Genomic DNA, 288358 nt, shown 5'->3' with positions numbered 1-288358 from the left:
AAGTAATTTTTCAATTTTTCCCACGGCACACCAGGCAACATCTCGCGGCACACAAGTGTGCCGCGGAACAGTGGTTGAAAAACCCTGGTTTAATGTAATGAGTAATTTGGCTCTTAGGCATGATGACAAATGTTGGCTCGTTGCTTGAGACGGCAACCTCATGTTGAGTTCACCCTTTTGACCCTGTAATGGACATACATGATGTGTTGTCATCCTTTCTGCCTGTGGCAGCTGGTAAGGGGATGCCGGGCGGGGGCAGGGGTACACGTAAGATGACATATTTCAATAACGACACATTATAGGAAGAGGAGAGTGTCTCAATGCATGCATTAGGCTGCTTGTGTGTCCTATCCCAAACCATGTCTCATCAGACAAAGGGTGTCCCACAAACCAGCAGCAGAAAGCATGTATCCTACAGGTGGTTAAATATTGGATTTGTGCAGGAACTTTCAAGCTACATCTGTGCAGGTCTGAAGCAAATGCATACAGAGAAAACATCTGTTCGCATATGTGCCTCTTATTTCTTTAAGAACAGTATGTTTTAACTAGGTCAAAGAGGATACCAATGGTCTATTATGCTCTGGACAGACAGAACAATCTTCAAAGAATCTACTTTAGAGTTTATTTAAGAATGAAAGAAGAACCCTGAAGATGCATCTTGTTTTCCCCTGTAGCCAATGAGATCCTTATAGGAAGTTCAGAATAAAGGCATGAGTACAATAGTCTTATCCTCCCATGGTTGCTTCTCAGCATCACCAGCATTTGTGATTCCTTGGCAAAAGGAAGTCATTTTCCTGGTATCATCTCCATGACATCATCCTCTGGAGAAACTTCCAAAGAAAGAGGATGATAGTCCTGGCATAGTTGACTGCAGTAAAGGCGGATGCCTCCCCCTCCCCAAACACGGCTCCTTTTGAGCTTGCTGTTTGCCAAATCTTCCACCGTTTGGGCACCATTGCCAAAAAGGCCTTCTCCTGAATATCCACCCAACTCATCTCTTTAGTCAAGGGAACCTAGAAAAGGGCTTCCAATAAAGACCTCAAGGTCTGGGCATAGATATACATGAAAAGGCGATCTTTCAGATAACCTGGCCCCAAACAATTTAGGGCTTTAAACGTTAATGCAAGAACTTTTAATTGGCCCCCAGAAATGGAACAGAAGCCTATGCAGATGGTGAAGCGGTGGACCAGGAGGAGTTTCGGGTCTGTTTTCAAAGGCAATCCCATGTATAATGCATTGTAGACATCCCATTGGGAGGCTGCCAGAACGTAGGCACCTGTCACAAGGTCATTAATGACCTGATAGGGTCACACACAGCATTAACACGGGTTAATAAATAAATGGATGAATGACTAAATGAAAGACTAAATAGTTAATATATCAGCAGGCACTCCATGTGCCTCCAAGAACTCTTATGTGCTTTCAGTGACAGTGCTGTACTTAAGAGCTTGGGACCAGGCTGCTTCAGGAAATCTCTTGCACTTTCACAAGTGTCTAATAATAATAATAATAATATATAATAATAATAATAATATAGTTCTACCCCCCCATCTGGTTGGGTTTTCCCAGCCACTCTCAGCGGCTCCCAACAGAATATTAAAAACATGATAATACATCAAACATTTAAAACTTCCCTAAATAGGGATGCCTTCAGGTGTCTGTTCTGTGTTTGTATGGAGCCAGTCTTTTAGTGTGGCAGACATTGTGCTTGGGAACTCCCTGCCTATTGACACTAGGCAAGAGGAGCCCCCACTATGTTGTTTCAGTCACCTGCAGAAAACCTTAAAAAAAAAAACACCCAAGGAAGCCAGCCCAGAAATATAATTCAATTGCCTAGATTCATTTTACTTTTCCCCAACTGATTTTACTTGTGTTTTAATGTATATTTAATGTCCATTTGGCTTTTTTAAAAAACAAATCTTAGCTGCATTTTATTTAAGTTTTTATTATGCAAAGCAGATTTTTGATTAGGCAGTTTGTCATTATTTTTAAACCAACAAACAAAGAAGAGCACCCACTAATTATGAATGTTGTTGTTGTGTTTGTCGGTGCTAGACATTTCTAAATCCCTAGACTCAGTAAGTGTTAGAATTTAATCAAGCCTCCTGAACCCCTGGATCAACTTCCTCATGAGGTAATCGCCTGGGATGAGCCATTGAGAAAACAAATGAAAGGTGATGAGCCATTAAGGAAGCCAAGGAGAGAGGGCTCTGTGCTGGACTGCAAATGAGAGGGGGCCCTACTCATTTTGTCATGAACAAAGCCAGAGTTTAGAGTTGGAAAATGTGTGTAATGTGACTTAGAAGGTGATTTCAAAAGCTGCTGGCTGGAAAAGGGCAGGGGAAAAGGCATGACTGATTTCTGCTTGAAACCAAGGCTGTGGCTATGAGACAAACAAAACCAACCTGGGGTTTAATGCTGTGAAGCCCTCCATCATAGGCTCAGGTGTAAATAAACTATATATCATAAAGACACCACAGTCTCTGCTGTGCCTTATTTCCAAAAGGAAAGATGGACCTTGGGTAAAGACCTGGAGCACCTGGAATCTCACACTGCTTGGAGACTGAGGTGGCATGCAACTCCGGCCATTTCAGCCCCTATTCTGGTTTTTATAAGAATTCTCTAGATTATTTGTAGTACAGTAGTGCCTTGGTTTAAGAACAGCTTAGTTTATGAACAACTTGGATTAAGAACGCTGCAAAACCGGAAGTAGGTGTTTTGGTTTGTGAACTTTGTCTTGGAAGCAGAACATGTTCCGCTTCCTGTTGAGTGTGTTCCATTTATAAATTGAGTCCCCCACTGCTATGGGAAAGCACGCCTTGATAAAAGAACACTTTGGTTTAAGAATGGACTTCCAGAACGGATTAAGTTCGTAAACCAAGGTAGCACTGTATAGGGGTATGTGTGCACTGCAAAGGAATCCTTGCTACTGAATCTGTTTGTAGTGCTTAGCAGATAACTGAAGGGTTAATAGAGGGGGGAGAGGGAGAGAGAATGTGCCTTCTGCTGATTTTTTTTTGGCAATGCCCTAATGTCCCTTGCTGTTCCTTAATTAGATTAGTTCAATTAAAAGAACAAGATCCTTTCCTGTTTACCTTTGCCTAAGAAATCCCCAGCTTTGGCTTGTGTTGCTGATTCCTTCCAAGAGAACAGAAGGGTTCATGCTCAGCAGGGGCAAGCCAGCAACTATTATTGGCGTCCAAAGGAGATTAAAATCAGACAAAAGGATGGATCCAAACAAGCACCTACTACTGACTGATTTATTATTAGAAAGGAACTTTAAACAGTTGATAGTTATTATATACATTGGCAGGGAATGTGTGAGTAGGAGAGAACAGAGTATGGGGTGCATGATGGAGCTGGCTTATTAAACTAGCCGGAGTTTGCTTTCATTCAGAAGCCTGGTTTGAGTATAACACTGAGCCACGATCCTTTAAAAATGAAAACTAAATTTGGCAGAATACTCTTCGTGGTTGTGTGGGAGGAAGACTGGGAGCTTGTTGAAGCTTGTTCACATATCACTAGACTGCTAATTCTGTTGCTGTTTAAGTGTTAAATAGTATTTATTGACAACTTTCCTACTTTTTATTGCAACTGCTGTATTCTATATTTTATAACTTCAGTTATATGGATAATAGTTGCTTTAATTCTGACTATTGGCCTCTTTGAGTACCTCCTCCGCAAGGAGGAGGAAAGTGGATTGAAGTTTTAAAAACCATGGTTTACTGTTACATGTGAAATAGTAAGGCTACTTCATAGGTTCTTCCTGTGAGGCAAGGGCAGAAAGGGGTTGCATTTTAATACCACCCTTCCGCCAAGGAGCTCTGGTTTGGTACACATGCTTCCTCTCAATTTATCCATACGACAACCCACAATTAAGGCTGTGAAAGAGTGAGTGGCCCCAAGTCATGCAGTAAGCTTCATGGTTAAATGGGGATTTGAAACCCAGCCTTTCCACTAGCCTTGCCACTCTCAAGTTAAATATATGATATTCCCCAGGTTTTGCTCCAACCATTATGCCACTGAGGAGGCTCCTATGAAATAAGTCAGGGATGGAGAACCCGTAGTTCTCCAGATGTTTGCGGGACTATGACTTCTAGCAGCCTTGGCTAATAGGCATGATAGGAGCTAGAGTCCAACAACATCTGGAAGTCTGCAAGTTCTCCATCCCTGAAATAAATTAAATCAGGTAGACTGGGGGAGATGATTCCTGGTGCAGCCGTGGTTGAAAATACTATACTTATCTTGCATCTCTCAAAATTAAATATATGATATTACAGAGAGAACCAAAAGATGGCGCTCTTTGAATACTGGAATGCTAATAATGCTTCTCTGTCCAGCAGTGATCCCTACTGAAATACTGAAGAACACTGAATATTGAAATTAGAAATATAATAAATGAAATCAAATCAGGCATTATGTGTATGTGTATTTTAATAAACTGAACAGAGTGAAAGTCAATGAGTCATGGGGCTGTGGATAATTCAACAGGGCTTAGCTTAATTTTTGTTTCCTACTTTGTTAATGTTGTTAATATATTGTTGGGGGAGGCAAAGTTGTTGAGCGTCACTGCTTTGCTAACAGTGTTTTATAGGCTGCAATTGTTCCGTTGATGATTTGTTAATTGTTCCATATGATTTATGCTGTACTTGTGATGTTCTATGGCGATGTCATTATTATTTATGTTTGTAAGCTGCTTTGGGATTCCTTTGAATTTAAAACGGCATGGAAATATAATAAATCAAATCAAATCTATTGACTTAATGCTCAATGAATGAAAGTGTCAGATATTTCTATTTCTGGGAAACTAACAGTGTGATCATGTTTACCTAGGAACACGACCCACTATGCTCAATAGAACTTGCTCCTGGGTACGCTGAGTCTTCCTTCCCAAAGTGTCTTGCTGCCTGCGCTCGGTCTGCTGCCTGATGTCCTTGTTTCCTCTGAGTTGTTCCAGCTCCTTATCTCTAGTCCTTCAGATTGCATGCTTGTTGAACTTTGGGTCAGTTTATTCAGCTTTAATGATTCTCCACTGCGTGTTTCCATTCCCAACAGCAGGGAGCATTCAATATACTCCATCCTTAACGGGGTTGATTTTGGGTCAGTTGCCGGATTGCCAAAGGAATGATTAAGCTGTTTGCAACAAGTTATTGCTTTCTTCTTCTTTTTACGCAGGATTCTGCCGCGTTTCCCTTCCTTGCTAAGTAGCTACAGCTGCCAACCAGCTGTGAGCTGGGGGCAGCATAACCCTGTGTTTTGAACTCAGGTAATCTTTTTTTTGTGCAAAATCCAGTTACCATTGTGTTTTATAAAAAGGAAAGCTGGAAAGTAAAATTCAGCAGCAGTAGCATTTTAACATGAACTGTTTTGAACTGCACAACCCACACAGATATGCAAAGACTCCAATTGGCTAAGCTCAGCCACAGCATGCCATTTCCCAGGCTGCTATGCCACCCCATGAGGAGGGAGAAAGAACTTGAAACCAGGGTAGATGAGTGGTGGCAGGGCGATGGCAGTGAGGTTGCTTGGAGTATCAAATCCAATGTGATTTTAAAATGATTATTCTGGAAAAATCGCCTTACTTTGCAAGAGGGAATGGTGATCTTTTGCTTGACAGTGTTTGTGCGGTGTTGGGATGGGGGAATATGGGAATGTGTCTGGCTCCTTTCCTTGGGAGCCAGCCAGTCCTACTGACTAAACTGCCCCAAAGTCCTGTCTGTCCATTCTGGAAACAAGGTCCCATTGTGAAAATAATTTTTTTTTTGCAAAAAAATCACAATGAGAGATTGAATTCTAGTGCTCAAGCCAACGCCGTTTTTAAGCAAACCACAGAGGGCCATGAATGGAAAGAACAGCGAGATGGAGTTCCACAGTGCCAGAGGGTGACAGGCCTTCTGATGTCTGTCTGTCTGTCTGCATTATAGTGCTGGTGCCAATCACATGCTTCTTATTTGCATGTGGGTTCCTGTAAACGTCAGGTGAGTGCAGCTAAGCATGCACACACCTGAAAGCTACTGAAGTTCACAACCTACAACATCTGTTCTTCTTCTCTGCTTGCTTGGTCAGCAGCCACTCTGTGCAAGGCCAACATTTGACGCCCTCCCCCTCAGCCGTCACAGCGTCAGCTTAAGCAGGGGTTCAGGAAGAGGTGCGAGGTTCTGGCAGGGTCCTCCCACCTCTTTCCCAAAGCCCAGTAAGTGCTTGTCCAGCTTTGGGAAGGAGGTAGGAGGACACGAGGACCCTGTCAGAGCCTTCACAACTCCTTCCTGGGCAACTGCTTACCAGGCTTTGAGAAGGCACCCTCCTTGGCTGCATGCCCCAAGCAGCTGCACCGCTCTCACTGCCCTGAATCTGCCTCTGTTCCCGGTGACAGTGTGTATGGCACTGCAGGAGAAAGCAACTAGGTGAGACAGACAGACAGGAAGTCCAGGCCACCGACAAGCAAGCGCTGCCAACTTAGTCTCAACCCTTATAGGCCCTAAAACCTCACTGAAGGAACTTAATAACAACACAGCTGTATTTGGAGGGCTTGCAGCCTATTTGAAGGGAGGATGAGATACGACAGAGGTTTTCAACCTTTTTGAGTCAACGGCTCCCCTGACCGACTACATTCTTTCTGCAGCACACCTGTGGGGCTCAGGAGCCCAGTTATGTCACCCCTTGCCTGCAGAGCTGGCAGCCTCTCACCCGTTTTCGAACCCCCACCCTTGTGGAGTGTTCCCTCAGCCTCCTCTCCTCTCCGCTCCTCTTGGGAGTCTTCTGGGCAGCTACTGCTGCCGCCCCTGGTCTCTGAGCTGCCCTCCTGCCCCAAAGAGAGGTTCCTCTTCACACTGCCCCACATGGGCACAGGACTTGTCTGTCCCTTCCCAAAAGGAAGGGGTTGGCGGACTGGCTGGCTGGACTCCCTCGCCTGCTTGCTCCAAGGCCACCTCAGCTCCTGGCAACCAGCATCCCATGGCCAGCCCCAAAGGCACCATTTGCCTGTAGAGCTTATAGCCAGGGTTGCTGCAACAAAAAATTGTGCAAGCCTTTGGGAGGCAGAAATGCGAGAGAGCGTCAGAGGAGGGGGGGGGGGAGAAAAGAGGGATAGAGGCCAGTGTTGCCCGCAGCACCCCTGACCATCATTCAAGGCACCCCAGGGTGCCACAGCACACTGGTTGAAAACCACTGAGATTTGGTATGATGGCTGAGCAATCAGCAATGTCATTTTTGTTGGTGTGTGGTGGTCTTTAGCTTATTATTTTAATTGTACATTGCACTTACTTTGATTGTGATGGTTTTGTAGTTCATCTGGGGACCATTTGGTAAAGCGTGGGCCATAAATGATCGTTGTTATCATTGCCGTTGGGGCACCATACCCTCCAACATTTATCCAATGAGAATAGGGATGTCCCATTCCATAACGGTCATTTTACTATTTATCTCACACATCTTACCGGGTTGCCGCAGTCACTCTGGGCAGCTTCCAACTATATAAAAACATAATAAAGCATTAAACATTAATAAAAACTTCCCTATACAGGATTGCCTTCAGATGGCTTGGGGGGTCAGATAACTCCATAACCTCCAACATTTCTCCAATGAAAATAGGGACGTCCTAAGGAAAAGCGGGACATTCCGGGATCAAATCAGAAACCAGGACAACTTCTCTAAATCAGGGTGTCCCTGGAAAATAGGGACACTTGGAGGGTCTGGGGCACTGGCTCAAAAGAGCTTCCTGCTTGGCAGGGGGTTGGACTGGATGGCCCTTGTGGTCTCTTCCAACTCTATGATTCTATGAAATGGCTGGGGGGCAACTCCCCCCAACTCTGGGATCTGTCACCATACCCTGTCACTGCAATTATAAGACTGGTCCTGTGTGTGGGAAGTAACCAAGGGAGGTTGTCTCCTCTCCAGCGATGGAGGAAGCCTTTGGGCTGCCCGGGGCAGCAGTGCAGAGGCAACCCTCTGGGGGCAGGGGCGTCGTGACATCATGATGCTGGACGGAGTGCACATGTGCAGAAATGCCGCGCATGCCCAGTCCATCCGGGCCGGTGCTGCTGCTCCTGCAGTGACCGGGTGAGCTGCCTAGCGAGTGGCAGGTCATGGGGCTGCCCTGTCCATAAAGCAGCATGGACAGGGCAGCCCCACGAGCCGCCGCTTGTTTGGCGGCTCGTTCGGTCACCACAGCAGCAGCACTGGCCCGGATGCACTGGGCATGCTCGGAAATCTGGGCATGCACAGTTCATTCGGGCCAGCGCTGTTGCTCCTGTGGCGACTGGGAGAGCCGCCGAGTGAGCGGCGGGTTGTGGGGCTGCCCCGTCCGTCCGTAAAGCAGTACGGACAGGTGCTGGGCGGCGGGGCTTGGTTTGGGGAGGGGCTGCTGAGTGTCACCCCTCCTTCCCTGGAACCCGGGGCACCCCGCCCCATGCCCCACCCTTCCTACACCACTGCTCCTCTCTCTCTTAAACTTACTCTGCTCTTAAACTATCCTCCTTGGAAACTTGGACATCAAGTTCTTAGGTAAGTATTATCACATTATTGTTATTTTTAATAAGGTTCCTACCTAAAAGGGTAGAAGCAGTGAGCGAGGTCCCAACTAAAGAAAAATGCAACTTAAGCTGACAGAATATGTGCATCTTGCAGACTTCACATATAGAATAAGAGAACAAGAAGAACATACATTTAGAGAAGATTGGAAAACGTTATTGAATATATGGGGAGAAATTGTGTACACTTGAAAACGTTGGCAGCATTAAGATAAATTCAGCAGTGTAAATAAGTTTTGATGGATGCAATAATGGAATACTGAATGGTTTAGTTTTTGTAAAATATGCAGGGATTTATGATATGCAAACTGAACCATGGAAGAGAAGAAGGGAAGTCACTGATATTTTAAGGATGTTTAAATGAGTATTTTAAATTGTAAAACAGAAAATTTAATAAAAATATATATACAAAAATAAGAAGCAGCCACTGTTTATTTGTGCCCACAAGTGGATTGCTTAAGAGAGAGAGTGTGTGAGAGAGATATCTGCGGTTTATACATTTGTTTAGAATTACCTTACCAGAAAAACCACTGACGCGCCTTGTCCACACAATGCTGTTGAAACCAGGGCAAAAGAGAATGGCATGTTTCTCATAAAGGCCACTGAATTCTGTAATCATTTCATTACATAATTAGAGGGGGGAATCAATGTTCTTGGATCAAGTTCAGATGCCTAGTGACCTGCAGCCAAAAATGGGTTTATTTTAATATACTCTACAACATTCTTGTGTGCAATTTTGCCTAATTTACACATTGCTGCAAACATTTTCTTCTGATATAATGCATTTTGGTACATTCTTTTAACTTAAAAATACATTTCCCCCACTGCAAACTGGCCCCTAGTTAAAACTTGTGTGTGTTTGGTGGTGTGCTGTGTGTGTGTGTGGTGTTTGGGTTGTGCATCACAACATATGAAGAAGTGTGCATTTCAAAGGGCAGTTTGCTTCACACATTTTAGTGGCAGAGGAACTCAGGCCTTGTGGATCTATTTGGGCTCAGCACAGGTCCTAGTTCCCATGAGGCTGTTCCCCGCTAGCCATGCTCACCTGCCACATACCTGGACATCCTAGGGGTAGGTACAGACGCTGTCTCCCTGCCAGCATCAGTAGATTAGGATCAGTTAGCTAGGATGGGCTTGCAGCAGGGTAGTGTAACACATTTTCCCCCATGGCCAACCTTCTGCAACCTGGTGCAGATGTTTGTACTACATCAGGCCCCAGCGAAAACACCTGAAGGGCACCAGGCTAGGAAAAGCTGCTCTCTGTGTAAATAAATGGAAGCCTGCTGGTTCTAGAAGTGAACTTTTTCTTCTGGGAGATCACATATTTATCCTGTTTAGGCCAAAGATACTGCATACGTTGTTTTGAAACATCTAGGAGAGGAATCAAGTTACATGCAGAATATGGGATGAAGTCTGGTAAATTTCAAAGGCGCATGAAGTTATTGGAGAATATACTCGGAATACTTTAGAACTGCAGCAGATGGGTGTGGAGTACGTGTTGGATTTTTTTTTTACTTTTACGTTTGTAACCTCCGCGTTGAGATCTGTGGTTTGAGATTTGGTTGGTTGGGCGGATGTTGGATGAAACACCATTGGGTCTCTTGTTTTCCCACAACCCCCCTGAACAGGGCTAGGTGAAGGCCAGTGAAATGAGGTTTGATCCAGACATATTGATGAGGTGTGGAGTGATAATTCATAATCTAGAAACAGTCCCTCGTTGGGGACCACGAACCAACCCCCTTTCTAATTTATGGACCTACCCAAGGTCCATGGAATGCTGGAGCAGAGAAGGCTTGAGGCTGCTGTGCCAAAACTGTTGATTTACCATCTGTCTACTGACTCTGCAGATTATTGTTGTGAGTTTGGGGGCAAGTTAGGGTGCATGATGCCTGGCCCCTTTTAATTCCTGGATCCAACAAGGTTAAAATCTAATGGAGGATCCCATTGCTGAATTAGCCAGGCAAGGTGCATAATGGCTGCTAAATATGGATTGTTAATATAGCTTTCTGCCAAAGGGCAAATGGGTGGGGCCCCTCCCTCACCAGGCCAAGTGTGTGTGAGAGACAGCTGGGCTAGAAGAAGGAAGCAGACAGAAGCCAGAGAGTGAGAGCCATGCTTGATTTCTGCTTGAATCCAAGGACACAGCTGCAGCAAGACCTTCTGAGGTGTTAATGCTGTCTATTGTCGTTTGTGTTCTTGGACTCAAAATAGTGTGTGTGTGTGTGTGTGTGTGTGTCATCCAGATAGTAGCATATGCTCCAAATGTCTCTGTCTGTTAGGGATCTTTCCTGTTTATCAGTCAATCAATATCCCTCTTTTGTCCGATTTTTGCCCTGTGGGATTAGTTAATCTTGCTAGTGTTGCATTTTGAGCAGGGAGTAGATGCATCTTCTCTGCAGTGTACATTGTTGTTGTTTAGGTCGTTTAGTCATGTCCAACTCTTCGTGACCCCAATGGACCAGAGCACGCCAGGCATTCCTGTCTTCCACTGCCTCCCGCAGTTTCGTGAAACTCATGTTGGTAGCTTTGAGAACACTGTCCAACCATCTCGTCCTCTGTCATCCCCTTCTCCTTGTTGCCCTCCATCTTTCCCAACATCAAGGTCTTTTCCAGGAAGTCTTCTCATGAGGTGGCCAAAGTATTGGAGCCTCAGCTTCAGGATCTGTCCTTCCAGTGAGCACTCAGGGCTGATTTCCTTCAGAATGGAAAAGTTTGATCTTCTTGCAGGTCCATGGGACACTCAAGAGTCTCCTCCAGCACCATAATTCAAAAGCATCAATTTTTTGGCGATCAGCCTTCTTATAGTCCAGCTCTCAGTTCCATACATCACTAATTGGGAAACCACAGCTTTAACTATACAGACCTTTGTAGGCAAGGTGATGTCTCTGCTTTTTAAGATGCTGTCTAGGTTTGCAGTGTACATAAGGAGCTCAATAAGGCATACGTGGTTCTCGTCCTCCCAAAGTTTATCCTCACAATGAACTGTGGGTAAGTTAGGTTTCTTCTTGGTCTGACAAACCCATGTTTTGGTGGGCCAAGATTGTTTTGTCTGAACTGGACCACAGAGCAGAAGATTCAGCAGTGTGTTTCAGGGTGCAGAAGAGATTGGGGCGAGTTTCAAATCTCCCCCACCCCTATTTTATCTGAAATATTGGAGGCCATATGCACTGTTTGAACGAAGCATTTGGTTTCAGTTTGGAAAGTTTTAGGGATCTCTCCCTCAGCATGTGGTTATCGTTTAAATTTTATCAGTGTTAAATGTTTGCATTGAACCCCATCAAAATGCTGCGGTGGTTTTATACACTTTGCATAATCTGAACCTAAGGCAGTTTTAAAACATTTTAAAGGTATTTGGTATGGAGCTGGACAGCACTGAATAAATTATTGTGTTCTTTCCTCTCTTCTTTTTGAAATAATAAGAACCCAACCAGAGAAGACTGCAGATTATCAAGCTTTTAAAAACCTTAGCATTCCTAACTTCTCAAAAGCATGCTTTCCTCCCCTTTCAGCTGCTTCAGCAAAACCAAGTTGTTTAGGAAATTTGGCATATACTTCATGCATAATAGGGAATGGTTGTATGCGTAGAATGCAGTTGTTTGCCTGAGAACACAGTTGAACAACAGAAAAATGCTGAGCAAGCGAGACGAGACCTTTGTGTTTGGACCAGCTGTATTTTGAAAGCCAAAGTGTGAGCTTTCGAGTTAACACAGAATGAGCGTTGAAGCAAATGTGCTCCGCAAAGTTATCCTCTGTGATGCTTTATATTGAACGGTACCCAGATTTTCTCTGGATCAGAGGTTCTTAATGTGTACACCGTCCCTTTCCCCTTCCAGGCTGAACTTCTTGCGGGAAGCATTCTGCTGTAGCCAAGAGGATAAGTTGTGGTGTCTGCTTGGTTGTGGGACATGGGGTGTCCACAACTATTTCTCCTGTTTGTAAATCAAGTTGGTGATCCCTGCTTTGAATATTTGCCCAATATTCAACAATTGTTTTTTTGTGTCTTTATTTCTTCATGGTATTTACAAATTGCTCCAGAGGAACTCGACGTGATGTGCATCTGCATCTGCAGATTTGACACCTGCAGTTGCCATTTAATTGCATTTGTTTTCAGTATTGGAATACTGAGAAGATTTGAGAGCAGATGGAATCTCCTGTTTGACTGCAGATTCCAACCCCTTCACTCTCTCCCCTACTGCCACATTACCACCACAGCTAGGCAAAAGGCCACAGCTGAGTAGGAGGGCATACATGTTGAACGCAGAAAATCCCCAGATTCAATCCCTGGCAACTCTAGCTAAAAGGATCAGGTAGCAAGTGATGAAGGTACTGGAGAGTTGTTGCCAGCCAGAGTTGACAGTACTGGGGAACTTTGATTTACATTTTGACTACGATCCCAATGTTCAAACCAAGATCAAACTGTGGTTGGTTTGCTATTGAAATGATTTATAGCCTACCCTTCATTGATACTGATACCGGGGTTGAGTACAAGACAAAATAAATTATGGAACAACCAAACCTATAAAACAAAAGTTAAATTCACCAATCTCCAAACAGAGGCAGTTAACAACAGCAAAGGAAAAAAATAGTTACCCACTGTGGTTTGAAGTACACAGTTTGAAGTACAAACCACAGTCTCCTGGTTTGGATGTAACAGGAAACTGTGCTTAAGCAAACACAAATATTATATTAGGGTGTGTGAGAAAAGAGAGGAGGGAGAATACAGGCACAATTCTCATCCTTGGTCCAATGAACTGGACTTAAGTGTGCTTCAGAATTCCATGGCCAATCTAAGCTGCATTGCAACTGCATTTTTAAACTTTGGATCTTCCTTTTGATTCAGAGGCATGAGGGTTGGCGAATAAGTGGAGTTTGTGTTGTGTTCTGCCCTTCATGTAGGAACTCACTAGGAGTTGAGTTAGCGGTAGAACAAACTTTACTACTGATGAGGCCTGTGAGCTTGCATGGCATAGGAACAACTTCTCCAGCCAAGCCACACATGTGAGTCAGCTCTCCAGGAACCAGCCTCCTGGGTCATAGTGGTTTCTCTTTAAGGGGTCACATGCCAAATATGTGGTTGATAATGCACACATTGCAGAGTTAAGCCTGAAATTAATTGAAAGATTACATATTCTCAAGGAAGTTCTCCAAATTGCTTGAAGAAATTCAAATGTCCATATTCATCCTTACCCCATGCCTGACATTCTTGATTATGAATCCTGTTCATTGTAGGAAACAACAACACTCCAAACCAGCGCAACCAAACTATGTCAGGAAATAGTGTTTTATGCACCAATCCCTTCTCTTACTGGGATTACATGTGACCCTGGGTGCAGAATTGGGCCTTTTGTGAATCCAACCTGTGCAATTATTTCTCACAAGCATTGTCAGTAAGGCCTCCACAACTGCACCGTGAGAACAAATCCAATGACTCTCCAAAGTTTGATAGAAAACCTAAGGCATGTGGAAAGAGAATGGAATATGCATCTTTCCATTTCCTGCCTTCTCTTCTGATTGCTGGACACATCTTTGCTTGAAGTTATTATGTGTTTAGACACAATCCTCTTGCTGTCATCCATCAAATTTCCTTGTCTCCCCCCCTTCACTGTGAACTTTGTTCTGTTAATAAAGCAGGACGTGCAGTTTTCTAAAAGGGTGGGTGGGGAGGGGGAAGACTCAGACGAAGAAGGAATTCAAGGTCAAATGAGAAATGTGTCCCTTTTCTCACCCTTTTTCAAAATGGATCCCAAGATGTTTGGGTGGGTTGTGAGAGGATTCTGGTATTCATCAAGCATAGGAAACTTGGATCGCGGCAACACAGAGATGGGGAGAGATTTCTGTACCAGGGAAACTTGCGGCGCTGTGCAGAACACTTCTGTCGTCGTTCATTTGTTGCGTTATTAGAGAAAGAGGGAGAGATCAACTGGCGTTGAGGGAACCTTAATTCACTGGTGGGGAACATAATTTGCACGCACAGTACTGCTGGCAGTCAGAGCTGATACTACTGGGCTGGAATGAACACAGGTTTCCCTCAGTCCATATGTTGAGATTGAGAACATCAGGTTATAGGAAGCTGCTTTCTCCTCGGTCAGACCCTTTGGTCCACCTAGCTCAGTATTGGCCACACTGACTGGCAGCAGTTCTCCAGAGTTTTAGGCATGGATCTCTCACAGCCCTATCTGGAGATGCCTGGGACCTTGTGCATGCAAAGCAAATGCTCTACAACTGAGCTATGACCCTTCTCTAAGAGTATGAGTTGCCGGCAGGGGCCCTGTTTCAGATCAGAGCTGAGCAGAAGTCGCCTCGCCAGATTGCCCACGCTATTTGTGGGTGGTAAAATGGGAGGGGTATTTGCCCAATATTCCAAGGGGAAGGAGGCAAAACTCTCCAATAGTTGTGTTTTTCCCCTCAGGAAATTCTCCTCTGAGAAACGTTGGCTCACTTAATTTTGAGTGAAACTGTACCTGAAAGACCACCTGCCTTGTTAATAGCTCTGTGAGATCACTGAGATCAATTGGGGAAATTCAACTCATGGTGCAGCACCCTACAGAATATCAAAGGGCAGTGATCAGAAAGTGGGATTTTCTACCATTGCCCTGTGCTGTGGAATTCCCTTCCCTTTGCCATGTGTGACAAAGAAATGCCATCCATCCATTGCCTCAGACATGAGCCCCCAGTCTCTGATGTTCAGGATCCTTCTTTCTTTGTATTTGTTTCCTATTATTATTATTATTATTATTATTATTATTATTATTATTATCATCATCATTTTATTTTGACAAAGTAATAATCATAAATAAGATCCATTCCATTGTAACTATCCAACCTCCCAAAGTTTCAACACCTCTTGCGATGGTTTGACAAATGCTTTGACAAATTCTACAAATGCTCTCCATATCTCCTCAAAATCATTTCTCCTGCATATTCCCCGTCTAAACCACCAAGCCTCTTGGGCTTGTCAATCGGAAGGTCAGTGGTTCGAATCCCCATGATGGGGTGAGCTCCTGTTGCTCTGCCCCAGCTCCTGCCAACCTAGCAGTTCAAAAGCACACCAGTGCAAGTAGATAAATAGGTATCGCTGCGGTGGGAAGGTAAACAACATTTCTGTGTGCTCTGGTTTCCATCACAGTGTTCTGTTGCACTAGAAGCGGTTTAGTCATGCTGGCCACATGACCCGGAAAGCTGTCTGTGGACAAATGCTGGCTCCCTCGGCCTGAAGAGAGATGAGCGCCGCACCCCATAGTCACCTTTGACTGGACTTAACCATCCAGGGGTCCTTTACCTTTACAATGTCTGGCAGCAACTCTCCACAATTTCAGACAGGGTTCTCTCCAAGCTCTACCTGGAGATGCCAAGGATTGAACCTGGGACCTTCTGCATGCAAAACAGATGCTCTCCCACTGGGCTGTAGCCTTTTCCATAATTTGTCCCTGAGCTGAATATACGACGTTTAGTTAATGCATTGTATGAACACTAATTATTATGGTCTCATTGTTCCCACCACCATCACCTTTGCAATTTCACCCTTCTATGGAGCTGGGAGGAAGAAGAAGAAGAAGAAGAAGAAGAAGAAGAAGAAGAAGAAGAAGAAGAAGAAGAAGAAGAAGAAGATTCTTATAAATTCTTATATATCTGTGTGTCTAGGGATTCTCACAAGTACCGTATGTAGAAACCTCCACATTTATTTTTGGATGGCTCCATTTTGCTTCCCGACAGACAGAAGAAGAAGAGTTTGGATTTAATATCCCGCTTTATCACTACCCGAAGGTGTCTCAAAGTGGCTAACATTCTCCTTCCCCCTCTTCCCCCACAACAAACACTCTTTGAGGTGAGTGGCCCAAGGACAAATAAGTGTGACTAGCCCAAGGTCACCCGGCAGCTGCATGTCGAGGAGCGGAGATGCGAACCCGGTTCACCAGATTACGAGTCTACCGCTCTTAACCACTACACCACACTGGCGCTCACACCACACTGGAGCATCCTATGTGTGATTTTCCAAAAGCTTCTCATTCCCAGGTGCTCTTCGAGCCTCTTCTTAGCTTCAAAGAATGTTGCACTTTTAATGCGCTGAACACTTTTCATTTCTCATCCCATTGAACCTCTGAGCAATAATTAATTGTTCTGGTCTTTGTGCAACGTAGGCTGTAGAATTTCCATTTCATTATTACGGGCGCTGAATGAAATCCTCTACACCCATCAAAGGGGTTTGAGTGTTTCTTGTTTGCCCTCATTTGGCAGCACTTGAGTTGTTCCTCTAATCCCTATGTTTGTCTCTTTCCTCGCCAACATCGAGAATATTGATCAGCTAAGGGACCAGAAGAAAAAGCCTATGTAGCAAATTAACAGCATCACAGCACTGAGCAAGACTGCTCCTTGTGACTCTGTTATGCTTTTCAGCCTTGGACAGCAGAAAAGGGAGGTAAGCCAGTTTCTTGGCTGCACCACTTGGGAAGTGGATGGATGGAAGTTGAATGCATGGAGGGAATGCTTGCTATTATGGGAGGAACTGTGGGAATGTTCAGGGTGGCAGGAGAGGATATATTGTTTATTAATATCCTTCCTAACTTGCACTAGCATGTCCCTTTACTTAGCAGACTGCATTCCCCTTTACACAGCAGAAAATTAGTTGCAAACTTGTGTGAGTTTCTTAAGCCAATAAGCAATTCAATCTGACTTGTCCAGTTTAAAATGTGTTCTACTGAGAGCCAGTGTGGTGTAGTGGTTAAGAGTGGTAGACTTGTAATCTGGTGAACCGGGTTTGCGTCTCCGCTCCTCCACATGCAGCTGCTGGGTGACCTTGGGCTACTCACACTTCTTTGAAGTCTCTTAGCCCCACTCACCTCACAGAGTGTTTGTTGTGGGGGAGGAAGGGAAAGGAGAATGTTAGCCGCTTTGAGACTCCTTCGGGTAGGGATAAAGCGGAATATCAAATCCAAACTCCTCCTCCTCCTCCTCCTCCTCCTCCTCCTCCTCCTCCTCCTCCTCCTCCTCCTCCTCCTCCTCTTCTTCTTTTCCTGGTAAGACCCCTTGAATCCCTCCTAAAAGAATAAAGACACCACAGTCTTATTCATAAGCAATAAAAAGAAAGTTTACTCACGATCAGGCAGAGCACAGTGTGATCCCTGAAGGCAGGCTTAAGGCTTAAAGTTACAAACTTATACTAACAGGTTTATCCCATAAGGAAGATGACCTGGGGGACTGCTTGGCTGGCAGCCAGCAGTTCATTCCAGGAAGTTCGCAGGACAAAAGAAGATGGAAAGAGAGAGAGAGGCTGCATGCCTTGTCCTTTTACCAGGTCTGGAAAGGTCATGCCCACCCACTAGTCACATGCAAGGAAGGATGCTCCAGGCCAGGAGGAACAGGATGTTTTGACTGGCTGGATCAAACATTCCCTTGCATGCCCACTCTAGGAAAACAAGGAATGTTGTACTTGACTGCTCTCAGTGGATTACATCCCAAAGGAACAATGAGACTTTGCTTGCTTGCCAAGGGGCAGTGGCGTGGTGCGTGAAAATGTGGAACCCTGAACTTACATAATACTGTATATTTTTAATGGCTTCCTCATTGAGCTGCTGTCTTTTAAAAGAAGAGGTCATAGGCAGCACCAATTCTACTCCCCGATTGGCACTACTGACAAACTGGCAAGGAATAGAAAGGGAAGGAAGCTCCCTTTCTTACACTCCGGGTACAAGGACCATGGCCAGAACTCTCCTTTGCCCTTGGCTTAGGGTTGCTATGTTTCAAAAAGTGAAAATCTGGGCACAAAAGTCAAGCTTTTTTGAAGAAAATTCGCCAAATTCTACACGTCCGACATGGGTTGCCATATGTCTGGATTTTCATGGACATTGCAGTGTTTTCCGTCTGCACACTGTTGCCAATGGCCAAATCCTGGCTATGTCCAGGTCATTCCGGATGTAGGGCAAGCCTATCTTGGTTGGGGTAACAGCAGAAGTAAAGAAAGAAAACCCCACCATTCATCATGCTTTTCCAGTGAAGTTCTTGCTTAAGATTCATTGGACCTACCAGAAATGGCTGCGATGCTACCCAAGTTGCATCAAGGGATCCTGCATTCCTTCTTCTAAAAAGAAAAAAGAATTTATTTTCAGGTAACAGAGAAGACATTAGATTTCACAAGATAACTAGGGCAGCAAGGTTCAACACATTGTATTGCAGCCTATATAGATCATGATGCAGTAACTCTGAATTCTCATAAATGTGTTTTGAGAGTCAGGGCCAGTTAAATATATTTTGCTGCCTGAGGCAAAATATAAGTTCAGGGCCGGCTTTTTCATGAGGCAAAATGAGGCAATTGTCTCAGGCAGTGGGGACAATGAATTTTTTCCTCTAAGGCAGTGAAAGGGAAGAAGGCTTCCTCCCTAAAACTCTGCTTCTGGGTAGCGGGAACAGAAACAGAAACCTGTGTTCCTAGATGTGGGTTTTAGGTATCAGAATTGGCATACACCCCCCCCCCCAAAAAAAAACCTGCACATGCTAGTAAAATATTGGCTGCTGTTACTAGCTGGGTGATAATTTGATCTGCCATATATAGTCATAATTATACCTTCTATTTTAAATACACCAGAAACATAAGGAATTGAAGTAGGACTGCCATATTTTAGAAAGTGAAAATTCGGACACAAAAGTTGAGCTTGTGTTGTTGTCATTTTTGAGCTTTTTTCTTTTTTGTATTTTTGAGCTTTTTTTTTAATGAAATCCACCAAAATCTACACATGTGGAAGATGGGAGCTTGCCTACAGCATGGTTTGATGTCAGTGGAGAAAAAGATCAATTTCTTTCCCTCCCCCTCTTGTGCATTTTTAGGAGCCCTTCTCTTCCTGCTTTTGCTTACCATTTCATTTTGGGATGCCCTTTTATAGAAGCACCACCATAGAAGAGGAAATGAATGCTAGAGATCTCTGCTTGCAGGGGAATCTGGTCTACAAATATCCCGCTTTTTCCTAAAGAGTTCATTTCAGCAGGATTTCCCATGTAAAATACTAAAGGTACTGTAATGGGTCAATGCACTGGCCTTTCCTCCCTGGATATGTATGATTGATTAAGTTCAGGTCACAGGTGAAGCAGATATGGTGGTCTCCTTTTAACTTCTCATGAGCACAACACTGGATTGCTTCCTGAATGAACTAGAGAAATATGCCACTTCAATTTGGAAATGTTTTAAATTAGAATGTCAGAACTCTGGATAAAGGTTTTTTTTGCTGTGGTTTTTTTTAAGGTGTAATTAGTTTTCAATTTTAAAATATTTATATTCTACTTTGCTATGCCTTAGAGCAGTGTTTCCCAACCTTGGGTCTCCAGCTGTTTTTGGATTACAACTCCCATCATCCCCAGTTAGCAAGACCAGCGGCAAGGGACGATGGGAATCGTAGTCCAAAAACAAGGTTGGGAAACACTGTCTTAGACTATACCTTTAAGGCCGGCTCTACCATTAGGCAGAGTGAAGTGACCATCTCAGGGGGCAGGTGCTGAGGGTAGCATTGGCTGTTCCTCCTGAGCCCTCCAGCTCTTCCCCTCTACTGAAAGCAGGGATGGGTAATTCTATCCATTTCATTTTCTCTCTCTTACATGTTTTTCCAATATTCAGTTCTCCACGTTTCCACGTCAGTTCACACATTTTTTAAAACAGGAAGCCATCGCGAAAATGCACCAGCATTTAAGTGCAAATTTCCCTGGTTCAGGTCCTGGCAGCTCCAGGAAGGTCTGGGAATGTCGCCCAGTCAGTGTGGACAATACTCAGTATAATGCTCTGGCTCAGTATAAGGCTGCTTCCTATGTTCCTCATGGTTTGAGACTTGAATCCCCGAAGTTAGTCCCACAAGTTCTAGCATTATGGGAGTGGGAGAAAACTTTCTTTCTCCATTTTGCCAACCCGTGCTTAATTTTATAAGCCACTGTCCTCTCCCATGTCTTCCCTTAACCATCTTTTTTAGTAATTGAAAAGAAGGATCCTAGATGTATTTCCATCTATGAGCTGGGCACATAGTCATTGTGATTTCTGCAAATTGGGTTCTACCTTGAGTAAGAGCACGTGTTGCGATCGGGACCTGGCAAGACACATCCCTTCCTGTGGGGGTGGGGCCGGCAGCCGGCCTTAGCAGCTATAGGGCTAGAGGTGTTGCTGGGCAAAGTGAGATGTAGCGATTTGTGATGGACAGCTCAGCGTCCTATATATTCCTCTGCACGCAGGGTGATCCTTCTCTTGGCTTCAGCTTCTGATCACCCATCCCGCCCCCCCTCTTTTTCTTAGGCCTCTGCGCTTGACCTTGCAACTGCCTGTCATGGGGTCGTCTGCTTTTGGGGCAGAGGCCCAGTAGGATTTTTTCCATCTGGCTGATTGGCTGTTGCCATTTGGTTTTGTCTACTGCAGTAGCAACTTGTCACAACTTGTAAGGTTGGTGGTTAGGCATTGGTTCCTGTGTGAATTGCTGGTTTGGGCTGTACCCATCCAGAATCATGATGATACTGGGAATTCCGTTAAAGGAATCCGGCGACTCTTATGCTTTGTCCGAGCCCCCGGTAGGGGTTAGGGCCGTAGCCGAGTCCCCGGGACCTCTGGGGAGAGGGTAGCGTTGTACCCCCCCCCCCCCGCTCCTTAACTCTCCTCAGTTGCAATTTCCCAATCGCACGTTTTAGGCCAGCCTCTGTCCCGGTAGGACAGTAGTCTGAACCAATGCCTACGCAACCACTCACCGAATTTGTATTTCAATAAAGTTGTGGCCTAAATTATTGCCAAAAACCCAAACAAAAATTATGTCTCCTGTGTCAATTCATTGGGGGGTGACTTGAGGTCCTCGATACGCAATTGACAGAACCCCTTATTGACAACTAAGAAGGCAATGGGATGTGACAGAGGCCATGTTTGCTGCTCGTGTGCCTGCTCTGTTAACATATAAAATGGACAATAGGGAGGCTAATTTTAATATCAGAAAGGGCATGTGGGGGACAGGAGCTAGGCCCTCCCCCTTTCTCCTCTTAACAGTTTCCCCACCAAGTCAGGCTAGAAGAAAAATACATTGAGCAACCAACCACAGAGTGGCAGGCAGGGGAGAGAGTTTCAAGGGCATGCTAAACCATCCATCCCTTTGGGTGTTAAAATTAGACCTCCCCATCCCTTGCTTTAAATATGAATGGAGCACATAGGTAGACAGAAAAAACAGGGCCTTTAGCCATCATATCTGCTTTAAGCTCTAAGGTTATTCAGATTTTGCTGGTTTTCAGAAGAAGAAAATAGTGCCTCCATGTGAACATTGCTTGGCTGTGAGCCTGTTTGTGGTCTCTCTCCTCTCCCAAAATATTTGCATGCAGACCTCGATACATGTGAACTGGCCCACTGTCTCTTGCCTATCATCACTGCTTTTGCTGTGTACAACTAAGAAAAAAACCCAGAGCTTATATGCAGTCAGGGAAAAGCTGTTCAGTTATTGCTTCCAACGTTTTCACTGATCAGTGATCCTCTTTAGTGGTTAAGTACAAACCTGGTCAGCCGCCGTCATTCTTGCTGCCGGGATCAGGAGACAAGCTGTTCATCACTTCAACAGATGTTTCTGCTTTCAGAGGACTGTGGGAACCTCTCTGAATGTTTCCCCCACATCCTCTTATAGGATAAAAGCCAATATAGATGAGATCCAAAAAAACAAAATGAAAAAAGCTTGACCGCAACAGTATGTTATTATTGGAAAGTCGGAATGTTGGATGCCCTCAGATCCTTTTCATACAAAAAGCTGAAGCTCCAGGTTCCAGTTTTGACTTTTTAACAGGTAGAGATTATGGGGTGATTTACATCCATTCGTTTGCCCATGGCTGTTAAATAAAGTGGTTTTATTTATTTATTTGTGTTGTTTTTTGGAATCGCTCCCCACGGAAACATCTCAAAGCTATTATCAGTAAAACGAAAACAGCAATGGAAGCGATTTCAGATCCAATACAGATACAAAGGTCTCCACTGGAAGGTCTTTAAAAGACACCAAAATTGGAACAGGAATAGTGCCTTTCTGATATAGAAAAGGTGTGTCCCTCCATGGTAATGGCCTGATTTCTTCATCATATGGAACGGACCTACTGATAAGAGTTCAGGGACTGGTTAGGATATAAGGAATGAGACACTCATGTTATGTTATGTTATGTTATGTTATGTTATGTTATGTTATGTTATGTTATGTTATGTTATGTTATGTTATGTTATGTTATGTTATGTTATGTTATGAAATAAATTAAGAGGAATTCTTCAAGCATTGTGTAGCTGGAGCTTGTACACCCCAAACCAATTGGGTTCACTTTGAATTAAAGAAGTGGAGAAAATCACTTTGGTTCTCATTTAAAGTTGAACTTAGCCAATTCACACTTTCCTGAACAATACATGAACCAAAACACAGCCTTCCTTTGAAATCTGCACTTCTCTGAATTTTGCGATGCAATTTTAATACGTACAAAAATGCATCAGAGGAAGGAGCACATAAAAATTCATAGTAGTGAAATGAGCATATATAAATACTTTGTATTAGAGGAAATTGTTTGCAAAAATGTGTAATTGGGGAAAATATGAATTACCCTCCTCCTCTTCCATATTCCCCTTCTCATAAATTTTATTTATGAGCTAAAAAAGTGAACATGCAGAGAAGAAACAGCCAAAATCCACAAACCCCAAGCCTTAGCACAAAGCTTAAATATAACTATGCAAATGTAAGTGCTATTAAGCCCTTAGTAACAAGCAAACATAAGAATATATATATACGCGCCTCCCCCCCAACAAACTAATATCAGAATCCAAACTTAAGAAAGTCTGCAGTGGAATATTTCCAAAACATTTCCAAAACATAATTTGAATATAGTGGATTCCATTTATTTATTTATTTTTGCAATATTCAGTAAAAGAGTTCTGGTATATTATGAATTCATATCGTTGTCATCTTCTTCCTTTAAATCCAACATGTTTGGCCATCTAGGGAAATTCCCACGTTTTCTCTGACTGATCGTAAGGAGATGGTGTTATTGACAACCTTCATTTTTCTACTTATACAATCCTAGGGACAGCTATTGTGTCTGAAGCCAATTTTTGCATGTTTCTGTTTAAATATGCCAGCCATGTAATCCAACAAGAAAAACATGGGCTGCGGCAAAATATAATACCCTAGAATCCTCTCTATTTGTCTCTTTTGTTCTGCCTCCACTGCCAGAGTGGAGCTTTCAAATACCAGTTGCAATAAACCGCAGGAAGGGAGAGGACTGCTGCGGTCGTATCCTGCTTGCTTGCATGCTTTCCGCAGGCGTTCAGTCAGCCACTGTGAGAACAGGATGCTAGACTAGATGGGCCATTGGCCTGATCCACCAACCTCTTCTTGTGTTGTTCTTGCAATATTTGTTTCTCCCTTTTAACTGTTTTGCTTCTTTGCATTCCTACCACACACACACACACACACACACAAAATTCTTCCATGTCCTGGCATTTCCAGTATATAGTTCACAATTTTTGTTTATTTTGTTCGTCAACACTGGAGTCAGTATCATGTACTCAGTAAGTTGTAACTTACGATGCAGAAGCTGTGAATGTCACACGTGTACAGTGGTACCTCAGGTTACATACGCTTCAGGTTACATACGCTTCAGGTTAGAGACTCCGCTAACCCAGAAATAACGCTTCAGGTTAAGAACTTTGCTTCAGGATAAGAACAGAAATTGTGCTCTGGCGGCGCAGCGGCAGTGGGAGGTCCCATTAGCTAAAGTGGTGCTTCAGGTTAAGAACGGTTTCAGGTTAAGAACGGTCCTCCAGAACGAATTAAGTACCTCGGGTTACAGACACTTCAGGTTACAGATTCCGCTAACCTAGAAATAGAACCTTGGGTTAAGAACTTTGCTTCAGGATGAGAACAGAAATCGCATGGCGGTGGCACGGCGGCAGCGGGAGGCCCCATTAGCTAAAGTGGTACCTCAGGTTAAGAACAGTTTCAGGTTAAGAATGGACCTCCAGAACGAATTATGTTCTTAACCCGAGGTACCACTGTACATTGAAATGGCCGACTTTCTCCATAGTATATGTACCACTGACAATATATTATTAGGGACGCGAGTGACACTGTGGTCTAAACCACCAAGCCTCTTGGGCTGGTTGATCAGAAGGTCAGCGGTTCGAATCCCCGTGATGGAGTGAGCTCCCGTTGCTCTGCCCCAGCTTCTGCCAACCTAGCAGTTCGAAAGCACACCAGCGAGAAGGTAAATGGTGTTTCCGGGAGCTCTGGTTTCCGTCACGGTGTCCCGTTGCACCAGAAGCAGTTTAGTCATGCTGGCCACATGACCCAGAAAGCTGTCTGTGGACAAACATCGGCTCCCTTGGCCTGAAAGTGAGATGAGCACCACAACCCTATAGTCGCCTTTGATTGGACTTAACCGTCCAGGGATTGGAGAAGATCAGTCTACATCCCAATCCCAAAGAAGGGCAGCGCCAAAGAATGCTCCAACTACCGCACAATTGCACTCATTTCACACGCTAGCAAGGTTATGCTTAAAATTCTACAAGGCAGGCTTAAGCAGTATGTGGACCGAGAACTCCCAGAAGTGCAAGCTGGATTTTGAAGGGGCAGAGGAACCAGAGACCAAATTGCAAACATGCGCTGGATTATGGAGAAAGCTAGAAAGTTCCAGAAAAACATCTACTTCTGCTTCATTGACTACGCAAAAGCATTTGACTGTGTCGATCACAGCAAACTATGGCAAGTTCTTAAAGAAATGGGAGTGCCGGATCACCTCATTTGTCTCCTGAGAAATCTCTATGTGGGACAAGAAGCTACAGTTAGAACTGGATATGGAACAACTGATTGGTTCAAAATTGGGAAAGGAGTACGACAAGGCTGTATATTGTCTCCCTGCTTATTTAACTTATATGCAGAATTCATCATGCGAAAGGCTGGACTGGATGAATCCCGAGCCGGAATTAAGATTGCCGGAAAAAATATCAACAACCTCAGATATGCTGATGATACTACCTTGATGGCAGAAAGTGAGGAAGAATTAAAGAACCTTTTAATGAGGGTGAAAGAAGAGAGCGCAAAATATGGTCTGAAGCTCAACATCAAAAAAACTAAGATCATGGCCACTGGTCCCATCACCTCCTGGCAAATAGAAGGGGAAGAAATGGAGGCAGTGAGAGATTTCACTTTCTTGGGTTCCATGATCACTGCAGATGGTGACAGTAGTCACGAAATTAGAAGACGCCTGCTTCTTGGGAGAAAAGCAATGACAAACCTAGACAGCATCTTAAAAAGCAAAGACATCACCTTGCCGACAAAGGTCTGTATAGTTAAAGCTATGGTTTTCCCAGTAGTAATGTATGGAAGTGAGAGCTGGACCATAAAGAAGGCTGATCGCCGAAGAATTGATGCTTTTGAATTATGGTGCTGGAGGAGACTCTTGAGAGTCCCATGGACTGCAAGAAGATCAAACCTATCCATTCTCAAAGAAATCAGCCCTGAGTGCTCACTAGAAGGACAGATCCTGAAGTTGAGGCTCCAGTACTTTGGCCACCTCATGAGAAGAGAAGACTCCCTAGAAAAGACCCTGATGTTGGGAAAGATGGAGGGCACAAGGAGAAGGGGATGACAGAGGATGAGATGGTTGGACAGTGTTCTTGAAGCTACTAACATGAGTTTGGCCAAATTGCGAGAGGCAGTGAAGGATAGGCGTGCCTGGCGTGCTCTGGTCCATGGGGTCACGAAGAGTCGGACACGACTGAACGACTGAACAACAACAAACCGTCCAGGGGTGCTATACCTTTACCTTTACCACTGACAATCAGTAATTGATTGCCTCTGTGCATGAGTACAGAGTGGGGAAAGCTCATTCTAAATCGTGCACTTTATATAATAGACGCACAGTAGCACCTGACTAAAGCATATCCTAAACACAAGTGTGAACCATCCCTCATGCTTCATGTTGGTTCATATGCAGCTACTATCAGTCCTGTTTTGGTTCTTGTGCTTTTAGGTTTTTTAAAAAAATCATTATAAGGGTTGACTAAAGGGTGAAAATTGTCTTAGAATTGTCTTAAATAATCACATAAGCGCTGAATAATTACAGAAGCTATGTTTCTGGACTTCAAGTTACTTTTGTTTCCCTTTCCTCGAAGGAAACAATTTCCCTGCACAAAAAAGTGGTTCCTCATTTTTACTCAAGACAAAAATAACAGAATGTTCAAGTCCTGCTGAAATGTTGGCCTCTGTTTCTTAAAAAAGCCAACTTTTAAAGATGAGATTCTCCAGGAGGCTGTCAAGGTGGCTCAGCAAATATACACAGGCTTGCGGAAAAGACTGACAGAGCATGAGCTTTTGCACACAGAAGGTCTTGAGCAAAATCCCCAGCATTTCCAGGTTGGGAAAGACTCTTGTTTGAAACCCTGGGTGGTTAATGCAGACAGCACTGAGCTAGACGGACCAATGGTCTAAGTTGATATAAGCCAGCTTCTCATATGCGAAAGGCGGCCATTTTAGAAATCTCGTCAGCAAAGCCCATAAAACGAGACACGAGGAGAAGGGGCTGCGATATCTATTTGACACTATTTCTGGACGCTTTCTCCCTTTCATAAGCTCAAAATAGTCCAGCTGTCTTGGTTTTGGCTAGTTTATTTCAGGGGATGTTATGAGAATAAAGAAGGAAACCAGACACTCTGGGTCAGAAGTGGGAGCTACCAGTTTATCTTCTAGTTAGGCTTCATGACTCGGCTTGCCTAGGGCAGCATGAGCTCATAAGCATCGCTTGTTTATCGCCAGTGGTGGGGTGGAAGTGACTAATTCTCACCTGTTATTTCATTCCAGGAGTGTTTTTGTGTCGCTTGCAATTTAGTCAGCCGCAACAGAATGAAGCAGGCTCAAATACTGTTCACTGAGGGCGTGTTTTTAGACTTCCGCTATTTTCAGATGGGATTCAATCACATACCAGCAAATTCATTCTTTCCATTTCATTTAAGCTTTTTATATGCCTAATTTCTTGCAGGACTCATAAAGCTGTTTCAGGTTGTGCAGTTAAAGCGGATTAAACACTCTTGTACAACCAACCCACTTCCCTGCAGATTGCGTGCCTAAGGAGTGGAGCATTTTTACAGAACAAAACAGGCCATAGAGATGTTTGCCTGTTATATCGATTATAATTCTTAGAATTCTGTGAAGAGTTTATAATTTACAAATGGAGCACACTCAACAGGAAGCGAAACATGTTCTGCTTCCAAGGCAAAGTTCAAAAACCAAAACACCTACTTCCAGGTTTGCAGCATTCTTAATCCAAGTTGTTCATAAACCAAGCTGTTCTTAAACCAAGGTACCACTGTGTAAAGTCGTTTGGTATTGCTCAGACAAGGTTCCAGAAAGAAAGAAGAGAGTAGATAATGAAAGGTTGAGTTAAATCTGGGAGGAATTGCTCACTCTCACATATCACCATTGCTTTTTTCTTAGGGGTATGCGTACCCCCTGTGTACCCCCCCAGAAAAAAGCACTGCATATTACAACCTTCTCAGGCAGAAAATAGTCTGTTTTCATAGTTCATGTGTATAATTCCGACTGAGTGGATAGGCAATTTATAGAACATGCATTTCCAATTCTTGCTTGCTCTATAGTACATGGGGCTGAGTCAGTATGACAGGAAAGAGGCTGGCAATGAGTATTTTAGGGTGTGCTGCCATCTAGTGGATTTTGCTAATTCTGGTGAAAAAGACAAATTTTGCTTGGGCTTGAGTTTGTAAGGGTGGAAATAGGGAAATGGTGTGTGTGTGTGTGTGTGTGTGTGTGTGTGTGTGTGTGATATGACAAGTGTAAGTGTGTGTGTGTGTGTTTGTATACCAAATGCCAAAATCTGCAATCCATTCCTGCCGATCAAACCATGCATAATAGGTTCTCAGTTTATGGTTTCCCCAGTAGTGATGTATGGAAATGAGAGCAGGACTATAAAGAAGGCTGATTGCTGAAGAATTGATGCTTTTGAATTATGGTGCTGGAGGAGACTCTTGAGAGTCCCATGGACTGCAAGAAGATCAGACCTATCCACCTGAGTGCTCACTGGAAGGGCAGATCCTGAAGCTTAGGCTCCATTACTTTGGCCACCTCATGAGAAGAGAAGACTCCCTGGAAAAGACCCTGATGCTGAGAAAGATTGAGGGCACAGGGAGAAGGGGATGACAGAGGACAAGATGGTTGGACAGTGTTATAGAAGATACCAACATGAATTTGACGAAACTCCGGGAGGCAGTGGAAGACAGGGGTGCCTGGCATGTTCTGGTCCATGAGGTCACAAAGAGTTGGACACGACTAAATGACTAAACAACAACAACAAACATGATCTGAAGTTAAACACCACACAAGTGGGTGGGCGTTTTTGATCAGGTTAGCCATATTGATTTGTATGCTGTCAGTAGATTTTTGTCATTGTCTTGTTGGGCTGTGTGTGTGATGAAGGGGAACCATACCGGGGTGAAGGTGTCTTCTTCTGTTTGTCCCCGTGTCAGTTTCAGGTTACTGGTTCGTTTTTTTAGTAGGGCTGTTTCCCATACTACTTGGTACCATTGGTCTATGTTTATTCCTGACAGGTCTTTCCAGTGTCTGGTTATGATGTTTCTGGCTGCTGAGAGTAGATGGGTTATGAGTCCTTTGTGTTGTAAGTGGGCGTTATTGTCTTGGAAGACGTTTAATAAGACCAATTCTGGGGTGGTTTCTAGCACTTGTTGTCAATGTATTTTTTTTTTTTTTTTAAGAAAAGCATTTTCAGAACTTTTGGGCTTGCCGATCAGAAGGTCAGCGGTTCAAATCCCTGTGACGGGGTGAACTCCCATTGTTCGGTCCCAACTCCTGCCCACCTAGCAGTTTGAAAGCACATCAGAGTGCAAGTAGATAAATAGGTATCTCTCCGGCGAGAAGGTAAATGGCGTTTCCGTGCGCTGCTCTGGTTCGCCAGAAGCGGCTTAGTCATGCTGGCCACATGAACCGGAAGCTGCCTGCGGACAAACGCCAGCTCCCTCGGCCTATAGAGCGAGATGAGCGCTGCAACCCCTGAGTCGTCTGCGACTGGACCTAATGGTCAGGGGTACCTTTACCTTTACCTTAGATTCCACCCAGGAATGTTTTGCCCTGGGCGGGACTCGAACCCACAACCCTGAAATTAAGAACCTCAGGCTGTACCAACTAACTATCCATCTAGAGGGCCACAAGCTCTGTGTCCCTACACTATGGGAGGGAATACTTTTAGCCAGTGTTTTTTTTCTGGGGGGACGAAGGGGTATGCATACCCCTAAACATTTTGTGAATCTTTGTACTTTTGTCCATTTACTGTATTTATTTTCCCCAATTTGAACTATAAAATGGTGATTTTCTTGAGTCAAAATGAGAGTACCCTTAACTTTTTTTAAAAGAAAAAAGGAAAAGCACTGCTTTTAGCCTTCTTTTTTCCTCATTGAGTTGCTATCCTCAAAGATAATAATGCTCTAGCATTGTATAAACAGCTTCTCTCCAAAGGACCAAGTCTGAAGAGGCCTTATAAACTGCACATAGCTGACCCAAAATATTTCCTGTCAAAATTAAATGAGACAAAGAACAGTGCAGTCATATGAGTGGTGGAATGATTCAAGAAACAGACAGTTTAAAAAGGCTGATCATTTATCATAGCAAGACCCTTCCACTCTCCAAAGGCCCATATAACTCTGCTTTAATATGATATCTGTTGAAATATAGCGCTGTCGCTTCATTCTAAGGTTTTGATTTGCTCCCCTGGGCCCAGAGAGGGCTCATATTTTCTATAAGCATAAACGAAATCGATTAAGTCATGCTTTGACATGAAAATAATTGAACCACGTGCTGCAGCAGAACATTTTCTGGCAATAAAAAAAATTAGATCTGATGTGTAGTGTAGTATGATACAATGGTATCAAATCCCCATAATAGGCTAGGGAGATGTTTTTCTACAAGCACTTGTCAGGGACTTTGAATGGGAATCTCATACCTGGGGCTGGGATGTAACCTAGTCAGCTGTTGTGGACTGTGTGCAAACAGCTGGGTCAAGGCAAAATGAAAACGGCCCTGCTTTCGGAGGTTTTTCCAAGGGACATTCAGAGAGTGGTGAAAACATCCACCTGTACTTCTCTGTTTTCTCTCTTGTGTTTGCGACGGCAAGATGCTCCCCCTAAAAGAGGGCATTGTGGAAAATGAGGTCAGTCTTGTTGACGACTTTTTCCAGTAGCGTATGTGAATCTCCATGTCCCCACCGCCATCTTTACAAACCTTATCTGCTTTCTTACACTGCAATGTAGAAACGATCCATTCACACGCTGCATGTGGTTCCAACAGCCATAGAGTAAAGCAATGGGGCGGTTGCTCAGCTGGTATTTCATGAGACTCTTCATCTCAGGGTTGTGGGTCTAAGCCCCACATGGGGCAAAAGATTCCTGCATTGCAGGGGGCTGGACTAGATGACCCTCGTAGTCCCTTCCAACTCTACACTTCTGTGATTTTGTGATCGTCAAGGATGCATTTTTTCCCACTTACATCCAGTTTGTTTTGGTTTTTTTTGTTTTTTTCTGTTGCCTCTTTAAAAAAATGCTTTATTGAAATTAAAAGGATACAACAAACAAAAGATTTATCCAGAAAAAAGAAAAAGAAAATGGTAAGATTTGTTACATCATATCACAATAAGTTCTTCTTGCACTTCTACCGACTTCTCGTCACCCCATCATGCATCTACCACTTAATCTAGCGCAGTTTGTTTTCATTTTCTTTTGTTAATTTTCATCAGTAATATATTCTCTTATAATTTCCCGGTATAACTTATGTCCAGTTTAACTGACTTAAATAAGATAATTTAATGTTGTACTAAAAAAAAATAGGGATACTGGGTATTTAAAAACTAATCTCAAAAATGGGAACCTTACCTTGTTAGAACACCAAGACATAGCATAACATGGTCATGCAGAAAATGAGCTGAGATCTAATAATTAATGTATTGTCTTAAAAATTAGCACTTCTCTTAAAATATGCATTAGAATGAAATACGTTCCACAGTTTTAAAAGAAAAAAATAAGTCCACTCGTTGTGCACAGCAGGGGATAACAAAAGGTGTCTCTGCATCCTGAGGCAAACAGGCAACAATCTTTCTCAATTTCTTCCCATGTGAGTACAATGTCATCGTTCCTTGCAGCACAGTGGGGGGGGGGGACAAGGATCATCACCCAGTTGCACTGGAAATGAAGAGACAAGATTCTGGACCAATCCCAAGAGACAGAGTGCATTACAGTAGGTGACAAATTCATGAATCATCATGACTAAGCTTTAATACTGTATATGAATATGCAATATTATTTTTGCTTCTATGATTGGCGGGTGGTAGGAAGCCTCATCATTTGCTTGGACTTGTGTAAGGATAGCAGCCTTCTGCCCTTGGTTGGCCAAAACAGCACTTCATTTTGCCTGGTGCACACTCAAGCTTCCACTTTATCCAACCCAAAGCACTGAGCTTGGGGTTGTTTGCGATTTGGATCTGGATCCCCAGCTTGGTTCTGAGAATACAGTGGTACCTTGGTTCTTAAACGCCTTGGTACTCAAACAACTTGGAACCCAAACACTGCAAACCCGGAAATAAGTGTTCCGGTTTGTGAACTTTTTTCGGAAGTTGAACGTGCTCTATTTTGAGTGTCATGCTTCTGATTTGAGTGCCACACTTCCGTTTTGAGTGCCACACTTCCGTTTTGAGTGTTATGCTGAGATCTGTCTGTTTTTGCTATTTATTTTTTGTTTCTGCGGCTGTTTTTTGTTTTGTTTTTGTGACTGTGTGGAACCCAGTTCAGCTACTGATTGATTGTGTGACTGCAGTACATTGTTTATTGCTTTCGTTTTATGGATCAATGGTCTCGTTAGATAGAAAAAATCATGTTAAATTGCTGTTTTAGGGGTTGTTTTTTAAAGTCTGGAACAGATTAATCCATTTTGCATTACTTTCTATGGGAAAGCGCGCCTTGGTTTTGGAACGCTTTGGTTTTGGAACGGATTACCGAAACAGATTGAGTTTGAGAACCAAGGTACCACTGTACTGTTGTTTCCAACTGACAAATCAACCTGGATAAATGACCTCCCAAAAAGTCTTCCCATGGAAGGGGCTGTAGCAGCAGGTTGCTGTGATAAAGAGAAATTAAGGATCGTTCATCTGCATTTATTCTTGTATTCTCAGTTGTGCATCACTACCATGTACCAACTGAAAACCAATGCCATAGGAAATGAAGATGTATCATGGTCAAGGACTGATAGCTTCTGATCCCCAGCTATTGAGAACCCAACAATTGCTTCAGTTGTTCACGATTTGTAAACCACGTAGAGGTTTATGGTGGACTTGTAAAAGGGTAAAATGTATTGGGGAAATGATCCATAAATGAATTTTTTAAAATGTTTAAAGGTACTTTCCCCAAAAAACCAGATTCCTTTCTGTTGGGGACAGTTCAGACTGAAATTCCCAGGTGTCAAAAAAGGTTATTTATGTATGCTACAACTGTGGCCCATGTTTTGTTAGCCCCAAAATGGAAAACGAACGAGGTCCCAACCAAAAAAGAATGGCAACTTAAGTTGACAGAATATGAACAACTTGCAGACTTAACATACAGAATAAGCGAACAAGAAGAACATTTGTTTAAAGAAGATGGGAAAACGTTTATTGAATATATGGGAAATAATTGTGTACAGCTGAAAATGCTGGCAGCATTAAGATAAATTCAATGGTGTAAATAAGTTTTGATGGATGCAATAATGGAATATTGATTGGTATCACCACTTAGAGGTTTTATGTGCAATTAAGTGGTATACAAATTTCGTTAAATAAATAAATAAAAACAGTTATTGTTTAAGTGCTCATACCTCTTAACACCATCCCAATTTGGTGAACAGTTTGTAAAGAAGTAGCACAAATGGAAAAATCAGCTGGGCTGGAATGTACAAGCTTCGGGTGGTATGATTCTGTGACCCGTTTTGAACACGAACCACCAAATGCTAGGTCAGGGGAAGCAATGGAACTGATTGTTTGCAGAGGAAGCTGTCAGTTAAGCTTAACATGTTTGAGCTAAGTTAAACTTCAAAAGGTTTGAAGGGATCGTTAGCTCCCTAAACAGGGAAGGTTGCCTTTGAACAGAAACAATGTACATAATGCCTGCTTTTGTCTCGAAAAGGGACTTGGCTTCAAGTCAACCTGAACGCTTCTGGTGGGTTCGGTGGAAACTGTGCTGCATAATAACTGAGAATGAAGTATAATACTCTGTGTAGATTAAATATCTTATTATTGTGGTAACACAATAGGCGCAATCCAGTCAAAGTTGAGCACTTTTAAATGTGATTGATTTCAACAGAAAAGTTAAGATCTGATTGGCTATGTGACAACTCATTTGTTACTAGTTTTGAGGGCACCGCGGGGGGGGGGCACTTGAAGGAAGACCTGATTCCACATTCAGTGTGCTACCACTGCTAAGTTTTGGAGACAATGCTGGGTTAGATACAGTAGACCAAAGGGTCTAATCCCATAGAAATAGGTTTCCTGGTTTTCCTCTCGACAGAGTTGCTTACCCGCAATGACCATTCCACGCATGTTCAATATGCGCATGGCCAGGGCTGGATTTAGGTTTGATGAGGCCCTAAGCTACTGAAGGCAATGGGGCCCTTTATATGTCTAGCTGTCCTTTGTCAACAACAAATTGTCACTGTTTTGTGTGTTAAATATATGTTACATGGTAATTTGTGGACCTAATAGGTATCTAAAGCCATTAGTGCAGTACATTGATTATTGCTTTCATTTTATGGATCAATGGTCTCGTTAGATAGTAAAATTCATGTTAAATTGCTGTTTCAGGGGTTGTTTTTAAAAGTCTGGAACAGATTAATCTGTCTTGCATTACTTTCTATGGGAAAGCGTGCCTTGGTTTTGGAACGCTTTGATTTTGGAAAAAACTTCGAGAACGGATTAAGTTTGAGAACCAAGGTACCACTGTATATAGAAATGAGCAAACCAGTGATATTTTAGGGAGCAGGCTAGCTGGCGGGGCCCATTACTTACATCATAGGAGCCTACACACACAACACAAAACACTGTTTCTGTATGTAGGTTTTATTTTAATTGGTTTTTTAATCTTATATTTTGGAAATGTACACCCAGGTGTTTTTTTTCCTTTAATTTTTTTGGGGGGCCCCCAAGAGAGTGGGGCTCTAAGCTATAGCTTGTTTAGCTTATACGTAAATCTTGCACTGTGCACGACTACGGTTGCATGCCTCACAGCCCTGAAAGAGTGCAGAAAGGGCGAAAGCAGCACAAAAACAGCACCTAGCAATCCCATGAGCTTTGGCAAGTGTAATCCCAGGAGCTCCTGCATGCCAAGGCACCAGAGCCACAAAGTTCCCAGGACAACAATAAAGCACATGGATGTGAAGTATTTTGCTTTAATAGTTCAAATAGGCCACAACTTTATTGGTTACAGATGTGAGTAGTTTGGCTTGGGCATTGGGGTGAAGCCAGGCTATATCTTGACTCCTGCCCGTCTGCAGCGAGTCCACTGAAGGGTAAACCACCAATAGTGTACCCTATGATATACATCAAATAGAGGCACCCCAAAGGGTCCCTGTAGGGGATGTGACATGGCCCTAGCCCACGTCCAGGATTAGGACAGGATTCGCACTCTGGATCCCTTTAACAGTATACCCTTACTAAGGAGGGGCAAGTGAAGGCCACAACCTCCCCTCCATGCAAACAAAGGCTTATCCAACGCCTAATCTCACAAAAGTTGTGATGATTGCTACTAGGTAGGTGAAAGCCAAATGGCCGGTGCCAATTTGCCAAGTGGGAAAATTCCTACCTGGCCCCAACAATATGGCAACCGACAATTGTCCATAGCTAGGTCCTATCAGAGCAAAGCATGAAAAGAGGGCGGATGGGGTGGGTGATCCGGCGATGGGGTGAAAGAGAGGGTGCCGGTCGGCCGTGACACACCCACACAGAGTTCTTTCTGATTGGCTGGGGCTGTCCAACAAGGGTAGAACCCCATCAACAACAACGCGGCCGGCATGACACAGGGGGGAGCTGGAGAGTCTGAGCTTGAACAAGGAGGCATGGAGGGAGCGATTTTGGTGTTTGCAGGCTTTTTCAGTGGTGTTTCCAATATACACGATTTCACTTAAACACATGGAGCCTCAGAACGTAGCCCCAGTGTAAATGGGGAGTTACCTGTATGTGGATTCGAATGGTGCAATCCTTCACTGCTGCACAAGTACATCATCATGGAATTACATCCTTACTTGCATCAGTGTTTCGCTCTGTGGGCCAATGTGAAACACCATCCTAGTGGATGCACTGATTTTCAATATTATTTATAATATTAATAACAATAGCCCTTGGTTTGGGTTATTTTCAAGAAGCGTTGTGGATGGCTTGATCCTTGACACCCATGAAGAGTAAGGGCGATGCTTCCTGATCTGACCCTGAATTTGCTTTGTAGTGTTCCTCGCAGGCAAGCACATTTGGTTTTTTGACATAACCAGATATTGCGTTTATTACAGGATCCCTGGTTGGCTGGGATCACTCAAGCAAGGAAGATGGCTAGGTAAAACAACAGTGCCAGCTCAGGGAAGGTCCAAACTGTGCACAGCTTTTTTTTAAAAGTAAAAGTATGCAGTGAGCATTGTAGCAACTCTGAGAAAGCACCTTCCAGAGGACTTGGAAATATTTGTGGACAAATATTGGAACAGCCCTATGCACAACATTGCATAACATTTGGAGCTGATCTGACATTTGCAACAAACAAAAACAGTTTATTTTACATTGTATATGGATTCTTATGCTACTAAACTAGAAGACCTATAAACATTGTTTTTTTTTACCCACTTAGGTTTCTCCCATCAAAATTGCTGTGCAAGCAACTGTAGAGGGTGAAAAAGCATCTCATGCCTTATAAGGAGGGTTAACATTTTTATATAACCATAGCATGACTATGTGAGCATTTTGCCACCTAACTTTTTTTTAAAAATAAATCACAGGAAATGTGACCAACTGACATAAATGCGTTTCATAAAAGTAATGTCTTTAATTATGCAACAAATGCAGAGCCTTCAGGTCACCCGAAACACATTATCTTTCCACACATCTAGAAGTACCTCATTGGTTTTCAGACAACCTGTCAAGCAAAGAGTAACAAAAGTGTAAATTCACTCTGGTAAAATTCAAAGTGGGAGTTTTGCCAGTGGTTTGCTCAACAGGGGGATAAATTTGATTTAGTTCACATTTAAAGGTGAACTTCTCTACTTCATTCTTTATGGAACAAAATCAAAGCAAACCATTGATATCTTTCAGAATTCGCAATCTGTGAATTTTTCTCCAGCCAAGTAATATATACAAATGTACATATACGTGTGTAAAGTGTGCATAATAATGGATGTGCTGGTGAAAGTAATGTGCAAAACTGCCATATATCAGGCACAATTGCATTGCAAACTTGTGTATATTAGGCAAGAATTTTAAAAATGTACACTTTAGGAGAAATTCACACTAAATTTTTGATGGACTTCCCTAATCAGAGGCAAGTTGTTGCTTCCCTTTGGAAACTTTTTGGAAATCTCTTCCAGTCAATTACCCAGTCAGCTGGGATCACAGCAGAATAGATTGGACATATTATCTTGCGAGCTACTCAATTTATTGAAACTATTCACACAAGAGCTACACATAGACTATAAAGTGAAGGAAGATGCAAACAGAATGTGTGGGATTATAATAATCCTGTCAGAAAGAGATTTTGTTGTAATTTCACCTTTGTTGATAGAACCACCAAGCCTGGATGTTTTATTATTTAGCATTCTTCTCTACTTAGATCTCACTGTTAGTTATTGAGCAAAAGCTCAAAGCAGGTTAAAGGTAAAGGTAAAGGGCCCCCCTGACTATTAGGTCCAATCGTGTCCGACTCTGGGGTTGTGGTGCTCATCTTGAGTTACTGGCCGAGGGAGTCGGCGTACAGCTTCCGGGTCATGTGACCAGCATGACTAAGCCGCTTCTGGCGAACCGTCCCGCCAGAGTGGTACCTATTTATCTACTTGCACTGCATGCTTTCGAACTGCTAGGTGGGCAGGAGCTGGGACCAAGCAACGGGAGCTCACCCCGTCGCGGGGATTCAAACCGCCAACCTTCTGATTGGCAAGCCCTAGGCTCTGTGGTTCAACCCACAGCGCTACCCGCGCCCCTCAAAGCAGGTTACGCTCACTTAAAAACTTCCATAAACCAACAATAAAATATCAATTAAACAATCTATAAAATGCAATGTTAAAAGTAGGGGAAACGCCAGCACCAAGAAAAACCTTCCAGCAGCAGCCAGATGCTGGAAACAACGCTTGTAGTTCCTGGCCCTGCCTTGCTGCTTTCTGCTCATCTTGATCCCCGATCCCATGCTCATCGGATTACCTGACCCGTGGACTATCTGACCACATGGATTGCTGTTTGCCTGAGTCTAGGACTGGACCTGGCTTTGGATGTACACCTCAGAGACTCTTCCGGTTGGCAGGTGTGACAAACCTCCCCTTCACACTCTCCCCTTGTTACTAAGTGAATTTCTAATCAGGTGTTCCGGGTCAAATTTCAATCCACCCCACCTGTCCCTCTGAGGTCCGTCTGTGATGTCAATCCCCTTTTATTTATAATCTGGGAATCTCTTAGTAACGGGAGTTTTCTTGTCCAGCTGCTGTGGCCGGTTATATCCTCTGCTCTGGGCTTCAGGGGTTAAACTCCTCTTGGCCTACAGTTCAGGGTCTCTCTCTCTCTAGATCCCTCTCTGTATCAGTTAGGTAAGCCCTCTTAGCAACTCTGTGGCATTACCAAGGTTTCCGCCCACTAGCCCCTCCTGAGTGAAACTCCAAGACACAAACTATCACTCTGCAGGTCAGTTTTGTCTGTTCCCTGAGTTCACCTCCTCATGAGCATACATAACTCGCTGGACCAAATAAACGACAATACATTCTTAGCGCAACAATAACAAGTCTTTATTTCTTTCAGAACATAACGGTTTCAGTAATTCAATCGTTTATGAGCTTAGTTTCATTACAGCATAAACTCTTTCTTTCAGCATCACATACTCATCTTCAACCTATCCTAACCTACCCACCACTATCCTGGCCCCACACCCTCCTTCTCCCAGTCACCACTCCCTCCCTCCCTCTTCTTCCCCTTGGCCAACAGCCGCTCCCTCCTTTTAAAGTGCGGAATGTCCCGCCTCCCGCGAGCGAGCTGCCATTCAAACAGAGTGAATGCTAACTCTTAACACACTGGGGGTTTCTGAAAATCCACTGACTTTGGGCTGATTCGTTACAGCAGGCCTCCCACTTCACTGAGTTCTGCATATTGTTGCTCAGCAAAGAAACTACAGTGGATGTATAGGGAGATGAAGAAACATTTTGAGGGGGACATTTAGGACTAGTATGGTTAATTGTGAAGCTACCCATTCATATACATTCTTTGTATATTGTATTGTTGTTTTATTCCTATGGCCGATGGCTGACGCAAATAAAGATTCATTCATTCATTCATTCACACCAATTTGAGTTGGAAAGCAAAATTTTAAAAAGGAATGTGTGGCTTGGCTTTTTTGCATAAGTCATCTAACGGAGGATTCTTAGGCGTAAAAAGGTCAAAAAGGTAAAGGACCCATGGACGGTTAAGTCCAGTCAAAGGCAACTATGGAGTAGCGGCGCTCATCTCGCTTTCAGGCCGAGGGAGCCAGCGTTTGTCCACAGACAGCTTTCCGGGTCATGTGGCTCACATGACTACACTGCTTCTGGTGCAACGGAACACCGTGACAAAGCCAGAGCGCATGGAAATGCCATTTACCTTCCTGCCACAGCAGTACCTATTTATCTACTTGCACTGATGTGCTTTCGAACTGCTAGGTTGGCAGGATCTGGGACAGAGCAATGGGAACTCACTCCATCATGGGGATTCGAACCACCGACCTTCCAAACGGCAAGCCCAAGAGGCTCAGTGGTTTAGACCACAGTGTCACCTGCTTCCTTCCTCTGCCCTTCATTGCTTAAGGGTGCCACAAAAGTCAACTGTGCCTCTGTAGTAAGAAGGGAACTGAAGCCAGGAGCTGCAAATCAGCTTAATTGGTTTTCCCTTTTTATTTAGAAGACAACAGCTGTTTGTTACTATAGAAATATCCATCATTGAGTGAACTCAGAAGTAGAGGAAATAAAAAACAGTGCTGTACAACTGGTGGACCCCCTCCATCATACATTGATCAGACAAATATTTTAGACCTCTGATCCAAAAAGTAGTAATAAACTATTGGAGTCTGTCCCAAGATTCAGTCACTCAGTGGCTCAGCCACAAAGCTCCATGGGTGGCTTTGTTCAAATCACTGTCATCACAGCCTGACCTACCACATTGCATTGACATGCGCACCCCATTATCAGACAAAAGTGATAAAACGATTACACATTAAATTCAGAAAGCCAATTTACTCCTAATATCATGGACTGGTTGGATGCATAGGAGGAGTGGGAGGCACCAGCTGGAGAACCCACAAAGGAACCCCCAGAAGAAGGCTCAGAGCCAAGGGATTGGTGGAGGACGACAATGAGTGGGAGGAGGAGGTGTTAGAAGCTGAAGAGACAGGAGGGTTTTGTGAGCAGGAAGAGTATGTGGCAGAGAGCAGTCCAGAATCAAAGGCAGAAGCAGAAGAGGGTAAAGAGGCAGAGTGGAGGCAGGCTGCTGAAGAAACCGGGGAATCTCGCCCTCCTGCTACACCCTCTTCATTTCTCTGCGTGTTCTGGAAGCCCAGGACCTACATACATACAGCCCAGGCTTGCACCCCAGGGAGGTCGCTTTGGTGCTACAGTACAGAAACAGGACAGGAAGCAGAAGTTATTAATTACTGGTCTCTGCAGCCACAGCAGGTGCTGTGATTCTCCAGCAGTTTGACTTCGCTCCTGGAGGTGCACTCCATTGTCTCTTGAGGCAGATGGATGCCAACAAATCATTATACCACGCTGGCTCAATGAGGTGGCGTGATGAGATGAGTCATGCAACAGGTAAACAGGAGCTGAGTACCCTGGGGTTGATGATGAGTGTCAGACCTCTGAGGCCACTGAGGTAGACGAGAGCATAGGCCCCCCCACAGAGGTTTCTTTCAGCAGGGTCTACCTGCAAATCTCTCTGCAGCTGTTTCTTGATCTATGCCTCCCATCAGACTGCCTGCAAGCCATTGTGTGGGTTTACTTAGGCCTTTCCATATGGAAATGGACGATTTGTCAAACACAACGTTCCTTTTGTATGGTCTTTGCGATGTGTGTTCAGAAACCTGTTTGCTCCTATGGCAATCGGCCACTTTTGATGTCATTCGTCCAGAAACATGGTTTGTCAGATCATAAATAGCTTCTGCCCTGACAATGAATGTTTTCCAGGAAAACACTTGGAAACGTTGCTTTGAAATGAGAGTGAGGAAGTCAAGGCAGTTGAGGCCAACTGCACAGTTGTGCCAAGACACGCACCATTAGGTTTTATTGGAGGGTTTCCTCTGTTGTTTGGTAAAAATGAAGCCCAATAGTAACTTCTGCAGGGTTTCTAATTGCACATGAAAAGCAGAGGTGTACGCAGTGTGCATGCATGTAGGAAGTCTAGTGAACTTGCAGCTGTGGGATCCTTTGAGAGGAAAGGAAGGATCTAAATTTAATAATAAATAAATAAACGAGCATGCGTAGGATGGGCATGAGGTCTGCTTCTGCTATGCTCCCAGATTGCTTTACTGCATGCCACAGTGTGGTATGGTGGTTAGAGTGTTGGACTAGGACCTGGGAGACCAGGGTTCAAATCCCCCTTCAGTCATGAAGCCGACGGATTGACCTTGGACCACTCACCATCTTCTCAGTTTAACTTAGCTCACAGTATTGTTGTTAAGATTAAGCAGAGAGAGGGAGAAGTGTGTGTGCCAGTTTCAGCTCCTTGGATTAAAGATGGGACAGATCCTGAAGTTGAGGCTGCAGTACTTTGGCCACCTCATGAGAAGAGAAGACTCCCTGGAAAAGACCCTGATGTTGGGAAAGATGGAGGGCACAAGGAGAAGGGGACGACAGAGGATGAGATGGTTGGACAGTGTTCTCGAAGCTACTAACATGAGTTTGGCCAAACTGCGAGAGGCAGTGGAGGATAGGCGTGCCTGGCGTGCTCTGGTCCATGGGGTCACGAAGAGTCAGACACGACTGAACGACTGAACAACAATATTATTCAGCACATTTTTTGTCGCTTGATACAATGTCTCAAAGTGACTTTGAGACAAAATCTATTTAAATGTCAAATTAAAAAATCTACAGAAACAAACCCAAACAATCCAATAAATAATTCCACAGGCTTAATCAATTTTTATTTTATTGTTTCATTATGCTGTGCCTTAAACAGGGTTGTTTTTGCTCTCTGGAATCAATTCCATTGGCTTTCCGTATTAGTTGATTGTTTCTGTGATGCTTTACTTTCCAGTTTTCTCCCTTGGAACAGCTGATTTGCTTTTGTGGTTGTTTCATTTGTTGTTACGTTGATTCTTGTTTTCTTGGGACTGTGATATTGTTTTGTTTTGCACGTCGCCCAGAAACCTTTTTGAAATATACTCGGAGTCAAGTGTGCATTTCTTGCTCTTTATTCAGCTCATAGTAGTGAGGAATGCAGTTTCCCCAAAACGTCTGCTTTATATACACTATTTACACAATGGGCCCCACGTGATTGGCTAATTCTGGGATACTGCTGTATGCCAATCGGGTTGCGGATTCACTTCCACCTGGAGCTGGATTGGGTGGCTCCTGCGGACCAATCAGACTGCTGCATTCTGGATCCTATTGTTCTAGGACCAATCAGACTGCTGCATTCTGAATCCTATTGTTCTAGGACCAATCAGACTGCTGCATTTTGGATCCTATTCAACTCAGTACATAACACTTTTATTATTGGATGACTGATAAATGGGAATGATGGAATGAAGTTCTCTAGACAGTGGTGGTGATAGTGACATTTCAAGAATATCGTAAAGAAAGGATCTGTCTATCAGGGCAAATGGTGAAATGAATCCTGCATGTTCTGAGTAACAGATACCAAGAATAAATAAGAGACGGATGACCAACGCCTTTATGTCTTGCTCATGAGATTACAGTAGCACTAAACACAAAGAAGTGTGTCCCTATTGGTGCCATGGGTCAGTGCATCTGGCTGTTAACCAGAAGGTTGGTGGTTCGAGCCAACCTAGGGATGACTGTGGGCAGGAGGTTGAACTAGATGGCCCTTGGGGGTCCCTTCCAGCTCTGCAACTCTATAATTCTGTTCTTAGCTGTGAAATGCTAGGGAGAATCTATGACTTACCAAGCACAATGATTTTGGGATTTCCCTTTGTTCTTAGATCTTCATTCAGTGAGTTGAATTAAGTGATTTATGCTTCTTTTGGTTTACAAGCATAATTTTTTGGGGTGGGTGGGTGGGGAGGACAGCTCAAGCTTTTGCGTGGCACCACTTTGGGAGGAACACTGTGTTTGGCAACCACAATGAGGCTGGTGGATAATACTTGCCAGATTTCTTAATAGTACAACATAGCTATTCAATAGGTATCCAACAGCCTCAGATGCACTCTTCCCAGAAATGTGTGAATGCTCAAGTCCAAGTTGTGTGAGCCTGGGAAAACAGGGAGGGAAAGGTCATGTTTGGTATTAGAATGCCCCCCCCCCAGGCTTTTGTGGTCGTTGCCAGTTAAGATGCAAAGAGGAGAGAGGACTGCTAAAAGGGACAAACTGCGTTGCCAGCTTGTTCTGCTTAGTTTGTCTTGGCAGTGGTCCTGTAGATTCTACTGGCAGAAATGCAACAGCTGAAGCTTAGCTGTACAGTACTTCCCTGCCAGGGATGGTGGCACCTGCTGAATGCCTCTTGTACACCTGACAAAGATGCCCTGCCAGAGTGACAAGCAACCTTAAGGGACTGAGGAGCGTTGACTTGCTGCTTGCTCTTGTGGCAGCGCCCAGAGAACCAGCTGTCTCTTGCAGCAAAAAAACATGAGTTTTGCAACAACTTAAAAAGACTAACAAATTGATTGTGGCCCAAGCTTTTGTGGCTCGCAGTCCATGACAGCCTACACCGTAATAAATTTGTTAGTCCTCAGGGTGTCACAAAAGTATTTATTGGCTTTGTAGCTTACTTAAAGCTGTGTAATGCATTCACAGGTGGGGCCAGGGACGCGGGGGAGGAAAGATGAAGTGGTTTTCTGTAAAATCACACGGCAGAGCTGATGTAGGGCAGCCACAAGCATTATTGAATCGGTAAAAGGGAGGGATTTTTCCAGGTTTTTTTTTAAAGAAGCTTTTAGAAGAGTAGCACTTCAGTATGAATATATATTAGGCATATGAGCAGTGTTGAACTTATTATTATTTATTCAAATCAAATCAAATCAAATCAATCAATCAATTTATTTATTGCATTAGCCACATGGCCATAGCACATAGTAAAAGACCAGGCAGTGGCCTGGGGCGATTATACAAAGAATACTACAGATACAGTTAAAACACTGGATGTAAAATCGTGCTGGATAATACAGATAAAATAGAGAACAATAGCAGGGCATGACGACAGTATCCATGTCAGGAAGATACATAGGACTAAGGCTAAGGCAAGTTAGCTGAAAAGGTGGTCCTGAGTTTCAGGGCCTGTAATGTATAGATGGCCACTCCACGTGAAATCAAGGGGTTGGCATCCACCAGTAAGTATTTCATGTGGTCATCGTCCCTGGTGATAGTCGACGGGATTAGAGGGAAAAGCCTGGGTCTTATTGAGACATATAGTGGGCAGTAGAGGAAAAAGTGAATAAAGTCCTCTATCTTTCCTTTGTTGCATGGGCAGAGTCGAAGATCCAGAGGAGTATTGGAAAATATACCCTGTAAGAATGCTGTGGGGATGGCATGAAATCGAGCTAGCGTGAAGGCCCTTCTTAGCGTAGGATTTATCAGATCACTCAAATAGTGGGCCAGAGATCTAACTACCTTCACGCGGGGGAACCACGTGGAGAGTCTGGCCGCATTAGATAGTTCTTGATCAAGGGCAGCGTCCCTAGCAAGAATCCAGTCGCGAATTTTGTCTTTGTCCCATGAGGATAGGGCGGCGAAATCTGGAAGGGAGTAGCGATCAAATCATTACAGGTAACGGCCAGCATTAAGAAAACCAGATTGGAAGCATATGAAACACATTATTCAAATGGGTATAATAGGGTAAAAGAGAGAGAGAAAATAGGAGAGTGCAATAAAGCTATTTATTCAATTTATATCCCAAACTTCCTCCTGCAGGAGCCCAGGGCATCAAAAGTGGTATATTGTACAAAGAGATATATTATATAAGGATAATCTATAGCAGCTATATTCACTGAGGTGGAGCAAACCATCATGCAAGTTGACACAGAAATCCCAGTTTGTTTGGGGTGGTTAATTTCCAAGTGTGCACAGGATCAAATCTCCGGATGCTCGTGCCCATGAAGTTAGTTACATGAGAGCTGGTTGTGCTTATTCATTGCTGAATAACTGGCACTCTGTGTATGTTTGGCAGGTTTCATCCTACCCTACTCCATTGAGACTGTTTTCGCAAATGCTTTTTGCACCATTAATGCAGGGCACGAGCCAGACAAAATTAAGGACTTTTCTGCCCCATTGATTTAAATGAGAAAAGCCCCTTTAAAGAATTTTACTCTGGATAGATTGTGCTTGTATTGTGTTGTGTGCTCTCCTTTCCCCAAGGAACAGGGAGGTCAAGGTGACCTCCACACCGCTTCACTCGCTATCCTTTTCCTTTGGAAGAGAGAGCATCTTGGTGCTTTTGAAAATATCTGTTTAATTACAAATGCCCGGGTTAAGAAGGCAGTGCAACTAGGGCAAAAAAGGGCAAGCACATGGGCAGGCAGCGCAAATTCCAAAGCAGCTTTCACACCCATTGCCTCTCTCTGCACTGCTGCCAAATGAAACTGGTATCAGTTCTCTTTTCCCATCTTGCAGGATTAGCTATGTATGGAACGAGCGCTCTCAGTAGGTCGGGCATTCAGTCTCATGATTACCATACAATTTGATACATTCTAGGGCAATGCCCTGGGCTAAGCTTGGCCAGTGACCCTAAGCAAAATAATAATAATAATAATAATAATAATAATAATAATAATAATAATAATATGACCTTGAATTGAGATAAAGAGAATTGTAACTTGCTCAGCCGCCACCAATCTGCCTTCTGATTCTGCCAAAGTTCTGGGGATACTGAAAAGAGTATCGCAAGTCTGGTGTGCTTTCAATGCAGGTTTGAAGCTTTAATGATGTACAGGCTTTTGGACGAAAGACTGTTCTTTATTCACATTGCATGGTTCGTAAAATGACGCCAGGGTGGGTTGGTTCAGTTAGCAGAGCAAGGGATTACAGGGGCAGAGTCATTTGATTAATTTGAGTCAAATATTATTTGAGAGCCAGTGTGGTGTAGTGGTTAAGAGCGGTAGTCTCGTAATTGGGGAACCGGGTTCGTGTCTCTGCTCATCCACATGCAGCTGCTGGGTGACCTTGGGCTAGTCACACTTCTTTGAAGTCTCTCAGCCCCACTCACCACACAGAGTGTTTGTTGTGGAGGAGGAAGGGAAAGGAGAATGTTAGCCGCTTTGAGACTCCTTTGGGTAGTGAAAAGCGGGATATCAAATCCAAACTCCTCCTCCTCCTCCTCCTCTTCTTCTTCTTCTTCTTCTTCTTCTTCTTCTTCTTCTTCTTCTTCTTCTTCTTCTTCTTCTCTCCAAAAGGGGCTGGGGCTGGTGAACCAGCCAGAGGTTGAGGCTCAAGTGTTCTCTGTGGCCAGGAGTGCTTTCAACCAGCTCCGGCTAGTATGACCATTCCTGGACTGGGAGAGCCTGATGACAGTGGTCCATGCATTGGCAACTCCAAGACCCAATTGCTGGAACACGCTTTATGTTGGGCTTCCCTTGCATCTGGTCCAGAAGCTGCTGCAATTACTGCTGTGGCCAGACTGCTCGGAGGAGTGCATTACTAGCAACATGCTACTCTGCTGCTGGGAGAGCTGCACCGCTTTCCGATTTGCTATTGAATCAGGATCAAAGTTTTTGTCCTAATTCACAAAGAACTTGGGCCAAAGTAACATAAGGACCGTTCATTCCCTTGTGTTCTACCTTGATCCCTGAAATCCTTTGATGGGGCACTTCTGGCGGCAACCCACTTCCCTGAGCTTCAGTTGGTCTTTACTAGGGGCTAATTCTTGAGTGTGGCAGCTCCTGACCTGTGGAACTCCCTGCCAGAAGAGATTCTGCAGTAACCCAACTGTCCAGGCCTTCTTTTGTTGTCTTTTGAAAATCTCACTGTTTGGACAAGCCTTCACAATATATATATTTTTCTACTTAAACTAACCAGTATGTAATGATGTTTTATTGGTGTTTTAAATTGTGCTTTATAGATATTTATAGACTGGTTTTATTGTATTTTATGTGTTGCAAGCCACCATGCTATATAGTGTTTTACAAAAGAGCAGATAATTTCCCCCCCAAATAAATAAATAAGAAAAAAGGGGGTGAAAATGGATTTTCAAAGATGTGGCTCATTGTCTAATCTAGAAAAACATCTCTCCCATCTCTCAACATTACCTGACTTAAGTTCAAAAAACTCTGAAGTCTTCAGTGCTTCTTGGAAGAGAACATGTTTAATCTTTTTAAAAATAATAATAATAATAATAATAATTAAAAAGTTGGTCTCACTCAGTTTCCAAGTCCCCCAATCATCCAAACCACTATTCTTAAGTGTTCTTAACCTCAGTAATTCACTGCAGAGGACCCAGGCCAGTAAGCAAGTAAAAGTATGAAAAAGAAGAGAATGGTTTGCTCCTGTTTTGTTTTTTTTTTGACAGACTGCAGTCCTACAGGCACACCATTAAGGCTTCGCTTCGCTTCAGAAGGATTATGCTCACAGTGAGCAGGGCTGCAGATAAAAAGACCAACATTAGAACAGCGCTAGCTCAATATATTTGGTTCCTCAGTCAAAAAATTCGAATGGCACTCTTTCCACACCAGCTAACACAGAGCTGAATAAATCCACCCGGAGGTTCTCCTGCACAAGGCCTTGTTGGAAGGCAGGAAAGGTGAAAAAGAACATTACTGAGCCTTTTGCAATTAAAATTAATCATAATGAAGCGGGAGAACATCCCAGTGGATTCTGCTCCATGGAGTAGATTGTCCTCCTCCCACTCTGCCACCCTTAAAGGCAGGCAGAATCTGCTGCCCTCCATCTTTTTCTGATTTTTTAACTTTTTTTCTCTTTTAAAGAGATGAGTTTTTTTTTTATTATTCCTTTCAGGGCCATAGTGTTTAATTGCTTTGTCAGATCAATTTGCTGAAGCAACTTTTCCCCAACTGTATACAGGCAACTCCCCATGTACACATGTTCAAAGCATGCACACACATGTGCATCACCGCGAACCCGGGTGTGGCACGAAAAGGGGCAAAAAACGACCCTTAAAAAGTGCAAAAATGGCATGGAAACAGCTCCTAGCAATCCCCCGGGCCTTTGCAAGTGCAGTCCCAGGAGCCCTTGCACCTTTGGGGCCTGTGGAGAGTTGGAGTTTGAGCAAGGAAGTTTGGAGCGAGCAATTGTGGTGTCTACCATCTTTTTCAATGGTGTTCCCAATATATGCGATTTCACTTAAACTCACAATGCCTCAGAACGCAACCCTTGTGTAAATGGGGAGTTGCCTGTATTCATTTGTGTGTCTCTCTTGGCCTGTACTGGCCCCTCTGCTTTTTCAATAAACAATGTCTCCCAGGAGAGCAACACCCTAAACGACTGCATTCCTTATGGGTTGATCACAAAGATGATGTTGCACAGAGGGGAAGGAAGGCCCGGCAGGGGATGGATTATGTGGGATATTCGATGTTTTAGGTGAGGGTCTAAGCACTGTAGGTGCAGTTGGTGGAGGGAGGGGAGAAAGCCCAGGTATTCGTTTCTGGGTTGCGCTTGGAAAGTGTGCACGGAGGAATAATATGTTTATACAGCCCCAGGGACTGTTTATCTTCCTTCTCCCACGCTTAGAAGGATGACCTGAGCCTCATCAAAGAGGTCAAGAGTGATGAAGCACGAAGAGCTCTGATCCTTTCAGGGTGACTGATAGGCAGCAGGACACTTTGAAGGCTCTCACGTTCTTCAGCTCAGAACGTCTTGTAACGAAACGGGATTCCTATGTAAATAAAACAGACTTATCTAGTGCCATACAGCTCACTCTGCCTGCAGTTGTTTTGCCCTGGGTAAGAACTGGGTCTCCCAAACCACCATCCACCATAGATGCTCATGGGAAAAAAATGCTTTATGTCTTCTCGATTGCTTTTGTACAGAAATCCTCCTTAACATTTTCTCCTTAGTCAGCAGCTCCCCCCCCCTTTTTTTTAAAGGGCACTTTTAATCAACCGATCTTTGCTTTTGGTGGTAATCCAAGATGCCAGCTGTAATTATGTGTGAAACGGTGGGGGGGGGGGAGTCGTCTCTCATGCCTTTCCTTTCAGTAGCTGAGACTACTGGTGGTATTAAGAACGCTGTTCTTTACTATACAAAGGCAGTTCAGAATTAAAACCCTTTCAGGAGAGTATCTGTGCTTCCGAATTAGAAAAGGGAGGAATGGAAGAACACACCAGGTACTCCCCATTCAAAGTCAGTCGTAACATAAAGCAGAGAGTGGTGGCTGACTCAGACACGGGCACTGTTTAAGGGCAAAATGTATTCAATCTGAACCTCTTTAGGAACACAGATATAAATACCAAGCAACAAAGCCAGTGCGAATACTTTCACCACTTAGCCGAGAAAGTAGCGTTTTGTTTTGGGGTTTGTTTGTTTTTTGCAACCGCAGTCTTGCAACTTTATGTATATAGGAAGACATTCTAAGTCTGTCCTTTCCCCTCGAGAAAAAAAACCAAAAATGGAGGGGGGGGGGAAGAGTCATTTTGTGGCCTGAAAGCTTCCTGATCTTTAAAATAAAAATGAGCAGGGTTCTAATGCTACCCATCAACATTTAGCACCTTGACAGCAGACTGAGCAAACAAACAGTTCGCCCCTGTCCCCTGGGGGGGATGGGGGGGGGGAGAAGCAGCCTACTTGAAGTTGGACATGCCTGATCTACAATACTATTTTATATATTTTATAGCTTTCATTTTATGGATCAATGGTCTTGTTAGATAGTAAAATTCATGTTAAATTGCTGTTTTAGGGGTTGTTGTTTTTTTAAAAAGCCTGGAACTGATTAATCCGTTTTGCATGACTTTCTATGGGAAAGCGCGGCTTGGTTTTGGAACAGGCTTCCGGAACGGATTAAGTTTGAGAACCAAGGTACCACTGTACCAAGATTGCAGATTCGATCCCCTTATGGGGCAGCTGCATATTCCCGCATTGCAGGGGGTTGGACTAGATGATCCTCGGGGTCCCTTCCAACTGTAGGAGTCTATGATTTTGTCCGGCAAGCTGAAATGTGTGTGCACATAGAACGTTTGTCATAGTGCAACATAGAATTCCAGCCACTAGGACACATCCTGCACTTCCCTTCATATATGAATGTCGCAAGAACAAATCAGTTCCCTTGATGCATCTAGTTCAGCATTCTGTTCCCAGCAGCAGCAGCCTGTCAGCTTCCTCAGAAGCAAGGATGGTCATCCCTGGCTATTTGTTCTGGCACTTATAAGTACAGAGTCTTTGAACATGGATATTCTGTTCAGTTACTGTGGCTAGAAGTCCTAGACAAGCGGGACTTGAATCTGCCGCTACCTCCCTTTTGTGAATGAGTGATGCTGTTTTGGCAGTGTAACGATCCACACTCAGAGAATGAACGTTTGCCACGGTTGTCATACAGGATGAGTCTCGGGCCAGTCATATGTCTTGGTAATGTGGACGATTCATTTGCGCACGTAAGCAAAGATGATTGCGAAAGCCTTTTGGCGTATTAAAATTAACACAAAGAACAGCCTGCACTGCCAAGTTAAAATAAATAAATGTTTCTGCATACAGAATAGTTTACAATTGTGGCATGCGGCACAACACACACACGCCCCTTAACGAAGGAAAATACACAAGCCAGCCGAACTGTGTTCAGTTTCTGTTTAAACAATTCAGGGGAGAATTGCTGACATGCCCTGCTGAATTCTTTGGCTCCTATCTAAAAATGCTCCCAGATTTCTTCTGCAGCTTTCCCCCATTCTATTTCTGCTTCGTTGTTCAAGTCAGAGTTAAGGCTGCCTTAGTTCAACGGAGAGCATCCTCACAGCAGAAAACACTCTGAATTTACTTAAGGAAAACTTGTGCCAGATTATTTCTGCCTGGGGCAACGTAACTTCTAATATTTCCTTGACTGCATCGTGGTTCTTTTTAGGATGTAGCCCCTGTTCTCTTAATGGATTTGGCTGTTCGTTCATTACAAAGGAGATAAAACAAGATCAGAGCCACATCTTTTCTGCGTTAGCTAGTAATATGATTACCAACGGCAAAAAAGAGGGTGGGTGGGTGGGAATCGACCCCATTGTATCACATCATGTAACTTGGTTGGGGCTGTTGCTGAAGAAAGGATTATGATTAAGACAAAAATATTGCAACTCTGAGGATTACTTCTAATAATCCATCTGAAGCCAAGGTGACTCCTTGAGTGCTTAATTAGACACAGCATTTTCAGACATTAGGACCTTTGTTAATTAAACAAAAGCAAACAGAATGGCTGGCTGAGCAATTACACTGTATTATTATTATTATTATTATTATTATTATTATTATTATTACTTTGAGGTTAGCACTGAATTATTCTTCTGTCTTTCTGAGTTCCATGTAGTTAAGAAACTTGCACTGTTGTTGTTGTTGTTCAGTCATTCAGTCGTGTCCGACTCTTCGTGACCCCATGGACCAGAGCACGCCAGGCACGCCTATCCTTCACTGCCTCCCGCAGTTTGGCCAAACTCATGTTAGTAGCTTCAAGAACACTGTCCAACCATCTCATCCTCTGTCGTCCCCTTCTCCTTGTGCCCTCCATCTTTCCCAACATCAGGGTCTTTTCTAGGGATTCTTCTCTTCTCATGAGGTGGCCAAAGTACTGGAGCCTCAACTTCAGGATCTGTCCTTCTAGTGAGTACTCAGGGCTGATTTCTTTGAGAATGGATAGGTTTGATCTTCTTGCAGTCCACGGGACTCTCAAGAGTCTCCTCCAGCACCATAATTCAAAAGCATCAATTCTACGGCGATCAGCCTTCTTTATGGTCCAGCTCTCACTTCCGTACATTACTACTGGGAAAACCATAGCTTTAACTATACGGACTTTTGTCGGCAAGGTGATGTCTGCACACTTTCCCTCTAATCAGCAAATATTCAAGTCATAAAAGGTAAACACCCTTATCTGCTGCAGAAATTAATATAAGATTGTAAAAATGAAAAGCAACCAAAATTGACAAGTCCTTCCATTCCTGCTTACCAGGGCTGTTTTATCCATTTATACATTTAATCCCCACTTTTCCTTTGAGTAGCTCAAGGCAATGCGCAAGCTTCATCCCTCCTCAATCTATGCTCACAACAATCCTGCGAGGTCTAGCACTGTAGGAGATGTTGGTACAGGTTAGGTCAAACAGCCTAGGAAGTTTTGGAAGTTCTTCTCTCTCCCCATGCAAACCCTTTCATCCAAGTGTTTCATCCAAACACAACACCAATGGGCCCACTGGCCCCACACCCTAGACATGCAGTGTTTGTGTGAAAGAGGGCCTATAGATATACACGGATGTACATATGTCGGGGACCGGCTGAGTGGTGGCTGGATACTAATGAATGGGCACTGGGAAAAGGGGGGTTGGAGACTGTCTTGGGAAAAGGGAACTGGGGGAAACTGTAACAGCCGGGAGACAAGAGCGAGAGGCAGGAGAAGCTGCAGGATTGGAGAGTGGAGGAGAACAGGTGCAGGAGGGTGAGTGGGAGATGGGTTAGGCTGGTGTAGAGTCCAGGGCTTCCACACCTCTTCCTCCTGTCCCCCACCTTCCCTGCCCTATGGACTCCCAGGAAGTGTATGTGTGTGTGTGTATATATATATATATATATATATATATATATATATATATATATATAATCAGGCAGCATGGGCATAGCCAAGGAGGGGCAGCGGGGGGGGGGGGGAGCTGCCCTCCCCCAGATCAAGTGGAACAATTGAAATACTTAACTGACCAATCACATTGGTTCTCCCCCACTCAACAAAAGTCTTGCCCCCACCCTAAGAAAAATCCTGGTGATGCCCATGTCAGGCAGTCCACTTGAAGCATGATGGGAGAGGTAAAGAGGCCCATGTTCAACACAGAGGTTGTACATATGCATAAACTAAGGAATGAAGGTGGAACGTAGCAGAAAATCTATACCAACTCATGTTTCTAAGTGTATCTAATGCAGCTGCTGCCAACCTGTGTGTGTGTGTGTGTGTATACACACACACACACACACACACATTACAGAGGAGAAAAAGAATAAAACCTAACTGGTATAAACAGGCAAAACTGCTTTATACTGGGGGAAAACCACTGATCCACCTTACCCAGTACAACAAATTCTTTCTGGCAGCAGCTGCCCAAATTCTCAGGCAGAAACATTTCCCCTACTGTTTGACATCTTTTTTGCAGTGGAGATGCCAAGGATCTAACCAGGGACCTTTTGGATGAAAAGCACATGCTCTATTTCTGAACTAGTCTTTATTTAACGATCAAATGAGAATTCCAAACGTTCAATTTTTCACTATATACTTTGTTGCTGCTAAGGTGTTATGATGTCTAACTCAGTTCTGATGAGAACTGCTCGCATATCCTGGTTCTCTAGTGCCTCTCCTGTGCAAACAGACACAAGCAATTACATTTGTTCGCAGAGATCTATGTTCTCTAGTACCGGGCAGAAAAGGGAAAGAAAAGGTTGACTCTGGACTCCATCATATAAACTACCAGCATTAGTTCTTGGAATGGCTGGCTCTGCTAAATATCTTTCCCTGTATAACTAGGACTGCGAAGTCAGTGATCAGAGAAACAGATTAAGAAAAAGGTGTTTTTTAAAAAAATTGTTTGAAATCCTCAAGGATGAAAAACAACACACAAGAAGAGATATTTCTAGCTCCCAACTTCATGGGGATTAAGATCCTTGCAGGGAAATAGCTTGGGAGACTCCAATGCGACAACTGTTTTCTCCTTGATTTCATGAACCAGACAGATATTGAAATCCATGTCTGGCAGTGCCCCCGGGGCAGGGCTTTTGGGCAGAAGTCCAGAGTCCCACTCAACAGCCCCCAAATGGAGCAGAGCTGGTTTAACATCCTTGAAGTAAGTGAAATAAAACACACTACTCTCTGAAGATGGGAGTTCCCTGTACAGACCATTAAGTCCAGAGCCTAAACTTGCTTTTATAAGTTTGTGGGTGCTAGACACCCTAGATTTCTGGTTTTAGATGGAGTCAGAATTTAATTAAGGCTAAATGTTAAGTCTGGGTCCCAGTCTTATGTGCATTAAGCTAGACCCTTTGTATTAGGCTGTGTGCTGGACAATGCTAATCCCCTGGAATCAACAAGTTGAAAGGCTAACTTCCAATGAGGTGATGGCCTGGGGTAAATGAGAGAGGGCAAACAGGCAGGGCCCCTTTCACTTCATAGATAAAAGTCAGAGGCAATGTGATTTAGAATAGCTTGCAGCAGGGGTGATGTAATGTAGAAGTAAAGCAGCAGGCTGGAGAGAGAGAGAGAGAAGCACAATGTTGATGTCTGCTTGGATCCTAGGCTGCACCTATGGGAGAAGCAAGATGCTCTTGGAGTGCAATGTTGTAGGCTCAGGTTGTATATGTGTGTAAATAAGCCATATATCCTAAAGACACCACAGTCCCCACTGTGCCTCATTTCCAAAAGGAAACACGGACCTTGTGTAAGCGCACCTGGAACTTCACACTCTGAGGTAGGGTGTAACATTATTTAACTGCACAACCAACTGAGCCTCTTGCACCTCTCCATCTGCTCACAGAGCCTCTTCCCATTTGCAATTGCTAACTCGCCCAAGTTAGTTCCGCAACTTCTATTTCTCCTGTTCACCCCCACTCCTAATCCTCCTAACCCCTGGGTGGTTCTTTCCACTTGCCCATCTGCAGCCTCTGGCTCCCCACCCCGCAACCTTCCTCCGTTCAAAGCCTCCTGGCCATTCCTGACTCTATAGTTACTGATCTAGCCTGAGTTCCCCCAACCCCACCCGCCTTCCCAAAATGCTTGGCTTAATCCTCTGGCTGCCTTGGAACATGCTCCTCCTGTTATAGCTGGCTCTCTCTTCTATCCACCTCCAGGTTCTTTGAGTCCTCCTGCCTGGCCTTCTTTGGAAAACCCCTCCAGCTCCTTCCTGGAAAGATGGTTATGTTAGACTATCCCTGACCAGCAGGTTGGGTAGTAGCTGTAAAAATAATAACAAACAAACAAAAAAAAAAACCTTGTCCCACATCCTGCCATAGCTGGATACTCCTCCTCCCTTTGCACACATGCTGTTCCTACATCTCTCTCTCTCTCTCTCCCCCCCTCCCATCTCTTGGCTAGACAGAAACCAAGTTTTGTCCCACAACTTTTAGATCGCTTTCCTATCCTACTCCTCTGCTGTAGCCTACCTCTGACTGTCCTTCCTTTTCATCCTTAATCTTTGAGGAGCCTGGCTACTTGTCTCCGCCCCCCTCCCAGCAGCAAGAGAAGCTGCTTCTCCGTTGCTGCTGCCCCAGAGCCAACTTCCCCAGATCCCTGCGCAACAGCGGGTCACCCCCTCCACCCCCAGATCTCGATCCCTCTTATCTTCTATCTCCTGTTGAACTGTGTGTGTGTGTGTGTGGGGGGGTGTAATACCGGAATCCTCCCTCTCGCGTCGCTTTGGGAAGGAAAAACCCCCACCCACGCACCCAGTCCCCGTCCGACAGGCAGCCTCTCCGTGCGCCAGCTGGCGACCCCTTTCTCTGTCCTCTCACCCCCTCTCCTGCCCCACGAGCTTCGGGGGGAAAAGCCGATCTCCCCCAACACTTCCTGGGGTCGCCACCCTCGGCGACATCTGGCTCCGTCTCTCCCGCTCCCCCCCCCCTGCTTCCTCGGCGGGCAAAGCAACCCAAGATCGCCTCTCCGAAGCATCTGGTCGCCCTCTACACCCCCCCCCATCCCTCTTTTCTCTCCTCCTCGCCTAGCCAAGCGTCGTCCATTGCATGTCTGTTCCCTCCTCTTGTTGGTCACGCCGCCGGCCCCGCTGACTCGCTCCCGCCGCAGGGGGCACCGCTCGCCTCCTCCTCCCTCCCTCCCTCCCTCCTTTCTCTCTCTCTCTCCGCGCGCCCTCGAGCGCGCCACGCAGCCGGAGAGGTCGGGCGCTGCGCAGGGGAGCCGCGAGGCCGCCCGATGGTGCTGCGGGGCGGCTGCGGCGGCGGCGGAGGTGCCAGGCGCCTTCTGCTGCTGGCGCTGTGGCCGCCGCCGACGTCGCCCAGCGTGCAGCGCCTCTGGCTGCTGCTGGGGCTGCTGCTGCTGGCGGCGCTCGGGCATGCGTGGACCTACCGCGAGGAGCCCGAGGAGAGCGACAGGTGGGTGGGAGGACGGCTGCTTGGAGGGCGAGGGCGGTGCGGGGTGTGAGGGAAGGGCATGTCCCGCGCCTCCTCAGTTTGCCTTTCCGCGCCCCGGCTCCGCGACGGCAAAGCCTAGCGCCAAGCAAGCCGGAGCTGCCCCCGGAGGAGATGTGAAGAGAATTGGACTTTGGACGTCTCTTAGGCGACGATTTAAGAACGGTCTCTCTCTCTCTTTCTTCCTTCCTTTCTTTCTCCGCCTCGCAGGGAGGTCTGTTCCGAGAGCAAAGTGGCCACCACCAAGTACCCGTGCCTGAAGCCCAGCGGGGAGCTCGCCACCTGCTTCAGGTCAGTCCGCGCCGCCGGTCGCCCGCCCGCCTCCTGCCGCCGCCGCAACGCCGCGAGGGCGGAGCGAGTGGGGCTGCGCGCGTTTGTGCTGGGGTTCCTGAGGCGCCGAAGAGAAAAACCGAGTGGGGAGGTTCGAGGGCAGAGGCTAGTTGAAGGAACCCCCCCCCCATATATATCTCACACAGGGACCATACGTCTCATTCGTGTGTGCTTGTGTATATTATATATAGCCTATAATATATCTATCTATTTAGGTTTGCCATATTTCAAAAAGTAAAAACCAGGACACCGCTGGTTTTTAAGGAAACCACCGAAAGTATTGGTCTTTTTGGAGGAGGTTTGTTTGTTTGTTTGTTTTCCACAAATGCCAAAGACTTTTTCCATTGACTTGCCTAAGATCCAGGACAAAGCGCCACCTTTCAGAAATCCCCACCCCCATGTCAATTCCGCCTTTGAAATCCCGGTAATGTCCGGACATATGGCAGCCCTAATATAGATATAATGGGAATTCCTGGGCATATCCGGGATTTGTCCTTCGGAAATAGAGTAAGGGAAAAATGTCTGAAAATCGGTTAAAATGTCCGGGGAAACCTGGGCATATGGCAAGCCATGTTGGAAGTGTTGATTTTGGAGGGCAAATTTCCTTAGAAATAGCTCAGAAACTTCAAATTTGGCCCCTCCCCCAAGAAAAGCTCAGCAACTTTGCCAAATATAAAGCTCAACTTATGTGTCCGGGTTTTCACATTTTTAAATATGGCAAGCCTAATCTATCTATCACACAGGAACCATGCTTCTTCTCCAACCACGTGTCGGAGCACCAGAGGCTTGGGACTATTCCTTGTTTTATTTATATCTTCATCAAAAAGCATTTATTTTTACTGTTTGATTTGTAGACCACTTAATCACAGGCGTCTCTGTGTGTGATGTGCAAGGAAATCAATAGTGCAATGAGGTTAAAGGTTAAACTACACAACCAGAATTCATTTAAAATGCCTGCTGAGGTCGGGCATGACATTCATATATTCCTGCTGAAATCAATACAGTATATTAATCTGATCGCTTAGTATTAACAAAAGAAGAGAAGTGTCAAGCGGTATGCAAGGATAACACTAAAAATAAATAAAACAGTAAAATAAAAACAGTAAAACCGAGAAGAATGAGGGATCAGAAATAGCAGAGTTCGATCTTCTGGGTTAGGGAAAGCCTGGGCAAAAAGATAGATCTCCATAAGATGCCTTGTGAACAGAGGCACCTGGGAGACCATGGTGTTTAAAAGCACACCCCTGAGCATGTGCAGAGTGTCATTTTCCTTCCAACGCCACTGCCCAAAGAAAGGGAAAGGTGCACACACAGAGAGAGAGAGGGAGGGAGGGAGGGAGGGAGAGGGAGAGAGAACACACAGGTGAACAGGTAGCAACAGGAAGAAATAGCAGCAGCAGAGATTGATGGGCCTCAAGGGTTGACAGGAGGGCCCTTCTGGGCTGTGGGCCTTGGCAGACACCTGGGGTGCCAAACCCCGGGCTGGTACCCTGGGCTGAGACCCCCCTCCCATTGTTTGCCAGGTGTCTGTCACCTGACACCATAATGACTTGTCAAAGCGGGGCCACAAGGTATGTGTGCGTGTTTAGGAATCTGTCCTGCCAGTTGGATCCTTTTCCCTACCCCTGAGCTGCCAGCAAGTTCTGTTTCCTCAGCCACTGATGCTTCTGTACATCTCCCTTGCTTGTGGGTTGGCCGCTCTTTCTCTCTCTCTCTATTTGAGATAGCATCTCAGGGCAGGGCTCTCTTTGCACCCTGAGACTTCCAGTTGCTCAGCTGTACAGTGGTACCTCGGGTTAAGTACTTAATTCGTTCCGGAGGTCCGTTCTTAACCTGAAACTGTTCTTAACCTGAAGCACCACTTTAGCTAATGGGGCCTCCTGTTGCTGCTGCGCCGCCAGAGCACGATTTCTGTTCTAAAGCGGAGTTCTTAACCTGAAGCGTACTTAACCCAAGGTAGCACTGTATTATAAAATGTGAAGGGAGCATTTGCAGTTACATTGGGGGGGGGGCACTTGGAAGAGTTGAGTGTCAAGGAAGAAGCCTTGATTGCCTCTGGATCCCTGGCATTTGTCTGGTGCGTGTTTACATACACAAGTTTCCACACTTTAAGCCAGTGTTTACTGCTTCAAATCTGGAGTATATCCTAGAACTACTCTGCTTAGAAATTAATAATTGGACCTAGTATAAGCTCAGTAACAAACAATATACCAGGCAATCTTATATAAGGGGGTTGTTATTTATGGCTTAAATTCCTGCACGCATTTACTGTGATTGCTGCAATTGTGCTTTTTTTGATTCTGCAAGTTCAGGCATACAATGCTAACAAGCCTGTTTGCATTACTTTAAATGGTGCTTGTGTGCATATGCACGAAGTGGTGTGCTGTGATCATCTGACCACATGCACTTGAGCATGCAACCATAGACAACAATTTGTAATGCCCTCACATGCGTAGGGGGAAAGTTTCTGCAAAGATGGACAGGGAGGCTGCTCTCCTCTTCCCCCGGTTTTCAAACCACATTATTATTTCTGGTTACGACAGGAGCACCAAAAACCCGGGTGCTACAGAGCAACACATTAAGTAAAATAATTAAATGGGTTTGTGAAGGTAGGCATGCATACTAAAGGTATACATTCCCTTTCTAAGATAAAATAAGGAAGGTTTGTCCTGTTTTGATAATGCTGATATAAAGATTCATAGCATGTTGCTGTATGCTCCCTTCTTTTTTTACCTTTTATCCTTAAATATAAGCAAGATTAGGTCTTTGGAGTTTGTTGAATCTTGCTAGCTGCCCTATTGAAGTTTCTGTGCTCTGGTGCTGAAATGGTGTTCTTGCAGTAGAAAATGCCTATGGGATTTCACCCTGAGTGTTTACACAACCTCAGTGCCATTGCTGATACAGGAACCCTTTGGTATCTCTAAGAAATAGTGATGGCTTGTACTGCAGACCTAAACAAACTTATTTGGAAGGAAGGTTGCACTCCTAAGAATATTCATCAGGATGCAAGCCCCACTGAAATTACTGTGATTTATTTCTGTCTAGACGTGATTAGGATCTGGCTGCAAGTCTCACTGATTTCCATGAACTTATTTCTGTGAAAGCTCTTCACACATTTTAATATTTTTTTTAGTGCGCACCTGAAATGTAAACTCAGAATGCAATAATGATGTGTTTGCAAATGCGTATAATACGCATAACTAAGGAATCAAGATTTTCTGCAGCTCTCAGCAAATTCTGGTTTACCCTGCATAGTGTGCAAGATAGATGTAGATGTGCTGAGGACCACAGTTTTAGAGTATGTTCATCATTAAAGGTTAGTGCTGGTTTATTGCCCCGATGACCTGCCGTGGTTTGACACTGAAAAACCAGCTGTAGTAGTTTACGGTTTTTCCCCCTGGGATAGAAAGGAATTACTTCTTCCTTCCTGGGCAGAAATGGGGTGGTAGAATAGCCTTTTCAAATGCTCTGTCACTACTCAGTCGGTGCAAGGAGATATGGGATAACCATTACTGTACATTCTTTCTCAGCCTTTGGGGCAAAACACAGAGAAACCTCTACACTGTCTATAGCAATGCCTAGGCAAATGTTACAGAAGCAAAGCAGTTACGTAATTACTGAAGATAATTTGGGAGTTCATTACAATCACTGTGTGGAAAAACAGAATGTGCCCTGAGCGATTGCAAGATAAACGATCTTGCCTTTTAGTACTGGAGAAATATGTATCATATGTGTTGCAGTAGTTTATGACGCTTATTGAATATGCATGTAAAATTCTGTAACTCACCTGCCACCTGCACTTGTTTGGCTGGTGCATGTGGCCCTCCCTGACTCAGAAACTAGAGGCATCATGACCATACTGGTTTGTAGAGAATTGTGCAGTTCCGAAGTTCAACATGCAAGAAGATTTAATGAACTGTGTGACAGTGAATGCATAGTTTATAAGCGACTTCTCTGGTTGGGCAGTCTTGCTTTCTTGTGGGAAAGGATACTTCAATTTATTTTGCTGTTAGATTTCCAGTGCCTTGGAACATTGACACATTTTAATAATTTCAAATATATTTTAATAATTTTAATAACACATTTTAATAATAAAAAGCAAAAGCGTTAAGGAGTGAAAACACACAGCAATGCAGGCTAATGATTTATTCACAAGTCCCATTATTACAGGGTTTTGGAGCCTGTGGACCCTCCAGATGTTGCTGAACTACAAAATCCATAATTACGTATCAGTGACGCTGTTGGTTGAGGAAGATGGGAGTTGTAGTCCAGCAATGCCAGGGACTGGCTGGACACTGAGGAGTGGTGGCTGGATACTGATGAGTGGGCACTGGGTGGAAGGGATCAGTGAACTGGTGGAGCCTATAACAGCCAGGAGATGAGAGTCAGAGGCAGGAGAAGCTGCAGGATTGGAGGGTGAAGAACAGGTGCGGGAGGAGGGAGAAAGAGGTCAGGCTTATGGAGACTCAAGGGCTTGCACACCTCCTCCTCCTGCCCCCACCTCTCCTGCCCTTCTGTTTCCCTGGTCCAAAAGAGGACTGAAGCGGGGGAGCTGAATGCTATACGCAGGTGTAGTCTTCACCTGCTTATGTGCAGCTCAGGTGGGGGAGATACCTAAGCCAAGGTCAGGGGTGGGGCCTTTCTGTTGTGGCAACTGCCTCATTAGGTGCCCACCCAGGAGTATCTGAGAGATGATGAACTGATGGACATGCCTTTTCTTAACTTGTAAGTGTACTTTTGACCAGTGTTTTTCAACCTTTTTTGGGCAAAGGCACACTTGTTTCATGAAAAAAATCACGAGGCACACCACCATTAGAAAATGTTAAAATTTTTAACTCTGTGCCTATATTGACTATATATAAAGTAATTTTTCAATTTTTCCCACGGCACACCAGGCAACATCTCGCGGCACACTAGTGTGCCGCGGAACAGTGGTTGAAAAACACTGCTTTTGACAATAGAGAGTTAATTCCTCCCTCTGGATTTCCCTTGCCTGACAGCACTGTGACAAGCAACATTTGGAGAGCTACAGGTTAGCTACCCCAGTGCCGGGGGCCTTCTGGCGGTTCCGTCACTACAAGAAGCCAAGTTACAGGGAACCAGGCAGAGGGCCTTCTCGGTAGTGGCACCCGCCCTGTGGAACGCCCTCCCACCAGATGTCAAAGAGAAAAACAACTACCAGACTTTTAGAAGACATCTGAAGACAGCCCTGTTTAGGGAAGCTTTTAATGTTTAGTAGATTATTGCATTTTAATGTTCTGTTGGAAGCCGCCCAGAGTGGCTGGGGAAACCCAGCCAGATGGGCGGTGTATAAATCATTTATTATTATTATTATTATTATTATTATTATTATTATTATTATTATTATCATCATCATCATCATGGCTTATGAAATGACAGTGAGGAGCCCACTCTGCGTTTTAGTACTTTTGCATCTGTGCAGCACAATCCTATGCATGTTTACTCGGAAGAAACCTCCACTGACAAAATGATACATGGTAAAATAAGGATGACAAATTTCACTTAACATGAAACTTTATTTTGCAATGAAATTGAAAGAAAGAAAGAAAAAAGATCTATGAAAAGAAAAAGCTCTGCATAACCAAGAAGGGTCACTAATTAAGAGAAGAATGGAAAAGGGAAATCACTTCGTTATTATATAATGGGTGGGCTTTGGGGAACTGGTAATGTTCAGTAAGCGTTGAGAGAGTTTAGATGTATTTGCTATGCAGTTGAATCATTGCCAGAAAGTGTATATATCTGCATCTGTATTTAATTGGGATGTGGTCAGAAGCTTAAAGGATTTCCACATAGGAGATAAACAGAAACCATGATCCTGTAGCATCTTTTAAAAAAATTGCAATTCCTTGTTTGCTGCACTGGCTGCGTGTGAAACTTTCACCACATTTGTACCGTGATGGTGCTTTGTCAACAGTGCAGTGTGCCATGTGTGTCTGGTGGAGTCTCTTTTGCTGAGATGGCCCAAGAAGGATTGTGAGAAACGTCCTGATTGTGGCTCGTGTTATGTGGCTGTCAAAAGTGGTGTACTCTTGGTGCTAAAGCTCGAGGATAATGTGTTTCTTTGAGACTCAGCGTGTGCCTGAAGAGCAGCTGATTGCATTATACATGTAAACATTTGCTGCAGGCCATCTGAGAAGACGTATGACTGGTTTAATGGTTGCATGCTGTTTATAAAAATTGTTAACTAAATCCAGGCAGACATCAGTGATTAACATTGGAAGGGGTCTGTCATTTTCCCAAGCTAAATCCTTTGGCCTCTGTTGATGTTCAGTGTTTAGAGAAAGCTGGATCTGTGTGGCAAAATGAAATTATAGCTCCATATGTTCTTCTGCTGTAGGGTTAGTTATGTGGGGGGAAATTGCTTTAGTTTATATTTTAATGTGAACCTATCCAATTTGCACTTGCTGAAACAATATGATGTGAACCAAAACACAGCTATCTTTCAAAATAAGCACCTCTCTGAATTTTGTATTGCAGTTCTCCAGCTAGATAGTATCTACATAAATGCATGTATTAGGGAGAAATGCACATTAAAAGCAATATATATGGGGATATTCCTTGCAAAAATATGCATATTAAAGACTTCTTTTTAAAAACCCACACACTGATGTAAAAATGATATGCAGAGCGGAATTAAATTTCTGTTTAAATTTCTATCTTGCCCTTCATCCCAAAGGAGCCCAGAGCAGCAAACATCAAAATGTTAAAACAATACAATTACAAATAAAATAAAAACGTATTTAAAAACATCTACAAACATGTAAAAACTCTTTTAAAACAATCACATACCCTCATACCTAATTTCAAGGTTGCAAGCAGCAGTGTCTTTCAGCCATCAGATACCTGAGTAAGCAGGAAACTCCCCACCCCAATTGCTCCTTATGCTCAACAATGAGGGGGACAGACATAGCTGACCAGGGATGGAGCCACCACAGAGAAGGCCCCGTCATGGGTCAATACCAACTGAGCAGCAGTGACAGGTAGCACCACCAACATGACGTATCCTGCTGATCATATGGCCTGAGATGATTGATATTGGGCAAATTGTTCCAGGTACTTGGGTCCCAAGGTGATTAGGGCTTTTTATGCAAGTACCATCACCTTTAATTGGGCTTGGTAGTTCACTGGCAGCCAAAGCAGAGTTTTCAGGACATATTGTCTCATCAGGCTGCCCCCTATTTAACTTTATTTTTTGGTGACCTTTATGATTAAAATTATCTCAAGATGGCTTACATAAAGCACAACCACCACCACGGTTAATTAGCAAAAGCCAGCTGTCAAAATAAAACAGATAATAAATATCGCTCAGAATCATTAAAACCCAGTGGCAAAATTTTGTCAATGCCATCAATAGGCTCGGAGTGGTTTGCAGCAGTATATCTAAGTACTAATAGTTCTGTTCCCTGTGGGGGGTGTTGCAGGATAAGTGAGGTCAGTGAAAATGGCATTGGAGAAACATTTTTAAAACAACAACAACAACAACAACAACAACAACAACAGAGTGAACTGGGATGGGTAATTGTGTCTCTTGTGTTCTGCCCAGAAGGCAAGTACTGTAGATCTTCACTCCTAGGCTCTGGGAGTGTATCACAAACTATCAGTGGCAACCATTTTTGTAAAATTCCGTTGGAATTCCCGTCCAATGTGTTGCACAAAGTATTATTAAGGCTTTTATGTGCTATTGTGCTTTTGATTTAAAAAATGCCCTTCTGAGACATCCTGCCCTTTTTATTGCTTCCCATTTATTGCTGTGGGGTTAGTGATGAGTTGTTCCTTAATTTAATTAGTCGGCTTCAGTATCTCGGAGGGTGTGTGTTAATGATGGTTTTCCTGCCATTATTTTTCCTTTTCTTTCTGTTATAGTGTAACAGCACCATTTCACTAGGAAAGAAGGCATGGAAGTAAAGAAAAGAGCAATTCATCAAAGTAACAAAAGGGACAGAAACTGCAAGGAGGAAACCACTAAATAACATTGCAGGGGGCCTTGACTGAATAAGACTTACAGTATAAGCATTCTTGACCCTAGAGAAGGGCATTCCTGGAAAATAGAACATATAGCAAGCGTTATGTGTCAAACCACCATTTTAATTTCCCTTATGTCTGATTGTGGAAAAGCAACACCTCGACAGTCCTAACGGCCCTGGTGTACAAGTAGCCAATGTTTTCCTGGGAAGCATCCTAGCAGTGCAAGGACAGATGTCTTGTTCATTGGTACTGCATTATATATAATAGCACTTGCCGAATTTTAGCAACTGCTTGCAGAATAAGGAACATCTTATTTTGATTTCTTTTCTCTAGATTTGGAAAAGCTTGTGTTAATGAGGGAAGCGGGGAAGGTTTTTTTTTTGTAACAAGTTTTGCAAAAGGTGACCAGAATGATAATGAACTAGATTCTCAAGTGCTAAAGCTTAATGCAAAGGGTCAGTTGATGAGGACCTGCTTTCCTAAATAAAGACCAAGCAAGATATCTTATTACTAACCTCCTCTGCGTAACCTGATCAACTTTCCCCGAAGATAAAGCTTTTAATGCATGAGAGGTACTTTGAATCATAGTGATCGCTCCAGTGGGATTAGCTCTGAGTCAACTGCACAAAAAACATATTTAAAACACTCTCACACATTATTTATATACTATGTATGAATTCATGTTATTAATATGGGAGAGAAATCAACGAAGGAAGTATTACCTATGGACTATAGACTGATTTAAGACCTTTCTGTGAAAACACACAAGTGCTAGTGCAAAGAGCCTCAACACTAGTACACAACAGTGCTGCTTATTATTGTTGGCATCAGTCTATCTCGATAGACAATGGAGTGTGTCTTTGGGGGTGAAGTTAAACCGCTGAAGAATCGCAGCGCCTGCTGTGGCTGCAGAGACTGGTAACTTGCAACTGATGCCTCCCACGTTGCTTTGGCCAGAATACCTTCATCTGTCTGTCTATCTATCTATCTATCTATCTATCTATCTATCTATCTATGGCATTTCAGATTGGTTGTTCACCTTTTAAGTACACCTTTCCACAAATGTTTATGACACCCATACTTTTTATAGCTGTGGAAGAAACCCTTGAATGAGGTATGAATAGGCTTACATTGCTGACAAACTGGATAGTAAACTGTTCATGATGATACTCACTAAAGTGCAACTTAGAAACCATTTTGATCCTGCATGTCTGTGTTCGAGCTACCTACATTTCGCTGGGGCTAAGTCATTCTGTTGGCTCTAGTGGTTTGTGGATAGCAGCCAAAAATCACCATGTGCAAGGAAATTTCAGAGTGATTACATCTGAAAGTATTGCTCTGCATTGTCTCGTTTTGGCTTATTGTACAGTATGACATGGGGCCTTTCCGCATCATCACAATCTGTATCCATAGAGGTGGGTGGCAGCACGCTCACATTCTACCTACCTCACAGGGATCCTGTGAAATAATTCATTTCCGCCAATGCTTTACAGATAAAGAGCCAAGGACGATGCAGTGTAACTCTTCCAAGGCCATGAAGCAAAATCCTTGGCTGTTTTGTGGTCTGAATCTGAGTCAAGCCAACGTGTGCTATGGCAGTTTTCGAAGGGATTTTTAAAATTAAAATAACTGTCAAAATTAGTGGTTGACTCTTCGCACGGTTGTGAGTAACTGGTGAGGTCTGACTCCCTGCATGTTTCCTGAGAACTTGAATTAAGTTGAGTTCATGTTCTGGTTTGGTTTAGTTTGCATTTTGTTATTGAAAGGCTGCCTTTTATTTTCACAAGAGTACCAAAGAACATCTGTTAAATTATAGTTAAGCTTTTTGGCAGTACCTTTTTATGGAATACATATCTACCTCGTGCTACATATTTAAGCGGTCTACTTGTTCTTAAGTAAATAAAGTAGCGTGTAAACAACAAGTCTTTTAGCCACACGCATGCAAGATGAGCATTTGCTACGGGTATCTGCGTAAGACATATATCTTTACTGCTGCTGCTACTGCTACTTTTGACATTTTAGTTTGTACTCTGTATTGCATGTAGGGAATGTAATGTTACAGTTTCATGGTAACATTAAGCTTTTCCATAACTGAAGTTCTTGAAAGAGCACCTCCAGAATAATAATTTGGTAGGTAGCTACCAAATTAGTAAAAACGTGTCTTTGCTCTTCCTTGATCTCCCTCGCTAGTTGTAAAGGATTCTTACCATGTTTACAATGAATGGTGTAGACAGGCTCCTACTTTACTCCTCTCCCTGCAGGAGCAACAAACCATGATTCCCAGCTTAGTGTTACTGCTGAACTGAGGATTGTGCTTGATTTCTCTCCACACAAACCGTGACATGAAGCCAAAGTTTGTTCTTGGCATCCCAAATATCTTCTGTGTCAGCAGTAACAAATCATGAACCCCAGTTTGGACATAAAGCTAAATCAGGGATTGTGGTTTGTGTTTTTCATGGTGTGGGAGGAATGAGTTGCCAGTTCATTTCTGGGGCCATCTCATAGCCCTCCCTGAGGACTTTGATGAGCAGGACAGTGGGAGGAAGAGGCCGTGTGCACCGGAGCTCTCCTGCTCAAGCTGCTGATTTGGAGCCAGGCCCCACCAACTGAGGCTTTCCCTCTGGAAGTTTTGTAGCCCCCTTGCCTTCATTGGCTCAGGGTGAAGAGGCATGGCCACCCAATGATAAGGAGGCCACTTCTCTGCCAGATGGAGGGGCAGGGGAGCTCTACAGCATGGAATGAGCTATCAGGGGTGCAGGTAAGCCAAGGTTGTCTTTCTGAAGTGTGTATCAAGAGGCAGCAGCAGGCCAGGAATTTTCAGGAAGAAGAAGAAGAAGAGGAGGAGGAGGAGTTTGGATTTGATATCCTGCTTTATCACTACCCAAAAGAGTCTCAAAGTGGCTAACATTCTCCTTTCCCTTCCTCCCCCACAACAAACACTCTGTGAGGCGATTGGGGCTGAGAGACTTCAAGAAGTGTGACTAGCCCAAGGTCACCCAGCAGCTGCATGTGGAGGAGCGGAGACACGGACCCAGTTCACCAGATTACGAGTCTACCACTCTTAACCACTACACCACATTGGCAATACTGTGGCCACTCTCTTCTTCTGTCTAAGGCAGCTTCCTAATTCTCCTGCAGGGATGAAATAATGATACTCTGAGAGGGATGAGATCGCTTCATTCATTGGGACCTCAAATGTCAGTGGGGATGTAGAATGAGGGCAACCGCCCCACTAATCTGAAAGCCCCCTTTCATGCGTGCAAGTAGCTGGAGTTTCCCTACCTCTCTTTAAAAACATGGTGGGTAGGTGGAGCCAGTTGCTGGGAAAAACTTCATGCTCTTGTGCAGTCTCTGCTCCTGATCACAGAATCCTCACCCCTGACCTTGTTTCTGAGCTGCGGTTAGGGAACCTTGAAACGCCTCTCCTGAGTAGGTTTGTTCCTTGCTGCATCTGTGGTGTCTAAGGCTGTCTGGATTAATTCCTGCTCTGGTCTTGTTGCTGAGTTTGCACCTTTTGTTAGTTGGCTTCTTTATGCATGAGAAAGTGCATGTGCCCTTCATGGGCAGGAACAGGACAGCCCAATACAAGATGTTCATATTAAAGTGCAAAGCCCTAAATGACTTGGACCTTAATATCTGAAAGACCACCTCCTCCTCTACAGACCCTCTCAGGTTTTAAGATAAGCTGGGGAGGGGTGGTCCTCTTGGTACTTCCACCACTCAGAAATTTTTGGGGATGGGAGAGGGAATTCTCTCTGGCAGCCCTTAAGTTGTGGAATTCCCTCCAAACAGAGTTGCGTCTGGCATTTTCATTATTCGGTTTCCGTCATATGCTGAAGACATACCTCTTTCACACCTGATATACATACATACATACCACACACACACACACACACACACACTTAATGCAGAGAACAAGCTATGCTGACCTTTAATTCAGCAGAGGTCTGGCTATATTGCAAAGAGTACAGTGGTGCCCCGCTAGACGAATGCCTCACTAGACGAAAAACTCGCTAGACAAACGGCATTCGCTAGCGGAAGGCTGCCTCGCAAGATGAAAAAGTCAATGGGGCTGCCTCGCAAGATGAATTTTTTTTTCAGCGTGAAAACCTCCGTGCTGCATTGCTGCTTCGCTAGACGAAAAATTCGCTCTACGAAGACACTCGTAGAACGAATTATTTTCGTCTAGTGGGGCACCACTGTAAATGAATACAGCAGATTTTGCTGTGGAGTTCAGAGGCCTGAGACTCCTAGAAATAAGAAGCTGGACTGAGGCTATGGTTATTAAAGGAAGGTGTTCATTTCAGGGTATTTCCCTTCTTCTCAGTTGCAGACATACTGGTGTTTTCCCTTCCAGAATTCTCTCTGAATCCTGTGGTGGACCAATCTAGGCTTTGGTCGGAGGATTCTGGAATTCTGTTCTGCATCAAGGCATGAACCTGACATACAAATTACAAGCATCTACAAGAATGTGTAACAGTGCTGGGCAGAAACCTTATGGTAGCAGTCATTGGGGGCAGCAGTTCTTTGTGTGAGCTGCTGGGTGTGAAATGGGAGGCTGCTCTGTATTTATTAAGACATGTTTCTATTGCAATCTATATTAGTCCCAATGTGATAAACACATTTTTTAAAAGCAACACCAACAATAAAATTGCATTACGTGAAGCTCATGTACTTTTACATATCCATTTGTAGTTGAGACAAGATGAAATCCCTCCTCCTCCTCCCCAATCAGATATTTATAATGCAATCCTAAGCATGTCCACTCAGAAGATAACCCATCAAATTCAGTGAGGCTTACTGTCAGGTAAGTGGGTTTAGGATTGTAGCCTTAATCATTAGAGTCAAGAGAAGAAGTGACAGCTCTAACAAATCTTGCCGAACTAAAACAAGTAATAAATGAAAACAAAATATAAAATCAAAAAATCCTTCCAGAAGCACCTTAGAGACCAACTAAGTTTATTAGTTTATTAGACCAACACGGCCACCTACCTGCAATGAGTAATAAATGAACAATTTTTAAAAAATCATTCACAAAACTTCACAAAGCTTAACCACAATTAATTAATTTTGCCAAAATGCAAAAAAGTGAATAGTTTACTAGGGGCAGGTGGAATGCATGATATGAGGGGTAGAGAAGGCATTCTTTATCAAATGCTAAACTCTCTGAAAAAAGTTCTGAGTCATCCTTTCTGAATCCAGGGTCTTGCAGTTTGTAAGGAGAAGACTCGGCTGAAACTTAATCAGGGAGGACATTTTCTTCAAGCAAGCTTTCCTAAATACAGAAGCTGGATATTGTTGGAGACTTATTTTATCTCTACAGTTTTCTGTTCCAAAGATTTGATTTGTTCTTAAACTTGTTTGTTGCAAATGCGCACAGGGTCCTCTTTATTTAGCCTTTGGCTGATAATTTCCTGCTCCTTTTTACGCAAGTGTTTCCCTCCTGTGGCAATGATAAGATGCGGGATATACTGCTTTGACTTCTTGTGACCTGCTTATTTGTTCCCATGGCGGCTGGGGGTGGGGTGGAGAGGCATGTGAGACAGACAGCCCCCATTTTATCATAAAGCAGCTCATTTGCTTTTCCACGAGAAGGCCATTCCCTCTGTAAATATGGGACTTGGAAGCAGACGCAATTCGAACCTGCAGTTTAATGCCATATTGTATATGAGCAGAGTTGCCAATTCTCAGGGATAACCTGAGGCATTTGGGCACTTGAGGCAAAATGCCTTGCTACCACTCCTACAGTGGGGGAGGTATATATACATATATATATACATGTGGGAATGTTCGGGGAGGCAGGAGAGGATATATTGTTTATTAATATCCTTCCTAACTTGCACTAGCAAGTTCTATAACTTAGCAGAGTTTTAACATTCTCCTTTAAATGCACTGCGGGTAGCTGGTTGCAAGCTTGATTAAGCTTCTCAATATAGATTCCTGGTAAGATCCCTTTATTTCCCTCTTAAAAGAATAAACACACCACAATCTTATTTAAGATATATAAAAGTAGTTTACTCACACCATCAGTTCACATTTGGATCCCTGAAGGCAGACTTAATTACAGATATATATGTACATGTGAGTCTATCCCATATGAAGATATAATCCCTTTGTCTTCTGTTGGCTGATCATCTCTAGCTAAAAAAAGCTGCTGGTCCATCAAAGAGAGGAAGTCAAAGAGAGAAAGATGGCTGCATGTCTTGTGCTTTTGTTACCTGCACAGGTACGGTCACGCCCACCTCTAGTCACATGCAAGAGGAAGTATGTCCCAGCACAGGAGGAAACAGGAAGTTTTCAACTGGCTGGTCCAAACATCCCCTTGCCTGTCCACTCTAGGAAAACAAGGAATGTTGTACTTGACTGCTACTTATGTACTCACATCCCACAGCAAATTCCGTAAGGAAGCCCTTTCAGAGTCTTCTCCACCGGGCTGGTAGGCAGGGTGAAATGCTTTCTGCATCCCCCCTCCCACCTGATGGTGGGGCTTTTCACCAGCTTCTTCCTGCGCATCTCCTCCACCCCTGCTCAGTGATGGGGTTTCTCCTGAAGGGAGAATCTGGTGCAAAGCCCCACCACACTGCCGGGAGGGGTGGAGAGATGACCACCTCTCCTCTCGCTGACTTGGCATTCTGCAGAGGTTTGCCGCTGTTCCCTCTCTGCCCTTAGAGACTACGGAGACCCGTGGCAAAGCTGGACAGTGGGTGCCACTTGAGGCAGGTGCCTCCTCCTGCCTCATGGGTGAGCTGGCAGTTAATGCTGATTTAAGAATAAAGGAGGCAAACAAACAGAGCCTGGCTTTTCACGTAGTTATGTCGTGCATGCTGTTTCTCAGTGTCCAAAATAAAATATTGCACTATGCTGGCAGCGGTATGTTGTAGAGATGGCTAATGATGGATATGTTGCTTCACTGAAAAACATTTATTAATACTCAATATTAATTTTGTTTTAAATAGGAAAGTATTTTCCAGCCAAACCCTGTGGTTATATGCTGACATATAATATAGTAATAACAGGCAAAACTTTTGTAGTAATACATTTTGGCAACTGATGTGAAAATAAAAGATCCCTTTTTGTTTTCCAAAGGCAACAGCAAAAGCAAGACGTGATACAATCTTGTTACGGGTCCAAGTGCAACAGCAAGGTTCCTTCAGCTAGTTCTACTGTGGTTCTTTAACAGGAGCAGTGTGTTTCTAGTTAAAGCGGATGATATAGCTGTGCTTAGCTCTTTCTGATCTGATGGTTCAGTTCTTCATTTGTTAAGATATGAATTTCAGTACATAACTTCCCCCCCCCCTTTACTAATTCGCTCAACAACAAAGAATGCTGTGGCATCATTTATCAAAAATTGGGAGACCTAACTTCCAGTGGCAGTGAATGAACCTTTATTTGCATTGGAAAGTCTACTTAAGTATAAAAACATACTCCAAAATGGTCAGGAATCCCTTTGATTCTATAAATTTCCGGGGGCGTTTCATCCTAAAGGGGAAGACTGGCACTGCTAGACCAAACTTCACCAGAAAATGGCCTGATCATCACACCAGGGCTAATTCACACCCCCTCTTAATATCCAGACCAGCCTCCTCACACCAAATCAAGGGGTAAGTCCTGGCCTATGGGTTGGGCTGGTGACAACTTGGGCCCTGGATGGAAGTAAACAAAGGAAGAGTAAAGCTTTTCGTTAGGAGGTATGGGATAATTAAGAACTAGAGTTGAGAGTTGGCATAATTTAGTAAACAAGAATGTGAATTGGGATTACCCTGGTTTCAACCTCAGCCCTTGTCTGCAGTCATGACCTTTGTTGTTGTTTAGTCGTTCAGTCGTGTCCGACTCTTCATGACCCCATGGACCAGAGCACACCAGGCACGCCTATCCTTCACTGCCTCTCGTAGTTTGGCCAAACTCATGTTAGCAGCCTCGAGAACACTGTCCAACCATCTCATCCTCTGTTGTCCCCTTCTCCTTGTGCCCTCAATCTTTCCCAACATCAGGGTCTTTTCCAGGGAGTCTTCTCTTCTCATGAGGTGGCCAAAGTACTGGAGCCTCAACTTCAGGACCTGCCCTTCCAGTGAGCACTCAGGACTGATTTCTTTAAGGATGGATAAGTTTGATCTTTTTGCCCCCCATGGGTCTCTCAAGAGTCTCCTCCAGCACCATAATTCAAAAGCATCAATTCTTCGGCGATCAGTCTTCCATACATTACTACTGAGAAAGCCATAGCTTTAACTGTACGGACCTTTGTCGGCAAGGTGATGTCTCTGCTTTTTAAGATGCTGTCTGGGTTTGTCATTGCTTTCCTCCCAAGAAGCAGGCATCTTTTAATTTCGTGACTGCTGTCACCATCTGCAGTGATCATGGAGCCCAAGAAAGTAAAATGTCTCATTGTCATGACCTACTTGATAGTAATACTTACATGATTGTGGTTGTATGATGAGTTAGAAACTGTATGTGAAGCACTTGACATAAGTTTCTACAGTTTCAGAATAATTGGAAGCAACAGTATTGCCTAAGCCTGGAGACTGGTTTTCTTCTACAGTATTTTATCTGGTGAAAAGATATTGATTTTTAAAAAGTTTTCCATTGGTTCTGTGATATGGGAAAAGACTCCCTCCACCGTCTTGAAAGTAAATGGGTAGGCTTCTGTTGTGTGTATCTGTGCATAGCACACTAATGGCAGAAAGAAATTGCTTCTACTTGCTTTCCAGAACAGAGTTGTGTTAGTATTTGTATACATCTGTTGAATGCAGTTTCCTACAAAGTCCAGTACTGTATGCGGAAAGACTGTTGTGTTTCAGGCCTTTCCCAGCCTGTGACCTTTTCCACACAAGGCCTCTGCTCTGCCACTGAAATCCACAATATCTGCAGCATCTTTGAAAACAGGATTTAATATTTGTTCATATACAGGAAATTGCCTGAGTCCTTATCTTAATTATTAAAACATTTGCCGGTAGGGGGATACAGTATTTCAGACCTTTGATTCCAAATATGAGAAGGAAACATTCAGCCCGATAACATCAAGGTAAGACCGTATATTCAGCAGAAATACACTTGTGCTTTTGTCAGGCGCTAATTGGGGTGCTAACTGAATAGTACAGTTGTGTAACGTCTCCTGTAAAAAAAGGAAAGGGGGGGGGGAAACCTGTGGAATGCAGTTGCAGCTCACAAAGTCCAATATACTGAAAGACTGCTGTGCTATGCATTTCAAAAGGATGAAAGTCACTGCAAGAGAGCTGAACCACAAAGGGCAACATTCTTGCTGCTGTTCGCCCTTGGAAGTTTGTAAGGTAAAGGTAAAGGGACCCCTGACCATCAGGTCCAGTCGTGTCCGACTCTGGGGTTGCAGCGCTCATCTCGCTCTATAGGCCAAGGGAGCTGGCGTTTGTCCGCAGACAGCTTCCGGGTCATGTGGCCAGCATGACAAAGCTGCTTCTGGTGAACCAGAGCAGCGCACGGAAACGCCATTTACCTTCCCGCTGGAGCGGTCCCTATTTATCTACTTGCATTCTGACGTGCTTTCGAACTGCTAGGTGGGCAGGAGCTGGGACCAAGCAATGGGAGCTCACCCCATGGCAGGGATTCGAACCGCCGACCTTCTGATCAGCAAGCCCTAGACTCTGCGGTTTAACCCAAATTGCCAGAACCCCCTAAAGAATATGCTGAACTGTTCCCCCAGTTTATTTTGTTCTGTGAGCTATACAGATGTAACTCTTTTAAGTGGGGAACCTACGGCGCAGGTGCCAGATGTAGCCTTCTGGGCCTCTGTCTGACCTTTGGGACTTTCCCCAGGCCACATACTCTCCTGAGACCGTCCTCTCACCAGCCCTGCTTTGCCCCACTCTTTCTGTGCTTTTGCCAACTTGGAGTATACCCTGATTATGCTTCTTCCTTGCCTAGATGGAATGAAGAAACTAGCCTATTGTGCAAACATAAAAAATCCCGTTTATTTCTTCACTTACTTCTGCTGCTGCCCCACCTGCCACTGGCATGTGGCTCCAGAAGGCTGCCCATCAGCCCCAGCCAGAAGGGTCCAGTGGTCAGGGATGATGGGAGTTGTTGTCCATCAACATCTGGAAGTCACCAGGATGGGGAAGATTTCTGGCAGGGATTGTCCCCAGCACTGCTAGAGATGCCGGGGACTGAATCAAGGACACTTTGTTTGCAAAACATGAGCTCGCTACCGCTGAGCTATGCCCCTCCCTTTTGGAGTGAGGTTGCTTGTGCAAATCTGACTGGTGACTTCTTCTCTTAGCTCCCACCCTATTTGTGCAGATAAATCTGAGATGGCAAAGACTTTCCTGGCAGCACAAGCTTTTGCTCTGCTACCAAAGCCTGCCAGTGTATAAAATGTGCAGGTATTTATTTATATGTATTGATGCATATTTAGAAATAATTAACTGTATCTTAAATAGAACATAGTTGGGTAAACTGTGCCCAGGTGACCTGTGTGCCTGCTCATTCTACTGTCCAGATGGTCGCTGCTCCCCCTTTCTTAGGCTTTAAACCAAATTTGAACCGGACGGACTTTCAAAGAGAGTATGCCTTCAAACAGAAGTCCCCAGAGCCTGCAATTCTCACACCCAGCTGCAAACCAAGGATATCAGTGGCTTGCACGGTTTGCTGAAGGCCTTTGCACAGGGAGATTGCAAAAGCACCTGGAGTACAAAAAATTAGGCTTTTCTTTTGTACCTTAGTCAACACCTACTGGTGGCAGGTAGGATATTCATGGGCTGCACCACTTGTTTCTCAGCTCTTGTTCAGGAGTAGCAGCCTGTTATTGCAGCATGACTACCGCAAGCTGACTCTTTTGCCACACTGAATATCAGCGTGGTGAAGTGCCACACTGCATAACCCAAACCCAATTTAGCAGAAGCACCACAAACACTTGAATCAATAAATAAAAAAATCAGTGCCATATGCCTCTTAAGCAATTCAACGGATGGGCGTCCAGTTTTCTTTTAAAATATCACACTCTGAAGATCACTCACCTCTTTCAAAGAGGTCCATATAGCACTTGTTTTGTGTGTTACATGTTCTAGGTGGGTTCGAACCCTGGTATCTCCAGGTATGACTGGGAAAGATCGCTGCCTGAAATCCTGGAAAGTTGCTACCTGGATAGCTCAGCTGGTTAGAGCATGGAGCTGATAATGCCAAGGTTGCAGGTTCGATCCCCATATGGGACAGCTGCATATTCCTACACTGCAAGGGGTTGGACTAGATGATCCTCAGGGCCCCTTCCTGCTCTACAATTCCATGATTCTAATGTTGACAACATTGAACTAGACAGGCCAATGGTTCAACTTTATATAAGGAAACTTCTTAAAAGTTTCTCAGAGGTGCTTGGCCAGGTCACAAAAAGGAGCCATTTTTTTAAAAAAAACCTCATTCTGGAAATGAAGGCAGTAAGAAAGCCTACTTTCTTATATGAAAATGCATATTTTCCCTGAAATAATAATATCCCCTAATTTCCCTTATCCGTTAATTAATATTTATAAGCCACCTTTCATCAATACAGATATCATAGCAGAAAATGGAATGCAAAATAAAAACCAACCAACCTAATAGTAATGCAAGTAACACATCTTGTAGTCAGCCTTGCAATTCCATTTGCAGGATAACAGAATAAAGCGAGGACTGAATTAGGTCACGAGAGAAACATGGTGCAGCTGCTTGTGAAAAAAAGAGCATTCTCATATTAAAATATCATTTTTAAAAAAAACAACCAACCTTTGGAGTAACTTTAAACGGAAAATAAATTATTTATAAATTATTTATTTACATTTCGCCTAAAAGTCTCCCAGGGAAGAGATTCCACAGCTCTTCTGGGCAGCATTTCAATGGCCAACCATTCAAACTGTCTGACGATCAGGAAACACATACTGTCTAAATCTGCTTTCCTAGTACTTGAGCCTGTCATGTCTTGTCCTTCCCCCAATGACTGTAGTAAACAGCAGTCCCTGACCTGTGGTTCTTTCCCAGATAATTTATAATTTAAGAAACTGGTACAGTTGGTGTTTGTGTGTCATGTGTGTGTGGGGGGAGGCTTAACAAAAAAATAATAATGATGTATTGTGGACACTATTCTGTATGACAGATGGGCTACCCTGTTTAATTCCAACTGCTGAGCTTGCAAATAAATTGGCAAAATTATATCCCTTGTTCATTGCCAGTAACATCCATTGTGCATGTGATACCATAGAAGCACATATAGTATCATCTTCAATCTACAAAGTTCACAGACCTGATATATTTAAAAGGTCACTGGCATGCAAAGATAGAATCATTAGTTTATAGGACACTTAAGACACTATCTTGGCAGAAGTAAAGTCAGAAATATTACAGCTCTTTATTATTCTAAAACACAAGAACATATTCTCTTTCTTGATTTCCTAGAACATTCTCCAAAAAAACCCCCACAGCTAAGTTTCATTAAAACATAACCAACATTTTTGTATTTTGCACTAATCACATAAATGTCTTGGTTACAACAAATGATTCTAGAACAGCAGCTACCTTCGTATCAGTTTTATATCATCATCATCATCATCATCATCATCATCATCATCATCATCATCATTTATTACTTATATCCTGCCCATCTGGCTGAGTTTCCCCAGCCACTCTGGGTGGCTCCCATCGTGATAAAAACACAGCAAAGCATCAAATGTTAAAAACTTCCCAATACAATGCTGCCTTCAGGTGTCTTCTAAAAGTCATATAGTTATTTATCTGTCTGACATCTGATGGGAAGGTGTTCCACAGGGAGGGCACCACTACCGAGAAGGCCCTCTGCCTGGTTCCCTGTAACACCACTTCTTGCAGTGAGGGAATCACCAGAAGGCCCTCAGAGGTGGACCTCAGTGTCTGGGCTGGACGATGGGGGTGAAGATGCTCCTTCAGGTATACAGGGATGGGGTCGTTTAGGGCTTTAAAGGTCAGCTCCAACACTTTGAATTGTGCTTGGAAACTACTACTCTTAATCTCCCTTTGGCCTCTTTTTTGGTGATGGGTGCTCTCTGTCTCTCCCACCACCCTCTTTTTGGCAATGTATAAGCGGCTACCATACTGTACATATAAAGCACAAACCCTGTTTTGTTTTATATCTCAGTGATATAGAACATGTGCAAACCTTGGAATCCAGAAGAAGGTTTGATTTACAAGCACCAGAAATGCAAATACCATTGTTGGTAGCATGCAGAAACCCTCCAATTATATCTTTCTGTGCTCCTCATGGTGACATCTTTTCTTTCACTGCAACCTTTCATGCACATCAAAACAAGAGTAAGAAGGAACCCAAGGGAGCAAATACAACTGCACAGAATTAGATTTTTTTTGTTCGTTTCAATTAGGGATGAGGAGTTGAGCCAAAGGCTTCGCAGAACAGGTATGTTCTGAAAGGAGAGGAGTGAGGTGTGGCACCTTGGACTAGATGACTCTCGGGGGCCCCTTCCAACTACTCTACGATTCTATGATTCTTTGATTCTATGAACTGGTGTTCTAGGATGAATTCCAGATACAGCAAGTGAAATGGAGATGGATGCCTGATCCACTCCAAGGATTTCCTATGGTAGTGCAACAACAGCTGTTCTTTATAACACAGCCTAGCCTTTGTAGGTAATATACATTCAGGGAACTAGGAGACAAACCTGGCATGGGATAATTTAGGGTGGAGGTAAAACAAAACTTTTAAACTTTGCTGGTCATGAAGTCATACACCCTTCATTTTTGGCTCAGCTTGCAGTGGGGTGAGGAATGAACTTTGTTCCTTGCCCCTCTCCAAATCCCCCCATTTACCTTCAATGAAAACACTTAAAAAAATAAATTAATGAGCATTTGTATTATATATTCTAGTATAGAAACACCACTCAGGTGTATTTTGTTCTTTCCAGCACTGTGTTCTGCAGGACAGTGTTGGGAGACAAGAAGAAGTACTCTGGCTGCCTAGCCAATGTAGGGAAGCTTACCTTTCTTGCAGCTACAGGTAGATAGCTGTGTTGGTCTGCAATAGTAAAATAACAACAACAACAACAACAACAACAACAACAACAACAACAACAACAATTCCTTCCTGTAGCACCTTAGAGACCAACTAAGTTTGTTCTTGGTATGAGCTTTCATGTGCATGCACACTTTTACCAAGAACAAACTTAGTTGGTCTCTAAGGTGCTACTGGAAGGAATTTTTTTTAATTTTTAATTTTGTTCTTTCTTGCAGCGTTAAGGCGGGTAAGCATTCTCACATTGCCTAGGCAACCAGGTAACTTCACACTCTTCCAGTATGTCTTCCTGCTGGACAGCAAAGTGCAGGAAAGAACAGAATCACTATGTGATCGTCATGGTTGTGAACAGCCCCCAAATAAATGAAATTCTTGACGCAAACTCTTGATTTTTCATCCTAGATACCACTCAAACTCTCCCTTGCATTTTCTGCTGGAAGAGAAATTCAACTCAGTCCTATGGAATATACAAAAACCCATATTTGACCTCTCAAGGAGTGGGGGAGATTTACAAATTACAGCATAGATTTGGAGTTCTCTTGCAGTACAGCATGCATGCATGCCTTTTCTACCCCACTGAAATAATTTTCAAAACAGCCTCGTGGCTCCACTAATATCTCAGTGGAATGTTAATGGCTTTAAGATTCCATTAAAGACCCTGTAATTTCCACCATTTAGGCCAGTCATTAAGCAGATTACACCACAATTCTATAGCGGGAAAATAAAGTTTACTTTCCGTAGCTTGAGAAGAGATGGCAGCATTGTTTCCTACGTGGTGATTTGACGAAGCATTTAATTTAAAGGTTATTGCCCTTGATGGAGAATGCATTAAAACAACTTACTGTAAACCGAACAGCAAATTGCTGAGGAATAAGTAGTTGCCTGCTTGTAACATTAATTAAAAATTGTACAGATCTACCGAGCGGAGAAAGCAATCTGTTACCCATCAGTACCGCTGCCTGAGGAACCCTCTTATTTAGGAAACAACATGCAGGGAGTGAATATTGCAGAGCAACCTTCTCCATTGTGCTGGCTGATGGGAAATGCAGTCCAAAGCTTCTGGAGAGCACTGATTTGGGGGAGGTCTCTATAGAGTTTAGCTTGAGATTATGCACCTCTTCGGTTGAGGGCAAATTGTGATGGGATGTCAGAGAAGCAGTGAGAGATGCAAGACAGAAATGCCGGAGAAGTGAAAGAACAGATGACATGCAGAACCCACACAAGGGAACTGAATCACTCCCTGCTGAAGGCAGACTGAGAGAAAGACAAATAATGGAGCCACTGAGCAAAGGGTACCTTTGCCACAGTTGCACCAATGTTAACACCAGCAACAAAGAAGAGAGTTACACTGGGTCAGAGCAAAAGAGCCAGAGTTCAGCAGCCAGGAGTTTGCTAGGCACAAAGGATACTCTCAGGATTGGTTCCATGTTTGAGGGGGATTTGGGCAGTGGCCTGACCCTCCCCCACCCCCACCAATTAGATCAAGGCGAAGAGGATTTGATGTGGAGCTATAATCCAGTGGAACACCACATGTTTGGATTGTGCTATAGGTCCCCAAACAAACACTTGAAAAACAGCATAAGATATCAATGTCTTGACTGATATAGAGATCCCAAAGATATGAAGCATGCCCAAACCCAGCAACGCTGTGGTTTGGCAGCTCTTCCCTATTCCCTTGATTGAGTAAAGCTGCACCAGGACGCAGAAGGATTTGAGTTTTAGTGAAGAGTTATCACTGTTTGCTTTGGAGAAGGTATTAATTTGCTTACGAATGTTGGGAAAGCTTTTTTCACTCCTTTCTACCTTCCCATATGTTTGCACAACATGTTTGGGACACTTATCTGCAAAGGTGGGTGTGCGAGTTTTGCTATGCAGATTCAAGTCCACATGCATAGTATTATTACCTGCAGTTGTGAAGGTCCTGGGGTGGGTTACAGCCACGTGAAAATACAGTACTTAAGATCAATTAAAACAATTTGAGAGATGGGGTGAAAAAACTGAGGATGAAAGCTGTTGAGGCAGAGGTACTATGAGTGGGCAGTTCCTGTGTCCAGAAACTAGGTGGACCATCTGTTTTGGGAAGGGTTGCACCTGAAGGTTTGTAGTCTGGGAATACTGGATTCTTCCCTGTCATTGGCATCTCAAGTGGCTTCTGTGCCTGCCCAGCTTAGGCTGGTTCACCAACTATGGCTGCTCCTAAACTCAGGTAGCCTAGTCTCAGTTGTTTTTGATCTGGTGACATCCTGACTGGACTACTATAATGCACTCTACATGAAGCTACCCTTGTAGATGGCCGGGAGTCTGCAGCTAATGCCAAATGTGGCTGCTATGTTGTGGCAGCATGATCATGAGTCACTCGTCCTGAAAGCACTGTGTTGGCTTTCAGCGAGCCTCCGAGCCCATTCAGTGTGTTAATATTCACATACAAAGCCCCAAATGGCTTAAGACCCAAGAATCTTAATGACTTCCTCTCCCAGTGTCAACCACCTCAGGCCAAACTATCAGCAGGGAAGACCCTGGTGGTGGTGGTGGTGTTGCTGCATCTGGCTGCTGCCCCATTGGCATTGACCTGTGTCAGGGCCTTCTATGTGGTGGCTCCCCATTTATGGAATGCTCCCTTGTTCCCTTCATTATTAACTTTAGAAACATTCTTGTTTATCCAGGCATTTGGGGGCACAAACATACTGTTGCTGGCAACACTGAAATTATTAGCTGTGATAGTATGTGAAGTTTTTAGATGTTTCAAATATGTTTTAAATATTCTTAAATATGTTGTTTTTAATTGTACTGCCTGAATGTTTTTGTTGTTTGCTGCCCAGGTCTACTTTGGGAGGAAGGGTTTGATAGAAATTTACTACTACTACTACTATCTAATAAAAACACAAACATTCAGATCTTTCTCTGTTCTTTTCATTGGGGTCTCATGAATCATCTGAAAGTGCATTTTTGATCACTGGGTGGTCCAATCACTCAATCACTGGTTAAAGATAAATGCCAAAAGGACACTCATTTCTTTGATGTTTGTTCAAAGCAGTTACATTTTGGAAAGGTATAACGTGCTCTCCATCAAATGTATACTGAACAAGTTGCCCTAAACAGGTGTCTGAAGACAAAATTAAAGATTCTCCCCTCCATCCCAGAACAAAAGCCCCAAATTCATTTTGACTTCAGTGGAGCCAGACTGAATGCCTTAGTCCTTGGACCAATTCCCGTTCTCCATCCTCTCAATATGTCTGACTGTAGCGCAAACAGATGTTTGTTGCGTGTGGTAATTCTGTGCATGTCTATTTTGTTTCTCCACCAACTGGAAAATACAGTATAATTTTAGTTAGATGTATAAACATGATTGTTTTGGTGTATAATATTTCCTGACCTCCATAGGTCACTTATCTTCCTTCAGAGAAAGCATACATTTGCTTTCTGCCCTGATGATATGAATTTGGCAACGTGAGAGATATGGTGAAGAAATCTATTATAAACATGAAAGCTGACACAATAATGAATATTGGCTGTTTCAAATGCTGTGTTGTTGGATGAGGTTTTGATGTTGTCCTTAATGGTTTTAATGAACAAGGAAGCTAGGGTTGTTGTTTACATGTCACACTTAAATAGTTCTGAGCCTAAGCTGACATCCAGAATCCACCACCCAATTTATTTACTTCCTATCCTGCCTTTTTTCAAGGAGCTCAAGGTAATGTACATGGTTGTGCCCCCTCCTCATTTCATCCCCACAACAACCCTGTGAGGCAGAGAGGCAGTGACTGGCCCAAGGTCACCCAGTCATGGCCAAGGGGGCATGTGAGGATTCATATTCTGGTCTCCCAGGCCTTAGTCCAGTGCTCTAACCACCACACCACACACTAGCTCTGTTACACCACACTGGAGGAAGCAAATAGGTTGGGGGTACTTTGCTGAAGTGTGTGTGTGCATGAAAATCCTACTCATTTTGGGAAGTGGTGCTGACCTGTTTATGGTGATTCTCTCTAATTGCTACCAACAGTTTATCACACACACACTTTTAAAAGTACATCACAAACAGTAAACTTGCCAGTAGAGTTTTCTCTCTCTCCAGGTTTTCCAACACCTTTCTCTGTAATTTAGGCTAAAAATTACACAAGTAAATAAGAAGAGCAGGGGCATGGGAGGGCTCCATTGTCCTGCCACCCAAATCAACATTTTTGAAAGGAAATAAAAATGGGTGAAAGCCGATGTTCTCACTTCCATTAACAGAGGGGTCACCAATAGACTGGGACTGCCTTGAATACGATTATCTCGAGGCCTGGCAACCACGGCTGCTTTGGCTTTCTCTAGACTTCATTTGAGTTCACATTCAGTGTTTCAGCTAAGGCCAAACAGTGAAATATCACCAAGTCTGAAAGCCTATGGGGAGGTAGGATATGTTCCCTGTGCTGCAGACTTCCAGCTAGTTGGAATGGACAACTTCATAGAACCAAAGAATTGTAGAGCTGGAAGGGAGCACGAGGGTCATCTAGTCCAACCCCTGCCATGCAGGAATCTTTGCAACCTTTGATCTGTTTGAGCAGCCTCAGATATGAATTAAACTGGAAAGTGAGCAGCATGGCGTCCTGCATAAACCTAAGTTACCTGTTGTTATCCTCTGGGACCTCCTTGCAAGAATGAGTGAAATGATTGTCATGTCCAACGGTTGTGTCACCCAACCATCGTAACTTAAAGTATTGAAGGTGGTAAAAAAAATATAGAGTGCAATTTTTCATATCAATCTCTAGGTGGAGATGGTTGATCAGTGTCATAACCATAGCACCAGTGCATGGCAAGCTTAAGACTCACTCTCCAAGACTGGGTACTAACCAACCATTTAGGAATGACTGTTTTAGTGTAATGGCTTCTGTTAATGGCTAAGCCAGAAACAGACACACCCCTTGACTGCAGAGCCCTTTTCACAGGTTGCAAAAGATTCCCATTAATGACTAAATGTACTGCTTGGACAGATCTATAGTTCTTTCAGGGTGGAAATGGAGGACGGCTGTGATCAGCGGCAAAGAATTTCCCTGTCTTTCAGGCAGAGGAGGTGGAGTCACAAGAAAAGAAGTGCCTGAATTATCGGGGTAGTGGACAGCCATGCAGGCAACAGAGTTAATGGCTCTAATACAGTAGCTTCACTCTTTCCCCTATCCTCACATGTGTTCAAGTAAGGTTCTGTCCCCAACCTGTCCACTCTGAGTGAGGGTAGTGCATTGCCCTTGCTCTGATTTGGCTTCATTTGCTCTCCTCACAACTAGATCCCTGCTTGTGACTATTACATTTTGAGGAAGAAACCCAGTAGGAAAAAAAATGGCATTGAAAGAATCTGCTGGAATGGATGTTTACACTAAGCAAACATGCATATAAAGGTAAGCTTTGAAGGGACTTTTGAGAATATTTTGGGATCCCCAAATACTACTTTTCACCCAAGAATATTTGGCAGTGTCTTAGCTTCTCTCGCTTGCAATGGAGACATCCCATTTCTTGCACGCACACATAATTTCTTCTGAGCGGATCACTTAAAAAGTTACCAAACATTGTTTGTTTGTACTGATTCTCTGTTGTACTAAATCACTGAGCTACTACTTCCTCGTGTAGGAAAGAAAAATAGTTGTTGTGATTTTGGAGTGTACTTTTCATATCCACAGAGATGCAAAGTAGATTTTTGAAATGTTTTCTTACATTGCAAACCCGTCCAAACCATTTCCGCAGTGGGAATATGTAAATGGTACATTGCTGTAAAATTTCCAGGAAAAAAAATAACTGTGGTTGAGCCGAAGTGGGTGGGAGTGAGGGAATAATTTTCTTGTACTGTAGACTTCTACCTAGTTGGAAGGGACAAGCATTGGGGAAAAGGTGTCTTGCCTTTGCCATTTGGCTTCTGTTGCACAAGAAAACAACACTAAGTAATCATCTGTAAAGACTAGTTGCAGCTCAGACCATTCAAAAATCTTTGTTTTCCACTGTGGGACACCTCCTCCTTGTTACTCTTGCTACAGATATTGAAAGGGGGTGTCAGGTGAGTCCAGGAGTAGAATAAACAAGAGAGAAAAGGATGGCAGATTCCATAGCAAAAGATGTAAGTTGGATCCGTTCCAGGTTAAGAGACTGCTCACGTAGAACATGTTAAAGTAACCCATTCTGAGTTTCCCAGGACTGTGGAATTTTGGGATTCGAAAGGGTGGGGGTGGGTTGAAAAATTATGATTCTTATGGAAATTCTCCTGCTATTACGGTTAGACATATGGTTTGGCAATGGACAATGGTTAATGGTTTTAAAATGAATGGTGAGAGAAAGGGGGGGGAGAGTTTAATATAAAATCAATCCTAACTATGTTGTTGCAATAGATTGGGGATTAGACAATGAAAGCTTAGAAATACAGTGAGTGTGGAGGATAATTAAAAATGAGGAATTAGATTTGTAAGTTGGAAAAGTATTTTGTAAGAAATATTGGAAAATGTAAGAAGGAGAGGAAATAGTATGGGGATTAATTGGCAATAACTGTGAATTAGGTTTAATTTGGGAGTCAACGGGTAGGAATCGGGGAAGTCCTCGAGTGTTAAGATGGTAGGTGTATTGTAAGTTATTAAATTGGCAAAGTATTATTATCTACCCCAGTGAGAGGGGGGTTTATTTGGCATGCTCCTCTTGGTGAGAGAAAGGGGGGTTAGAAAAATTTAATCATGTGTTGTAATTTGGTTATAATTGGAAAAACTCTAATAAATATTATTTTTTAAAAAAATAAAGTAACCCATTCTGGATGCAACTAAGGCATGTATTATCATGGCCAACTCTGCCTTTTTGAGGAATGCACATAGCTGCCACATCAGCTGAAACAGGGCAAAAGCAGCAGTGGACACCGAGATGCAAAGGCGGGTTCAGGAGCATTCAGAAGCAACAAAGCTGATTTTTTTAAAAAATCAAGGATATGACTATGCCAGGCCAAACCAGTTGCAGTACTGTTTCTAGATCAGACTCTCCCCCCCCCCCCCGTGCACTTTTTTTAAACCATCTCAGTGTGGCCTGGGTTGAGCTTCAGTTTATTAGTGCTCATCAAATCCCTTGTAACCTCCAAGCACTGATTGAGAACATCAACGGTTTTCCTGGAATCAGATGGAAAAGGACAGAGCAATGAGTCACCCACATGCTAGACACTTTATAGACCCTTAGAAGCACGTACGGAATGAACCAAGTGATCTGCAGTGTAAATACCCTTGTGTTTTTCAAGGTTCAGTGTGAGGAAATCCAGTATCAAAAAGAATTTAATTAAAATAAACACCTGAAGGGCCCAGTGCAGTCTCTGAGTCTTGTCTTAATGAACTTGGACAAAGTTGCACAAAATAGAATAACAAGGCTGAAAATAGCTATATAATTTTAATATTCTTCCCTCTTCCCCGCTAGTTTACATAAGAAGCTGGATGACTGCTGGGGTCATGCAAAGCAGATGTTATCAGAGGTTCTCTTAGGGTGGGAAACATGGCAAGGGTCACATTTCAACCCCAGCCCAATGCCCTGAAAATGGATTGTTAACTGAAAACTGCAGAGTTGATAGGAAGATTTGAGAGACAGCTAACTTCAGACAGCTGAAGGCTTGAGATTTATACACACACATATGCATGCTTATAACAAAACGGACTGCCATTATCTCCTAATCCAGGGATCAGCAAGGTTTACCTCGCCTGGACCGGTTCACTCCTGTGGAGATCCCTCCATGGACCGGATTGCACGCCCACGATTTCCGGTGTCTGAGTCTGCGCAGACACGTTTTCCGGAGCTGCGGAAGCGAGGTGCTGCGCTGCGCTGGTTTAGCGCAGCGGGCAAGGACTCACCAAGTGGGTGGCTTGGTTCGGGGGTGGCTCGGGGGCCAGTTAAACAACCCCCGTGGGCTGCTTGTGGCCCATGGGCCTTAGGTTGCCGACCCCTGTCCTAACCTATCAAATAAAATCTCCCAGCAAATCACTAAGGCTAATGGAAAGTTGACACTTACCACAATATAATATAGGACAAGAGCTATCAAGGTCATCAGATCCAAGTGTTTGCTTCAAGGCTTCCCCACTTAAGCAGGGTTTACGGTTGTAAACGGGATGATAGCACTATTAGTTTCTGTGGTGTGTGCACGTTAATTTATTCTGTACCGCTGTGAAATCTGGCCAATTGTGTTGCAAGTTTTTGAAGCAATGCGAATTCTGAAAAACCCGTGAACAGAGACAATACTGTAGTGAGCTTAATGTACACAGCAAGGCAAAAAAATAAAATAAAATGTCCTTCGTAGCAATTTTGGCTCTATGTCTCTAGCACTACATAAATTCTAAACACAGAGAGTGGCAATATAGTTTGCAATACAGAGTGTTTATAAATCATCCTGAAGTTCTGCATGCCAGGAAACCAACCAGACAACACTCTTTTGATGAATCATTTGCTTATTAATGATAATGACGGTGCTAGATCAACTGGTGAGGCTGATGACCACCTTGTTTGTTACAGAAATTGTACATTTATACTTATTGCCTCTGCAATAGCCACCATAACAGGAAGAATGTGTAACTGGAAGCGTGATAAGCACATGCCAGGGAGCCATGATTACCACTAAGGATGTTGGACTTGTATTTACTATACGTTTTCAGACATGTGCTTCCTCTCCACATGTTAATGATGTATGATGTGGAGACAAGCAGTGGGCAAATGGGAAATTGTTTCCCCCTAATTATGGATTGCACCGCAAGGGTTAACAATTAGTAGAATGGCCATTTTTTTCCTTTTTGGGGTGGGGGAAGGCCAAATAGGTAATTGCTGACGGAATAGATGTGGAAACCTTGCCTTTGTGTGAGTATGAGGGATGATTTATTTAATTAATTAATGTTTTCATACCCTACATTTCTCTCCAATTGCGACAAACCTCCCTGCTACCTACCCCTCTGTTACTAAGTGTATTACTTCTGAGGTGTTCCGGGTCACTTTTTCTATTCACCCCACCTCGATGCCTTGAGGTCCGTCTGTGTGGATAATCCCCTTTTATTATAACTAGGGATAACTTAGTAACGGGGTTCTCTTGTCCAGCTGTTGTGGCCTGTTATATATGTATTTTGCTCTGGGCTCCTGGGTTAAGAATACCTCTCAGCTCTATCAGTTCTGGGGCTCTCTCTCATTAGATCCCCCCACTGCGTCAGTTAGCTAAACCCTTTTAGTAACTGTGTAGCCTTACCAAGGTTTCTGCCCTTTTGCCCCTCCTGAGTGAAACTCCAAGACAAAAACTATCACCCTGCAGGTCAGTTTTGTCTTTTCACTGAGTTCCCCTCCTCATGAGCATCCATATATCGCTGGACCAAATAAATGCCTCTTTTCTCTTGGCTCAACAAAAACAAGTCTTTATTTATTTCAGAACATCATGTTTCACGTACTTCAATAGTTCATTATCTTAGTTACATCTAAATTATAAACTCTTTCAGTATAACCAACTGATCTTCATCCTATCCTAGCCTAACCACCACTATCCTTGCCCCACACCCCTCTTCTTCCCTGTCTCCACACAACCCTCCCTCTTCTCAACTGCCAAAACTGGGGACCGTCCCGCCTCCAAAGGATGAACTGTCCGTCAAGATGAATGTGGATTAACTCCTTCTGCGCTGGGATGTAATACCTCCTCCTCCCTAGGGCCAATCCGTCACACCAATCAAGATCTGTTGAGGGGGCAGCACAATGAGGAGGATAGGGGTGCATGGATGAAGTGATATAGACAAAGTGATATATAAAAGTTGACTGCTGGAATTTAATTTTTCAATACTGCTTTATTTTGTTGTTGTTACTGAGACACAGATCTCTTAAGAGGGAGCAATCTTGTCCAAATCTATCAACACAAGCAACAACTTTAGAGTTATTTTAGCATTTAAAAAAAAAATCATGTAGTAAATCATAGCTAAGGTCTTTGAACTATTTTTTTTATTTTTGGACAGATTGTGAGTAAAGAAAAGGGGGAAAAAACAACAACCCAACATTCTGGCTTTGCAGAATGTCTTGAGCTCTGTAGTTGCATACTCAGCAATTCTGCGCTGTTTATAAATAATGCCATAAAGACCTGAGCACTTATGAGGTGGTGGACATATCCAGAAGATTCATATGACTTATCTTAATAATTTCAAAAGACGTTTCGTAACAGCAGTTTCATATTTTCAATCAGGGGATACTTTAAATGTTGGGACTGGAGTAGGGTATGTTGATAGGCTTTTTCTTCATCAGTTCCTTTTTGAGCCAAACTGCATTTTGTGCAGGAAAAGCACAATCAGAATCCTCCATTTTTTCCTTTTTTCTACCAAAATGCAGCTGCAGAGGGCAGCCAGTTTCTTTAGAGTGTTTAACAGTTCCCCAGTGCCAAATTCTTGATCAGAATGGTCCCTGAAGCTATTGCATACCCCAACTGAGAAGATACAGATACTTGTATAATCAGATTTCCCATGTAATGTGCTGAAAGCTGCTGTATTTATTAGTCACTTGTTTGGGAAAGGAAGAAAAGATATATTATATACAGTCGTTGTCAGGCATTGTGGGCCAGGTAGGGAAGTGAAAACAGATGTGGATTCATCATAGATTCTAGCAGGTGCACCTGGGGCCCTCATATGAGACCCTAGAAGATCCTGTTGACAACACAAAATTCTCTACTTCTTCAGATTACTGCTTTCTTCTTCTTCTTCTTCTTCTTCTTCTTCTTCTTCTTCTTCTTCTTCTTCTTCCTGCTGTGTTGTTGTTTTTTTAAAAGCCAACAATATGAGCCAAAGAAAGGACAATTATGTAAGATATTGGCATTACGAGAGGTGTTCAACATTAACGGTATGTAGCAAAATACAACAAAGGCTCTAACTAAGTGTCTGTATCCACAAAGATTCAAAACATAATGCTCTTAGCGAAGAGAGAGAGTCCTTGCGTCCATAGTTGACTGTGCATGTCAGTGTACAGCTCAAAACATCTGTGACAAATGCACTGTTTTAATCAGTCCTGGCTCTGGAAAGCACAGATTCTCAGTCACCAATGTACTGATCCAATCTACTGTGGGTTCTTGAAGATGTATAATCTCAGGCTGATTCCATCGGGAGGCTGGTCCAACAGCATATTATGGTTCATCTTTTATCATGGAATGTATTATCTCTGGTGGTCATCAGTAAAACGATTTAGTCATGTCATCAGCGCTCAGTTTACTGAGGTTTCTTTCTGCTAACCACTGGGAGTTAGCGGTTTACTTTCTTTGGCTCTTCTTGAGCCAAAGAGTGACTGAACTATTAAGTGGTACTTTCCCTCATTGAATTAACCTTTATACCTCCTGTTAATTCATCCTTTCAGAGGACACACATTTAGTAAATCCAGACTTCTCCATCTGGATAGGCAGCTGCAGTCCATACCTAGCCCACCAAGTCTTTCCGCCCTACAAAAACCCTCCCAGCATCGCCTCGAGTCTCCACTTGGCAGCAGGCTGGGGGGAGCTGGAAACACAATCCCTTTGTTGACCATTACTTGTATTCTGGGGACTTTATCAGACTTAGTTTGCAACTGTCTGCACATTTATTCAGAAGCAAGTTCCACTGAATTCAGAGAGACTTTCTTCAAAGTAGTCTTACATTGGATTCGGCTGCTGTTGAAATAGTGGATTTAATGTTCAGTGTTTAATCACTGCTTGGAAAACCAGGTACAGTGTTTTCCTCCCTAGTCTGACTTTTTTCGGTTTTAGAGCTGACAGAAGGCTAGATGCTATCTTGTTATTCAAACTCACAGATAGCAGCATACACAAGAAAAGGCAAGTTGCAAGGGGGGGGAAATAGAATAGCATGCATTGCACAATAATGTTCCAATTTTTGTTTTTTCTTGGTCACTGGTTATGAAATCCTTCACATTTGCATCTGCAAAAATATGTCAGTTACAGCTGCCAGCTGTGTATTTCAGGTAAAAGCGGTATGCATAGATATGTTTGCAAGTCAGTTGTGAGGCAATCTCACACAGCCCAGATGGAACAGCTGAAGCTCATTGAAGTCAACAGGACAATTCATAAATTTGCATAGGTGCACTTTCAGGATGGAAGATCCGTCAGATTTAGGATATTCGTAAGAGGTGTATTATGTCTCCAAATAATAATAGTTGCTCAGGCTGGATAGAGGCTATCCTCTCTGATGACTCATTGACTTCTCAAGCATGGCACTTTGGATACCCCTCTTTAAATGTAAACAGAACCATTCAGCCTGCCTTATGCTCAGGAAGATTTGAGATGAATGCCTGATATTATCTCAGTTTGGTCCTGTTGATGTTCCTAGATCTAAACTCCAGAACAGTGGTTCTCAAACCTTTTCTTCCATGGACCACTTGAGAATTGCTGAGGGTCTTGGCACATTGCAGGGGTCTAGACTAGGTGACTCTCAGGGTCCCTTCAATCACTGCAGGTCTATGACTCTATTTCTTTAGCATGATGATCTGAAGGGGGCTTATAAGCACATTTGCCTGGACGTGTTTACAAGCCTCCTGGTGATTAGAAACCCCTGAGTTCCTGACTTGTGAGGAAGTCTGTAAGTACTGCAGGCAAAAGCCCCCTTCAGTCCTAGATGTAAAACATGCAAAGTCTGATAGTGGAGGGTGCATGCCCAATGAGAGTCGACAGAATCACAATATCACAGATTTGTAGAGTTGGAAAGGACCACAAGGGTCACCTAGTCCAACCCCCTCCAATACAGGAATCCTTCACACAATGTGGGGCTTGAACCAACAACCCTGAGATTGAGTCTCATGCTGTCAACATGTGCACCCCCATCTGCTAGCCTGAAGAAGATTCATCATAGGCACCTCTGTACAAATCATTCACATGGTTATTGTTACATTCCCCATTTGTGTCTCACAACAAGGTTTGCCGTGTTTATTGAAACCATGTGAGGTTATCCAATGATTCGCTTTTTTGTCTGCTTTCTAAACAGGAAGTAGCTGCCCATACAGTTGACACAGAGGCACCAGGGGGATATTTATTTTGGTAACAATTTTAACAACAAACAATCCTGGTGTAGATTTTTATGTGTGATATCTATTCCTTTCTTCTCTTCACTTCAGTTGTTCTTCCAAGGTGGATTCAGATCACTGATAGTGTCCCAACAGCTGCTTAAATTTGCAATGGCTGGCTCCCAACTATGGGGTTATGCAGTTGTCTATAGCTCCAAGTCCATCCGTACCCCCCCCCCCCTATATTGGCTGTGAAATCAGAGCAGGGGCAAGACTGGGCTTAACCCTGCCTCCACTTATGGCTACAGATACCACGCAGAGAGCTTTTAAGGCACTACGATGAACCCCTTCCTTGTGTTAATAATGGCTAGTTAAACTGAAGTAACCATTTCATATTTGACACTTGTTTGCCTTCATTTAATTATAAGCTGATCAGGCTTGACTCATCTTACATTTTGTGCAGTGCTGGGTTTTTGGGTGATTTACAATTTATAATACTGCTAGTCATTAATAATAATAATGTGAACATGAACTACACTCCAACATATTTAATTGCTTTTGCAGGAGGAGTGATGCCTTAAGAAGAGATGTTTCACTGAAATATTGCACTTTTATCTCTCCTATCTCACATGTGTCTAAAACTGAACATTCCTCTCCAATACATCCCTCCTTTTTCATTACTTTTAAGAGGAATTTCCAGTGCCTTCACAGTTTGAAAGCATACATGCATATCTTTTTTTAATTTTCCATATATCAATATCCCTCATATTCTTAATGAGACAATGATCTTTTTAATTTATGCATGTTTTTTTGGGCATGTTAGAGCTGTACTTTCCCATAGAAGCATCCCACAATTATAGCCTTGGCTCTGCCTTTCTAACTTTTTTTTATTGAAACCTTGTCTTATCTGAGAACTCGTACCCCAGGGACTGGGATAAAATAAATATCAGCAAGGATTTGGCAGGAGGTAGTTTGCAAGAGGGGATTCTCAAGTGCATTCCTCTGGCTGCCTTTAGCAAAGAATACATATATATCCTTTAACACAGAAGCTCTGTGGAGGTAAATTAATTAAAGCTATTGGGGCCAAATCCCCCATTGCCTTCTATAATCAGAGGTCAATTTGCTCCGTATCATGGCTGAATAAGCAAGAATTATACATACCTTTTGGAGTTGTTCGTGACTGCTTGAAGATAACATGCCTGCTTCAATTGTTTGTTTCATGCTTAGCCTGTACTTTCTCCAAAAAGTTCAGAGCAACTTACACATAGTTCCAAGCAGCCTCCTATCCAGACACCTAGTGGATAGCTCAGTCTGTCAAACTCATTCTCAGGGTCATGGGTTTGAGCCCCATGTCGGGCAAAAGATTCCTGCATTGCAGGGGGTTGGACTAGATGACCCTCATGGTCCCTTCCAACTCTGTGATTCTATGAGCATAATGCCAGCTGCAGCTTCAGCAGCAAGACCCCACCACGTGCCTTTTAACAACTCCCTGCATTTTAAGGAATGCACTGCTTTCACAATCCTCGAGTTACTCATCCAGATAACGCGCAGCTAATTTACAAAATAAGTGTTTGTTTACATTTTCTTCCAAGGAGCTCATGGCTACCCCCATTTTATCCCCACCGATGAACCCAGGTCTCCCTACTCCCCATTGCCGAAGCCTGGTGCATGGTGGCCGTTGTGAAGCGGCTGCAGTGGGTTCCGGCAAGATCTTGCTGAAATCTCGCGACATCTCTCTAGAGGTCGTCACTGCCACCAACACTGCCTCCACCAACTCCCCGCCTCTTGGGGTTCTGCTGCCCAAGTCGGCATTCCTTCCCCAGTCCGCCCCACGGGTGTGATGACCCTGCTTCATACACGTAAAACACATTACTTCCTCCAAAGAATCCTTGGAACCATAGTTTTCTAAGGGTGCTGAGAATTGCAGGTGTGCTTGTGGGAGGGTAAACAGCTCCCAAAAATCCTTTGCACAGAGACATGTGGTGTAAACATGTGCTTTTAAATGCATGGTGTGTACGCAGCCAGCCTCAGCCCAGGATGCTAATCAGAAATACTAATACATTGTAAATAGCTTTGTAAGTTTTATTTTCTTCTGTGGCTGGGCCCTAAAACCAAAGTAACTGAAATTTAAGAGAGGGAGCCCTTTGTGCTTGTAAGTGCACAGTATTTGAGGCTGAATCAATAGATACATCTGGTTTTTATCTCTCTCAGAAAAATGTGAACAGAATTGAGTAATCTTGGAATATCTTGCTGCTTAATGGAAAATTAAATCTCCTTTTTTCTTTCCTCACAAGTCCAAATAAATAGAATAAACAATGGCCTGAGTAAATCCAGACTATTTTGCTTTATTCAAAATACGACAGGAGACAAACACTGTGGGGGTGAGGGTTCAGAAGGCCATGGCTACCCCCATTGAATTTGATGATTGGTTGTTAATTTGCTACACTCTTATATTATTTGTGTAAAGGGGTGTCTAGTCCACCCCAAAATTTGGAGTGCTACAAGTCAAACCCTCCCTTTCCGCAATAATAGTTTTTTGCCATTAGGTAGTTTACCCCTTTTGAACAAACAATTGAAGGAATTACAAATTTGTGAGGGGGGTTCCTGTCTTTAATACATGAACCGCTACTAAATCTCTCTTTTAGCCAGTGTGGTGTAGTGGTTAAGAGCGGTAGACTCGTAATCTGGTGAACCGGGTTCGCGTCTCCGTTCCTCCACATGCAGCTGCTGGGTGACCTTGGGCTAGTCACACTTCTCTGAAGTCTCTCAGCCCCACTCACCTCACAGAGTATTTGTTGTGGGGGGGGAGGGAAAGGAGAATGTTAGCCGCTTTGAGACTCCTTCGGGTAGTGATAAAGCGGGATATCAAATCCAAACTCTTCTTCTTCCTCTTCTTTTGGCTTGATTCAGAGTCAGAGTTATTGGTGGGAACTTAACTGGAATACCCGTTAAATGAAGAGCAATGGAATGGACTATGAACCAAATCCCTTTATAAATCTTCATCAGCTCAAACTCAGGAAAGTTTGTTCATGGCTGGTACCTTATTCCACTGCAGGTTTTTGTTTTTTTAATCAGCCACACACTTGTGGAGTATGTGCCTTGTTGGCATCTATAAACACATGTAGTGGGATTGTCCCAAAGTTGGGGATTTGACGACGAAAGTGTTTACTGAAATCTATTTAATAACTAAGCATACTATATTCCCTCTTCTCCTTACTTAGCACTATAAAATTTATAAATGGAAGCTGAAAGCAAGAGTTGCAAAATAAAGAACGCATTTCACATCTCTTAACAGCAGCCAAGTCTTCAGTTGCCAGATTTTGGAAAATGTTTAACTTGAATGATTTAGATTACTGGTGCTCTGAATGTCTGGCAAATTCCTCTTCTCTAAAATAGTTCACACAAATCGAAGGTATCTAAGGGGTCGTATGCAGTACGGTATGACTTTATCTCATACACAAATGTGGACGCAGACAGACATTCAATTCCAATATTATATGCCAATGTTTGTATTTTATGAGGCTTTCCTAATGTGTTATTTACTTTTCAACTCTTAATAGATTGACAGACACATAGGAGGTGGCATATTTTATTTTTATTTTTTCATGCTTACTTTATAAGTCTCTGATAAACATATTCCGTAATGGGTGTACTTCAGTTATTATTGCTAGGCAGTACTGCACCATTTCCCCGTCCTAGCTGTGACCCATTTCTAATTACCTTGATTTCTGTATTATTACTTTTTCTTTCTATATTTCTATATAAATATAACCAAGAATTCAATAGAATGTTTAAATAAGTAAGTGTCATAGTTTTGTGTGCAAACAAAATAGTTTCATGCATATAAACTTCTACACTAGTTTCATGCATATAAACTTCTACACTTTACAACTAAAGTGGGGTGATAGGTAGAACATTATTTAGATTATCCATAATATAGAAATGTCAGCGTGGGAAAAACTATGGGGGATAACTATGAACTTCACTGCCTGCTACCTTATTAAGGAAAATTTACAAAAGGTGATGTACCAGTGGTACTTGACACCCAGCAAACTGGCGAAAATGTACAGAAAGGGGTCAAATCTATGCTGGAAGTGCCACATGGTAGAGGGAAGCCAGATCCATATGTGGTGGATGTGTAAATATGCTAGAGAATTCTGGGAGATGATTCATGCAGAATTAAAAAAAAATCCTGAAGATCACATTTTCCAAAAGATCTGAGGCATTTCTGTTAGGCCTAACAAGTGATGGTATCCCCAAAAAGGCACTCAATCTCTTTTTATACGCAACCACCGCAGCTGGAGTGGTGTATGCGAAAAAATGGAAAGAAAAAGAGACACCCATGAAAAGAATTTTGGCAGAATAAATTCATAGAATAGACCATAGTAGCTATGACCGTGAAACTAAGAAATGAGGATGAGTCACAGATAAGAGATGAGTGGAAGTGTTTTGAAGAGCATCTCAGAAGATGTAATAGTCACTTTAACCTACAAGTAGGAATGAACATACGAGCAGCAGATAACATTAAATAAAGGAAGATTTGAGACGAAAATGGGTGGAATAATAGAATATGCAGCTGACAAAAGACTAGCTTAGAATGCCATGGAGAGATGGACTGGGAAGTCCGACGATAAGAGATAATGATGAATATTGTATGGTGTATGTGTATATGTGTGTGTGAGTGTGTGTGTGTGTTGTAAAAGTGCATAAACAGACAAACAAACAAGCAAACAAAGCCAACATTATCCAATCTAGATTGTCCAGATTGTGTTTAGACAGGACTGAAACTCTCTTGTGTGGTAGTTGAGTGGCAGCAGAAGGTTACATATGTGAGCAATTAGTCCTTTCCTATACTTCAGCTATTGTGTGCAAAAGATGAATTTGCATATCATGTTTGAAGGGATATGTTTATGTTCCCAGTTATGGGTGCAGCTCAAGTACCTCTTCACAGATGAGCTGTGCAGAAGAGTTTTCCCTTTCCAGAAACTATTGAAAGGGGTTAAGGAGTACATAGTTCCTATAGTTTTAATCATTATGTAGCAAGTGAGAAAAACTTCATATGCTGAAAATCCCTCTCTTCCGTACAACTATTAAAGATACAAAAACACTTTAGCTTCATCATCCTCATATTGGAGTACCTTGAAGACTAAGCTAAGTTTTACCTGGGGCAGACTCATTGAGATTAATGGCTAACTCAGGGCCATTAATTTCAGTGGGTCTACTCTGTGTAAACATTAGTTGAAGACAACCCTAGCATACTGTACTTCAGGCACGTCCAACAGGTAGATCGTGATCTACCAGTAGATCACTGGACACCTGTGGTAGATCACAGGCTCCCCCAAAGAAGCTCAACAAGTTTGGCTCCCCTAAAAAAAAACTCATTCTTTTTGCTCTGCACCCCCCCAAAACAGGGCTTCCCTTCTCCCTAAAAAAAGCTCAACAACTTTGACCTGAACCCCTAAAAGGGAGGTAGATCACTGCCAGTTTTCTGTAAGTAGATCACAGTCTCTCGGGAGTTGGCCACCCCTGTGTACTTATTATGACATAAGCTTTCATGGAACTGAGTCAATGAAAGCTTATGACAACAGCTAATTTGCTAGTCTTTAAGTGGTACAATATTTTGTTCTTTTTTTCTTTTTTCTTTTTGCTAGCCCAGCTAGTCCTCTGGAAGTTATTAACAGTACGGAAACCCTGTTATCCTAAATATGAAAGAAGGAAGAGGCATGATTCAGCTAGTGCATTTTCTCCATCTTCTTTCTGCATCACATCAGAAGCCACCTGCAATGATGATGCTACATTTTACAGCACTGCATAATGTGTTCAGCTAAAGCAAGCTTGCAAGAATTCTTCATGATTTGACCATTGCACTTGTGTGCGGAGCTAGTAGCCTCAAAAAGCAAAAGCAAAAAAGAGACTGTGTGTGTGTGTGTGTGTGTGTGTGTGTGTGTGTGTGTGTGAAATTGGAGATTGTCTTCCAAGGAACCCATGAATGCATCCCTCTCCAAGGCAAAATAGTTGTGTTCTCCCTACCTTTGGTTATCCCCTTGCCCCTGATAAATGTCCTAAATTTCCACACCCTTGGTAGTGTCTGTTTTACACTTCACTCATGTTTTAAACTCATTTGCTCATTGCGAAGTTGTGCACTTAAGCAAATTTAAAATCCAGATGGCCTGTGCATTCTTTGGAATGTTGTTATGTTCATGCTATTAACATAGTCTGCTCTCATCTTCTTTGTTCTTGTAACAGATCTCCTGGGTTGCCAACTGGCAGCATGGACATGAAGCAAAAATCTCTCTACCACCACAACCAAATGATTTAGGCTAGAAATGCTAGTGAAATGTCCGGAAAACAAATCCACAAATAAAAGGCTAATGGTTCCGTGGAGTTCCCTAGTTTTGAAATTACGTGTGAAGCTAAAGAGCTGAAAAGTGTAATAACAGTGGCTGAAAAGAGATATTATTCTCTATGCACACTCATCTAACTTTGCTTACCTTTTGTAAGCAGGTTTCTGTATTGGTTGAAGCTATTGGCCCAGCTTAGACATACATAACTTGGCTTATTACGCTGAGATATGCGCATGTTGAGATATACACATGTCTTCAGAAAAGGTGTGAGGATGAGGCAAATAGGAGGCAAGGGCTGATATAGTATATCTTGACTTAAAAAGCCAAGATAAACCTTTAATAATAATAAAAATACATAAATTAAAAGACTTGGGTGGACAAAACATTATAACTTGACATAGAAAGGATTGCAATGTGGGTGGCAAATGATCCTCTGTAGGGACGGCATTCCAAAGTTGGGGTACCTCTTCTGAGACGTATTGTTAGATACTGTAGCTCTGGCAATGGTATCTGAAGAGACTCAGCAGAATATCTTAATGTATGGATAGGTTACAGTGTGGTGCTGATTCTACAGAGTTACGCTTTGAGCGAAAACAAGTATTTCTGGAAGTATCAAACAGGAAAAATATTGCTCTTTGAACCCTCTGAGGCAAGCACATCTAAAATAAAACAACTTGGGAGATAAGTATATGACTCCCCTAGATGTGCTGAGATCAGGTAAATCTAGAGTAACAAGTCATTTCATGTATAGGTAGGTAGCCATGTTGGTCTGCCATAGTCAAAACAAAACAAAATAAAAAAATTAAAAAAATTCCTTCCAGTAGCACCTTAGAGACCAACTAAGTTTGTTCTTGGTATGAGCTTTCGTGTGCATGCACACTTCTTCATGCACACGAAAGCTCATACCAATAACAAACTTAATTGGTCTCTAAGGTGCTACTGGAAGGAATTTTTATTTTATTTTTTAAGTCATTTCATGCATCTGTCAACTCCCATCGAAATTCAAAATGCAAAAAACCTAACACATTATGAGTTGTATATATGTGTGTGTGCAGTTGCAATGCCTCATATGCCCATAACTAATGCATGGATTAAAATAAGCCATAAATAAGTGCTTTAAGATGTTCAAGGAGTCTGTCGAAGAAAAAACACAATGTGTAGGGTGGAGTTTTATCATTACGTGCCTTTTCCTTCTAAGTTACTTTTCACTATTTCAAACCTTTTTAAAGGTTGCAACCCTATGCGCACTTTCCTGGTATTAAATCCCATTAAAAGCCATGAAACTTACTTCTAGGTAATTGGTTGGTTCAAGTATGGTTAAAATAAAGGTTAATTGTCATTAGAAAAAAAGATATGGAAATAATTTTGGTGGATTTTTATTTGACTCAAGACTGCCACACCCTGTCTCCCAGACAGAGCCTTTTGCTTTTTAAGAACTCTGCTGCAGAGTGTGTAAACCTTCCTATAAGGAGTAGGCAAGAGCTTTTGTTGGATGGACTTTATGATGCAGCAGCAACTGGGGTCAAGGCAGGCAAGGAATCCAGTATCTAAAATCCAACTTATTTGCAGAAGCAATCTCTGAAGAGGTGGCGGAATCTCTTGCTTAGGCCTGACGAAGGCACAGATTTGTGTGCTTAACTTGAATGAGTTTCACCAGGGCTTCAGTTCTGAGCCTATTTTGAATGCTCTTTGAGTAGGATGTATGAAATAATAATGGAGAGTGCTGTGTCATCCTTCATCTAAGAAGCTTGAGTTTGAACACCATGGGATAGGTGACTTGACAAAAGGTTCAGTGTTACCACGTTCTCAGTGTTGCAAAAGAAAGTTGTGTAATAAATCCAACAGATGTGATCTATGCTGGTCCTAAATGTGGATAGAGAATGTTTCTCCTGCTGGTATATTATCCATGCAGCCCTGACCCTACCGCTGCCCTGCCCAAGTTGTCCAGGTAAGCAACAATAAGGCCATTCTCAGAAGGACAGGTGCATGGTTCTGTTCCACTGCATGTCCCAGTTATGCAACCTTGTGCACTTTTCTGAGCATGAGTGGCCCTCCCCATCCTCATAATACAGTAGAGAGCAAAAAGAAGAAGACTAGAATAGCTATGTTAAGTAAGTGAAACAGTACTGTGGAGGTTAAATCACCTGCGTTTTATGACGAGGGGGAAAGTTTTGTTGAGTGAATGCAGGGACTGGAAGAGTTTATGATGTAATCGTAATATTTATAATGAGAAAAGCTTTTGATAGTCACTTAATGTAAAAATACAATAGTTCCACACCCTAACAATAGTATTTGCATGATTAAATCAAATCCCCTTTAAATTAAAAAAATCAATTGCCAAATGGAAAGCAGATGGCCGTTTTTTTTAATAGGTAATGTATGAAAGTCACGCACATCGTTGTGGGAGGGGATTTCAAAACAATGTGCATGATTAAACATCACTTTCAAAGTGTGTATTGAAAAATGTCAAAATTAAGATGGACTTTAAACATCATTTAGTTATGCTTATGTAAGTAACATGCAAGAGGATCATTACAAATTGTTTAATTCTGTGTCTGCTGGAAAAGGTTTGTTTTTACTGATGTCTTGGGTTTAATTATTATATTTTGTATTTTTTATTTTGTAAGCTGCCATGATAATGATGATAATAATAATAATAATTTGTAACTCAACAGTTAATGACTTATTTTTCAACAAGCTTTAGTGTTGGGTGCTTTTAGATCTGCCATCTCACTCATTGCGTTTTCATGTAGAGTTCTTTAAGTATACATATAAAGATATAAAGTGTGAATGCAGGAAATGTGCTTGCTGAAAAATGCTTGTCAGGGAGCTCTTATTGGCTGCAGTTCCCATTGCGCATATGATGGGTGGGAAACTTAAGGTAATGTCTGCAATGTTCCCCTACTAATCTGAATTGTGGGAGAAGCTTCACTTGATCAGTTTTAAGTGCACACCTCCACAAACATCCTTCCATTCCTCATGAACGATCACAGTAATGTATTCAAGCTACAGATGGAGCAAAACTTCATTGGTCCATATTTTCAAGCAAGCTGATTTAATTTGCACCTCTCAAACTAATTGGAATATAGTTATCCTTTGGTTTTTTTCCTGGATCAAAAAATTGTACCAAAACTTATAAAGCAACATATTTTAGGATAAAATAGGTTCAGAAATGTGTGTGTTGTAATAAATTGTGTATTCAGATACCTTATTTTGTGATGAAATATGTACTGTGATAAAAACTTTTGTATCTTAGTATGAGAGGAAGGGTGGGATATAAATCCAGTCAATCAATAATACAGATTAATGCAGAAACAGGAGAGAATACTTAAGAGAGAATAGACATGCACTGGAAATGGACCGATCTGTCCATCCCTAAAGTGGGCTTCCCAGGTGGTCTCCCTTCCAGGCATGGACAGGCAGTTGACCTGCTTAACTTGAGCATTGAAGGGGCATAGTGCTCTTTCAGACAACTCAGTCGATAGCTCAGTATTTCTAAAGCTCCGTGACAGAACCTATGATTTGCTTGCAGAGAATCCCAGGCTTGACCCTTGATGCCTTCAGCTTAACCACGGAAAGCCACTGCTGGTCAGTATAGATAATACCAAGCAGTGATGGGACAAGTTTGCCTAACCAGGCAAAGGCATCTTATGGTTCCCATCTCTAAATCAAAGGCAAATTCCTGCTCTCAGAAGGCGCACCATTACAATGCCAGATGTAAGGAAAGAAAATGAAAGTTAATATCCCAGTGTCTTCCCTGCCAGTCCCTTTGTACTATTACCTAACATTTCCTGCCCTGAAAGCAGCTGACAGCGATGCTTTACCTAATAACAAAAGGATCTGAGAGTTAAGCAAGTGGGTTGTAATAACTCCCATCTTCCCTTACATTTGCTTAATTGTCAAGTGGCTGGAAGATCCAGTGTGCTCCTCAATTCCTATAGAAGCCTAGGACATATAGACCCAATGATAAGCAGCACGAATAACAATGATAATAATAGATTTAATTATTTATACCCTGCCCATCTGGCTGGGTTTCCCCAGCCACTCTGGGTAGCTTCCAGCAAAATATAACAACATAATAAGACGTCAAACATCTTAAACTTCCCTAGACATGGCTGCCTTCAGGTGTCTTCTAAATGTTGTGTAGTTCTTTATCTCCTTGACATCTGATGGGAGGGTGTTCCACAAGGAGGGCACCACTGCTGAGAAGGCGCTGTGCCTGGTTCCCTGTAACTTCACTTCTCGCAGTGAGGGAACCACCAGAAGGCCCTTGGAGGTAGACCTCAGTGCCCAGGCTGAACGATGAGGGGTGGAGAAGCTCCTTTGGGTATACAGGGTCGAGGCCATTTAGGGCTTTAAAGGTCAGCACCAACATTCAGAATTGTGCTCAGAAACATGCTGGGTCCTGGCCGCCACTCCCAGTCTAGAATGATAGCTAGCTGCTAAATAATCCTTAGAATGAGGGAGAACATGGGTTGAAGGTCTAGCAACAGCAGAAGGGAGAAAGGAACATTTAAGTGGACTCAGACGCAGCAGAAAAACTGACCACTAAACCAGGGAAGCACCATCTGACGATTTATTTCACTCTGGTGCATTTCAGAGCATTTCTTCCGCAAGGGTACACTTTGAACAGTGACTCTTATTAAGTGTATAAGCCACTTTAGCTCCAGGAGTTACCATAGTGGTTCAAGCACTTGATGATAATTGCTCTTCAACATGTGCCCCAGAGAAAATATTGTTCTGAAATGTGTTGGGCCTGAAATAAAACTTTCCTTCGGACGTAACAGGCCAGACAAATCTTGAGACAATTATCCAGGAAAATCTTGGCAGGATAAATACATTTTATTTGTATTGGAGGTGGGCATGCATCGCTGGGCACTTTGTGCAGCCCGTGTTCTTCACTTAGAAGCCTGTGTCTCATGTTTCGATTTATTTTTAGGAGGGAAAGGTGACGTGGAGGCCATTTTCATGCAGCTGTTTTTCTGTATGAAGACGATATGTTCACTGTATATCCATAGGTGTCAACTTTCCCTTTTCTTGCGGGAAATTCCCTTATTCCAGCGCCGTTTCCCATTGCAAAAAAAAGGGAAAGCTGACAGCTCTGTGTATATCACAATCACATCTGAAACTGGGGCTTAAGCAGAAGGAAGGTCTTACTTCATGGTAGAGCACATGGTTTGCATGTAAATAGTTTCTTACTTCATGGTAGAGCACATGGTTTGCATGTAAAAGATCCCAGGTTCAATCTTGAGCCTCTCCTGGGATGGCTGGGAGCAACCCCCTATCTGAAACTAAGTCAGGTGGACCCAATGATCTTAGTCGTTTTTTAAAATTGTTTTTATTTAAGATTTTTTTGAGGGGTTATAAAAGTACATGCACCGTCACTATTACCGAGAGCCAGTGTGGTGTAGTGGTTAAGAACGGTAGACTCATAATCTGGAAACCATAGCAAAAGAGGTCTATTTTTGCCCTCATGTTATGTGGGCTTGGCTAGAACTTCCCAGCAGTTGGTGGACTAGCAGATATGCATTTGGTCTGGTCCAGCATTGTGCTCTTAAGCCAGTGTTTTTCAACCTTTTTTGGGCAAAGGCACACTTGTTTCATGAAAAAAATCACGAGGCACACCACCATTAGAAAATGTTAAAAAATTTAACTCTGTGCCTATATTGACTATATATAAAGTAATTCTCTTGAATTTTTCAATTTTTCCCACGGCACACCAGGCAACATCTCGCGGCACACTAGTGTGCCATGGAACAGTGGTTGAAAAACACTGTCTTAAACCATGCAACCAGTGTACCTTGTAAACTGGGTCACGACAGAAAACGTTATCTTTGCTATCAACTTGTTATCTAATTGGATAGGAGGGTAATTGAATGATATTACTGGCTGATTTTAAAAGATGAGTGGGCTCGAATGTCCTTTCTGGATGCATACAAGCAGAAGAGTTGCGTTGAGAAAACATGTTGTTGAGAAGTTTGGACCTTCCTCCACTTTTTATTTAAAAAAAATGTTTGCTTGCTTTTCTTCGCTTGACCTGTGGGGAAATTACATTTTGCAAACATAAGCAGTTACTAAAATAAAAGAACCACACTTTTTTAAAGGTACTGTAGTTAGTTTCCTTGCTGGGTTTCACAATTGTCCTTAGTACTTTCTGGCAGTTCTCTGCACATACGAACAATATTACAACATAATACTAGTATTATTATTATACATATTGCAATAAATATTTTCTGTTTGGATGCTTTGGTGCTCCATTAGTAGCTGGACTCAAGGCCTATTTATTCCAGTGAAAGCCTTTCTATTTCGCTCCAGAGTGCTTTGACTTTTTAATTCTTTTCGCACACGCAGACACAATGGGAGAAGGAGGCAGCCTGAAAATTCATTTGGTTAAGGTATAGGCACTTGCCAATCTTCTTGAGATCCCTGGTTAATTACCTCCTTCCTGAAACCTAGTCTTTTGCAGCAGAAGCGAGGCAATTCATTCCTTATTATTTTTTCAACCATTGACCTGTAGTGTGTAGTGGCTTTTATTATGTGGGCTCTAGGGCTCTAGAGGCAGCATTAAAACCCTTTTTATTACACAGCGCATCTCTAATCCCCAAAGCAGAGATTCAAGCTTCTTCCAGTTCTGAATTTCTGACCTGAAGTTTTATTTTATTGTAGAGGATAAGGATTTCCCTGTATAGATACAGATATAAAAATGATGGTTACCTCTTCCATGTCATATCCAGCTTAAGTTTATGTTATTCACTTGGAAGTGTGTCATTTTTTTAGCTCCTGTGCTATTTCCCCCCCCCCTTTAATTTCCCCGTTTTCTCTCAAGCCCACCCACCAGCCTATCCCTCTGTTTCTTACATTTCCGCAATTCTTTTTTGCTTCTTGGACTCTGTATTTCCTCTGCTATTCCTTCTCTTTGTGCCTTTTACTCTGTTGCTCATTAACTCTGGATTTCATTACAGCTTGGTAATCATTGGGCTGGTTCTCTTCCTTTATTTAAAAAAATAGTTCATTGGAAGACTCATTTATTTCAGCCAGCCTCCCTGACCGAGTTTTTGATTTTGGGTTTCTCCTCCAGTTCCCCCCCTTCTTCTCTGTATTCTGTTTCTATAATTTACTTTCAACTGTGAAGCTAAGATGACGAGGATTGCATTCTTAAATACTTTGTACTGTGGTTACTGTTGATCTTGTCTTACTTGTATCTACCTAGCTTGCAAATTACCATCTCCTTTCTTCGGGAAGTGGACCTGTCACCTGCAAGGTAGCACTCTGAACGTTCAGATTCTGAAACATTGGCCTGCTCTCTGTTGTTCTTGGGAGGCAGAAGATGCTGAATGCAGTAGTGCTGTAGGGAAATCTGAGTTTTGAGCTATGTACTTCAAAATGTTTTCTCTGGCATACCTTCCAGAGCCCGATGACCACTTCTGTTAAGGAAAAGCTGGCTCGGGAGAGGGCATTTTGGAACAGAGAAGCAGCAGGATAAGGAGGTATATAACCTTCATATCACCTTTTTTTCTGCTGCAGATCTTCACACAGCTGCTTTCTCCATATGGTTCCATACCATAGCTGTCAACCTTCCCTTTTTTGCCGTGGGAAACGGCGCTGGAATAAGGGAATTTCCCAGAAAAAAGGGAAAGTTGACAGCTATGTTCCATACACATGTTGGCATAGGGAAAAATAAGTCTTGAACCCTGCAAATGGGTGGTGGCAGCAGCTTAGAAGAAGAGCTTCAGCAGAAAAGTGGTCTCTTCCTGGTACTGCAGTGTCAGGAGGCCGGATTCAGGAGTAGATCAGCAACAAAGTAAAGAACACTGGTGTCAGTGAAGTTAACTCTTTATTCGGACAAACCAAAACAGTGCAAGCCTAGTAATTACAGCGTCTTGCCCCATTGAGGCAGTTGCAAGGACTGAAGGCTCCCACCTTCCCACTGCTCTCTAAGGCTCCTCCCCTGGTTCTTTCCCCAGCAGCCTAAGGCTCCATTGTCTTGTCTCTACTTGCTCCACACTCTTCATTTCTCTGCATGTTCTGGGAGACCAGGCAGAAGGGGAGCTGGTCGCAGCAGCAGGAGGAGACCCCCCCTCCTCTTCTGCCTCTGCTTCTGGATTGCTCTCTGCCCCAGCCTTTTCCTATTCATTCAACCCTGTTACCTCTTCAGCTTCCAGCACCTCAAACTCCCAGTCTCCCTCTTCTCCCTCTGACCACCAATGGTCGTCTCACCACCAATCCCCTGGTTTTAAGAATTCTAACCTTGGGGGTTCCCCAGGTGGTGCCTCCCACATCCAGCCAGTCCATGACACCTAACTGGAATGCACCCCTCAATTGTGATGTTGCAATTTGCCTGCATGGAGGTGTGTGTAGAAATCTCTGACTTTTGCATGTTTGGAATGTGGCCTACTATATACCTGAAGGAGTGTCTCCACCCCCATCGTTCTGCCTGGACACTGAGGTCCAGCACCGAGAGCCTTCTGGCGGTTCCCTTCACTGCGAGAAGTGAGGTTACAGGGAACCAGGCAGAGGGCCATCTCGGTAGTGGCGCTTATCTTGTGGAACGCCCTCCCACCAGATGTCAAGGAAATAAACAACTATCTGACTTTCAGAAGACATCTGAAGGCAGCCCTGTTTGGGGAAGTTTTTAATGTTTGATGTTTTATCGTGTTTTTAATATTCTGTTGGGAGCCGCCCAGAGTGGCTGGGGAATTCCAGCCAAAGGGGTGGGGTATAAATAATAAATTGTTGTTGTTGTTGTTGTTGTTGTGGCTCCCAAAAGGTTGTTTGTGAGACATAGTGGCCTTCTTGCTGAAAAACGTTTTCTCCTCTCCCTGCTTTATAGGTTAAAACCAGCACCCTGAATGGGGCTCGGAAATGTATAGGCAGTCTGTACAATGTGCTGATATTGGAGTATTATATTTGAATATTTTATGCTGTTTTAGAAAGCAGAAGTCATTCTGGCAATCCTGGGCAGGCTGCTAAAATAGGGTGGATTATCAACCACTCAACAGAGCCTCCCCATGTGGCTCTCAGCATGCTTTGGTTCAAGCCACGCCCACCTGCCCATTACTTGATGTCATGTGACATAAGGTGTGAGACTAGTAAATCCACAGGGATAAACTGAAAAGGAACACTTTGATTATTGCTTTCCAGCCGCTGAAAGGATACTGTGCTTTTTGAGTCTGGCACTTTTCCCTGTCCCCATGTAACAGCAGGAAAAGGTGCTAAATTCAACAGGCACTTCATCTGGAAAGGAAGGATCAGGAGAGTGCTCTTAGAGTGTGCTCCTAAGTCTTCCTTTGCAGCTGCAGTCACGGCTTGAATTCAAGCCATGGCTGCAGAGGAAAAAACCTTCCTTTGCAGCCAGTAGACCACAACACATGGTTGGTATTTTGCGTATGGGCTGGGTTGGGGACGAGGGTTCGGCAGGCTCTTAAAAATAATTTAGAGAATTAGACTCCCATGTAGTTAAATAATTCCCCATACCCACATTATGGCTTTGCATCTGAAGTGTTATACAAAATTGCCCACGAACTAGGAAAACCACAAATGTCTACTTGGGTAGTCTTTAGGACAGCATATCCTTCAGGAGACTAGCAATATATATATACACACAATATTAACTGTGGTCTTCTCCCAACCATTGTATGCTTTTGTTTTCATTCCATTGTGTTTTATATAACTGAGCACATTAACTAAGATAGATTTAATTACGTGTGAAAAAAACCCAAAACCCGCATGATTGGTTGTATCTAATCTTTTGTTTTCTTTTGTGGAAAAAAAATTCCGTCTGGTACTGTGCAGTCTGCGCTCAGTCTAAAATGGAACAAGATGGTTCATATGTTTTGCCATTTGCGCTGAAAATGAAAGCCTATTGTCCTGGATCTTAACTTCCCCTCTGGAAATTGTTCATGCTCATGTGATGGGCATTTTCTTTCACCCCTTCCCTCCACAGCCTAACGTACTGTCCATCTGAAAATCTACTCCTGCAGAATGGGCAACCCATGGGAACGGAGTGGTAACTGCATGGGGAGGGGCTACTAAGACAAATTGTCCTTGTTTGCATGAACTGAACAGCAACCTTGGACCCAAGCTGTTATTTTTTTTAAAGGAATCATGGAAGTGTAGAGTTGGAAGGGACCATGAGGGTCATCCAGTCCAACTCCAGGAATCTTGCCTAATGCAATGCAGGAATCTTGCCCAGCGTGACACTCAGACCCATGACCCTGAGGTTAAGAGTCTCATGCTCCCACCTATTTTATTAATGGACATCTCCTTGCTATATTTGCTGCTAACAACAGCAACAAAAAAATCTGCTAGCTTTCTATAAAACTTGGAAAGGTCATTGTTTACATCAACATTTCTCCTGGTTTTAGTTTTATTGTTTGGTTCGAACAGTTTGCATTATGATTAAGAGAAGATGAAGAAGAAATGGAAAGTCATGATGAAAGTCCAACTCACATTTAATTCCTTCTTTCCTCCCAGCCTTCTACATACAGAAACAGCTTACAAGGTATTCTCATACAATATTGTAATGCATCCTAGGACCTTAGGATGAAGGGCAAGCAATAAAACAAAAACACTATCTTCAGTATCGAATTTCTTTTAAAAGGGGGCAGGGCAGAAGAAAAGAATTAAGAGAAGACAAAATAGCTGGTTAAAAAAAAGAAGTGAGTTGAAAGTAGCTTTGCAGAATAACGAATTTCTCCATTTGTTGTCCCTTTGATCTTTCTCAGTTAAATTGATTTACACATTGATACATAGTGGAGCTTAAGATGTCCCTTTTTAGAGGGTAGTATGTTGGCATCCTTGATTAGTTCAATCTTTTCAAATTCTGAGGCAACCTGATCTGCACCTCCTTGACTTAAGTGCAGATCAGAACTTGAATTTTCTGCAGACTTTTGTGCTTGCTGAATATTTCAGTGCGGTCTGTTGCTCCCAAAAATAATAAAAAAATAATAATCGGGATACATTTAAAATGCACTTTTAAATATAAAATTCAGTCAGAAACAAACACCTCAGTACAAATATAAATACACCCCAATGGATATCATCATCATCATCATTTTCAAAGCAAATCTCGGAGTAAGGTGGAAATGGAACAGAATGAATTTATGAGTGAGTATATGTGAAAGTGAGAGAGACCAAAAACTAACTGGTCAACCCATTCATAGTTTTGTGTTTAGATATTTGGAAAGCATTTCTAAGCCACTTGGGGAGGATGTCACAGCCCACAGGGTGAAGGTATCCTGAGATGGCCTGTGGTTGAGGGATGGAGTTGGTACATTTGTGTGGCCTCCATAGCTGTGTTCCTTAGGCTGCAATGCAAACTCCTCTTATGTGATAGTAAGCTCTATTGAATTCCCCAAGGCTTGAATTCTGAGTGGACATGGTTAGGATTCAGCTTTTAATCTCACTCCAGACTCAGACACACACTTCCTCCCCAATCAATAATAAAGCAGTGCCAAGGGGGGGAAGGGGGGAGTCCATGAATATGAAGGGCGGGAAAATCACTCATTTTCAATGACTTGATATTCAAATTCATGCAAAATGCAAAGCTGTCCCCGGGTTGTAAATTTGGGCTCCTTTGTATTCTCTCCTGCATTTTACTGCTCTGAAGAGAACAAGATATTAAAAGAAGCACGGGGCGGTTTTTTTATTGAGCGGAACCTCAGTTTGGAACACACCTCAGTGGCAATTTGAAAGGAAATCTTGGCTCTTGTTTATAGTGGCAAAGGGAATCACGGGCACTTCTCAAAGTGCAATTAAAGTCCACTTAGAAGGCTTAATTTGAGCTTGGAGGCTTACAACGTTAATTCCAGTGCTTGGAATTAGGAAGGATTTCACCGTAAAAGATTAAATAAATCCCTTTTCATTGTGACAGCTTGCTTTCCAGGAAGCCATGTAGTCCTTAATTAGTTGTTTATTCTTATTATTATTTAATGCTTTTAATTATTGTTGCATTTGTTTTTGAGGTCCTGGGACTTCGCATCTGTTTTTGGAGCCCAGAGTAAGCGTGTCCCTTAGCATCACCTTGCTTAAGAGCTTCTAAAGTGCTAGCCAGGTTCTTAGGCATCACACACTTTCCAGTCGTCCTGCTATATTTCTCGTTCCATTTCACATTCTCTCCCTTCCTTCAAAAGAAGAATTAAAGCCATGTGAGAATTCGAACTCCTGCTGCAATAAGACCTCTTCAAAGTTTTAAAGAAGAAAATCTGTGACACGAAAGCAAACCTTTATTGCTGATCCGCTATCTTGGAGATAAAACATAACAAGTATGTCCAGCAGAGCATAAAATCTAAACAAATGATGTAGAGTTTGTGGAGAATCCAATGATGGGATGGGTGCATTGGTTAGGAAAGCCCAGAGCAAAACTTTTTGAGACGATGGTGATTCTCATAATCCAAGTAACATTTATGGATGGTGCTGTATTTTTTTAAATATGGTGTCAGTCACAAAAGACCTTTGCAACCACCACATCCTTGATTTTTATATTGTTACCCGGTAGGATCAAACATTGTCGTGAATTTAGAATTTCATATACTAAAAAATGGCAAGCTTAAACCTTGGCTGCCCGAAAAGTGAACCTGCTTGATGCATGTGTTTGCAGACATAACTGTAAAAAATGTTCGTGACCCCATGGACCAGAGCACGCCAGGCACTCCCGTCTTCCACTGCCTCCCGCAGTTTGGTCAGACTCATGTTGTTCTTGAAGCTACCAACATGAGTCACGAAGAGTTGGACACGACTAAATGACTAAACAACAACAACAAATGAATATGAACCCCAGGGACTCAGACCAATTGTGGCTCCCTATGTCATGTGCAATAGGGACGCGGGTGGCACTTTGGGTTAAACCACAGAGCCTTGGGCTTGCTGATCAGAAGGTCGGTGGTTCGAATCCCCTTGATGGGGTGAGCTCCCGTTGCTCGGTCCCTGCTCCTGTCAACCAAGCAGTTCGAAAGCATGAAGTGCAAGTAGATAAATAGGTACCGCTCCGGCGGGAAGGTAAACGGTGTTTCTGTGCACTGATCTGGTTACCAGAAGCAGCTTAGTCATGCTGGCCACATGACCTGGAAGCTGTATGCCGGCTCCCTCAGCCAGTAAAGCGAGATGAGCGCCGCAACCCCAGAGTCGTCCGCGACTGGACCTAACGGTCGGGGGTCCCTTTACCTTTACCTTATGGCATGTGCATAGCTTAAGTAAAAGACCTGTTGCATATTATGGGAACCATTGAATGTATGTGTGGTTTACAGCCCTGTATTTCAGTAACAAGTGAAGCAGCCCTTAAAACTGGCCCATAAGAGCTTAACATTTATCTGTTCAGTGACACTATGCTATACATTATCTCTGTAAAAGTTTTGCTTGTTATTCTGTTGCGTGGTGTTGGGAATGACTTTTGCAAATACTTATCTGACCACAAAAAATGTGTGATTGGGCCAGCATATGGTACATATCACAAACGAGTAAAGAATGTTTACTGCTTTACTTGAAGGCAATTTGTTATAGGATGTCATAACAGTCTTTTCTAGCATACATTAGATTACAGCAATAGTCCGACTTTCTAAAAGTTGTGGTGGTGGGGGGGGGTGAAGTACGCAAGGAATTATAGCATGTGAACTCTCAAGAAAGCACCTCTTCAAGTAGAGTATGGGTTGTTTTTTTTAAAGTATTTATATATTGATGTAAATTTGGTTTGCTTTAACTCAGAGCACTATATGTAGTAAGAATGTATGTTGTTAGACACGGTACATACTGAATTAGGCTTCCAAAACCCCACGTTTACTCATATATCGTAGCATACCTGGGTCTTGATGACCATGTGTGTGTGTTTGATTGGGATTTGAAAACTCTGCGAACTATTAAGCACCTAGCAGGCCACAACATTGATTTGTAAAACTGACAAGTAAAATTGAAGTCAAAAGGGAACCCCTGTGTTACAACTCGAACGAGAACCCAAAAATACAGTAACACGAGACCAAGAGCAATGTAATGAATTAAAGAGCTTTAGTAATATCAATGAATAGCATGAACATTCAAAGGGAAATTCCTTCTAACGATATAACAGAATATAATGCGTATGAATAGTCTCTACTAATTCAACATTGAAATATAATATTCCAGCAGAGCCGAAGTGCAGGAAAAACTAGTGAGTGTCGGACAGCGTTTCCGGATACAGTCACTGTTTCGTTGTTACTACTGATACTAGCTGATACTGTGTGTAAAATTGAAGGGCACACTTTTTCTTACCTTTTTCTAAAGTTATTAATTTGTACATTATATTACTTTCATTATCGTCAGAAAGGCACAAATATTGATTATCTGATGGTATGCACTTTAAGTTAGAAGAGATTGATTGATTGATTGATTGATTGATTGATTATGCAGAAAGGGATCGGTCAACTTATTAAAAATTAAGGGCAGTTCAAGTTATATATAGCTTTGTTCTTCTGCTTTCGACCTCAGTATCAAGAAGCAAAAGAAAAATCTGGTTCAGCATTCAGGGTACAGGGAAATCTTGGAAGTTCTGTTTGCATGTCTTAATTGTTTAAAGATGTTTGAAATGCTCTTCTGAAAAATTAGAACATATTTCAAACATGGACTTCCCCAGTGGAAAACAATTTTGTGAGTTGATTAGCAATATTGGATAAACTAATGTATACTGTGTCATATGTTTTACACCCACTTTTATTTGTTATTCTAGTAAGCTTGGCTTCACTTAAAAAAGAAAGAAAGATCTATACCAAGATCTATATCAATAGATTACACAATTCAGGAAAAACAAATAAATCTGCCATTTTATGGTGTCATTTTCTCCTTATCTTCAAGTATTTATTCTTGAATTAAGTTTTATTTTGCTCTGAACAAGTAAAAGTCAAACTAAGGGCAGACAAAAAATGCAACAAAAATAGTTTTTTAATTCATAGTTCGGAATAGTTTTTATTATGTTTGTAAGCACTGTTCAGGGAGAACTTTCTGACAGTAAGCTGCTCAACAGTGGAATGGACTCCCTCAGAAGGTGGTGGACTCCTCTTCCTTGGAAGTTTTTAAACAGAGGGCTGATTTAACAGGGTTTTCCTTATGTTCCTAAGTGTATATAGCTAATCTGGAATAATGAAGGATAACTCTGGAGCTGGGGAGAATCTGATACCAGAGGAAGAAACCCATTGCCTTTCATGGCAAGCCCGAATAACAGGATTTGGCCCCTGTCATAAGCAAGCAACTTCCCTGCTTTATAAATGGCCAGACCTGACATTCAGTATTGGAAAAGCAAGGGTGCCACCAGGCAATAAGAAGCTGCTCTTTGCATTCATATGCTGAAGTGTGTTTTGAAGAGCTGCATTCTTGAAGCTCCTCACAAAGTCAGTACGATTGCACCCGGGAGACCTTAGGCAATAGGATACTGGCACAGAGGATTAAAAGCTGTTAGGGGGAGGAGGTACAAAGCAACTCTTCAGAATTAGAATCAGCTTTCATTTCTTTTAAACTTCTTCTCTCCCCCCCCCCAATAACTTTTGTGGCTCTACCGCATGTGGTCTCTACCACACTGAGGATGAAGAATAGATCTCTACAGTATAAACCTCCTGCAGTGATTACCCTAGCTTCAACCCCTTGCTTTATTGGCCAAGGTGACAGCTGTCAAAATACCAGCTGGCAAACTACTGAACAGAGAGATTCCAGAAGTCTATATGGAATCTGACTGTGCAAGGGAAATACAGTGGTACCTCAGGTTAAGAACTTAATTCGTTCTGGAGGTCTGTTCTTAACCTGAAACTGTTCTTAATCTGAAGCACCACTTTAGCTAATGGGGCCTCCTGCTGCCATTGCGCCACCAGAGCACAATTTCTGTTCTTATCCTGAAGCAAAGTTCTTAACCTGAAGCGTTATTTTTGGGTTAGCGGAGTCTGTAACCTGAAACGTCTGTAACCTGAAGCGTATGTAACCTGAGGTACCACTGTAATGGAAACAGGAAAAAAACCTCTTGCCTACATAATGATCCCAATTTGCTGCTTATCGGAGTCAAGGCTTTGTCCCTTTTTATGTTCCAGTCACTGCATTTCCAGGACAGTTTGCAAAATAAACAAAAAATTCCATGTCCAGGTGATCCAAATTTTGCTCCGAAAAAGCTGCACCATGCAACTTGTATAAAAGGTGCTGATCAAACAGCTTCGCATATCTTCTCTAACTTTGTTTAATTTAATCTACATCTTTTCTTGTAATATATAGTACAACCCTGTATGTGTTGACTATAAGTAAGCCCCATTGAACTTAACAGGACCTATTCCCAGGTTAAGCGTGGGAATCCCAGCAATTTTATGCTGACTTCTATAGTTGTGGACAGGGAGCAAGCAGCCAGGAGGAACAGTGAAGCCCAAAATTTTTAGCAAGCATTGCCAGCTTTCATTCATATTTAAAGGCTAGAATGCGCACTTTAAAAACACAAAAGCCCAGGTTATTTAAAGAATACAAAACAGTACCAATGAGTTTATGCAGATTGGAAAGATATATCCTGTTGGCCAAATGAGAGTGAATATAATGTTCATGGCTAGAGTGCTAGGCTTGGTTGTGGCAAACCCATATTGAAATCCCCACTCAACTATGAATGAAACTCACAGTCTGGATTTGCAGGAAATCAGTATCAGTCCCAACTTACCATACTTGCTGGGAGGCTAAAGCACTAGTCTGCATTCCTTGGTGGGTGGAACATGAGACTCTTAATTTCAAGTCATGTGATTAAGCCCACATTGGGCAAAAGATTTCTGCATTGCAGGCAGTTGAACTAGATGACCCTCATGGTCCCTTCCAACTCCTATGACTCTATTATGGCAAAACAAAACAAAAAATAAAAAATTCCTTCCAGTAGCACCTTACAGACCAACTAAGTTTGTTCTTGGTATGAGCTTTTGTGTGCATGCACACTTCTTCAGATACACTGAAACAGAAGTCACCAGACCCTTATATATAGTGAGAGAGTGGGGAGAGGTATTACTCAGAAGGGTGGTGGGAATGGGTGAATGGGTGATAGGTGTGGAAAACCTGTTGGCAGTTTCCAAAAAGATCCCTTCATTGAAGTAAGCACCATTAACATTAGCATCTTTAGTCTTATCCAAAGACCAAAGTACAAAACTATAAAATTCTCCTCAAAATTTGACAACCTTTCTGCACTGTGCAGATGTTTGCAACTTCAAAGCATAAGGGAAAGATAAGCTACATTTACTAAAATTCCCACTAGGCTACCATCCAATTGTTAATTTTCCTTGAGCGAGTGAATGACAACAAGGCCGCACTGCAGGGGAGCCTTCCTGCTGCAGCTGATAGATTGTTGGACTTGGATACTGAAGCTCACTGGGTGCCCTTGGGCTAGTCTCATGCTTCTCTTTAACCTCCTTCAACAAATGTGTCAGAACGAATCTGTCAGCAATCCTTCATTCCTTTTATGATCAAGAACAATACAGAAGCAATGCTTAACCATGGTTAGTTTTAACCCTGATTAGTATCTCAGATATACATGGTGTACTTTTGGGATTGAGAATATGTGGCCCTCCAAATGTTGTTGGATTCCAGCCCCCATCAGCCCCAGTTGGCATGGCCCAAGGCCAGGGATGTTAAGATAAGATAAGATTTCTTTATTGTCATTGTAAATACAATGAAATTGGATGCTTTCCCTTAAAAACAACACAAAACATTATTTGTGCAGCGATTGATATAGCATAGAACTGAATGTTTGAAAATATCTCAATTGATTCTCTTGAAACAGTCCTACAGCTGTTGAGTAGCACATTCATGCCAGATTTTAACAGTCCTTGTTACAATGAGAGTCCGTTTCCTGGGGAGATGTATGCTGGTACAAGGAAAGCTGGAAGTCCAGTGCATTAGGAGGGCTATAAGTTCCCCATCCCTGGTTCAGTTTGTCAAGCTAAACCCTGCTTCTTGTGAAGGAAGAAACCTGTGAAACCTACCTGCAGCTGCAGAAGCAGGGTAATTACCTTGTCTGTGGTTTGCTGGTTATAGGTGTATAGTTAATTCACGACACAGTCTGCACACCCACTTTCAAGCATGGCTCCATGTTCTTGGTTTTGGTTGACACTTTACCTCGTTTAGATTTTCAGGCATAAAGCTGAATGAAGGTTCAGTACTATGCCTGCATTGGGCAGGAAGTCAATTATCCATCTTTACTGGTGCCATTTTCCCAGTAAGAGACAACGTGGCAAATGCAATACCATGTGGCAGAGGCTATAGATATCAATAGTACATGGAGTTTGGGTGTGCACTTTCTGAAGCCAGGTCATACAGTAAGCTGTAGAAGCATTTTCCTTGCTGTCACCATATGAAAGCCAAAGAAAGAGGGTACCCCCTCCTTCAGCCCCCACTTGGTACATTTCTGAATCTTTGACCCTTTCAGTTTTGGGATTTTTGAGTGTCATTCAGCGGTTGGAAGGGTTGGGTGCACTTTAAATGCATGTGCCTTATGCCTTGTGTGTATGTGTATGGGCTTTCTAAGCAATAACTTGTATTAATAAATGCCTCTTAACACAACAGGGTTTTTATACGCACTGCATTCGGAAATGCAGCTAGCGTAAGAATTTGGCAAGAAACCAGGAGCTTCCCACATGCCCAGACTCTGCCATCCCACATTTTGTCAAAGCTCTCATAAAATCTCCGCTGTTTCTGGTTTCGATTTACAGTACCAAAAATAGGCTTTTGTTCTCTAGCTTGGCTCTAAAGGATAAAAGCTGTCAGACAATGGCAACAATTTGAAACCTACTGGGCCCTTTCAATTGCCTTATACCTGTCATTAACTTGGAGGGACTCCTCAAATTTATGTGTGCCTCTGCTTAGATCACCCAAGCCTGCCTATTTTCCTGGGCATTGTTACCTTACTTTAAATCATCTTATTCTTCTCTGAAGATGCCAAATCAATGCTTTTATTTCCTTCCTCTACTTGTGAGCTTCACTGACCGATGTTGCTTTGAAGCAATATGGTTCCCCTGATCAGTCACTAGGGCTTACCTAGCAGATGAGTGATGAAGTTTGTACTGGCCTCTTGTGCTGACCTCTTGCAGCAGGAGGAAGAACGCCAAGGGCCTGAAGTTGGCCTTCCCATGCTGGACTAAGAAACCCGAGGGTCTGGAACGCATTCAGATGTTCAGCAGCCGTTACTCCTCACCATCGGGGTTGTGCACTCAGATCAAAAACAAACACCTTTGCAAACCACATTTTGCCTCTTCTGGCATTGGATTGCCGCATCTGGAAAGCATGATGCTGAAAATATAGGTTCTGAAACTGTATCATGGTTAAGAGAAAGAGCTATGAGTTGAGGTGCCCCTGGTTCAAACCTCACCTGATCCTTGACCTTATGGGGTGGTCTTAGGCAAGCAGCTCTTTGACAGCTTCATTCCTCCTCATCTTATATGTTGACAATATTAATAATGGTCTAACTTACAGGGTACTTGTAAAAACTAGTGAAATAATGGAAGCGAAGCAAATTGAGTGCTTAGGGCAGGCACCCCCAAACGTGGCCCTCCAGGTGTTTTGGGACTACAATTCCCATCATCCCTGACCACTTGTCCTGTTAGCTAGGGATGATGGGAGTTGTAGTCCCAAAACATCTGGAGAAGAAGAAGAAGAGTTTGGATTTAATATCCCGCTTTATCACTACCCGAAGGAGTCTCAAAGCAGCTAACATTCTCCTTTCCCTTCCTCCCCCACAACAAACACTCTGTGAGGTGAGTGGGGCTGAGAGACTTCAAAGAAGTGTGACTAGCCCAAGATCACCCAGCAGCTGCATGTGGAGGAGCGGAGACGCGAACCCGGTTCCCCAGATTACGAGTCTACCACTCTTAACCACTACACCACACTGGCTCTCATCTGGAGGGCCGAGTTTGGGGCTGCCTCGCTTAGGGGAAAGTGCCATATAAATGCACTATGCATTCAGGTACTGTACTTTGAATTGTACAGTTAGTATCTTACCTATGCAAAACAAAATAAAATAAAAAAATTCCTTGCAGTAGCACCTTAGAGACCAACTAAGTTTGTTCTTGGTATGAGCTTTCATGTGCATGCACGCTTCTTCAGATACCTCGTGCAGGCACACGAAATCTCATACCAAGAACAAACTTAGTTGTTCTCTAAGGTGCTACTGGAAGGAATTTTTTATTTTATTTTGTTTTGACTATGGCAGACCAACACGGCTACCTACCTGTAACATACCTATGCAAGGCAGCTAAACCTAGTAAACAGCCAAATGTCAAGACAGAAGTCAGGCTAATACCATTATGATTTAGTTTCCAGAGGAGTAGCAGTGTTAGTCTTTTGCAGCAAAAGCAGCAGAGTCTGGTGGCATCATGAAAGCTAACAAATTTATTATAGCATACATTTCTGTTTTATCCTCAGTTGCAAGTCTGTATACTGGAAATAACACTTCATGGGTGAAGTTGACTGTGGTCCGCAAAAGCTAATGTCGTGATTAATTTGTTATTCTTTAAGGTGACTCTTTGGTGATTGTGGTATAAAACGTGTGCAACTGATAAGCTGGTCTCAGAAGATACTCAGGTGCTGAAATCTCATGAGAAGGCAGATTTCATGAGGCATCGCAATGATGAGGCCTACACAGACCCCCTTTAAAATGCAGAGGAAGTCCACTTTCAATATGTGGCTACACTGGGGAATGGTTGTAGCCCGGAGGTGGGGGAAATACAGATCTGCAGTGAAACTGACATTCGGGACCAGGAGTGCCAATGTGGCCCCACAACCATGGGTGCCTGGGGCCATGGATGCCATGCAGCATGCATGGCCCTGGCACCGAAATATGTGGGTGCCTGGCCCCTTCATGGGGAATTTTGTGGGTTCTCAGGCACCCAAGGCCCCAGAGAGTTGGCATCTATAACCGTCCAGGGGTCATGTACCTTTACTTTTATTATCAACAATTTGCATTAGTCACCCTTCATGTATTAAATAGACGCGGGTGGTGCTGTGGTCTAAACCACTCAGCCTCTTGGGCTTGCCAATCGGAAGGTCGGCGGTTCGAATCCCCACAACGGAGTGAGCTCCGGTTGCTCTGTCCCAGCTCCTGCCAACCTAGCAGTTCGAAAGCACACCAGTGCAAGCAGATAAATAGGTACTGCTGTGGCAGGAAGGTAAATGGTGTTTCCGTGCGCTCTGGTTTCTGTTATGGTATTCTGTTTCACCAGTAGTGGCTTAGTCTTGCTGGCCACATGACCCGGAAAGCTCTCTGTGGACAAACGCCAGCTCCCTCGGCCTGAAAGCGAGATGAGCACCACAACTCCATAGTCGCCTTTGACTGGACTTAACTGTCCAGGGGTCCTTTTCCTTTTCCTTTTACCTTTAGTAAATAGTATGTTTGCAAATACCTTATCATGTTTTGTTACATTTATTTATTTATTTTAAAAAGCTGTCAATTTTTTTGGTAATTCTTATGTCTCCTGGGCTCTCCTGCTCTATCCACGTGAAGATGAATGGAATCATAGGACATTCCTATCGGCAGTTGCACTTTTTTATGCAAACTTGTTAAGGTTCCGTCCATTGCAGATGAGATTAACATGCCCTGGCTCCTCCCTAGACGGTGAGGTCTCTAGAGTGCCACCACAGTGGTCTTGTTGTCCATTCTTTCCCCCTCTCCCATGTCACAATAGATATTAGAGAACGTTTCTTTTATCAACCAAGCATTTTCTGAGGCAAACAAACCAATTCCAAAAAAGCCACAAGAAGTGTACGTGCCAGATGCTATGTTAAATGTTGAGACTGGTAACCACAATAAAGTTTCGGGAGATTTTGAGTTATGACAACTGAAACTTGGCCATGTCACAATCAGACGAAGGCAGTGAAATTAACACCATACACAATAATGAAAGAATGTCAGATGTGCATAAAAGGGTCTTGAGTTGCGGTAGCTGTGGGAGCTCTTACTTTGAGTAAGTATGTTTTCTTTTCTTAAATTTGGAACTCTGTGCCTGGGTGATGTATATAAGGCACTCGGTTCCCCTTCTCTTTCCCCTTGCCTGATTTGCATTTCTGAAAAAGCCTCCCCACTTCTGCATGGGTGGGTGGAAGCGGGTGGAATTATGACACCACAAATTCTAACAGAGTTGATTTGTTGTACAGTGGTACCTCGGGTTACGAACTTAATTCATTCCAGAGGTCCATTCTTAACCGGAAACCGTTCTTAACCTGAGGCGTGCTTTTGCTAATGTGGGGCAAAGTACCTGAGGTATTACTTCCGGGTTAGCAGAGTTTGTAACCCAAAGTGTTTGTAACCCGAAGCGTTTGTAACCCGAGGTACCACTGTATCGCACACCTTTCCACATTAGAATATTGTGGAAAAGTCCATTTATGTAAGCAATTGTTTTCATTAGCTACTGGAGTTTAATATATGAGATATGACATGCAAAGCGAGATATGTCAAGCCTTTGTTTGTTATAATTGTGATGATTATGGCGTACAGCTGATGAAAACCCCAAAGTTGAAATTGTTAATTTGGGGTTCTCATCAGCTGTACGCCATAATCATCACAATTATAACAAACAAAGGCTTCACATATCTCGCTTTGCATGTCATGAGTCTATCTCATATATTAGTTCCACCTTTTAAGTTGAATTACTGAAAGAAATGAACCTTTCCACGATATTCTAATTTTTCGAGTTTCACCTGTACAGGAGCTGCCTAGCGTAACAGTTGACTCTTACTGTAGTACTTGTTTCTAAATATGCATCTATACATACCGTGTTTCTCCTAAAATAAGCCATACCCCGAAAATAAGCCATAGTGACGCGACACCTCCCATTAAAACAGCCTGGAGAGGCGTGGCTATGCAGCGTACCGATGAGACGCGGTTAAAATAAGACATCCCCTGAAAATAAGCCATACTGTGTTTTGTTGAGGGGAAAAAAATATAAGACGGTGTCTTATTTTAGTAGAAACACGGTATATATGCATCTATACGTATATGTAGAGTATATGCACATTTTATGCAAACCTATATCTTATTTCTTCCTCTTTTTTGCTAATGTTTTTTGCTAACCCCAGTACATAGCTAGTACCGCAGATTGGATCCCTAGAGTGATGTAGTCTGCACTCCATGGTTCCTTTACAAGACCCCATCCAACCGCCTTAGGGACTCCAGTCCAGATTTGTGTAGGCATTCATCCATAGCCTTTTCTTCTCCCAAAGGTGTCCCACAAGGCAGCGGGTACAGAATTTTCCTCAGGGTTTATTCCCAAAGCCTTTCTCATGCAGAGAATTTTGGACCAGTGTTTTCTTTTCTCCTAGATGGGCTACCTTCCCAGGTTGATGACGAGCCCCTTCTGCTTCTCATTTCCCTCTACAGCATGTGCAGTAACTGCCTTCTTAACCGTTGGCAGGGGCATAGCAAGGGGGGGCATAGGGGGCGGACCGCCCCAGTTTCCATAATGGAGGGGGTGACAAATTATCAAGGAACAATTACTGCCCTACTAGGGCGGTTCATAAAAAACTTTTTTTTAAAAAAAAATGCCTGCTCCAAAGGTCTTATCTTACTATACTAGGGATTATATAGCTATATATGAAATTTCATGCATATCGGTTAATATCTTGACCCTCCTCCACCAAAATAGCTGTTCACTTGGCTGTTTTCCTATGTCGTGAAGGCTGAAATTTCAGTTCAGTGGAGCACTTACAGTTCCCAACCCTAACCCTGTGGAAAGCCATCTAATTAGACTTTAATTTGATTTTGAGATGTTTTTAGGAGGTAATTTAATAATTGTTTGATTTTATACCAATGTTATGTATCTGATGTTAGCCACCCCGAGCCCGACTTTTGATGGGGAGGGTGGGATATAAAAAATGTTTATTATTATTATTATTATTATTATTATTATTATTATTATTATTTGTTATTATTCCTTTGTAAGAAAATATGAAATAGCGTAAAACCATTTTTGCGGGGAGGGGGTCATGGGGGGGGTGACAAGAAATTTTCCGCACCGGGCACCGCCTGACCTTCCTACACCTCTGACCGTTGGATGCTTTGCTTATTACTTATCATTATTTGTTAAATTTGTATACCGCCCTTCATCTGAAAATCACAAGGCAGTTCATAACACACACACACACACACACACACACACACGAGCCTCCCAAACTCTGCACTGTTCACACGAAATCTGCTCCACCCTCTGAAAACAGGCAGAAGGTGACTTAGGGACAGGAACTTTTCATCTGTACACCCCCTGTCTGTGGAATCCCCTCTTAAATAAAATAAAATAATGTTGTTTTGATGGCAGCAAAATCATTTTTATTTGCTTCTTGCGTGGAATGTAAGTTGTCTTGATCGTGGTTTTATCTTATAAATCCAATTCTGCTGTTTATCTTTTATATACTTAAAGGGTTGTCTTGTGTTATGGTATGGTATGCTGCCCTGAGAAGATTTGCAGAAGGGCAGGATTTTTTTTAAAAAAAAATGTTCAGGGAAATCCTGTCTTGTGGGCTGCAGGATCATTATCATCCCATCAAAAGAATCTGCATTATGAATGGCACATAGATGTCAGAAGGAGGGGGAACTTGAATCACTGGGCCTTGTTTCCTGATATGCTTCATAAAGAGGCTTTGGGGAATATGCAGAATTCCCTTCCTCTCTAAAGGAGAATAGCAGCTGCTGGTGGTTTTGACACCTTCACACTATGGGCACTGCTGCCATTGACAGGCGGTGTGTATTTTAGGAAACCAAATGCTTATATTCCAGGTGGTAAAATCTCCCCAGTAGTCTCCTTCCCATGGAAGATTTATATGTCTTCTGTTACTATTTTTGACCACGGATGTTATGCTTTTCAGAGCTCATGTGAAAATGTTTGGCTGGCCAATGTTTATTTCCTAGTCCCTTTCCTAACATATAACTTCTGTTTTAATAAAGTAAAGGTAAAGGGACCCCTGACCATTAGTTCCAGTCATGTCCGACTCTGGGGTTGCGGCGCTCATCTCGCATTACTGGCCGAGGGAGCTGTCGTACAGCTTCCGGGTCATGTGGCCAGCATGACTAAGCTGCTTCTGGCGAACCACAGCAGCGCACGGAAATGCTGAGAGCCAGTGTGGTGTAGTGGTTAAGAGCGGTAGACTCGTAATCTGGTGAACCGGGTTCGCATCCCCGCTCCTCCACATGGATCTGCTGGGTGACCTTGGGCTAGTCACACTTCTCTGAAGTCTCTCAGCCCCACTCACCTCACAGAGTGTTTGTTGTGGGGGAGGAAGGGAAAGGAGAATGTTAGCCGCTTTGAGACTCCTTCGGGTAGTGATAAAGTGGGATATCAAATCCAAACTCCTCCTCCACCTTCCTGTCAGAGCAGTACCTATTTATCTACTTGCACTTTGACGTGCTTTCTTGAACTGCTAGGTGGGCAGGAGCAGGGACCGAGCAACGGGAGCTCACCCCGTCACAGGGATTCGAACCGCCGACCTTCTGATCAGCAAGCCCTAGGCTCTGTGGTTTAACCTACAGCGCCACCCACGTCCTTCTGTTTTAATAGTTGTTGTCTAATAGCCAGGTACATGTCACAGAGAGTATATCTAAGAATACTTAGAAAGGGGGAGAATGACGTCCACACCAGTTGAATTTTCACAGCAGTTTGGTCCATCGTGCTTTTCCTCAGAGGTCCTTAATGAACTGTCTTCCTATTTTTGGCGCTTAAGAGGGATGGAATGCACCATTTCAGCCAAATCCCACTGTTATTATTTGTCCAATACAGCAATGGTTACATTCACAAGATCACTTGATATGATTTAATTACTTCTGGGAACACTTTAACCACTCTCTGGCTGATACAGTAATTTTTAAAAAGCATTAGACATAAGAGATCACTTGCATACTTTTTCACATTCCCAATTTCCACAAGCTGCAAGAAATTCCAGTGGCAGTGGTTACCAAGGTTTGGTTTCCTCTGGAAGCAGAAATTGCTGGGTATGTATGGTGTTTTGTAATATTTTGGGTATATTTACAGATATACTAAATGAGAATAAGTGGAGACAGGCAACAGAACTCTTGCAAGGAGCAAATCTGCTGTTCCACATCATACAGCCAGAGAAACATCCCTGTGCTCCCAAAATGCTTCCGACTTCCAGGAACAGCTCTTTTGCTGCTCGTTCTGTTCCCAAAAGCATTTTTATTGTTCTCACACAAGCAAACAGAGCTTCTCTGCTCCCTTCAGCTGTGTGTGTGTGTGTAGGGAAAGGACGAGTCATTCTTTTGCAAAACCAATAAACAGTCTTGTGGCACCTTAAAGACTAACCAATTTATTATGACTTAACTTTTATGGACTACATTCTACTTCATCAGGTACATGCATAGATGGGATCATCCCACGTAGAGACAACTGATGAGGAAGGACTCTGCTCCTCAGATATTCTGCCCATTCAATGAAGCTCCCCTTGCTGGAGGCTGTACTTTTAGGGAGGGGACCATATACAGCCCAGTGGTGTAGAACACATGCATTGCTCAAAAATTGTCCCTGGCACAGCTCCTCTTAAAAGCATTACGCAAGAGGTGATGTAGAAGACCTCTGCCATAGACAATGCTGGGCTAGATGAACAGCCTAAGGCAGCCTTGTAAGGGTTGTGGTGTGAGCATGCAAAATATCAAGTTTCCCTTGGGCAAACACATCAGATGCATTCCTTAAACACAAGCAGGTCAGGGAGCCATCAGGGGTAGAAGGGAAATGGGGGGGAAAGTGCAATTAGTCTGTGCTGGGCTGTAGATAAAAGGAAAGGTAAAGGAGAAGCAGGGCTATGAAGAGTTTCTTGAAGGGTAAGAGCAAGAGGTTTATGCTTTTTATCTTGTTGACTCTTTCTCAGACCCAGCCCTCAGTCTGGAGCCTGCTAATCAGTTCCCAGCAACCAGCTTTTTTGCTAAGCAATCTGACTTGGCACAGACTTTAAGTCTCTGAAAGGAAGGTGGGTTTGGGGGGAGGTCCGGAAAACTGGCATGAGATTGTGCAGTTCTGGGCAGTCCAGCTTGCTGAATTCGGTGAGGCTCCACCGTTGCCCAAAAAACATTGGGATGACAATCATATATTTGCAACATGGATTAAAAGTTGGTGGTGTCAGCCGCATTGTTTACCTGTGATCCTTTGGGTAAAAAACAGCAACAAGTCTCCTCCACTTTATATACCACACTGTGTCAGCGGCTGTAGAGAACTGTAATAAGTCTTGACCTAAGGGGAATAATTGCTGGCAAACCATCTTCAAAGTCAGTACATAATCCCCTCCAAGGGGGAAGACTGCTTTTGTGAGAAATTCCCAGCAGACCGCTGGCAGAGCTGAACAGACACATCCTTAAAACACACACACACAAACACACACACGCACACACAGTGATGGTGCTCTTTGAAGCTTGAGTGAGCTTTCATTCATTCAGGCACAACATGAAACATTGGAGGAAGCAAAGGATGTTGGTGGTGGGTGGCGGTGGAGCAGCTTAGCCAAGGTGCAAACTGAACCACTGTGTGATTAGTTACAGGTAGGTGGCCATGTTGGTCTGCCATAGTCGAAACAAACAAACAAACAAACAAACAAACAAATTCCTTCCAGTAGCACCTTAGAGACCAACTAAGTTTGTTATTGGTATGAGCTTTCGTGTGCATGCACACTTCTTCAGATACTGTGTGATTACTCGTCAATCATTTTTACCTGCATGCACTCCAGCACAGGTTATAAAAGATAGGCTTTCCTGCTTTAATAAAAAGCACAAATGAAAGCACAAAAGTAGCTGGCTTCAAGCCCCAGTTGCCTAATGCCTTTTTATGGTGCATGACAATTTTCTTTTGGGAAGGCGTCCAAAAGAATAGATTGCTCTTTGAAGTAACAGGTAACTTAGTTGGGCAATTTTCATTAGCACTTCTGAGCAAATGCATTGAACCTGGGTATATTACAGCCATTTTATATTCCCAGTGTCACACATTTTGTTTTCTTCTTTGTCCATGATGCATCTGAATTCTACCTGATGGGGATTTATGTATCCCCAAAACAGAAGCCCAAAGGGGATACTGTACAATCCGCACAAAATTTGCACATGCTAATTTTCCGCATAAGCGGAAGTTTAGAAATAATAACAATAGTTGAAATAGAAATGCGATACATTTCCCCATAATATGGAAGACTGTATCTTCCCCTTGTCTCACTTCTTACCATGGAGACAACATGTCACCTCCAGTGACAGCGATTGAAAACATCTGTTTTTTAAGGCTGTAAGAAATATGGCTGTTTTCCTTTAATTTTGGTGAAGCGTGATTAACTGTTTTACTTCAGGCTTCCTCAACTTCGGCCCTCCAGATGTTTTGAAACTACACTTCCCATCACCCCTGACCAGTGGTCCTATAGGCCAAAAACATCTGGAGGGCCGAGGTTGAGGAAGCCTGTTTCACTTCATTCATTTTGTTTGCCTTTCATCAAATACTCTAAACCACAAAATAATATTGGAATCCTTGGGGCACTTGCTGCTATACTTGTTGCTGCCACTGATGTCTAAATGGAAATGGGGGTGGGGCTCAGAAAGAGTGCTGAAAGAGTACATGCCAATCACTTGCGTGCAAACCTTTTGCTTCCAATCATTTATCATGGTGCATGGCAGTCCTTGTGTCAGCAAAACCTGGAGAGTCCTACCTGGTCCACCATATGTAGCTGCTGGGTTGTGGAGCTTGCTGCAGTTGACTTATGCAGGCACCTGCAACAAAAATTTCAAGAATAAGATGTTGTTAATTGCTGGAGCTTTGGTTTCACTTCAACACCTATAGCTGAATATTTTTAAATACTATTCCATTTACACACTCTGTGCTATCAAGGTCGTGTTTCCTGCCATAAGCTCAAGTTGCTAATTGTTCCTACCCAGGGTGGCTTAAGTAGAGATGTTTCTTTGCTGTGTATTTTACCACAGGCTAAGCTGCATCTGCTTTACTTTCTTTTTCCTTCCTCTCTCTCTCACTCTTTCACAGCTAAATATGCTTAGGTCTTTTGCTACGAAGTGGTTCATTTATCATTAAATCTATTAATCAGCAACAACGTTGTCTCTAACCAGATGAAGCAGAGCAAGATAAAAAGGATGCGGGAAGTTACATATTTTGACATTTCTCAGATTTCTTGAAAAGCGCATTGGTGCGATACGATACCGTTGGAGGCCCAGGACTTTGGGAATAGTGCCTGTTTGCACTAATTGCCCTTTTGAGAAATGGCTTGTTTGAAACCATTGTCCAAATAGCCCTCGGGAAAGCCATTGTCATGGACTGGAAAGAATGCACAGTTTGTATGTGATTAATTGCAAGAAAAGATGCGGCGAGATTGCAATGAGGTCTGAATTGCCAAAGCTGGTTTGCGGTAACAGGAAATTGTGAACCTTCTATATTCAGGTCACCCCTTTGATTGCAACTAACAATTGTAGTTATGACAGGTAGTATAGTAATATTTCTGTTGCTGGGCTGCATTGGATCATGAATCTGATATGTTAATGTAGCAGTAGATCATTTACAAAAATGCCATGCAGCTTATGTTTTATTACACTCAGGGGCAGAGTCGAAAGGGTTTAGTATCTATATACCAGTACCTATTGGAGTTGTCCTGTGCTTATGCTTACATAGCAAAACTTACACCACTGGTACACTAAGGGGCAAGTAGCAGCATACTGAATATAACCCTGGCAAGGCTGGCCCAATACATTTTGGCTCCTGAGGCGAACCACAAAATGGCGTGTGTCCCCCCCACTCCCCACTAGGGAAGAAGGGGTGAGTGAACATCAGGAACAAAGGGAAGAATAAAGATCTACCTTGGGATTTGTTGCCCCTTTGGATACTGCCACCCAAGGCAGTCACCTTCCATGCTCCTTGCCTCATGGGTGGGCCGGCCCTGAACTCTGGGGTACACACAGGTACAAATAACTGTACGGGGGAAACACCTAAGGGGAAAGGGGCTTTTTGGGGGCTGCAATCTCGCTTGGGGCCCCATGTGGGTCACATGAATCATGTGGGAGTGCGGACCCGGATAACAGCGTTATGGTTTTGGTCAGTGTGTCATTGGAGGGTATGGTTAAGCTCTTCCCTCAGTGGAAAGTGGGAACAAAAAGGACTAGGGAAGAGCAAAGCAACTGCGAGTTTGTCTCCTGGAGCCTCTGTGTTTACATGGACCAGGTAAACCATAGTTGGGTTTACAGTGTCATGTGAACCAGGCCTGTTCAACATAGTTCCAAGCGCTCTCTTTTCGCTGCCTTGGAGAAATGGCTGTGTTTGCTTCACATTTTTAAGTAATAAGTGAAGCAATCTGGAAAGCAACATTATTATTTTTTTTGAAGTGTGAGAGATAAACATTTATTAAAGTAAATACTGCTTACTAAACGATGCTGCTTTCTAAACAAAGTGGACACGACTCTCTTCTTCTTTTGCCTTTCATATTTGCTATAACTATGTGCCAATGCTTTTCTAAAAATCCGGCATTTATTATGGAATGCCAACTCTTTATTCAGGTAATTCCACTGAACACAATACTTTCCTATGAGAAATACATTTGGAGCAGTATTTTTTCTTTTAATAACCATTTCATGATGACTGAGAGATACGTCTATCCTTGAACATCTGCCTTGGAAGCAGACTTTTTAATTAATTAAAAAAACCCTGTTATTATTTGGCAGGGTGGATGTGGGTTAGTAAACCATTCCACAAAGCAGAAACTTTGCATTAGGAATTCTTCAAATGTGGTAAAGATAAATATCTTCAAATGTGGTAAAGAGAGATATTCCACATTGTTTTTGCAAGTAAATGCTTTGAGCTCTTTTAAAATGCCTTTTAATGATTCACAGTATTTAATGTGTGTGTGGGTTTATAGTTAGCGGATATAAATTTTGCAAATACATGAAACAACACAGTAAAATATGTATTACAAATGAAAGGCAGGGTCCTTTTTATTTTCTATGTTCTTCGTAAAAGAAAAGCACTTAGTAGAAACGAACAACAATCGCCATGTAAAAGATGGTTTACAATGTCTGTTTTATAATTGTGGTATTTGCAGACTGCAATTCTTAAATGAATACTGCCATTGTACAGATTGTTAAGAACGAGAAAGTTCAGATTTCCATGCAAACACACTCATTCTGTGGTTTCTTGCATTGATGGAAACACATATGCATGGATCAGGAGTTTGCTTCAATGACTTTGGTGGAGGAGAATCTCAATTAATAAAGTATATCAATTTGCATTTATGGAGGTATCCTACCAAAGGAAAATGCTTTTCAGTAGGAAAGGTCTGTTACTGGTGCACACAGGCATGATTTGTGGCCATTGAGAAAAATGGAAGATGTTGTTGTTGTTTAGTCGTTTAGTCGTGTCCAACTCTTCATGACCCCATGGACCAGAGCAAGCTTGGCACTCCTGTTTTCCACTGCCTCCCGCAGTTTGGTCAGACTCATGTTGGTAGCTTCGAGAACACTGTCCAACCATCTTGTCCTCTGTTGTCCCCTTCTCCTTGTGCCCTCGCATCTTTCCCAACATCAGGGTCTTTTCCAGGGACTCTTCCCTTCTCATGAGGTGGCAAAAGTATTGGAGCCTCAGCTTCAGGAACTGTCCTTCCAGTGAGTACGGTACTCAGGCCTGATTTCCTCAAGAATGGATAGGTTTCATCTTCTTGCAGTCCTTGGGACTCTCAAGAGTCTCCTCCAACACCATAATTCAAAAGCATCAATTCTTTGGCGATCAGTCTTCTTTATGGTCCAGCTCTCACTTCCATACATCACTACTGGGGAAACCATAGCTTTAACTAAGGTGATGTCTCTGCTTTTTATGATGCTGTCTAGGTTTGTCATTGCTTTTCTCCCAAGATGTACCATTTACTGAATGGGATCTCTAGATGAAATATTAAATGGTTTGCCTGCATCCTGTAGTCCTTACGGGAATAGTTGTGCTAACGATGCCAGATAAGCATTAACACATGTGCAGGTAAGTTTATATATGATGAATTAAGTCTATCTGCTCTCAAGGACTGGTGATTAACCTGAATGGACCTTCGTGAAATTAGAATGGACACATTACAAAAGCATGTCTTACGAAATGAAAAAACAACAAACAGTATTTCTACAGTATTGGCTGTGCTGGTTTCTTGCCTACTTCTTGGAAGCAAGCATAAAAATGTTTTCCTAGGGGGTGTAAAAGGTCACGGTTTCCTCCAGAAAAAAATCTGAATTCATTCATTTGGAGTATATTCCACTGGGTTATTATTTTTAATAGAGATAGAGAGGAATGTAGTAGGGCTTTAAGGTTTAGATTAATGCTCTTTGGGAATTTGGGGAAAAACTTCTTTTTTTTTTGTTTCTTGATTGGCTTGCCATAAAACAAGGCTCATCAATTCAATGAGCACGTGCAAGTTAAATTATATTAAATGATTCCAGAGGTCAAGAACGCAGTTCAAAAAAAGTTCTGGTCTGGTCATCATTTATTTTAATAGGACTTGTGTAGAATTCTGGTATATGCTAAACTGTAGCTGTATGTTGAAGAAGCATGTTGCATGAATATAGAAACTGCCTTAGATTGAGTCGGACCATTGGTCCGATATTCTGTACCAGCCTTCCCCAACCTAGTGCCCTCCAGATTTTTTTGTACTGCAATTTACATCAGCCTCGGAGGGTGTGGCCATGTGCTCTGACTGGCCCCAGCTTTCCGAGGCCTCAGGCAAAGGACCCCCCAAATTCTGTTACCTCTTCTTCTTACTTACTTACTTACTTACTTAGCAAGACATGCCAGGAATTAACCTTGATGCCTTCGGCATGCAAACCATCTGCTGTACCACTCAGCTATTATCACACTCAGCAGAAAGGGGATTTATGCATGCATCTTTCAACTGCAGAATAGAATTGCCAGTTTCCTTTAAGAGCTCAGCTCTGCAGGATGGTTTAGCAATCACTCCCTTTTCACATGGCACTCTGGGAATTGTGGAAAACCACTGGGACCCACCCCAGAAGTGCGGACAAACCCTCTGTTGCTCTTCCTCTTGCTGTCTACAGGCCTGATCTTACTCTTTGCTGAGATGCTGTATGTGAAAAGCATTCACACATTTCCAGTTTGGCCTTTACATTATTTGTCACTGCTGATAGGTTCTTCTTGTTGTTGTTGTGAATAGGAGATATCTGGCAGCAAACTTCATTAATCAGCATTTCAGAGGAATGCAGGGGAGGAATATGCTTATTTGCAGTTCACTTTCTCTTGTCCTTGCTGATACGAGGTCTTTACACATTCTGGTATGAAAACACAACTCCTGCTTTATCGTTGCCTGAAGACACGATGCAGCTGTGCTCCTGCCATGCAAGCAACTCGAATATTTCCTATGCTGCCTGCTGTTCCAGATGAAAGGGTCATGGGTGCTTGGGATGTTGCCCTCTAACCTTCGTGACAGCAGGTATCAAAACTAGTGTGAAAGCAAAGGAAAGTGTGGCAGAGCCATCATGATCCACCCCCCACAAAACAGAAGGGCATTGCTAAGGTGCAGGACTGGGATGAAATCAACCGCATGGCAGGGGAGGTGAGAAGAAGGAAGGCCCCAGACAGCGCAGAAGGGAATGGACACTGGTCTCGAGATACGTCGGATGAGTGGCAGGACTAGATCAGGGTTTCCCAAACTTGGGTCTCCAGCTGTTTTTGAACTGCAACCCCCATCACCCTAGCTAGCAAGACCAGTGGTAAAGGAATGATGGGAATTGTAGTCCAAAAACAGCTGGAGACCCAAGTTTGGGAAGCCCTGATCTAGATAAAGACAACATATGGGCACATGCATACAGGAAGCTGTTAAAGGCAGAAATGATAGGGGAAACTAGATACGAAGCCACAGTCCAAACAAATATGGGCAGGCGGGAAGCTGGCGGGAAGGCACTGCTCCCGTAAACCAGCCATATATCCTACTTTATAGATGGCATTCCTCTCTTCTCAAGGACTGTCCTCTTTCTGAATGTGTCTTCTTCCGTTTGAAGGATTGTTCAAGTTTGGTTTAAAGAAGAGATGGCTAGCCTGGTGCCCTCCAGATGTTGGTGGGGTCTGCAGCACTAATCATTCCCGACATTCAGCCATGCCGGCTCGGCTGATGGGGGTTGGAGTCCAACAGCATCTGAAGAACCACAGTTTAGACTTAAAAATAAAGAAGCGTAAGAAGAGGACCTCAAGAACTTTCGCTGATCCCTATAGGGAAAACGTTTAATAACTTTTATATTGTGTGTGAGTTAACAAAGGACTTTCTTCTCTCCCAAAGCTAAATCAGATGAAGGAAATCAAGCAGCCGGAGCAGATAATAATATGGAATAATTATATGAGTAAAGATAAACTGGAATGAATCCAATAACTAGAAAGCAAACTTGGGTGGAAGCAGGACTATGTGGTGGAGGAAACTAGGGTCCTGGAGGAAATGAGGGATATGGAGGGTGGGACCGTTAGTGATCTTCTGTAAACTTTTCATGGGCTTCACTGTATAAATAGGAGAGGATGAGCTCAGAGGTAAAAGAACAGGTATATAGAGGATGAGGTCATTTTTTAGGTATCCTGGTACCATGCTGAATAGGTCTTGGTGTACTAACACCAGCACATTGAATGGCCACGAAAAGCCCACCACCTGCCCCCTCTCTCTGCCAAGCAGTGACCAGAGCGCATGGGATCACAGGCACATGTACAGGGTCTGTGTCTCTTCGGAGAACACGAGACACGGCGGAGGCTGTTGTGCTTTAAGAAATAGGGCTTATTCGCCTATTTACACCTTCCGCCTGCATGGAGGGGGTCCAGATCTTACAGCATGGCCCAGAGCATTGCAGATAGTCCTTCCTTCATGCTCACCAAAGTGGATCTCCCATTTTCTTCTTCCCAGAAGCCCCTTGCCCCTTGCCCTCCTCCCAGAGCAGTTACCCTGGCAACCTTCCAGATCTCCAGTCTCTGGTCACACCTGCAACAAGGAGTTGTTGACGACCCTCGATGGCTGTCTGTCGTAATGCTAACAGCTCTGGTCTTCCCTCATCCAGCCAGACTGGTTTGGGTAAGGCAACCCCTTATGTCTTATATTCTACCTTCATATCACAAAAGACCCCAGATCCTAGCATTTATGAATTTCTAGGGTTTAGGAAGGATCCCCCCCTCTATTTCTATAACAATATATTGGAAATATTCTGCCCCATCAAGCAGTCAAGCCACTGCCTTTTGCGACAAGCTGCAGCTTCTGGGTCTGCCTCAAGAGCATCCCCACACAGAGTGCACTGCAAAAATCCAATCTGGAGGGTACCAGGTTGTGGCCAGGCTATCACAACCCAGGAAGGGCTATAGCTGCCTTACCAACCAAAGCTGGTAAAAGGCACTGTGAGGCACCGTGCAATTAGAAAGTTCTTCCGAACATCCATATTAATTGTTCTTCATTTCCTTCCTCCTTATTGAATACCTCCTGTAAGCTCCTGAGTGCATTTGGCATCTGGTTTGCCTGCTAGGGGCCTGAGTTCTCTCGGTGGTTAGCGTTATCCAACACAATCGGTTCATTTTTTTATTTTTAAAGGAGGATGGCTCTTTTGTTTCATTTACAATGTTTCTACTGCCAAGAGAGAATTCTTTATTTAGAACAGATGAGGCTAGTCCAGTGGTTGATAGCACCTCACATCATTCAAATGGGATATTTTCAGCGTTAATCCACAGGAAATGACAAAAGAATTCACAATAGCCATTTGTGCCAGACAGGGTAAGACGTTTCTTAAGATTTTATTGTTATTTTTTTATCCATTGATGTGGTTGGCTTTTGCATTTGGATTTTCACACAAAATTTGCAACGGCCATTTGATTTATATGTCACTTTCAAGGCTCCTCTAGAAAAAAAGTGACCAAGGGCTAAGGTAGATGCAATAAATCCTCCCTTTGAGAATCACTGATGTATGGGGATCAAGAGTACTGATGCTTGGGTATTACTATTTACAGTGAGTGTTATAAACTGATATAAGTAAGTAAACTGAAATAAGAGAAACATCCAAAAGGGTTTTTGCATGCCCAGTCACAGTGCCCTCATCTCCGGGATCAAGGTCTTTAAGAGAAGAAGAACTGGACACCACAACAATTTTGGGATTCAGATGGCCACAACTTTATTAATTTCAGATATAGGAAGGCTTGGCATAGGCATTGGGTGTAAAAAAAAAAAAGTAAAGGACCCCTGGACAGTTAAGTCCAGTCAAAGGTGACTATGGGGTTGCAGCACTCATCTCGCTTTCGGACTGAGGCAGCCAGCGTTTGTCCACAGACAGCTTTCTGAGTCATGTGGCCAGCATGACTCAACCGCTTCTGGTGCAACAGAACACCGTGACGGAAGCCTTCCCACCGCAGCGGTACCTGTTTATCTACTTGCACTGGTGTGCTTTCAAACTGCTAGGTTGGCAGGATCTGGGACAGAGCGGCGGGAGCTCACCCTGTCGCGGGGATTCGAACTGCCGACCTTCTGATCGGCAAGCCTAAGAGGTTCAGTGGTTCAGACCACAGCGCTACCTGCATCTCCATTGGGTGTATATCCCTCTCAGCTCCCTACTGGCCACTTTATATGGGTGGGGAGTGGACCTGAGTGAAGACTGCTGCACTCAGGCCCGCTTCCAAAGTCCCTCCCCCCAGGCTGCAGCGGATTGGCCAAAATTTCAAATCGGGCCTGACGGGAAGGTCCGTGGCACCCAGGGGAGCAAGCAAATGGCCGCAAACAAGATGGCATTGCTCTGGTGTGTAATGAAATGGCCGCAAACAAGATGGCATTGCTCTGGTATGTAATGGACAGGCTGCAACCACCACCACCCACCCTGGACTGTATAAGTGGCCTTTATGACGTTAGTGGGACAAATATAGTTTAAGCACATTGCCCATTAAAGGTGCTATAGATCTGATTAATAAAAATAGATTTTTATGTAGTCTAATGCTCAGACATCTGCCTTTTATGATGACTTCTGTCTCTTTGCGGCTGCGAAGCCGCTGTGGAAAGCTGTAAGTAACATCTCCCTAAAAATAGTGAAAAGCTAATTTGGAACTTGAACCAATTCCAGACTTTCTCAATTTATCCATAATGATCTTAAGTCCAGATAGGGAGATAGCCTTGTGGTCTTCCTTTGCTCCTAGCTTCACACACCATGATTTCCATTTGCAAAACAAAAACCTATTCCTGTAGGCTTCATTATTAGTTTTGGCTTTCATTCCGTATTAAAAAAACAAAAACACACAGGTCACAGTCCAGCCCTGCTCGTTTCTGCAGCAGGATGTACTGGTAAAGGGCGTTGCACACTTGCAGAGAAGGCACAATATTGCTGTTAGCATTCACCATAGAATATCATAGAATGATAGAACTGTAGGGTTGGAAGGGACCCTGAAGGTCCTCTAGTCCAACCCACTGCAATGCAGGAATCTCACCTAAAGTATCCATGACAGATGGCCCTCTAACCTCTGCTTAAAAACCTCCAAGGAAGGTGAGTCCATCACCTCCTGAGGGAGTCCATTTCACATTTGAACAGCTCTTACTGTCAAAATGTTCTTCCTGATGTTTGGTCAAGTTGTTTCTTTACACCTAAGTGTCTGGTTTAAATTTTTGCCCCTTTCCTTACCTCCTAGTTCAGGGGAAGGGAGAGAAGCACTCTCTCTTTCATTACCATCCTATGCCGTGCCTTGGAACCTGTACTTGGGGTATCCATTGTGATGGCTTCCAAAGTCGTTAGACTACAGCTCCCATCATCCCTGACCATTGGCCATGCTTGCTAGGCTGATGGGACTTGGAGCCCAGCAACATCTGGTTCCCCATCCCTACTTGAGATAGAAGCCCAAGTGATTCCTTACACTGCCATAAAAAACACGATCACATGGTCCAGCTGTTCCTGAATACATGGGGATCCGCAAACTTTAAGGCTCCACCACCACATGAAAATGTTCTGCACATCAAAAACTGACCTGGGTTAGACTTGAACTTTCGCCATTCACATGCTAGCTTTCCAGAGTCAGGGGATTGTTGGGGTGGTGGAACACTCAATATGTGATTTCCCTGCTTTGCAGCTCAAGAGTGGTGCAAGCTTTGGTGGAAAAACATTTCACTCCTCTTCAAGAAGGAAGCATTTTGCAAGTGTGATTTTTCCATCGCTTTTCATCTTTTAGCAAACACGTAGATTCAGAAAAATAAAATTTCCCATTTATTTAATTTTTTTCATTCTAACTAAAATGGGGAGGGGTTAAAATGGAAATGCATCTTATTTCTTACGGTGGATCAAAGTAAATTCATGGAGAACAAACGACTTCTTTCCCCTCCCTTGCCCAGCCCTAACCACTTTAGCTTCCTGCAGGCTTCTTTATTAGTTTCTGTGAGTAGTCTGTTTCCTATGATGACTGAAGGCAGGGCATCAAACTAGGCTTGGTATCTAGGGTTTTTCACAGAGTCTTTTATTACAGATGAGGGACAAAATACATTCCAGGATGCTGTCACTATTTTTGGCCGGGGGGGGGGGATTTGAGCACATATTGGAAAATTAAGTTTGCGCAATTGAAGTGGATTAAAGCAGTCTGTCGCCCTAGCATAACAATCTACTTTTTTATTTAATAAATGGATATTTGTGGTTAGGAAAGTGACTGGGAAAAGCACTGAAATGTGTGGGATGAATGGATGATTTAATGGGAAGACGTACAAACACCCTGCAAGCAAATCTTGAGTAAATTCAGAATGAAAACTCATTGTTGTATAACTGCACTGCAGACAAATCAGAAAGAATGTTCAGTATTTTTTTTATAAAAAACCACAACAATACTATTGATTGTTACAATTATAAAAAGACACATAGATCAAAAAAAAAAAACCACAAGCACAAAAACATAAAACAATATTCTGAGTTGAAAAAATATTGCTCAATAAAGACTCTGTATACTCTAAGGTCCACATAAACTTTGTGTTTGCAAATCAGGATGGATGCTCAATAAAATAGCTGATCTGGAGGAGTGCCAGTATTCACAGACCATCCTAGATAATACTTGCCTTTGAAACTATGCCTCATCTCTGGCAAGCTAAACCTTCTATAACTTGCAGGACTACATTCCCAACAGGTGGTGCACAAATGTACAGGAAAACAGCAGATTATTTCTAACAAATTATATATGTACAATCCAGTGTCCTCCCCCAGTATTTTCATAAACATGTGAAAACACCAGCCATTTGTTTCTCTATTCCATCTCCTTATTACTAAATGAGCGAAAGCTGAAAGTATCTCTATGTTACTGTCTTTTGCTTAACCTGAAATTACAGGAAATGGCACCATGACTGAATTTACAGGTGGCTGAGTCCATCAGACCAACTTTTCATTCCTTAGTCATTTCATTCATTGTATGGTATACTTATGTATAGTTACCTGGCTTTCTATACCTGTATCTAGTTATTTCTGACCCGAGAAAGAGCCACACTCGCCATAAACTGGAATTAATGGATACCTAGAGTTACTCATCTTCCCAGGAACTCATCTTCACAATCCAGCTGTGCTGATGACACAAGCTACCGGTACTTGTTGCCCTGCCTTGCCATGGCTTAGTAAGTGAGTTGGGGCCTGGAATTCTGGAGGACTTTGAAGTGCACCTACATGATCTAAAGATACTAGAATCTTTAGTTACGATCTGTTAGACCAGCCTTTTTACAGCTGTGTTTTTAAGGGGGGGGGGTGTTATTTCTTGGTTGTTCTTAATTGCTTTGGGCACTCAGTGAGAAAAGCGACTAACAATTAATAATAATAATAATAATAATATCCAAAGAAAAAATAAATGCCACCTTGAAACTAGAAAATGTGCAGTGCAAAGGAGATTCCAACTACCTGTCGGGTGTCGGGTTTTGTTATCAATGTTTCTGTGGTTTAAGTGCCACACATTGGAAATCCCTCATCCCCAAGCAAGGTTGCTTCGTTTAGCTTCACATTGTTTGATGCAGTTATGCTTCTTGTTTGCATTCCCCCATGGTTTTACTTGGCAAAGGAGAGGAGGCCCCCAATTTGTTCTAAAATTGCTCTCCACCATGGCTGTTCCTATGTGGTAGGAAAAGCAGGGAGGGTTTTTATTACTTAATGTTGCTTTTTAAAGCAGCATTTCGAGCTTTTGAATAACTGAGCATGAACTCCCTTATTTTGGCAAGCAAGCTTATGGAGGGCATTACAAGAATCATTGGCTTGTATTGCATGTTTTTCCTCTGTAGATTGGTGTGACTTGGACTAAATGATTTTGCTAGACCCTTTCAGTCCATCCATCCATCCATCTCTTTTTTACTGGACCCTACTGCTGGATTTATTACTGGATTCTTTTTGCTGGACTCTAAAATTTGGGTTGAGCCAGGACTCTTGGATGCTAGGAACCAGTTCCTTGCTTTCTATGCCTCTAGAATAATGATCAAAAGAAGGAACGTCGGATGCTTGGAGGCAGCCAACAGGAATCTCTGATCAGAACTTGGAGGCTGGTAACTCTGGGAAGCCAAAACACACCATTTATGTAATTCCTGCAGCATACTTCATTTCCTCAGTCTGAGCAGCTTGTCTCAGAAGGAGAAGACTGTGCTGCCTGAATGCAACATCTCAGGACGACTTCTCTTTCTCCCCTTGCACCTGCCCCTACTTGTAATTGCTTCTTGTACCTCACTTTGCCCTCTTACCTAACACATCTGAGAAGCATAGCTGTGGCACATGCTGTTCTTGTAGGAAGCCTCAGGTTCAATTACCAACATTTCCAGTTAAGAGAGTTTGGGAAAGGCCCCAGCCTAAACCCTTGAAGATCTGCTACCAGTCAGAGTAGGCAGCCCTGGGCTAGATAGATGATCCGACTCAGTAAGAACAAGGGTGAGGATGTGGACAGGCTGCCTGGACGAGTGAAAGCAGCCACCTGCCACCTTGATCCTTGCCCATCCTGGTTCATAAAAGCAAGCCAGGCAGGGCTGGGCAATGGGCTTTGCGGGGTGGGGAATGCTCAATCCGTTGAAGCCTGTCTTCGCATGCAGGGGAAGTCCCTAACTTACTGAGAGCTTGACACCTATCAGCTACCCTCACCTGGTTTAGCCGGCCAGTCAAAGTCGTTCCCAGGCTGTGGCCACTGTTGCATGCTGGACTACATCTCCCATCATCCCCAACCATTTGCCATACTGGCTGGGATTGATGGGACCTGGAGTCCAGCAAACTCTGGAAGGCTACAGCTTCCTTTCCGCTCTTCACACCAGTATGTGCACAGTGCAGCTAATACAGTAAGCATGACGCAGAGGAGTTTCTACATTAGGTAGGGTTTTGTGTGAGTGCTTTAAGAAAATGCCTGATTACCCTGGGTATCTCTATAAACACTGGGGAATGTAGCAGTGCAAATGGTACAACGCTGCTTGTCAGCACTCTTAATTACTGTGCTCGGAGTTAAAATAAATTAGATTGCATGGAGTTACAAGTTTGTGTGGTTGCCATCATTATGACTTTCTGATAAGCGTTTTGGCCCCTTTTCTAGAATCCGTAATGCCAGTGATTTGAGGTTTCGTTTATTCAGTGTTTATTCAGAAGGAGACATCCTGAGGGCTAACAGCTTAATCAGTGGCTTGTGGGGATAAAAATTAAGATGAAGTGGGGGGGGGGAGGGAGAACCTTGGGGCTTTTGTGGTTTTTGGCAGCAAACTGTAAACATTTCTTCATGGACAAGAGCTGAGTATGAAATTTTACTGCGCAGTTTTAATGAGGGAGATCTCAACCATTTTACTGCCCTTTTCCGTAGCTGTCTGAATGCAATGACAAAGACCTGTTTGTAAATTTATGCCACTGGACATTTTTTTGTAGGCAGGATTGTAAAAAAAAAAAAAAAAACTGTTTTGTTTATTGGATCTTGTCTTTTGGTTAAGAAACAAAACAAATGTTTCTTTGCCGTGCAAAATTTCAGTATGTAACTCGGTGTGAAATGACAAAGAGTCCTTTTTCCATCAGTGGAGGTCTGCATTGCTAAAATCCTTGCACTGACTTGAAGATGATGCTTGCGACTAATCCCTGGTAACCGCAAAATGTTCTTTTTGGCTGCTAGCATGTGCGATGCTCGTATCAAATTCTGTGCTGACCAGCATAGGGCGATAGAACGTCAGCCATTCTGAAATATTGTATAGCAAGTTTTTTTTTTAAGAGAATGGTTAGTCGAGGGGGGGGGGGAGCTGAGGTGGTGGAGATGGGATCTTGGCAGTAATGTTTATGTAATGAAACATGCAGGTAACTTAAATGTTCCGAAAATGGCATGCAATTTCCAAACAGAGGTGGTGTATCAAAAGATAAAACCTCCGAGAAATATATACACACACACACACACACACACCTCCCTCATAGTTAGCTGCAATATACACACAGCTAAAATCAGCCATTTTCTGGGAAATTTAACTTGAGGTATGCGGTGTTTGCTGAGTGCAATGAGTGATCTGTAAGATTTGTAAAGGCTATGAGTGTGATCAAATAATGAAAATATACACACTATATTATTCTATCAAGGAGGTGATATTTGGCTAGCATACTGAGAAACAACACTTTGCTACCTTCAATTGCTAGTTTTGTAAACTTGGCCACCTGGGAGTATGCATGATCCCATAGTGGGGGGGTTCCCTGCCTGGGGCTTTTTGCAAAGTTCATTAGCACAAATCAGATTCCTGAGAAATTTAACTTTTATTGTCTATTAGTTTCTAGCCCTTGTGGGTATAGAGGAGATTTAATGGGTGAAGGTGGTAAAAATACAGCAAAAGGGGGGGAAGGGGAATCAAGTGAAAGAAACCATATTAATTATGCACACAATCCAGCACTTCCTTGTTGAAACTTTCTGGTTGGAATGGGTCTTAAAATGTGTTTAAATTTCACTGGCTCAGATTTATACATCCATATATACCAAGTCTTTTCAAGGGCTTTATCGCATTCAACTTCTGTATTTGGAGGTTAAAACCAAGAATATTTTAGAATCTGTTCAAAATGCAATCCAGCGAATTGTGTCAGTTTTTGAAAACAACATGCAGACCAGCCGTGGTACACCCTGGCATATTATATTTGTTTTCGTTTACAGATGCAATAACCCATGGGCTTTGTATCCTTAAAACTGTTCAAAAGCTTTGCTGCTCTTGCTCATAGATATTTTGCCGTAGTAAACTGCATTTGTTAGCACAGAGTTTTATGAGATTATGAGATACAGTTGGCATGAAAAGGTTAAAATTTCCCTAGGTTTTAGCTGGGAGTGAAGAATATACAGGGAATGAATACTCCCTGCATTTTCTTTTAATTGAAGAATTATATTCATGTGCTTTTTCACGGTGCAAAAATTCACCTACATGCCCTATTAAAATACTCAGTAGGCTGGTCTTAACTAAAAAACAGTGTTTAACTTTATACAACATTGCCCATTACAGTACTAGCAGTCCTTCTTCATTTGCCTCTAGCCGCTGAAGCAGTTGACTATACAATCCGTACTTTAAGGATTTGAAACAATGACTCCCCTGTTTGGCTGCACGTTTGTGCTTTACTCTTCATTATTATCCACCCTCCTGGTGTAATGGAAATTGTTTGTGCATAATCAAAAAACTGATTTTGTTCAGAATATTGTTGTCTGCATTGGCATAAAATGCATTTGACTGATAACCTGGTTTCATTGTTTACCCTCGTTGGGATGGTTTCCATCTTTAATGTGACTGCCACAGTTCCTTTAGTATGTCAAACAATTAAAACAGTCCCTTCTTTGCTAAAGTTTACTTATTACATTCTACACATAGGTAGGAAATTCAGAAGAAATCTGCAGTAACCAAAAACAAAACAAAACACCATTCTAAATATTGATGGTCTTGGCCAGAATAGACAGCTTGGTTGCCATAACTTACACACATGGTAAGCTATTCATGTAAACAAAATTCTCCTGTTAGATGATACCTTGCAGTGTTACGCAAGAAAGTTTGGCACATTTCAGATGTCACAATTTAGCAAATTTAAACTTGTATAACATATGGATGGAAAACATGCAATAGGACCCAGGCTATTTTAATGTGGAAAGCATGCAGACATCAATTTCATGGACGAGGCTTTCACAACTAAATTGCATAGGGCTACACCGTAAAACAGTATTGCCTGGAGCAACCTTTCCCAACCTGTCCAAACATTTTGGACTACAGCCCAGATATTCCAGACTGCAGCCCCCACCACCCTTGGCCAGTAGCCACACTAGCTGGCTAGTTGTAATTCAGTACGGTATATCTAAAGGAAACAGTGCCCTTCTGGCTTGGTCCTGTTCGTGGGTCATTGGAAAAGAAATTTTGAAAATAAATTGCAAGGTTCCGGTATCTGCACGTGAATCGGTGATCATAAGCTGATAACTTCGGTGCAGGCGAGAGAGTGGTAGGAAGGGAGAGCAGAGTGCCTTCTCGCTAGAATGTGCATTTGATCTGTAATCATGCCTCTTGCTTGCCTGAATGGAGAATGGAGGCATGTGTGTGCATGGAAACTTCTGAATTTTGCACAGTAGAAATATAGCATACTTTGCACCCACTTTTTGCTCCTAGACCTACCCATGTCGCATGCTGGACTACATCTCCCATCATCCAAGGCCATTTGCCAATACTGGCTGGGATTAATGGGAGCTGGAATCCAGCAATCTCTGGAGGGCTGCAGCTTCCCTTCTGCTCTTCACAGCAGTATCTGCACAGTGCAGCTAATGTAGTAAGCATGGCCCAGAGGAATTTCTACATCAGGTAGGGTTTTGTGTCAATGCTTTATGAAAATGCCTGTTTACCCAGGTTATCACTAGACACTGGGGTTCCTGTTGATGAAGCCTGACACTTCCAAGAGACAGAAATGGGTTTTTGCTCCTTTGCAAGTAAAGGATCGCAAGCAATTAGTCCCCGTGGGGAAAAAAAAATAAGATGACAAATAAAGAGCTTTTTACTCCTTGGGGCTTTTGTGGGTAATTGGTCGCTGCTGTATTGATCTGTTTTCTGGTTTACTTATGTTTATATTTTAGACTGCTTCATACTGCTACAGCAACCTAATGGTTTAATTGTGTTGTTGTTATTATGTTGTGATGGTTTTTTTATATAATTGTCTACCACTGTGGCTTATAAATATTTTAAACAGATAAGTGAATGCCTGCCTTATTTATGGTTAAGCAAGCAATTTCAAGGCACCCGCTCTTCCTTCTTATCATTCTTCGTCTTTAAAACAGACTGGACAGCCCTTTGAGGACATGGTCAAACATATGCTTATCTTCTGACAGCCCTTCAAATGGAAGGACGGTACATGGGCACCCTACCAAGAGCTCAGAAAGAGGAAGAATCAGGCTTAAACTGGCTTAACTAGTCATTAATTCTCCAGAGACAGTCCAGGGAGGTTCAATTTTGCAAGGAGAATTGTCACGAAAATGCAGTTCCTAGGATTCTTGGGGCAGGGGAGCCCTGACCATTAAACTGATACAAAACCACATTTGTAGTTTAGATGTGAGCAGAGAGAAGGATTCAAATGGGTAAATAAAAATACAGCAGGTATCCGTCAGACCATTTCTTTGCTGGAGCTTAAAAATAAAACCAGCCATCAGAAATTACTTAATAATATGTAGGCAGTGGGAACCCTTAAAGAAAACCATTGAACATATGGATCAATCCACTCAAAGCCAAATAATGAACAATACACCATTGAATGAATAATATCCCACTGTCTTACAAGAAAGGGCAATCTGACTTACATAAAGCTTCCTTTAAAGGAGACCATATGCCCAAATATAATGAAAAAGGGTTCAGCTCCATAAAGTTCATCTCCTTCAGAATCTCATAAAATGCATTCCGAGAGGTTGGAAGTCCTTTATGCTATCTTGATCCTTTACCCCAGTGACCTCTGGAATAGCAACAGTAAGTACAGTATATCTATGTCATCTATGGAAGTGAGAGCTGGACCATAAAGAAGACTGATCGCCGAAGAATTGATGCTTTTGAATTATGGTGCTGGAGGAGACTCTTGAGAGTCCCGTAGACTGCAAAAAGATCAAACTTATCCATCCTTAAAGAAATCAGCCCTGAGTGCTCACTGGAAGGACAGATCCTGAAGTTGAGGCTCCAGTACTTTGGCTACCTCATGAGAAGAGAAGACTCCCTGGAAAAGACCCTGGTGTTGGGAAAGATAGAGGGCACAAGGAGAAGGGGACAACAGAGGATGAGATGGTTGGACAGTGTTCTTGAAGCGACTGGCATGAGCTTGACCAAACTGTGGGAGGCAGTGGAGGATAGGGGTGCCTGGCGTGCTCTGGTACATGGGGTCACGAAGAGTCGGACACGACTGAACGACTGAACAACAACAACAAGATGGATCTGTACATTCAGGAGGCGGGGTGCAAGGAAAGTGTGATACAGCACTTTAAGAATTGTGCTTCTTCAGAATGCATATTTTATTGCCATTTCACAGTAGGCTAACTGAGGCTTTGAAGCAGTTTCATTGAGGCCTCTTGGTAGCCCATTAGCAAGATTATACTTCAAACTTCCTTCTTGCAATTTGAAATATCTGTCAACCCACTGAATTAGGCTTCATTTGAGTCTCTTAAAATTGCAGGAACATTCCTTTTCAATTTAAATCTCATCTGTTTGAATGTTCAGGAACATTGTGCACTGGATATAATATCTAAAAAATCTCAAGCACTTCATATAGTTATTTTCTTGGACAAATTGTCTGGTTGTTTTAATTCTGACATTGTCAAACCCTTCAAAAATGCCTTGTCCAGCCAAACCAAAACACGCATCCCTCCCAAATGTAGGGAGTCCAAATCCTTCCACACTCGTGACTGAGAATCACTAATTTTAGTGCCGGCTGAAGTTCAAGATATCTTTCACATCCCCCCAAGCGCATAAGCCCTGGTCCAAATCCTGTCACTGTGATTTGTGTTTAGAGGAATCTGCAAGCTGGAAATTTATCGTCCTTTAAAATGTGCATGATTTTGTTAAGTCATGCAGCCAACAGAGAAGCCGTGGCTTGGTCTGGGATTGTGTGTGGCTGGAGAAACCACACACAAGAGCCCCATTGAAGCAGCTCTGAGCTTTCCAGAAGGAAGAGTGGATTAGAAGTTTAAAAGGGGGGGGGCTCTTAAACCTCCCTGTGTTAAGAGCTAATTTTCTTGCAGTCTGGCTTCATGGTAGAATACAGTGGTACCTTCGTCCTCAAACTTAATCCGTTCCAGAAGTCCGTTCCAAAACCAAAGCATTCCAAAACCAAGGCGCACTTTCCCATAGAAAGTAACGCAAAATGGATTAATCTGTTCCATGTTAAACAGCAATTTAACATGAATTTTACTATCTGTAACGAGACCATTGATCCATAAAATGAAAGCAATAAACAATGCACTGCAGTCACACAATCAATCAGTAGCTGAACTGAGTTCCACACAGTCACAAAAACAAAACAAAAAAGCCGCAAAAAAACAAAAAGGCAAAATAAATAGCAAAAACAGACAGACCTCTGCGTAACACTCAAAACGGAAATGTGGCACTCAAAATAGAGCACTTTCGGTTTCCAAAAAAAGCTCGCAAATCAGAACACTTATTTCCAGGTTTGCAGTGTTTGGGTTCTAAGTTGTTTGAGTACCAAGGCATTTGAGAACCAAGGTACAGTGGTACCTCGGGTTACATACGCTTCAGGTTACATACTCCGCTAACCCAGAAATAACGCTTCAGGTTAAGAACTTTGCTTCAGGATAAGAAAAGAAATTGTGCTCTGGCGACGTAGCGGCAGCGGGAGGCCCCATTAGCTAAAGTGGTGCTTCAGGTTAAGAACGGTTTCAAGTTAAGAACGGGCCTCCGGAACGAACTAAGTACTTAACCAGAGGTACCACTGTACATGTTTTGCATGCAGAATGCCATCAGTTCATTCCTGGCTCATTCCAGTGCAAAAGATCAAGTAGCAGATTATGGGGATACTAAAGACCCACCACCAGTCGGTGTGACACTGCTGCACCAGATGAACCAATGGCCTGACTCGGAAATGTTTGAAATGAATTAATATGCACCATGTTCATGTTAACAGCTTGAGCAAACAATTAGTAATATATTCATGTTTGAGGCTAATAGTAGAAATGTGTTGTGGTCTTAACTCGAACAACTGTGTTACTTGCTGGGAATGGAATAAACTCTTTGCATATGCTCAGAAGCACTTTTTCTGATTACTGTCTTTGAGAGCATGTGACTGGTTTGAGCCTTATAGGGCCCTGACACGCCAGTGACTTCTTAGCTAGTGCAGTTGCATAAACAGCTAGCTTTCTGGAACAATTTGAGCAGTATACCAAAAATACAGCAGGTGTTGAAATTTTAGTTTTGGCAAATGGCAAACCTGGCGTAAGATTCTCTCAATGGTTTTGTGGCCACTCTAATGTAAATACCTTTTCGGTCTTAGCTGTTTGGCTCTAGCCACTCAGGAACTATTATCCCTATTTAATTTCCTTTAAAAGAGTCTCTGGTTGTGAAATAAAGCTTAACAAAAATGCCCCGGGGTAATCTTTTCTTTACCGCCCCAAAGCCAGAGAAGCAAATTATAGGAATCTAACACATACTTGATATATTACACAATGGCCTGTTGTTTCCAAGTGGTTGTCTTGTTATATTTTTAGGAGGACTGACTCAGGATTTCTGAGTATTTGGAATTGGCTGAATCATCCCTGACTGAAGTGAGTGAAGCGATTACCAGGCACATACTGGTTGGTGGCAGCGTGTAATTAACAAGTGGTTGGTGCAGGTACCAACGGACCATCAAACGTCTGGGGGTTCTGTGCAGGGGAAGTGAACCGCCACACAAGTTTACAGGAAAGCTCTGTGAGCTTCAACTCCTGTCATGTGCCTATCTAGCAAAACATGAATTGTTGATCTGACTGGACTTTAAACATCCCACAGTAGCATGTATACAAAACACTTGTTACAATGAAGAGGCAAAGGTGGTTCAGTATATAGGCTTTCAACTTGCATGTACAGGATTCAAAAACTCAGTACAGGCAGCTTTTTATAGCAGTGAAAGGAGTTCACCCCCCCCCCTCTCTTGTCTCTATGGGTCTTGAACACCTTGTATGTATTCCAGTGATCCTTGTGCCAGAAAACGTCTGGTGGATTGGGCCCTGCGTTAATTGGCAGAAAGGCTGCAGTTTGCATTTTCTACCTAAGGCACCCAAGTATCTCAGGCGTGTGTTGGAACTTTCATCGCATTATCAAAAGAGTTCATTTTTAATTCAAATATTATACTTTTCTTTTTTTAATATAACCATTAATGTGTTTTCTTCTTTAGCATCTTTCCAGCATGTGTAGCATGATCCCTAGCAACAAACAACCTCTGGTTGAACACATCTAAATGTAACCTTGGCTCAGTCACTACAGTGTAGTAACACTCCATAATTCTCCATTAATATTATCTTCCTAAAATATCATTTTTAAGATGTTATCAGTATTGGGAGCTGTTCATAGGGGGGGAAATACATTCATAATGACTTTTCTATCTGCAGCATATGTTCCTATCATCCCCATGAGTAATAAACATTTGCTTGGCTGGAGAAGAAACGTTTGCTCACTCAAACCCCTCTTGCTTGTTCTCCCCCCCCCCCCTCCTTTCTCCCTACTCCTCTCAACCAGCTTATTAAACCGCTGCACTTAATTTCAGAATTGTTCAGCTTTAATAATGCCCTTCCTTAAAACAATGGAGCAGGCATATAAAGGGAGAGCAGCATCTGGATCTCTCCACTTATATATTAGTAGCCACACATGAAATGTTTTCTTTACTTCCTTTATGGAGCTCTTAAATGGTTCGCATTAAAAAGTCAGTCCAAATTACTCCTGTTGATGTTAGCAAATGTTTCTGGTTTCTTTGCTTTTTTTTTTTTTTAAAGAAAACTATTCTAACCCAGACCTCATTGGTTTGGTATGTTCTAGTTAGGTATTCAAAATCATGTAGCCTTATAGCTTGTTTCTCCACATTGGACTGCACCAGCACATCAGTAGAGATCATGACATCACAACCCCTGCTGTGCTCCAGACTGCATGTCCCAGACCCAGGGTAGCAATAAATTATTATTATTATTATTATTATTATTATTATTATTATTATTATTATTATTTCTACCCCGCCCATCTGGCTGGGTTTCCCCAGTCACTCTGGGTGGCTTCCAACAAAAGATTTAAAATACATTAAAAACTTCCCTAAACAGGACTGCCTTCAGGTGTCTTCTAAATGTCATATAGTTGTTTATTTATTTTACAACTGATGGGATGGCATTCCACAGGGCAGGCGCCACTACTGAGAAGGCCCTCTGCCTGGTTCCCTGTAACTTGGCTTCTCGCAGTGAGGGAACCGCCAGAAGGCCCTCAGCGCTGGACCTCAGTGTCCGAGCTGAACAATGGGGGTGGAGACGCTCCTTCAGGTATACTGGGCCGAGGCAGAATCTAGCAACAATAGATGGCAGAATCCTAGTCATTATATTAGTGCAGACATAAATTCGATCATAATCATTTCAGAGGAAATGGGTGTGAGTAGCAACAACACAGAGACCTCAGTCTGCATGTCTTGTTTGGAGGGTTTGGAGTAGGGAGCTGTCTTGTGGCTCACCTGGTCCAACATCCTGCTTGATGCTGGAAATACAGAGCTAGAGCATCATCAGTGGAAGGCTGCCAAGCTTGAAGACCTCCAGGGACCACCTCACCCTCAAGGTCATTGCTGTTCATAATGTTCAACTGAAATCTGCAGTCCTGCAACTTATGCCCATCTGATTCTGCACTCTTCTTTCTTCTATGAGACTTTTGAAGGAGCACAGGGATCTGAACCTAGAAACTCAAGAGAGGGTATTGCAGGAAAACCAGCCACACTATCAAGGAAATACCAATTGGGAAAGTGGTAGCTTCCAGGTAAGGCTTGCTTACTGACCCCAAAAAAACAAGGGAGGCTCTGCTTCTGCTTCTCTTTTAACTTCAGAAAGCCCTGCCCTAAACTTAGCAGAAACTGAAGCTGCTTTCTTGTCCTTCCTGCCACCAGCTTACTGATAGTCATTCCTATGTGAAACTATACATGGACATCATTAAATGAAAACAAACATATGTGCTTTAATTATTTTGGCATGGTGGTGATGTGGCATAGTCAGTATCCAGAGAACTTTTAAGTGATCTGCATTCCCGGTAAGACTTTGATTTACTTTTTAATACGGCTGTCTCCTGCAGCACGTAGCAAGCAGCTTTTAAAACTCAGAACCATTTCACACAAGAATTCGCTCTGCAGTATCGCAGTGAGCTGTTGTTCCAGGAAATAAAAAGCCAAACTGCACGGTAATGTTAATTGTCTTGAGTGCAGACACTTAGCATACAATCCACACACAAGAGAGAAGTATCAGTGTGGTCAGGTGAGCCCCCAAGATACAAAAAGAGAGAGAGAAAAAACACTAAATGGTTGAGGGGAACCTCCTGAAATGTCCCAATGAGGAGAGAATATGCTCAGTCGGTGTGGAATGCTGGCTTTGAATGCTGGAAGACAGAAAACTTGGGGAGAAAGTGAAATGGAATACAGTACCTAAAAAGGCATGGTTGAATACCTAAAAACACAGAACAGGAGCACTCCCCACTGCAAAGTTTTGTTGCAAGTTCCACTTCTACCTCCTCCTGGAGTTTGTGCAAAAAGCCTTCAGTGCCACTTAAAGGATGTCTCTGGAAAGTGACCTGTGTAACTGCCACACTGACTACATATATTAGCCTTCGCCCTCCAGACATTATAGACTTGTAGAGTTGGGAGGAACCCTGAGGGTCATCTAGTCCAACCCCCTGCAATGGAGGAACCTCCACTAAAGCATTGTAGACTACAACTCCCATCAGTCCCAGTCAGCAAGAAAAGGTAAAGGTAAAGGACAGTTATGTCCAGTCAAAGGCGACCATGGGGTGTGGCGCTCAGCTCGCTTCAGGCCAAGGTAGCCAGCGTTTGTTCACAGACATGTGGACAGCATGACTAAACTGCTTCTGGTGCAACAGAACACTGTGACATAAATCAGAGCGCACGGAAACACCATTTACCTTCTCGCCGCAGTGGTACCTATTTATCTACTTGCACTGGTGTGCTTTCGAACTGTTAGGTTGGCAGGAGCTGTGACAGAGCAGCAGGAGCTCACTCCGTTGCAGGAATTTGAAAAACCGAACTTCTGACCGGCAAGCCCAAGAGGCTCAGTGGTTCAGACCACAGCCATTGTGGAACCTAAGGCGAAATAGTTTGGTTCCCGTGAGATCACTCATCTAGGAACTTAGCAAAGCCACTAGACTTCCTTCGCTTCAGCAAATTGGTGGCCTCATGTGCCTTCAGACTGACATGCTTTACAGGGTTAATGGAAGGGTTACCAAGGGAATGTAAATGAGAGGCATGTTAAAAACACCATACTACTCTATTCCCCCTTTCTTTTTCTTGTTTCTCACATTTTGCAGGGTGTGTGTGTGTGTGTGTGTGTGTGTGTGGCATAAGTGAACAAGAACAACAAAACAAGTGCATTTCTAGAAACAATCTGAATAATTAAAACAATTTTTGAAAAGTGATGCATTTTTAGTCTGTCCTTTTTTGATACTATACTCTGAATTCATTGTCATAACTAGCATATCTAAAGTTAAATTGTCAGATCCGTCTTAAAAACGTCTCCCTCCAGTGATGTTAATGTTCAAAAGTCTATAATAAATCTGACATCTGTCACTGAATGAGACATTAAGCAAAGTATGACACCCCTTTTTTTTACATTTTTCAGTCTGTGGTCTGAAGCGTAACCTCAGCAGACTGTAAGTAAGCAAACAGTGTCCATGGGAGTCTGTTGGCCTGTCTCGAGAGAGAGAAGGTCGATTCTAAATGGCATCTTGCGGTTTAAAAAGAGCATCGCGTTGCAGGGGAATGCCAAGATCCTTCATTCATAACCACACGAGCTCAGGATCATTTGGACGTTTTTTTCAGATAAGCATGGGTCTTGGTTACACCATTGCCACCTGGAGTTGAAGCAGTTGCAAAAGAGAATTCCCTGAAATTCATGCAAAGAAAAATCAGAACCCAGAGATGCATGCACATGCGATAATAATAATAATTTCACATTTGTTTGTGATTTGCTGTGTACCTATTTCATGTATTCAATCAAAGTTTTGCTTTTATTCTGGGATGTCACATTTTTCAAAGCACTCAAAAGCACTGTATTTTGTGAAACTTTTCAGTACCTACTATCTTGGACAGCTTTACAGGAGGAATAGGCAAGATCATAGAGGGTGGGGCTTTCAATGGCTGCTAGTCACAGAGGCTGTGTTCTACCTCCACTTGTCAGAGGTAGTACGCCCCTGAAAATCAGCTGCTGTTGTGCACAGGTCCTGCTTCTGGGTTTTCCATAGGTATCTGATTGTGATATTAAGTCGTTGGCAGCATTTTAGCAGCATTTGTCAAGGCTCAGATGATTTTAGGCTAGTAGCAGCAAATGCTGTACATGCTAGTCAAAAATCTCTTGGGGATCTGCATGGAGTACACACAAAGCCCTACCTGCTTTGGGTGCATGGTTGTTCCTGCATGTTACTGGCAAACTTGCACTTGATCCAACTTCTAAAATGCTGCTAAAATGCTTCAGCCTCTAAGCCTAAATATATGTAGCTGAAATAATAACATTGTTGTTGTTGTTGTTCAGTCGTTCAGTCGTGTCCGACTCTTCGTGACCCCATGGACCAGAGCACGCCAGGCACGCCTATCTTTCACTGCCTCCCGCAGTTTAGCCAAACTCATGTTAGTAGCTTCGAGAACACTGTCCAACCATCTCATCCTCTGTCGTCCCCTTCTCCTTGTGCCCTCCATCTTTCCCAACATCAGGGTCTTTTCTAGGGAGTCTTCTCTTCTCATGAGGTGGCCAAAGTACTGGAGCCTCAACTTCAGGATCTGTCCTTCTAGTGAGCACTCAGGGCCGATTTCCTTGAGAATGGATAGGTTTGATCTTCTTGCAGTCCACGGGACTCTCAAGAGTCTCCTCCAGCACCATAATTCAAAAGCATCAATTCTTCAGCGATCAGCCTTCCTTCATTTCTCCTGACTCTGCTGTCTCCCAATGGGACAGGGACCTTTCCTTGCTGTCCTTGTACATGGGTGATGCTGTGTTTCAATATTGCAAACACTAAATAATTTCCCAATAATTTATATAATGCCGTTTGACTTTGTTAAAAAGTTTAGAATCTATTTGGGATACTGCCAGGCTTCAACTCTGCCTGGTACATTTATACATTCCTCAGGTTCTCTCTTCTCTTCTGTGTGCCTGTGTACAATAGGTGTTCATGTGTGTCTACGTGCTGTGTGATTTGATATATATTAGTGTTTGAAAGGCAGTTTATTAGCTGTTGCTTGTGCAGCACGTTTGTGATCTTGCTGATGAAAGATTCTGCATCGAACTGGAGCGGAGTAGATTTAACAAATCTAACAACCCACCAGCGACTTGTTGCTGTTTAACTCGGTTGACCTAGCAACAGAGCCGCAGTCAACTAACGAGCTCCAAATTCCTCCTTTGGCACTTTGTTCATTAGTGAAATGGAATTTATGGCTTTCTATCTAGCATGCATTTTTTTTCCTGTGAAACTGGAGTCGCAAATGAAGAGTCATGGAAGTTTAAGAATTCCATGAGAGTCTGGACAGATGTGCAGCAATTAGTATTGGATTTTGGCTCACCTTTGTTTAGACAAATAGCTGACAATGTGCCATCAGCCAGGCAATCGATTTACGAGCTTGGAAAGAAAACTGGCATGGAGACTAATTGAGAATTGGAAGGTGGTGGAAAGAACATTTTGCATTGTCCCCCTGCATTGTGAACCTCCAAGGATTTCAGTTTCAGCTCTGGCTATATAACAGAAGACCACTGTGAGAAATGATAGTGGAAATGTAACACACTGTGTTCTTTCTAATGCTGTCCTTCTATCCATGGAAGTTTTTTTCATCCATCAGAGGCTTTTGTGAATGGAAGGAGGACAGAAGAGATTTTCAGAAATTTCCCCTTTCTCCTGCGGTCTCTGTTGCTGTCCTGGAACATGCTCCAACCTTCCGGAGTAAATTTCGGGGATGCAGTGGAAATGGGTGAAAAAGCAAAAGTCACCTACCTCTTCCTTCCATTCAAGGGAAGCCTCCACTGGATCAAAGTGCCTTCCATGAATGGACGAACACTTGGATGGTGCCCGTTGACTGTAGATTGACAGCAGACATTTATTTCAGAACTTTGATACATATCTCCCAAGAAACAGCCAGTAAAAAATGGCTCAGCATTCAATTAGGCCATACCAAATACCAGCAATGTTTTTTTTAAAAAAAATATGTGTATGAATTATTGCTGAATTCCCACCAGCTACTGGTTACTTGACATGCTTGCAAACACAGATGGTCACTATTTGTTCATACAGGATTTTGGCAAGGAGGCAAATGTCTCAGTGGGATTTTTGTGCATGGAGTTCAGATAAATAAGCATTTTGGTGACCTGCAGTTCACTGAATAATTATGAGATTATTCTGAATTCAATGTGCTGTACCTAAAATTATACAAGATCAAAAGTATTACATCCAGATCTTAAAATCCATGACCAAATATATTTATACTGTTTGTCAGTTATAGATATATGCTCTTTAAGGTACCCAAGGGGTGGAACCATAAATGACTAAATAAGAAGCAGAGTTAAACATAATTTGGGGGGCAAAAGTTATGCTTTCAAGAGTGGCCAAAAAGTCCGTCTTGGCATTTTTGTGCTATTCACAGCCTCATCTGCTTCTTCTTAAGGTTCTTCCTTGTTCCTTGATCCACCCAATAAGGGTTCACATTGCAAATGAGATGGTGTCATAATGCCTTCGGTCAATCAGATTTGTGCTATCGACACCCAACACCCCCCCACACACACAAAAAAAACCACTGAAAAAGGAATACTAGCTATATTTTCAAATGTCTTCTCTCCACTTCCAACATTTTGGCTTAACCATATAAGAACCATATAAGAGGAGTGTTTTGGATGCAATCTGGTATCCAAACACTTGTTGGTTCACAGCCCAGTGGCCACTAGGAACTGTTCTGGACTTCCTTCCAAGTATACCTGTGCAATATATGTGTTTCCAGACATGCACCTATCACTTTCACATTTTACATTTCCAGGGTGCATATTTAAAATAATGTTACACAACACCCACAATCTCTGCCGATCAGTGACAAGATTCCAGGGGGTTCCAGGCACTCACCCAGGGTTTGTGTTTCCATTGGAAATTAGGCATAGCAGAGACTGCAGCGTCTTTAAGATATATGGTTTAATTTACACATACATATACACCCAAATCCACTACGGAGAGAGTTCAGAGCACTTGCATCTCAAGAGGGTCCTTTGCTTCCCTCTTAGGAGCAGTAGACTTGGGTTTACAAGCAGAGGGACCAGCCATTCTGCATGTGTCTCTGTGCTATGGCTTCTTCCAGTGCTTTTTTCTGGGGTTACCCAAGGTTGGCCAAACTGCGGGAGGCAGTGGAGGATAGGGGTGCCTGGCGTGCTCTGGTCCATGGGGTCACGAAGAGTCAGACACGACTGACCGACTGAACAACAACAACCCAAGGGTACGCAGTACTGGCACCATTTCCTTTCAGATGTTCAAAGTATGGCACTTACTGTAACAACTTCATTGTGAGTGCCGGCACTCCCCCCCCCCCCCCCAAAAAAAAAAACCAAAACAAAACAAAGCACCCCACTGGCTTCTTCTGAACTGCATAGCCACCTCCCCACTTCTTCTTTCTTCGAACCACTTACAGAAAAACAGCAACTGCCCCATCCACTTACAGCATCAGAACCTCTTGTTTCCTAAGCCTATTGTCAAGCAACCAGCTTTTTCCTTTTATCACGGCCCACTGCCTCACCATTATCAAACAAAGCAGGTCATTATCAGTCTCTTGTGTCTTCAACAACCCACCCCATATGTGAGCCATCACCAAGCTGGTCTCATGAGGAAGCCAGCTGGTGTTATTTCCAAACCCTGCTAAGCTCATGAATTTGTGGTTTTGCTGAAATTCTAAACTTTTACTGAATCTAGAGGTTTGGGGCCTTGCCTGCCCCGCCCCCAATTTATAACATCATTTTGCTTTTTCCTGTAAGACCAATTGCAGTCGTTAACAGTCGTCAACAGGTTTACCACACCTATCAGCCAATCACCCATTCCCTCCACCGTTCCAAGTTATACCCCCCCCCTACTCTCTCACTATATATAAGGGTCTGGTGACTTCTGTTTCAGTGTATCTGAAGAAGTGCGCATGCACACGAAAGCTCATACCAAGAACAAACTTAGTTGGTCTCTAAGGTGCTACTGGAAGGAATTTTTTAAATTTTGTATCATCTTAGGAATACACCTAAAAACTGTAGCTTCATGAAGAGGTTTTGAGGTACTTAAAAAGCACAGTTGCTCAGAGCCACAAAACAGGCATTGTGATTGATGTTTTGTCAGATCAATAACAGCCTGTTTGCTAACCTTTATGACAATATAGTTGTGTAATTTGCTCAGAAAATGCCTGTCAGCCTTGTTCTTCTTGCCTGACAATAGGTTTTGTCAGGAAAATAACTCTGCTAATCATCCACTTCGGTGTCAACCATTTTGATAAATTGCTTCTGGGAAACATAACTGGCGTGCAGAGTGCCATGGGTCACTTCAGGCCTTGCATTTTAGAATTTCACATATGTCAGATTAATTTCAAGGCAGCCACACTGTTTTCTGTGTACTGGAAACATTATCTATCCAAGCTTCTTACACATTCAAGGCATGATGTGGTGCCTGCTGTGTTTAGAAATGACAAGAAAGTCCTCAAAGGTTCAAAATATGGGCACTAGGAAGGAACAGAAAGCCAATATTACTTCACTAGCTCTTTGGTTTTGCACTCTCTCTTCCCTGGAGGTTTCTTTTCCATGGTGCAAATCATGTCTGTGGTGCAGCTAAGGACCCCGGACGGTTAAGGCAACTATGGACTTGCTGCTGTCATCTCACTTTGAGGCCGAGGGAGCCAGCGTTTGTCCACAGACAGCTTTCCTGGTCATGTGGCCAGCATAAGTAAACCGCTTCTGGCGCAACGGAACACCGTGACGGAAACTAGAGCACACAGAAACACCATTTACCTTCCCGCTGCAGCGGTACCTATTTATCTACTTGCACTGGTGTGCTTTCAAACTGCTAGGTTGGCAGGAGCTGGGACAGAGCAACAGGAGCTTACCCCGTCATGGGGATTCGAACCACCAAACTTCTGATTGGCAAGCCCAAGAGGCTCAGTGGTTTAGACCACAGTGCCACCCGCAGCTAATCTCAATTTTGTCTGCTGGGGCTTCACATACTCTGTTGAGACATCACACTGGTTGAAGCGTGGTGAACTACCAACTGATTTCCACAAGTCACAAACAACATCCTGGGAGATATACATAGATTTCTGATTGTCTGAACCTTTCTGATGTTCACATATAGCAGTAGCCTAGTTTAGCTTGGATCCCGGATAACTTGTGAGATACTAATCTAATGAAAAACTCCTCAGAGATATCCTGCTACATGTTACCGTAGGCGGGATGGAGGAAGCAAACATTCTTCTTGGTGCACCCATGAAAGGTCTTCCTTCTTCCTTTGTTTTTCTTGAAGATAAAACTTCACAGCAGCATTTTACCAGAAGGTTTAATGAAGACCAGTGTTTGCAAAACAAGGCAAAACTTCCTCCAATCCCCCACAGCACCAGACATCCTAAATCCATTAAGAAGAATTTGTACTCAGCTTAATCTTTGAAACCGTGTAGGCCAGAGTTTTGCTTTTTACATAGTTTTGATAGTCTGTTGCTAATTTGAAAGGGTCAGTTCTTACAGCCAAGGCTTGTAGCCCTTTGGGCACTTTGCAGGTTCACCTGAGTCACTGACTTTTAGAGGAAGCCTGAAACTCTGAATTGTTGGTTTACAAAGTTAGTGGGAAATTGCCTTAAAGCCTCTTGTGCTATTTATATTGGCTTCGGGCTTGCTGTTAATGTGGAAGAGACAGCGGAAGAGGGGCATTCTGGGAAAGCAAAAGCATCTTTACAGAAGGTACTGTACCTGTAAGGCTAATCATTCAAACCAAGCAAAAAAACCAAGTGTGTGCTACCCACCCTTCTGGAATGGATGGCATTTATGGGAAGCTAATCTGCAAATCTTCCCTCTGCTAATCAACCCAAAATAGTTATATGAACACATCCTTAATGTTCAGTAGGGAAAGTTATATTTCTAAAAAGCCATTGTGGTGAACTGAGATGTTATGTATGAGGAACCCAAGTCATCTACTCAGACCTCGAATAGAAGCTGATGGGGCAGTTAAGGCTGGAGTTGCAGATCTTCTGAGTGAACTCCAAATGGACAACTTGCTTCAACCAAGATGAAATCAGGTCTTTTCATCTCCGTTTGAGAGTTTAAAGGACCAGTCTTCTGGCTTGAAGCCTAGTGCTCTATTTCCTCTCATTTCACTCTTTCCTGTCTCATTGCCTAGACCAGTCATCCAGCAATGGGGAGCATGGGGTCTCCAGATGAAGAAGCAGTTGCCTCTTTAGGTGCTCAGTGGTGGTTGCCTCTGGGGATTCCTGTGCAGGGCTGGATATGGATAAATTTGTTCCTGGTATAAGCTGTCGTGTGCATGTATCTGAAGAAGTGTGCATGCACACAAAAGCTTATACTAAGAACAAACTTAGTTGGTCTCTAAGGTGGTACTGGACAATTTTTTTTATTTTTATATATATTTCAACTGCGTCAGACCAATACAGCTACCTACTTGAATCGAGGGCTGGATATGTTTTGCCTCAGGCTTAGCACCAGAGACCACTGCTTAGTCCACCACTTTTCCTGCTGATTATTCTGCCCTGCTTAGCCCTTTTTCATCTAGGTCTACTATGAAACTAATGGAGCTCAGAATCATAGAATCATAGAGTTGGAAGAGACCACAAGGGCCATCCAGTCCAACCCCCTGCCAAGCAGGAAACACCATCAAAGCATTCCTGACAGATGCCTGTCAAGCCTATGCTTAAAGACCTCCAAAGAAGGAGACTCCACCACACTCCTTGGTAGCAAATTCCACTGTTGAACAGCTCTCACTGTCAGGAAGGTCTTCCTAATGTTTAGGTGGAATCTTCTTTCTTGTAGTTTGAATCCATTGCTCCGTGTCCGCTTCTCTGGAGCAGCAGAAAACAACCTTTCACCCTCCTCTATATGACATCCTTTTATATATTTGAACATGGCTATCATATCACCCCTTAACCTTCTCTTCTCCAGGCTAAACATACCCAGCTCCCTAAGCCGTTCCTCATAAGGCATTGTTTCCAGGCCTTTGACCATTTTGGTTGCCCTCCTCTGGACACGTTCCAGCTTGTCAGTATCCTTCTTGAACTGTGGTGCCCAGAATTGGACACAGTATTCCAGGTGAGGTCTGACCAGAGTGGAATACAGTGGTGCTATTACTTCCCTTGATCTAGATGCTATACTCCTATTGATGCTTAAGCTTAAGGGCCCCTAATCTAGGAAGGGGCCCCAGAAGTGACTTTAAATCCACCCATTGCTAAGATCACAGAAGGGAAGGTCGTCTCTTGCAAAGACCTGTTTTTTGCTGACCGATGTTGAGAGATCTATATCCTTTAGAACATCTAAATTTCTTGTGAAGGCATTACAGATTCATGTAACAAAACTTGAGGGGGGAACAGGAAATGATTTGTCCAGTAGGGGTTGGGGAGTAGAAATGTTAACCATTATTGGTAGCAGTATTCCTGTTGTTATTAGTATTTTATGTGTGCAATGGCTGCTTGCTAAATAAACCACAATAAACCAAACTGACTGACTGACTGACTTTAGTCCACGTTGCTTTAAAAAAAAATATGGGTCTAGTAGACCAAATTTGAGTCGCACAACTCAGATTGATTTTTGTTGTTGTTGTTGTTCTATATATTTCAACAATCCCAAAGTCAGTAGCACAGATATTATAAAGGTGTGGTGATCTGTCATGGAACAACTCCACTGAAGAAGATAACAGTGGTTACCAATACCTTGTGGCTGGTTCTGAAGGGGTCCACATAGCAGTTCCAGCTTCAGGGCCCCCCAAATGTACGTCCACCACTGTCTAGATCAGAGTCAAAGCTGCTACTCAGGTTGGGAGTCATGCACCCTGCTGGAACAGACCAATGATTCTTCAAGCCCAGCATTGAGGGCGGCCAGCCAGGCCCTCTGGGAAGTCCACAAGCAGGACATAAAGGCAATAGCCATCTCATAATATTCCTCCTCAGCCCTGGAGTATTTGGATGCTTATTGAGAGACCTATCTGTCTTAGGTCTGTCTTCTATGAATTTTTCTAATCCCGTTTTAATTTTTTATAAGCTAGTGGCCATCACATCACATAGCAGAAAAAATCCCATAAATTAGCTACTGGTATGTTGTAGTATGAGGAATGATTCTCTTTTGGCTTGTCCTGAATCGTCTGCCAATAAGTTTTGCTAGATGGCTCCAAGTTCTAGTATTATGAGTTTGGGGCAGGGTGGAACACTATCCACTTTCTCAACGCCATGCATAATTTTATAGCTCTCTGTCTTAAGACTTGTGGTTTAAGGGGCAGAAGGTAAACTTGCAGTCCTTAGTTTGACATCTGATTTCTCTAACCACATCTGCAAGATGTTCTGGAAACCACACTTTGAAAGGGGGGGAAGCTAGGTCATTCGCTTAAAGTGTAATTTAAGAAGAAGCTGGACTGGAAAGGTTACTTTTGGTTTACATATACAAGAGGAAGGTTTCCACTGCATTTAGAGTCTCCTCTTGCATAGGAAAGCAAGATTTATACCCACTAAGGCATCCATTAAAGGGCCACCATGAGAGAACTGCTAGTGAGCTATGAAATATAAAGCGTTAACAGTGAAATACTATGCATGTTCAAAAGTGAGCTTGATGGGGCTTTATCCAAAGTAGGTGTGGCTATCATTGAATCCTAAGGTTTACCAATTTATCTGGGATTGTGCTCCATTGAACTCAATGGGCCTTACTTCTGAGCAGACCAGCATAGGAATGTGCTGCCTATTATTTAATGCTCCTGTAAACTCAAGTAACCACCCACAGAGAAAGCTCTGACTTTGCCTTCTTCAAATCTGTGTGCTTCACACAGTCACATTTTCAATTATGTTTTTTTTTTCCTTTGGTTGATTTGTACATCCTATTATTTTTTCCCATTCTCAAAAATGAACACACACACACACACATTAAAAAAAAATCATAAGCATCTGTTGGAATAGTCAGTTCTGCCCCCCATTTGTTGCTCATGCAACCAAAATGACAACAATTGCAAATATGTGGGAGGTATCAGCAGACTTGAGGCAACTTCAGATTTTTCAGAAATAAACCCCCCCCCCCAAAAAAAAAAAACTGGGGAGGGGTTGGCCACAGAAACACTCTAATGAGAAGTGAGTGTGTTGCATGACCATGGAATACTGACTAACTGTCAAGAGGTGGGAAACAGAAAACTGGGAGGGAGGGGAAATAGGAGTCAACAGAAAAGGAAGAGGGACAGAGAGAGATGTAGTTATAAAACAGGTAGACAGAACCATCTCATTGTACAGATTGGTCATTTCATGGTTCATGCTGTCATGTTATTTTAAAATGTCCTCAAGAGCTAGAAGTGAGAGCTTCCCACGGAAAACAATGGGGAAATTCAAGATTTTAATACTGCTGGAATTAGGCATCAGGGTGTCTGCTGCCCCCCCCCCAAAAAACCCAGCCATTAAAGGACTGAACATGCTCATTGGCCACAGAACGATGAGTATCTGTTGGAAATGGAATGGGGAACTGGCTGGCTAATCATGTGCCCTACTGCTGACCTTTACCCCTTCCCCTACCAAAGCAGCACAGGCTAATTCTGAATCTTGCTCATACCTAAAGGAACCTTTTTCGAGATAAGCAGGACCACATGTTATGCTACCCCTCTGCAGACTGAAATATGTTATTAATGTCAACTCTTGTTTTCTGCTCTCTTTAAATCATGAATGTCATTACGACAACATTAACGTTTGCTGCAAGTCTCAGTAGCTGCACTGAGCTGCACAGAGTCGGACACGACTAAACGACTAAACAACAACAACAAATATATGATTTAATCATCCAAACCCCTAGACAGTTTACATAATATTGTTGTAAGCTGCCTCAGGCCTTGAAGCAGAGGAATGGGAATACATGTTTTAATATAATGCAATACTGTACAGTACAGTACAAGACAAGACAACACAAAACACAACGTTACAATAATGAAGTAGCTTTAGCTGAAGCTGTTGCTTGCATAACTGGCCTTTCCGAAAGTAATACAGGTAATGTCATAAGCTATGCATACTTGCTTGGGGAAAAGGCCATTGAATTCAGTAGAACTTATGTTCAAATAAACATGGATAGGACTCAGATCTTAATTTACTAATTCCGTCTAATAGATAATTTGTCTGTTTTTGTCTTTTTAGGAAAAAGTGCTGTAAGGGTTATAAGTTTGTTCTTGGACAATGCATTCCTGAAGGTACGTTATTAAATTATTATTACTTTCCAACACTTATCACTATAAATATGGGCTCAAATATTTGTTTCTCTACATGCTTACCTGGGAGTAAGTCTCACCGAACTCATTGCGACTACCAAGTATACATACATTGGGTTGGGTGGTTAGTGAGTATAGACCAGGGATAACCAATGAGGTGTCCTCCAGGCTTTGATGGGACTACAGTTCCCATCATCCCTCACCACTGACCATGTTGACTGGGGCTGATGGGAGCTGGGGTTCAACAATATCCGAAGGCAACCACATTGACTACTTCTGCTATGGAAAATCATCCAGTAGCTGCTGTTGTCTACATTCACTAGACGTATCTGAGCTTTTGCTTCATAACAGTCTCCACATTATAGGCCTTCAAAGTCATGTGAATAAACCAACCCAAATTTACCGTTTCAGTTTCTTACTTCAATCATCTCTTCTGGGGATGGATGGTAGGTAGCATTTATGCTCCTGATATGTTTATTTGGGAGCAATAAGGAGCAGGTCATTGACGAAGATATAAATTGTGACACTGCAGGCATTAGATAGCTTGGACAATTATTCTGATGCATAAAAGGCCGTTGTGGAAGGCAGCAGTCTCAGGGTCCACTCTGAAGGACAACAATCTGTATGCCAACCAGTAGAAGATTGTTTCACACCTTTTTTTTGCTCTGAGGCTGGGGGGGGGGATAAGACACCTGAGTACAGGGGCAGCACTTCCCCTTTCGCCACTTGAGGTGCAACAGGAAGTGCCGCCCCACCCTGCCCAGAGGTGTAGGAAGGTCAGGTGGTACCCGGTGCGGGAAATTTCTTGTCCCCCCCCATTGATTCCCCCCCTGCAAAAATTGTTTTTACGTTATTTCATATTTTCTTACAAAGGAATAATAACAAGTAATAATAATAATAAACTTTTATTTATATCCCGCCCTCCCTGGCCGAAGTCAGGCTCAGGGTGGCTAACATCAGATACACAACATTGGTATAAAATCAAACAATAATTAAATTACCTCCTAAAAACATCTCAAAATCAAATTAAAGTCTAATTAGATGGCTTTCCACAGGGTTAGGGTTGGGAACAGTAAGTGCTCCACTGAACTGAAATTTCAGCCTTCACGACATAGGAAAACAGCCAAGTAAACAGCTATTTTGGTGAAGGAGGGTGAAGATATTAACCGATATGCATGAAATTTCATATATATAATCCCTAGTATAGTAAGATAAGACCTTTGGAGCAGGCATTTTTTTAAAAAGTTTTTTTTAATGAACCGCCCTAGTAGGGCAGTAATTGATAATTTGTCACCCCCTCCATTATGGAACATGGGGCGGTCCGCCCCCTACGCCCCCCCCCCTTGCTATGCCCCTGGCCTTGCCATTGCCTGTGCTGCCCTCCCTGCCAGTATCACAGCCGATTTCAGGTCAGACCTCTCTGATTTTGGGGGAGAAATTGCATGCTGCACAAGATCTTACCCGAAATTGCCACCAATGCCAGCACCGCTTCTCTACCAGGGGTGGAGGTGGCAAGGCAGGCAGGATGTCACTTTTGGGGGCTTCTGCTGCTTGAGGCGGTGCCCTCCTACCCCCAATGGCCGTGCCTGAGTACCTACCTGCTTCCTACTCATGCCTCAGATCAGTCTCTGCTATCCGTTGTTCGGTTCCTTGCAGCTGCACTGCTTTGACGGAAAAGTAATTGGCTTTTTAAAACACCCTCACTATTTTCTATTATCCTGCCCATGCTCTCTGAGGATTTCACCTCCCTTTTTTGTTCTCGCAACATGCCTGGGAGGCAAATTAGTGACTGGCCCAAGATGGCTAAGCCTGGATTTGTATCTGGGTTTTACCCTAATATTTTTGCACATCACAACAATTGGCTCCAGCAGACATAATGTGCCACCTAAATGCCATCTTCTCCTCTTCTCTGACTCTGCGCTTCACCTCTCCCCTGGGCCCACCCCTTGGAGGCCCTTCGAAGGCAGGGCTTTAAAACAATCAAATATGTGGTTTTAAAAGGAATGGGAGTGTTAATTTTGCACCACCTTTTAAAATACTGCATAGATGAGCTCAGCCAGCGGTTTATCATTTATTAAAGTTTTACACTTACTGTGTGTTATTTGGAACAGTAGTGTTTTATGGGCTGTGTGTGCTCTGCTTTGGCAATCAAGGGCTGATCTTGTACCATTGTGAACAATATGCTGCCAAGACAGATGCACATGCTCAACTCAACATACTCTTTTGCCTCTTGCAGTCAACAAAAGGGATTCACCTTGGCTTTATCAGGTTGATTTATTATTGGCAGATGTGCTGCTTTAGCAGCTCAGAGTCTTGGAAATCTTGGCAGCCAGACACAGAGCTGATAATGCACTGGGGCAAAAACAAACTATGAATAAAAATCTTAGCAGGTGAGCAAACTCGACCAGTGACTCACCTATCTTGGCTCAGTGCTGAGAAAACACTTGGAATCGTTTGCTCTGCAAAATCGAGCTCCAAATGGGATAGGAGCATTCTGACAACTCAGAAGCATTTTGAGTCCATCATGGCTGTGCATTGTGTCCAGCTTCAATTCATGGTGCTGATGTTAACCTTTAGAACCCTTAACAGCTTGGGACCAGTGTATCTCAAGGACCACCTTTTCCTTGCATAATCTGATTGTCTCCAAACTCCTTCTTCAGATCCCGTAACACCACAAGGCACACTTGGTGGTGTCCAGGGACAGGGCCTTTTCTACAGTGGCACCTGCTGTGTGCAACGCTTTAGCAAACATGCGGCATCAGGCCCCATCACTGTACTGCTTTTGATGGCTAGTGGAGACATGGCTATTCATTGCTTAAAGGAGCCTTAGGCTTAATATTTCCTTTTGTTCTAACATTCTGAAGTTTTTAATTCTGATAGCTGTTTTGCCGTTGTTACTGTGGCCTTGGGTTTTATGCTAATATTTTTATTTACGATGTAAACTGTGAACTGTTCTGTATTTTATAATGTTGACTTTTTATTATTAAAAAAAATCACCTTGAGTTTCTTCTGAAAAATAGGTGGGATAGAAGTTGTTGTGCTTAAAGTAAACAACTTAGCAATGAGAAGCCTAAGCTGCAGTGGAGTTCTGTTGCATCATACTCAATCAGCACAATTGCAGTAAGCATGGAACTGTAAGCCTCAAAGTCGATTCTGGATGTGTGAAGCAAAATAAACATTTGGTGCTGTAGTTCACAGAGTGATGGTTTACATGTTCTCTCCCTCTTAAATGGAGATTAGTTCCATTCGAGAGAGAAATGTCACACTTGAAATGCCAGTCATGGGTGGATGCAGCTGCCAATGCCTCCAAGCTGGTGTATTACTTTTCCAGTCTAGCCCAATGAAAGGACCCTCTTCTCTTGGAGAAACGGCCCCCCCATGGCTGAATATGTATGGTGGAGGCCATAGAAAGCAGCACAGCAACCCCATAACTCCTCCTAGCTGCCCTGTAGTATCACACAAACCATAGCATGATTGTGCCGTATGATTCCCTGTCACCGCTAGCAACAGCCAGCGAATTGGAGCTGAGGCAAGGAAACTTGCAGAACATTAACCCTCTTCAGGTGGTCTTCCTGAATGCCTAAAGGGGCAAGTGGGAATGCACCCCACCTGGCTACCCCTCATTGGTATCTGCACCACCCACTGCACCACCCCCATATCAGTTCCACCCATGACCTTCATGTGGGTCTGAAGAGGGAATTTCCATGGCCTTGGAATCCTGCCCTCAATCAGGAACCTTGCATGGTCAAAGGGTGGCCCATCAAGTCCAGCATCCTGTTTGCACAGCGGCCAACCGAAAGCAGGACCTGAATGCAACAGCACTCTGCTCATCTGTGACTGCCTCCGACAGTGGAACCCTGAAGAGCCACCGCTTCCTGAAATCTACTCTCAAAACCCCAAAGAGCTGTTGCCAGTCAATGTAAAAAATACTGAGCCAGGTGGACAATTAGTTTGGCAGGGTATAAAGCACCTTCCTACATTCCAACAGTGTGTCTCCCCTCTTTCAGCTGATCCTACCTATCTCCAGTTGCATCTAGTTCTGCCTTTATGCTACATTGTCCTTGTATCCTGTAAACCAGGGGTGGCCAACTCCTAAGAGTTGGATCTACTCACAGAGTTAAAAACTGGCAGTGATCTACCCCCTTTATTGGGGTTCAGGTGAAAGTTGTTGAGTTTTTCAGGGAGGAGGTAAAATGTTGAGCTTTTTTTAGAGGAGCCACAGCAGTTGTTCAGCTTCTTTGGGGGGAGCCAGTGATCTACCAGTGATCTACCGCAGACGTCCAGTGATCTACTGGTAGATCACAATCTACTTGTTGGACATGCCTGCTGTAAACCACTAAATTTGGTTCTGGAAATAGCATTGTGGGAGGTGTACATTGCATTCACTAACCCTATTACAGCTTCTCCACAGCCTAACAGTTAACAACCATCTATGGTTCTTAGCTTAGTATATTTCTATTAACCAACATTTGCAGAGAACTTTCTTGAGAGAGCCCCCCCCCAAAAAAAATATCCTTAAGGTGATGGAAGAAAAACAACAAAATTGTGTAATTACATTTATCTTCTTTTTCTTCCAGAGGTATCTGTTTCTTTGCCTGTTCTTTTGTAGCAATCCAGTGTAAAAAATAAATAAATTGAGGTCTACATTTTCTTGATTAGTAACGGGAATACAACTACATGGGTAACTGAAAGACAAACACTATTTTCCCATTACTTTTGCAGTATTGCACAGCTGCTAATAACAAGCACATTTCTCTCTCGCTAGATTATGATGTCTGCGCAGAAGCTCCTTGTGAACAACAGTGCACAGACAACTTTGGACGAGTCTTATGCACGTGCTACCCTGGTTATCGGTATGACCGCGAAAGGCACAAGAACAGAGAGAAACCCTATTGCTTAGGTGGGTGGAAAAGATTGCACCTGAAATTAATTCAAGGTTACTTGCCATAAATTCAAAGATAACGGATTTGTATGTGCTTCCAAAATTTGGTTAATTCAGATTATTATTATTCACAGTTTGAAAAGGATTTATTTGGATTCAGGGTTAAAACAGACTAGCAAAAATGCCAAAATCAACAAAGGGCAATTGTTGAAAATACAAGGTAGCAGAGGAACTTTTCATCACATGTGGTGGTCATGCAGCATTATTAAAAACTATTGGGAAATGATCTATAATGAACTTTTAAAAATGTTTTTAAAATCCTTTTCTAAAAATCCAGAAGCATTTTTGTGGGGTTAATAACAACAGAAGTTAGCAAGTCTCTATATGTACTCCAATTTTTCTGTATATTATTATTTTTCCTTGCAAGGGCTTCTGTTGGTGACAGCCACATTGGTGTTTTCCTTTCTAATAAGTTTTTGTATTTTCCCCATACAGGTTTTTCTTAATTAAGTAGTTTGATAAACTCTCATATATCTTGGCCTTCCCATACCACAGGGACGCATATGCCACTCAAATTTTAGATAATGCCCTTCCAAGTCAAATAGGTATCTGTTCTTTAGTAAAATCCATTCTTTCAACCAACATAAACATCATGCGCCAAAATATAATTGTACGTCAGGCAGGGCAAAACCACCTCTCTTTAGTATCAATCATCATTTTATGTTTTATCCTGGGTTTTTCTCCCTGCTAAATAAACTTAGATAGATCTTTCTGCCATTCCTTAAAATTTCAGATGTCATTAACTATAGGTACTGTCTGAAATAGGAATAGCATCTTTGGGAGTATATTCATTTTTAAGACTGAAATTTTACCCAGCAATGACAATTGCATTCTACTCCAAATTTGCAGATCTTCTTTTATTTCTTTCCAAACGTTTACATAGTTAATTCAGATTAATTCAGATGCTGCCTCCACCAACATGGCCAACGGTGAGGGATGGTGGAAGTTCAGAGTCCAACATCGATCTGGAGGACCATATGTTCTCCATCCCTAATCTAGAGGGTCACAGGTTCTTTTCTAACCTGGCTGTCACTATCTCTCCATCAACTTAAGAGGTATTTCTCATCACCTGCTGCCTGAACCTTTGAACAGCAGATGCTGGGGGTTGAGAGTTGAGTTTGGAATCTGCTGCATGCAACACATAGTTCCACTGAGCAGCAGTCCCTCACTAATCAAGTTCAATTAATGCAACGGTTTTAGGAAACCTTTATTTCTGATAGTTCCCTCCCTTTTTTTAACCCACCGCGGCATCCATCCTCTTTCAGATATCGATGAGTGTGCCACAAGCAGCGAGCCTCTCTGCCCCCACATCTGTGTCAATACCCTTGGCAGCTATCGGTGTGAATGTAATGAGGGGTACATACGTGAAGATGATGGGAAAACATGCACCAAAGGAGAGAAAGGTATTACATTGCTGTTTCTTCAATTATTCTGGCACAAAGGGGTCTACTGTGCACACTGTGCACTGATAAAATCAGTGAAAAGCTTCAAGCCTAAAGACCTTTGCTCAGAAGGAGGTGCTGTCAAAATTGCATATTTTTGCCTCCAGATCAGTTGATTCAGACCTCTTGCCGTTACCTTCTCAGCTGGTTGTTCCAGTTCAGACCACACGGCTCTCAGCCATTCCTGGTGAAGCTGGGTTCCCAGAATGCATTGCTCTTCTGCATATGAAGCTGAAGTCATAGACAAGCTGAACTATTCTGCCTTGTGAAGTCAGCTGAAGCTATCTATGTCCCTGGTGTGTCAGCTGTTGTTACTGAAAATGTGGTCCTTTCTTGGCTGACTTCAGTTTCCCTTCCCCAGTAAGAAAACGAGACTAGCTAAACCTTGTTCTTGTCCAGCAAGTCACAAAAAAGCAGAGAATCAGTTCCTTACAGACATTTTGAGGGTAGAGGATCCCCATAATGTTTGAATGTCTAAGATCCCAAAAGTACTCTTCTTGAGCCTCCTTTTTTAAATCCAGCTTTGCAAAACCGAGTGGCCAGGTGACAGAGTTTCTGCACCTTTAATAGCTATGCAGAAGAAACATTTTAAGCAGGTATAAATTGTCATGAAAACTGGCTAAATGGCAACACCTGCTAAGATTCCTTATTCACAGGAATAAACAGCAGTATTCACCTATGGTCTGCAGTCACAATGTATGAGTTGTTTCTAGCTAGTATTCCAGTCCACCATACATGATAACAGGGTTTTCTCCCTCTGACTCTTAAGTCTACTGTTTGAAACAATCTGCTTAGGAATGCCATCTTGTGGCAGATAGAAGTTCATGCGCCATTGCCAGCCTACAAAAAACCATTTACATTGCAATAACCTTTCCAAAATAGCTGGCTTAAATTGCAGTGGAGTTTAGGCAGATCGTCTGATAAATTCTTTCTTACAATGTTAATAATATACTGATTTTTTTAATTAAAAAAAACAACACAACACCAGTATCTCACCCAATCTCCAAAGATAACACACAGGATGGAGAAAATGAATTAGTGTGTGTTTATTTTACAGCGCCAGAGGGATGAAAGCTGTCTGCTGCCCTTAGCCATCTGTGAATTTGAGCTGCAGGTTTGAATATGGGGAGGGACACCAAAGAAATGGACCATCTTTGTGACATGAAGATGCTATTGCATATTGTCGAGAGGGCACGGCATAGCCACATAATCAAATGAAAACCAATGGCAGATAATACAAGACAGGTGATAACATAAGCCTTGTGGGGTGGGGGGAAAACATAGAGGCACTCAACATGGAAACAATGGGTAGAATTCAACATTGTGCTCTTTGCATTGTTTCATCTGCTCAAGCTTTTCCATTTGCCAGCTGAATAGGTCTCCCTACTCCCCCACCACCATGTGCTGTTTTGGGGGTTCTCAGGACCCCTCAGTGGCCCATTGTGGGGGTATGGGAAGCCCATGGGAGCACAAAATCCTCACTGTGCAAATGGAAGGCCTTGAGCAGGGGTTCTGCTAATGGGGCTGGCTAGGTGAATCCCACCTAAGAACTTCAAGCAAATGTACTGCCCCATCAAACAGTATTATTATCTTAGGAACTGCTGCTGCTGCTGCTGCTGCTGCTGCTGCTGCTGCTGCTGTTGCTGCTGTTGCTGCTGCTGTTGCTGCTGTTGCTGCTGCTGGGCTCATTTTCTTATTGTCTATCTTCAGACAAGAAAGGACCACATTTTCAGTAATGATAGCACGCACACACACACACACACACACACACACACACGGCACTTAGGTAGCTTCAGCTGACTTCACAAAGGAAGAATAGTTCAGCTTGTCTGCGACATCAGCTTCATATGCGGAAGAGAAATGCATTCTGGGAGCCCGGTTTCGCTGTCAGGGAGGTGGCAAATAATTCAGAAGCCCCTCAGTCCTTCACACTTCTTCTGTAGAGTATGGTACAGACCTTTGAGAGCCTCAGCTTCTGTTTTTATTAAAACAGAGTTTCCAGTACTCAACACTGTGGAAGAAAGCCTAGGAGCATTGACTTATTTCATCCCCTCACTGTCTGGAAAAACAATTCAACTTTCGGGGAAAGCAGAGTTTGCATTTGCATTGCATCTGTTGTATGCTGAAGTTCAGTCCTCGTGCGGGAGATGGAAGAGCTTAGCAGGTGTGGAAAAGATGTGGTTTTGTACGACTAGGCCCTCATTAGTTCCTGCCCATCTTTCCTACATGGCTGGGGGTGGGGGCAGGCTCTACTTCTCCTGTGACTGTGTGACTCTTACTGGGTTCAGTGGTTTCATAGAATCATAGAATTTCCGGGGACCCCGAGGGTCATCTAGTCCAACCCCTTGCAATGTAGGAATCCTTCCCACAGCCTCTATGAGTACAAGAAGCAAATATTCATTGGACCATGTTCTTGCTGGCTACAGTGTCCTACTTGCTAAGAACAGGAAGTAAGCCTCTCCCTCAAGCTTTTATAAGGATCAGGAAATGCCACTTGACTTGCTCTGGTGTTGGTGCAAGTGGCCTTCCTTGGCAGATGAAGTGCCTCTGCCTTGCTGTTGACTCCTTTGCCAAAGATACGTTGTGGAAGATAAACTGATCCCTATACCTGCAATCCGTCAGGTCACCCATTGCAAGCTTTAGCCTTTGCTGCCGGGAACCAAGTGAAAACAGCCCTAAACATTTTGCTACTGGCCAGGAAGCTACAACTGCTTTATGGCCTCTGCCCTCCTTTATCTGATTCTCACCTTTTTGCAGACCGCATCCTTGGGTTATGACCTCGGCTGCTGCCTGTGCAAGTTGTGGGGCTTAACTGATGCCTTTGTAGGGTTCTGGTGAATGTCACAGGCTGCTGTGCCTTAAATTTCCAGCAGCTCCTGCGTGCCATTACTTCTTCTGTGCAAGCAGCACAGGGGGGGTGCAAGTTAGTTCTGGGCCTCAGACCCTGGCAAGGAAACTTGTGGCTTGTCGGGGGAAGGGCAAACTATTGAGAAAACCTCATAGAATCAGGTGGGGAGGAGAACTTGTAGATCATCCCTGTTGCATGCAGGACCTGCATAGAATCATAGAATTGGAAGATCACGTAGTCCAACCCCCTGCAATGCAGGGATATGCAGCTGTCCCATACGGGGATCAAACCTGCAACCTTGGTGTTATCAGCACCACGCTCTAACCAACTGAGCTATCCAGGCTGAGCAGTTCAGGATGCAAATATGTAGCATCCCTGGCAGATGGTTCCTGCTTCTGTTAAAATACAGTCGTGCCTTGGACGTCAAACAGAATCCATTCCGGAAGTCCGTTCGACTTCCAAAACGTTGAGAAACCAAAGCGCGGCTTCTGATTGGCTGCAGGAAGCTCCTGCAGCCAATTGGAAGCCGTGGAAGCCCACTTGGACATTCGGCTTCCAAAAGAATGTTCAAAAACCAGAACACTCACTTCCAGGTTTTGATTGTTCAGGAGCCAAGGCGTTCGAGATCCAAGGTACGACTGTACCTCCAACGAAGAAAAGTCCCTCCTTTGCCCCCAATTTACCTCTAGCCTCAACCTGATTGGTGCCGATAATAAGAATTAATAAGTACATTCAGTGCTTTTTTTCTGTACTCCAGGGTACACAGCACCAGCAACTTTTTTTCCAGAAGAAAAGCACTGAGTATATTGTGCCTTTACTAAAGATTTAAAGTTCTGTAAAGAGTGCCTTATTCTGATACTTCTTGCGTTCTCTTGTTATTCTCTTCATTTCAGTGGCTCCGGCAATGTACCAGTAGACATTTCAGGGTTACTTTTTGTTTTTTTGCGATTGTGGCTCTGACCCTTTCTGCCATTAAGCGTCCCATTGCACAGCAAACATAACCAGTGGTGATAAAGGCCGGCTTTGTGCAAATTGCAAGCAAAAGGTCTCGCTGCGTGAGATATTTGCACAATTTACAGCATACAAAAATTGGCCCTTGAAGGGGGATTATAAATCACTGTGGGTCCCGTACAGTAAAGACTCAGATAAAAGTAGAGAGGTAAACACTCTCCCCTCCCCCACAAGATATAAAAAGAGTTTTACAAAAGGGCATTAAGACCTGCTAACTGGAAACAGCTGCTGCTAAGACTGTTTGCAGCGAGCTTACGCTGGATCTGTGCAGCCTTTCATGGTGATTCACAACTGGGAAAGGTTGTTAATACCGAGGGCACCTCTTCCTCTCACGGAATGGCCAGGAAGGAAAACTTCAAAGGCTCATCACCCCAGCACAGCTTTCTTTGGCATTTCTCTTCCCTGCTTTGTTTTCTTCCCTCTTGGGGGGGGGGGAATGCATTGGAATATTTGCTTTCTCTCTCTTTTCCCCCTTTTTTGCAGGGTTTTCTGAGAAGGCTGATAACGTGGTGAAACCAGGGGCCTGCTGTGCCTCTTGCAAAGAGTTCTATCAAATCAAGCAGACAGTGTTGCAACTGAAACAAAAGGTACAAGGGTCAGTGGCGGAGGAGGGGGGTGCGGTGGGCCCCGTGTGTCATCACTGAGAGGGGTGACAAAATGACAAAAAAAGAGTTTATTTTTTTATTTTTTATAAAATGGGCTAAGAAAAACTTTTTAGTTCAGTCAACAAATGTAATGAAACACGTCTGGCACTGGGTACCACACCCCGGGGGCCCGCACCTATCGCAGGGCCTGCAGCGTGCCCGAGCCGCGCGTCTCTCCTGGGAGTGACATGGTGTAATGAATCAGATATAAGTTAGGGGCTGTTCGGAGACCCACGGAGTTTTAAGAGTTAATGGGCTCCCCAGTTTGAGTGGCAGACACCCCTTGGGAGGCGGGACATTCCGCTATTTAAAAGGAGGGAGCAGCCGTTAGAGGGAGAGTGTGAGTGAGAGTGTGAGGGAGAGTGGTGACTGAAGAAGGAGGGTGTGGGGCCAGGTTAGGTTTAGGTTAGGTTAGGATTGTTGAAGATGTGCTTATGTTGCTGAAAGGAAGAATCTACACTGTTAAGAAACTAAGCTGATGAACCAATACTGAAACCGTTATGCTCTGTAATAAATAAAGATCTCTTGTTGTTGAGCCAAGAAAATATCGTCGTTCTTTTGGTCCAGCGAGTTATATAGGCTCTTGAGGAGGGGAACTCAGGGAAAGGGCAAAACTAACCTGAAAGGCAATAGTTTGTGTCTTAGAGTTCCCTCAGGATGGGCTAGCGGGCGGAAAACCTGGTATTGCCACAGAGTTGCTAAGAGGGCTTAGTCAACTGATATAGTGAGGGGATCTAATAAAGAGAGACCCCGAACTGTAGGCAAAGGAGAGGTTAACCCCTGAAGCCCAGAGCAGTGGATATAACCGGCCACGGCCGCTGGACAGGAAAACTCCCGTTACTAAGAAGTCCCCAGATTATTAATCAAAGGGAAGGGCAATAACAGACAGACCTCAGAGGGACAGGTGGGGTGCATGGTAATTTGACCCAGAACACCTGATTAAAAATTCACTTAGTAACAAGGGGAGAGTCTGAAGTGGAGGTACGTCGCACATGGTGGCTTGGGTGCCTGCTGGCTCCACGCTGCCTGAAACAGCAGCATGGGACTTGCATCTGCCCTCCGCCTCTCCCTCAGCCGCCCTACGGCTGAGGGGGAGGCGGCGAAGAGGATCCATGCAGCGTGCTCCGCCCCCATGGCCAGCTCACCCCGCCCCTGGCTGCAGGATGTGTGCACCACACCAGGCACCCGAGCAGCAAGCTACACCGCTGACAAGAGTTGAGAAGAAAGACATAATGGGCTTGGCCAGAACGAAGTTTCTAAATAAGATACAGTATTTCATAGGTTTGCTGCAGAACAATAAACCCAGATATAGAAATTCAGCAAGTGAACTTGTCTTCTAGGGAAATGGTGCAATCTTAGTTCCTTGGAGGCTTAAAGAAACACAGTCACTTGGGGATGTGTTTTCATAAAAGATAGTTCAGAAGAATAATCTTAATTTAGGGCAATGAGTACCAGTAGTCCTAGAACCAGATTATTGGTCCCTTCCAGTTGAGCGGCCAGTTTTACAAGAATCAGTTTAATCACATTTTGTATTTACCATATTTGCGGGGGAGAGGTACATTAATAGAATCCCACTTAATGAAGTTGAGCTGTAAATATTTTTCACACACTATTTTCTGACGTAGGAGAGGTTAAATCCTGAAAGGGAAGAGCATGGATGCTATGTTTTCTTTATGACAATCAGTTCTAGATTATTTTATGGGCAAACATTCCTTTCAAAGCTATATAATGTGACAGATTGCTAGGGGGGGTATCTACATCATCATTTTTCTCCCGACACAAGGTGATTATCTTTTTTATAAAATAAAATAAAAACCACCCATAACCGAGACACATGTGAAAACTTGAGTTTTGTGAAGGTTGTCGTGTGTGTTTTGCATGGGATTGTTTGGAAAAATAGATTAGGTGTGGTGGATCTTGCTATCTAGCTAGAGGACAGAAGAGGAAGAGTCCTTTTCCAGGGTTTTGTTATTTTGTTTTAATATAATACTATGGAGCCAATTTTATTCTGTAAAACCTTCAAAAAAGAAAAATCCGCAAGGGAACTGTATTGTGTTTTATCTCATGCAAGAGAAACTCACCCTGGCCAATATCATCAGGAATCTGATAGCATGATGTGAGGCTAAGCTTGAAGTGTGAATCTTCGAACTCTAGGCTTGGAATCTTGGAGGGTGGGGCAAAAGGCAGCTGAAATTTGGAGTGATTTCAAGCGGGGCAGGATTCCTAATATGTTTGGGGGGCTTTTCGGGTGGCAGTAGATGTTCTGGGGTGTTCCAGAAGCCACCATTTCCCTACCCGCAAGAAAATGCACCAGAATGACACTACAGTGCTGGGTTTGGAGCAGTATGGGGAGATAAGAAAGAGCTTGCAGTGAATGGTGTGTGTACAGTGCAAATGGGGCTGCAAAATAATAGAGAGGTATTTGAGCTCAGCTGCTGCCTGATGGACATGATGGTTCTGGAGTTCTCAGAAGTTTACTGTGTATGTATGCATTTATTTGCTAAATTTAATCCCACCTTTCCTCCCAAAGGAGCCCAGAGTAGCTCCTTTTCGTTGGATAGAATATCAGCAGTGGTAGGCAAATTTCCCTGGAACACAGCTTGCTTCTAATCACGATCTCTCCCTGCAGTGTGGAGCGCTTGGTATGTTTTCCAGGTCCCGTTCTCAGCTCACATTATATCAGAAGAAATCCCGATACACCTGGAGAAGAGCCACCGTGAAGCAAGCCCTAAATCAGGCATAGGCAAACTCGGCCCTCCAGGTGTTTTGGGACTACAACTCCCATCACCCCTAGCTAACAGGACCAGTGGTCAGGGATGATGGGAATTGTAGTCCCAAAACATTTGGAGGGCCGAGTTTGCCTATGGCTGCCCAAAATGGTGTCCCATGATTCTCTGCAGCACTCGGGGATTCTATGCAGATATAATGGAAATAATTCCTCAGAGATACAATTTTTTTAAAAAAAAACCTTTTTCCCCATCATCCCCCTCGACAGAGTTGCAAAACTAGTCAGAGAGAGAGCCCTTTGCCAAAAGAAATAAATAGCAGGCAATCCAGGCATGCAAGCATTCCCATGTGTGGAATAGCTCTCATTGCACATGTTGCTTGCGCAGATACATGTAAGTATGCATTTAATTAGAAATAAGTGTTAGCCTGGACCCAGGCGATCCATCGTCAAGCCAACTGAGCAACGGTTTCCGCACGGAACTTCTTCAAAAGTACAACATGTAATGCAGGCCATGGCGGGGGTTAGATCTCATTTCCGTGACTATTGTCCCTTTTGAAAATATTGTAGGGAGGTATTTTGTTTCTTTATGGAGAAAGGTTCATGCATGAAGAGAGACTTGGGAGTGAGATCATTTTCAAGAGCGATTCCAAGCCTGAATCAAGAAAGTGGAATGGAATGGAAATTAGATCAGTGCATGCTCATGTCTGGCTAAGATAATAATATTCATCATCAAAGCACAGGGCAGATGCTTCTGACCATGAGATAGTGAAGACAGAGCAGACAGGAGTGGGTGGGTGGTTTAGCATACATTGCATGAGCTTCAGGGCCAGGTTGAATTTGCAGGTTGGCATCTGTTGCCCCTATGTGTCCTTTATGAAAGTGCCTGTCTTATCTGTTCGAGATAAATAAATGAGTTGGCTATAAAACTAAAATTGCAGGGGGAGAAAATGTTCTCATCCTGTAAGTATTCTGAGCCCTTGGAAGGGAAAACACCATAGCTCAGTGCTTTGAATGCGGAAGATTCCAGGTTCAGTCTCTGGCACCTCTGTTTGGTGTAATCCAACAGAGTGTTCATTATTCCCATCATCCCTGATCATTGGCCACAGTGGCTGCATTGGCTGAGGATAATGGAGGCTGGAATAAAAAGGATTCTGGGTGGCTGCAGGTTTCAGGCCCCTGGTTTAAGCAATCTGCTGTAAGAAGGTTGAATAAGAGCTCTGCTGAAGACTTTGGGGGTGGGGACTGCAAGTCAGAGCAGACAGTAATTACTACTACTACTACTATTCAGCCGGAATTTGAATCCAGGAATGAGTCTAGAATCTGTCCCTGTGAAAAACTAAGGGGTGAATTTTCACTTTAGTTTTTATGCTTGCCTATGTTTAATCAAAATACATTCTCTCTTTATCCAGAGTGCTCATATGTAGGATAACATACGTCTCTTTAAGAACTCTGAAGCGGCAGCCAGAGATTTATTTATTTTTAATAAACTTACATGTACTGTACACACACCATACACCATTCATATTTGGTGAGAAGGGTATATACCTGGGTATATACGCTGCAACACTATATATATATATATATATGTATATGTATATGTATATGTATATGTATATGTATATGTGTGTGTGTGTGTGTGTATATATATATATATATAATATATATGTGTGTGTGTGTGTGTGTGTGTGTGTGTGTGTGTGTATATATAGTGTTGCAGCGTATATACCCAGGTACAAAAGGTAAAGCTATTAATTCCAGACTATTGTCCACTACTTCATGTTTGGGTATTTTTTGCTTCCTTGAAGCTGCCCATTCACAATAACTCTGTGAGGTAGATCAGGTGGTGGAGAGAGAATAGGGGACAGCACAAATCAAGCCCCTGATCCGCCACGTCCAGAACTCTGCTGGGCTCCACTGACCTCTGCCATGAAGGAAGCTCAACCACCAACAGAGAAGCTCTGTCAGAGAAAAGTGACCCAGTACACTTTCCGAAGTGGCAAGAAGGAGCTGACACCAGTATCTGCCCACAGAAAGTTCTTAAGAATGGTTTGGAGCAGAGAGGCTCCTGTGCCTACCATGCTGCTATCACATGATGCCAGTAGACCTGATCCGGGCCTCTTTTCTGTTCCAGCCTAGGAACTGGCTCAGAAAAGGGGCATTTTTCCTGACCCCGACCTTCCTCTATGGCAGGTGCAAGTTCCAAGTCTGTGGATGCAGGGCCAGCCACGCCACTTCATCCAACCCCTGGTGGCCAGGGGTTAGGATTGTGCCTTGAGCGACCCATCAAAGAGCAGTGAGCTCCCCAATCCAAGTGTAGCACCATGGCTTTTTCAGAGGATAGACTGATGGAATTAGTAGCTGGGTCATGAACTGAAGGTTCATTTTATGCTGTCTTCCAAGTCATATGCAACAAAAACTCAACTAGATGTCACTGAATATGCTGCGTGGCTAATGGTTTATGGTGCTTTATTTCTTGCAGGTTGCTTTGTTGCCAAATAATGCTGCTGACCTCAGCAAACCAATCACAGGGGAAAAAGTACTTGCATCCAATACATTAATACCCGGTCCTCCTGGACAGCCAGGTGATCAGGGTCCTCCAGGTAAAGCAGTAAAGTAGTTAAACTAATTTTTATGTTTATCATATTTGTATACTACCATGCGTACAAGGAGCTTAGAGGAGGAACAACCATGCATCCACACAAACACACACAGTTAAGAGTCTCAAAGCGTGCCTTGTTCCATCTGGTTTATCCCATCCCAGGAGCTGTCCAAGGTGCTGCAATCTTGATTCTTCCTCACCTCCTCTCCTAACTGAAAATATTCCATTCCCAAGCTATATATTTGTTTAGTGATTAGTGAATCTTTGGACTGGGGATACAGAAAGGTTTCTCAACTTTCCTTTCCAAGCTCAACCTGTCAGATCTCACTCTTTGTGCTCTTTATATGCAGTTATGCAGGAGACATAGAAAGATTCCATTTATTGCATTTCTATCCCACCTTCCCTGCAAGCTGGGAATCAAGACAGCTCGCAACATTTTAAAAACATCATTGTGAAATACAAAGTAATAAAAACACATTCAGAATCAGCATTAAAGTACTACGATTAATACCACGTAATAAAGCACGTCATTAGAGTCAGTGTGGTATAGTGGTTAGAGTGTCGGACTGGGAACTGGGAGACCAGGGTTCATATCTGCACTCAGCCATGAAGCTCGGTGTGTGACCTTGGACCAGTCACTCTCTCCCAGCCTAGCCTACCACACAGGCTTGTTGTGGGGATTAAATGAGGGAGCAGGGAGAAACATATAAGCCTCCTTGAGCTCCTTGGAGAAAATGCAGTCAATCAATAATGTGGTTGTTGTGTGTTTTGTTTTTGTTTCGTTTTTGTTTTTTGTCAATGTAATTGCATCATAATATTTGAGCTGAAATTGATCTTATTTTGGTCAAGATACAAGGCAGATGGTGCAAACCTTTGGGCTTCTGGTTAGTCTCCCAGCAATTGAGATACAAGCTAAAGTAGGGGTGCTGCTCCTCCCCGTTGTTGTCCCAAGTCAGCCCCCATTCACCAGCCACATATATGAACCCACTGACAGCCTTAACCATCTCCCTTTTATTGCAGGTGCCACAGGTCCGCAAGGGAGCCCTGGATTTCCTGGATCTCCTGGCCCTCCAGGTCTGCCAGGTCCTAGAGGAGCAATGGGGCCTATGGGACCCTCTCCAGACCTGTCCCATATTAAACAGGGCAGAAGGGGCCCCGTGGTCAGTATTGCACCTCCATTCCATAAATGCATGCAGCGTATTGGTTGTGTTATTGCATGTTCATAAGGACTGTGGATTTGTTTTTCAGGGTCCTCCGGGAGCACCAGGAAGAGATGGAGCAAAGGTGAGCAAGCAATTTTTTCCCCTCTAGCATGTGTCTTGTGAAATGTTGCTCCCAGCTCCCAACTAATTGGAAGGCAGAAGGAAGGCAGCAGTAAAGCTAGCCTATCCCAAGAAACAACAAGCAGAGCCCCCTTGTGGCTGAGTAGTGTGAGAGTGCCTTGCAAGGGAGCTTCTGTATGAATCAGGCGTACAACACGGCCTGCCTGCTGACAAAGCTTGTTTTGCTGTTATTCCTTCCTAAGCAGTTTGATGGTCATGTACAGGCTGAATCTCCACCTGATATCCCTGATATCTCCCAAGCTCAGGACAGCTGCAGTCCCAAATCCTGATACAGTAATGGAGTCACAAATCCATCCTACTGAGCATTGCAGTTTATCTTTTATCACAAATCAGGACCATATCTCCTTAGATATGTCTTGAAGTTGAAGGTTCCATGCTGTCATAATATTGTCCATCTGTTAGATTAATTGGAAACATTTTTAGCCTACATCTAGGGTGTAAATGAATCTATTGTTCATTTGATTGGAACTATTCCCAATACAGATGGATTTGGCTTTTGGGGAGAAGTTGTTTCAGAGTTTTTCCCTGCACTGGAATAATCATCAAACCTTGGTTCAATTTGTTGATTACTTACAACAGATAAAAAAAAATGTGATTGGAAATATGATACTTAACTTTGATATGTAACAAACAGTAAATGAAATCAAGGCTTCACACTTAGTAGTGTGAGAGCCCTACTGAACTCAGTCAGAAGTACACCTAACAAAAAATTCTTTCCAGTAGCACCTTAGAGACCAACTAAGTTTGTTCTTGGTATGAGCTTTCGTGTGCATGCACACTTCTTCAGACTTCCACCTGTAACTAGAAGTACACCTAGTGAAAGTCCCATTGAACTCAGTAGGATGTTCAAACGCTTAACCTTTGCTTCAAGTGTAACTTTTCAGATCACTTAATGTGTGGTTTGAATGATTATTTAGACTTTTGTTTATTGAATTTGTTTTCTGGCCTTCAACTTAAAGGTTTCCATGTTGTTAGATAGCAATACAGTATATTAAAAATATACAAATCCATAGTAGGGGTGGGTGGGTGGGGGAAACACCAATTTAAAATAAGTATCATAAATGAAACATCAAAATATGAAAGAAACTACATTGCAATCAAGCAGCAACCCACTTCTCAACCAGTTTCATATGCCTGAGAAAACAAATGCATCTTGATTGACACCTAAATTAATCTGTTCTAATGCTACCATCCTTTATACACTAGCCTATATACACACTGAATTCAATGAGACCAGCTTTTGAGTAGACGTGCATAGGATAACACAATAAGTGATTTTGGATGGTTAAAGTGAGATGAGGCCTCTACAGAGTCAAAGGGATATTTTGATGCAGGTTGCTTTAGAAGGATGGAATAGGTCTCCAAGTTATGGTTCTGTTTTAATCAATGAAAATGATGTTTGTTACAGGGTGACAGAGGGGCACCAGGAGAAAAAGGAGCACCGGTAAGTATCCTATGCAATTGCAATGCAATGTTATTTATTTATCCAATTCCAAATGTTTATTTACTTACTACCGGTTGGACTAGATAGACGACCCTCCAACTCTTCAATTCTATGTTACAACATAAAGAGGAGGTATTCAACTAAACAATTCCACTAGCATAAACCCGTTGAGCTACACAACATAACTTCCCCTCCCTCTCCTCTCTCTGTGTAGCCCTTCATGTGCTTCTAAATCTGTTGCAGGATTGCTCCCAATCCCCCAGATCAAATTTAGGAGGTGCACGGGGAAAGGAAAGCCCAAAGTGCTTGTCCTACCATAACTGTTTAGCTGGATACCACCCATAACAGCATGAAATGAAGGGATGCTTCATGTATTTCTTTTTCCTACATCACTGTTAAATATACTAATATTAACAGCTACAGTGACCAAAATCTGCACCTCGCAATTGCCCCATCCAGACAAATGCATTGGGCATGGGAGCACTGAAAAACTGACCCCTGCCTTCCAGGGCTGCTGATAATTGTATGGGTGGCATAGTCTCTCCCATGCCTGTATCCCTTTGCAATCAGTTGGAACAGTCTTCATTTATGCTTTGGAACTACTCTGAAGCACACATGGGGTTCCAGACTGAGGACAATGTTTAATGGTTAGCAGTATGAAGGTGTGAGCATCTGTCTGTTTTTCAGTCCCAATAAGTGCCTTCTGTGCTCTTCCCTTTAAACAATTGTTGACGTTTCTTTTAATGAAATAAGTGGTGAAGACTTGAACGTCTCATATCAGGCACTCTCAGTTCCTATACAAAGCCAACTCTGTGCCCACAATAGTGAGAGTAACAGAATCTTACACACTGAAGCATTTCTCATTTCTTATTTGAAATTTGCATTCGGAAAAGATTCAAGTACAGGTTGTTTTTCCAGACTTCAATTTTCATTAGTTTCCTTGCCTCTGTTTTGATAATCTATCCGAAACTGGTGCTGTGACGTACCGTAAGTCATTAGGAACATGAGGGACTAGTAACTTAATTGTCACACCTGTAATATTTCTAGGGGCCACCGGGTTCTTTTGACTTCCTGTTGCTCATGATGGCCGACATCAGAAATGACATTGCTGAGCTGCAAGAGCGGGTGTTTGGGCACAGGACTCATTCATCGACTGAAGAGTTTCCATTACCTCAGGAATTTACAAACTATCAGGACATAGTGGATCTGGGATCCGGAGAAGATTACAAACAAAGGACTGCGTCAAAAGACTCCCGAACATATGGAGAAAGCAATCATTAAATCGAGCTTGTGACCTGGAAAGAGTAAAACTTTGCAGGGCAGTGGTCCACAAGTCATTTAAGCCAGCGTACTTGCACATATCCCAGTTTAGCCCCATGCAAATGGGCCAATGTACACGATTCACTGAAGTTACCACCTTCCCTTACTTTAGCACTGCAGGCAGGACCAAATTACCATAAGAGCCAACTAGGTGATCAGTGAGAATTATCCATTGTTGGAATGTGCAGGTGGAGAACTGCATACCTGCATACGAAAAACCAATACCTGATTGTAGGTAGAAGACATATGAGTTGGAAAGGAACAATCCTTTCTACACTTTCCCTTGACATGCTATCTTTTGTCTGCATGGAGTTGTTTGTTTCTAAGATAAGGAACTTCTGGTTGCTGCCTGATGTGCTACAGCTCAGCAGTTTATGATGGCTATATATTACCTTCCATATCAGAAGAAGTGTGCTTCAGAATAGCTATTGCTGCAGAACACAAGTGGAACAGCGCCATAACCTTCATGCCCTGCTTGTGGGCATCCCAGACGCATCTGGTCAGCCACTATTTGGAATGGAATGCTGTCCTAAACAGACCTTTGCTCTGATCCAGCTGCTCTCTTAGGTTGTTAACAACAGATACATCCCATGAGTCTGCTAATAGTGTAACTCAACTCTCGAGAGCAAGGGGCATCAGGAATTTGGCTGTCACCCAGGATTCCCATATCATACTCTGCTGACATCTAGAGGAAGGATTGTGCAAATATAGCTATGAACATCCACCTACACTGCCTTCCTCCTGTTCCTTTTTTCTTTTACAGGCTGGACAGGATACTGGTTGACCATGATTATATGTATATATATTCAATTTTTCTACATCTCAGAACACATTTCATTCTCCTTTGTCTTCCAGTAGGGGAGCAGCTGCTGTATATGTGACTTTAAATTGTAGACAGTTTTAAAGGAGCTCAGTTGAAGGAGCAAGTTGGATGTACACCACCTGTTGAGACACTCCCAAACAATTATGCTGTGCTATTGGCCTCCATTTCCTTGCCACCCAACTCCCTGATGCTACATAATGATGCTGGTGGGAGTTGAAGGTGAGGACACATACGTACGTGGAGTTGTAAATAATTGTTTGCCTGCTCATCTTCACCATGGCACTCCCTTCCTCTCGTTGCACCAAGGATCCAGGGTGTGCAAGGCAAGGAATGGGACTTTCTGCATTCATGCAATGGCCTAAAATTAGCATAAAGGAGGAAATTTTACATCTGCAACAACGAGTGCTCATAAGTAGGCAAGGGTCTTCAACTGCACCAGGGTAATTTTCTACAGCCGAGTGACCTATAAGCTACCTTAGGTACTAGTTCTGTGGCTTAAATGATTTGTAGACTGCACTGTTAAAAAGAGTTGTACAATATTTTAAAAATGCACTGATAATGTATAAAGTTTTATATGTTTTATTGTCCAAAGTTTCTCAGTTCCCTTTTTTACAGAGACATTTACTGATAGTAACACAATCCAGCTGTATTATTTGTTAGCTCAAGAACTAGCCCCAGAACTGTCTAAACATGGACTCGATAATAGATTCTGCTTCGGAGCAAAAAGTACAAAATAAAAATCCTAACACATTGGTAGTTCCAAATGCAGTGGCATAATTTGCAATCAGAGGTAGCTACAAATGTGTGACGTTTCCTTTTTCTTAGCGTAACAGTGAAGTTCAGGAAAGAGGCCAAGTGTCAATGTTATTAGCCAGTTCATAAATTGTACTTTCCAGCCATGAGGCAACGACCTTGAATGATCCCCATTTTAGGTGCAATATAAAATTGCCTGTAATCCATGTATCTTTGTTAAAATACAAACAGTCATGTAGTCAAGTTCTCCTTCCATATTCCCCTGGCTGCAACTTGTACGCAATGCCAATTTAGTGCTCATGGGGGAAGAGACCATCCCCTACTCAAATCTAAGTTTGATTTGAGGGCTGCGATGCACAAGGGCAGGCATAGGCAAACTTGGCCCTCCAGATGTTTTGGGACTACAATTCCCATCATCCCTGACCACTGGTCCTGTTAGCTAGGGATAGTGGGAGTTGTAGCCCCAGAACATCTGGAGGGCTGAGTTTGCCTATGCCTGATTTAGGGCTTTCACATCACTAGTGGTACTTCAGGAAATCTCATGAATCTAGTTGAATTCGCTCGATGGCTTTTTTTTTTTTTTCTTAAAAGCATGTGCAATGGGCCAATTGGATTGGCTCCTTGGATTTTTAGTAAGGGGTGGTAGAGAATTAAGGCATGAAAAGAGAATAGCAAGAAGAGGCAGTGTGGGCATGATCCAGCAGACCTTAAGTGCCATTGCTTTCAGTGGGAGTGAGCCAAGTGCAGGCTTTGACTGACTCATGCCCATTCTTATTTTACAAAAAGAAATGTATAATCAAACCATTCACAACGTTTAGTGTAATGAGAATATTCTGTGTTGTCAAAAGATGGTTTTGTTTTGCTTTTTAAAGGCTTAATGTGTCTACAGAAACAAATACTAGTTCCCTAGAACGTGTTTTTAAATGGCCACAATTCCAAAGATTCTATCTATTGCTGATTAAGCATCATTATTAAAAGTTGTTCCATTGATTTCAGTAGAAAGGTGGCTTGATCCTGTGTGTGCATGTTTACATAGTAGCAAGAGCCACTGAGTTCAAGGGGACTTGCTCTTAGCTAAAAGTGCACAGGATTTGCACATATGCCAGCTTAGCCCCTTGGTGTGTATGCTTCTGCAATAGTTAGCAGTAACTAAAAATTAGCTGAGATTCAGACATTGAAAAGTTTTTGCTAAAGATTTCCCAATTGGCATGAACAAATACGCAGAAGAAAGGAAGAAATAATATTCTATAACCTTTGAGTAATCCCTCGAGATCTCAACGCAATCCCTGTCTGAGACTGTCTGTAACTGTGCAGACAGTTCACTAGGAATTTTCCCCATGCATGCCTCACAGTAATGAGTGGATCTGGGGCAAACTCATTCTCAGTAGATTTGTGGCCAATCTCTCTTTGAGATCATATTTCACAGTAAACGAGCGGAAGCAACTGGAGGTTAACAACGTGACCCATAATTTTATTACTTTCCTCCCTTTTTGTAATAATAAAAGACACAGAGCTTTGTCCCTTTGTACACATTTAGAAAGCTATGCAACACACAATTATTTATGATGATTATATGAAGTACTAGAGAGTATAAAAAGTGACTGTGATTATGCAATGTATTTGCAATTAAAGAAGGATATTTTTTCTTATTTTGGTATTGACTCCCTTGTATCTTTTCCAACTTCTTTTTGAAATGGTGTCTATGAAGAGAGGCCAGCAGAGACAAACACTGCACATTGCTGGAGGGCAGTGACTGTGACAGGCTGACATATATAAACTATTTTTCTCAAGCAGGTGCTACAGCTTTTACTGGCGGACTATAAAAAGTGGGGAGGGGGGATATCCTTCAACTGTGTGAACAAAATCCTCAGGCCATAATTATGTTAGGTGTAGTTTGGCTGTAAAGCAGATACAAAAGTGTGTCATTTTTGTGCATGTGGCCAATGACGAACCACAAGTTGATGGGCACCTAATACCATATCTCCCCAAGTTGGTGCTCTTCTGGACCACAACACCCAGCATCCCTCACCATTGGTCATTCTGGAATCCAACAACATCTGGAGAACAGCTGCTTGGGAAAGGCTGCTTCAGAAAGCCAGCACCCAGGTTCCCTGGATCAAGGGTGGGGCTCTATAGATGAAATGCCAGGTTTACAAAGGGAGGGGTGGGCTCGGTTCTTAGAGATAACCGCTTGTTTCTGTGGGGAAATGCAAAGTACACACCAGTGCCCCACACCAAACTGGATGGACTGGTCCGCAAGTTTCAGGCTCCATCGGGGAGAGTACAATGTGTTACGGCTTGCAGAGCTCCGTCTAAAGTCCCTGGAAAAACAGAGGTTCTCTCTCCACTCACTCCTGCCTTCTGTAATGCTGAACGATGCATTAGCTCTATAACAGCAATCTCAATTTCTATAGGGAATCTGCACTCAATTGCATGATCGTTCACCAGTTTGGCTTGGGATAAGTAGGACTGGGCTCAGGGTGGGTTGATCTAAACCAAAGATGAAAATTTGCAAGGGGAGCAGCATTGATTTGAATGAGCCGGGGGGGGGGGGCCTCCAGCCTAATTAGTCCAGGCACAACTCGCAATTTGGCCCATGAGGCTGTTCCCTTCCCTGCTTCACAACAGTGTGCATTTATTTTTTATTATTACATTTATATTCCATTTTAGCCTCACGCTCACAATGACCCTGAGAGGCCCGAGGTCACCCTGTGAGCGTCATGGCTGAGTGGGGATTTGAAGCATGATATCCCAGATTGTGGTGCTGGAGGAGACTCTTGAGAGTCCCATGGACTGCAAAAAGATCAAACCTATCCATTCTTAAAGAAATCAGCCCTGAGTGCTCACTGGAAGGACAGATCCTGAAGTTGAGGCTCCAGTACTTTGGCCACCTCATGAGAAGAGAAGACTCTCTGGAAAAGACCCTGATGTTGGGAAAGATGGAGGGCACAAGGAGAAGGGGACAACAGAGGATGAGATGGTTGGACAGTGTTCTCGAAGCGACTGGCATGAGTTTGGCCAAACTGCGGGAGGCAGTGGAGGATAGGCGTGCCTGGCATGCTCTGGTCCATGGGGTCACGAAGAGTCAGACACGACTGAACGACTGAACAACAACAACAATCCCAGATCCTAGGCCAACACTTAAACCAGTACATTGCAAGGGGTCTTATACACGTGGGGCAGAAGCAGACATGGCCACATAAAAACTATCAGGAGCTTAAAAGTGAACTCCCAATTGTTCTTTTGCAAGTGGGGCAAAAGGTAACCCTACTGGCATCAATTGCACATGGGAGTTCCCCAATGGCAAGGCCTAAGTGCTCCATTTTGAAACCAAACAGATTTTCCTCTCTGGAAGTTCTGCTTCAGGAGCAAGCCAGTTGACTCCGGGAGCTCTCCTTCAAAGGAGCTTGCTCTGTGTGCGTGAAGCACTTTGCATTCAAACTGCTTCTTAAAATGGAGCTCCTGCCCCCCACCCCGGTTGAGGGAACCTAATGTAATGTGTTTAGCAGTTGCCCACCATGACCTTCTCACATTAGAAGTGCAACATTAAAGGATAGTAGTCTTAGAGGAAAAGTGATCTTTGTATATGTCGAATCTGATTCTTACCATATTTAATTCTTCCAGAAAGAAAGGCAGGATAAATTTTTTTTAAAGCAAATCAATCCAATATGGAGCATTTCTCTCCTCTTCCCTCTCTCTACTTCTGGGCACCACAGCTATAAGGAAAGATTTATAGGAGAGCAACAACGTTAACAAAGGGAAGTGGGTCTGTAAGCCTAGAGAAAAAAATAATGTGAGGAAGGATTAATAGTTATAAGAAATAGTTTAATATGTTTTGTTGTTAGGTGTTTTTATGTGTGATGTATGTAGTTATGTTTTTTGTAAGTTTTTAATTTTTTTTGTAAAACTTCCAATAAATATTATTTTTAAAAAAAGAGAAAAAAATAAGGGCAGGCATGTTACAATTATGTAATACAATGGTACCTCAGTTTTTGAACGTCTCCATTGATGAACGTTTCAGTTTTTGAATGCTATAAACCCCGAAGTAAATGCTTCCATTTTGGAATACGCCTCAGAAGTTGAACGGCTTTCACTGAGTGTACAGTAGTATATGTTATTTTTTCTCAATTTTCTCTATTAAATTTGCAGACCACCCTTTGCGCCTTGTTTTTCAAACCTTGCAGAACTCAAACAGTCTCCCATAATGGATTACGTTCCAAACCGAGGTACCACTGTATTTGAAAGGATGTCATAAGAGAGACAGGAAGTGTTCACTTTGGCCATAAAGGTTAGGACATAGATAGTGGTAACATCACAAGGATTTCTGCTTGCACAATGTAACTTTCCTCCCCGCACATACGCCCCATGACATCCCCCAAATCTGCTTCAGAGATTTAGGGATCCTATACAATGGCTTAAGCAGACACTTTGAGGAAGGAGAGGGGGAAATGTTCCATTACACATGCAGAAATCCTTGGGCCGGGGAAGCAAGTCATTTGGTGCTACTTTGAAATACAACCCAGAGTTGAACATGGGGACTAGGAGAATTCCTTCCATTGACAAGTCACAGGCATGGAGATGGAGGGAGACTATGCCTTTACTTAAACAAAGCTAGGTAAAGGACACTAATCAAATAGGACCAGACTTATAATGGGGTGGGCATGTTACAAGTTTTAAGCTGAACTGTAAAGGAAAACACTGCCCCAGAAAGTTGTGGGGTTCCTTTCAAGAAAAGCATAGGACATGCTTCTGACCCAGAAAGCTGAATCTGCCCTCCACCTGCCATAAATTAAAAGCCTTCCTATAACCATTGCTGCTTATAGTCCCATAAAGCAAAACGTTTACACTGGTGGTCTGCCATTGGACAGCTATCGGACTGTATTTGGCTTAGCAGCTCCACAGGCACGATTTACCTTAAAGTAGATTGCAGCCTCTCTGGGGGAGCACAATATCCCATACCTGGACCATAATCTGGCTATCTTGTATCCTGGACTGTAGGATCTCTTGGATGACTTCCAACAGCATGGTTCTGATGAAGACATTTTAAAAAAACAAAAACTAATGTCTAATGGAGACCAGGAGAGTTCCCAGTGAGGAAGGTGGACCGTATGACTCCTTAAACATTTTGGTTAGCGATATCCAAAGAGAAGCAGCCAGTGCTTAGTAATGTTGTGACTGCAGGACTGAGAATGTTTGACTTGTCTCTGTGCCCACCACCCAGGCACAGTTTTTGTCCTCCTTCAGTAATTGCTTTTGATAAGAAGAGGCTATCAACGTAGCTGGTTTCTGCCCACCAGCTCTACACGTTGAGAGCCTTTTGTTCTGAGTGGACCATTCTGCTACTAGACCAATTCCATCAAATCCAATGACTCTTCATTTTGGAAAGCCCAGAGCATGAGCATTGCTAACAAGAATCCCAGGAGAGGCAGTGTTTCGTTTTAGTGCATGGTGGTCGATGAGACAGCAGATTGCATTGCTCATCGTGGTAAGTCAAAAGCCTGTAGAGCAGATGTTCTGGGCTACTCCGAGAATTCCTTTTGTTGTTGTGAGTTGTATATCTGGTTAACTGGACCTGCCTCGTATCATTCTCCCCCACAATGGAAAATAACAATGTTTTCACTTAGTAACAATACACATGACTGAGCCAGTTTCTTTTTGTTTTGTGAACCTTGAAGGGGAAATGAGTTTGTCCTGTTCAGAGGGACATTAAGTAGCAATATTCTAGACAACATAGTCAAACTATTGGTAAATTGGTTATAATGTTCCACCGAGTGATGCAGGGAATATTTAATAATACCTTTAGTGTCAGTGTACAATGTAATTAACTGAGCCTCCCTCCCCCCCCCCAACAAACACTCAATCTCATTGCACTCTGTGTGCTTGTTGCACAACACACCAACCCCGAAAGTCAGTTGCACTATATTGTTTTCCATTCAGCAGCCTAACAGCCCACAGATAGAAACTGTTTTTTAGCCTGTTGGTACGACTGATTATACTTCTATATCTCCTGCCAAGGGGTAGAAGATTAAAGAGGTGCTGGCCAGGGTGTGAATCGTCCCTGAGAATTTTTCTCACTCTCCTAAGGCAACGATCCCTTGTGATGTCATCTAGTGGGCTCAGGGGACAGCCCATGATATCATGTGCTGTATTCACCACCCTCTGTAGAGACTTTCTGCCATGGCTGTCAAGCCAACGTACCACAATGTGATACAATATGAGAGGACACTTTCTACCTGTATTGTGGACTGGTAGAAGGAGGTCGTGAATTGTTGTTTAACATTGTTCTTTCGCAAGACCCTGAGAAAACGGAGTCTCTGTTGGGCCTTCCTAACCACCTGAGTTATATTGTTTTTCCAAGTGAGGTCTTCACTAAGGTAAACTCCCAGGAATTTAAAGGAAGAGAGTACTTTCTTGCTTCCTCAAGGGTTTGTTGGTTGGTTGGTTGGTTTTAATCAAATATAATTGTTTCACCAAGAGGTTCCATCCTTACTGCAATGAGAGACAATTTGGCAAATGGCATGTGCTGTCACCTTACAATGCCCTCTGATGAAAACAGATTCCACCTTTTCACAAGCACTGAAACTGTCATGTGGCACATGACACGACCCATATGTGTTCCAAGTTGTGATGGAGAGAAGCATGTGTTGGTGATTTGCCTTTTGAAAGCAGTGCTGATGTTGCACACAGCGAATTAGATCTAGGTTATTTTAAAAGCAAACAACAGATGGAAATCATTTCACAAAGAAAATGGCTTCTTCTCCTTTGCTTTCCAAGCCATGTGAAAACTCTTTGCAGATTTCTGCCGCAACTGATTAGCTTTTAGACTGTCAGAGACTTTTTTGTCCCGAGGTTACCACCAAATATTTGGCTCCAAAAATCCTGGAGGCATCCTTTAGTTCAGCTCTTGCCTTTGGCTCCAGACTTCCACTACCTGACGCCCTCCAAAGGTTTCACTCATTCATAAGATTTCTTGCCTACCCTTCCCAGTCCCATCCCAGGACAGGTTACAACCATATAGTAGAAAATTATAAAAACAGATAAAACCATTGGAATTCTAAAACGAGTAAAACCATTCCAAGTGCAACATAGCAGTATAGAGCCTATAAAAGAGATGGGTCGTTGGAAACTGCTTTATTCCTAGTCAGACCATTGGGTCCATCCAGTTCAGCACTGTCTAAAATGACTAGCAGTGGGTCTCCTGGGTTTCCAATTCCCCCATCGCTACTTGGAGATGCTGGGGACTGAACCTAGGACCTTCTGAATGCAAGGCGTTGCTCTGCAACAAAATCCTTCCCCAGTGTCAGGCTTCAGGGACCCAGCTTCCTCCTCCACCCCCTTGGCAGTAGATATGCAGAACAAAGAGAAAGGAGTCTCTTACCAGTTAGAGATTTTAATGATCACAGCGAGAGAACAAATAATCCATTCCTCAGAATGAAGGGACTCCCAATTAAGGCTCCCACCCACTTCCTCCCTAGTCCCCCCTCGTCACTTCTGCATCTTGCAACCTTATTTCTCAACCACTATGCTTTCTGTGTTGTCACCTTATCTGCTCTCCTTGACCTTGGGCTGAGCAGATGGATGCTTTCCAGCAACATTGAGTCTGTTAACTCTTTTCTCTCCCAGTTGTTCTTCTCCTACCGGTAGCTGTTCACCACTCAATTCTTCACAGCTTCTGTCTATGTCCCTCAGCAAACCACTGTTCCAAATCTATACTGTCCCACTGCTCCTGGGAAGATCCAGTATCCTGATTAGGAGCAGGGGGAGTGGAAGGCTCCCACCATTCCTCCTCAGTGTCACCCTCCTCTGCACGGTCCCTGACACCCAGGCTGTTACTTATAAAAATGTTATGCCCATGACACTGGGAAGTCCCTCAGGGTTATTGACAGAAATATATAAGAAACATCAGACAACAAAAGGAAATCTTCAGGCATGTGACATCCACAAAAATGTTTGTTCACAAGGAACCCCGCCTCCCACCCTGTCCCAGTTAGAATGCCAAGACATAGGAGGACTAACAAGCAAGCTATTTTCAGTGGTGGAGAGGAAGAACAGGTCCAGCAGGGTCTGGTCACTGATGCTACTCCTGGAAGGAAGACTCCCAGGAAGAAGGTTATTCTTAAAATCCAGATTAAAAAAGAAAAGGCAGCCAAAGATGCCAGGAATGCATTTGTATATCAGAACCAGATAAAAAGCAAGAAAGATAGACAAACTGAGCTACCTAAGCCTTTTTCACACATATACTGATAACCTGACTTCTGCGTCTCCACAGTAAAAATTGTACCATCCCATCACACACGTACACATAAGAGATTATTTGCAATTAAATTTATTTCCAGCAAATTACGACACTGAATGTGTAACGCATTATCGGCTTAATGTTTAAACTGCTCAGCCTTTAAAAAAAAAACTGCTCAGCCTTTGGCGCACAAAGCAAACAGCTTGACTGATACACTGTGTTTGGGCACCATCCAGCCATTGTTAAGTCCCATTGATTGCTTTGGATGAATTAATGGGGTTTTTTAAGTGCTTAAAAAGTTGGCCAGATTGGTATCCTATATTTGAATCATTAGACTTTATAGATAGTGCGTTAGTTAACTATGTCATTTGATTGTTCATTTGGACTGGATTTCCAGACTTTTGCTGGGGTTCAGAGGGTTGTAGCATTTTAAGAAAACCAAAACATTGCAGTAATTTTGAAATATAGCATCAGGAGAAGAAACATACACGAAGCATAGGCTATGAGTACTGGATCAGAACTTCAAATCATGGTATCATAGAATCAAAGAATTGTAGAGTTAGAATGGACCTCAAGAGTCATCTTGTCCAACCTTCTGTGATGCAGGAATCTCAACTAAAACATTCTTGACACACGGCTATCCAACCTCTGCTAAAAACCCCAATGCACCAACTTCTGAAGGAGTTGTTCCACTGTTGAACAGCTCATACTGTCAGAAAGTTCTCCCTGATGTTTAGTCGGAATCTCCTTTCTTGTAACTTGAAACTGTTGGTCCTGGTCCTACCCTCCGGAGCAGGAGAAAAGAAGCTTGCCCCATCTTCTATGTGACGGCCCTTCAGATATTTGAAGATGGCTATCATATCTCCTCTCAGTCTCCTCTTTCCCAGGCTAAATATACCCAACTCCCTCAACCAGGTCAGGTTCTCATAAGATTTAAAGAACAGGAAGTACCAAGGGAAAATAGGGGAGGGGGAGACACTCCCATTGTTCCTGAAAACATTATATACATACAGTTACTCAGCTACTCAAAGAGACTGGTCTTCATACTAGGGCACCAATGCACCAGTTCTCCATAGCTCCTTGTTCTAATCCGCTCACCAGGCTTAGGGGAGTCCTATGGTTTGACGAAGTCCCTAAGTCCCCCATGAGGACTAAGCATCCTTGGTGGCTACAGAACACTGACTGACAGGGCTGGGGACAATAACTGGGTGAGGGGACGAATGGGGCAGAATGTTCTGGAGGACACTGAACAACAGCACTCAACACTGCAACATATTGTTGCTTTATTATATATCATAGAATCAAAGAATTGTAGAGTTGGAAGGGACCTCAAGGATCATCTAGTCCAACCCCCTGCGATGCAGGAATCTTTTTGCCCAACGTGAGGCTCAAATTTGTAATTGTAAGCCACCTCAAACATTTTTTCGTGAAAAAGGCAGACTAGAAATATTATAAATAAATGTTTTGGGCAGTGCTCAAGAAAGTTTTACTCAGAGTAGACCTGCTTAAATTAATGGACCTAACTTAATCCTATTCATTAACTTGGTAAACTCATGGCAAAATTATTTACACCTGTGACTCTCCAATGATGAAATCAAGAGTCGTTTGCAAGAGAAAATCCCCCCTTGAAAAGTCCCGTGGTCAGCCAATATTGACACCTCCATGTGTCACAGAAAACCTTCAAAAAGAATCTCAGGAGTGCCAAGGTTACGTCACACACAGCAGTCCTTAACAGCAGGTTCGGGTGGAAACACTGCATTTCTGATTCTAACCCGAATCACATGGCACATTTGTCGGCGATGGAATGTGACCCTGGGAAGGGATAAAAAGCAGGCATGGAAAGACCTGTGAGAAAATAGGTGAGTAATATCTAAGATGATTCGTTGCTCTCCTGCTGCTGGCCAATATATATCAAAAGGAAAAGAAACAGCCTTCTAGAGGATATGAAAATGTCTGGTGTTTCCCATCCATTAGTTTGCAAGTAAAACGACCTTGGGGAGCATGTAGGTAGAAGCCCAGATAACATAAGAGCTGATCAAAATGTGGAGGAAATTAAAGACATGTGTAGCAAATGAAGTGCAAGGCTCATCTACAAGGAAATGCAATATCTATCTGAAGCGTGGAGAACCTTTGGCCCTCCAGATGTTGCCGAACGACAGCTCCCACCACCTCTACCCATTGGCTATGCTTACTGGGGCTGATGGGATTTGAAGTTCAGCAACATCTGGAGGGCCAAAAGTTCCCCACACCCACCTTAGACTTTAACATGGCATAAGGGATGTTACCAAAAGCAACTGAAACCTCATGTCTGAAAATGCCCCCAAACCAGTAGTATTTCGTAGTCAAATTCTGCCAGGAAGCATTGTGCCAAAACAGCAGCGAAGAAGAAGAAGAAGAAGAAGAAGAAGAAGAAGAAGAAGAAGAAGAAGAAGAAGAATGGCAGCCACACTCCCTAAGACAATGGGTCATGACTCCATCTTAGGTGGGATAAAATAGCAGCACTAGAAATACATGATTAAAACAGGTTTATTCACATGAAAAGACGTACCAGGATTCAACAGGTACAGTGATGAAAATCAGACAGGCAAGAACCCTTAAAAGTCACAGAAGTCCATTTTCCAGTTCATAGTGGTATGCACTCTCTTGAGAACTCACTGACAACCTGTACCATTGTAGGAAAGAAAAAGCGCGTGTACAGTGACAGGAAGAAGATTAGGTTTTCTATTGTTCCCCCTCCTGCCACAAATGTTTACAGGATGTGATGTCATACATCCCCCTGCTTGTGACTCTCTAGTAGCAATCATGCATTTGTGATTTTGGCTGCAGATTATCCCACACCGGGAGCACAGGCATTTTCTGGGCCAAGGTGTATCTCCCCGCAAGAAAAATACCACAATGGTTGTATACTGTACAGCAAGCCAGGCATTTGTGACCTAAGCCGTTTTGCATGTTTGCCCCTGTTCCCCACACAGGCAAAATAATGCCCTAGGTGTGGGCAGCATTCCTAACCCCCAGCATCAAAGCTACCTGAACAGGCCCCATCAGCAATCACCACAATATCCTTCTATTCTCCTAATGCAGCAAGTTTATCCTTATTCCAATTTAACCTTTCAGGAAAAGAGGTTAATGAGTTGGGATTCCAAATTGGCCATCCTGATTCCATGCCAGACCCATTTGCTCAGAAGGCAGCCTAGATAATCTGTTTATTAGGAGCGGAGAAAAATCCCCTTTGTGGCCATTTTTTATTTAATGACTCACCTCCCCATAAATGGCTGCTCTCCCCTTTATACCCATTTCTTTCCCACGGGGGCCTTCATTGTCAGAGATATCAATGAAGTGTCTGCTGACCACACACTTGTATCCAAATATTTGCGCTATTCAGAAGTGAATTGCTCATTCAACTAAATGCTCAATTATGCCAGGGTTCTTTTAATTAGAGGGAATACTTGGGCCAGGTAGCCTGCATGGGACTAGGAACAAATTTCTCAGCATATGGAACACATGCACAGCAATAGCTGTTTCCAGGCTTGGGTACTCCAATCACTCCAAACGTGGAGTAGCCTTTAAAGATGGTTCAGAGGCTGAAATTGGTGCAGAATGCAGTGGTCAAAATGCTGAACGCTCTTCGAGATTATGAGCATAGTATGGCATCGCTATATCAACTGTGCTGGTTCCCTGTTTGCTTCTGGGCCTGATAGAAAGTGCTAGTATTAACCCTGAAGCCATGCTGGCTGATGCAGCCCCAAACGTCTGAAGGGCACCAGGTTGACAAAGGTTTTTTAAAGGCTTGGCTGGCTGGAAGCCTGAAGACTGTCTTCACTCATACAAAGTTGCCTGAGCCTTAGGACTCTTGAGTTGGGCTATTGTTTAGGGGTTTTGTTGTGGGCGGGGGGTTGTTGCTATTGATATAATTTTTTTGTATCTATATTTTTTAGATCTTTTAGATTTATGTAGAAATTTAGTTTGGTTGTGTACTTTTTCATGTGTTTTATTTATTCATGGCTACTTTTGTTATGTTTGCAATTATGTTAATATTTTCATGTTGTAAGCTGCTTTGAGCATGGTTTTAACTATGGAAAGGTGGCATACAAAATGCTGGTGCTGATTGTCTTTGAAGACTCTGCCCCATCACCATTAGAAACATAGTTGGATGGGCACCAGGAGCAGGACAACGGGTGTGACTTCCTTTTGTACAGTAGGCGATATTTCATCCATGCAAAAAGCAGACATTTATACAGTATATGCATACATATATATCCATCCAGGCAAATAAAATGGCATTGTCACACGTCATTCCATCCAGACAAAAATACTCAAAATGGTGTGGATCAGGGCCGATGTGGGGCATGGCTTGGGGAGGAGAGATGGGAAAGTCTTGTGTGCCACATAGAGGCCTAGACACAGCACTCAAGGCCTTCCGAGGACACACAACTGTTTCACGCTGAGGTTTCTGACAGACAGTTATTCCCAACGTAACCAGATGATAAATGATAATTCCAATATCACATAATTTTATATATGCTAATCACCAAAAACATGCAGATTGACCAAATCAGATGTATGATAAATCAATGTACATGCAATATGTCCATGCTAAAACTCCATAATATGTGCGAAGGTTCATATATGGAGGTATAAGTGAGGATACAACAAGTCCAGTGCCGTCTACACAAATGATAGTTCCAAAAGATGATAAAGCATAATCTGGTGATGATGTATGTAGTATCATAACAATCCAAAGTATAAACGTGATGTTCCCGCGAAGAATTGGAGCAAACAGAAGGACAAGGATATCCGGATTATTATCCCTGTTTTGCCATTTGGCTTCATCAGCAGAATAAATACTAAATAATATAAGAAACATGAGTTCAATAATCTAACATATATGTCCAACCTACATAAGGATATAAATGTATACATATCAGTTGAAGATAATATGCATGGACATATTGCATGTACATTGATTTATCATATATCTGATTTGGTCAATCTGCATGTTTTTTGTGATTAGCATTTATAAAATTATGTGATATTGGAATTATCATTTATCAGCCAGATACATTGGTTTGTATGTTTATGCATAGTTGTACGTAACTAAGGTTTGTTGTTGTTGGAGACAGTTATTCCCAACAATGTTTTGAGTGCACAAGGTGAGGGCCCATGCTCTAGCATGACGCCTTTGCTGTACATTCATAAATGTTTAGGAATCTGCATGTTCAGATGAAATGTGTAGTGTGTAGCCACAGCAAACGCACTTGCCCTCTTTTTTTGAAGGCGGAAAAAAGGAAAGGAAAACACCACAGTGCACTTGGCTCCACTCTTTGGTGACCTGTGGTGGTGTGTGGGGGGGGAGAGAGAACTTCCCTGTGAAGCTGCAAGCTAGTGTTTTATCTTGGTTTCATTTGTATCTTTCACTGCATTCGAAACAAAATAGGAAATTCTTTCCAGTAGCACCTTAGAGACCAACTGAGTTTGTTCTTGGTATGAGCTTTCCTGTGCATGCACACTTCTTCAGATACACTGAAACAGAAGTCACCAGATCCTTAAATATAGTGGGGGAGTGGGGAGGGGTATTACCTCTCACAGAGTAGGCATTTAGTCAGAAAAACTAGAGCTAGTTTTTCTTCAGGACCATCAAATCTGTGGCTAGAAAAAGCATAGGGGGTAGAGGAATGAAAGGAGCAACACTTGTTCCATTTTGCACTTAACCAGTTCGGCCATCAGAAGTGGGGCCAGTAAGGGCCTGATACTTCGGATGGGATTATATATTGACTGCTTTACTTGTGATTTGAATATTGCAGGTTTGCTTGTTTCTTTTACTTGTTACACCATGTTGTTGTTGTTGTTTAAAGAAAAGAATAGAGAATCTTAGAGAAAAGCAAGACAAGTTTGGAGAAGCTTCACTGCTGGAGGAAATATTAAACATAGGAGGAGGGATCTGGGCCATGGGGCCATGGTGGGGGGGAAGGGCAAAAGTCTAGCATGTATTTGCTCATCACTTGCTTAATCTAACATACAGTTTGGCCCTATATCTCATAGCCAGCCCCAGATTTGGGTGCATGACAACATCACTAAGGGCAAAGCCCAGCCAACACTTCCTCATACCCTCCAACATTTATCCAATGAAAATAGGGACATCCCATTCCATAATGATAATTTTACTATTTATTCCCCACACATCTTACTGGGTTGCCCCAACCACTCTGAGCAGCTTCCAACATACAGTGGTACCTTGGTTCTCGAACTTAATTCGTTCCGGGAGTCTGACTCCCAAAACGTTCAAAAACCAAGGCGTGACTTCCGATTGGCTGCAGGAGCTTCCAGTACTCAAGCAGAAGCCGTGTCGGACATTTGGCTTCCAAAAAATGTTAGAAAACCGGAACACTTACTTCCAGGTTTTCAGCATTCGGGAGCCAATTTGTTCGACAACTAAGCTGTTCACAAATGTATATAAAAACATAATAAAGCATTAAACATTAAAGAAAACTTCCCTATACAGGATTGCCTTCAGATGGCTAGGGAGTTGGATAACTCCATACCCTCCAACATTTCTCCAATGAAAATAGGGACATCCAACGGAAAAGTGGGAAATTCCGGGATCAAATCAGAAACCGGGGTGGCTTCTCTAAATCAGGGATGTCCCTGGAAAATAGGAACGCTTGGAAGGTCTGCTTCCTGAATCAATCACCTTCAGCCATCTGCCATCAGGGCTGTGGGCTCGAGCCCCACATTGGGTGAAAGATTCCTGCATCACAGGGGGTTGGACTACATTATCCTTGTGGTCCCAACTCTATGATTCTATGATCTATTATCTACCTTCTGATTTGGCTTAATCATGCTGAAATCACTGGTGACAGGTTAAGCCAATCTGGGCAGTTTTGTCCTAGGTGAATATCGGCATATTTTTGAGCAAATCCTTCTCCCAAAATGATTTTCGTTGTTTAAAATAGCATGGTTGGAAATGTCCGAAGTTAAGTTTACCTGGAACTTTATTCCTATGTAAAGCGGAGGTTTTAGGTCTCTTTCCCCCAGAATTTCTTGGTTGGCTTCTTTCCTTGTCCACAAGATGGCATCAGCAAGTTGCAAAATCTTTCCTTTCAGAGTGAATGCATAACCACGAATGGTCACATCAATGGCATTTAGAACATGTCCGGACTCTGTAACAGTGCACTTTTTGCTGCTTGCCTGAACATGGTCACAGTTCCTATCTTTGCATATTCTCCATTCTTCTGCTTCCAGGAAAGTGAGTTTTAACTGCAAGTATAATCCCCCCCCCCAATTGCCTTGATACTTAGCACTTATATTGTACATTTGACAAGTTCCGGGCACTTCATGGAAACAATCTCAGAAATCCAATGCAATAGGCCACTATTACTATGCTATGTTGTATGAACAGTGGCCAGGGCTGGATTTAGGTTTGATGAGGCCCTAAGCTACTGAAGGTAATGGGCCCCTTTATATGTCCAGCTGTCCTTTGTCAACAACAAATTGTCACTATTTTTTGTGTTGAATATATGCTATATGGTAATTTATGGACCTAAAAGCCATTTGCACATAACAAAATATATATTTTATCAAATTAATTGATATGGAAATGAGAAAACCAGTGATATTTTAGGGAGCAGGCTAGCGGGCAGGGTCCATTACTTGCACCATAGCAGCCTGCACAACACTGTCGCTGTATGTAGGTTTTATTTTATTTTATTTGTTTTTATCTTATATTTTGGAAATGTACATCCAGGTGTTTTTTCCTTTAATTTTTTTTGGGGGGCCCCCAAGAGAGTGGGGCCCTAAGCTATAGCTTGTTTAGCTTATACTGTACGTAAATCTGGCACTGACAGTGGCTAAGGCTCAGGGAATGGCAGTTGACTAAAGACTGCCAGGGACACAGGTGGCGCTGTGGGTTAAACCACAGAGCCTAGGGCTTGCCGATCAGAAGGTCGGCAGTTCAAATCCTCGCAACGGGGTGAGCTCCCATTGCTTGGTCCCTGCTCCTGCCCACCTAGCAGTTCGAAAGCACGTCAAAGTGCAAGTAGATAAATAGGTACCGCTCTGGAAGGTAAACGGCATTTACGTGCGCTGCTCTGGTTCGCCAGAAGCAGCTTAGTCATGCTGGCCACATGACCCGGAAGCTGTCTGCGGACAAACGCCGGCTCCCTTGGCCTATAAAGCGAGATGAGCGGCGCAACCCCAGAGTCGTCCGCGACTGGACCTAATGGTCAGGGGTCCCTTTACCCTTTAAAGACTGCCAAGGGAACTCATGGCTGCTGTAAGATGCAAGCTGCAGCTGTGAGCTCATGCTCTTCTGAGCAACTATGCTAAACCAGCTCTCCCTTTCTGCTTTGATGCAGGCCAAGAAGCTGCAATGCACAACAGGACAGGGCCCATCCTCAGGCTGAGCTCCAGATGCAACAATAGGTCATGGGTTACCAATGTGGTACCTGTGGACACCAGTGCCCTCCCCACTACTTCCTATGACACCTGGGAAAGTCAGGTAGGCCAATATTATTGCAGGTGACAGGTTGAGGTTGAGAGATGGTTGCTGGATGAGGGCTACATGGTGAGGTAATGGCAGAGTTAATTCTTCTGCTGATGGTTTTGGTTGTGCTTGTTTGTGCTGGATGTATTTGTTGTTTTTATGGCTGGCTTTTATTAATGTTTTGTGGAAGCAGTATGCTTTATTTGTAAGCCATTTTGCAAGGGTTTTGACCCGTAAAGGCAGCCCAGAAGCATTTTAAATAAATAAAATAAAAACAAGAGTTGCATTTTTCTTTTTAAAGATACATAATCTCCTTTTCCATAGGGCTGCCAACCAATCCATTTAGAGCCACTGGGCAAGGAAAAGCTCAGTTCTAGAAATCGTCAGACTTTTTCCAAAGAGTGCTGAGGGGATTATGAAGATGTGGGAAACTGCTAAGCTTGTAAAGCTAATAAATCTTGTTAGAATTCGTGATGGTTAGCAATGAAAATATGATTTTCAGTCTAGCTGTGAAAAGAAAACACTTTCAGTTCTGGGATGCATTTTATATAACGGTGCTCATTCTGGCTTCCGAAGCCTCTTTTGATAACAGTGGAACTTCAGCACTTTTACTTTTTATATTCTTTGTGTGGCATTATATTAAAAACAAGAGCATGACATCAATCTGTATCATTTTTCATTATGTTTTCTTTAGTTGTAAAGAATACAACTAAAGCTGTTACATTTTAAGATACATTAGAATAGCACTGAATCAAAAACATCCTAGCCACGGTGTTTTTCCGCTTTCAGGCAGCATTGTATATTGCTCTGAATGCCTTTTGTGGAGAACCTACACTTCCGACATGGGTTGCCATTATGTCTGGATTTTCCCGGACATTTCAGCGATTTCTGCCCAGGCGCTGTTTACGAGAGCCGAATCCTGGCTCTGTCCAGGGAATTCCAGATGTATGGTGGCCCTACTTTATCCCTTGCATACTTGATTTTTCCAAAAACCTAAATAGCTGGTGGTGTGGGGCGAGAGAACAAGCCAGTCCTCTTCCACCCGCCATGCTGCCTATTTGCAATGAGAGGGAATTTCCCTTTGGCGCCAATGGAAGCTTTCTTCCCTTTACAAGTAGCCTGCTCACATGGTCCCAGTTCAGATCTGTACTGTTTTGGGGGGTGGGCTCCTTCTCTCTTTCCCATGGTCCCAGTTTAGTTCTCTATATCAGGGGTCCCCAAACCAAGGCCCGGGGGCCGGATGCGTCCCAATCGCCTTCTAAATGCAGCCTGCGGATGGTCCGGGAATCAGCATGTTTTTACACGAGTAGAATGTGTCCTTTTATTTAAAATGCATCTCTGAGTTATTTGTGGGGCCTGCCTGGTGTTTTTACATGAGTAGAATGTGTGCTTTTATTTAAAATGCATCTCTGGGTTATTTGTGGGGCATAAGAATTTGTTCATTTTTTTTCCAAAATATAGTCCGGCCCCCCACAAGGTCTGAGGGACAGTGAACCGGTCCCCTGCTGAAAAAGTTTGCTGACCCCTGCTCTATATTCACGCCATTTTATTTTATTTTATTTTAAAGTCACATGCACAAGGGAAAAAGTAGGGCTGCCATATTTCAAGAAGCAAAAATCTGGATACAAAAGTTCTGTTGCTGAAAACACAGACATTTTGCTGATTTAAAAAATAAATCAATTCCCCAGACGCTAATTTGAGAAAGGCAGGAATAGGCCCACATCTTGTTTGGTCCTGAGCTGGTCCTCACTTCTGCCACAAATTCACTAAGTGCCATTGAAGCAAGGCACTCTCTCTCTCTCTCAACTTTCCTGCAAGGTGAGGGAAAAAATGCTGAACTACCTCGCAGAGTTGTTGTAAGGATTTTTATCATTCGGAAAGCACTACATGAATGCTAAATATATTATTTCGGCACTCGGTGGGCCTTCTTTCCTGGTGTATGCCCCAGCACTGGAATCACCTAACCAGTATTTCCACAGATTATATTCTGCGACAGCATTTAAACTTTATTATTATCGCCTAGTATTATGTGTGTTTGCGTAAAAAGCTCCTGTTCTATGCACGTTTACTTAGAAGTAAGCCCCGTCTGACCTCATTCGGGTTTACTTCTTCGATAGGATTGGGGCTACATGATACTCATTTTTAATTAAATAATCTAGGAATTATTTCACTGTTGGTTCTGAGGGAAGTCACCGCATGTTTCCATTTGTCTCAGGCCTCCTCGGGTTAACAGGGAGTTGCAAACGATAAGGCCAGGAGAAGACAAAAGGAAGGTCTGCTGCACTCACCATCAAGGAGTGCAGGCCTTGTTGATTTAATTGCAACCCTATTTAAGCTTTGTTTATTAAGACCAGCTATTTGCTTCACAGGGGCTCAGGTGCTGTGCTGCTGTCCGTTCTGTGGTAGAAGAAACCCCACAGTAACTCAGTGGATGCAGTTAATAGTCAACAGACTACGTAGGCCAGCCTTTGAAAGCTTTTAATATTCTCTGAAGTGCTGCTTGTATCCAATTATAACTCACTACTTGCCATCTTAATAATTTAAATCTGTCCACTCATTTGGGCAGGCGAGAGGCTTTTTTAAAAAAAAAAAATGCAGTAATCAAACCATGAAGGCTTTTTTTTTTTTTTTGCTTTTGACAGCGTCAAATTAAAACTTAAATGGGCGATCTTGAATGAGTTACTGTGCGAGAATAAAGGCATTAATGAGGTAATTTCATTATGGAGGCTCATCCAAGCCTATGTGAAAACAAGGGGGAGTTAAATGGACAGGAAAGCTGCGGAGGAAATTAGGGTTCCTTCCACACTAATTAATGTTTAAAGGCATTTAGTACAGTCACCAAATTAACTGCTCCAAAGAACTCTCATTGGGGGGAAAATACATTGTTGCCCTTCCCCTGTAATTAGAAGACAGTACAAGGAGAACACTTAATGAGGATAAAGCCGGCCTTTAACTTAGTAGTCCCGGCCACTGAAAACAGGCTTTTATGGAGGCCTAGGTTTAAGGAAGCACTGAGCGTACAATATAGGATTGTTTAGGCCCTTCTGCTCTGTGAGCTGTAAACAGGTAGCCCCTGAATGAGGGACTATGAGACTTCTGGGAGGCCTGTCTTCCCAGCAAAATAGTCCTAAATTCCCCCAAAAGGGAAGAAAGAAGGGTGAATAGGCCCCGGTCTCTTAGAGCACTGAATGGCCAATGCTGTCTTAAGCGATTACATGATGCTATGCCACCCCCTCTCATTGAGTTATCTTTACACTGCTTTTGTCTCCTCTAATTGAAGCTGATGAGGTGCTAATTGGTTGCTTTAAAAAAAAAAAAAGGAAGGAGAAGAAGGAGTGGGGGATTTTTAATTTTTTATTAAAGTGCTACTTAAGCATTGGCAAACAGAGCGAGACAGCGTGAGTGGAGTTAATGAGGGTTTAACCGAAACAGGGGAGGAAATATAAAAAGGACAGAAATCTTTTTGAGGGACCAAGCAAAGCAAGGAGGGTGTGTGTTTGCTTGTTTGTTTGTTTGTTTGTTTGTTTTGTGTGAGGAAAGAAAGGTGGCCGGGGTTGTTTGAAGGGGAAGATGTTTTCACGACATCGCTTTTGGGGCAGTTGGATTTGGTAAGGGATCTGGCCCAACCAGTTTTGATTTAAGTGCAACACGGCGAAGACAAGCAACAGCCTCAAAACCGTGTATGAAACTTGCCGGATTTGATTATTCGCTGTATGTTGTTGTTCCATGAAGGAGCACGTCAGGCATGGCACTTGAGGCAACTTGAAACAAGAGACGCAGGGCAGAGTAAAGGGCTGCACTGCCACCCTTTTTATCCAGTAGAGACACTTTGAACCTCCCATCTTTGCTCGCAGGAGGAAATCACAAAGGCGTTGTTTGCTCTCCTTGAAAGCCTTAAGAAGGAGATTTACCTGAAACAACAACAATGTCGCTTCTGTGTTGCTGCCTTCACTTTGCTCTTGCTTTCTTTCTGCAGACATAAGGGCTAGAAGCTTATTTTTCAGTTTTCAGCTGCGATTCCCACAGTTCTGAGAAAAAGCATCACAGAAGTTGCATAGGAAGAAGGATGAGAGGGGGCTAAATGGCTTGGAGCACTTTAGTCTTGTACCTTTATTTGGTACATTTCTCTGATGAAAATAGGGACTCGGACTCCCTATTCCATTTTTATTTTATTTTATTTTACTTTTACTCCACCCATCTGACTGGGTTTCCCCAGCCATTCTGGGCAGCTTCCAACATGTATAAAAAGTGTGAAGCTCGAAAAATTAGAATATCATGGAAAGGTTCATTTCTTTCAGTGATTCAACTTAAAAGGTAAAACTAATATATGAGATAGATTCATGACATGCAAAGCGAGATATGTCAAGCCTTTATTTGATATAATTGTGATGATTATGGCGTACAGCTGATGAGAACCCCAAATTAACAATTTCAACTTTGGGGTTTTCATCAGCTGTACGCCATAATCATCACAATTATAACAAATAAAGGCTTGACATATCTCACTTTGCATGTCATATCTCATATATTAAACTCCAGTAGCTAATGAAAACAATTGCTTGCATAAATGGACTTTTCCACGATACTCTAATTTTTCGAGTTTCACCTGTAATAAAACATTGAACTTTTTTTAAAAAAAAACCTTCCTTATACAGGACTGCCTTCAAATGCCTTCAGAAGGTTGTAGAGTTACTTATCTCCTTTGCTCAGGGGTCGCGTAACTCCATACCCTCCAGCATTTCTCCGATGAAAATAGGGACGTCCTAAAGAAAAGTGGGACATTCCAGGATCAACTGAGAAACCAGGACGGCTTCTGTAAATCTGGGACTGTCCCTGGAAAATAGGGACACTTGGAGGGTCTGGTACTGTGGATCGTTTGCTTATGATTTAAATATTCTTTGGTAGGCATATTGCTGGAAAAGTGGTATATACATTTTGTTAAGTAAGTAAGTAAGTAAGTAAATAAATAAATAATAAAAATGTGTGTTGAACTCCTCCTTGTCCTGGCTGGGCAAGTGGCTGAGGGTGTCAGCATGGCCGGGGCAGGGCTAGCCTAAAAGATGACCCCCTCCCATGTGTTATTCTGGCGTGTGGGGTCTGTAAGTCTTAACCCCTATAAGGCAGCTTTGTGACATGTTAGCAACCTCTCAAATTCCCTGGCTGAGGCAAAGATCTGTTGATGGCGAAAGGCTTGCTCTGAAGTATGAGCCAGCACATTTTCCTGAAGTTCTGCAAGACTTAAAAAATATAAATGGGATGGGTTTTTTTAACAGCTTGCTGTAATTAACTGCAGTGCAAAACTGTTTCTGTAGCAGCCTTAATTTAAGGAGCAAATATAAGAATTTCCCTTGATAAAAAAAATATTTTGTCACATGTTTGGATTAAGTACCGGTGTATGCAGCTGTTTCTTTTTGTGCTGGCCTTTCAACAGCCAAAGTTGAGCAAGAGTAACAGGTCATTTGAATTCTTGGGTTTTATGACTTGCATTTTATTGAGGATTTCTTCTGAATGTTGCCAAATGCCCACAAGCCCTTGAGGTGAGGTGGGCTAAGAATACATCTAGACACGTCTACTCAGAAGTAAGTCTCACTTGAGGTCTTTTATTCTAAGCGAAGTAAATGAATAAATAATAGAATTGTAGAATTGTAAAGTTGGAAGGGACCACGACGGTCATCTAGTCCAACCCCCTGCAATGCAGGAATCTTTTGCCCAACCTGGGGCTCGAACCCATGACTGAGATTAAGAGTCTCATGCTCTGCCAACTGAACTATTGTCCATTCTATGGCTATCCCTTTACCCTTCCAAAGCCATTTAGTAAAATAGCTTTTATCTATATCAATCTCTTCCCACTGTAAACAAAGCAAGATTGACTTGACTTTTGCTTAGTAGAAATACCCATTTAAAGAATGCTTTCTTATATGTCAGAGGCTTGGCAGAGGAAAGCATGCTGGCAAACAGCCAGAGTCTGGCTAAATGTTTATTGTGTAACTTGTAACCCTCCTCTATTCATAGTCTAAAACTGAAAGCTAGTTGTCTCCAGATTCCTTTGAATTTCATGCTTTTGCTTTCCTTTCTTATTGTCATGAAAATTGAGGATATCCTCCTAACTGCAGTTGGGAAGAATGGGGTGGGGGGTGGGCAGGCATGACAGAAACTTCCTAATGAACAAATTGCAATTAACTGATGTAAATAGGGGTTAATCTAATGCAGTAACTACAAAAGCAAATGGAGGCAGCAACAGGCTTGAAGTCGCCAAGCAGCCCTCACACAAACCACCAATGAAAGAAAAAAGGAATTCCTTGGCTGGCTGGCTGGCTGGCTGGCTGGCTGTGAAAAGCAGGAATGGGCTACTCTAGGGCAAGGTAGGGGACCTCCTTTTAGCCCAAGTGCCACTTTCCCTTCTGGGCAACATTTCGAGGGCCACATGCCAATGGTGGTCAGGCCAGAAGCAAAAGGGGACAGTACAGTAAACATGAACATTACTTTTGTTCCTTAGGTTAGTTTCATCACACTCACACTTCCCTCTCGATCCACCATCAAGGCAGCAAGAAGCATTATCAAAGTTCAATAACACATTCCAGCCATGCAAAAGCCCTCCAGGAGGATGCAAAGCAGGTTTGGTTGGTGAGGGTGTATGAATCCCTCAGGCCAGAAAAGTCACATTTTAACCCCAACCCAACAGCCTGAGGTTCCTCATCCCTGCCTTAGAAGGATGGAAATACATTAAAAATAATATCTAAACACTCAAAGCAGCATTAACAACCACATGAAGAAGTGCTGACTTGTCTGAACTGGCTGCCAGTATATTTCTGAGCTCAGTTCAAGGAATTATTGTCAGTACATAAAGCTCTAAAATGCCTAGGAACAAAATCTCTGAAGGACCATCGTGCTCCTCATACACTGCAATGATTTGGAAAAGTACTTCTGACTATCGCAGTGTTCTTTCATATTTATCCAGTTTCTTCGTGAACTAAAACTTCCACTCTTTTGGAACACTATTCCTATTACAGCAAGACGGACACCTACAATTTTTAAAATTATGTTGTCTGCTGAGAACATGTTTGTTTTGCCAAGCCTCCTTAGAGGAATTATCATGATTCAATGTTGGTCATTCATTTTGCATTTTATGAGTTTATAATGTTTTGATGGCTTTATTGTACATCACTGTGATATTTCCTATGATTTGGCAGGTTATAAACATTCTCATCAAGTTAAACAAATAATACAGTAATATTTAACAAATAATACAGTAATTTATTTATACCTCAGCCATCTGGTTGGGTTTCCTCAGTCACTCTGGGTGGCTTCCAACAAATGATTAAAAATACATTAAATAAACCAAGAAATAATTTTAATGGCAGTAAAGTCAGTCTTGATTTGTTGTTTGTGTAGCTATGATTTGTTTTTTATCTGCATATACAATAGAAGGACATTGTACAGTAGACTGCAGCACTTGGTGTTCTGGTGGAAAATGCCATTTTAAAATATCCCCCCACTTTAGAAACTAGATAAATAAGTAAGTGAAATGAAATAAAGTATTGTTGATTATAGTTCAAAATGTTAACCACTGACCTGATTATGTGTTTAGTTAGTTTGAGAAGCTGTTTCAGGACTTTCAGGTGCCCAGTTTTGACCTATTGTGAAAGATCACCACTCAAAGATTTTGCCAATTCACAAAGCGAGCAGGATAACTGCGGTATCAGTACAAGGTCTGCCATTCCCTGGGACGCTTCCTGTTCTCCTAGACAGGTAATACAACACCTAACCAAAAGCACAGGAAGTTATCATCTAAATGTGACCATTGTATTAAAAAAGTTCATGTGTTTTCATCTTTCAAATACAGTATTGGAAGGGTAGCTAGAGAAGGAGAGAAAAACATGGCGGGTCACTTGGGTTATTTCTCAAGGATGCATTCTGAAAGCCAAAGTTCAAAGCCCGGGGTGCTTCTACGGTTTTGCACGGTTCACTTCCAGGTCACTTGCTTCATAAGATTCTAAACTCTCCAGCCACCAGTGGTCAAAGGGACTGCAAGATGTCCAAGCTGGCTTGGCTCAAATCCTGCTTGAAATAATCATGAACAAAGTCAGTTGTTCATTTTGACCCAGAGGTAGTGGGTCACCCAATCAATATTAGAATTGATTTAAAAGGGTGAGTGACAAGGAGAAAGTCATTCCTGAAACCAGTGCAACAGGTTTACTGTTTTGTTTTTTTTAAAAAAAAATGTAATGTGTAATAATATGTACTCTAAAGTGAACTATCTCTCTCTCTTTTAAAATGTTAAGATATGTTTCAGAACAGAGTGGATCATGATCTAACCATTAACAGAAAACCAAAAGTTTCTTTGTTCTTAATAAAAAGCTACAGGTATTGTTACAAAGTTGATAACATAGAAATAGAGTAAGCTTTGGGCATTCCCTGAATTTGCACAAAAGCTCCTATTCATTTTGGTGGCACTTGTGCAGATTGTTCCCGATCATTTCTGTTGTGGGTTTTTCTTGGTTGTTTTATTTGCTGTTCCAACAGCAAAGCCAGACTGGCACCAGTCCAGATAGTTCAGTACAACTAATAAAGAGCAATAAGCAGTGGACCTCCTGAGTGGGAATGTGGTTGCCATCCAAATTGAAAGATGCCTCCAGAAAGACTCAGTGGTGATCGTAGAGACATTGCCTGTGCTGTTGTGTGCAGGTCTTTGTTATTCAATCATGCAATTTTTAGTGGCATGTTCTTTAACCTATGGGCCGTGGATGGCACTGTGGGTTAAACCACAGAGCCTAGGGCTTGCCAATCAGAAGGTCGGCGGTTCGAATCCCCGCGACAGGGTGAGCTCCCATTGCTCAGTCCCTGCTCCTGCCAACCTAGCAGTTCAAAAGCACGTCAAAGTGCAAGTAGATAAATGGGTACTGCTCCGGCGGAAAGGTGAACGGTGTTTCTGTGTGCTGCTCTGGTTCGCCAGAAGTGGCTTAGTCATGCTGCCCACATGACCCGGAAGCTGTACGCCGGCTCCCATGGCCAGTAAAGCAAGATGAGTGCCGCAACCCCAGAGTTGTCCACGACTGGACCTAATGGTTAGGGGTCCCTTTGCCTTTACCTCTTTAATCTATGTCCAGCTAAATACTGTAATTTTTTTTATGTTCTTGGAGACGTATTTTTCAGAATCCAATTAGGTTGAAAAGGATTTTTTAACATATAAAATCTGTCTCCTTGATGATCTGAGTGAGTTGCTCTGACTGCAACTCTCTAATTCCCATCTCCCTTCCCTGCCAACAACCCTCACTTGTTTCATTAAGGAGTGACAGTTTGTGTTACATTTTAGACCACTAGGTGGGGTAATCTGATCAGGATCCAGGAAGGAAAACATACGTCAGATGGAATTACATACAGTGTAAATGTTTCTGTGCCAAAGCATTCTGATATTTTTACTACCGTTGACTTTCCTTGTCACAAGAGGGATACCCTTCCGAGTACGAGGGATGCTGCCTGAAGGCACCCTGAGAACTACAGATGTCCTAGCAGCCTTGGGATTTGCAAGGAGAGTTCATCCTTCCTCCCACTCCAAGACTCCTGGCCTTTTTCCTGGCTCCAGGTAACATCCCGCCTTCTCTGAGTCTCCATCCTCAGCCTTCCTCTGCATTCCATCCTGGCTCAGGGCCAACTAGACTTGGCATTAAATGCAGCAAATGCAATTGATGTTTATGTTTTTCATTGCATAAATAGCAGCTGCACAGGGAAGCCTGGAGAGCCTCTGCTCAGGGCATGGAGGGAGAGTTTAACTCCTTCTTTCTCTGACATGGTCCTGGCAATAAATACCCCTCTGAAGCTGCTATTTGCATTTCATTAAAAAAAATTAATTGATTTTAACAATTTTTAACGATACTGTAAAGTGCTATTTGCATTTCAAAGAATGTCTCCACTGGTACCCATGGGAGCTTATCTTGAAATGCAAATGCAAGCTTAAGGGTGGAGCTTTTTATTTATGTAAGGGATGGGAATTATTATTATTATTATTATTATTATTATTATTATTATTATTATTATCATCATCATCAGAGTTCAAGCACACATCCCAGCTAAGCAAGGCTGGGGAGGGGCAGTGGCCAGGTGAGAGTCCCAAGAACTGGAGGGCTGCATTTGGACCCCGGGTATAAAGTCCTCTGCCTCTGGTTTATACGGAGCAAAAAATCCCCTCCCCCCACCCTCACAGTTGCCAGTCTGCTCAAGCTTCCCTGTGGCAAGTATTTGAATAACAGAAAACAGGAGCAATTGCATTCACTGTCAAAACAAATAGAATAGCTTGATGCTAGCAGCCTAGAAGTTGGCATGAATCCTTGAATTGACTCTGAAAGTCAAGGAGAGTTCAAATGTCAGGAACATGCAATGACGTAAGTGGTGATAAAGTTGGGGCTTTATATAAGCCACAGAGGTTGGGATTGATGGAGGTTGGAGTCCAACAACCCCTGAAGAACCCCAGGTCCCCCACCACTGTAGAGGTAAAGGTAAAGGACCCCTGGACGGTAAAGTCCAGTCAAAGGCAACTATGGGGTTGCGGTGCTCATCTTGCTTTCAGGCTGAGGAAGTCGGCGTTTGTCCACAGACAGCTTTCCGGGTCATGTGGCCAGCATGACTAAACCACTTCTGGCGCAACAGAACACCATGACGGAAACCAGAGTGCATGGAAACGGTGTTTACCTTCCTGCCACAGCAGTACCTATTTATCTACTTACACTGGCGTGCTTTCGAACTGCTAGGTTGGCAGGAGCAATGGGAGCTCACTCCGTCGTGGGAATTTGAACCATCAACCTTTTGATCGACAAGCCCAAGAGGCTCAGTGGTTTAGACCACAGTGGTTTAGACCTTACAAATCACACCAATGCCTGGGCATTATCCTGAGCACAAGCAAAATGTCCCTGCTGCAGTCTTCCTCAACTATCCTATTGCCTGCTAGTCATTGATTCTTGGTTGGCAGGCACCCATCTGTTTCTAGCTTTGGTTTATCTAGCCTGATCTTATCCATGAGCAGGTTTTGGGTGTACCACAGTCAGTGCTTTTTTTCTGTTTTAAAAAATGTCGGAAAACTCGGCGGAGTTTAAACTATAATGTAAACCGTGTAAATGTGACAAAAGTGTATTTATTTTTAATTTTCTTTGTTTTGTTTTTATGGTGCAAAATAAAAACTAAAAAAAAATGTTTAGGGGTACTCTCATTTTTACTCAAGAAAATCACCATTTTATAGTTCAGATCGGGAGAACTAAATACAGTAAATGGACAGAAGTACAAAGATTCACAAAATGTTTAGGGGTATACGTAACCCTGTTTCCCCCCCAGAAGAAAAGCACTGACCACACTGATCCAACCTGGCTCTTAGCCCCCAGACACTAGCAGAGAAGACTTCAACCTTTTTACCCACTGGTGCAGGTGTCTCTGGATCTAAGACTGGAAGACCATGAAGCTTTACCGGTGCAACTGTGGAATTAACTCTCCTGCCCACGTTAGAATAACTGGCTCTACAAATACGGCAACCATAAACACATGTAAAAAACATTGTTTGCAACCAATCAGAGAAGATAAATTATGAGGTATGAAAGCCGCCTTTAAGCCTAATCATCCAATACTATTGTTCTGTTACTGTTGTATTTCAATTTGCAGTTCTGCGATAACATAATCTGATCACCAAATAGCTAAACTACAGGACCAATTGCTTATTAACCAAACAAAAAGATCGGGCGATTACAGACGGAAACCAAGTGCACCTTTTTATTGTTCTTATTAGAGTCTAAGTGGAGACAATAAACAGAGCGAGACACAATTGCAGATTATAAGGGAGTTAAAATTGTTTGTTCAGCAGGAGCTGTGCTGAGACACACAGTGGATTGGTAGTTGCACGATACTTTTGTCTAGCAACTGCTTGTTTTCGCCTGTGCTTCTAGTCCAGCAGCTGCCAGAAGAAAATGTAGAGGACGGGTATGTATTTGTACTTGAGAGCAAAATATCCCCATGAAGGAAGGATGTATAGCTCAAAATGAGGGGGAGGGGAGTTGGTTACTATCAATGAATACATTCTCTGCACACTTTTATAGGCTTTATTTGTTTTTTTGTGCATCACATTTTGGTGGCATCCTTTTCCTTTGTGGGTGCTCTTTAAATCACACCTTGTGATATTTTGACTTGGTCAGTTTTATCCTCGGGACCATTTTAGCCACGGCTTTGAATTCAGGAAAGTTTTCACCAACTTTCTTGAAAATTGTTGCATATACAAGCCACAGGGTCTGCCTTTCTCTGAATGTAATGTATATGTTACCAGTAGGTTGTTCACAAGGATGGGAGACTGGGGATACGTGACAATGTGATGAAATCACCAGTGAATTATGCTGGCATGCAATATAGTTCGATTAAATGAAATTAATTCACTTAAGAGTCAGTGTTCTCTCTTTAAGTGCTGGGTAACATAATTAAATTATACTTAGATGAGCAACACTGCCTGTCTTTCCCTTCACTGCAATTCAGTTAAACATTCTCTGATATGTTAGCATTCTAATGTACTCGTTTTGCATTTACAAGCATGACATGTCTTGCGGGCTGCTGATCTGTGATTCTACCTTCAGGGCTGTATCCAGCGCTGCTGCTTCACTGGCACAAGGACTTTTGTGTGTGCAACAGAATTTTCTCCTCCAACCCCCTGAAGTGGATTTTTGAGGGTTTGCAGGGAGAAGAGAGCAACCGGAAGCCTCATTTTGCCAATTGAACCTCGATGGTGCAGCATTGGATATAAACCTCTAGTGTTTATGAACCTCAAGTGTTTTCAGATGCTGTGTGCAGCTGTATGAATCTGTTACTAGTATAAAGTACTGTGGACTGCCTGTTTTTCAAAATCCAAGCCATGGACCCCCTACTTTTGAAAATGTTGATATACAGGCAGTGACCATTTTGCATGGTTCTGTACCTGGCCCCTGCACACACCAGCAGAGGGTGCATAAGCCCGGCCTGTTACACCCCCCATTCTGCTCTGCCCCTATTCCACCCCATTCCATCCTATTCTAGGTCTAAAAGGACCCACGTGCCAGTGGTCGTGTGTCAATTGGACACATAGAAAATGGTCTTCGCCTGTATCTATGGCAGTTTTTGTTACATGAATGGTGCCACAGACCCCCTGGGTGGGTTATGCAGGCCCCTGGGGTCCGCAGACCACCCATTGGGAACCACTAGTATAATGTATTTATGTTTTTCGATGGTTTGGAGACCTCTGGATAAAAAACAACTAACAAGTGTAATGAATAAATAATAGTAAATAACTATGCCCGAGGCAGAGACCTATCTAGTAACTTTGACGTCTTATTTAGCCTCACGACAACAGTCTCATGAGGTGAGTTTTTCATGTTCCCATTTTCCATGGGTAATTAAGGCTAAGAGAAAGTACAGTGGTGCCCCGCTAGACAAATGCCTCGCTAGACGAAAAACTCGCTAGACAAACGGCATTCGCTAGCAGAAAGCAGCCCCACAAGACGAAAAAGTCAATGGGGCTGCCTCGCAAGACGGAAAAAAAAAAATTTTCCGGCGTGAAAACCTCCGCGCTGCATTGCTGCTTCGCTAGACGAAAAATTCGCTCCACAAAGACACTCGTAGAATGAATTAATTTCGTCTAGCGGGGCACCACTGTAATTTGCCCAAGAACGCTCACTAGGTTTTGAATCCAGGTGAGTTGTTATGCTTCTTAACATTTCCATAGTTGATCAAAGGAACCCTGCGCAATGTGCTGAAAAGGGAACCCTTTCTTGGTAACGTGATCCAGGATATAAGAAGAGTTTGGATTTGATATCCCGCTTTTCACTACCCGAAGGAGTCTCAAAGCGGCTAACAATCTCCTTTCCCTTCCTCCCCCACAACAAACACTCTGTGAGGTGAGTGGGGCTGAGAGACTTCAGAGAAGTGTGACTAGCCCAAGGTCACCCAGCAGCTGCATGTGGAGGAGTGGAGACGCGAACCCGGTTCCCCAGATAACGAGTCTACCGCTCTTAACCACTACACCACACTGGCTCTCTCAAAAGCATGAGGTTGCGTAACAGATAAAAAGGGGGGCCGGGCCAGTGATGGGCCCTGCTAAGAGTACAGAAGCCTAGGAGATGCCGAAAGATGCCAAGTGCAGGTGCTGGGTTGCATAATATTAGCATATGCTAATTTACATCTCTATGAGCACATTTAAAAAGAACTACTCTCATTTAAATAGAAATACATCTACAATTCTATATGATCTAACCATAGTGGAGAAGACGATTGCCTGATGATCTGTGGAAGGGAGTCTGCTGCCTGAGAGCTAAATGTTGGTGGCTGATTTCAAGACTCTTGCTCTCCCTTCTTATGTTCCTTTAAACCAGGTGTGGACAGGACAGCCCTTCAAATAGAGGGAGCCTTCCAGTGGAGGACTGTTCTCTGACAGAATGTTGTCCTCTTTAAAGTAGGACACAGGGCCTCAATAGGTCACTATGTGCTGAATTGGGGTAAACTTGGTTACATGGCATTTTCAGGGTCTGTTCAGCTGTGGCAACTTCCACTTTCCTCATCCATGTAAACTGCCTGTGTCCTGCCTACACAGGTATTTCCAGACAAGCGGTCAGTAGGAGGCAAGTAACTCAGGACGAAGAACCTGCTTCATTGTTCTGCTGGGACCAGCCACATAAACAGTTTATCCAGATTTTTTTTATTTATTTCTTTAGTCCAACATTGTCAAAATCTCAAATGTTGAGATTTTACTTTCCAGGGTACTTCTTCTTTTAAGAACCTTAAAATATTGGTGTATTCAAAAACAGTCATATCAAAATATTAATGCATCCTGCAGCATTAATGTCAAAATAATGCTAGGAGTGCAGAGAATTGCCCAGAGACCCCTATTTCCCTCTCAAGAACTACAATTCCCATAGTTCCCTAGAAAGAGGGCTTGCTCTTTAACCCACTGTGGGAATTGTAGCTCTACGATAGGAAAAGAAATCAGTCCTGAGTGCTCACTGGAAGGGCAGATCCTGAAGCTGAGGCTCCAGTACTTTGGCCACCTCATGAGGGAGAGAAGACTCCCTGGAAAAGACCCTGATGTTGGGAAAGATGGAGGGCACAAGGAGAAGGGGACGACAGAGGACAAGATGGTTGGACAGTGCTCTCGGAGCAACTGGCATGAGTTTGGCCAAACTGCGGGAGGCAGTGGAGGATAGGGGTGCCTGGCGTGCTCTGGTCCATGGGGTCACGAAGAGTCGGACACGACTGAACAACAACAACAACTCTCAGCACCCTTAACAGAGTGGCGGGGAAACCCAGCAAGATGGGCGGGGTATCATCATCATCATCAAACTACAGCTCCCATAATTCTTTGGGGAAGCCATGACTGTTTAAAGTGGCACCATAGTCTTTAAATGTATGGTGTGAATGGACTCTAGTTCCAAAACTAGTTGCTTGAGAGCAACCTTGGCCAACAGGCCTATCCTTAGGAGACACAAGAAATAACACTACAGGTTAAGGGGTTGGGAAACAGTTACGCAGGCAAATCCCGCTCACATACTGAGACTGTCACAAAATCTGTGGATGACGAATGAAGCGACTTGAGTTAAAAAATAAAAGCTTTTGCCCAGCGTCACTTGTTTCAGCCTCCCTTGACCTAGCTCAGCAGATCTCTCCCCTTGCACTTCTGTCACCAATGTTTCTCTGTGGCAACCAGCTTTGTAATCTTTTGTTTTCCATTATCAAATCGTTAAATGGTCATGTAATTGTTATTTCCATTTCCATGCCTCGAACATGTTTTGGAGGCAGTCACCATTCCCAGTTCATTAACTGACTGACCTCGGCATTAACACCCCCCTCCGCTGAGGTTGCCTTGGAAACAAAGCTTCCTGTGCGTAATCCAAGATTATCTAGCTCTTTATCCTACATGTGACCCTTAATTACTTGCTAAATTAGAATGGTTTTCTAAAAATCACAAGAGGAGGTTAATATGTTCTTCCAGAGCTGGTCAAGCTAAGATGACACTAAATTCACAGGGAATTCAAAATACATGATCCCTGAAGGCGTCTCTTTCAGAATGAAGATGAACTTTCCCAATGAGAGGCCGTCCACCGCAAGACTGCGTCTGTCACTCACTTTCCTTGTTCAGCTTCTCCAACCCACAGTTAATCTGCCCTGAACAAATTAACTAAGTAAATATCGGGTAAATTAATTATGGCACTGGATTCATTGTCCATTTGTTTTCTGCAATTAATGCTGTGATCTAAATCAAGATATCTGCTCTTGTGTATTGAAGAGAACACACCAAGTCTCCAGCATACCACCAAAGATGAAGATCTGTAAATTAAGGTGGCAGCGGTGGGGAATGTATTTTTGAAAATTGGGAGTTATTTTTTTTTGTAAATAATTTTTTATTTGATTTTCAAAAATATAAACATACAACAAAAACCAATTCAGAATCCAAATATCGAGATTACTCTGAATCTCCTGACTTCCCCCCATCCCTTCCATGGGTCCTATTGATAATATTTGCAGCTGCATATCAATACTTCTCCAAGTTTTGTCTTTCTAAATTATCCATACATTCCGTTACATTACAAGTGTGGTTAAAATCCTGCCATGCAATGTTTTAACCTGCTTACAATGATCTCGTATATAAATTATAAACTTTTCCCATTCTTTTTTTAAAAGTTATTGTCTTTCTTATTGATTTCTGAGCTTCCCAGTTAATTTTGCCATTTCGGCATAGTCCATCAACTTGGGTTTACCATTCTTCTCTGGTCAGTGTTGTCTCTTCCTTCCATCTCTGGGCTAGTAGTATCCGTGTGGCTATTGTCACGTACAAGAACACTCTTTTCTGGTCCTTTGGAATCCCGGTACCTATTTTATTGTGGGAGTTATGCTATGGGGATTGGGGAAGAGGAAGTTGGAAGGAATCTCCAGAGCAAACATGTTGCTTTTGAACACAGCTCAGTGAATGGTCAGTATTACTTTCTTGAGAAATCCAGCGAGTGACACATCTTACACAGAGGCAGAGCTAGCTGTTCCAGCACCCAGAGTGGCCTGTGGGGGCAGGGCTAGCCACCCGCAGGGGTGCTTTGGCACCGGCATGTGCCCCAAGGGGGTGCACCAGCGGTGGCGCACGTCCCGGGGGAGCACTGCCCGCGGCGATGTCATCTCCCCTCAGGGATGGCACCCACTGCACCCACCTTTCTCCGTTACTGATCTCACAGATCCATAAGGGTCAAAATGGCTAAATGGTCATCACTTGGGAGGAATGCTGTACAGTGGTACCTCCGGTTGCGGACGGGATCTGTTCCGGAGGTCCAGCCAGATCCCAAGGTTCCTGGAAACCAGAAACATGCATGCACGCGCAGCAAAAACACAGAAATATACTTCCGGATTTGCCACGTACGTATCCCAAAGTTTACATAACCGGAGGAATACGTAAGCGGAGGTACGACTGTACTTTCACCCTGCATTGCTGGTCACACACTGAGCAGGGTGGAACTAGATCAGCCTTTGCCAACCTGAGTCCTTCCAGATGTTTTGGACTATAACTCTCATCAGCCCCAACCAGCACAAGCTGGTGAAGGCTGAACAAGATGATCTCCATCCATTTTCCTTCCAATTCTGTGATTCCAACCATGTTGGTAAGATATGCTTCAAGCAGCCTTGAAGCCAACCACCCATGCTGAGGAAGCAGCCCCTTTGGGTGAATATGTCAGATGCTTTTGTACAGTAGAAGGCAGCTCATCTTTAATGTACTGCAATTAAATAACTCACCTGGAGAGGTGGGCTGTTGTAGATACATTTTTGAGCAAGCAATACCTTCATAAAAGGTAAAGGGACCCCTGACCATTAGGTCCAGTCGTGTCCTACTCTGGGTTTGCGGCGCTCATCTCGCGTTACTAGCCGAGGGAGCCGGCGTACAGCTTCCGGGTCATGTGGCCAGCATGACTAAGCTGCTTCTGGCAAACCAGAGCAGTGCACGGAAACGCCGTTTACCTTCCCGCTGGAGTGGTACCTATTTATCTACTTGCACTTTGACATGCTTTTGAACTGCTAGGTGGGCAGGACCTGGGACCAAGCAACGGGAGCTCACCCTGTCATAGGGATTTGAACCGCTGACCTTCTGATCAGCAGGCCCTAGGCTCTGTGGTTTAACCCACAGCGTCACTCAAAATCCCCTAAAGACCTATGAAACAGTCATAGAATTAAAAGGGAATAAAACTTGTTAAAAGACATTTAAGCAAATTCTACTTAATTAAGGAGGCATACAGACCTAGGTATATAAGCAAGTTTCAAAAAGTAAAAAGCAATCTATATTAATCAGAAATATAGCATTACCGGCCACTGAGCAGACTTTGCCTCCCGCCTGAAGGGCAACAAAGATAGCATCAGGCAAATTCTACCACCAGGGTAAAATCACAGAAAGGGCCCTCTCTAGTACCCATTTAAAATTTTCTTCTTCTTCTCCTTCAACTTCTTCTCCAAATGTTTTGTATTATGAACCAGCAGAAATCACACAGGCTTTAGGAGAAACGTGACTTGGACCATTTTATTTCTATCCCCTGTTTTGTTAAATGTTATTGCTGGAAATATATCAGGGGCTCAATCCTGATTGTAATCCTACAATTAAATGTTAAGAGTTAAGGATTGCCAACTTTGAATGTGGAAAGCTAATTTGCCTTGCGATTTTAAAGAGCCTACTAGTGATCTAACAACAGCAGTGAAAATATTTCTAGCCACTAGGTCTTAAAAGGAGTTGCCAACCACCATTCTAATGAGCAGAGGCTTCATGAATAAATGCTGCACAAGGTGCAAAAAAGATGTACTAAGGCGGGGATGGAGAACCTCTGGCCCTCCAGATGTTCTTGGACTGCAGCTTCCTTCATTCCTGACCACTGGCCATGCTGGCTGGGGCTGATGGAGTCCCAACAACCTCCTGAATGACTCCCGTTCCTTTAGGCGGTGCAGAAATGGGACAGTTCCTAGCCAGATCTTCCCCTGTGCCACTAGTGATGCAAAGGGTACTCCTTCCCCCATCCCTGAAACATGAGAGCTTCATCTACTGAAATTCCTTCTTCAAGGGAATTATTCACCCATTTTAAAATCAGCCCCACATTTACAAGCCCACACTTCCAAAAAATGTCCTGAAGCTTTTCTAAAGCCTTGGACCACTCACTTCCCTTCCAGTGCCAGCTACTTTCTCTTTATCGTTTGCTCTGATACTGGGCCATGGCTGGCTCGCCTTTGTTGCTTTCCATCACTCTTTACCCTTGTACCTTCAAGGGGTCAGTCAGTCAGTCAGTCAGTCTGTCTGTCTGTCTGTCTGTCTGTCTGTCTCTCTCTCTCTCTCTCTCTCTCTCTCTCTCTCTGTGTGTGTGTGTGTGTGTGTGTGTAGGCTGCCTTCCAGCCTTAATTTGATTAGTTAGCTGCAGAAACAAGCTATATTTCTCTTCTCTTCTCTTCTCTTCTCTTTCCTGTCTTAGGGTTGCCATGAGTCCTCTTTTTTCAGGACACACCCTCTGTTTCAGGGGTGAAATTTACAGTGGTACCTCGGGTTAAGTACGCTTCAGGTTAAGTATGCTTCAGGTTAAGAACGGACCTCTGGAACGAATTAAGTACTTAACCCGAGGTACCGCCGTATTTGCTTTGAATGGCCATCATAGCGTCCTCTTTTTTGCTCTTCAAAACATGGCAACCCTATTTTTATGCAGGTTTCTTGTGCCAGCCAAAGTATTTGCATAGGTATCCTTCGGTCTGGAAATGTAATATATTGCTACATGCCACCCCAACCTCCGAGTGTTGTAAGACGCCAGGGACTTCAACACTCGGGGTGCAGTTTCCTTGGGAATTGAGTTCAGGCTAGCGGTTTACCTCTCTTTGGACAAACTATGAACTGTAACTGCTTCTTGGGAGGAAAGCAATGACAAACCAAGACAGCATCTTAAAAAGCAGAGACAGCACCTTGCCGACAAAGGTCCGTATAGTTAAAGGTATGGTTTTCCCAGTAGTGATGTATGGAAGTGAGAGCTGGACCATAAAGAAGACTGATCGCCGAAGAATTGATGCTTTTGAATTATGGTGCTGGAGGAGACTCTTGAGAGTCCCATGGACTGCAAAAAGACCAAACATATCCATCCTTAAAAAAAATCAGCCCTGAGTGCTCACTGGAAGGGCAGATCCTGAAGTTGAGGCTCCAGTACTTTGGCCACCTCATGAGAAGAGAAGACTCCCTAGAAAAGACCCTGATGTTGGGAAAGATGGAGGGCATAAGGAGAAGGGGATGACAGAGGATGAGATGGTTGGACAGTGTTCTCAAAACAAAATCGAAAATTCTTTCCAGTAGCACCTTAGAGACCAACTGAGTTTGTTCTTGGAATGAGCTTCTGTGTGCATGCAGTTGGTCTCTAAGGTGCTACTGGAAAGAATTTTTGATTTTGTTTTGACTATGGCAGACCAACACGGCTACCCACCTGTAACCAGTGTTCTCAAAGCATGAGTTTGGCCAAACTGCGGGAGGCAGTGGAGGATAGGGGTGCCTGGCGTGCTCTGGTCCATGGGGTCACAAAGAGTCAGACACGACTGAACAACAACAAGAAGAAGAACAAATAAACTGTAACCAAGACTTGCCCTAAATCTAAACCATAAACCCCAGCTGTGATGACACACCTAAGCCCAACAATGGCTCAGTTCTGAGCAGCAGCAGAGTAACTGGAAGAGGAGCAAATCTCATCTTAGCTCTTTTTTTATCTTGTAAACTGAGCAGGAAATTGGGTATGTTTTCGCCTGGCAGAAAGGAGATGTTTGTTTAAAAAAATACTGCATTTTAGTGTTTTTTCAATATTTTCTAGTTTACATTTTATTTTAATATTGTGTTTTACTTTTGTTTTGTAATTCATCCATACAGCATATGCTGAAGGGCAGCTACCGGGCCAAATTCAATGTATTACTATTAGTATATAAAGCCCTCAACGGCTTGGGACCAATTTACCTACAGGATCTTCTTACTTACTTACTTACTGTGCCCACTCAACTGCTTCCATCGGCGGAATTGGCCACATAATACAGGTGCCACATAATACCCATTCCAAATCTGTAAAATTGATCACTTAGTGTGGCATTGTGGCAAAACCTGCACTTTGGAACTCCTTGCCTATTGAGATTAAGCAGGTGCCTTCCCTGTACTCTTTTCGGTGCCTGCTAAAAGCATTCTTGTTTAGGCGAGTCTACCCAGTTGCTTAGAAAGTTGAGGTAATTTTAATCTGTTTTGGTATTTTAACTTGTGTCAGTGTTTTAAGGTATGGTTGTGATTTTTTTCTTGATTTATCTTTTTGTAAAGCGTTTTGAGGTATTCTATATAAATTTTAAGAAATAAGTGACATAAGTATAAATATAGTTACATTTCCACACAGACACAAATAACACTGAACTATACGGACCATTGATCTGATCCCGCAGGGCTTTTCTTATATATATAGACACATAGACCTGACACAACATTTATTTATTATTTTTGTCTCCTGCCTTCTTGAGGAAACTCAAGTTCCCTCTAATAATATTTTCACAACAAATCTGTGGGGTAGGCTAGGCTGAGGGATAGGTAACTGAACTGTTATCTGAAGAAGTGTGCATGCACACGAAAGCTCGTACCAAGAACAAACTTAGTTGGTCTCTAAGGTGCTACTGGAAGGATTTTTTTTTTTTTTTGTTATTACCCAGTGAGCTTCATTTAGCCTGACAATAGATAATATCAGCTCTCAACATGCAAGGTAATGACAGCACAGAAAACACGCTCTATGACAACAATGTTTGGAGAGAGAAAACACACCCAAATAAAGTGCTACAAATATTAATGGAAACCATGCAAGATAACTTTCAACTAGATTATTGCTTGTCTGAGAAACATGGTGGTTCAAAGATATCTTGCATCGTGTGTCATGTTCAATTGAAGGATCACAACCTATCTGCTTCGCTCTCTTTGGACCTCAATATGCCCAGAGGCTACTAATGAATTTCCCTTGGGAATAGTATCAAAAGCATTTGGTGTGTAATAAACACAGCATCGCAGCAGGAGGCTGTCACCCCTCCCACCCGCCACCCACATGTCAGATTGCATTTTGGGATCTTCCCTTTTGTTGTCTGACAGAAGGCAGCCCTTGATTAAAACCTACTTGATCAGGATTAAAACAATTCCTGAAAGAAAGTCTGGGATTTATTTTCTAGAATTGGAGCCAGCAGCCACAGAGATGACCTTCGGGTTCAGAACAGGAAGTTTTTATTTCTGTGAATATGTCCCATTTTTCAAGAAATCTTAATTCTGTAACAGATTGTGGGAGGGTGGAGAATGGTAACATTGTGGTGGACAATAGCACTTCAATGTGTGATGATGAGCTTAATGCTGCAATCCTATACCCACATAACTGGGTAATAATAATAATAATAATAATAATAATACCCCATGTTTTATCCTGATAGCACTCAAGGCAGCTTACTACTAAGTAGCCAGGTATAGGATTGCCCTGTTAGATACTTTTCTCTCCTTGCCCTTATACCTGGGTGAATTTAGATTTCATGTTGCCAATGATCCTTTTAACCAATGTTTCTTCAAACATTTCCTAAAATGATATCCTAATATCACTCATTTTCTGAGTGCTGATTCTTGTGTAGCCAAAATGGCAAGATCCATGCACAAGAGGGAAGTATTTCCAGGCTTGGGGAAACTCCCAAGGTTTGCAGAAGTATAAAAAAGATATTGAGATGAAAACATCTTTAAAAGGAGTGGTGGGTTAGGGCTGGCTGGAACTCTGACAAGGAATGCTGCACTCCACGCTGCAACATTTTGCTGCAGATCACACTCATTATTCCTAATGTGGAGGCAGGGGCGTACCCAGGATCAAAACTGGGGGGTGGGGGGCAAGCCATGGTTGTTCAGGTTGTGACATTTCAGCACGGAAAGGCGAATGAAACCAAAATTTTAGGAAAATTATATATAATTATAGCAGTGCTTTATTATAGTAGTTATTACAATTATTTGCTTGAATTTTTATTTTTTATTTTTATTCTAGTTACATGTCTTATACCAGGGGTGGCTAACTCCCAAGAGACTGTGATCTACTTTCAGCAGTGATCTACCCCCGTAGATGAGGATGGGGATGAGGAATGCCCTGTTTTTTAGGGAATTCTTTCTAGTAGCACCTTAGAGACCAACTGAGTTTGTTCCTGGTATGAGCTTTCGTGTCATGCACACTTCTTCAGATACACTGAAACAGAAGTCACCAGATCCTTAAATATAGTGAGGGAGTGGGGAGGGGTATTGCTCAGAAGGGTGGTGGGAATGGGTGATCAGCTGATAGGTGTGGAAAATGGGTGATCAGCTGATAGGTGTGGAAAACCTGTTGAGGACTCTTAACGGCTGTAATTAGTCTTGCAGGGAAAGGCAAGTGGTGAGATGGCTAAAGATAGCTTTGTTATGTATAATGAGATAAGAATCCAATGTCTTTGTTCAGACCAGGTTTCTCCGTGGTTTTAAGTTTGGTGATTAGTTATAATTCAGCCACTTCTCTTTCCAGTCTATTTCTGAAATTTCTTTGTATTAAGACAGCAGACCAACACGGCTACCCACCTGTAACTGTTTTTTAGGGGTTCAGTTCGTTTTTAGACTACTGACCATATTACGTAAACAGCAAACAAAAACAGCTTCAAAAAACAGAAAAACTCCCCCCCCCAACAGAAAGCTCCCAAATGGCTGAAAAACTCAGTTTCCTAGGATCCTCAGCCATCACAACTCACCATGCAAGGGAACTGTTTCCAAAGCTCCTTTGCAACGATCAGCCGGCGCAACACACACGCACGCGCAGTGGCCGGCTGCCGGTCGGCAGAGCTCAATTGTTATTTAGATTTTGGGAGGGGGAGAAAGTTGAGCTTTTTAGGAGAGCTTTTTTTTCCTTTTAGGCTGCCGATAACCATTTAATTATTATTATTTTTTGCTTCTGGGGGGCAGGTGCCCCCTCCTGCCCCCCCTTGGGTACGCCCATGTGTGGAGGGAAACTTTCAATCCTTTGGTGTTGAAACCTTTTTCTTTTTTTGTGCAAAGGTGAGCCATAGCAGGATGAGACATGGAATTGGGTGGCTGAGCTCCTGTGATAGTTGAAAGAATTGATTTCACAGGTAGGGAAAATATTCCACCCCTGAGAGTGAGTGCAGCGGAGCTCAATACTGTGTTATCAGATGCGGGGGTGCTTCTCCAAATCTGGAGGTTTTTAAAGGCCTTGGCGATAATTTTGGAGATAGCCTAACTTTCCTTTGGGTGTGCGAGGGGGGAGGAAGCAAAATATTAACTACATAGATTTTGCAGACAATCTATGTGTCATTTTACAATCAATTTGTACGCGCTAACTATGAACTCCTCACGTCATTAATTCGGATGGCAAAACACTATGTTGCTTGTTAATCACCTCTTAATTTCTTTTTATTTAGGATCGATTCTAAGGCATCATGAAAAAGTGAAAGGCAGTTGACTGTCCTCGTGTATATATAATAGAGTGATTATGTTATGTTAGGAATCGGATCAGGGTTAGACCCTTCCTTTATTTGCTTCTGCCTCAAATAGGAGATGTCACAGATACGTATTGCGGAGGGAGAGAGAACACGACCTACGTAAGAGATAAGCGCGCGCCACAAAATAATGAGGCGTTGAAGATTGCTGGGCTTTTAAAGCGAGGGAAGCGAGTGGGCGGGGACTCTGCTCAAACCACGTGGGTCCACAACGCCCTCGCACCCCCTCGTCTTGTGGGCGGGGCTGGCTGGCTTACTACGCAGGAGGGGGCGGGGCGATAAAACGAGGCGCCGCCCACCCGGCCGCGGCGCTCTTCGCCTCGCTGGCCGCGCTCAGGCCCCGCCCACCCCCCGGGAGCCTCGGCCAATCAGGTAGCGCCCTGTTGGCCGAGCCGGGTCTGCGCGCAGCTGGGGCCAAGATGGCGGCGGTGTGGGTGCAGAAGGGGATCCCGGCTGGGAGGTTTCTTGTAGCAGCCCTGCTTTGCCTCGTTGGCCGCCTTCTCCCCGCCACAGAAGCCTCCGGCCAGATAGACGCCGGAGCTGCCGGCCCCGCGCCGCCACACCGGCGGTTCGAGTACAAATACAGTTTCAAGGGGCCGCACTTGGTGCAGGGGGACGGGTCGGTGCCTTTCTGGGTGCACACGGGCAGTAAGTACCGGCGGGTAGGGCTCCGCGGGTGGAGGGGAGGGAGCGCCAGGGGTCCTACGGCTTCACGTCAGGCCCGGGGTTTCGGCTCCGGGAAGCAGAAGCGCCGCAAGCAAACAGCAAAGGCGAGGGGGCCTCCGAGCGCGTGCAGAGTGCGGCTGCCTCGCTCCCTGAGTATGCGCGGTTTGTCTATGCGCGCCTGGGGTTCGCAGGTCCAGTATATTCTCCACCCTCACCAAAAAGAAAAAGAAAAATGTACTTATTACGACGACCCCGGCGGGGGGAGCTGCAAGTCTAGAGAGGCCTCCCTGGCGTTGCTTCCTGACCTCTCTATCTGTAAGGTCTGCCACGTGGCCCTTCTGGACTTTCTCCCCTCGTCCTTAATAGTACAGGTAAGAGAAGCATCCACATGCGCACCATGGGGAAAGCAAGGCATATGGCTGGAGGTTGTGTGTTCTCCTCCCTTCATCCCAGGTATTTTGGGGTTTTCCCCTGTGCTGCTGCTGCTTCCTTATCAGCAGTAGGTAAAGTGGGCCAAAGGTTGGGGGTGGTCCGCTACCTTTGGTGCTGAGATAGTTGCACAAAATGCTGAAAGCTAGATGAAAACGTAGTCTGTTCGGCCAAGGCAGGAGCGCATATTTGGGAGAAAAGGGAAAAAACAGATCACTTGTAAAGCGTTAGCTGAGTGCTCCTAAGTGCTTGGTTAAGTCTTGCTGTATGCACACACACTCTTTTTGTAGAGCCTATAATGAAAGCAATGCTTGCTGCTCAGAGCGATGTTTATTGGCCTTCTACTTGAGCCTTGTAATTATGCCCATCCAAAATTGCCAACATTAAAAAATATATATAGTAGCCTGTTGAGTGCTGACAGAGGTGGGACAGTGCTGCAATTCTGTACAGGACTTCAGAAGAAGGAGGTTTTGTTTTTTTAATACTGGTTGTGGAGGGATGGTGTATTATTCCACCTCTTCTCTTACCAGTCCACTCATTTGCCTGCATGGAACCCCCCCCCCCTTTTGGGGGGTTTGCATGCATTTCCTGGCTGCCTAGTGCTTAAATACAAGGCTGTCGTAGATACCCTCATAAGAACGTAAAACCTGCTGGATCAGGCTAAAGTCCCATCTAGTATGGCATCTTGTTTTCACAGTGGCCAACCAGATGCCTGTGGGAAACCTGCAAGCAGGACTCAAGCACAGGACTCTTCCTGTGGTTCCCACCAACTGGTGTTTAGAGGCATCATTGTTTTTGTCCTGGAGTCAGAGCATACCCACCATGGCTCTAGCCATTGATAGCCTTATCCTCTGTGAGTTGTCTTTTGCAGTTAGCTAAGTTGGTGCCCATTGCTGTCTCCTGTAAGAGAAAGTTCCATATTTCCAACTATGTATCACATGAAGTACATTTTTTTTAACCTCTCCTGAGTCTTCCAAGATTCACCTTCAGTGGGTTTCTAAAAGTTCTAGTGTCGTGTGAGAATGAGGGAAAAACCCTTCTCTATCAAGCTTTCCCCCCGCCATGGCTAATTTCATAAACTTTTGTCATGCATCAGGTCTTCTATGATGTGAATGCAATGAGGATGAAAGGTCTGGCGCCACTGTTTTCAAACCTGTTGCATATTGGAGTGGATGCAGGGAACCTGTGGTCCTCCAGATGTTGGACTGCAACTATTTCCATCTTTAGGCAGCATGGCCGATGGTCAGGAAAGAAAGTTGAGATCCAGCAACATCTGGCTACAGCTTCCTCACTCCTGCCTTATAGAGTAGTATTCACTCTAGATGCATGCCTTTTCTCTTTCCTGCACCATGCATACACTTCTGCCTACTGCCACTGCTATTGCTCATTTATATAGCAACAATACTGTGCTACACAGAAGTGATTTGGCTTCTCTTTAAAGGAATTACAAGGTTTGGGCAGGGAGTCGTGGTTTCACAGGCACAGGCACACCATTGCCACCTCATCTTTCAGTTGGTGAATACCTGTCACCTCCTCCTTTTGTTTTATACAGTCATACCTCGTGTTGCGTACGCTCCGTGTTGTGTATGTTCGAGTTACACACCTCCACGACCCGGAAGTCCTCCACGGAGCACGCGCGGGTGCGCAGAAGTGTTCTGTGCACTTCGCACGTGCGCAGAAGTGCAAAACCACGCGAACTTCCTGGGTTTTTTTCCCTTTTTTTTTGTTCGTTCATGTTACGTACACCCAGGTTACGTGGCGCGACCCGGAACGGACCGCGTACGTAACGCGGGGTACCACTGTATTACTGGTTTATTGGTACAGGCCTTTCCTCACCCCTTCCCCCAATCTTTTGTAACCAAGAGTAAGACTTGTTGAATGTGACTTGAGCAGAAACTCCATTCTAACTTTCCTCGAGAAAACTACAAGCCTTTATTTCCTGCACTCCTTCATACTGTGTGGCATGATTTTATTAACCTCTGTCCCAATTTTATAGCATGTTTGCACAGATTGTAATACTTTATTGTCCCTGAATGCTATTATGTGTTCATTCTACTTTGAGTTTAGCATATATAGCTTGCTGATGGAGCAGTGTATTTCTTTTTACAGAAGTGTTTACACTGTCGTGCTGCTTTTCCACAGTAGGTGATTAGTAGCATCTTTCATTCCCATGAGGTAAACCACACCATATGGTGCTTAGGTAAGCCATGAAGATGTCTCTGTAATAGGTTTCTTCAAATGTGTTCTGACAAGCAAAGTGCTCTTTCTGTCCCTTGTTTGTTCAGGTCATTACCCCCCCCCCCGGTGCCACTTTATTGCAGTGAGATACCTACAGTTTAAATGATTTGTCTCATATAAGTGTGTCTAATGGACAGAAATAATTTTTATTCATGCTGGTAATAGCGACTACTGATTGGAGGGTGGCAGCTATTCCTTACTCGGTCCTAATTAATATATAAGGATCTTGGGATCTGCTGTCAGCGGCCTGCTTTAGCAACTTGATCCCAGCTCAGTGGCTTTCCATAACTAACACGTGTTTGGTCTTATGGTTGTGAATTCAGATTTCAGTGTGTGACTTGTCATTAGTTTGCTAACTCAGTACATGATGCAGGTGCCAAAAGGATGGTCTAAATATACTCTTTAAGAATGAATATGTTCTTTTTATTGAACATGTGAAATTACTTTAAACTGAAATTTCACATGTGGTTGCCTGCTTTCTTTGTTTTAGTCAAAGCATTTATAGAAATGCCATATGGGAAACCATTGCATAGTTATGGTGATGTGTCACAAGTGACAGAAATGAGAGGCCTGCTTATAATCTTTTCTGTGTCCAGCAGCACCTGTTTCTCTGCCCCCCCTCTGATAATTATTTCATTTTAATAAACTATATTAAAATAAAAACTTTAGTCTGATAAGAGTTTTCATTAATTTGGTCTTAATCCATGTATTATGCTGCGGCTTCTTTTTGTCTTTATTTCTAATGTACCAGCCTGCAGTTTGTTCTAATGTTGACTGTTCTGTCATTGATTAAACCAACACTTGAAACATGAAGCAAATAACTTCTGATACTGCGATCATTAGATTGAATAAACACCAAACAAATGCTCAGATTTAACACAATAGCCTTGTTACTAATGAATTAGGGAAAACAAACAAAATATCTGCACACTGTTTTCTTGAAACCTTGAGCAGAACAGGACATGGTTCTACAGCTAATAGGAGCTGCTTAGTGTATTGCAATATATTTTGCAAAGTACTTATTTCTATAGTGGAATATAACATTGGAATGGGGAGGGATGTTTGTGCATGTTGTATTTTTACAGAGCACGATCATGTGTGCTGTGATTTTGTTTTATTTTTAAATAGTGCCCCAAATGCCCTCATTTAGGATCTTCACAGCACTGTTCCGATTCACCACATGCTGAAACCTTTCTAGTTTGCTTTGCATTGGGGTCTAGATTCCCTTGGCTTATGTGACTTTGGGCCACAAGTATTGAAACAAAATGATGGGTCTCCAGAGTGGAAGTAAACTGGCCATGTTCCTTTTGTCTGCTGGATGTTTCCTCAGTGACAGATAAGAAATGAATCTGCTCTTTTGTAAGTTCTATAGAAAGCATTTGCTCTGGCACAGTATTAAGCCATTTCAGAAGGTTTTCTAAAAGTTCTTAATCAGTGGTGTAGCAGAGAGGTAGAAGGGTCATTAGGGCAAACAAATATGTGAGCCTTATTTCCTCCCCCCTAAAAAAAACGTAGGACTTTTGTATTTACATGTAGATGTGCATGGCTTATGTACAGGGTTATCTTCATCAACTGACCTATCTTGTAATGCCACTTCATTCCCACTTCATAATTCTAAAACTTGCCCAGCATCCCACATCTTCACATATGGTCCAGATTCTGAATATTGAGGCCAGAGTCTTGCAGTATGCGTGCCTGACTTCAAACTAGGTGTTCTCAGACTTTCTGACAAGAGCAAAACCTTCCACGTCTTAAATTTGCAACATGTGAAGACAGTATCCATGAGAGCAGCAGTACTGTATTTTGAAATGATCTAATCAAAGGTTTTACAATCAGGTGGTGGTTGCCCTTGTTCATTGTACAAGGCACTGTGAAAGGAAAGCATGCTGTCCTCCCACAGGGCTTAGGAATTATGGAAGAATATTAAAATATGGCATCACCACAGTTCTTTAGTTTATTCACCACTACAAGCATCAACTGAGTGCACACATGCTTTGAGACAGGCACTATGCTGAGGGAGCACCATGTTTTAAGTATTCCTTTTCTTGTTCCACTGCAACACTGTAATGTTGACTTGATCATTCACCATTAAATATCATCAGTGTCATAGTTCTCCATTTCAATCTTGGCTTGGTCAGTCTAACCAGGTGGTTGTGAGGATAAACTATGAGCACTGGTGATGCCCTTCACTGTTTGGAATATGAATGGAGAAAAACACCTGTAATTTTCAGTTGTCAAAAATAAATTCTGCAAATGGAGCCAATGGGGTGTGTTTTTCTGCGGCAGTTCTTGAAACACTCAATGATTTTAAAAATCAGTTTCTTACTTTCCTTTTAGATGCTATACCCAGCGCTGATCAGATAAGAATAACTCCATCATTAAAAAGTCAGAGGGGATCAGTATGGACAAAAAGCAAGTCTATATTTGAATACTGGGAAATTGAAGTGACCTTCCGAGTGACAGGGAGAGGACGAGTAGGAGCTGATGGACTGGTAGGTAGAATGGTTGCATTTGCAGACAAATTGGTTGCATAAACCTGAGGCCTAAAATTTAGATTTGAATTTCTCTAAATAGGCCGTCTGGTTTACAGAAGAACAAGGCTTAGACGGTCCTGTTTTCGGAGCAGCTGATAACTGGAATGGAGTTGGCATCTTCTTTGACTCATTTGACAACGATGCAAAGGTTCGTGGAAAGCCGTACAGAATATGCACAGCAAATAAAGCTCTCTAATATTGTGTATAGTAGCCCTATTTTGTATGAGGTTCTGTAGACTCTAGATGCCCATTTCTTAAAATAGTTGATGCAGAACATGTGAATTTACAACCAGTTTGCACTTGGAAGCAAGACCTACTAAATTTAATGACTTGCCATAGAATTGCCACCTAAAATATGTTTTGCAGAGCAGGTGCATAAATTGTCTCTTGTTGCCAGTAGTAGAATCTTAGCACAGGATCCTATGAACATCTGTATCAGTACAGTTGTTCAAAGGATTGGGAGGTAATGAATGCTTAGGTTCCTTGAAAATCATTTATCATGGTATCCCATCATATATTGTCCGAGTGGATAGCATGTTGGGGCAAACATAAGATGATGATGATGATGATGATGATGATGATGATTATGATTATGATTATGGAATTGAATTGTGTTTTTCAAACAAAACCTTGACCCTTTCGTTTGCCACAGCCAAAGTAGGAACTTGTTCACTGGAGAAACTGTTACAGTGCATAATGCCCTCCCATCTATGCAGATAGAGTGGGTATGTGCAAGATGCTTTCAAGATAATGTAAGAGTAGCTCTGCATTTGGACACATTGGAAGAGAATGCATTTGTACATATTCTCTATTGAGCTAGAATGGATGCAAGTGTCTTCTGGATCAGGCCAAAGGTTCAGTCTCATCTGGCTTTGCTTTCTACATTGGTCACCAGATAGTTCTGATAAGCCCATAGATGGGGAAAAGGCAGTAGCTTTCTTTCACTGTTGCTTTTCAGGAACTGATACTCAAAGATATGCTGCCTTTGAAATACAGAGGTTCCATATAGCCCTTATGACAAGCTAGATTATGTTGCTTAGACCTGTTCTTCATGAGTTTGACTTCTTCCCTTCCATGTCTTATGTGAAAATGCAGTAACACTGAAGTTGTTGGTAAAAAAAAAGCAAACATAACTGTAAATAATGAAGTGGTGGGGGTAGAGAAGGAAGAGCAGCTTCTCTTAATCTCTGAATTAGCACCCCTTTTGCATGAAGTCTAGAGACTTGTGTAAAAATTAGTTGCTTTTTCTTAAAAGTTTAAGGGCCTCATTCAGCCACCCAAAGTTCTTTATGTTGGCAAGTCTTGCTGAACAGGTGTGGCCCAATATAAAGAGCTATTTCATTGGGAGGTTTTGTTGCGGTTTTTTGGCTGCTTCTCTAACTTTTCAGTTATTTTGTTAGAGATAGTGGTATCACACCAAGTCTTAAAAGTCATTGGCTTTGATTTTTCCAGCTGTATGTTAAGCTGTCCAGCTTTACTTAGCTCTTTGCATACTTCTGAACAATGCCTTTTACTGTTAATCTTCTTACTTGTGAATACTAATGCTTCAAGTTGGCATTGTTTATTCTCTGGTAAGATATGAATAGCCTTTATCAAGTGTTATTATTTAATAAATTTCTGTACTGCCCTTCATCTGAAGAGCGTGGGGCAGTTTACAGTATAAAAACACAAAAATACATAAATGATAAACAAAAACAATACCCCCCTCCACACAGTTGAAAAGTTGTTTTAACTGGCTCTCTGAACACTTCCTAGGCCACGCCCCCTCTCCCTAGGCCACGCCCCTCACTGGCCCTGGTTCACACCCCAAGTGCTTTTTGCCTGGCTGCAATGTGTTCTTGAACTCTGATAATGCCTCAGATTACTACTAGTGCATGATCCAGGACCCCAAACTTCACAGAAGCATTGTACTAGTTTTTTACTGTACATTGCTGAGCAGCGTCACCTTTCAAGTTAGATGAGTTCCAGATTAGACTTAAAAACCACTTTTGAGAGAGACTTTTATCTTGATATGTGTTTCCCCCTCAGAAAAACAACCCAGCGGTGATCGTTGTTGGCAACAATGGCAAGCTCCATTATGACCATCAAAAGTAGGTTGTTTGTGGAAATGAGTGAAAACTGGATGTGCATTTAGGATTCCCCAAATACAGTTGTTTCTTTTTAAGCGTTTTAGTGTTGCATGCGCACTGATGCAGATAGCGTCATTTTTATTATTACTATTATTGAGTAGGAAAAATGAACTCAAAGCAACTGAGAAACATTAAAAACAGATATGAAAGCAAGGGTAAAAACAACCTAAAAGACAAATGATAACAATAAAGGAGCAAATCCATTTCAACTCCACCCCACTAAAAATATGCAGAGTTGAGCTCCAAAGGCCTTGGTGAATAGAATGGTTTTTTTTAACCTCATGCCTAAAAACAGATCAAGTGGTGCCGGTTTCATATCATGGCTAACAGTAGCTAGGCTTCCCTGAGTGTTAACTAGGTTTTTTAAACCGCTTGCAGTTCCTGGCAAAGGGGATTTTTGCTGCATGTGGTTTCTTCCTAGAGTGTACGTTAATGGAAATTATGATAAGTATTTCATTTCTTGATTAGATCGCTTGAACTTTATTCTAGTCATGGTGTCAACTCTGCACACTTGTGTGTATTCTATCATATTTCTGGTTTTAAAGTTTGTCTCTTTCCTCTTAAAGTGATGGTTCCACGCAAGCCTTGGCGTCGTGTCAAAGAGACTTTCGTAACAAACCTTACCCTGTTCGAGCAAAGATCACATACTACCAAAAGACGCTGACTGTATGTACTCTTAATGCTCATTATATTCCTCTCATTATACTTTTCTGTGTGTGCATATTTTAATGTTGCAGTCTCTGAGCAGGCATACTTGGGGATTTAAAAACTGGGAAAGATTATTAATGAAAGCAAGATGTGTGTGTCTTTGGGGTTAGGAGAGGCCAGGTAGTTTATACTATCAGAGTTTGTATTCCATTTGTTTATAGTTTGGCCTATTGCATCTTGCAGGACAACATTTCCCCCCTCTCAAAGCTAAACAGAAGTTGGGTGCAGCATTGGAAAAAATGGCACCATATTGATTGCATTCATAGTAAGGACTGCAGGATAACTAGGGATTATTATCATTGATTGTGCCTTTTAGTATAAAGAATGGAATTTTTAACTAATAGGCTGCACTACAGGCTTGAAATAACACATTAGATGGTACCCCAAATTAATGAAAAGTTAAATAGTGTTTTAAATTACAATTTTATCACATAATTTACACAGATTAAGATGCAGGAGCAAGCTAGTTGGCCTTGGGCATCACAATGAGTTCCTCATATAACTGGAAGTACCATATGTTTGAGGGTGGGTACCAGAGGAATTCCACTGTAATTTGACATACATTTAGCATCTCTACTAAATCTCAGGTGGCAGAATGGCGGGAAACCCTCAGAATGCTTCTGCCAGTTGGAATAGATCTATATGGGCTAGACAGGGAATTGGCCAAACACTGTATAAGGCAACTTCATATCTTTACATCTCTCTCTCTCTCTCTCTCTCTCTCTAAGCTATTGATCAACAATGGATTTACTCCAGACAAAGAAGACTATGAGTTTTGTGCCAAAGTAGAAAACATGGTGCTTCCTTCAAATGGATACTTTGGGATCTCTGCAGCAACTGGTGGACTTGCAGGTGGTTTTTAGTACTCAAGACATACCTTCTCTCCTTCCTTTTCAGCAAATATTATTCCCCTCTCCCTTGGGTAAATTAATAACTGCTAAATTGTGAAATGTCTGCCAGCTTAGGAACAAGAGAACTAGCAACCATGAATGGCACCTGATGCTAATGTGCTTTGTGGAAGTCTGCAGAAGAAAGGAATTTAACAGACAGGGATGTAGAAGTTCAAGTCGTTGCCCTAGATGCGTTCCTTTTGGTTGAATCGCTTCTGGTTCATGGCACTTGTACATACCAGTGCTGTTGGTGGGTGGTGTTGGGCAGAGACTCCTTTGTGAGTTTTTCTTCATGATGGAGAGGGATAGAATCAAGAGCATTGGCTCCAATAAGAAGGCTTCTGTATAGCACTCTGCCCAGTCTAGGAGGGTGCTGGTTTTAACTTCATGGAGGCTCATGCTGATGTCCTTTAAGACCCTCACCACCAAGAGCTTCAGGAGCAGGGAGATTGTTGTTTGAGGAATTACAGGCCCAAAGTTCTCTTAGAAAGTGCCGTGGTGCTGGAGTGTGCCACAGTCAGCTCTCTGGAGCCCCAGCTGCTGACCGTCAGCCTTGCAATGCATATCTGTCGTTGCATCTCAACAATCCTAATGTGTGGTACTGCTGGTCATGCAGTGGACCAGATGCAGAGATGAACTTTCTTTTATACGCATGTCATTTTACTGTGTTGGAACAATCAGAGCTAATCAGTTGCTGTGTTTGGCATTTTTTTTTTTTACCCAGATGACCATGATGTCTTGTCCTTCCTGACTTTCCAGTTGACAGAGCCTAGCAAAGTCGCGGTAGGCATCCTTGGGCAATAAAAATTACTTCCCCCGATGTATTTGTGTGACAGGGGCTTTGTGAGAAAAGCGATTTTCCTTGCTCATGTCAGCACTGGATAATACTTCACTCTCACAGTGTGAAGAGTGTTTAAATGAAACAAAAGATAAATGTTTGGCTTGCAACTGGGGGCACTTCCTTCTTTTTATGTATAATGGTGTTTTGGCAGCCATCACCTTTCTGCAGACTGTCTGCCAATTTGTGCTTCAGTTCTAATGTATTACCTTAAATTCTACTTTCAGTCAATGAAACCTAGCCTTTGGATAAGGAGAAAAGAATTGCTGTAGAGTTAATTAGCTGAAAGTCGCTTCCACATAGGTTCTTTAAGGTGAATGCCCTGAAGCCTTAATGATTGAGGAGCTGTCATTGACATCAATATTTGAATATTACATTCATGAATTTGATGGGCTCCAGGTAGTAGGTGATGGTTACACTGGTTATGAAGTCATTTCCTTAAACTTTGCAGTGTCTTGATTTTGCCTAGCCAAAAACACACATTGGGATGCCGGAAAACCATGACTGCTTGAATTCAGCAGCTGTAATGTATGTACAAGGTCCTGTGTGGTTGGGATGAAATTGCTTGCCCAGAGCAATGTGGGTGAGAATGCAATGCAGAACTAGATGTGACTGTTGCTTTGAACTGATTGGATGCAGGTTAGAGGGGTGTGGTCTTCTAATTGTACCATCTGTCAACATGGTCAGCATGGTTTAAAAAATATTGGTCCATGCTTGATTGTTAGTGTGTGAGAACAGGCCAGAGGGAAGTGGTATGTTAGGGATTTGTTAGTTCATTAGGAGAAAGTCATGTGAACAAATGCTAACTTTTCTGGCTGCTAATAGTAGGGGTAGGTCTGGATGCAGAATACCAAAGAGATTTGCTGGAGACATTCAGAATGTCCTTCTAAACAAATTTCTCTTAAAATTGGTTTTATAGCCTCCCCCTGATACAGAAATTCCCGAAAAGGACAAAGAAAAATATCAAGAAGAGTTTCAGCATTTCCAGCAAGAGCTGGACAAAAAGAAGGAGGAATTTCAGAAGGAACACCCTGACATGCAAGGGCAGCCTAGTAAGTGGCCAGGTGACTGGGAAGAGGGATGACTTGGTTTCAAATATTTGCCTTCTTGTGGTGCATTCATCCTGATTTGCTGTTAGACATCTGCTATGGTAACATCTCCTTAAACCTTAATAAAAATAAGCTATGATTTTTAATGATTGAGCAGTATGGTTGTGCACCCTGCTACAATAATGGTCACTTCATTCGCACAGTGCTTCTGCCAGGAAGCAAGCAAGTGTAGCTTCAGTCATCCAAACCTGGGTTCGTGACTTCCTTCTCCCCAAGCCAACCATGAATGGAAACCAAGAACAAACTTTGCGTTCTGCTGATGGTTTGGAGGGAATCAAACCATGAGCTGGGTTTGGACAAAGCAAGCTAAACTGAGGCTCATTTCTCGACGTGATTTCATTGACATTCATTTCTGGTTTATTTTAGCTATGGTTTAATGGGATGAGCAGACCAGGCCACTGTCTGCATCAGAAACAGGTAGAAATTGCTTTAGCTCCAAAGCTGCCTACACTTGGAGCCATATGAAATTTGAAGAGGTGCCTAGTTACAATGCTTCATTTTGCAGGGCAACAAAATGTTGCCTATTTCCCCATCCTGTGAACTCTAGCTATAGTTGATAATGCCCTTGTGCTCTGCCCCAATCAGTAGTTTTACTCCCTCCTTTGCATAGATTAAGAATGTATATTTAGAACACTGTATAACATTAAAAGTTTGGAAGAATCTGTTTGCTGTTGGGAATATATCTCATGGGGTACTCTCTCTAACCCCGCTCCCCAAAGTTCCCTTCTAAATAACAATGATCTTGTAAAGATCTAGGAGCCAAGGGGCTATGTGCCCATCAGAATAAAGTTTGTGGGAGAAGTCTCCTGTCTTGTCCTTAAGTTTTGAAAATCTCATTTTAAGCTGCAATCCTGTCTACCTGGGAGTATGTCCCATTGAACTCAGTGGTGCTTGCTTCTGAGTTGGCATATATTGGATTCAGTTGTTAAGCATTAATTCCTCCCATTAATTCCCTGTGAACATCCATTGCGGTTTCTTCTTTGATGTGCTGTGTTCTGAACATGCTCTTGTCAAATTTAAGGCTTTTCAAAATGCGGCAAGGGGGCAACTGCAGATTTATCTGCTGCTCTGTCGTGAACAAAGTTGGCTGCACTTAAGCCTTGTCTCCTTCAGCTTCATCTGTGCTCACCGGGGCTAAATTAGGGAACTTGAGAGCGGTTGCATGCATAAAATAATGTAAGTTGTAAAAGCTGCACGCAACATGTATATAGTGCTTGCGCGTAGAAAAATGCTATGGAAATGTTTGAAGGGGAAAGTGATAATTGCACCAGTGAATACCTGGCTGTGACCATTTGATAACGTATCCCTAGAATGTCCTTTCAGTTTGTTTCTTATTTGTCTATTAAGCGGATGATCTCTACGAGACTGTGAGTGATCGTGAGCTTAGGCAAATCTTCGAAGGCCAGAATCGAATTCATCTTGAAATAAAGCAGCTCAACAGGCAGTTGGACATGATTCTGGATGAGCAGAGGAGATACGTCTCTACAGTGACAGAAGAGATTTCCAAAAGAGGAAGTGGTGTCCCAGCACAGCCAGGCCAGGCAAGCAAAGCACGCGGTTCATGCATGTCTCTCAGGTCCCCTTCTTTGCCGTTCTTCACTAACTGTATTGGGTTTGTGTCTCTTTCTGTGTTTCCTTAAGGTCTCCCAACAAGAGCTTGATAATGTTGTAAGAACTCAAGAGGAGGTCCTGAGACAAGTCAGCGAAATGAAGTAAGAGCGCATGCACAATAGAGGGCGTAACCCACCCCCAGTTTGTTTCTGAGTTGTGTTTCATGTTGTCTGGTGCATATACTGAAGTGTTGATCCTGGTGCAACAGGACAACACCAAAGAGATTTGGGGTTTCCTTGCTCATCATAACGCGCTTGAGAAATAACTAAGTGTTATCTTAGCTCACTTAGCCTTTATCATTGCAACCATGAATGATAGCGGAACAAAGAAAACTAGTAATTACAACAAAACGAAATGTACACAATAATAGTTTTAACTTATTTATCACACTGCCGAGAAGGTAGAAAATTGGCTCTAACTTTAGAAGCCGCCAAGGCGAACCCTGCCTCCACCGATGCATTATTGCGATATTATTTTTGCAATAATATTGCAGTATACATTATTGTGATATTATTTTGCAATACAATGCCTTGCCACATTATTGCAAGAAGACAACAGAAAATAGAATTTCTGCCATTCAGACCAGCTAGCTTCACACACACACACACCTCGAGCTGGATTGAGAAATTTGAACCAATTGCAGAAAAGCAAGGCAATAGAAACATCTGTAAAACCACTGCATTCTCTTAGAGAGTTTAGAATGTTTTTCTAGGCTTCCTTTTTATTTAAAGGAATTGCAGCCAACTTGATGCCCTCCAGATGTTTTGTGGGCTACAGCCCCCATCATCCCTGGCCATTGGCCATGTTGACTGGGGCTGATGGGAGTTGTAGTTTAACATCATTTGGAGGGCACTATACTGGACAAGCAAAAGACAAGCAAAATGCCAGGGAGATCGTGAAAGATACAGGAAATTGAATGCAGATTTCCAAAGAATAGCAAGGAGAGACAAGAGGGCCTTTCTAAACGAGCAATGCAAAGAAATAGAGGAAAATAACAGAATGGGAAAAACCAGAGATTTGTTCAAGAAAATTGGAGATATGAAAGGAACATTTCGTACAAAGATTACCACAATTAAGGACAAAAGTGGGAAGGACCTAACAGAAGCAGAAGACATCAAGAAGAGGTGGCAAGAATACACAGAAGAATTATACCAGAAAGATATGGAGGTCTCATACACCCCAGGTAATGTGGTTGCTGAACTTGAGCCAGACATCCTGGAGAGTGAAGTCAAATGGGCCTTAGAAAGCCTTGCTAACAACAAGGCCAGTGGAAGTGATGATATTCCAGCTGAACTATTTAAAATTTAAAAAGATGATGCTGTTAAGGTGCTACACTCAATATGCCAGCAAGTTTGGAAAACTCAGCAGTGGCCAGAGGATTGGAGAAGATCAGTCTACATCCCAATCCCAAAGAAGGGCAGTGCCAAAGAATGCTCCAACTACCGCACAATTGCACTCATTTCACACGCTAGCAAGGTTATGCTCAAAATTCTACAAGGCAGGCTTAAGCAGTATGTGGACCGAGAACTCCCAGAAGTGCAAGCTGGATTTCGAAGGGGCAGAGGAACCAGAGACCAAATTGCAAACATGCGCTGGATTATGGAGAAAGCTAGAGAGTTCCAGAAAAACATCTACTTCTGCTTCATTGACTACGCAAAAGCATTTGACTGTGTCGACCACAGCAAACTATGGCAAGTTCTTAAAGAAATGGGAGTGCCGGATCACCTCATTTGTCTCCTGAGAAATCTCTATATGGGACAAGAAGCTACAGTTAGAACTGGATATGGAACAACTGATTGGTTCAAAATTGGGAAAGGAGTACGACAAGGCTGTATATTGTCTCCCTGCTTATTTAACTTATATGCAGAATTCATCATGCGAAAGGCTGGACTGGATGAATCCCCAACCGGAATTAAGATTGCCGGAAAAAATATCAACAACCTCAGATATGCTGATGATACTACCTTGATGGCAGAAAGTGAGGAGGAATTAAAGAACCTTTTAATGAGGGTGAAAGAGGAGAGCGCAAAATATGGTCTGAAGCTCAACATCAAAAAAACTAAGATCATGGCCACTGGTCCCATCACATCCTGGCAAATAGAAGGGGAAGAAATGGAGGCAGTGAGAGATTTCACTTTCTTGGGTTCCATGATCACTGCAGATGGTGACAGCAGTCACGAAATTAGAAGACGCCTGCTTCTTGGGAGAAAAGCAATGACAAACCTAGAAAGCATCTTAAAAAGCAAAGACATCACCTTGCCGACAAAGGTCCGTATAGTTAAAGCTATGGTTTTCCCAGTAGTAATGTACGGAAGTGAGAGCTGGACCATCAAGAAGGCTGATCGCCGAAGAATTGATGCTTTTGAATTATGGTGCTGGAGGAGACTCTTGAGAGTCCCATGGACTGCAAGAAGATCAAACATATCCATTCTCAAAGAAATCAGCCCTGAGTGCTCACTAGAAGGACAGATCCTGAAGTTGAGGCTCCAGTACTTTGGCCACCTCATGAGAAGAGAAGACTCCCTAGAAAAGACCCTGATGTTGGGAAAGATGGGGGGCACAAGGAGAAGGGGACGACAGAGGATGAGATGGTTGGACAGTGTTCTCGAAGCTACTAACATGAGTTTGGCCAAACTGCGAGAGGCAGTGAAGGATAGGCGTGCCTGGCGTGCTCTGGTCCATGGGGTCACGAAGAGTCGGACACGACTGAACGACTGAACAACAACAACAACAACATACTGGACAAGCTGCCTAATAGGAAGCCTCGTTACCAGTGTGGTGTAGTGGTTAAGAGTGGTATACTCGTAATCTGGGGAACCGGGTTCGATGCCCCGCTCCTCCACATGCAGCTGCTGGGTGCCCTTGGGCCAGTCACACTTCTTTGAAGTCTCTCAGCCCCACTCACCTCACAGAGTGTTTGTTGTGGGGGAGGAAGGGAAAGGAGAATGTTAGCCGCTTTGAGACTCCTTCGAGTACTGAAAAGCGGGATTTCAAATCCAAACTACTACTCCTCCTCCTCCTCTTCTTCTTCTTCTTCTTCTTCTTCTTCTGTTTATTTGTGTAGGGCTCCTTTCTATTCATTTTTTTTCTCTGTTCACTGCTTAAGCATTTTACACAATGCAGCACCCAATGTATTTATAGACTTCTAGGGGACTCTGAAATGTGAGCAAATATGTTTCAGTATGGTTGTAGAGTTTCCCCCTAAAATAGCATGTGTTTGGGTAAACTGAGGTCGCTTTATGATGATAAAATGGGAGATGGTTCCAGGTGGTAGGCCTGCGAAACCAACAGTTCTGGCAGTGGAGTTTTGAGTAGCTGTGTGACAAGGCTCTTTGGTGTGAGAGGAGAGCTTTAGGGCTGATAGTTGAGAGGACTGTGTGAATGAGTGCAATCTACCTTGTTGGACAAAGTGTGGCCTTTGTGCCCTCTATGCAGTCCCACCTATGGATTACTCTAAAGCAGCGATAGCATGGCTAATGGTCAACATAGCTGTCAACTTTCCCCCCTTTTTTAAAGGCAAATTCCCTTATTCCGAATAGGATTCCTCGCAAGAAAAGGGAAAAGTTTACAGCTATGATGGTCAAGGATTATGGGAGTTATTGTTTAGAACACCCTAGAGGACACTCCATTGGCTACCCCTCTTTTAAAGCTTTTGCCAGGAAGCTGGCACTTGCCTCTCGCTCCCAGAGGGAGATGTACCAAGTATCGACACATGTTCTTGCTCACAGAGTAAGCACCCGCCCAAGCAGTTGTTTCCTGACAGTTGCATTAGTGGGCTCTGCCCATCAGAATGCCTGTGAGCTTGTGTCGCCCCTGTGTTCAGTTTGAAAACAAGAAAGGGATATACCTTGTAGGAAATTTTCTTGCAATCTTCGTGCAACGGCTTTAAACCGTTAACGTTTATCACTGTTAATGGTGCAAGGACTACTCCTTCAGTGTGCCTAAGTAGGTCAGCTTTTATAGAATAAAGATTATAGAATGTACTTCCATTTTCACCCTTGTTTCTTGGGGACGGCTTTTATTTTAATATTCTTGGCAAATCTTTATGCCGGACAAGTAAATTAGATTTCCTTGTTAACATCAGAAGCCTGCCCTTTTAGTGACTACTTATTAAGAAAGCTTTTGCGTAACATCATCTTAATATTTTCAGCTTGAGATTAAAGAATGTCTTGCGGATACAAAACAAAAACAAATCAGTACCCCCAACCCCCAGCTTCCTGGCCTTTGTGGCCATCGCCAGAGGGGAATAGACTTACTGTCCTTGTAATTTTCATGTCAAGATTTGTATGTTTCCTAATCGCTTCATTAGAAAAGACTTCTGGCTTATGTAGAAGAAATTGGTCCGCTTCCCTTTTTGACCAGAGCATTGTTGAAATAAAGTGCTCTGTGTCGAGTGTTTACTGGGATTTTTGATCCGTAACATTTGCATTTCTGGTAACTGACAAGTAGATGAGTTTCTTGATTATAATCTTTTTAAAAAACCCTGGGAATTCCCTGTTAAACATGTAACAGTCTATATTTTTCTGGAACAATATACACATGTGGCACGTAAACAGTTCTCTTTTAAACAATTGTGGGGGTTAAATGAGGCCAAGAGAGATTTTTCATTCAGTGACTTTGATGGCTTTGAGCCTTGGTTTCCCAAAACAGTATTCTAATCCCGAACCAGTGTTGAGGAACCTGTGGCCCTTGGCTATGTTGTCTGGGGCTAATAGGAGTTGTGATTCCGGCAACATCTGATGGGCCAGTTCCCAACTCTTGTCTTAAACAAGTTTCTGGGACCCAGGAGGCAGTTCAGCTCCATGTTTTGCAAATTTAAATCTTATGCAACTGGTAACCAATGAATGATTCATATCTGCAAATGTTGCACCTTAACAATGCCTGCTTAAAACATGAAGCGTTTATGCTTAACTTCAACGCCTAGCAACACTTAAATGAAGATGAGCTTTCCAGTGTGTTTCAATGTTTACACGAAGCAGTGATTTGAATTGGTTCTTTACTTTTAAGTTAAGTTGCAATCACTGTTATTATATGGCTGAATAAAGAGCTTTGCTAAAGGCTACAGAGTAAGTCTCTGAACAAAGAGTTGTTGTGAAATCATCTTTTGTCCAAGCAAATGTGAAGTTTCAAGTAAATTAATAGAAGCAAATTTGGGGCATAGACTTTGATTATTCTGTTAACAATGAAAGGGATTATCATTCATATGATGATATGTCGCTGTAGATGCTAATCCTCTTTGCAACTGGAAAGAGGCATCACAACAAGAAACTTATATGAACATATTGATTAAGAAAGAGGCCTCCCTCCCTTATCCAATCAGTTTAGATGTCTAATATCACCAGTTACAGCATCTGCACTTTTTGTGGCTTTAATTTTCTTTTGTGTAAGAGCAGAAAATGAATTTATTCCAAGATAATTCTGTGTATTGCATTGATGCATGCGGGAAATGAAATTTGTCATATAAAAGGTAATCACGGGCCATGTCTTTAAATCTTTGCTTATCCCTAAAGCATATTCTGCTGCTTGAAACAGATTTTAGCTTCCTTAGAGTTTTGACATTATTTAAATAAAGCTTTGGGAGACTTGGATTCAGATCAGTCTTTGGAACAAAGTTGTAAGCCTTGTGACAGCCAAAAAATATTTTATTACACACAGATAGGTTGCCGAAGGCTGACACTGAAACACGTGCTGCATCATCTGCAGAGTAGAATAATGGGGGGGATTAGAATTCATTACTAAAGAGTATTTTTGTTATTAAAATCCAATAAATTCTTTGGAAAAAAAACTAAAGAGTGGTGGGGGGTTTTACTTTAGTTTTACTTTTTTTAAAAAAAATTATTTCACTTTTATTTCACTTTACTTCTACTGTACCCAGCCAGATGGGCGGGGTACAAATAATAAATTATTATTACTATTATTATTATTATTATACTTGGGCACTTTTATACCACCCAGTCAACTGTACTGCTGATCAAGACTGTAACCTACTTACCTAGGAGTAAGTGCCATTTAACTCAGTGGGACTTAATTCTGGGCAGACGTGTATAGGACTACACCTGAAGAGAGCTGATAAAATTTTGCCAAATGAAATTGGGGTGCAGGGAGCCAGATTTGGAGTTGGACTCTTAGCAACATCTGGGTACGTACAGGATCTCCACCCCTTATGAAATGCATATAACTGTTCGGCTAGTGTAAGGTCTTTCCTGATGCCTATTTTAAAATGCCTTGATTTGGGGCAGGTGTCCGATTGGCTCTCCACACCCAGACAGCACACAAGGCTAGCTAGGTGTGCACCCCTGGACAGCAGCAAACACTCAAACTGCAGCTTGATTTGGGCAGTCTTGAGCAGCCAGTGAGGTGTGCTGGCTAAACCAGGGGTAGGCAACCTAAGGCCCATGGGCCAGATGCGGCCCAATTGCCTTCTCAATCCGGCCCGCGGACGGTTCGGGAATCAGCATGTTTTTACACGAGTAGAATGTTTCCTTTTATTTAAAATGCATCTCTGGGTTATTTGTGGGGCCTGCCTGGTGTTTTTACATGAGTAGAATGTGTGCTTTTATTTAAAATGCATCTATGGGGTATTTGTGGGGCATAGGAATTCGTTTATCCCCCCCCCCAAAAAAAATAGTCCAGCCCACCACATGGTCTGAGAGACGATGGACTGGCCCACGGCAGAAAAAGGTTGCTGACCCCGGTCTAAACACAGCACAAGCAAAAGGGACCTTTAACCCTGCCTTCCTTGGATTGGGCAGCAGCAATGGTCATGGTAGAATCTCACCCTTGGCTGCTCACTCCCATCTGCTGCATCTTTGCTCCATACATGGGAATAAGCAGCTGAAGTACACAAAGGGACTGTTTGAATAGAGTTCTTGCTCTTAGCTTGTCTCTCTTTTCCATGGCCCTCACAAGCAGTGGACCAAACTAATGGTGCTAAGAGTGTTGTTTGCCTCTGTTAGCTTTGCAGCTATAGGGAGGCTACAGAAGCTTTTGATCCTTTCTTAGGGCAGCTTACTTTCTTTGGGAAGGAGGGTGAACCTCTGTTTGGGAGGGAAAATATCGCTATTGAGAATGGGGTTGTTGTTTTTTTGTCTCTTTCCAGGAACTCTGTGGGAGAAACACTGAGGCTTGTCAGTGGTAGTCAACATCCTGGCTCTGCTGGTGGAATCTATGAAACAACCCAGCACTTCAACGACATCAAGGAGCATCTCCATGTAGTAAAGAGGGACATCGAACATCTAGTCCAGAGGAACATGGTACTGCTGTCTCTTGCCAAATGCGGAAACAGTTTGCTGCACTGTGTCTGCTTGCATGCTACCAAGGGAGTGTTTAAGGCCTGGCAAGGTGCTAGGGTTGGGCATTTGACTTGGGCAAGGATCGCTACCTCATAGATGCTTGGATCCAAGGTGGTCTGTGACAATGCTGATTGGCTCCAAAGTTTAGGAGCCACTCAGAAGCCCCCCCCCCCAAGGCTCCAGAGGAGGCTATCAGACCAGGGCTATGCATGTGAAATTCTGCACACATTTCCTTCCCATTGACATTCAGTTAGGTTTCCAAGTAAGCATGCTTGGGGTGGTGATGCAGATTTGCATTTTTTCACCAGGTGCCCTGTCCATTCATTTTTGCATGCTCCTTGGGTGGATCTCTCTCTCTCTCTCTCTCTCTCTCTCTCTCTCTCTCTCTCTCTCTCTCGTGTGTGTGAGAGAGAGAGAGAATATGCATAGCATGAGACACTTGAGGCTTCACTGGTTTTATTACTAAACTTTTATTTTGAAGTAATTTTAAGGTATTTGTTGTTTTCTGATTGTAGGGCTGTCTTGAGTCATTTTGAGATTAAAGACTAAAATCCCAATGCCAACATTTTCCTGTAAAAACCTATATTGCCACTCTTTTAGATGGTGTTGGCATGATAGAGCATCTACCAAGGCTCGCCCCTCTGCAGGAGACCCACTGCCAAGAAGCCCTGGCCCCTGCTCCTGCTCTCCTGCTCCTGCTCGTGGTTGCCTCTCTGCCTGCTTTTTTTGCCCTTTCCCCGTGGCCCAGAGGGAACTGACAGCAGCAATGAACAGGAGGACTATCAATCATCCACCTGCTCACTTAACTATTGGGTCTCTTTCTTGGCCAGCAAGGACGTAACAGTGATGAAGGGAAAGCAGCACCATTGGGAGCAATAGCCATGAAGAGGTGGTGAGAAAATTGTCTTGCCAAAGGGCCCTCCGGAACCTGAAGTTCTAGAGTGATGCCCAAAATCTCTGCCTGTCAGTAGGCTTGGTTGCCTCCTGTGAATGTAGAAGAAGAAGAAGAAGAGTTTGGATTTGATATCCCGCTTTATCCCGAAGGAGCCTCAAAGCTGCTAACATTCTCCTTTCCCTTCCTCCCCCACAACAAACACTCTGTGAGGTGAGTGGGGCTGAGAGACTTGTGTGTGACTAGCCCAAGGTCACCCAGCAGCTGCATGTGGAGGAGCAGAGACGCGAACCCGGTTCACCAGATTACAAGTCTACCACTCTTAACCACTACACCACACTGGCTCTCAGAGTATGTACCAATACTCTGGTGCATTCACAAGTATTCCTTGTGCTCTCTTACACGGAAGCATAAGGAAAACCTTCCCTACAAAAACAAAGGATGCCTGTTTGAGTTTATTCCTGCATGTTGCATTTGCTGAGAAATTGTTCTCTTCCCTCTTGCTTTCTAGCCATCAAATGAAAAACCTAAATGTCCAGAGTTGCCACAGTTCCCATCATGTTTATCAACAACACACTTCTTTATATTTGTAACAGTCCAGACTTTACTGTTCATCGGTTACATCATGTATAGGTAAGTTGGAAAGCGTTTTGCATGCGTCGTGCCAGAATAGAATTGATTCAGTAGCTCAAAAGTGCAAAACAGTCCCTCCTAAGCAGGCATCAATAACTTCAGAGAGGGAGGTGTAAAAACCTTCTCTTCTCTGAACAAAATAAAATAAATGGTAGGCTTTGCCCTATCATTGGTGCCAGGGTGACTTGGTAGCTAGCCAAAACTCCCTGTCGACCCTGCCCTCCAAGGTCTTGCTTGCAGTGTCAGAGAGAGTTTCATAGGTGCTTGGAATATCTCAGGTCCCCTGCCCAACCGCAGGGAGCCACCCTCTCTTGTCCTCCTAGTTCTAAGCTCAATAAGAACCACCCTGAAGCTGTGTTTAGCCTCAGTGAAACTCTGAAAGTGAGACACCTCTGGCTGCTTTTCAAATCTCAGAAGCTCATTGTGAAGTGTCCAGTTCTTCTCCCGGGCTTGAGTTTAAAGGCACATTCTGGTGGATTTCTGACTTCAAACAGTTTTTCTTAACAAGTTCCAGTTCTCATAATCGCACACAAATACATATAAATTTTCTGCAGAGATGAAATCTGAGTGGGACTCCTGAGAAGGAGTCTCTTCTTTGTTTGTGCACAGATCCTCCCTCTCTTTTGTGACCATCATTTCCAGGATCTTAACCACTTCATTATATTGTCTTCCATATTTCAGGAGTCTGGGCTTTCCCCCCCTCAGCCAGTCTGCATCCTAAAGCATGAACTAAGATAATTATGCCACCCCACCCTAAATTCTGCAGTAGAAAAGCTATGCACCTGTGTCCAGTATTGAATCTGTTAGGTTAAGCATCTCATTAGCAACTGAAGCAACTGAACCCAATAACATACTTCTCTAATCAAGGGTTCCCAAAAGTTCAAAGTACACTTCCGCAGGACAACGAAGCAATTGCATCACTTTCTCTCATGTCGGCTTTTAAGATTAGCACTGCCTGCACCTTTTTCTTGCCCTAGGGCAGGGGTGGCTTCCCCCGCCCCCCAGCTTGAGTGTTGCATTCACCATACTGCATGGCAGCAGTGATGTAGGGCCATGTAGCCACGGAACCTGTAGTTCCTTCCTGTGCACACCACACTCAGCCACACATACTCACCATGCATACCTGTGTAGAGGTGGAAGAAGGCTGCAGCCCCCAAAGCAATGGGGTGGGGTGGAGAAGCCCACACCCCATCAAGGACCCTAATGGGATTCTTGCTGGGGAAGGACAGGGTTTGCTTCTCACCTGCTGTTTCTGAGGTGGACGTGTCCTCCTTCCCCTCTGCTCCCCTTGCAAGTTAATGGCAAGCGTGATCTCTCTGCTAATTTGGATATGGAGGGAAAAAAGAGACACTCCTCCTGGCTGGCTGCAACAATGGAGAGGAGGCTGGCAGGCCACTTCAAATGGCTTTGCGGGCCTGGTTCTGGGGGCAAGTGACAGAGTTGATAAATAATAAAAAATTATTATTATTATTATGTTTGCTAGAAGTGCCAAGTTCTGTAGAACACAAGTGGACAAAATTTCGCAGGCTAGACAACACACTGCATGGCAGCTGTGTTAACAATAGTCTTGTTGTCTCCTCTGATTGTGCAGCATGCCCTTGGGGAGTAGTTGCTTTGCAATGCAGAAGAGCAACTTTTGGGAGCCATTTCTCCAGCCACCCCCAGTTCCAAACTTGTGCAGGACAGAGTTTCAGGGGGAAAATGACTTGCACAGGAAGAGTTGAAACACCATTCTCTTTCCCCACCCACCCACACATCCCTTCTTTGCTTCAAAGTTCCTATTTTCAAGGATGTTCTGCAACAGAGTCACTACATACAGCTGTAGCTAGTTTGTCCCCAAAAGGTTAGTGCAAAATAAAGTAGGTTAAAATGGCCACACTTCCACAAAGCTTTTTTATTATTATTTGAAAGAACCTGAAACGATTTTGAAAACTCAGCTTAGCCCTAACCACACTTGGGCCTGCATTTCTGAAGAGTTGATTCAGTTGGTTCAGATTCAGCTGGAAGGATGGTTCATGCCTGTTCTGCTTCTAGTCTTAGCCCATAAAAGAGGGAGCTCAGACTAGTGCTGTACCACTTTAGCTGATGTTTGCACTCCTGTTCTGAATTCTAGATCTGAAAGAGGTATTGCCTTGCTGAAATGAGCAAGAGGCTTCCTGTGTTTGGTTTTGCTAATTGCTCTCCCCTTTTTTTGTGTGTGTGCAGGACTCAACAAGAAGCTGCAGCCAAGAAATTCTTTTGATGGCCAGTCTGTGTGCATCTGGTGTGCGCATGCAGATCGTTACAGGAGTTGCAGATGAGGGAAACTTTAGTGTTTAAAATGCTTCAATATTTTAAATTATTGAGTGTTTACTGAATACGCTGAATTTCAGATAAAATGTAAAATTGACAATGACACTGAGAAAGAAATGAGACCAGTTCTGCCCTTGCGTTTCCAGGAGATGTTGGAATATGCCCCCTAATTCTACTGTCGATATACTTCCCAGGCAGAGAACTGGGATTGTGGTCCTGCTCGCACTGATTATTACATTATCTGATTTTGGGTGGGCAGTGGGCGGGAAGAGCTGCTGTAAAACATTTGTTACATATCAGAATTATTTGGGGTTGAGAAACCTTAAAATTGCATTCCCCTTCTGTTTTATGGAAAGAGGTTGCAAAACTAGCATTCATACCTTGGGCAAGATCAGTCTGGTATGTTGCAAGCCCACCTTCAAGAATATGCAAAAAAAACCAGTGATCAGCAGAGACATTTAATCAAAAGGTCTTCAGTGGATCAACACTAGGTGGGATTTCCTTGTGTGGCGACAACGGAAGAAAACAAGTCTGCCAAATACTGTAGTCCTTTCAAGCATGTTTTGGTATAGTTCTTCTGAAACTGACCATACTTTTGTAAAAGTGTTCTTTAACCTCTCTTCAAGGAAGAGACCTTAGCTTGCATGACTTTTTAAAATTAATCTGAGTTCAGAGTATACGATATAGTGGTGGTCTTCTTTGAGCAATGTTGAAAACCATGCCGATCCTGCAGTGAACTCTTTAGAATGTTCTCCAAAATGTTGCATACCTTCACCTGGAAACATTGTGAGTGCACATTAACCGTTTTCTTACAAACTGGCCCATTGCTGATCATCCCTGCTTTTGCTGTACAGGTGTTGTTTATAATCCGCTTAAAGTTTTTGGTGCCTCTCTGCCTTATCATGTAAACACATTAAATGGGAATTCCCACGCCCCAGCTGAAAATACAGATTTAGTCTTGCCTTGTTTACATCTTGCAATTTGCCCTTGTTGCCTTGCAAGTTGTATTCAAATGGCTGTGGAAATTGTAGGCCTTCAATAGAATTTAAATCAGGATTTCTAACAATGTTTGACTTTAAGAATTCTATCCAATGCTGTTCTTTTGCTTGTGGAAAGGTTTTTGGGCCTGTGAACCTCCATGAGGGGAGTGAGTTTTGCCACTCCCCATTTGTCCTTTGACCCATCACACCACCTCTGACTTTGCCAGAGGATTTGACAACCATCTGGAGCGGGGAGGGGAGCAATGGGGACTGCAGAGGAAATATGCAATCAGCAAAAACTCCCTTCTGTTCACAGGAGTTCTGCAAACGGAAGGACAGTATAGGAATCCACCCTGAACATTTTTCAAAAGGCAGCAACAGTCTACCACGCTCAGTATTACATATGTTGAAGGCACATTACCTTTGTCAGCTTGGAAGAATTGAGCAAATCTATGCAATAGTTTTCTCCTCAAAATGTGGTCTCCCCACTTCCCTCCCTGCCATGACATCAGTAGCATTATGTGCTGAATTGTAGGTGTTTCTCATCAGGCTTTTATTTACTGCTTGTTGAAGGACCTGCTGCTCAAAACTTCAGTTCATAATATGCAAGTAAGGACAAATAAAACATCAGCGGCAGCATTTTTAACTAACCAAAATCATACAAGAGGGCAAATTAGCCTGCTCAGATTCACACCAGCAAGTATTTTTACAGGTGCCTTGGACTAAATGAAATACATAAAAGCTACTGTTCTTTTTTTTTTATTAAAAAAAGGAACATCTGCTCAAGGTTTGCTCCCACCAGCACCAAAGAAAGATACAGCTTCTACTGCAGAAAGACTTTTCAATGTTTTTTATGCTGAAAGAACTGATTTCAGTGAAGTGTTTCTTTCTGAAATATAGTTGGAGAAACGAGAATCTGCTTGTAGACGACATCGCTTATCTTCTTTCAACAAAATGTGAATCTTCCCATCTGTGATGCATTCAATTTGAGAATTAAAATATTGAAGCAACCAGTGGTATTGTTATCTTGTGTCCAGGTGGGATAAAACTGGGTCTTGAAGTAACCTGTAGCCTGGAAATTAATACCAGAGCAATGCTTTTCTGAAAACTGCAGCATTTTGACCTATGTCTTGAATGGGAGTTGAAGGCTGCCAAAACGCACCCCTTTTCAAAGGTGGTGTTCCAAACTGGTGCATCTTGACTTTGTGCTAGCAAAAAGAAGAGATTTGCTGTGTGATCCCTGCCAATTCTACACATCTACCTGGCATGTTTGCTTCTAAACTGGTTTACTCCCACTTTTCATAATTCTCAGCCGTACTTCTCTTTGTTCTGGCATGTGGTCAAATGTAAGCACATTTTCCAAAAGGCTACTTGTGTTAGCATTTCTAATTGGTGTAAATACTATTCCTTTAGACTGCAAGAGAACAGCGTACGAATCCAGTTTTAGAAGCACTTTGCATCAAACCGGTGCTGTGTTTTTCACTGTTACACATAATAATGCTGATGATGGGTAAAATTCAAACGAGCAAGTGCAGAATGTTCTTAACTATGTACAGACCACCTTCTGTGGGTGAAATCTACTGTTTAGCGGAAAAACACTGCTGAAGATAACTTTGTATCATCAACTCATGTATGCTTAAAAAAAAAAAAGCTGTCCCGTTGTCCTCAAAATCCAAGCACTTAAAGGAGATTGAAAATGAGTTTGAATAAAAGTACCTATTTTTAGCAATGATTTGTTGACATTTGTAATTTGGCAAAGCTGTGCTGATAGCAGGAAGGAGGAACAAGATTGTTTTAAAGTGATTCAGCCTATAATGTGAAAGACTTTCTTTATACAAAGTAAAATATCCCAAGTTTCCCCCCAGTATTACTCAGTCCGTGCGGGTGGGGATGGCAATCTGAATGCAAACTCCATACCTTTTATATCCTAGCAACTCTTCCCAAGCCCTGCCTCTCACTGCCTGGCCTTGACTACTTCTGCATGGGTGGGATTCCCTTGGAATCTTGACAACTGTGTCCATGCTCCCATTTAGTCTGCATCCAACGATATGCACACAACATTCGCCCCAATCAATATCCATCTTTTTCATTTCTTACAAAGTACTGCATTTTGCTGTGTCTTCCCCCTTCCCTCCCTCCATGGGTTCCATATTTAAGATGAAAATTTCCGCATCTTTTTCCGTTAGCCATCTGTTACGTATCTATAGTTGCCATAAATAATTCCACATTACAAGTGATTGCATCCCTGCCAATGATTTTAACTGTTTACAGTGGTCTTTTAAGAATTTACTCCAGCCTTTTAAAAAATACTTGATCTTCCTGGTTTCTGATCTTCCCCATCAGTTTCGCCATCTCTGTGTACTCATCAGTTTTGTCTGCCATTTTTCTCTTTTTGGTACTTCTCTTTCCTTCCATCTCCGGGCTAGAAGCATTCTCACTGCCAATGTTGCATACATAAAAAGTCTGGGGGTTTTTTTTTTTTGACAAATGTGTTTTTAAACATTTTCCTTAATTCATTATATATCATTTCCCAGAGGGCTTTTACCCGTGCACAAGTCCACCACATACGTTAAAAGGACCCTCCTTCCCTTTGCATTTCCAACACAGATTTGAACTAGTTTTATATATTTTTGCAATTTTACTCAGTGTTAGATGCCAACCACACATCATTTTCGACTTCAGTGCTTTTGTAAGCCGCCAATGTCTTTTGCCTGCATGGAGAGACTTTGCGGTGCTGTGAGAGGAGATGCAATAGCCATCTTCAAATATCTTAAGGGCTGTCACATGAAAGATGAAGCAAACCTGCTCTGGACCTGTACCAAAGGTTTCAAGTGACTCTGCATTAGGACAAGGTTACCAGATGTCCCCGTTTCCCGGGGACAGTCTTGGGATTTATAAATAAGCCCCCATACAAAATCCATTGAGGTTGAAAAGTGTTCCCAGATCCATTGAAAAAAAATCTGGTAACGTTACCTTAGGAAGCACTTTCTGACAGCTGTTCAGCAGTAGAATGGACTCCCTCAGGAGGTTGTGGACTCTCCTTCCTTGGAGGTTTTTTAGCAGAGGTTGGATGGCTGTCCGTCATGGATGCTTTGGTTGAGGTTTTTGCATTGTAGGGCTTGGACTAGACCTTGGGGTCCCTTCCAACTCCATGATTGTATGATTCTGTGTGAGAGAGGGAGCGCAGAAAACTGGCTTTCTCATGTCTGGGATGTAGCGTAGTGCTCAAAGATAAACCTATTTCTCTGCTCACATCTGCTTAAAGCCCTGCCCATCATAGTTTTCCAGGAGGTGATACTCCAGTCATTTTCAAAATAATGATTGGCAAATTAACAGTGCCCTTCCTCAGTGGCAGCATTCAGAGCTGCTATGAGCTATAAATGTGCAATACACACACACACACACACACACACACACACACACACACACATTTAAAGTTGCTTTGGGCTAGTGTGTCTAGCTCAGTATTATGCTACATGCCAACCTCTCCAGGCAAAGTTTATTGGGCTAGTGGGTTGTTTTTTGAAAGAATATATGAAAGCGGTATCAGTATTTTTAATTTCCTATAAAGTGAATCAAAGCCATCTTGGACAACCTTGCCCAATATGCTATCTTATTTCAAAAGGAAAGTTCATGTCTGCTGATTAACAAGTGATAAGCTTGGATTACTGAACATCCTGTACTATTTTTAAGGAGTAGGGTGTCCTTTAATTAGAAAGGTACTAAGGTGGATTAAGGGATTAGCCAAGAATGACTCCTCCCATATGTCCAATGAAATGGGTGGCTCTGTTGTTTGGAGGCCCATTCGCAGGCAAATAATGCAAACAGTTATTAAAGCTATACCCAAAAACGGTTGACACAGTTCTGTAGTACTCCTCAAAAAGAGCATGTTGCAACATAACAACGCTGCTCCTCCAAGCTATGTGGACCGTGCTGCAAAACCCTAAGAGAAATCCCTGTTAGACATGCATTAAAATTTAACTCAAATCTTAAATCCGGATTTAAGACTTTACTTTGAAGCAGCGGCCTTTTGCTGGTTGAAAGATTGGTTTAAACTAGAGAACGTGGACGTGTTGGACTTGGAAGGACATGATAATATGTTTGGTTGGCATGCATACCTTTGGTACGATAAGGTTAAAATCCACAGAACTTTTAAGAATCACATAGTTAGAAAATCCTTGTATCAGGTTTGGATAAGATATAAAGACTTATTGGAGAGAAAGACTCCTAGATGGATTTCACCAGTGGAGGCCAAGGCCTATAAGAGACCGAATATGTCTGCAAGTTGGTTACGATATATGGACATATTGCAGCAGGAAGGGGACTCATTTAAGCTGAAAAGCTATGATCAAGTCAAAAGTCAAGTCCCCGACTGGCTGCAATATCACCAGGTACATGAAACATTTAAATTAGATAAAAAAATTGGTTTTCAAATGGAAAAATCAAAACTGGAAACAGAACTGATCGAATCGAACTCTAAAAACCTTTCCAAGATGTATAATTTGTTGCTAGAGTGGCATACGAAAGATGAATTAGTTAAATCGACAATGATAGATTGGGCGAAGGATGTGGGACATAACATCATGATGGATGACTGGGAGAGATTGTGGCAGAAAGGTATCAATTTTACTGCTTGTAACAGTTTAAGAGAAAACATAATGAAAATGGTATACAGATGGTATCTGACACCAGTTAAGATAGCTAAGATGAATTCCAAAATGTCAGATGTGTGTTGGAAATGTAAAGTTGCGAAAGGTACCTTTTTCCATATGTGGTGGTCGTGTTCAGGGGTAAATGCTTTCTGGGACAAGATATATAATGAGCTTAAAAAGGTAATGAAAATTACCTTTGGTAAGAAACCAGAGGCATTTCTCTTGAGCATGACCAATGAAGAGATACCCAGTCAGGACAGAGTATTTTTTATGTATGCCACAACAGCGGCTAGAATTTTATTGGCAAGAACCTGGAAAGGTGAAGAGATTCCAACAGTGGAAGAATGGCAGATGAAGTTAATGGGCTACATGGAACTCGCAGAACTGACCGCTAGAATCCGAGACCAGAGGGAGGAGAAGGTGTCGCAGGATTGGAAGAAATTTAAAGACTATTTAGTTAAATCTGTAAAATTGAATATTTGAGCAGAATCAAGCAGAAGATTGGCTTTAGCAGGGCTATGTTAGTTAAAATTGTTTGGAAGAAATTTTTTGTATGAATGACTTAAGTGTTAGAAAGTATCTTAAGATTCTCATGTTTAAGTTATGATTTATATTTGACTAAGTAAAGATAAGTGCATCAAGAAATAGGGTAAATGTTAATGGAATAAGATATAAAGCTACCTATAACATATATATGATTCTGAAGACAGTGGAGGGAACAGGGGAAGTCCCCTGAATAGAGAAGATTGCAACAAGAAAATTACAAAGATAAGTGTTGGTTAAGGTTAGTATATGTTTTTCTTTATGTCTGTTTATATTGTTATTGTTTTTATTGTGTTTTTGTATTGTGTTTTTATGGTGTTTATGTTTATGTTTATGCTATGTTTCTCTTTGTTTTAATGGAAAACAATAAAATCTTTATAAAAAAAATAAAAAAATAAAATTTAACTCAAATCATGGGTATACACCCCCTTAAAGATGTACAGATGGAAAGAAGCAGTATTATGAGCATAGTAAAGGTAAAGGTAATGGTACATCCGCGACTGGACCTAACGGTCAGGGGTACCTTGACTGTTAGGTCCAGTCGCGGGCCATTCTGGGGTTGCGGTGCTCATCTCGCTCTATAGGCCAAGGGAACCGGCGTTTGTCCGCAGACAGCTTCCAGGTCATGTGGCCAGCATGACAAAGCCACTTCTGGCGAACCAGAGCAGCGCACGGAAACACCATTTACCTTCCCGCTGGAGCAGTACCTATTTATCTACTTGCACTTTGACGTGCTTTCAGACTGCTAGATGGGCAGGAGCTGGAACCAAACAACAGGAGCTCACCCCATCGCAGGGATTTGAACCACTGACCTTCTGATCAGCAAGCCCTAGGCTCTGTGGTTTAGACCACACCGCCACCTGCATACTCAAATCATGGGAATCCACCCCCTTAAAGATGTACAGATGGGAAAAAAGCAGTGTTATGAGCATTGTAGTAGTATTACCATATTGACCTGAATATAAGCCACACTTTTCTCCCCAAATTCCAACCGTGAAAAGTTAAATTATGACATATTCGCGACCTTACAAAAATTATCCAGTTTGCAGCCAGGACCGTGGGGCAAACAGCGCCAGGAGGAGCACGGCAAAGCGGCGCCCACCCCATGTGTAGTCCCCCGTCCTCTCCCCCAAGGGGAGAAAGTGAAGAAGGGAGCGGCTTATATTCGGGTATTGTCTTTTTTTCTCTCCCCCCCCCTTGACTTTTAAATGTGCGGCTTATATTCAGGCCAATACGGTAACCACTTCCAGTGCTTCCAAATCTTTCTCTTAATTTGGTCAGCTTGTCTCTTGTATATCAGGGATAGGGAACCAGAGGTCATCCAGATGTGGGGCTACCTTTGAAGGTGACCCGGAAACTGCAATTAATCCAGAATGCGGCAGCTAGACTGGTGACTGGGAGTGGCCGCCGGGACAACATAACACCGGTCCTGAGAGATCTTCATTGGCTCCCAGTACGTTTCCGAGCACAATTCAAAGTGTTGGTGCTGACCTTTAATGCCCTAAACGGCCTCGGTCCTGTATACCTGAAGGAGCGTCTCCACCCCCATCATTCAGCCCGGACACTGAGATCCAGTGCCGAGGGCCTTCTGGCGGTTCCCTCACTGCGAGAAGCAAAGCTACAGGGAACCAGGCAGAGGGCCTTCTCGGTAGTGGCGCCTGCCCTGTGGAACGCCCTCCCATCACAGGTCAAGGAGATAAACAACTACCTGACATTCAGAAAATACCTGAAGGCAGCCCCTTTTAGGGAGGTTTTTAATGTGTGATATTTTTGTATCTGATTTTTGTTGGAAGCCGCCCAGAGTGGCTGGGGAAATCCAGCCAGATGGGCGGGGTACAAATAATAAATATTATTATTATTACTACTACTACTACTACTACTACATCTCTCATAACCCCAGATCACTGGCCATGCTGGTTGTGGATGGTGGTAGCTGGAGTCCCGCAGCCTACCCCCATCCCTGTCTTATACCATTTCACTTCTTCCTCGTTTCTTTCATTCTGCATTATCAAAATGTTTCCTTTGCAACTTGCCCTTTTCCTTTCGCAACACCAACCTGCTGTCAGTGCACAAATCTGGGCCTTGTCATGACCACAGGGGAGGGAGGGAGTGGACACTGGCTGAGATGCCTGTTGATTTGTTCTCCAAACAAAACCGCGCTATTTAATTTTTGCCTATTTCCCCCATGCACCGTCCGCACACAAATTTGCTGTGAATTAGACTCCGATGCTCCAAACCATTTCCAAACACCATTAAGTTACTGTCATTTGCTTGATTCAGAAGTGTTCCATCAAAGACATTGGTGCCTAAAAATAGGATGCAAGGACAGTCTATTGAGCCCTCCTTGTGACACTAATCCAGGTAAATGCTACACTATTTGCAGCTTCTGCGTGGCTTTGACTCTCCAGCTAGTTATGTACAGGTGAAACTCGAAAAATTAGAATATCGTGGAAAGGTTCATTTCTTTCAGTAATCTAATCCAACTTAAAAGGTGAAACTAATATATGAGATAGACTCATGACATGCAAAGCGAGATATGTCAAGCCTTTATTTGTTATAATTGTGATGATTATGGCGTACAGCTGATGAGAACCCCAAATTAACAGTTTCAACTTTGGGGTTTTCATCAGCTGCATGTCATAATCATCACAATTATAACAAGCAAAGGCTTGACATATCTCACTTTGGATGTCATGAGTCTATCTCATATATTAAACTCCACTAGCTAATGAAAACAATTGCTTACACAAATGGACTTTTCCACGATATTCTAATTTTTCAAGTTTCACCTATATATTTGAGTATAAATTTGAGAGAGGCTTAGTTCTGATTAAAGGGATAAAGTTGTGTCTGGACTATACCACTACCCTTTTACCTTTTTTATACTTCAGACTATAAAGGAGATGTCCTTGAATGAAAGACTGAATACTCCACATAAATAACATTTGCTCCTCCGTGTTATCCTGTTTTCTGTGTTCTGGGCAGGATTTTGTGATTATAAAAATTAGGGCCCTGTCACATGAGCTGCAAACCATAGTCTGAAATTAGTGGAGCTCAGAGGTTTACCACTTCAGTGATATACACTTGCTCATCTCTACATATTGTCTTATTTTATTATTTATTATCAGCATTTATATATCACTTGGAGGCCTTTTCCACCTGGCCTGGGAGGGCGGAGCCCTGACTGACTCCAGCTGCAAAAGTTGTTGGGGGAGTTGTTGCTGTGTGTGTGTGTGTGTCTTTATTTTAGATCTTCTGATTTTTGTGGAAATTGTTAGGTTTGGTTGTGTATTTTATGATGTTTATTGTTCATGACTACTTTTGTTAGGTTGCGGTTATGTCTTTTTTTCATGTTGTCAGCTGCCTTGAGCATGGGTTGAACTGTGGGAAAGGTGGCATACAAATAAAATTATATCTGCATGTACTACCCTTCGTCAAAAGACCACTGGGCAATTTACAACATAGAACTTAATAAATAATATACAGTATTTCAAGGCATAACCCAATAGCCCGACAATATGAAAAAGTAAAACAGTTGTATACAGTTCTCTCATTCTTTGCTCTCTCTTTTTGGTAAAAATATATATGAAGTGTTGGTACTGGTATCTTGATAAAAAAAAATACTGTGAGTGTTAGGACAAAATGGCTGCCACAGGGTGCAGAAAAAGAGATAACATTACCATACTAGGGAGTATTATCACAAAAAACCACCGGTTATATAACTACAATTCATAACAATAAGCAATAAATAATACACACTAGTATATAATGCATAATGAAAACATCAGGAATAACTTTCTGACAGTAAGAGCTGTTTGACAGTGGAGTGGTCTCCCTCTGGAGGTTGTGAACTCTCCTTCCTTGGATGTTTTTAAGCAGAGGTTGGATGGCCATCTGTCATGGATGCTTTGGTTGAGGTTTTTGCATTGCAGAGGGTGGGACTAGATGACCCTTGGGGTCCCTTCCAGCTCTGAAATTCTATACTAAGGTTCTATACTAAGCAACAATGTCAAAGTACACACAATACTGGCATCCCAGCAATGAACTCCCCTGCCCCTGCTAAATATGTTCGTAACATACTACCCACTTATCTCGCATGCAACTATAAAACATAATGTTGTTGTTCAGTCGTGTCCGACTCTTCGTGACCCCATGGACCAGAGCACGCCAGGCACGCCTATCCTTCACTGCCTCCCGCAGTTTGGCCAAACTCATGTTAGTAGCTTCGAGAACACTGTCCAACCATCTCATCCTCTGTCGTCCCCTTCTCCTTGTGCCCTCCATCTTTCCCAACATCAGGGTCTTTTCCAGGGAGTCTTCTCTTCTCATGAGTTGGCCAAAGTACTGGAGCTTCAACTTCAGGATCTGTCCTGAAAATATAAATAAAACATAATAGACATCTAATAATATAATGCACATCTAATTATATGTGTCATTAATTTCCCTCCTTATGTACTTGATTCTACATGCTGGAGTATGAATGACTGGCAGGCCATTTGGTCTTTAAAAGAGAGAAAGATTTCCATAGAAGTTTGGCACAATGTTCCAATGGCTGAGCACAAACCACTTAGGAATCTGAAAGAGCAGAGCGGGCTGAAATTGAGTGCCCAATGGGATAAAACAATATTAATGGATAAAAGGATTGATTCTCGTTTAATGACGAATCCTGTTCCCCCCTCCCTCCTTCCACAAATCTCTCTGGTCCATGGTTTGCTGACCCGTATCGCAGGATCTTCATGCAATCAACCAGATTCCGCCATTTAACCTAAGCATCTTCCATCAATCAGAGGCATCTCTTGCGCTCAAAGGCCTTGAAAACAAAGGGAATCTTCACATTGTCTCAATGTCGGCAAATTTTTTGGTGGCTTTTCCTTTTTTGAAATGACAATTGGCTTAAGGTATTAATATAAAAAGTAGGTGGCTGCATCTAATGATTTTTTCCTCCGAGTAATCTGAACCATCTGCCTCTGGATACTAAGGAGTTCACTGCGCTAATCCAGATTATGGCTGACAAACTGTTTTCGGCGTAGAGTTTTCTCTAGCTCCGTGCCCTTCAAGATCTATGTGCAGGGCTGTAGAAATTCCATTTGCTGAATAGTTTACTCTTATTTATTTTTTTCCTTTCAAGGTTGCGTCTTTCTGCTCTAGGCTGGTTTTTCAAATTTCGGAAGGGAGCCGGTTTTTTGGAGGGGGGAAGAAAAGAAGACCATGGCTTTCCTAATGAAAAGCATGTTGAGCAACCAAGTGAAAAATTTGGGACTTGGTGGAGGGGGTGACGAAGCCAAGGAAGAAGCAGCACCCACTGACCCAGCCGCAGCCGCAGGGATGACCCGGGAAGAATATGAGGAATACCAAAAGCAAGTGATAGAAGAAAAGTGAGTATAAATTCCTGTATTATCAGCTTGTAACTGATCCACTCTGTCTCAGTCTGCGCACAAGATAATAAAACCGCAGGGGATGTACATGGGTAAAGTCTTCGTGCTTCATACTCTCAAGAAGTTCTATTGATTTTTCATGCCGCTGTCTTCTTGAGAATTACACCAGGGCATTTTACGGTAATTCCCTTCCTCCAGGTTCCTAGGAGAGGGGAAAAGAGAAACATCTTGAGACGTCCCATATGTTTTCTCCATAACGATAGCTGTATGAACAGAACCCCCCCTTTTTTTGGTGGTTATTGCTTCACAATGTCCCTCAGTCCACTGAAACATTTCGACCAGTTCAACAGAATGCCTCATTCGGTAGGTTAGTTTTTATTTTATTTTATTTTATTTCTGTGTAGACTAAATGAATGGGAAGGAAAGTTGTATTCCCCCCCCCCACCTAAAAATAAATGAATACATGGGGAGTTAATGCTCAGTGTTATGCTAGCCTTCCTTTGAAAGTCCAACATAATGTGCTTAAAATAATCCCTGGCTTCCCCCCACCCCGCGATGAGTCATTACAATTATGCAAAAAATGGAAAGTATAGTCTGCTGTAATTTAATTCTCTTTACCTAGAGGAGAATCTACTGATTTAAAAATCGTAAGCTTTTTTATTTGTCCTTCCTCTGCCCAAACTTTCAAATACACACACACAAGTCAATGTTCTTACTTGTTAAAATGAAGCTGGGTGTTTTTAAAGTTGTAGAAAAGCTCTTTGAAATGTCAACACTGTCAAATATACCAGTGATATCAATAATCTGCCTGTACGCTCGTGTAAAGGTAAATTAAAGGGGTTCAGTAACAAAAGCATTAGAGCCAAGCACAATTACAGCTCCAAAAACAATTGAATTTCAAATCCCTAGTGCATCATTTTGCTAATGATCAATTACATAATGGTTGTCTAAATCCCACATCTAAGATGATTAAGGGTGAAAGGTTAATGATCTACGGAATTTAAGGCAGACCAGGTTATATTTAGAAGTTGCCATTTTTGTGAGGTGGACTTCTAAACATATGGAATCTTAAATGCAACTTTTTTATGCTGGACAGTTCTTAGCAACAAAACAAAAAAAAAGTGTGCAGGAGTCAACCCCCTTCCCTCCTATAAAACCTGGAACAAATAGAAACTTTGCATAGGTGAAGGATGCCTTTCAATACTGCTTTTTAAGTCAAATTGCATTAAATGCTAAAAGGTGTTTCTTGGCAGATAACAGAATTTGCATGCATTTCAAGACTGGAATGAAACTTTTTACACAGAGAAGGGGGGAAAGCTGCCACTATGGAAATGGGTGATTGAGGGCACTTCCAGGTTGTCACCGGTTCCAGGTGGGATTCAATAACATACCAGCAAATTCAGGTAGTGCCATTGATGTTGTTTTGGAGCTCTTGCGCAACAAACCCATCCACCAACCAGACTTTTGGGGGTAAGCAAAGTGATGGGGGTACGCCCAGCAAAGTGTGGGATGACTCCTGCTTGATCCAACATGGTATAACCTCCCCGCAAACAAATCGGAATGAATGCTCAATAAGCAGCTGGCACCATCGCCCGCAAACCTTGTGCAAGCAAATCAGGATGAGTGCTCAATAACCAGGTCATCTGGAAGAGGCCCTAGTCATCAAGAGAACTTGGTAATGGGCGCAACGTTTCCCCCCACCCCTTGTAATATCTCGGTTTTACAGCTGAATAGGCCGAAGTTCACAGAGGTTGAATGACTTGCCAAAGGTCACACACTGAATTGGTGGATCAGGCTGGATTAAATGCCTTGTGACCCTCCAGTTTCCTTCTCGTTCCCTGTTTCCCTGTATTTGCAACTTTGTCAGATGCTCAGAATGCAGCAGTGCTGCCAAACTGTAAATTCTAGAAGTCTGCAAAAGACAAATGTGAGATAAAGGCCACAACCAAATAATCATGAAGGTTATTCAGCCATGAAAGTGATAGCACTGGGGACGGGGAATCATACTGATGATGATCTACACCAGGCTTCCTCAACCTCAGCCCTCCAGATGTTTTTGACCTACAACTCCCATGATCCCTAGCTAGCAGGACCCAGTGGTCAAGGATGCTGGGAATTGTAGTCTCAAAACATCTGGAGGGCCGAGGTTGAGGAAGCCTGATCTACACCATACCTTGAAAACACACAGCCCCCCCCCCCCCAGAATTGTGGGAATTATGGTTTATCCCCATACAGAGCTATAATTCCCAGCATCCTCAAAAAAACTACAGTTCCCAGGATTCTTTGAGGGAATCATAGAAATGTAGAGTTTGAAGGGACCCTGAGGGTCATCAAGTCCAACCCCCCTGCAATGCAGGAATCTCAACTAAAGCATCCATGACAGGTGGCAATCCAGTCTCCGCTTAAATACTTCCAAGGAAGGAGAGTCCACCACCTTCTGAGGGAGTCTGCTTCACAGCTGAGCAGCTCCTACTGCCAGAAAGTTAGTCCTGGTGTTTAGTCGGAATCTCCTTTCTTGTAACTTGTAAGCCATTGGTTTGGATCCTACCCTTTGAATTTGGAAAAAAACAAGCTTGCTCCGTGGGATAGCCCTTTAGATATTTGAAAATAGGCTTCATATCTCCTCTCAGTCTTCTCTTATCGATGCTAAACACACCCAACTCCCTCGACCGTTCCTCACATGTCTTGTTTCCTAGAACCTTGATCATCTTTGTCGCCCTCCTCTGCACATGTTCCAACTTGTCAGTAAGCTTCTGAGCTTTGGTCTGCCTGACCTTCTCCCTACAGCTGCTGACTACGTGTGTATACTCTCCCTTTGCCATTCCCCTTTCTTCCATTTCTTATACGTGCCCTTCTTAAATCTCAGTTCATCTGTAAGCTCTTTATGCGGCCACACTGCTTTCTTTAGATGCCTCCCACTTTTCTTCCTTGTGGGAATGGTCTGCATTTGTGCTTTCAGTATTTCAACTTTAACAAACTTCCATCTGTCTTGGACTCTCTTCTCTTTGAGTATTTCTGACCATGAGATATCATTCGGTAGTTCTTTAAGCATTTTGAAACCAGCCTTCTTAAAGTTCAGAGTGCATGTTCAACTACGCTTAACTTTCTGTAAAACGAAACCCAAGAGAACAAGATCACTTCCTCCAAAGGTTCCCTGTACTTCTACTTCATTGATCAGCACCTTCCTGTTGGTGAGGACCAGGTCAAAGATAGATAGATCCCCTTGTTTCTCCTCCCACTTTCTGGGAAATGAAATAGTCAGCGAGGCAATAAAGGAATTTGTTGGACCTTACATTCTTGGCAGAGATACCCCAACAGATATTGGGGCGGTTGAAGTCTCCCATGACTACTATATCTCTCCTTTTTGAATGTTTGGCAATCTGCTGTAGGAAAGCATCTTTCAAATATTCAGTTCGCCTTAGAGGTTTATAGCAGACACACTGTAAGGTCACAGCTGTTTCTCTCTCTCTTACATTTTTACCCATATACTCTCAATCTGCTTTCCATGCTCCAGGTCATGGTTCTCTTCACATGTATACACACCCTTTACATAGAATGCTGCTACTACTACTCCTCTCTTTCTGTCTGGTCTATTCCTTTTGAATAGGTAGGTTATGCCCCTCGATTTCTACATTCCAGTTATGAGTATCTCCCACCAGGTTTCAGTAATGCCTATTAGGCCATATTTGCAAAGTATCAGCTTCCTTCTGAACTCCCATCTTTGCATATCTCTCCAGGATGATCATGCAGTATGGAGGTGCCCAGTGCTACATATCCAGTGTGTCTCAGTAGAGGTCTTCCACCAAAAAGTATCCAGCCACCCCATGTGTCTTGGATGGAGATTGAGGAAGGCACCATTCCAACCTCCTTTTGAACTTTGCCTTCCTTCCACACCCACCCGAAGTCCTTCGCAGCCAGTGTGGTGTAGTGGTTAAGAGCAACAGACTTGTAATCTGGTGAACTGGGTTCACGTCCCCACTCCTCCACATGCAGCTGCTGGGTGACCTTGGGCTAGTCACACTTCTCTGAAGTCTCTCAGCCCCACTCACCTCACAGAGTGTTTGTTGTGGGGGAGGAAGGGAAAGGAGAATGTTAGCCGCTTTGAGACTCCTTCGGGTAGTGATAAAGTGGGATATCAAATCCAAACTCCTCCTCCTCCTCCTCCTCCTCTTCACTTCCCAGTTCTAGAAGCATGGCTTTAAGCTAAGTGCTTCCTAAAGGCCCAAAACAATACACATGTTCCTCTGACCTTCCATGTTCAGAGACAGTAGGGGCTAAAGATACCCTGCTTCATCTTGCCTATCTTAGGGGCTTCCTTAAGGCCAGTGTTGGAAGCAGGATGCTGCAGTAGATGAAACTAATGTCTGGTCCAGCAGAGCTCTTTAGATGCTGCCCAACTACTAGTATAGCTGCTGTATGTTCATTTCACTGAATACTAGTTGCTGGAGGGAGCTATTGCCTTCACGCTCTGCTGCTGGCCACTGTGAGAACAGGATGCCCCTGGTCTGACCTGGAAGGGCCCTGCTTATGTTCTTGCTTATTTATTTATACAATTTATATGCAATAGTCTCAAAGGTGCAGTACAAATAAAAATCAGTTAAAACTATGAAATCAAACTTCAGTTAAAATGCCTGCTGGGATATATATAGCAGGTTTTGGAAGGTCAGTAGGGAAGGTGGCATCCTGTCGGACCTCCTCTGAATAGGAGTTCAACAAAACTGGGATACCGGTACTAAACACATGGCTTCTGGTGGATCCAAGCTATGGGAGACCAGTAACAGTGGCTCCTCCAAAGACCAGGTCTGAGACAGCTCAGTCGGCATAAGATTCTTAATCTCAGGGTTGTGGGTTCGAGCCCCAAGTTGGGCAAAAGGTTCCTGCATTGCAGGGGGGTTGGACTAGATGAGCCTCATGACTAGATGAGATCTCAGTAGCTGGGCTGGGATATATGGGATTAGGCAGTCCTTGAGGTACCCTGGGCCCAAATGGTTAAGGCTAGAAATGGGTTAGTGTGTAATGCAGCCCGAGACTAAGGAGGAGGACTCCTTGGACTCATTGTTGAGGGATGGTTGCTGGGAGTAAAGTACAGTTCACAATATTCTTTGGGATTGTGGGGGGATGTGCTTTAAGTGCGTGGTGTGAATGTAATCATTTCCTTCAATATGATATTGGAATATTTATCTGGCGCCTGTGTGGTTTTCCGCAATGTCTTCTTCTGCGTGTTTGTGAGTGGTGGTGCGCCCTTCCTTGCCAATTTCTTAGCCATCCATGATTACAAAACCTCCCATTTCTGTTCCCAGGATGGAAAGAGATGCAGCCTTTGCAACAAAAAAGGCCGAGAGAGCCGTGCTGAGGGTCCATTTGCGAGAGAAGTACAGACTCCCAAAGGTAAGATCAGATGTGTTTGGGTTGTTTGTTTGTTTTTTGTTGGTTTTTAAAGCCAACTTTTGTTTTTATTGTTTTGGTGTTTTCCCTCTGCCCTCTGTCGCCCATCATTTTTAAACAAAATGTAAAATGTCCCTTGTTGGGGTTGCAATCAGTACAAGAGGGAACAACATAGATTGTTTAGGTATTAACCTAAAGATATATATGTGTGTGTGTTCTTGCCTACTTTTCTGTGTGTGTGTGTGTGTGTGTGTGTGGAGAGAGAGAGAGAGTGTGTGTGTGTGTTACACACACACATGTGGAAAAATAGAATTGTTGTCCCCTGCAACCTGATTTACCAGAGAGCCCTTGACTTTTTTCAGCAACATGCTGAAGATACCCTCTGCACTTTTCTTTTTCGATGCCCCTGCTCCTGTGCATTAAACAGCATTAAACGAAGCAAGTGACACCTTTTAGGGAGAGAGGGCTAGTTTTCAGAGGGCAGTCCCTCTGTTCAAAGATGGAGGGCTGCTCAGTCCAGGCCTGGTTTAAATATAAGAACCATTATTCAGGGAGAGCAGGTGGGGCCCTGAAGTTGCCCATCAGCAGTGAACACCCTGGCATCATGCTGTACAGGCACACAGATCACACGACGCTCACCTTATTTCCCACTATTTTTTCCCCACTGTAGTGCTATTTAAATTATAGCAATTATTTCTAAATTTGCATGTGTATACATTTAAAGATGCCTATGCGGGTGGCGCTGTGGTCTAAACCACAGAGCCTAGGGCTTGCCGATCAGAAGGTCGGCGGTTCGAATCCCCGCGACGGGGTGAGCTCCCGTTGCTCGGTCCCTGCTCCTGCCAACCTAGCAATTCGAAAGCACGTCAAAATGCAAGTAGATAAATAGGTACCGCTCCTGCGGGAAGGTAAACAATGTTTCCGTGTGCTGCTCTGGTTCGCCAGAAGTGGCTTAGTCATGCTGGCCACATGACCCGGAAGATGTACGCCGGCTCCCTCGGCCAGTAAAGCGAAATGAGCGCCGCAACCTTAGAGTCATCCGCGACTGGACCTAATGCTCAGGGGTCCTCTAACCTTTACCTTTATGTGAATTGAATGCGAATTCCCTGCCCCATCTTGGCAATGTATATAAACTGGCCACCTGAGATATTCAGTGCTGCTGATGCCTTGGGAGTGAAGGGAGGTGAGAGCAGCTGCAAGTAACTTTCCACTCTTCCACTTGCCTTTCCCCCCTTTCCCTCCCCCCAAATCCACAGTATATCCAAACTTTCATTAAAATGCAACATATCAAAGAAAACAGACGAAACCCATAAAACCACACCTGAAAAACAGCAACAATTTGGCAGCAGAAACACCCGTTCCATACATCAGCCACCTCCAGAGGCCTGAGGGAAAGAATATGTATTAACCTGACATTGAAAGGCTGTTATTGGGGCCAGGGGGACACGACACAACTGTCTCCAGTGGGAAGGAGTTCCATAGCCAGGGTGCCATAACAGAGATGAACACTCCCCATGAGCCAAGTCTAATGCAGATCTAACATTCTGCCACCCACTAACATACAAACGGGAATGTCTTAAATGTGTGTATCTGAACATTAGTGGAAGCAGGTAAGGTGAATGGCAAAGCTACCTGGGGAGCCTAATGCCTTTTCAACAGGAAGTTAAAGCTTTATATAAGTCTGAAGTGTTCTCATCACCCGGCCAGAACATTGCGTGACAACAGTCTGCAATTGAATGACATGATGGCTAAATCTTGGTTATTAGGTTTTAACAGCTGGACTTAGTTTCTAAGTATAGAGAGAGAGGCTGTGTGACTTCTATCTGTATTTGTTTACTGTTCAGCAGTATAAAGCTACAAGAAAATCCTGTGTTAGTAGTTCAGCTCACATTCTGAGAATATTGTTACACATGCCCCAATTCAAGCAGTGAGATTTGGTGGGTGCCAGTTCTTACTCTGAGGTTTTCTCTTGCTTGCATAAGGAGCCTACAAGCTTGAAATCTGAAATTTGAATCCTAGAGTTGGAGGGACCACAAGGATCATCTAGTCCAGCCCCCTGCAATGCGGGAATCTTCCACCCGATTTGGGACTCAAACCCATTACCCTGAGATTACGAGTCTCATGCTTGACTTACAACATTTTAAGAGCACAAAGCATAAATGTATTGCAATTAAAAGCCACGCACTAATCAACAAAACAGGCCCTATAAAAACAACAGCAGCTAAGACTTATCACCGATCGACAGAAAAATAACCACAGTCCATCAAATGCCTGGAGAGAAGAGAGATTTTGACCATGATGCGAATGGATGTTAATGATGGTGCCAGGCAGACCTTGCTGGGAAGAGCATTCCACAAGTGGGGAGCCACAACTGAAAAGGCCTCACCTTGTCACCATCCTTCAAACTTCCTGGCCGGAGGGGGGTGGGCACCTGGAGGAAGACACCTGAGGGGAAGAGCAAAGGTCTGGATGGGTTCATGTTGGGGGAATTGGGTTGAGAAAATGGGTAGCTTGGTATTGAAACGTTGTTTATTGTCTGCATTAGTCGAAAGCTCACTTTTGCTGGGCTGTCTTAGAAGGGGCATGGTTAAGGAGGTGTGTCTATGGAAGCGGTCATGAACAGCACCTGGACTCAGCCCTGTATCACTTGCCACTGGTTGGCACAGGTATGCCTGGTCAGGATCTGACCAAAACCATCAATTGTGTGATGTGTGTGGTGGGGTCCAACCCAGCACAATCTCATAACAATGTTGTTCCACGGCGGAGGGCGTGTTCTTAGGACTAACTCCAAAAGCTTCAGATCCACATGAGTGGCAGCCTTGTTGTGTCAACATGGAGAGCCCCAGGCGCATAGCATTGTACTCACAGAAGTAGGAATTCAATGCTGCGCTAGGTCATCATTCCGTCAGGGTCAAGCATTTTTCGGTTTGCCAGACAAAACAATTGCCCTTCCTCCTGCTGTGCACTGTTCCCAGCATTCTCTGACTACCCCCAAGACAATTTTGGTGGGGCATGGGGGATGAGATGGGGGGTAAAGGGTTCTGCTGATGGCACTCACTACAGTCATACCTCATGTTACAGACGCTTCAGGTTACGTGTTTTTGGGTTGCGGACCGCAGGAAACCCGGAAGTACCAGAACGGGTTACTTCTGGGTTTCGCCACTTGCGCATGTGCAGAAGCACTAAATTGCGCTTCGTGCGTGCGCAGAAGTGCCAAATCGCGCCTGCAAACGGGCCTATCACCACTGTTTTGAGTCCAGGAGTTTGCAGATACCAGACCCTCCATGTGCCCCTATTTTCCAGGGACGTCCCTGATTTAGAGATGCCACCCCGGTTTCTGATCAATCCCGGAATGTCCCCCTTTTCCTTAGGATGTCCCTATTTTCACTGGAGAAATGTTGGAGGGTATGGAGTTATCCGACCCCCCAAGCCATCTGAAAATGATCCTATATAGGGAAGTTCTTTAATGTTTAATGTTTTATTGTGTGTGTGTGTGTGTGTGTGTGTGTGTGTATGTTGGATGCTGCCCAGAGTGACTGGGGCAACCCAGTAAGATGTGTGGGGCATAAATAGTAGAATTATCATTATGGAATGGAATGTCCCTATTTTCATCAGAGGAACGTTGGAGGGTATGAAATAGTTAAAGCTTTCCTAAGAGCTGTGGGGTGGTCCCCAGAATGGGCACTTCCCTCAAAGTGGTGAGTCTTCGATGAGTGCGCTTGGCGGGTCTGTGTGAGGAACAACAGTTACAAAGAGGAGGTGAGAAAGTGCAAGAAACATGAATTAAGTCAAGAATTGTGTTTCATTGTGGTGTAACGGTTAGTGTTGGACCAGGACTTGGGAGACCTGGGTTTGAATCTCCACTCAGCCATGAAGATCACTGGGTGGCCTAGGGCCAGCCACTGTGTCTCAGAACAGCCTACCTCACAGGGTTGTTGCATGAGGATAATGGGATGGGTGAGACCCAAGTACACCAACCTAGGTTCCTTGGAGGAAAAGGTGGGACATAAATAAAATAAATAGAGCCAAATTGTCAAGAGTTGTGCGCAACAGGGAGACACTGGCAGATCCAGGGTAACCCCAAGGTTTGCAGAAGCACAATATATATATATTTTTTGTGGGGGGGATTTCCAAATACAGCCCAAAGAGGACTGAGGCAGAAAGCAGGCAGGCTGTTGAGAGGAAGTGGGAAAGAACTGAAAACCAAGTGTGCACACAGCTGGGGCTGATGGACATTGTAGGCCAAAACATCTGGAGAGATTCTAGGTTGGCAAAAGTAGATTTAGCCTCATGTGTATTTTGGACCTGAGCAAATGGAGCATCACAATTTCCTCTTTATGATCAGTTTACTAACTGATATGAATAGTACAAGGAACGCTTGGGCATCCTGAACATTTTAAGGCAGGGGTGGGGAATCCTTGGCTCCCCAAATGCAGTAGTTGTCCATCAACATCTGGAAATGTAGTAGTCGTCCACCAACATCTGGAAAGCCACATGTTCCCCACCCCTGATTTAAGGCATTGCCAAAAGAGGGAATTTATTTACCTGGGGCAAGAAAACTGGGGCTGTCCTTAGGTGAAGGAAATGGAAAATTAAACGATTCATATATAAAACATGGCATTCTACAAATGTTTAAAATGCTCCGTTCCTCAAACCACTCAGCCAAATGAGTGTGGTGCACTTTGAAATTCCCTTCCCCGTTGTAATGCTCCGTTTTAATCCAGTGGTAATGCAAGCAAAATTCAGAGCCATTTGAATCAGGGAGACGGATACATTAGTTTAATTGGGGATTAAACCAAATTCATCTTCCTACTTCTGACCGCAGCGAACGTGCATATCCACACTGCTGGCTCAAACTGGCTTAGGGAACTCTGGGAATTATACTTCTCTGAGGGGCAAGAGGAATCTGGATCAGAAATTGCTCAGCTCTTCGCAGGGCTACATTTCCCTGACTTTACTCTACATTGCTTTGGGGGTGGGGTGGGGGGAAATGGGTCTAGTAGACCCAATTTGAGTTGCACAACTCAAATTGATTAATTTTTTTGTTGTATACATTTCAGCAACCCTAAATTTTGAGAGTCAGTAGCACAGATGTTGTAAACAATCCCGTTAAAGAAGTTAACAGTGGTTACTCAGAGCTCGTTGCTGATTGTGAAGGGGCCCCCATAACAATTCAAGCTTCAGCCCCCCCAAAAAAAATGGATGTCCACCATTATGATTTTGTTCATCACATCTCTCTGTGCAGCTCGGTGGTTCTACACCTGATAGGCATGAAAAGGGGTAGGTCTTCCAGATATGCAGACCAAAAAGAGCAGATCCCCATTTGTCTGAAGAAGAAGAAGAAGAGTTTGGATTTGATATCCTGCTTTATCACTACCCTAAGGAGTCTCAAAGCGGCTAACATTCTCCTTTCCCTTCCTCCCCCACAACAAACACTCCGTGAGGTGAGTGGGGCTGTGAGACTTCAGAGAAGTGTGACTGGCCCAAGGTCACCCAGCAGCTGCATGTGGAGGAGTGGAGACGCGAACCCGGTTCCCCAGATTACGAGTCTACCGCTCTTAACCACTACACCACGCTGGCTCTCATGTGTCATGTGTTTGTGACATTGCTAGAGCTACAATGAAGTCCAAGAAACGAGCACAGATAAGCCCAACCATCATTGCCACCAAAACTAAAAGAAGGCCTCTCCAGACATCTTGTTTATTGTGCATTCATGATAGCTTGTGCTCATGACGGTATTGGGGCAGTTACATGCGACCCAACTTTTAATACTATTTGTGCCTGAAAACCTTCAGGGCAGTCATACTGCTTAGTTTCCAAACAGTACATGTCCTGCAACTTCTTGCTGGAACCCTGTAACATTTCATAGCGCCAATGCTCTGGTTCCAGATTATAACGCTGTACCCTTGTCAGTCTATTCCCCCCTTGTTTCCTACCTTAGTGACTGACAGGATCAAGCCAAAATACAATTCAAGATGTACTTGTCCAAAAAAATCAAGCTTTTACATGTCAGAATAGCAGTGTTAAGTGTTGGTACTGATATTTTTCCTGCACATGTTTTGGTTTTTTAATAATAATAATAATAATAATAATAATAATAATAATAATAATAGAATTAGGTATTTATCTGAAGTGATTTTCCAATTAAGTGCTCGGAAGTTTCCTCTGCAGCCTTTTAGTTTCTGTATAAATTAAGCTTTGGTAATGACATTAACAATCCACAGGGAATCTGACACATTCAGAAATGTCCTCAGGTAACCAATTATTGAATCCTTGGGGTCCTTCATTCATAATTGCTTAGGGTTACAATCACCGAGGCTATGGAACAGCAGGGGAAAGCGTTAAAATTTGGCCCATGCGCAGGAACCTTGTTAAGGCACAACGTAAAGAAAAGTTAAGAAAAAAATCTTCCCAGGAGCTGTCAGGACTCGTAATGTTCACTTTGCCAGACCTTGGGGGTTGGGAACCATTTTTCTCAGGGTGCATGGAGGCGGAGAAGTCTTTTGGCATCCGACTTCCACTGCAAATCATGCTCTATAGGCTAAAATAGAGTAACAGACAAGTAGGATGCAAAACATGACCGGCGCACATTTCTTCAAAACCCACCGACACAATGAATTCTGCTTTTACCCAAGTGTGGACGTGCGTGATGAGGGCAAAGGACAATACTTACAGATTATGTGGTGATATGCCCCCCATTTTTTTTATATATATCCCCCTGTCTGTAAGTAGGGATGGGCAAATTTGTGAAGAAGAAGAGAAAAGAAGAAGAAGAAGAAGAAGAAGAAGAAGAAGAGGAGGAGGAGGAGGAGCTTGGATTTGATATCCCGCTTTATCACTACCCGAAGGAGTCTCAAAGCGGCTAACATTCTCCTTTCCCTTCCTCCCCCACAACAAACATTCTGTGAGGTGAGTGGGGCTGAGAGACTTCAGAGAAGTGTGACTAGCCCAAGGTCACCCAGCAGCTGCATGTGGAGGAGCGGAGACACAAACCCCGTTCACCAGATTACGAGTCTACCACTCTTAACCACTACACCACACTGGCTCTCCAATGCTGGTTTCTCTCGGTTTCTCATTTCCCCCCACTCTCAATAGAATGCATTACTGCACATTATTGTATGCACTGTAACACACACTTTCCCCTTGTGTACGTGCATTTGTACAAACAAACAGAATTTGAAGAAGAGCAGATTTTGAACTATGGCTGCATTTTGGCTGCATATTGTTTGAAGAAGTGCAAATTACATTTAAAGGTGAACTGAACTGAATCTGTCTGGGATCGCCACCTGTAATCTTGATTTGTTCAACACGACCACCCTAAAGCCTGCTGCTTTTTGAAAGCATCTCCTCCCACTTTCCCTTGTTGCCTCTGATCCCATGGGTTTGCCCCTTCTCTTTTCCTTCAAATGTGTTCTCTGAAGCCACATTTTTCATGTGGCCTCTGGCTCATCATCATTAGGGTACAGCTTAGCAGTGGCAGGACTGCAGATTTCACTGTACAGCAGGGCAAGGTAGCGTGGGCTGGATTCAAACTGGTCTATTTCCCATCATAGAGTCCCATCAGGAGAAAATGGTTGAAACAATTGGCATTAAGGAGAAAATATATTTATCGGGTTGCATACTGATATACCTGTGTCATAGAATTGTAGAGTTGGCAGGGACCCCAGAGGACATCTAGTCAAAATCCCGCAATGCAGGAATCTCTAGTAAAGCACCCAGGACAGATCAATTAGCAGGAAGTTTCAGAGCACAGGTGGAAGACTGAATCATAAAAAAATGTGGAACCAACATTACATGGCACTTCTACAACTTCAAGTTCCACAGACTGAAGCGGCCATGGGGCATATCCTTCAGGTAAGCTGGTCCCAAGGTATGAAAGGACACTTTCCATGGAGCCCAGTAGCAAAATCAGCAGTGTGAGGATCAAATCCAGATATTTTCCTCTTCCTCTTTGACCCTCCTGCCACACTTCATGCAGGCTGCCGGCTCCATTCATTTTCTCCTCCTCCCGCCCCCCCTTTTTTGCGCTTGGCATGTTTCTCTGATCAAAGTTTCTTTTGTGCTTTTTTAAAGTATATTGATGGTTGCTAGGTGCTTTTTAAAAAAATTCTTTATACACTGTTTTTAAAAGCGGAAACTTGCAAATCTTTAGAATAAAACGTTAAATCGAGATCCTACTTTGCAGTTGATGCAAAAGGACAACAGTGGCAGAACGGAATACAATATCTGAGAATACGAGGCAGGTCTTTTCTTGTTGCCTAAGACAGGCTTCCCCGGCCTGCAGGCTTCTGATGAAAGCTGTAGTCCAAAACATCTGGAGGGTACCAGCTTGGAAAGCAGGGGTGCCAACTCCTGGGGGCTGAGACTGGCCCCGAATATTTTGGGGCTGGGGGCCAGCAGCAGCGGAGCAAGCTGATTGGGCACCTAGGGCGGTGCGTGTGCCCTGTGCCCGGGGGCGGGGCCAGCTGGGGCAGGACACTCCGCGAGGCCTCCAAGGATTCTTCCTGCCTCCTGCCACTCAGCCACCCTACAGCTGAGGGGAAGGTGGCGGGCGGACCATTTGGGGGCAGCACAGAGCCTGCAGGCGCCCAAGCCACCGTGTCACTCCCAGGAGAGATGTGTGGTTCGTGCGCGCTGCAGGCCCCGCGGTGAGTGCCGCCCGGCATTTTTCCACCCCCCTCAGTGGTGATACCCGGGGCAGACCACCCCCACCACACCGCCTTCCTCCGCCCCCTGGGGGCCAGGCCCCCCAATGTCCACAAAGTGTGGAGGTGACATTGCCCCCCCACACACATCGTCATCGCAAGCTGGCGCCTCTGTGGAGGCTTCGCCTAAACAAACACAGCTCCAATCATCACTTTCTGTTGCAGATTTGAGCTCCTGACAACATTTGTGTTAACTATGTGCAAAAACAGAACTATGGTGAAGAAATAGTGCGATTGCTTCACTGCATGTCAGACTTTGCGACTCAGGGCCACATTAGAAGTGACGTTAGTTCCGTGAATGTAGTGAACGTGCACTTTGAAAATAAAAAAGTAAAAAAAAATATGGAGGAAATCTGGATCACCTCAACCTGCTTGCTTCATCCAGGCAGAATCAGAAATCCTCTACTCATTTGCCAATGCCTCAGCTTGCGAGAGAGAGGAGTTTCCCGTGCAGACTGTGAAGCCAGCATACCAACTTTTACTTAAACTGGCAAACATTCAGCTCAAGGGTAATGACCTTCCTGCCACTGATTCTGCGGAAAATCGAATAGAACCAGGCTACAGAAGAATCTGGCACCAGAATCCATTTGATTCTGGGGAAAACTGGGTTCAAGTTTCGGTTTTGCCGTGAAACTCTCTCAGCCTAACGGTAACCTATCTCTCAGAGTTTTGGGGGGGAATAAAATGGAATAGCCCCCATTACACTTCCTTGAATTTCTTTGAAGGCGGGCAGGAATGTAAATGTAAAATATTTTTTGATGGCAGTCTGGTATAAAACTGATACAGTACTGTTTTTTTTAAATGTAGGTAGCTCTCAGAAGATGTACTTTAGATTTTAGTCTGTAAGAGGCCCCAGGTTCCGATGCAAGACTTAAACCTCCAGGGTATTTAGGGCAGACTTGTATGACAAAACATGTCCTTAATGAACCTTAATCCTATTAATAGGATTGTCAGGGTAGATTTGACATTGAAAAGATGTTTTCATCCATGAGTCCAATGGCTTGCTCATAAGTGGAGCTCTATTGCTGGAATGCTGAAGGGGCATTGAAAGTCACTTAGTGCAGGATTTGATATATATATATAGGGACACTACCTGCTAAATGTTCTCCTGGGTCTACATGGCTGTTTTGCAAGCAAATGTGTGCACATCAGGTGTATGCCCAACCTCTGCAGTCCATGAACAGTGGCCATAATGGCTAGCAGCTATCAATCACTGTATCCCCCACGAATTTATCTAATCCTATTTTAAAGTCTTTGGCCACCTCATGAGAAGAGAAGAATCCCTAGAAAAGACCCTGATGTTGGGAAAGATGGAGGGCACAAGGAGAAGGGGACGACAGAGGATGAGATGGTTGGACAGTGTTCTTGAAGCTACTAACATGAGTTTGGCCAAACTGCGAGAGGCAGTGAAGGATAGGCGTGCCTGGCGTACTCTGGTCCATGGGGTCACGAAGAGTCGGACACGACTGAACGACTGAACAACAACAACATTTTAAAGTCATCCAAGACGGTGGCAATCACCACCTCTTGCTGGAGCAAATTCCATAGTCTATGCACTGTGTGAAGAAGTACCTATTATTGCCAGTCTTGAATCAGCCAACATTCAGCTTCATTATAAAACAGGGAGGAAAAAAATCATCTATCTGCTCAGTTTGCCCATAGCTATGCCAAAGACTGCCTCTGCTGCTGCATCAGAAGGTGGGCCAGGGATGGATAACTTGAATCCCTTAGTTCGAGTCCAACCCTCCAGAGCTTGTTCCCTCTTCCGTGTGACAGCCCTTCAGCTATTTGATGATGGTTATCATATCTCCTCTCAGTATCCTCTTTCCCAGGCTAAACATACCCAGCTTCTTCAAACGCAGGGGCATCGCAGGGGAGGGGAGGGGGGCGGGGGGGCCCCGGGCAGCGCCCCTGCTGGGGTGACACACCGGGGGGCGGCCCCGCCCACTGGGCTTAAAAAATTTTTTTTTTTTTACTTTTTAAAGGCTATTTTCGGCACTGCCGGGGTGGAGCCGCAGGGGCGGCCAGCGAGGAGGGGTGTCACCCCCTCTTCACTGGCCGCCCCAGCAGCGCCGAAAATAGCCCCCCCTTCCAGCGGCGCAGCTCGGCATGGAGGCAAGGGGCAGGCCAGCCAGGTGGGGTGCCACCCCCTCCTGGCTGGCCTGCCCCTTGCCTCTTTGCCGAGCTCTGCTGCTGGCTGGCTTGCGGAGCCGGGGCAAGGAGAGGGGCCGTCCCTCTCCCTGCCCCGACTTGCGCTCTGCCAAGGGAGCCCAGGCGGCGGATTCGGGAGTCTTTGCAGCCCGCAAAGACTCCCGAATCCACCTCCCAGCACCCCTTCGTGCCGCGGCTGCTCACGCAGGCACGAGCAGCCGCGGCACGAAGGGGTGCCGCCACCGGGGGAGGCTTCGGGAGTCTCCTGAATCTGCCGCCCGGCACCCCCGGGGGCGGGGCGTCACGTGCCTCATGACGTCATGACGCACGCACGCACCGCAATGCCCCGCCCCCCAGGGGTGCCTCTTGGCTTCCCGCCCCCAGCAGCCAAGGGGCTAAGAACGCCCTTGTTCAAACGTTCTTTGTAAGGCTAGGATTCCAGACCCTTGATCATCTTGGTCACCCTCTTCTGCACGCACCCCAACTTGTCAATATCCTTCTTAAATTGTGGAGCCCAAGTCAGAATAGAGTGGGACTATTACTTCCCTTTGATCAGGACACTATACTTCTGTTGATGTAGCCTAGAATAGCATTCGCTTCTTTTTGCTGCTGCACCACACCTTTGACTCATGTTAAGCTTGTGGTCTACTAAGACCCCTAGATCCTTTTCACAGGTGTATAATACTGTGAACTGCAGAATGAAGGCACTGGGGCACCAGCAGCTCTTTGTTGCAGTGCAATGTGGCTGAGATTCCTGCATTGCAGGGGGTTGACTCTCGGTGTCTCTTCCAGCTCTACAGTTCTATGTGGTGAGGAAGGACCCAGACAACCTGAAAAACATGAGGGCAATGTTCCTTGAACAGAGGGCCAGGACTCATCAGTCAGCCTTGGGACATTTTCAGATGGGTCTCAGTACCACAGTCTGACCAGTGACCCCTCACTTGCTTGACCAACCTCTTGGCCTTGTTATTGGCACTGTTTAGACCAAAGTGGTTAGGAGGCACCAATGTCCCAAGGCGAGGAGGGAAGAAAGTTCTCCCTCCTCTGAGGGGAAAGGGGTAAAGGAGGTGCTGAAGGAAATGGGATAGAAGGAGGGGGGAGTGTTATAATGCAAAGAAGTGAATGTAAAACAAAAGGACAGTGGTTGTGGTATTGGATTTGGGAATAGTGCACATGCTGAATGAAAATGGGATAAGAAAATACAGGAGATGGGTATTTGTACTTTGAAAGGCATGTAGGTGTAAGGAAGGGGAAAGTCTTCTTCACTTTGAGCATCAGGATCAGTAAAAATAAAATTGGCAAAATAAAATAAAATGGGGATGCGGTATCACAATACCTCCTTAGCACAAGCAAAGCGGAACTATGGAACTCCTTGCCACATGCAAAATGCTGTGGAAAAGAACGTAGCAATTTCCACAGGTGGAATAGGTATTGGTAGAGAAGGATGTAATTGCCAGCTGATTATGCCAAACTCTGCCTCCTTCTGTCACCATTTTGTGACCGGTGGACCCAAGTAATTTCCAGCCATCTCGTGGGCTCTGTGGGCAGGAGGTTTGAGAACCCCTGATGGAGGGGATCAGAGATTTCCCTTTCGATAAAGGTTGGGGGTGAAATAACTGGATGTGGGTCTACTTGGGGCTCTTCGGAAAAGAGATATGAGACTTTATATACAGGCCCAAGAGGATTTTATTTCTTACTGAATCTATTTAATTGACCTATATGTGTTAGCCAGGCCAGCATAATGAATGGTTAGGCAAGAAACAGCAGTTCAGTACCTGCAGTGCCACCTTGTGGTGGAGGTTAGTTTATTTACCACCCATAATCGTGTAGAAAAATCTTTTGCTGAAAAGGTCTGAACAACAGCCATTTACATTTGTTGGATGCATGAATTGCTACTTGTTTGTTTGTTTGTTTGTTTGTATTGTTTATGGATCATCTTCCAATGGAAACTTGCTCAAGGAAGGGGAAATGACATTCTTTTACGCTGCATTCTTTTATCCTCATCTGTTTTGATTTGTTTGTTCAGTTATATTGATAAGCCCCATAAAGAAACACGTAACAAACTACTAAAGAATAATTGCTGACAGCAGCAGCAGCAGCAGCAATAATCAGGTCCTTCTTCCTCTAAGTGCCTGCTGAAAAAGATACATCTTTAACTGAAGGCCCAAACCACATTGCTTGTACTGAGAAGGCAGCACAGGCCGGTGGATATGGTTCTGACAACTGTTCTTTTCAAAACGCGTTGCGGTCGAGATGCATGACAAAAAGAGCTAAGAGCTACAGAAAGAGCTTCATTGTAGCCAGGGCCGGATTTAGGTTTGATGAGGCCCTAAGCTGCTGAAGGTAATGGGGCCCTTTATATGTCCAGCTGTCCTTTGCCAACAAATTGCCGCTGTTTTCTTGTGTTGAATATAGCTATATGGTAATTTATGGACCTAATAGGTATCTAAAGCCATTTGCACATGCAGAATGTAAGCACCCTATATATAGAAATGAGCAAACCAGTGATAATTTAGGGAGCAGGCGAGCAGGCCATCACACATCATAGGAGCCTACACAACACAAAACATTGTTGCTGTATGTAGGTTTTAGAATCATAGAGTTGGAAGAGACCACAAGGGCCATCCAGTCCAACCCCCTGCCAAGCAGGAATTATTTTATTTGTTTTTTATTTATATTTTGGAAATGTACATCCAGGGTTTTTTTTCCTTTAATTTTTTTTTTGGGGGGGGGGGCTAAGCTATAGCTTGTTTAGCTTATACATAAATCCAGCACTGATTGTAGCAATGAGTCCCATTGACACATTTTTAAACGGTGCCTGCAAGCCTGCCTTTGAAAATGGGCCTTCTGAAGTTAAAAAGCACTTGATCTCCATCTTGGAGTCCTTCTGCTTTCTCTCCTTCATTTATCTTCCGTCTGTCAGATTGTGGCTATGCCCCATGGAGTCTGCCGGTGCAATGGGACTTCCTCTCTTCTACCAATGTGTGTCCCATCCCATACCCCATCTACTCCAGAGGGTTAGGATTAAACCCTCGAAAGATTTGAGTGGCACACAGGGAGACGTGGTCCCATTTTACATGAGGAAGTCCTTGCCCTAAAGGGATGGTTTTGCTGGTTCCAGCCTTGGTTTTTTAAGCATTATAGGAATTTTCTGGGGAATTTTATTACTGCTGATGATTGAGGTTTACATTTGTTTGTTTATTGAATCTACACCTGCAGTTACCGTAATTGACCAAAAGATTTGCTGGTTCTTGTTTTAAGCGAGAATAGTAAAACAAGAAAAGCAAAAAGATTTGCCGGTTCTTGTTTTAAGCGAGAATAGTAAAAAAGAAAAGGGTTTTCTTAACCATTGCCAAGAGAAATTAATGCAAGGTATGCATAAGGACTTTGACTTCCAACAGGCGACTTCAAAGAAATGCAACTATCATGTTCTGAACTCTTCTAAGAGGCAGCCCCCCAAAATAAGGGTTCAAAGCACAAAATCTTGGAACTTTTCATGTGAATCTTCAGAGGATGGGTAATAGTGATGCTCAGTCACTGAAAGACATTCAAAAGAGGATGCCAGGTAGCTTGGGGAGTGGGGTGGGGAGAAATTTGATTCGGTTCATATTTAAAGGTGAATCTACCTGATTTCCAATTTATGAAAAAATATGCAAACTGAAGCACAGCCATCCCTTAAATTCTCACGTTTCCGAATTTTGCAGTGCCAAGTGATGTGTACAAAAAATGAATAAACAAGAGCAAATTGTGCATTGAAATGCTTACGTTAGTGAAAATGACACATAAGGACGCATAAGTGCTTTACACAAATCTGTATCTTGGACAAAATTGCATGCAAAAATGTTTATAGTAGGAGAAATTCGCAGTCAAATGCTGATGAATTTTCATTTTTAAAAATTTTTAAAGGAAAAAAGGAAATTGATGTGGAAATGTAGAAAACTGAACTCAAGAGTGGAAAAATGAGAGGCTGAGAGAAACTGAAATTGACAGATCTGCCCACCCCTAGATGCAACCCAGTCCTATGCAGGCTAATTCAGAAGTTGGTCACAATGAGCTAACTCTAAAGTAAGTTCGCATAGGACTTGCTGTGTTTCCTATGACATTGTTTCCTATATATCTACTGTAATGCCTTGTTGATGGGACCAGTCCTTCCTTCAGACAATGGCCATTTTGTTTAGATTTTTGCTGTGATGGACCCCAGTCTTTCTATGTACAGGATTTTAAAAAAACAAAACAAAACAAACAAAAAAAACACAGTCACCCATCAAAGATAAGCCTTAATGCTTCATTAATCTCCAGAATGAACCGCTGACAGCAGCTAAAGGCAACAGGAATAAGCATCAATGCTGTCAGCAGGAGGTGTTTCAGAATGTAAGATGGGATCGTGCATCTGAATAAAAGTAGGAGCAAATGAAGATGAATGAATGAATGAATGATAATAATGAATGAATGAGTGTGCACACAGTGCATGAATAGGCACAACCCTTCAGGAGCAGAATGGGTTGGCCAGCTACTTAACCAGTTATTTACTCACATATTTATTCTTGGTAGACAGAAGTCCAGCACATTGTTCTGCTTTAGCATTTGCGAACCACATATTTAGGACGAGGGTGTCACCTGATACTTTGGTGTTTGCATTGCAAACAAAGGAGGAAAGTGTATAGGCAACTGGCATATACATAGGTAATTGCTTCATACAATAGATGGATCAGAGAATTGTAACAAGGTATACATCTGAATCCACATCTGGGTCTAGGAGGAGGAAGAGGAAGAAGAAGAAGAAGAAGAAGAAGAAGAAGAAGAAGAAGAAGAAGAAGAAGAAGAGAAGAAGAAGAAGAAGAAGAAGAAGAAGAAGAAGAAGAAGACTATTTATACCCTGCCCATCTGAATGGGTTGCCCCAGCCACTCTGGGCAGCTTCCAACATAATGAAACATAATTAAAATTAACAAAACCCCTATACAGGGTTGCCTTCAGATGTCTTCTAAAAGTTGTAAAGTTACTTACCTCATGGTTAGGAGGTACATAACTCCTGGTGTGCCTCTAGTCCATGGGGTAACGAAGAGTTGGACACGACCCCTAACGATTAACACAACAACAACAAGCAAGACTGGGACATTCCAGGATCAAATCAGAAACTGGGATGGCATCTGTAAGTTCAGGACTGTCCCTGGGAAAATAGGGAAACTTGGAGGGCCTGTATTGCTATTAATGATTTGCTTTATATCACTGTGGACTGGCTTGATGAAAGTGGTAGAGGGGTGTTATAAAACAAGCAAACCAACCAACCAACCACAAGAGTAGATGGAGTTTCCTGCTCAGCATCTGACCCTTCCCAAGTTTGGTGCAATTAGGGTGGAAGGACTCACAATACAGCTGTGTTCTGTTTGTAACTTACTTGGGACGTTTGGCTAGTTGCTACTGCTGAAAGGAGAACGCTAGACCAGAGTTATTCTTGTCGGAACCCAACAGGTCAATCCTGCATTATTGTACTCTGGAATAACTGCCATGATTAACTGTGCCTTATGAGAATATAACCTCGTTTATATAGTGCGAAAGTGTGTTCCTGTTGAGCAGGTGGTGAAACAATGAATGCGTCAAATGAAAAGGGAGGTGACCCATGCCTGTTAGCTTTCTTAAGAGAGAACAGGCCCACTTTTGGCACACCACATTAAAGGGCAATTGAGTAGGCCAGATTTTACATTTTCGGGTAATTTATTGTTCAATTATTTCACCCTTCTGACTGTAACAAAAAAGCATGTAGTCTGGCATGAATATGATGTAGTGGAAAAAATATATATATGTATGTATGAATGGGCAGTAAAGGCTGACTTGGAATGAAAGAGTGGGTCAGAAAAAGTGACTCATGGTGCTTCTAATTTAGCACTGTGGAGCAGGCAGCTTGGTAGGACTTAAAAGCTGCTGAGTTCAGAACGAGCCATTGCCACCATACCACCATTTGTTAGACCTGGAGCTCAAGGGGGAAAGACATTTCATTGGCAATTAAACTATATCTCCCCCCACTTTCAGCTTTCACTTGGCAAATGGCTGAACAGAGCAACCCCATGTCTCAGGGTCCTTATGGGTAATCGGTGTTCCTGTAACAGTCAGGGCTCAAGGGTTTGCTGCCAGGAAATCCTGGCTCAGTTCATGCCAACATGTGATGGATTTCTCCCTCCACCCATTTCTTGCCAGTGGCTGAATCACTACAAATCCTTATCCTGAAGGTCTTGGTTTATATCCAAAACAATATAATTTTTTTTAAAAAATTCCTTCCAGCAGCACCTTAGAGACCAACTAAGTTTCTTCTTGATATGAGCTTTCGGTGTGCATGCACACTTTCTTCAGGTACAGTGGTACCCCGCAAGACGGAATGCCTCACAACAACGAAAAACTCGCAAAACGAAAGGGTTTTTAGTTGACTCGCGAGACGAATTCGTCTATGGCTGTTTTTCGCAAGACGAATTCGTCGGCGAGGGTACCACTGTAAGCCGGGACCGGAGCCGCGCGGCACCGCGTTTTAAGGCCGCGCTGCTGTTCGCTCGCTGCAGCCTTAAAACGCGGCGCGGCTACGGTGCCGGTCGGGAGGGGCCCCCGGACTTTCCCCCCATGGGAACACATTAATTAAATTTTTAATGCGTTCCTATGGGAAACAGTGCCTCGCAAGACGAAATTTCCGCAAGACGAAAGTCTTGCAGAACGAATTAATTTCGTCTGCGAGGCACCACTGTATCTAATTTAAAATTAGGAACTGCTCATCACTTCTTCTACTGTACTGTACTGTACTTATATTCCTTTCCTGTTCCCTTTCCCTCCTTGCTCAGAGTGAATTAGAGAGAATCGATCCCGATGGCTGGGGACGACGTGGGTTTGCCAGAAGACCTCCAGAAAATGGTGGCAGAAGATCAAGTAGAGGAAGAAGACAAGGATTCTATACTCGGGCAACTCAGAACATCCCGAACATGGACATGGATCAGATCAAAGAAAAAGCCCCAAGCCACCTTCATGTATTAAAACAGGCAGACTGGGGAGAAGTGTTCTGTAATGTAAATAGAGACATTTACCAAGATCTGTATACAAATGCCCCATAGAAAGGGAAGGCTGTGGCTGCGGTCTGCTACTCACTCTCTACCCCTCCACGAGGAAAGATATGTGTGTCCCCCGCCCCCCAAGAAAAAAAATCTGGTATGTGTGCTGACATACGATGGTAGGCTAGAGGTAGAGGGGACCCCAACGTGCAGGTAAATATCCAAGCCTAAAGCTGCAATTGCAACACACTTGCTCACTTGGGTCCTGCCAACGGCCATCATGGCGTCAGGTTCTGAATTACGTGGCAAGAGTCACTTGTGAATGGAAGTATTTTCAACTGCTTAAAATTGTTTTGTTTTGCAGGACTGAAGAGGAAGTGCGGTAGTTCACACCTTGGGTTATAGAGCAGACTTTCCTAGATAAAAAAGTATTAGAGTTGGTGTGTTTCTATTCTTCATGAGGACTTTGCTGAACAGAAGATATTCCCATTATATTCCAGTGGGGGCAGTGATGTCATAGAGTAGGATTGCTGTTCCATCTGCCCCATCTCAGCATGCCATTCGATAATGAGCCCATCCCAGCATGCACCATGTGGGTACACCATAGAGATAGGAAAAGGTTAAGCGTGATCCTCGCATGCACACTTCCTGGCTCTGCTTGCAAAGCAAGTCTTTGTACAGAGAGCAGGTGTGTCCATAGAGATCAAGAGTGATACTAGTGCACACACGTCCTGGTCCTGTTTGCAAAAACTCAGACATTTTGCCAATGTTAAAAAAAAGTCTCCCCGGATGGTGATTTCGCCCTGGAATCCCGGACGTGTCCGGGAAAACCAGACACATGGTACCCCTGTCATAGAAGTAAAGGCAGAATACATTTAAGATAAAAGGACAAACTTCCAACCTACTTACAACTTCCAAACCTCCTCTCACCCTATATAACATAGATTTTATATTTCATTGAAAGCAGAGAACCTTTCTTTTAAAAAGGAAAGAAAAAGTCTCCACTGTTCCCTCCCCCCCCCGAACATTAACTGTTTTGTCACTGCCACTTTAATACGGGACATATTATTTAACCAACTCAGAATGCATCAAAACACAGACCTACAAAAGGCTTTTCTGACACCTACAACTTGCAGCCATATGACTATAACTTGCTAAGGCTTATTATGTGGCTGCTATCTTTTTCTTTCCACCACCTGGGCATTATGAGCAGCCCAATGCAGAGTAAGTTTTCTCATCTATTACTCTTAATAATAAAAAGTTAAAAACCCTAACGGAGCTGCTGTATTGCTGAATGAGCTATCCAACTTTAGAGTTCCCCCAGATATTGAAGTTTCAACTCTCTTTTTTTTTTTTAATCTCTCTTTATTATTAAAAATACACATAAAAATACAAATACACATAAAGACAAACACAAACACAACAAAGTAAACATACACATAAACAAACTGCTATTCTTCTCTTTTCTTATTTACAAACAAATTCAACTTCTTGCATGAATGTTGCGCTTACCCAGAAGGCTTAATAGAATTATGTCAGGTGTTAGCATACAAAATGAATATTAAGGCCGCATCCAATTTCCAGGATTGCTTTAGTGATTGGCCCAAGACCATGCAGGGAAATTTGCAGCTGAGTGGAGATTTGAACTCGGTCTCCGCCACCGCCATAATCCAGCACTCCAACTAGCCTTTCACAAATCTAGTTTGTTTTAAACTACAACTCCCATCAGCCCCAGCAAGCATGGCCATTGCAGTCCAAAGCAACAAGATGGCACTAGGCTGGGGGAAGGCTGATCTAGCCACTGGATTCACACTGCCTCTCAATAAATGGCATGGCCAGACTCATACGCATTTTTGTGCATATTACTTGCACTGGAAAGTTCAGGGAAGTGCAAATTCCAAAGGTTGCCTCGCTCTGGTTGTACATATCGTTTGGAAAATGCAAATTAGGAATGTCGCATTTAAAAGTGAACTGAGCCGAATCTCTCCCCCATTCCTAGCCACCTCTTCCTTCTAATACGTTTCCTCAGATTTTTTACTTAGTTTTGGCTGGCTGCACCAGTATTAAGAGTGTGGGGACAGGGTAACTCCCATCTGAAAGCAGCCTCTGTATGGGCAAAAAGCTCTGTGGCTCTTTTTCATATTGCAACTCCAGGCACAGAGATTACCGGTACTTGTTTTAACTACAGGGAACATATACCTCTACATTCGACCTATGTGCAGATTTTCCATACTGTATCTCTTATGCCAGAATAATATTTCTGATATTCCTTATACTGGGTATGGGAGGGGAAATTGTAGTTATTAAACTTTTTCCTCCTACCAACTGCTTTGGGGCATTTTGTTGTTATATTGAATAAATGTACACTGTTTCCCTAATGCAATTATAGTATTGTTGCATGCCAGCCCAGTCTCCGACTGGTGTGAGATTCCAGGGGTTCCAGACGCTTACCCAGGATTTGTGTTTCCTTTTTAAAATGAGGCACAGCAGAGACTGTGCTGTCTTTATGATATATGGTTTATTTGCACATATCTACAACCTGAGTTTGCAAAGGAGGGGTTCACAACATCAAAACTCCAAAGGGTCTTGTTTCTCCCTTAGCTGCAGCCTTGGAGTTGAGCAGAGATCTGACATAGCACACACACCCTTCCTGAACCTTCCCAAGAAGAGGAGACCAGTAGTTTGCAGAAGGTCATAGTTCAGAGGCTGCAGAGGGGAGAAGCTGGGAAATATTGGGAGAGCAACAGGGAGAAGCAGGGGAGAGACAGCTGACAGACTCAGTTGTCTTTAGAAAGAATTCCTGACTCGCCCCCCCCCCCCCGGGCCAGGCGTACATTGAGAGTAGTAGAACAGAAAGCCCAGAGGCAGAAAGCACAGATCAGCTGACACAGGGATGATGTATAATAGGATCAGAGCAACGCCATTATCTAAGAGGCGACATCATCCGTCTCTGTGAATATTGAATAAAATACCATGGTAAGAATGTCTTGTTTTCCCATTTCTGGCTGCCAGCCATGAGGGAGGGGGATCAGATTCCCTGAAGCCTGACACTCTCTCTCCCTGCTTGGCGCTTTTCTTCTACGTCACATCACACCCACTTTCAGCTCTATACTCGGGCTATTGTCCTTCTCACTATCTGCAAGTTGTTTGAGGGGCCCCACCCATTTGCCATCTCACACAGAGCCCCCTTTCCTTTGTTCTCTTTATGGCCCAACACCCAGGCAATTACCTCATCATTAAACTAGCCTGTCTTATATTTTAACACTTGTAGGATCCAGGGATCAGAAGGCTTGATTAGATTTTGACACCTGTTGAACCCAGGGATTAGAGGGGCCTAGCACCCACAAACACATAAAAATATATTCTGTATTCTCAAGTCACTAGGAAAAGTTTGGGCCAACAGTACAACCCTTATGCATGTCTATTCAGAAGCTCAAGTGCCACTAACTTCAGCTGTTTGCAACTGAATCCCTCCTGCAAAATAGTGACATGTCCAGTTCCTTCCACATGCTGCTACTGGCTTTTCAAGAAAACAACTTGCAAAAGTTGAAAATGCCTGATCCTCCTAAATCAGGTGGAGGCTGCAGGGACAAGTGTGGGGAGGAGGGGGGTAAGTTTATTTCGCAAATCCAACATGGTTCAGACATAAGCCTCTTTCAGAAGACCTTCAAGCCTTTCTAGTCTGGTGGAAGGAAGGACAAGTGACCTGCTTCAGAACGTATAAGCCCTCCTAGATCAGACTCAGGAGACATCCAGTACAGAATCCTATTTGCCATGGTGGCCAACTCAGAATCCCTGTACTTGAGTGGTGAATTATAGAATTGTAGAGTTTGAAGGCACCCTGAGGGTCATATGGTCCAACCCCCTGCAATGCAGGAATCTCAACTAAAGCATCCAAGACAGGCAGCCACCCTACCTCTGCTTACAAACCTCCAAAGAAGGGAGTCCACAACCTCGCAAAGGAGTCCATTCCACTGTCGTAATCTCCTTTCTTGTAACTGGAAGTCATCGGTTTGGGTCCTAGCCTCCAGAGCAGGAGAAAACAAGCTTGTTCCATCTTCCATGCAGTTTAACCCTTAGCTACCTCTTCCTCTGTTGAGCTTATCTGGTGAGTTTCTCTTGGATTAAAGTTTATTTGTTTGGCATGCAGAGGACTGGCAAATAGCACCCCCTGGAGATGATGTCCTTCTTCCTTCTGTGAACAGAGTGGTGGCACTTCATCCCTGCTCAACTAAGCCATTGGGCATATGTCTGAAAGACACATGAGAAACCAATGCCACTTGATTCCTCTCTGCATTGGGCAGAAGGGTTTTCCCCGTTGTGCGCACAGCCAAGTAGATTTATTATAATAGGTAGCATCATGCTATAATTATCCCTGAAACTCTTTTATTAAAGAAGCAGGACCTGCTAATCTACTAGGTGCCTGGAAGAGTTTCTGATTATCGACTAATCCTTACTAATCCTTTACAAATCTTATCATTCACCTCATGGCAGCACCGGGCAATATTTTCCCATGAAAATGAAGTTGTGGGTATGGAGCTTTTGCAGAGAGAGGGAAACTGAGAGAGCACACAGGGGGGGAAAACTTCATTCCTTGCAGGGCAATCTTCTAGGGGCCGCATGCCAATGCTGGGTGGGTCTGGTGAGAGTTGTCTGCTAGAACATTTGGAGGGCACCAGCAGAAGTGCCAACTTGAATGAAATATTGCAGGTGAGCCCAGGTGAGCCCTGCCGTGCATAATCAATCACATGACACAGTGCATGCACACCATTGGAATGCCAATGCCCATCAACTTTGCA

General features: G+C 43.1%; 2 protein-coding genes across 3 annotated transcripts; both read left to right on the top strand.

Annotated features, from left to right (window-relative positions):
• Positions 1-55958: 55958 nt before the first annotated feature.
• Positions 55959-181980, top strand: CCBE1 (collagen and calcium binding EGF domains 1). Its single transcript, XM_033163933.1, has 11 exons — positions 55959-56152; positions 56399-56479; positions 161259-161311; positions 166095-166229; positions 167537-167674; positions 172056-172159; positions 177424-177544; positions 178564-178703; positions 178792-178827; positions 180295-180330; positions 181378-181980. The coding sequence occupies exons 1-11, from the start codon at positions 55974-55976 to the stop codon at positions 181609-181611; spliced, it is 1257 nt and encodes a 418-aa protein (XP_033019824.1). The 5' UTR covers positions 55959-55973; the 3' UTR covers positions 181612-181980.
• A 42905-nt stretch (positions 181981-224885) lies between these two features.
• On the top strand, positions 224886-250735 carry LMAN1 (lectin, mannose binding 1). Of its 2 annotated transcripts, XM_033163685.1 has the most exons (14): positions 224886-225129; positions 230152-230306; positions 230389-230496; positions 232377-232438; positions 233044-233143; positions 233914-234037; positions 234800-234858; positions 235833-235965; positions 237370-237563; positions 237664-237734; positions 244733-244886; positions 246329-246450; positions 248656-248713; positions 250495-250735. In XM_033163685.1, the coding sequence occupies exons 1-13, from the start codon at positions 224901-224903 to the stop codon at positions 248690-248692; spliced, it is 1548 nt and encodes a 515-aa protein (XP_033019576.1). In that variant the 5' UTR covers positions 224886-224900; the 3' UTR covers positions 248693-248713; positions 250495-250735. The 2 variants fall into 2 exon arrangements, with proteins under 2 accessions (XP_033019576.1, XP_033019574.1); XM_033163683.1 differs by having other exon boundaries at positions 248656-250732.
• Positions 250736-288358: the final 37623 nt, after the last annotated feature.

This window comes from Lacerta agilis, chromosome 11 (genome assembly GCF_009819535.1).
Source record: "Lacerta agilis isolate rLacAgi1 chromosome 11, rLacAgi1.pri, whole genome shotgun sequence".
NCBI classification, from domain to species: domain Eukaryota; kingdom Metazoa; phylum Chordata; class Lepidosauria; order Squamata; family Lacertidae; genus Lacerta; species Lacerta agilis.
Note: the sequence above shows the minus strand (reverse complement) of the source record. Positions and strands in the feature narration are given on the sequence as shown.

What these genes read in the sequence shown, in the direction of transcription:
- CCBE1 (XM_033163933.1), top strand. Translation starts at nt 55,974, where the DNA reads ATGGTGCTGCGGGGCGGCTGCGGCGGCGGCGGAGGTGCCAGGCGCCTT. An exon ending in TGGACAATGCATTCCTGAAG is followed by an intron (nt 161,312 to 166,094) that starts GTACGTTATTAA and finishes CTCTCTCGCTAG; the next exon opens with ATTATGATGTCTGCGCAGAA. An exon ending in CAGGAGAAAAAGGAGCACCG is followed by an intron (nt 180,331 to 181,377) that starts GTAAGTATCCTA and finishes TAATATTTCTAG; the next exon opens with GGGCCACCGGGTTCTTTTGA.
- LMAN1 (XM_033163685.1), top strand. Translation starts at nt 224,901, where the DNA reads ATGGCGGCGGTGTGGGTGCAGAAGGGGATCCCGGCTGGGAGGTTTCTT. An exon ending in AGCAACTGGTGGACTTGCAG is followed by an intron (nt 234,038 to 234,799) that starts GTGGTTTTTAGT and finishes TTTTTTACCCAG; the next exon opens with ATGACCATGATGTCTTGTCC. An exon ending in ATCGGTTACATCATGTATAG is followed by an intron (nt 246,451 to 248,655) that starts GTAAGTTGGAAA and finishes GTGTGTGTGCAG; the next exon opens with GACTCAACAAGAAGCTGCAG.